This window comes from Equus caballus, chromosome 14, assembly GCF_041296265.1.
Source record: "Equus caballus isolate H_3958 breed thoroughbred chromosome 14, TB-T2T, whole genome shotgun sequence".
Lineage (NCBI taxonomy): Eukaryota > Metazoa > Chordata > Mammalia > Perissodactyla > Equidae > Equus > Equus caballus.
Genome location: NC_091697.1, coordinates 13,170,450 through 13,458,807, shown reverse-complemented (window position 1 = coordinate 13,458,807; position 288,358 = coordinate 13,170,450). Strand labels below are relative to the sequence as shown.

Here is a 288,358-nt window from a genome sequence, read left to right as displayed (position 1 = left end):
CGGTGGCCCGGCAGCCGCGCGCGCGCTCCTCTCCTCGCGGGCGCGCGCCGCCGCCCAGACGCTCCCAGGCCGTTGCCCCGCCCCCTCCAGCGGTGGACTGCGGACAGGGACAGGGACACCCTCCTGGGAGAACTCCTGGGGCCCCGCCCACACGCTTCGGACCTTCGCGGAGCGGGAAGGTGCGCTGACAGGGACGCAGGGTCCCCGCCAAGCTCGCTCTCGGGGAACTGCAGCCTCCTCCCTCGGGTTTTACTCGAACGTCAGACCCCAAACCACGCAACGTCTACAAGCAAACCCTTTGACATCAGTCTTAGCAGCCTATGTTCAAGTACCACGTCTGACTGGGCAATGGAAACAAAATACAAAATGAACAAACGGGACTACATCAAAGTAAAAAAATCTTCTGCACGGCAAAGGAAACCATCCACAAAACCAAAACGCAACCTAACACCTGGGAGAAGATACTTGCAAACCGTATGTCGGATAAGGGGTTAATACCCAAAATACAGAAAGAACTCATACACCTCAACAACAAAACAAATCAACAACCCAATTAAAAAAACGGGCAAAAGATCTGAGCAGTGACTTCTCCAAAGAAGATATCCGCATGGCCAACAGGCCTATGGAGAGGTGCTCAACATCATGAGCGATCAGACAAGTGCAAATGAAAACTACCATGAGACGTCACCTTACTCTGGTCAGAATGGCTCTAAGTAGCAAGACAAGAGACAGGTGTCGGAGAGGATGTGGAGAGACGGGAACTCTCCTGCACTGCTGGTGGGGGCGCAGACTGGTGCAGCCACTATGGAAAGCAGTAGGGAGTATCCTCAGAAAACTAAGAATAGATCTACCGTTATGATCCGGCTATCCCACTGCTGGCTATTCATCCAAAGAACTCGAAGACACAAATGCAGAAAGACACGTGCACCCCTAGGTTCACTGCGGCATTATTCACAACAGCCAAAACTTGGAAGCAACCTAGGTGCCCATCAAGGGAGGAATGGATAAAGAAGATGTGGTACGTATACACAATGGAATACTACTCGGCCATAAGAAATGATGAGACCCGGCCATTTGTGACAACCTGGGTGGACCCTGAGGGTATTACGTGAAGTGAAATAAATCAGAGGGAGAAAGTCAAACACCGTGTGATCTCACTCATGAGCAGAAGATAAAAACAATCACAAACACACACAGAGCCACGGAGATTGGATTGCTGGTCACCATAGGGGGAGGGGGGGAGGGGAGAGAGCAAAAGGGGTGATGAGGCTCACATGGGAGGTGACGGACTATAATTAGTTTTTGGGTGGTGAACACGATGTAATCTACACAGAACTCGAAATATATTACAACGTACATCTGAAAGCTATATGATGTTAGAAGCCACTGTTACTGCAATACAATACAATACAATACAATAAAATACAATACAATAAAGAAGTGTAGGAGCCTCAAGAGGCTGACAGGCTTTCGAAAAGTTATTCTAGGGATTTTTACGGCTTAGCTCAGGGCGGCAGACACCAGCCTGAGACACAGCTGTGACACAGTCACTAACTTCAACTAAATTATATTCCGACCGGAGGAAAATCAAAACTACTATAATAATAATAATTTATCAAAGGCCCCACTTTGTGCCAGATCCTGTGCTAACTGCTTTGCACCAACTATCTCATTTAATCCTCACATCCCAAAGCTAGGTTACCGCTACTCTCCCCATTTTAAAGGTGAGGAGACGGAAGCAGAATGATGGCAATCTGCCTGGAATTCACAGAAGGATTCTCTATGTAATGACGTGACTTTTGGACAAGACTTAAAGGTTTAACACATTACAGTGAAGATGCGGATCCCAGTATCACAGAACGCGAAAAACACTGAGTCCTGCCAAGTGCATTAAAACACTAATTATGGATCCTCACAATCTCTTGGCCTGTTTTCTCAGATGAGGGAAAACCCAGTGTGAAAAACCCTTGATGAGAGGTCTGCAGAGGAGGACTACGTCTGGTCTTTAAAGCCGGGAACTATCCCAGTAGATTCGGAGTCAGTGGGCCCAGAGGAGGCCTTGAGCGTCTCTGTTCTTGGAAAAAGCCCCACAGGCTACACTTCCGTGCCCTTGGAGTTGGGCAGTTCAGTCATGCCCTACATCGGGACGTTTCAGTCAACAACGGGGGTCCCAGAAGATTAGTCCCATGTGGCCTAGGTGTGTAGGAGGCTCTGCCATCTAGGATTAGGAACTCGGTGGTGTCTGCACAGTCTCGAGATTGCCTGACTGTGACACACTCCTCAGAACTGATCCCCACTGTTAAGCAAAGCATGACTGGACTGCCTTAGATTCTCCACGGTTCCAGACCCTGCACTGTTTACATGACTGCACACGCAGAGGGCACCGTGTCTGAGGCAGAGAGCAGCTGGAATCACACAAGCTCTCGACAGAGAGTCAGGGAAAGGCGTGCTCTGCTTACACGACTCTCTACTTTTCTCTGTGTCTGAACCATTTCATAGCTAATCTGCTCTTTTTAACCGAACAGCTTTGCAGAAAAGAGAAAAAAAAAATGGTTACCAACAAATACTAAACAAACCAATATAAACAATACATATTAAATAAGCCTAACCCTACTATGCTACTGAAAAGGCGTTTATTTCCCTGGGATAATTTTGACAGCATTAGATTGTTTTCCCAAGAGCAGCCAAGTCGAGGGAGATGATTTCGAATTCCACGGTGCTACAGATGCGGTCAGTAGCAACTGCAAGCTGGAAAGGAAACAAAGTTGGGTGTAATCCATTCAAGTTCACACGTTTCACCAGGGACAGCCTCCGAGCCTTTAATACTTATGTATGCATTTATCCATTTATTTAATCAACCACTACTAACGCCTACTACAGGCCAGACGCTGCTCTAAGTCCTTTACGGCTATGAAATATCCTCTCACCTTTACACTCACCTATGGAGTGTGTATGATAATCATCCCCGTTTGACAGATCAGGAAACTGACACACAGAATGGTACGGTAACTTGCCCAAGTTCACACAGCCCGTAGGTGGCAGAGCTAGGACCCATTTGACAGAGTCTGGCTCCAGAGTCCACGCTCCGAATCACCACGCTTAGTCTCCAAAAACCTATGGAAAGCGCCAGCCTTAACCGAAAAGTTTTGTCTTCCCCACCCTACAGTCCCTACGCGGCCCCAGGCTCCAGGGCACTCTTTCAGCTCCTCTGACAGGCCATACTCCTCCCTTGCCCCGTCCCAACGCTCTCCCGCACAAGTCCTCCTTTTCTTGTAGGCATCTGCTCTCAGCTTCAACATCACTGCCTAAGCCACAAAGTCTATCAGTAAATGCCGTATTTCTCAGCACCCAACACGAAATAGTTTTTACGTATCTCCTGGGTAACTAGTCGCTGCCTATCTGTCCTTTCCAACTAGGCTGTGAGGCCCAGTACGTCAAACACCCTGTCAGTCTTGCTCACCAAGTGTCCAGACCACTGAACAACGCACCGACCAGAGGAAAGGAAGGACTTGTCCCAAGGTCAGCTCTCCAGACTTTCTGTGGAAGGAGGGAACGAACGGAGCACCCTCGAGCCTCACGCTTTCTCTGCCAGACTTTCAAGTGTGGGACACATACCTGTGCTCACAACGCTCCCCGGACAGCCCCCACCGCACCCCTAACAGCTAGACTTCCGCACAGTCAAGGGCTTTGGAAAGCACTGGCTCTGCACACAAACGTTACGTGGCCCTCGACAGGCCACTTCCCCTGAACCGGCCTGAGCTTCAGGGGCACAACAGGCTTCATGAAAACCCCAACGGAAAGTAGCCTCTAAAGGAGGGAGACCTGCACTCCTCAGAACGCCTCGAGACCAGTGTCCTTATCGACTTCGCGTCTCTCCCTCCAAGAAGCCAAGACCCCGGGGGCCGCTTCAGCGCCCGACTCCCGGGCACCGCGTCCCCAGGCTGGCCCCGTGCCCGGCACACACCGCCCGTTCCATGAACGAGTGACGCGCACGAAGAGACCCCCCCCCCCGCCCCCCTCCCCCCCCGCTCCGCGCGCCGCACAGCTGTCCCGCGACCTGACGGGCACCTCTCGGCGCACAAGCCTATTCCTCAGAAACACGCTCGCCTCCCACCAGCCCCCAGGCCCACGCCCCCAGGTACCTCTCCCAGATGGCATCATCTTCGCAGGCGCCCTGGTCGTCCGTGTCCGGCGAGCAGGAAGAGCGGGAGCTGAAGGAGGGCCACCTCAGGCCAGCGGCCATGGCTGTGGAGGGCCCGGGCTGCTGTGCCCAGCGGGGACACGGAGCGGCGTCCACGGACGAGCCCGGCCCGGGAGAGAGCCGCAGAGCGCGGCCGGACTCCGCGGGGCTCGGCTCTGGCCAGGCAGGCGCGGCTCGCCGACGCCTCCCACGCCTCCCGCGACGGTGGCCCGGCAGCCGCGCGCGCGCTCCTCTCCTCGCGGGCGCGCGCCGCCGCCCAGACGCTCCCAGGCCGTTGCCCCGCCCCCTCCAGCGGTGGACTGCGGACAGGGACAGGGACACCCTCCTGGGAGAACTCCTGGGGCCCCGCCCACACGCTTCGGACCTTCGCGGAGCGGGAAGGTGCGCTGACAGGGACGCAGGGTCCCCGCCAAGCTCGCTCTCGGGGAACTGCAGCCTCCTCCCTCGGGTTTTACTCGAACGTCAGACCCCAAACCACGCAACGTCTACAAGCAAACCCTTTGACATCAGTCTTAGCAGCCTATGTTCAAGTACCACGTCTGACTGGGCAATGGAAACAAAATACAAAATGAACAAACGGGACTACATCAAAGTAAAAAAATCTTCTGCACGGCAAAGGAAACCATCCACAAAACCAAAACGCAACCTAACACCTGGGAGAAGATACTTGCAAACCGTATGTCGGATAAGGGGTTAATACCCAAAATACAGAAAGAACTCATACACCTCAACAACAAAACAAATCAACAACCCAATTAAAAAAACGGGCAAAAGATCTGAGCAGTGACTTCTCCAAAGAAGATATCCGCATGGCCAACAGGCCTATGGAGAGGTGCTCAACATCATGAGCGATCAGACAAGTGCAAATGAAAACTACCATGAGACGTCACCTTACTCTGGTCAGAATGGCTCTAAGTAGCAAGACAAGAGACAGGTGTCGGAGAGGATGTGGAGAGACGGGAACTCTCCTGCACTGCTGGTGGGGGCGCAGACTGGTGCAGCCACTATGGAAAGCAGTAGGGAGTATCCTCAGAAAACTAAGAATAGATCTACCGTTATGATCCGGCTATCCCACTGCTGGCTATTCATCCAAAGAACTCGAAGACACAAATGCAGAAAGACACGTGCACCCCTAGGTTCACTGCGGCATTATTCACAACAGCCAAAACTTGGAAGCAACCTAGGTGCCCATCAAGGGAGGAATGGATAAAGAAGATGTGGTACGTATACACAATGGAATACTACTCGGCCATAAGAAATGATGAGACCCGGCCATTTGTGACAACCTGGGTGGACCCTGAGGGTATTACGTGAAGTGAAATAAATCAGAGGGAGAAAGTCAAACACCGTGTGATCTCACTCATGAGCAGAAGATAAAAACAATCACAAACACACACAGAGCCACGGAGATTGGATTGCTGGTCACCATAGGGGGAGGGGGGGAGGGGAGAGAGCAAAAGGGGTGATGAGGCTCACATGGGAGGTGACGGACTATAATTAGTTTTTGGGTGGTGAACACGATGTAATCTACACAGAACTCGAAATATATTACAACGTACATCTGAAAGCTATATGATGTTAGAATCCACTGTTACTGCAATACAATACAATACAATACAATAAAATACAATACAATAAAGAAGTGTAGGAGCCTCAAGAGGCTGACAGGCTTTTGAAAAGTTATTCTAGGGATTTTTACGGCTTAGCTCAGGGCGGCAGACACCAGCCTGAGACACAGCTGTGACACAGTCACTAACTTCAACTAAATTATATTCCGACCGGAGGAAAATCAAAACTACTATAATAATAATAATTTATCAAAGGCCTCACTTTGTGCCAGATCCTGTGCTAACTGCTTTGCACCAACTATCTCATTTAATCCTCACATCCCAAAGCTAGGTTACCGCTACTCTCCCCATTTTAAAGGTGAGGAGACGGAAGCAGAATGATGGCAATCTGCCTGGAATTCACAGAAGGATTCTCTATGTAATGACGTGACTTTTGGACAAGACTTAAAGGTTTAACACATTACAGTGAAGATGCGGATCCCAGTATCACAGAACGCGAAAAACACTGAGTCCTGCCAAGTGCATTAAAACACTAATTATGGATCCTCACAATCTCTTGGCCTGTTTTCTCAGATGAGGGAAAACCCAGTGTGAAAAACCCTTGATGAGAGGTCTGCAGAGGAGGACTACGTCTGGTCTTTAAAGCCGGGAACTATCCCAGTAGATTCGGAGTCAGTGGGCCCAGAGGAGGCCTTGAGCGTCTCTGTTCTTGGAAAAAGCCCCACAGGCTACACTTCCGTGCCCTTGGAGTTGGGCAGTTCAGTCATGCCCTACATCGGGACGTTTCAGTCAACAACGGGGGTCCCAGAAGATTAGTCCCATGTGGCCTAGGTGTGTAGGAGGCTCTGCCATCTAGGATTAGGAACTCGGTGGTGTCTGCACAGTCTCGAGATTGCCTGACTGTGACACACTCCTCAGAACTGATCCCCACTGTTAAGCAAAGCATGACTGGACTGCCTTAGATTCTCCACGGTTCCAGACCCTGCACTGTTTACATGACTGCACACGCAGAGGGCACCGTGTCTGAGGCAGAGAGCAGCTGGAATCACACAAGCTCTCGACAGAGAGTCAGGGAAAGGCGTGCTCTGCTTACACGACTCTCTACTTTTCTCTGTGTCTGAACCATTTCATAGCTAATCTGCTCTTTTTAACCGAACAGCTTTGCAGAAAAGAGAAAAAAAAAATGGTTACCAACAAATACTAAACAAACCAATATAAACAATACATATTAAATAAGCCTAACCCTACTATGCTACTGAAAAGGCGTTTATTTCCCTGGGATAATTTTGACAGCATTAGATTGTTTTCCCAAGAGCAGCCAAGTCGAGGGAGATGATTTCGAATTCCACGGTGCTACAGATGCGGTCAGTAGCAACTGCAAGCTGGAAAGGAAACAAAGTTGGGTGTAATCCATTCAAGTTCACACGTTTCACCAGGGACAGCCTCCGAGCCTTTAATACTTATGTATGCATTTATCCATTTATTTAATCAACCACTACTAACGCCTACTACAGGCCAGACGCTGCTCTAAGTCCTTTACGGCTATGAAATATCCTCTCACCTTTACACTCACCTATGGAGTGTGTATGATAATCATCCCCGTTTGACAGATCAGGAAACTGACACACAGAATGGTACGGTAACTTGCCCAAGTTCACACAGCCCGTAGGTGGCAGAGCTAGGACCCATTTGACAGAGTCTGGCTCCAGAGTCCACGCTCCGAATCACCACGCTTAGTCTCCAAAAACCTATGGAAAGCGCCAGCCTTAACCGAAAAGTTTTGTCTTCCCCACCCTACAGTCCCTACGCGGCCCCAGGCTCCAGGGCACTCTTTCAGCTCCTCTGACAGGCCATACTCCTCCCTTGCCCCGTCCCAACGCTCTCCCGCACAAGTCCTCCTTTTCTTGCAGGCATCTGCTCTCAGCTTCAACATCACTGCCTAAGCCACAAAGTCTATCAGTAAATGCCGTATTTCTCGGCACCCAACACGAAATAGATTTTACGTATCTCCTGGGTAACTAGTCGCTGCCTATCTGTCCTTTCCAACTAGGCTGTGAGGCCCAGTATGTCAAACACCCTGTCAGTCTTGCTCACCAAGTGTCCAGACCACTGAACAACGCACCGACCAGAGGAAAGGAAGGACTTGTCCCAAGGTCAGCTCTCCAGACTTTCTGTGGAAGGAGGGAACGAACGGAGCACCCTCGAGCCTCACGCTTTCTCTGCCAGACTTTCAAGTGTGGGACACATACCTGTGCTCACAACGCTCGCCGGACATCCCCCACTGCACCCCTAACAGCTAGACTTCCGCACAGTCAAGGGCTTTGGAAAGCACTGGCTCTGCACACAAACGTCACGTGGCCCTCGACAGGCCACTTCCCCTGAACCGGCCTGAGCTTCAGGGGCACAACAGGCTTCATGAAAACCCCAACGGAACGTAGCCTCTAAAGGAGGGAGACCTGCACTCCTCAGAACGCATCGAGACCAGTGTCCTTATCGACTTCGCGTCTGTCCCTCCAAGAAGCCAAGACGACGGGGGCCGCTTCAGCGCCCGACTCCCGGGCACCGCGTCCCCAGGCTGGCCCCGTGCCCGGCACACACCGCCCGTTCCATGAACGAGTGACGCGCACGAAGAGACCCCCCCCCGTCACCCCCGCTCCGCGCGCCGCACAGCTGTCCCGCGACCTGACGGGCACCTCTCGGCGCACAAGCCTATTCCTCAGAAACACGCTCGCCTCCCACCAGCCCCCAGGCCCACGCCCCCAGGTACCTCTCCCAGATGGCATCATCTTCGCAGGCGCCCTGGTCGTCCGTGTCCGGCGAGCAGGAAGAGCGGGAGCTGAAGGAGGGCCACCTCAGGCCAGCGGCCATGGCTGTGGAGGGCCCGGGCTGCTGTGCCCAGCGGGGACACGGAGCGGCGTCCACGGACGAGCCCGGCCCGGGAGAGAGCCGCAGAGCGCGGCCGGACTCCGCGGGGCTCGGCTCTGGCCAGGCAGGCGCGGCTCGCCGACGCCTCCCACGCCTCCCGCGACGGTGGCCTGGCAGCCGCGTGCGCGCTCCTCTTCCCGCGGGCGCGCGCCGCCGCCCAGACGCTCCCAGGCCGTTGCCCCGCCCCCTCCAGCGGTGGACTGCGGACAGGGACAGGGACACCCTCCTGGGAGAACTCCTGGGGCCCCGCCCACACGCTTCGGACCTTCGCGGAGCGGGAAGGTGCGCTGACAGGGACGCAGGGTCCCCGCCAAGCTCGCTCTCGGGGAACTGCAGCCTCCTCCCTCGGGTTTTACTCGAACGTCAGACCCCAAACCACGCAACGTCTACAAGCAAACCCTTTGACATCAGTCTTAGCAGCCTATGTTCAAGTACCACGTCTGACTGGGCAATGGAAACAAAATACAAAATGAACAAACGGGACTACATCAAAGTAAAAAAATCTTCTGCACGGCAAAGGAAACCATCCACAAAACCAAAACGCAACCTAACACCTGGGAGAAGATACTTGCAAACCGTATGTCGGATAAGGGGTTAATACCCAAAATACAGAAAGAACTCATACACCTCAACAACAAAACAAATCAACAACCCAATTAAAAAAACGGGCAAAAGATCTGAGCAGTGACTTCTCCAAAGAAGATATCCGCATGGCCAACAGGCCTATGGAGAGGTGCTCAACATCATGAGCGATCAGACAAGTGCAAATGAAAACTACCATGAGACGTCACCTTACTCTGGTCAGAATGGCTCTAAGTAGCAAGACAAGAGACAGGTGTCGGAGAGGATGTGGAGAGACGGGAACTCTCCTGCACTGCTGGTGGGAGCGCAGACTGGTGCAGCCACTACGGAAAGCAGTAGGGAGTATCCTCAGAAAACTAAGAAGAGATCTACCGTTATGATCCGGCTATCCCACTGCTGGCTATTCATCCAAAGAACTCGAAGACACAAATGCAGAAAGACACGTGCACCCCTAGGTTCACTGCGGCATTATTCACAACAGCCAAAACTTGGAAGCAACCTAGGTGCCCATCAAGGGAGGAATGGATAAAGAAGATGTGGTACGTATACACAATGGAATACTACTCGGCCATAAGAAATGATGAGACCCGGCCATTTGTGACAACCTGGATGGACCCTGAGGGTATTATGTGAAGTGAAATAAATCAGAGGGAGAAAGTCAAACACCGTGTGATCTCACTCATGAGCAGAAGATAAAAACAATCACAAACACACACAGAGCCACGGAGATTGGATTGCTGGTTACCATAGGGGGAGGGGGGGAGGGGAGAGAGCAAAAGGGGTGATGAGGCTCACATGGGAGGTGACGGACTATAATTAGTTTTTGGGTGGTGAACACGATGTAATCTACACAGAACTCGAAATATATTACAACGTACATCTGAAAGCTATATGATGTTAGAAGCCACTGTTACTGCAATAAAATAAAATAAAATACAATAAAATACAATACAATAAAGAAGTGTAGGAGCCTCAAGAGGCTGACAGGCTTTTGAAAAGTTATTCTAGGGATTTTTACGGCTTAGCTCAGGGCGGCAGACACCAGCCTGAGACACAGCTGTGACACAGTCACTAACTTCAACTAAATTATATTCCGACCGGAGGAAAATCAAAACTACTATAATAATAATAATTTATCAAAGGCCCCACTTTGTGCCAGATCCTGTGCTAACTGCTTTGCACCAACTATCTCATTTAATCCTCACATCCCAAAGCTAGGTTACCGCTACTCTCCCCATTTTAAAGGTGAGGAGACGGAAGCAGAATGATGGCAATCTGCCTGGAATTCACAGAAGGATTCTCTATGTAATGACGTGACTTTTGGACAAGACTGAAAGGCTTAACACATTACAGTGAAGATGCAGATCCCAGTATCACAGAACGTGAAAAACACTGAGTCCTGCCAAGTGCATTAAAACACTAATTATGGATCCTCACAATCTCTTGGCCTGTTTTCTCAGATGAGGGAAAACCCAGTGTGAAAAACCCTTGATGAGAGGTCTGCAGAGGAGGACTACGTCTGGTCTTTAAAGCCGGGAACTATCCCAGTAGATTCGGAGTCAGTGGGCCCAGAGGAGGCCTTGAGCGTCTCTGTTCTTGGAAAAAGCCCCACAGGCTACACTTCCGTGCCCTTGGAGTTGGGCAGTTCAGTCATGCCCTACATCGGGACGTTTCAGTCAACAACGGGGGTCCCAGAAGATTAGTCCCATGTGGCCTAGGTGTGTAGGAGGCTCTGCCATCTAGGATTAGGAACTCGGTGGTGTTTGCACAGTCTCGAGATTGCCTGACTGTGACACACTCCTCAGAACTGATCCCCACTGTTAAGCAAAGCATGACTGGACTGCCTTAGATTCTCCACGGTTCCAGACCCTGCACTGTTTACATGACTGCACACGCAGAGGGCACCGTGTCTGAGGCAGAGAGCAGCTGGAATCACACAAGCTCTCGACAGAGAGTCAGGGAAAGGCGTGCTCTGCTTACACGACTCTCTACTTTTCTCTGTGTCTGAACCATTTCATAGCTAATCTGCTCTTTTTAACCGAACAGCTTTGCAGAAAGGAAAAAAAAAAAAAGGTTACCAACAAATACTAAACAAACCAATATAAACAATACATATTAAATAAGCCTAACCCTACTATGCTACTGAAAAGGCGTTTATTTCCCTGGGATAATTTTGACAGCATTAGATTGTTTTCCCAAGAGCAGCCAAGTCGAGGGAGATGATTTCGAATTCCACGGTGCTACAGATGCGGTCAGTAGCAACTGCAAGCTGGAAAGGAAACAAAGTTGGGTGTAATCCATTCAAGTTCACACGTTTCACCAGGGACAGCCTCCGAGCCTTTAATACTTATGTATGCATTTATCCATTTATTTAATCAACCACTACTAACGCCTACTACAGGCCAGACGCTGCTCTAAGTCCTTTACGGCTATGAAATATCCTCTCACCTTTACACTCACCTATGGAGTGTGTATGATAATCATCCCCGTTTGACAGATCAGGAAACTGACACACAGAATGGTACGGTAACTTGCCCAAGTTCACACAGCCCGTAGGTGGCAGAGCTAGGACCCATTTGACAGAGTCTGGCTCCAGAGTCCACGCTCCGAATCACCACGCTTAGTCTCCAAAAACCTATGGAAAGCGCCAGCCTTAACCGAAAAGTTTTGTCTTCCCCACCCTACAGTCCCTACGCGGCCCCAGGCTCCAGGGCACTCTTTCAGCTCCTCTGACAGGCCATACTCCTCCCTTGCCCCGTCCCAACGCTCTCCCGCACAAGTCCTCCTTTTCTTGTAGGCATCTGCTCTCAGCTTCAACATCACTGCCTAAGCCACAAAGTCTATCAGTAAATGCCGTATTTCTCAGCACCCAACACGAAATAGTTTTTACGTATCTCCTAGGTAACTAGTCGCTGCCTATCTGTCCTTTCCAACTAGGCTGTGAGGCCCAGTACGTCAAACACCCTGTCAGTCTTGCTCACCAAGTGTCCAGACCACTGAACAACGCACCGACCAGAGGAAAGGAAGGACTTGTCCCAAGGTCAGCTCTCCAGACTTTCTGTGGAAGGAGGGAACGAACGGAGCACCCTCGAGCCTCACGCTTTCTCTGCCAGACTTTCAAGTGTGGGACACATACCTGTGCTCACAACGCTCCCCGGACAGCCCCCACCGCACCCCTAACAGCTAGACTTCCGCACAGTCAAGGGCTTTGGAAAGCACTGGCTCTGCACACAAACGTTACGTGGCCCTCGACAGGCCACTTCCCCTGAACCGGCCTGAGCTTCAGGGGCACAACAGGCTTCATGAAAACCCCAACGGAAAGTAGCCTCTAAAGGAGGGAGACCTGCACTCCTCAGAACGCCTCGAGACCAGTGTCCTTATCGACTTCGTGTCTCTCCCTCCAAGAAGCCAAGACCCCGGGGGCCGCTTCAGCGCCCGACTCCCGGGCACCGCGTCCCCAGGCTGGCCCCGTGCCCGGCACACACCGCCCGTTCCATGAACGAGTGACGCGCACGAAGAGACCCCCCACCCCCGCCCCCCTCCCCCCCCGCTCCGCGCGCCGCACAGCTGTCCCGCGACCTGACGGGCACCTCTCGGCGCACAAGCCTATTCCTCAGAAACACGCTCGCCTCCCACCAGCCCCCAGGCCCACGCCCCCAGGTACCTCTCCCAGATGGCATCATCTTCGCAGGCGCCCTGGTCGTCCGTGTCCGGCGAGCAGGAAGAGCGGGAGCTGAAGGAGGGCCACCTCAGGCCAGCGGCCATGGCTGTGGAGGGCCCGGGCTGCTGTGCCCAGCGGGGACACGGAGCGGCGTCCACGGACGAGCCCGGCCCGGGAGAGAGCCGCAGAGCGCGGCCGGACTCCGCGGGGCTCGGCTCTGGCCAGGCAGGCGCGGCTCGCCGACGCCTCCCACGCCTCCCGCGACGGTGGCCCGGCAGCCGCGCGCGCGCTCCTCTCCTCGCGGGCGCGCGCCGCCGCCCAGACGCTCCCAGGCCGTTGCCCCGCCCCCTCCAGCGGTGGACTGCGGACAGGGACAGGGACACCCTCCTGGGAGAACTCCTGGGGCCCCGCCCACACGCTTCGGACCTTCGCGGAGCGGGAAGGTGCGCTGACAGGGACGCAGGGTCCCCGCCAAGCTCGCTCTCGGGGAACTGCAGCCTCCTCCCTCGGGTTTTACTCGAACGTCAGACCCCAAACCACGCAACGTCTACAAGCAAACCCTTTGACATCAGTCTTAGCAGCCTATGTTCAAGTACCACGTCTGACTGGGCAATGGAAACAAAATACAAAATGAACAAACGGGACTACATCAAAGTAAAAAAATCTTCTGCACGGCAAAGGAAACCATCCACAAAACCAAAACGCAACCTAACACCTGGGAGAAGATACTTGCAAACCGTATGTCGGATAAGGGGTTAATACCCAAAATACAGAAAGAACTCATACACCTCAACAACAAAACAAATCAACAACCCAATTAAAAAAACGGGCAAAAGATCTGAGCAGTGACTTCTCCAAAGAAGATATCCGCATGGCCAACAGGCCTATGGAGAGGTGCTCAACATCATGAGCGATCAGACAAGTGCAAATGAAAACTACCATGAGACGTCACCTTACTCTGGTCAGAATGGCTCTAAGTAGCAAGACAAGAGACAGGTGTCGGAGAGGATGTGGAGAGACGGGAACTCTCCTGCACTGCTGGTGGGAGCGCAGACTGGTGCAGCCACTACGGAAAGCAGTAGGGAGTATCCTCAGAAAACTAAGAAGAGATCTACCGTTATGATCCGGCTATCCCACTGCTGGCTATTCATCCAAAGAACTCGAAGACACAAATGCAGAAAGACACGTGCACCCCTAGGTTCACTGCGGCATTATTCACAACAGCCAAAACTTGGAAGCAACCTAGGTGCCCATCAAGGGAGGAATGGATAAAGAAGATGTGGTACGTATACACAATGGAATACTACTCGGCCATAAGAAATGATGAGACCCGGCCATTTGTGACAACCTGGATGGACCCTGAGGGTATTATGTGAAGTGAAATAAATCAGAGGGAGAAAGTCAAACACCGTGTGATCTCACTCATGAGCAGAAGATAAAAACAATCACAAACACACACAGAGCCACGGAGATTGGATTGCTGGTTACCATAGGGGGAGGGGGGGAGGGGAGAGAGCAAAAGGGGTGATGAGGCTCACATGGGAGGTGACGGACTATAATTAGTTTTTGGGTGGTGAACACGATGTAATCTACACAGAACTCGAAATATATTACAACGTACATCTGAAAGCTATATGATGTTAGAAGCCACTGTTACTGCAATAAAATAAAATAAAATACAATAAAATACAATACAATAAAGAAGTGTAGGAGCCTCAAGAGGCTGACAGGCTTTTGAAAAGTTATTCTAGGGATTTTTACGGCTTAGCTCAGGGCGGCAGACACCAGCCTGAGACACAGCTGTGACACAGTCACTAACTTCAACTAAATTATATTCCGACCGGAGGAAAATCAAAACTACTATAATAATAATAATTTATCAAAGGCCCCACTTTGTGCCAGATCCTGTGCTAACTGCTTTGCACCAACTATCTCATTTAATCCTCACATCCCAAAGCTAGGTTACCGCTACTCTCCCCATTTTAAAGGTGAGGAGACGGAAGCAGAATGATGGCAATCTGCCTGGAATTCACAGAAGGATTCTCTATGTAATGACGTGACTTTTGGACAAGACTGAAAGGCTTAACACATTACAGTGAAGATGCAGATCCCAGTATCACAGAACGTGAAAAACACTGAGTCCTGCCAAGTGCATTAAAACACTAATTATGGATCCTCACAATCTCTTGGCCTGTTTTCTCAGATGAGGGAAAACCCAGTGTGAAAAACCCTTGATGAGAGGTCTGCAGAGGAGGACTACGTCTGGTCTTTAAAGCCGGGAACTATCCCAGTAGATTCGGAGTCAGTGGGCCCAGAGGAGGCCTTGAGCGTCTCTGTTCTTGGAAAAAGCCCCACAGGCTACACTTCCGTGCCCTTGGAGTTGGGCAGTTCAGTCATGCCCTACATCGGGACGTTTCAGTCAACAACGGGGGTCCCAGAAGATTAGTCCCATGTGGCCTAGGTGTGTAGGAGGCTCTGCCATCTAGGATTAGGAACTCGGTGGTGTTTGCACAGTCTCGAGATTGCCTGACTGTGACACACTCCTCAGAACTGATCCCCACTGTTAAGCAAAGCATGACTGGACTGCCTTAGATTCTCCACGGTTCCAGACCCTGCACTGTTTACATGACTGCACACGCAGAGGGCACCGTGTCTGAGGCAGAGAGCAGCTGGAATCACACAAGCTCTCGACAGAGAGTCAGGGAAAGGCGTGCTCTGCTTACACGACTCTCTACTTTTCTCTGTGTCTGAACCATTTCATAGCTAATCTGCTCTTTTTAACCGAACAGCTTTGCAGAAAGGAAAAAAAAAAAAAGGTTACCAACAAATACTAAACAAACCAATATAAACAATACATATTAAATAAGCCTAACCCTACTATGCTACTGAAAAGGCGTTTATTTCCCTGGGATAATTTTGACAGCATTAGATTGTTTTCCCAAGAGCAGCCAAGTCGAGGGAGATGATTTCGAATTCCACGGTGCTACAGATGCGGTCAGTAGCAACTGCAAGCTGGAAAGGAAACAAAGTTGGGTGTAATCCATTCAAGTTCACACGTTTCACCAGGGACAGCCTCCGAGCCTTTAATACTTATGTATGCATTTATCCATTTATTTAATCAACCACTACTAACGCCTACTACAGGCCAGACGCTGCTCTAAGTCCTTTACGGCTATGAAATATCCTCTCACCTTTACACTCACCTATGGAGTGTGTATGATAATCATCCCCGTTTGACAGATCAGGAAACTGACACACAGAATGGTACGGTAACTTGCCCAAGTTCACACAGCCCGTAGGTGGCAGAGCTAGGACCCATTTGACAGAGTCTGGCTCCAGAGTCCACGCTCCGAATCACCACGCTTAGTCTCCAAAAACCTATGGAAAGCGCCAGCCTTAACCGAAAAGTTTTGTCTTCCCCACCCTACAGTCCCTACGCGGCCCCAGGCTCCAGGGCACTCTTTCAGCTCCTCTGACAGGCCATACTCCTCCCTTGCCCCGTCCCAACGCTCTCCCGCACAAGTCCTCCTTTTCTTGTAGGCATCTGCTCTCAGCTTCAACATCACTGCCTAAGCCACAAAGTCTATCAGTAAATGCCGTATTTCTCAGCACCCAACACGAAATAGTTTTTACGTATCTCCTAGGTAACTAGTCGCTGCCTATCTGTCCTTTCCAACTAGGCTGTGAGGCCCAGTACGTCAAACACCCTGTCAGTCTTGCTCACCAAGTGTCCAGACCACTGAACAACGCACCGACCAGAGGAAAGGAAGGACTTGTCCCAAGGTCAGCTCTCCAGACTTTCTGTGGAAGGAGGGAACGAACGGAGCACCCTCGAGCCTCACGCTTTCTCTGCCAGACTTTCAAGTGTGGGACACATACCTGTGCTCACAACGCTCCCCGGACAGCCCCCACCGCACCCCTAACAGCTAGACTTCCGCACAGTCAAGGGCTTTGGAAAGCACTGGCTCTGCACACAAACGTTACGTGGCCCTCGACAGGCCACTTCCCCTGAACCGGCCTGAGCTTCAGGGGCACAACAGGCTTCATGAAAACCCCAACGGAAAGTAGCCTCTAAAGGAGGGAGACCTGCACTCCTCAGAACGCCTCGAGACCAGTGTCCTTATCGACTTCGTGTCTCTCCCTCCAAGAAGCCAAGACCCCGGGGGCCGCTTCAGCGCCCGACTCCCGGGCACCGCGTCCCCAGGCTGGCCCCGTGCCCGGCACACACCGCCCGTTCCATGAACGAGTGACGCGCACGAAGAGACCCCCCACCCCCGCCCCCCTCCCCCCCCGCTCCGCGCGCCGCACAGCTGTCCCGCGACCTGACGGGCACCTCTCGGCGCACAAGCCTATTCCTCAGAAACACGCTCGCCTCCCACCAGCCCCCAGGCCCACGCCCCCAGGTACCTCTCCCAGATGGCATCATCTTCGCAGGCGCCCTGGTCGTCCGTGTCCGGCGAGCAGGAAGAGCGGGAGCTGAAGGAGGGCCACCTCAGGCCAGCGGCCATGGCTGTGGAGGGCCCGGGCTGCTGTGCCCAGCGGGGACACGGAGCGGCGTCCACGGACGAGCCCGGCCCGGGAGAGAGCCGCAGAGCGCGGCCGGACTCCGCGGGGCTCGGCTCTGGCCAGGCAGGCGCGGCTCGCCGACGCCTCCCACGCCTCCCGCGACGGTGGCCCGGCAGCCGCGCGCGCGCTCCTCTCCTCGCGGGCGCGCGCCGCCGCCCAGACGCTCCCAGGCCGTTGCCCCGCCCCCTCCAGCGGTGGACTGCGGACAGGGACAGGGACACCCTCCTGGGAGAACTCCTGGGGCCCCGCCCACACGCTTCGGACCTTCGCGGAGCGGGAAGGTGCGCTGACAGGGACGCAGGGTCCCCGCCAAGCTCGCTCTCGGGGAACTGCAGCCTCCTCCCTCGGGTTTTACTCGAACGTCAGACCCCAAACCACGCAACGTCTACAAGCAAACCCTTTGACATCAGTCTTAGCAGCCTATGTTCAAGTACCACGTCTGACTGGGCAATGGAAACAAAATACAAAATGAACAAACGGGACTACATCAAAGTAAAAAAATCTTCTGCACGGCAAAGGAAACCATCCACAAAACCAAAACGCAACCTAACACCTGGGAGAAGATACTTGCAAACCGTATGTCGGATAAGGGGTTAATACCCAAAATACAGAAAGAACTCATACACCTCAACAACAAAACAAATCAACAACCCAATTAAAAAAACGGGCAAAAGATCTGAGCAGTGACTTCTCCAAAGAAGATATCCGCATGGCCAACAGGCCTATGGAGAGGTGCTCAACATCATGAGCGATCAGACAAGTGCAAATGAAAACTACCATGAGACGTCACCTTACTCTGGTCAGAATGGCTCTAAGTAGCAAGACAAGAGACAGGTGTCGGAGAGGATGTGGAGAGACGGGAACTCTCCTGCACTGCTGGTGGGAGCGCAGACTGGTGCAGCCACTACGGAAAGCAGTAGGGAGTATCCTCAGAAAACTAAGAAGAGATCTACCGTTATGATCCGGCTATCCCACTGCTGGCTATTCATCCAAAGAACTCGAAGACACAAATGCAGAAAGACACGTGCACCCCTAGGTTCACTGCGGCATTATTCACAACAGCCAAAACTTGGAAGCAACCTAGGTGCCCATCAAGGGAGGAATGGATAAAGAAGATGTGGTACGTATACACAATGGAATACTACTCGGCCATAAGAAATGATGAGACCCGGCCATTTGTGACAACCTGGATGGACCCTGAGGGTATTATGTGAAGTGAAATAAATCAGAGGGAGAAAGTCAAACACCGTGTGATCTCACTCATGAGCAGAAGATAAAAACAATCACAAACACACACAGAGCCACGGAGATTGGATTGCTGGTTACCATAGGGGGAGGGGGGGAGGGGAGAGAGCAAAAGGGGTGATGAGGCTCACATGGGAGGTGACGGACTATAATTAGTTTTTGGGTGGTGAACACGATGTAATCTACACAGAACTCGAAATATATTACAACGTACATCTGAAAGCTATATGATGTTAGAAGCCACTGTTACTGCAATAAAATAAAATAAAATAAAATAAAATACAATACAATAAAGAAGTGTAGGAGCCTCAAGAGGCTGACAGGCTTTTGAAAAGTTATTCTAGGGATTTTTACGGCTTAGCTCAGGGCGGCAGACACCAGCCTGAGACACAGCTGTGACACAGTCACTAACTTCAACTAAATTATATTCCGACCGGAGGAAAATCAAAACTACTATAATAATAATAATTTATCAAAGGCCCCACTTTGTGCCAGATCCTGTGCTAACTGCTTTGCACCAACTATCTCATTTAATCCTCACATCCCAAAGCTAGGTTACCGCTACTCTCCCCATTTTAAAGGTGAGGAGACGGAAGCAGAATGATGGCAATCTGCCTGGAATTCACAGAAGGATTCTCTATGTAATGACGTGACTTTTGGACAAGACTGAAAGGCTTAACACATTACAGTGAAGATGCAGATCCCAGTATCACAGAACGTGAAAAACACTGAGTCCTGCCAAGTGCATTAAAACACTAATTATGGATCCTCACAATCTCTTGGCCTGTTTTCTCAGATGAGGGAAAACCCAGTGTGAAAAACCCTTGATGAGAGGTCTGCAGAGGAGGACTACGTCTGGTCTTTAAAGCCGGGAACTATCCCAGTAGATTCGGAGTCAGTGGGCCCAGAGGAGGCCTTGAGCGTCTCTGTTCTTGGAAAAAGCCCCACAGGCTACACTTCCGTGCCCTTGGAGTTGGGCAGTTCAGTCATGCCCTACATCGGGCCGTTTCAGTCAACAACGGGGGTCCCAGAAGATTAGTCCCATGTGGCCTAGGTGTGTAGGAGGCTCTGCCATCTAGGATTAGGAACTCGGTGGTGTCTGCACAGTCTCGAGATTGCCTGACTGTGACACACTCCTCAGAACTGATCCCCACTGTTAAGCAAAGCATGACTGGACTGCCTTAGATTCTCCACGGTTCCAGACCCTGCACTGTTTACATGACTGCACACGCAGAGGGCACCGTGTCTGAGGCAGAGAGCAGCTGGAATCACACAAGCTCTCGACAGAGAGTCAGGGAAAGGCGTGCTCTGCTTACACGACTCTCTACTTTTCTCTGTGTCTGAACCATTTCATAGCTAATCTGCTCTTTTTAACCGAACAGCTTTGCAGAAAGGAAAAAAAAAAAAAGGTTACCAACAAATACTAAACAAACCAATATAAACAATACATATTAAATAAGCCTAACCCTACTATGCTACTGAAAAGGCGTTTATTTCCCTGGGATAATTTTGACAGCATTAGATTGTTTTCCCAAGAGCAGCCAAGTCGAGGGAGATGATTTCGAATTCCACGGTGCTACAGATGCGGTCAGTAGCAACTGCAAGCTGGAAAGGAAACAAAGTTGGGTGTAATCCATTCAAGTTCACACGTTTCACCAGGGACAGCCTCCGAGCCTTTAATACTTATGTATGCATTTATCCATTTATTTAATCAACCACTACTAACGCCTACTACAGGCCAGACGCTGCTCTAAGTCCTTTACGGCTATGAAATATCCTCTCACCTTTACACTCACCTATGGAGTGTGTATGATAATCATCCCCGTTTGACAGATCAGGAAACTGACACACAGAATGGTACGGTAACTTGCCCAAGTTCACACAGCCCGTAGGTGGCAGAGCTAGGACCCATTTGACAGAGTCTGGCTCCAGAGTCCACGCTCCGAATCACCACGCTTAGTCTCCAAAAACCTATGGAAAGCGCCAGCCTTAACCGAAAAGTTTTGTCTTCCCCACCCTACAGTCCCTACGCGGCCCCAGGCTCCAGGGCACTCTTTCAGCTCCTCTGACAGGCCATACTCCTCCCTTGCCCCGTCCCAACGCTCTCCCGCACAAGTCCTCCTTTTCTTGTAGGCATCTGCTCTCAGCTTCAACATCACTGCCTAAGCCACAAAGTCTATCAGTAAATGCCGTATTTCTCAGCACCCAACACGAAATAGTTTTTACGTATCTCCTAGGTAACTAGTCGCTGCCTATCTGTCCTTTCCAACTAGGCTGTGAGGCCCAGTACGTCAAACACCCTGTCAGTCTTGCTCACCAAGTGTCCAGACCACTGAACAACGCACCGACCAGAGGAAAGGAAGGACTTGTCCCAAGGTCAGCTCTCCAGACTTTCTGTGGAAGGAGGGAACGAACGGAGCACCCTCGAGCCTCACGCTTTCTCTGCCAGACTTTCAAGTGTGGGACACATACCTGTGCTCACAACGCTCCCCGGACAGCCCCCACCGCACCCCTAACAGCTAGACTTCCGCACAGTCAAGGGCTTTGGAAAGCACTGGCTCTGCACACAAACGTTACGTGGCCCTCGACAGGCCACTTCCCCTGAACCGGCCTGAGCTTCAGGGGCACAACAGGCTTCATGAAAACCCCAACGGAAAGTAGCCTCTAAAGGAGGGAGACCTGCACTCCTCAGAACGCCTCGAGACCAGTGTCCTTATCGACTTCGTGTCTCTCCCTCCAAGAAGCCAAGACCCCGGGGGCCGCTTCAGCGCCCGACTCCCGGGCACCGCGTCCCCAGGCTGGCCCCGTGCCCGGCACACACCGCCCGTTCCATGAACGAGTGACGCGCACGAAGAGACCCCCCACCCCCGCCCCCCTCCCCCCCCGCTCCGCGCGCCGCACAGCTGTCCCGCGACCTGACGGGCACCTCTCGGCGCACAAGCCTATTCCTCAGAAACACGCTCGCCTCCCACCAGCCCCCAGGCCCACGCCCCCAGGTACCTCTCCCAGATGGCATCATCTTCGCAGGCGCCCTGGTCGTCCGTGTCCGGCGAGCAGGAAGAGCGGGAGCTGAAGGAGGGCCACCTCAGGCCAGCGGCCATGGCTGTGGAGGGCCCGGGCTGCTGTGCCCAGCGGGGACACGGAGCGGCGTCCACGGACGAGCCCGGCCCGGGAGAGAGCCGCAGAGCGCGGCCGGACTCCGCGGGGCTCGGCTCTGGCCAGGCAGGCGCGGCTCGCCGACGCCTCCCACGCCTCCCGCGACGGTGGCCCGGCAGCCGCGCGCGCGCTCCTCTCCTCGCGGGCGCGCGCCGCCGCCCAGACGCTCCCAGGCCGTTGCCCCGCCCCCTCCAGCGGTGGACTGCGGACAGGGACAGGGACACCCTCCTGGGAGAACTCCTGGGGCCCCGCCCACACGCTTCGGACCTTCGCGGAGCGGGAAGGTGCGCTGACAGGGACGCAGGGTCCCCGCCAAGCTCGCTCTCGGGGAACTGCAGCCTCCTCCCTCGGGTTTTACTCGAACGTCAGACCCCAAACCACGCAACGTCTACAAGCAAACCCTTTGACATCAGTCTTAGCAGCCTATGTTCAAGTACCACGTCTGACTGGGCAATGGAAACAAAATACAAAATGAACAAACGGGACTACATCAAAGTAAAAAAATCTTCTGCACGGCAAAGGAAACCATCCACAAAACCAAAACGCAACCTAACACCTGGGAGAAGATACTTGCAAACCGTATGTCGGATAAGGGGTTAATACCCAAAATACAGAAAGAACTCATACACCTCAACAACAAAACAAATCAACAACCCAATTAAAAAAACGGGCAAAAGATCTGAGCAGTGACTTCTCCAAAGAAGATATCCGCATGGCCAACAGGCCTATGGAGAGGTGCTCAACATCATGAGCGATCAGACAAGTGCAAATGAAAACTACCATGAGACGTCACCTTACTCTGGTCAGAATGGCTCTAAGTAGCAAGACAAGAGACAGGTGTCGGAGAGGATGTGGAGAGACGGGAACTCTCCTGCACTGCTGGTGGGAGCGCAGACTGGTGCAGCCACTACGGAAAGCAGTAGGGAGTATCCTCAGAAAACTAAGAAGAGATCTACCGTTATGATCCGGCTATCCCACTGCTGGCTATTCATCCAAAGAACTCGAAGACACAAATGCAGAAAGACACGTGCACCCCTAGGTTCACTGCGGCATTATTCACAACAGCCAAAACTTGGAAGCAACCTAGGTGCCCATCAAGGGAGGAATGGATAAAGAAGATGTGGTACGTATACACAATGGAATACTACTCGGCCATAAGAAATGATGAGACCCGGCCATTTGTGACAACCTGGATGGACCCTGAGGGTATTATGTGAAGTGAAATAAATCAGAGGGAGAAAGTCAAACACCGTGTGATCTCACTCATGAGCAGAAGATAAAAACAATCACAAACACACACAGAGCCACGGAGATTGGATTGCTGGTTACCATAGGGGGAGGGGGGGAGGGGAGAGAGCAAAAGGGGTGATGAGGCTCACATGGGAGGTGACGGACTATAATTAGTTTTTGGGTGGTGAACACGATGTAATCTACACAGAACTCGAAATATATTACAACGTACATCTGAAAGCTATATGATGTTAGAAGCCACTGTTACTGCAATAAAATAAAATAAAATACAATAAAATACAATACAATAAAGAAGTGTAGGAGCCTCAAGAGGCTGACAGGCTTTTGAAAAGTTATTCTAGGGATTTTTACGGCTTAGCTCAGGGCGGCAGACACCAGCCTGAGACACAGCTGTGACACAGTCACTAACTTCAACTAAATTATATTCCGACCGGAGGAAAATCAAAACTACTATAATAATAATAATTTATCAAAGGCCCCACTTTGTGCCAGATCCTGTGCTAACTGCTTTGCACCAACTATCTCATTTAATCCTCACATCCCAAAGCTAGGTTACCGCTACTCTCCCCATTTTAAAGGTGAGGAGACGGAAGCAGAATGATGGCAATCTGCCTGGAATTCACAGAAGGATTCTCTATGTAATGACGTGACTTTTGGACAAGACTGAAAGGCTTAACACATTACAGTGAAGATGCAGATCCCAGTATCACAGAACGTGAAAAACACTGAGTCCTGCCAAGTGCATTAAAACACTAATTATGGATCCTCACAATCTCTTGGCCTGTTTTCTCAGATGAGGGAAAACCCAGTGTGAAAAACCCTTGATGAGAGGTCTGCAGAGGAGGACTACGTCTGGTCTTTAAAGCCGGGAACTATCCCAGTAGATTCGGAGTCAGTGGGCCCAGAGGAGGCCTTGAGCGTCTCTGTTCTTGGAAAAAGCCCCACAGGCTACACTTCCGTGCCCTTGGAGTTGGGCAGTTCAGTCATGCCCTACATCGGGACGTTTCAGTCAACAACGGGGGTCCCAGAAGATTAGTCCCATGTGGCCTAGGTGTGTAGGAGGCTCTGCCATCTAGGATTAGGAACTCGGTGGTGTCTGCACAGTCTCGAGATTGCCTGACTGTGACACACTCCTCAGAACTGATCCCCACTGTTAAGCAAAGCATGACTGGACTGCCTTAGATTCTCCACGGTTCCAGACCCTGCACTGTTTACATGACTGCACACGCAGAGGGCACCGTGTCTGAGGCAGAGAGCAGCTGGAATCACACAAGCTCTCGACAGAGAGTCAGGGAAAGGCGTGCTCTGCTTACACGACTCTCTACTTTTCTCTGTGTCTGAACCATTTCATAGCTAATCTGCTCTTTTTAACCGAACAGCTTTGCAGAAAGGAAAAAAAAAAAAAGGTTACCAACAAATACTAAACAAACCAATATAAACAATACATATTAAATAAGCCTAACCCTACTATGCTACTGAAAAGGCGTTTATTTCCCTGGGATAATTTTGACAGCATTAGATTGTTTTCCCAAGAGCAGCCAAGTCGAGGGAGATGATTTCGAATTCCACGGTGCTACAGATGCGGTCAGTAGCAACTGCAAGCTGGAAAGGAAACAAAGTTGGGTGTAATCCATTCAAGTTCACACGTTTCACCAGGGACAGCCTCCGAGCCTTTAATACTTATGTATGCATTTATCCATTTATTTAATCAACCACTACTAACGCCTACTACAGGCCAGACGCTGCTCTAAGTCCTTTACGGCTATGAAATATCCTCTCACCTTTACACTCACCTATGGAGTGTGTATGATAATCATCCCCGTTTGACAGATCAGGAAACTGACACACAGAATGGTACGGTAACTTGCCCAAGTTCACACAGCCCGTAGGTGGCAGAGCTAGGACCCATTTGACAGAGTCTGGCTCCAGAGTCCACGCTCCGAATCACCACGCTTAGTCTCCAAAAACCTATGGAAAGCGCCAGCCTTAACCGAAAAGTTTTGTCTTCCCCACCCTACAGTCCCTACGCGGCCCCAGGCTCCAGGGCACTCTTTCAGCTCCTCTGACAGGCCATACTCCTCCCTTGCCCCGTCCCAACGCTCTCCCGCACAAGTCCTCCTTTTCTTGTAGGCATCTGCTCTCAGCTTCAACATCACTGCCTAAGCCACAAAGTCTATCAGTAAATGCCGTATTTCTCAGCACCCAACACGAAATAGTTTTTACGTATCTCCTGGGTAACTAGTCGCTGCCTATCTGTCCTTTCCAACTAGGCTGTGAGGCCCAGTACGTCAAACACCCTGTCAGTCTTGCTCACCAAGTGTCCAGACCACTGAACAACGCACCGACCAGAGGAAAGGAAGGACTTGTCCCAAGGTCAGCTCTCCAGACTTTCTGTGGAAGGAGGGAACGAACGGAGCACCCTCGAGCCTCACGCTTTCTCTGCCAGACTTTCAAGTGTGGGACACATACCTGTGCTCACAACGCTCCCCGGACAGCCCCCACCGCACCCCTAACAGCTAGACTTCCGCACAGTCAAGGGCTTTGGAAAGCACTGGCTCTGCACACAAACGTTACGTGGCCCTCGACAGGCCACTTCCCCTGAACCGGCCTGAGCTTCAGGGGCACAACAGGCTTCATGAAAACCCCAACGGAAAGTAGCCTCTAAAGGAGGGAGACCTGCACTCCTCAGAACGCCTCGAGACCAGTGTCCTTATCGACTTCGTGTCTCTCCCTCCAAGAAGCCAAGACCCCGGGGGCCGCTTCAGCGCCCGACTCCCGGGCACCGCGTCCCCAGGCTGGCCCCGTGCCCGGCACACACCGCCCGTTCCATGAACGAGTGACGCGCACGAAGAGACCCCCCACCCCCGCCCCCCTCCCCCCCCGCTCCGCGCGCCGCACAGCTGTCCCGCGACCTGACGGGCACCTCTCGGCGCACAAGCCTATTCCTCAGAAACACGCTCGCCTCCCACCAGCCCCCAGGCCCACGCCCCCAGGTACCTCTCCCAGATGGCATCATCTTCGCAGGCGCCCTGGTCGTCCGTGTCCGGCGAGCAGGAAGAGCGGGAGCTGAAGGAGGGCCACCTCAGGCCAGCGGCCATGGCTGTGGAGGGCCCGGGCTGCTGTGCCCAGCGGGGACACGGAGCGGCGTCCACGGACGAGCCCGGCCCGGGAGAGAGCCGCAGAGCGCGGCCGGACTCCGCGGGGCTCGGCTCTGGCCAGGCAGGCGCGGCTCGCCGACGCCTCCCACGCCTCCCGCGACGGTGGCCCGGCAGCCGCGCGCGCGCTCCTCTCCTCGCGGGCGCGCGCCGCCGCCCAGACGCTCCCAGGCCGTTGCCCCGCCCCCTCCAGCGGTGGACTGCGGACAGGGACAGGGACACCCTCCTGGGAGAACTCCTGGGGCCCCGCCCACACGCTTCGGACCTTCGCGGAGCGGGAAGGTGCGCTGACAGGGACGCAGGGTCCCCGCCAAGCTCGCTCTCGGGGAACTGCAGCCTCCTCCCTCGGGTTTTACTCGAACGTCAGACCCCAAACCACGCAACGTCTACAAGCAAACCCTTTGACATCAGTCTTAGCAGCCTATGTTCAAGTACCACGTCTGACTGGGCAATGGAAACAAAATACAAAATGAACAAACGGGACTACATCAAAGTAAAAAAATCTTCTGCACGGCAAAGGAAACCATCCACAAAACCAAAACGCAACCTAACACCTGGGAGAAGATACTTGCAAACCGTATGTCGGATAAGGGGTTAATACCCAAAATACAGAAAGAACTCATACACCTCAACAACAAAACAAATCAACAACCCAATTAAAAAAACGGGCAAAAGATCTGAGCAGTGACTTCTCCAAAGAAGATATCCGCATGGCCAACAGGCCTATGGAGAGGTGCTCAACATCATGAGCGATCAGACAAGTGCAAATGAAAACTACCATGAGACGTCACCTTACTCTGGTCAGAATGGCTCTAAGTAGCAAGACAAGAGACAGGTGTCGGAGAGGATGTGGAGAGACGGGAACTCTCCTGCACTGCTGGTGGGGGCGCAGACTGGTGCAGCCACTATGGAAAGCAGTAGGGAGTATCCTCAGAAAACTAAGAATAGATCTACCGTTATGATCCGGCTATCCCACTGCTGGCTATTCATCCAAAGAACTCGAAGACACAAATGCAGAAAGACACGTGCACCCCTAGGTTCACTGCGGCATTATTCACAACAGCCAAAACTTGGAAGCAACCTAGGTGCCCATCAAGGGAGGAATGGATAAAGAAGATGTGGTACGTATACACAATGGAATACTACTCGGCCATAAGAAATGATGAGACCCGGCCATTTGTGACAACCTGGGTGGACCCTGAGGGTATTACGTGAAGTGAAATAAATCAGAGGGAGAAAGTCAAACACCGTGTGATCTCACTCATGAGCAGAAGATAAAAACAATCACAAACACACACAGAGCCACGGAGATTGGATTGCTGGTCACCATAGGGGGAGGGGGGGAGGGGAGAGAGCAAAAGGGGTGATGAGGCTCACATGGGAGGTGACGGACTATAATTAGTTTTTGGGTGGTGAACACGATGTAATCTACACAGAACTCGAAATATATTACAACGTACATCTGAAAGCTATATGATGTTAGAATCCACTGTTACTGCAATACAATACAATACAATACAATAAAATACAATACAATAAAGAAGTGTAGGAGCCTCAAGAGGCTGACAGGCTTTTGAAAAGTTATTCTAGGGATTTTTACGGCTTAGCTCAGGGCGGCAGACACCAGCCTGAGACACAGCTGTGACACAGTCACTAACTTCAACTAAATTATATTCCGACCGGAGGAAAATCAAAACTACTATAATAATAATAATTTATCAAAGGCCTCACTTTGTGCCAGATCCTGTGCTAACTGCTTTGCACCAACTATCTCATTTAATCCTCACATCCCAAAGCTAGGTTACCGCTACTCTCCCCATTTTAAAGGTGAGGAGACGGAAGCAGAATGATGGCAATCTGCCTGGAATTCACAGAAGGATTCTCTATGTAATGACGTGACTTTTGGACAAGACTTAAAGGTTTAACACATTACAGTGAAGATGCGGATCCCAGTATCACAGAACGCGAAAAACACTGAGTCCTGCCAAGTGCATTAAAACACTAATTATGGATCCTCACAATCTCTTGGCCTGTTTTCTCAGATGAGGGAAAACCCAGTGTGAAAAACCCTTGATGAGAGGTCTGCAGAGGAGGACTACGTCTGGTCTTTAAAGCCGGGAACTATCCCAGTAGATTCGGAGTCAGTGGGCCCAGAGGAGGCCTTGAGCGTCTCTGTTCTTGGAAAAAGCCCCACAGGCTACACTTCCGTGCCCTTGGAGTTGGGCAGTTCAGTCATGCCCTACATCGGGACGTTTCAGTCAACAACGGGGGTCCCAGAAGATTAGTCCCATGTGGCCTAGGTGTGTAGGAGGCTCTGCCATCTAGGATTAGGAACTCGGTGGTGTCTGCACAGTCTCGAGATTGCCTGACTGTGACACACTCCTCAGAACTGATCCCCACTGTTAAGCAAAGCATGACTGGACTGCCTTAGATTCTCCACGGTTCCAGACCCTGCACTGTTTACATGACTGCACACGCAGAGGGCACCGTGTCTGAGGCAGAGAGCAGCTGGAATCACACAAGCTCTCGACAGAGAGTCAGGGAAAGGCGTGCTCTGCTTACACGACTCTCTACTTTTCTCTGTGTCTGAACCATTTCATAGCTAATCTGCTCTTTTTAACCGAACAGCTTTGCAGAAAAGAGAAAAAAAAAATGGTTACCAACAAATACTAAACAAACCAATATAAACAATACATATTAAATAAGCCTAACCCTACTATGCTACTGAAAAGGCGTTTATTTCCCTGGGATAATTTTGACAGCATTAGATTGTTTTCCCAAGAGCAGCCAAGTCGAGGGAGATGATTTCGAATTCCACGGTGCTACAGATGCGGTCAGTAGCAACTGCAAGCTGGAAAGGAAACAAAGTTGGGTGTAATCCATTCAAGTTCACACGTTTCACCAGGGACAGCCTCCGAGCCTTTAATACTTATGTATGCATTTATCCATTTATTTAATCAACCACTACTAACGCCTACTACAGGCCAGACGCTGCTCTAAGTACTTTACGGCTATGAAATATCCTCTCACCTTTACACTCACCTATGGAGTGTGTATGATAATCATCCCCGTTTGACAGATCAGGAAACTGACACACAGAATGGTACGGTAACTTGCCCAAGTTCACACAGCCCGTAGGTGGCAGAGCTAGGACCCATTTGACAGAGTCTGGCTCCAGAGTCCACGCTCCGAATCACCACGCTTAGTCTCCAAAAACCTATGGAAAGCGCCAGCCTTAACCGAAAAGTTTTGTCTTCCCCACCCTACAGTCCCTACGCGGCCCCAGGCTCCAGGGCACTCTTTCAGCTCCTCTGACAGGCCATACTCCTCCCTTGCCCCGTCCCAACGCTCTCCCGCACAAGTCCTCCTTTTCTTGCAGGCATCTGCTCTCAGCTTCAACATCACTGCCTAAGCCACAAAGTCTATCAGTAAATGCCGTATTTCTCGGCACCCAACACGAAATAGATTTTACGTATCTCCTGGGTAACTAGTCGCTGCCTATCTGTCCTTTCCAACTAGGCTGTGAGGCCCAGTATGTCAAACACCCTGTCAGTCTTGCTCACCAAGTGTCCAGACCACTGAACAACGCACCGACCAGAGGAAAGGAAGGACTTGTCCCAAGGTCAGCTCTCCAGACTTTCTGTGGAAGGAGGGAACGAACGGAGCACCCTCGAGCCTCACGCTTTCTCTGCCAGACTTTCAAGTGTGGGACACATACCTGTGCTCACAACGCTCGCCGGACATCCCCCACTGCACCCCTAACAGCTAGACTTCCGCACAGTCAAGGGCTTTGGAAAGCACTGGCTCTGCACACAAACGTCACGTGGCCCTCGACAGGCCACTTCCCCTGAACCGGCCTGAGCTTCAGGGGCACAACAGGCTTCATGAAAACCCCAACGGAACGTAGCCTCTAAAGGAGGGAGACCTGCACTCCTCAGAACGCATCGAGACCAGTGTCCTTATCGACTTCGCGTCTGTCCCTCCAAGAAGCCAAGACGACGGGGGCCGCTTCAGCGCCCGACTCCCGGGCACCGCGTCCCCAGGCTGGCCCCGTGCCCGGCACACACCGCCCGTTCCATGAACGAGTGACGCGCACGAAGAGACCCCCCCCCGTCACCCCCGCTCCGCGCGCCGCACAGCTGTCCCGCGACCTGACGGGCACCTCTCGGCGCACAAGCCTATTCCTCAGAAACACGCTCGCCTCCCACCAGCCCCCAGGCCCACGCCCCCAGGTACCTCTCCCAGATGGCATCATCTTCGCAGGCGCCCTGGTCGTCCGTGTCCGGCGAGCAGGAAGAGCGGGAGCTGAAGGAGGGCCACCTCAGGCCAGCGGCCATGGCTGTGGAGGGCCCGGGCTGCTGTGCCCAGCGGGGACACGGAGCGGCGTCCACGGACGAGCCCGGCCCGGGAGAGAGCCGCAGAGCGCGGCCGGACTCCGCGGGGCTCGGCTCTGGCCAGGCAGGCGCGGCTCGCCGACGCCTCCCACGCCTCCCGCGACGGTGGCCCGGCAGCCGCGCGCGCGCTCCTCTCCTCGCGGGCGCGCGCCGCCGCCCAGACGCTCCCAGGCCGTTGCCCCGCCCCCTCCAGCGGTGGACTGCGGACAGGGACAGGGACACCCTCCTGGGAGAACTCCTGGGGCCCCGCCCACACGCTTCGGACCTTCGCGGAGCGGGAAGGTGCGCTGACAGGGACGCAGGGTCCCCGCCAAGCTCGCTCTCGGGGAACTGCAGCCTCCTCCCTCGGGTTTTACTCGAACGTCAGACCCCAAACCACGCAACGTCTACAAGCAAACCCTTTGACATCAGTCTTAGCAGCCTATGTTCAAGTACCACGTCTGACTGGGCAATGGAAACAAAATACAAAATGAACAAACGGGACTACATCAAAGTAAAAAAATCTTCTGCACGGCAAAGGAAACCATCCACAAAACCAAAACGCAACCTAACACCTGGGAGAAGATACTTGCAAACCGTATGTCGGATAAGGGGTTAATACCCAAAATACAGAAAGAACTCATACACCTCAACAACAAAACAAATCAACAACCCAATTAAAAAAACGGGCAAAAGATCTGAGCAGTGACTTCTCCAAAGAAGATATCCGCATGGCCAACAGGCCTATGGAGAGGTGCTCAACATCATGAGCGATCAGACAAGTGCAAATGAAAACTACCATGAGACGTCACCTTACTCTGGTCAGAATGGCTCTAAGTAGCAAGACAAGAGACAGGTGTCGGAGAGGATGTGGAGAGACGGGAACTCTCCTGCACTGCTGGTGGGAGCGCAGACTGGTGCAGCCACTACGGAAAGCAGTAGGGAGTATCCTCAGAAAACTAAGAAGAGATCTACCGTTATGATCCGGCTATCCCACTGCTGGCTATTCATCCAAAGAACTCGAAGACACAAATGCAGAAAGACACGTGCACCCCTAGGTTCACTGCGGCATTATTCACAACAGCCAAAACTTGGAAGCAACCTAGGTGCCCATCAAGGGAGGAATGGATAAAGAAGATGTGGTACGTATACACAATGGAATACTACTCGGCCATAAGAAATGATGAGACCCGGCCATTTGTGACAACCTGGATGGACCCTGAGGGTATTATGTGAAGTGAAATAAATCAGAGGGAGAAAGTCAAACACCGTGTGATCTCACTCATGAGCAGAAGATAAAAACAATCACAAACACACACAGAGCCACGGAGATTGGATTGCTGGTTACCATAGGGGGAGGGGGGGAGGGGAGAGAGCAAAAGGGGTGATGAGGCTCACATGGGAGGTGACGGACTATAATTAGTTTTTGGGTGGTGAACACGATGTAATCTACACAGAACTCGAAATATATTACAACGTACATCTGAAAGCTATATGATGTTAGAAGCCACTGTTACTGCAATAAAATAAAATAAAATACAATAAAATACAATACAATAAAGAAGTGTAGGAGCCTCAAGAGGCTGACAGGCTTTTGAAAAGTTATTCTAGGGATTTTTACGGCTTAGCTCAGGGCGGCAGACACCAGCCTGAGACACAGCTGTGACACAGTCACTAACTTCAACTAAATTATATTCCGACCGGAGGAAAATCAAAACTACTATAATAATAATAATTTATCAAAGGCCCCACTTTGTGCCAGATCCTGTGCTAACTGCTTTGCACCAACTATCTCATTTAATCCTCACATCCCAAAGCTAGGTTACCGCTACTCTCCCCATTTTAAAGGTGAGGAGACGGAAGCAGAATGATGGCAATCTGCCTGGAATTCACAGAAGGATTCTCTATGTAATGACGTGACTTTTGGACAAGACTGAAAGGCTTAACACATTACAGTGAAGATGCGGATCCCAGTATCACAGAACGTGAAAAACACTGAGTCCTGCCAAGTGCATTAAAACACTAATTATGGATCCTCACAATCTCTTGGCCTGTTTTCTCAGATGAGGGAAAACCCAGTGTGAAAAACCCTTGATGAGAGGTCTGCAGAGGAGGACTACGTCTGGTCTTTAAAGCCGGGAACTATCCCAGTAGATTCGGAGTCAGTGGGCCCAGAGGAGGCCTTGAGCGTCTCTGTTCTTGGAAAAAGCCCCACAGGCTACACTTCCGTGCCCTTGGAGTTGGGCAGTTCAGTCATGCCCTACATCGGGACGTTTCAGTCAACAACGGGGGTCCCAGAAGATTAGTCCCATGTGGCCTAGGTGTGTAGGAGGCTCTGCCATCTAGGATTAGGAACTCGGTGGTGTTTGCACAGTCTCGAGATTGCCTGACTGTGACACACTCCTCAGAACTGATCCCCACTGTTAAGCAAAGCATGACTGGACTGCCTTAGATTCTCCACGGTTCCAGACCCTGCACTGTTTACATGACTGCACACGCAGAGGGCACCGTGTCTGAGGCAGAGAGCAGCTGGAATCACACAAGCTCTCGACAGAGAGTCAGGGAAAGGCGTGCTCTGCTTACACGACTCTCTACTTTTCTCTGTGTCTGAACCATTTCATAGCTAATCTGCTCTTTTTAACCGAACAGCTTTGCAGAAAGGAAAAAAAAAAAAAGGTTACCAACAAATACTAAACAAACCAATATAAACAATACATATTAAATAAGCCTAACCCTACTATGCTACTGAAAAGGCGTTTATTTCCCTGGGATAATTTTGACAGCATTAGATTGTTTTCCCAAGAGCAGCCAAGTCGAGGGAGATGATTTCGAATTCCACGGTGCTACAGATGCGGTCAGTAGCAACTGCAAGCTGGAAAGGAAACAAAGTTGGGTGTAATCCATTCAAGTTCACACGTTTCACCAGGGACAGCCTCCGAGCCTTTAATACTTATGTATGCATTTATCCATTTATTTAATCAACCACTACTAACGCCTACTACAGGCCAGACGCTGCTCTAAGTCCTTTACGGCTATGAAATATCCTCTCACCTTTACACTCACCTATGGAGTGTGTATGATAATCATCCCCGTTTGACAGATCAGGAAACTGACACACAGAATGGTACGGTAACTTGCCCAAGTTCACACAGCCCGTAGGTGGCAGAGCTAGGACCCATTTGACAGAGTCTGGCTCCAGAGTCCACGCTCCGAATCACCACGCTTAGTCTCCAAAAACCTATGGAAAGCGCCAGCCTTAACCGAAAAGTTTTGTCTTCCCCACCCTACAGTCCCTACGCGGCCCCAGGCTCCAGGGCACTCTTTCAGCTCCTCTGACAGGCCATACTCCTCCCTTGCCCCGTCCCAACGCTCTCCCGCACAAGTCCTCCTTTTCTTGTAGGCATCTGCTCTCAGCTTCAACATCACTGCCTAAGCCACAAAGTCTATCAGTAAATGCCGTATTTCTCAGCACCCAACACGAAATAGTTTTTACGTATCTCCTAGGTAACTAGTCGCTGCCTATCTGTCCTTTCCAACTAGGCTGTGAGGCCCAGTACGTCAAACACCCTGTCAGTCTTGCTCACCAAGTGTCCAGACCACTGAACAACGCACCGACCAGAGGAAAGGAAGGACTTGTCCCAAGGTCAGCTCTCCAGACTTTCTGTGGAAGGAGGGAACGAACGGAGCACCCTCGAGCCTCACGCTTTCTCTGCCAGACTTTCAAGTGTGGGACACATACCTGTGCTCACAACGCTCCCCGGACAGCCCCCACCGCACCCCTAACAGCTAGACTTCCGCACAGTCAAGGGCTTTGGAAAGCACTGGCTCTGCACACAAACGTTACGTGGCCCTCGACAGGCCACTTCCCCTGAACCGGCCTGAGCTTCAGGGGCACAACAGGCTTCATGAAAACCCCAACGGAAAGTAGCCTCTAAAGGAGGGAGACCTGCACTCCTCAGAACGCCTCGAGACCAGTGTCCTTATCGACTTCGTGTCTCTCCCTCCAAGAAGCCAAGACCCCGGGGGCCGCTTCAGCGCCCGACTCCCGGGCACCGCGTCCCCAGGCTGGCCCCGTGCCCGGCACACACCGCCCGTTCCATGAACGAGTGACGCGCACGAAGAGACCCCCCACCCCCGCCCCCCTCCCCCCCCGCTCCGCGCGCCGCACAGCTGTCCCGCGACCTGACGGGCACCTCTCGGCGCACAAGCCTATTCCTCAGAAACACGCTCGCCTCCCACCAGCCCCCAGGCCCACGCCCCCAGGTACCTCTCCCAGATGGCATCATCTTCGCAGGCGCCCTGGTCGTCCGTGTCCGGCGAGCAGGAAGAGCGGGAGCTGAAGGAGGGCCACCTCAGGCCAGCGGCCATGGCTGTGGAGGGCCCGGGCTGCTGTGCCCAGCGGGGACACGGAGCGGCGTCCACGGACGAGCCCGGCCCGGGAGAGAGCCGCAGAGCGCGGCCGGACTCCGCGGGGCTCGGCTCTGGCCAGGCAGGCGCGGCTCGCCGACGCCTCCCACGCCTCCCGCGACGGTGGCCCGGCAGCCGCGCGCGCGCTCCTCTCCTCGCGGGCGCGCGCCGCCGCCCAGACGCTCCCAGGCCGTTGCCCCGCCCCCTCCAGCGGTGGACTGCGGACAGGGACAGGGACACCCTCCTGGGAGAACTCCTGGGGCCCCGCCCACACGCTTCGGACCTTCGCGGAGCGGGAAGGTGCGCTGACAGGGACGCAGGGTCCCCGCCAAGCTCGCTCTCGGGGAACTGCAGCCTCCTCCCTCGGGTTTTACTCGAACGTCAGACCCCAAACCACGCAACGTCTACAAGCAAACCCTTTGACATCAGTCTTAGCAGCCTATGTTCAAGTACCACGTCTGACTGGGCAATGGAAACAAAATACAAAATGAACAAACGGGACTACATCAAAGTAAAAAAATCTTCTGCACGGCAAAGGAAACCATCCACAAAACCAAAACGCAACCTAACACCTGGGAGAAGATACTTGCAAACCGTATGTCGGATAAGGGGTTAATACCCAAAATACAGAAAGAACTCATACACCTCAACAACAAAACAAATCAACAACCCAATTAAAAAAACGGGCAAAAGATCTGAGCAGTGACTTCTCCAAAGAAGATATCCGCATGGCCAACAGGCCTATGGAGAGGTGCTCAACATCATGAGCGATCAGACAAGTGCAAATGAAAACTACCATGAGACGTCACCTTACTCTGGTCAGAATGGCTCTAAGTAGCAAGACAAGAGACAAGTGTCGGAGAGGATGTGGAGAGACGGGAACTCTCCTGCACTGCTGGTGGGAGCGCAGACTGGTGCAGCCACTACGGAAAGCAGTAGGGAGTATCCTCAGAAAACTAAGAAGAGATCTACCGTTATGATCCGGCTATCCCACTGCTGGCTATTCATCCAAAGAACTCGAAGACACAAATGCAGAAAGACACGTGCACCCCTAGGTTCACTGCGGCATTATTCACAACAGCCAAAACTTGGAAGCAACCTAGGTGCCCATCAAGGGAGGAATGGATAAAGAAGATGTGGTACGTATACACAATGGAATACTACTCGGCCATAAGAAATGATGAGACCCGGCCATTTGTGACAACCTGGATGGACCCTGAGGGTATTATGTGAAGTGAAATAAATCAGAGGGAGAAAGTCAAACACCGTGTGATCTCACTCATGAGCAGAAGATAAAAACAATCACAAACACACACAGAGCCACGGAGATTGGATTGCTGGTTACCATAGGGGGAGGGGGGGAGGGGAGAGAGCAAAAGGGGTGATGAGGCTCACATGGGAGGTGACGGACTATAATTAGTTTTTGGGTGGTGAACACGATGTAATCTACACAGAACTCGAAATATATTACAACGTACATCTGAAAGCTATATGATGTTAGAAGCCACTGTTACTGCAATAAAATAAAATAAAATACAATAAAATACAATACAATAAAGAAGTGTAGGAGCCTCAAGAGGCTGACAGGCTTTTGAAAAGTTATTCTAGGGATTTTTACGGCTTAGCTCAGGGCGGCAGACACCAGCCTGAGACACAGCTGTGACACAGTCACTAACTTCAACTAAATTATATTCCGACCGGAGGAAAATCAAAACTACTATAATAATAATAATTTATCAAAGGCCCCACTTTGTGCCAGATCCTGTGCTAACTGCTTTGCACCAACTATCTCATTTAATCCTCACATCCCAAAGCTAGGTTACCGCTACTCTCCCCATTTTAAAGGTGAGGAGACGGAAGCAGAATGATGGCAATCTGCCTGGAATTCACAGAAGGATTCTCTATGTAATGACGTGACTTTTGGACAAGACTGAAAGGCTTAACACATTACAGTGAAGATGCGGATCCCAGTATCACAGAACGTGAAAAACACTGAGTCCTGCCAAGTGCATTAAAACACTAATTATGGATCCTCACAATCTCTTGGCCTGTTTTCTCAGATGAGGGAAAACCCAGTGTGAAAAACCCTTGATGAGAGGTCTGCAGAGGAGGACTACGTCTGGTCTTTAAAGCCGGGAACTATCCCAGTAGATTCGGAGTCAGTGGGCCCAGAGGAGGCCTTGAGCGTCTCTGTTCTTGGAAAAAGCCCCACAGGCTACACTTCCGTGCCCTTGGAGTTGGGCAGTTCAGTCATGCCCTACATCGGGACGTTTCAGTCAACAACGGGGGTCCCAGAAGATTAGTCCCATGTGGCCTAGGTGTGTAGGAGGCTCTGCCATCTAGGATTAGGAACTCGGTGGTGTTTGCACAGTCTCGAGATTGCCTGACTGTGACACACTCCTCAGAACTGATCCCCACTGTTAAGCAAAGCATGACTGGACTGCCTTAGATTCTCCACGGTTCCAGACCCTGCACTGTTTACATGACTGCACACGCAGAGGGCACCGTGTCTGAGGCAGAGAGCAGCTGGAATCACACAAGCTCTCGACAGAGAGTCAGGGAAAGGCGTGCTCTGCTTACACGACTCTCTACTTTTCTCTGTGTCTGAACCATTTCATAGCTAATCTGCTCTTTTTAACCGAACAGCTTTGCAGAAAGGAAAAAAAAAAAAAGGTTACCAACAAATACTAAACAAACCAATATAAACAATACATATTAAATAAGCCTAACCCTACTATGCTACTGAAAAGGCGTTTATTTCCCTGGGATAATTTTGACAGCATTAGATTGTTTTCCCAAGAGCAGCCAAGTCGAGGGAGATGATTTCGAATTCCACGGTGCTACAGATGCGGTCAGTAGCAACTGCAAGCTGGAAAGGAAACAAAGTTGGGTGTAATCCATTCAAGTTCACACGTTTCACCAGGGACAGCCTCCGAGCCTTTAATACTTATGTATGCATTTATCCATTTATTTAATCAACCACTACTAACGCCTACTACAGGCCAGACGCTGCTCTAAGTCCTTTACGGCTATGAAATATCCTCTCACCTTTACACTCACCTATGGAGTGTGTATGATAATCATCCCCGTTTGACAGATCAGGAAACTGACACACAGAATGGTACGGTAACTTGCCCAAGTTCACACAGCCCGTAGGTGGCAGAGCTAGGACCCATTTGACAGAGTCTGGCTCCAGAGTCCACGCTCCGAATCACCACGCTTAGTCTCCAAAAACCTATGGAAAGCGCCAGCCTTAACCGAAAAGTTTTGTCTTCCCCACCCTACAGTCCCTACGCGGCCCCAGGCTCCAGGGCACTCTTTCAGCTCCTCTGACAGGCCATACTCCTCCCTTGCCCCGTCCCAACGCTCTCCCGCACAAGTCCTCCTTTTCTTGTAGGCATCTGCTCTCAGCTTCAACATCACTGCCTAAGCCACAAAGTCTATCAGTAAATGCCGTATTTCTCAGCACCCAACACGAAATAGTTTTTACGTATCTCCTAGGTAACTAGTCGCTGCCTATCTGTCCTTTCCAACTAGGCTGTGAGGCCCAGTACGTCAAACACCCTGTCAGTCTTGCTCACCAAGTGTCCAGACCACTGAACAACGCACCGACCAGAGGAAAGGAAGGACTTGTCCCAAGGTCAGCTCTCCAGACTTTCTGTGGAAGGAGGGAACGAACGGAGCACCCTCGAGCCTCACGCTTTCTCTGCCAGACTTTCAAGTGTGGGACACATACCTGTGCTCACAACGCTCCCCGGACAGCCCCCACCGCACCCCTAACAGCTAGACTTCCGCACAGTCAAGGGCTTTGGAAAGCACTGGCTCTGCACACAAACGTTACGTGGCCCTCGACAGGCCACTTCCCCTGAACCGGCCTGAGCTTCAGGGGCACAACAGGCTTCATGAAAACCCCAACGGAAAGTAGCCTCTAAAGGAGGGAGACCTGCACTCCTCAGAACGCCTCGAGACCAGTGTCCTTATCGACTTCGTGTCTCTCCCTCCAAGAAGCCAAGACCCCGGGGGCCGCTTCAGCGCCCGACTCCCGGGCACCGCGTCCCCAGGCTGGCCCCGTGCCCGGCACACACCGCCCGTTCCATGAACGAGTGACGCGCACGAAGAGACCCCCCACCCCCGCCCCCCTCCCCCCCCGCTCCGCGCGCCGCACAGCTGTCCCGCGACCTGACGGGCACCTCTCGGCGCACAAGCCTATTCCTCAGAAACACGCTCGCCTCCCACCAGCCCCCAGGCCCACGCCCCCAGGTACCTCTCCCAGATGGCATCATCTTCGCAGGCGCCCTGGTCGTCCGTGTCCGGCGAGCAGGAAGAGCGGGAGCTGAAGGAGGGCCACCTCAGGCCAGCGGCCATGGCTGTGGAGGGCCCGGGCTGCTGTGCCCAGCGGGGACACGGAGCGGCGTCCACGGACGAGCCCGGCCCGGGAGAGAGCCGCAGAGCGCGGCCGGACTCCGCGGGGCTCGGCTCTGGCCAGGCAGGCGCGGCTCGCCGACGCCTCCCACGCCTCCCGCGACGGTGGCCCGGCAGCCGCGCGCGCGCTCCTCTCCCCGCGGGCGCGCGCCGCCGCCCAGACGCTCCCAGGCCGTTGCCCCGCCCCCTCCAGCGGTGGACTGCGGACAGGGACAGGGACACCCTCCTGGGAGAACTCCTGGGGCCCCGCCCACACGCTTCGGACCTTCGCGGAGCGGGAAGGTGCGCTGACAGGGACGCAGGGTCCCCGCCAAGCTCGCTCTCGGGGAACTGCAGCCTCCTCCCTCGGGTTTTACTCGAACGTCAGACCCCAAACCACGCAACGTCTACAAGCAAACCCTTTGACATCAGTCTTAGCAGCCTATGTTCAAGTACCACGTCTGACTGGGCAATGGAAACAAAATACAAAATGAACAAACGGGACTACATCAAAGTAAAAAAATCTTCTGCACGGCAAAGGAAACCATCCACAAAACCAAAACGCAACCTAACACCTGGGAGAAGATACTTGCAAACCGTATGTCGGATAAGGGGTTAATACCCAAAATACAGAAAGAACTCATACACCTCAACAACAAAACAAATCAACAACCCAATTAAAAAAACGGGCAAAAGATCTGAGCAGTGACTTCTCCAAAGAAGATATCCGGATGGCCAACAGGCCTATGGAGAGGTGCTCAACATCATGAGCGATCAGACAAGTGCAAATGAAAACTACCATGAGACGTCACCTTACTCTGGTCAGAATGGCTCTAAGTAGCAAGACAAGAGACAGGTGTCGGAGAGGATGTGGAGAGACGGGAACTCTCCTGCACTGCTGGTGGGAGCGCAGACTGGTGCAGCCACTACGGAAAGCAGTAGGGAGTATCCTCAGAAAACTAAGAAGAGATCTACCGTTATGATCCGGCTATCCCACTGCTGGCTATTCATCCAAAGAACTCGAAGACACAAATGCAGAAAGACACGTGCACCCCTAGGTTCACTGCGGCATTATTCACAACAGCCAAAACTTGGAAGCAACCTAGGTGCCCATCAAGGGAGGAATGGATAAAGAAGATGTGGTACGTATACACAATGGAATACTACTCGGCCATAAGAAATGATGAGACCCGGCCATTTGTGACAACCTGGATGGACCCTGAGGGTATTATGTGAAGTGAAATAAATCAGAGGGAGAAAGTCAAACACCGTGTGATCTCACTCATGAGCAGAAGATAAAAACAATCACAAACACACACAGAGCCACGGAGATTGGATTGCTGGTTACCATAGGGGGAGGGGGGGAGGGGAGAGAGCAAAAGGGGTGATGAGGCTCACATGGGAGGTGACGGACTATAATTAGTTTTTGGGTGGTGAACACGATGTAATCTACACAGAACTCGAAATATATTACAACGTACATCTGAAAGCTATATGATGTTAGAAGCCACTGTTACTGCAATAAAATAAAATAAAATACAATAAAATACAATACAATAAAGAAGTGTAGGAGCCTCAAGAGGCTGACAGGCTTTTGAAAAGTTATTCTAGGGATTTTTACGGCTTAGCTCAGGGCGGCAGACACCAGCCTGAGACACAGCTGTGACACAGTCACTAACTTCAACTAAATTATATTCCGACCGGAGGAAAATCAAAACTACTATAATAATAATAATTTATCAAAGGCCCCACTTTGTGCCAGATCCTGTGCTAACTGCTTTGCACCAACTATCTCATTTAATCCTCACATCCCAAAGCTAGGTTACCGCTACTCTCCCCATTTTAAAGGTGAGGAGACGGAAGCAGAATGATGGCAATCTGCCTGGAATTCACAGAAGGATTCTCTATGTAATGACGTGACTTTTGGACAAGACTGAAAGGCTTAACACATTACAGTGAAGATGCAGATCCCAGTATCACAGAACGTGAAAAACACTGAGTCCTGCCAAGTGCATTAAAACACTAATTATGGATCCTCACAATCTCTTGGCCTGTTTTCTCAGATGAGGGAAAACCCAGTGTGAAAAACCCTTGATGAGAGGTCTGCAGAGGAGGACTACGTCTGGTCTTTAAAGCCGGGAACTATCCCAGTAGATTCGGAGTCAGTGGGCCCAGAGGAGGCCTTGAGCGTCTCTGTTCTTGGAAAAAGCCCCACAGGCTACACTTCCGTGCCCTTGGAGTTGGGCAGTTCAGTCATGCCCTACATCGGGACGTTTCAGTCAACAACGGGGGTCCCAGAAGATTAGTCCCATGTGGCCTAGGTGTGTAGGAGGCTCTGCCATCTAGGATTAGGAACTCGGTGGTGTTTGCACAGTCTCGAGATTGCCTGACTGTGACACACTCCTCAGAACTGATCCCCACTGTTAAGCAAAGCATGACTGGACTGCCTTAGATTCTCCACGGTTCCAGACCCTGCACTGTTTACATGACTGCACACGCAGAGGGCACCGTGTCTGAGGCAGAGAGCAGCTGGAATCACACAAGCTCTCGACAGAGAGTCAGGGAAAGGCGTGCTCTGCTTACACGACTCTCTACTTTTCTCTGTGTCTGAACCATTTCATAGCTAATCTGCTCTTTTTAACCGAACAGCTTTGCAGAAAGGAAAAAAAAAAAAAGGTTACCAACAAATACTAAACAAACCAATATAAACAATACATATTAAATAAGCCTAACCCTACTATGCTACTGAAAAGGCGTTTATTTCCCTGGGATAATTTTGACAGCATTAGATTGTTTTCCCAAGAGCAGCCAAGTCGAGGGAGATGATTTCGAATTCCACGGTGCTACAGATGCGGTCAGTAGCAACTGCAAGCTGGAAAGGAAACAAAGTTGGGTGTAATCCATTCAAGTTCACACGTTTCACCAGGGACAGCCTCCGAGCCTTTAATACTTATGTATGCATTTATCCATTTATTTAATCAACCACTACTAACGCCTACTACAGGCCAGACGCTGCTCTAAGTCCTTTACGGCTATGAAATATCCTCTCACCTTTACACTCACCTATGGAGTGTGTATGATAATCATCCCCGTTTGACAGATCAGGAAACTGACACACAGAATGGTACGGTAACTTGCCCAAGTTCACACAGCCCGTAGGTGGCAGAGCTAGGACCCATTTGACAGAGTCTGGCTCCAGAGTCCACGCTCCGAATCACCACGCTTAGTCTCCAAAAACCTATGGAAAGCGCCAGCCTTAACCGAAAAGTTTTGTCTTCCCCACCCTACAGTCCCTACGCGGCCCCAGGCTCCAGGGCACTCTTTCAGCTCCTCTGACAGGCCATACTCCTCCCTTGCCCCGTCCCAACGCTCTCCCGCACAAGTCCTCCTTTTCTTGTAGGCATCTGCTCTCAGCTTCAACATCACTGCCTAAGCCACAAAGTCTATCAGTAAATGCCGTATTTCTCAGCACCCAACACGAAATAGTTTTTACGTATCTCCTAGGTAACTAGTCGCTGCCTATCTGTCCTTTCCAACTAGGCTGTGAGGCCCAGTACGTCAAACACCCTGTCAGTCTTGCTCACCAAGTGTCCAGACCACTGAACAACGCACCGACCAGAGGAAAGGAAGGACTTGTCCCAAGGTCAGCTCTCCAGACTTTCTGTGGAAGGAGGGAACGAACGGAGCACCCTCGAGCCTCACGCTTTCTCTGCCAGACTTTCAAGTGTGGGACACATACCTGTGCTCACAACGCTCCCCGGACAGCCCCCACCGCACCCCTAACAGCTAGACTTCCGCACAGTCAAGGGCTTTGGAAAGCACTGGCTCTGCACACAAACGTTACGTGGCCCTCGACAGGCCACTTCCCCTGAACCGGCCTGAGCTTCAGGGGCACAACAGGCTTCATGAAAACCCCAACGGAAAGTAGCCTCTAAAGGAGGGAGACCTGCACTCCTCAGAACGCCTCGAGACCAGTGTCCTTATCGACTTCGTGTCTCTCCCTCCAAGAAGCCAAGACCCCGGGGGCCGCTTCAGCGCCCGACTCCCGGGCACCGCGTCCCCAGGCTGGCCCCGTGCCCGGCACACACCGCCCGTTCCATGAACGAGTGACGCGCACGAAGAGACCCCCCACCCCCGCCCCCCTCCCCCCCCGCTCCGCGCGCCGCACAGCTGTCCCGCGACCTGACGGGCACCTCTCGGCGCACAAGCCTATTCCTCAGAAACACGCTCGCCTCCCACCAGCCCCCAGGCCCACGCCCCCAGGTACCTCTCCCAGATGGCATCATCTTCGCAGGCGCCCTGGTCGTCCGTGTCCGGCGAGCAGGAAGAGCGGGAGCTGAAGGAGGGCCACCTCAGGCCAGCGGCCATGGCTGTGGAGGGCCCGGGCTGCTGTGCCCAGCGGGGACACGGAGCGGCGTCCACGGACGAGCCCGGCCCGGGAGAGAGCCGCAGAGCGCGGCCGGACTCCGCGGGGCTCGGCTCTGGCCAGGCAGGCGCGGCTCGCCGACGCCTCCCACGCCTCCCGCGACGGTGGCCCGGCAGCCGCGCGCGCGCTCCTCTCCCCGCGGGCGCGCGCCGCCGCCCAGACGCTCCCAGGCCGTTGCCCCGCCCCCTCCAGCGGTGGACTGCGGACAGGGACAGGGACACCCTCCTGGGAGAACTCCTGGGGCCCCGCCCACACGCTTCGGACCTTCGCGGAGCGGGAAGGTGCGCTGACAGGGACGCAGGGTCCCCGCCAAGCTCGCTCTCGGGGAACTGCAGCCTCCTCCCTCGGGTTTTACTCGAACGTCAGACCCCAAACCACGCAACGTCTACAAGCAAACCCTTTGACATCAGTCTTAGCAGCCTATGTTCAAGTACCACGTCTGACTGGGCAATGGAAACAAAATACAAAATGAACAAACGGGACTACATCAAAGTAAAAAAATCTTCTGCACGGCAAAGGAAACCATCCACAAAACCAAAACGCAACCTAACACCTGGGAGAAGATACTTGCAAACCGTATGTCGGATAAGGGGTTAATACCCAAAATACAGAAAGAACTCATACACCTCAACAACAAAACAAATCAACAACCCAATTAAAAAAACGGGCAAAAGATCTGAGCAGTGACTTCTCCAAAGAAGATATCCGCATGGCCAACAGGCCTATGGAGAGGTGCTCAACATCATGAGCGATCAGACAAGTGCAAATGAAAACTACCATGAGACGTCACCTTACTCTGGTCAGAATGGCTCTAAGTAGCAAGACAAGAGACAGGTGTCGGAGAGGATGTGGAGAGACGGGAACTCTCCTGCACTGCTGGTGGGAGCGCAGACTGGTGCAGCCACTACGGAAAGCAGTAGGGAGTATCCTCAGAAAACTAAGAAGAGATCTACCGTTATGATCCGGCTATCCCACTGCTGGCTATTCATCCAAAGAACTCGAAGACACAAATGCAGAAAGACACGTGCACCCCTAGGTTCACTGCGGCATTATTCACAACAGCCAAAACTTGGAAGCAACCTAGGTGCCCATCAAGGGAGGAATGGATAAAGAAGATGTGGTACGTATACACAATGGAATACTACTCGGCCATAAGAAATGATGAGACCCGGCCATTTGTGACAACCTGGATGGACCCTGAGGGTATTATGTGAAGTGAAATAAATCAGAGGGAGAAAGTCAAACACCGTGTGATCTCACTCATGAGCAGAAGATAAAAACAATCACAAACACACACAGAGCCACGGAGATTGGATTGCTGGTTACCATAGGGGGAGGGGGGGAGGGGAGAGAGCAAAAGGGGTGATGAGGCTCACATGGGAGGTGACGGACTATAATTAGTTTTTGGGTGGTGAACACGATGTAATCTACACAGAACTCGAAATATATTACAACGTACATCTGAAAGCTATATGATGTTAGAAGCCACTGTTACTGCAATAAAATAAAATAAAATACAATAAAATACAATACAATAAAGAAGTGTAGGAGCCTCAAGAGGCTGACAGGCTTTTGAAAAGTTATTCTAGGGATTTTTACGGCTTAGCTCAGGGCGGCAGACACCAGCCTGAGACACAGCTGTGACACAGTCACTAACTTCAACTAAATTATATTCCGACCGGAGGAAAATCAAAACTACTATAATAATAATAATTTATCAAAGGCCCCACTTTGTGCCAGATCCTGTGCTAACTGCTTTGCACCAACTATCTCATTTAATCCTCACATCCCAAAGCTAGGTTACCGCTACTCTCCCCATTTTAAAGGTGAGGAGACGGAAGCAGAATGATGGCAATCTGCCTGGAATTCACAGAAGGATTCTCTATGTAATGACGTGACTTTTGGACAAGACTGAAAGGCTTAACACATTACAGTGAAGATGCAGATCCCAGTATCACAGAACGTGAAAAACACTGAGTCCTGCCAAGTGCATTAAAACACTAATTATGGATCCTCACAATCTCTTGGCCTGTTTTCTCAGATGAGGGAAAACCCAGTGTGAAAAACCCTTGATGAGAGGTCTGCAGAGGAGGACTACGTCTGGTCTTTAAAGCCGGGAACTATCCCAGTAGATTCGGAGTCAGTGGGCCCAGAGGAGGCCTTGAGCGTCTCTGTTCTTGGAAAAAGCCCCACAGGCTACACTTCCGTGCCCTTGGAGTTGGGCAGTTCAGTCATGCCCTACATCGGGACGTTTCAGTCAACAACGGGGGTCCCAGAAGATTAGTCCCATGTGGCCTAGGTGTGTAGGAGGCTCTGCCATCTAGGATTAGGAACTCGGTGGTGTTTGCACAGTCTCGAGATTGCCTGACTGTGACACACTCCTCAGAACTGATCCCCACTGTTAAGCAAAGCATGACTGGACTGCCTTAGATTCTCCACGGTTCCAGACCCTGCACTGTTTACATGACTGCACACGCAGAGGGCACCGTGTCTGAGGCAGAGAGCAGCTGGAATCACACAAGCTCTCGACAGAGAGTCAGGGAAAGGCGTGCTCTGCTTACACGACTCTCTACTTTTCTCTGTGTCTGAACCATTTCATAGCTAATCTGCTCTTTTTAACCGAACAGCTTTGCAGAAAGGAAAAAAAAAAAAAGGTTACCAACAAATACTAAACAAACCAATATAAACAATACATATTAAATAAGCCTAACCCTACTATGCTACTGAAAAGGCGTTTATTTCCCTGGGATAATTTTGACAGCATTAGATTGTTTTCCCAAGAGCAGCCAAGTCGAGGGAGATGATTTCGAATTCCACGGTGCTACAGATGCGGTCAGTAGCAACTGCAAGCTGGAAAGGAAACAAAGTTGGGTGTAATCCATTCAAGTTCACACGTTTCACCAGGGACAGCCTCCGAGCCTTTAATACTTATGTATGCATTTATCCATTTATTTAATCAACCACTACTAACGCCTACTACAGGCCAGACGCTGCTCTAAGTCCTTTACGGCTATGAAATATCCTCTCACCTTTACACTCACCTATGGAGTGTGTATGATAATCATCCCCGTTTGACAGATCAGGAAACTGACACACAGAATGGTACGGTAACTTGCCCAAGTTCACACAGCCCGTAGGTGGCAGAGCTAGGACCCATTTGACAGAGTCTGGCTCCAGAGTCCACGCTCCGAATCACCACGCTTAGTCTCCAAAAACCTATGGAAAGCGCCAGCCTTAACCGAAAAGTTTTGTCTTCCCCACCCTACAGTCCCTACGCGGCCCCAGGCTCCAGGGCACTCTTTCAGCTCCTCTGACAGGCCATACTCCTCCCTTGCCCCGTCCCAACGCTCTCCCGCACAAGTCCTCCTTTTCTTGTAGGCATCTGCTCTCAGCTTCAACATCACTGCCTAAGCCACAAAGTCTATCAGTAAATGCCGTATTTCTCAGCACCCAACACGAAATAGTTTTTACGTATCTCCTAGGTAACTAGTCGCTGCCTATCTGTCCTTTCCAACTAGGCTGTGAGGCCCAGTACGTCAAACACCCTGTCAGTCTTGCTCACCAAGTGTCCAGACCACTGAACAACGCACCGACCAGAGGAAAGGAAGGACTTGTCCCAAGGTCAGCTCTCCAGACTTTCTGTGGAAGGAGGGAACGAACGGAGCACCCTCGAGCCTCACGCTTTCTCTGCCAGACTTTCAAGTGTGGGACACATACCTGTGCTCACAACGCTCCCCGGACAGCCCCCACCGCACCCCTAACAGCTAGACTTCCGCACAGTCAAGGGCTTTGGAAAGCACTGGCTCTGCACACAAACGTTACGTGGCCCTCGACAGGCCACTTCCCCTGAACCGGCCTGAGCTTCAGGGGCACAACAGGCTTCATGAAAACCCCAACGGAAAGTAGCCTCTAAAGGAGGGAGACCTGCACTCCTCAGAACGCCTCGAGACCAGTGTCCTTATCGACTTCGTGTCTCTCCCTCCAAGAAGCCAAGACCCCGGGGGCCGCTTCAGCGCCCGACTCCCGGGCACCGCGTCCCCAGGCTGGCCCCGTGCCCGGCACACACCGCCCGTTCCATGAACGAGTGACGCGCACGAAGAGACCCCCCACCCCCGCCCCCCTCCCCCCCCGCTCCGCGCGCCGCACAGCTGTCCCGCGACCTGACGGGCACCTCTCGGCGCACAAGCCTATTCCTCAGAAACACGCTCGCCTCCCACCAGCCCCCAGGCCCACGCCCCCAGGTACCTCTCCCAGATGGCATCATCTTCGCAGGCGCCCTGGTCGTCCGTGTCCGGCGAGCAGGAAGAGCGGGAGCTGAAGGAGGGCCACCTCAGGCCAGCGGCCATGGCTGTGGAGGGCCCGGGCTGCTGTGCCCAGCGGGGACACGGAGCGGCGTCCACGGACGAGCCCGGCCCGGGAGAGAGCCGCAGAGCGCGGCCGGACTCCGCGGGGCTCGGCTCTGGCCAGGCAGGCGCGGCTCGCCGACGCCTCCCACGCCTCCCGCGACGGTGGCCCGGCAGCCGCGCGCGCGCTCCTCTCCCCGCGGGCGCGCGCCGCCGCCCAGACGCTCCCAGGCCGTTGCCCCGCCCCCTCCAGCGGTGGACTGCGGACAGGGACAGGGACACCCTCCTGGGAGAACTCCTGGGGCCCCGCCCACACGCTTCGGACCTTCGCGGAGCGGGAAGGTGCGCTGACAGGGACGCAGGGTCCCCGCCAAGCTCGCTCTCGGGGAACTGCAGCCTCCTCCCTCGGGTTTTACTCGAACGTCAGACCCCAAACCACGCAACGTCTACAAGCAAACCCTTTGACATCAGTCTTAGCAGCCTATGTTCAAGTACCACGTCTGACTGGGCAATGGAAACAAAATACAAAATGAACAAACGGGACTACATCAAAGTAAAAAAATCTTCTGCACGGCAAAGGAAACCATCCACAAAACCAAAACGCAACCTAACACCTGGGAGAAGATACTTGCAAACCGTATGTCGGATAAGGGGTTAATACCCAAAATACAGAAAGAACTCATACACCTCAACAACAAAACAAATCAACAACCCAATTAAAAAAACGGGCAAAAGATCTGAGCAGTGACTTCTCCAAAGAAGATATCCGCATGGCCAACAGGCCTATGGAGAGGTGCTCAACATCATGAGCGATCAGACAAGTGCAAATGAAAACTACCATGAGACGTCACCTTACTCTGGTCAGAATGGCTCTAAGTAGCAAGACAAGAGACAGGTGTCGGAGAGGATGTGGAGAGACGGGAACTCTCCTGCACTGCTGGTGGGAGCGCAGACTGGTGCAGCCACTACGGAAAGCAGTAGGGAGTATCCTCAGAAAACTAAGAAGAGATCTACCGTTATGATCCGGCTATCCCACTGCTGGCTATTCATCCAAAGAACTCGAAGACACAAATGCAGAAAGACACGTGCACCCCTAGGTTCACTGCGGCATTATTCACAACAGCCAAAACTTGGAAGCAACCTAGGTGCCCATCAAGGGAGGAATGGATAAAGAAGATGTGGTACGTATACACAATGGAATACTACTCGGCCATAAGAAATGATGAGACCCGGCCATTTGTGACAACCTGGATGGACCCTGAGGGTATTATGTGAAGTGAAATAAATCAGAGGGAGAAAGTCAAACACCGTGTGATCTCACTCATGAGCAGAAGATAAAAACAATCACAAACACACACAGAGCCACGGAGATTGGATTGCTGGTTACCATAGGGGGAGGGGGGGAGGGGAGAGAGCAAAAGGGGTGATGAGGCTCACATGGGAGGTGACGGACTATAATTAGTTTTTGGGTGGTGAACACGATGTAATCTACACAGAACTCGAAATATATTACAACGTACATCTGAAAGCTATATGATGTTAGAAGCCACTGTTACTGCAATAAAATAAAATAAAATACAATAAAATACAATACAATAAAGAAGTGTAGGAGCCTCAAGAGGCTGACAGGCTTTTGAAAAGTTATTCTAGGGATTTTTACGGCTTAGCTCAGGGCGGCAGACACCAGCCTGAGACACAGCTGTGACACAGTCACTAACTTCAACTAAATTATATTCCGACCGGAGGAAAATCAAAACTACTATAATAATAATAATTTATCAAAGGCCCCACTTTGTGCCAGATCCTGTGCTAACTGCTTTGCACCAACTATCTCATTTAATCCTCACATCCCAAAGCTAGGTTACCGCTACTCTCCCCATTTTAAAGGTGAGGAGACGGAAGCAGAATGATGGCAATCTGCCTGGAATTCACAGAAGGATTCTCTATGTAATGACGTGACTTTTGGACAAGACTGAAAGGCTTAACACATTACAGTGAAGATGCAGATCCCAGTATCACAGAACGTGAAAAACACTGAGTCCTGCCAAGTGCATTAAAACACTAATTATGGATCCTCACAATCTCTTGGCCTGTTTTCTCAGATGAGGGAAAACCCAGTGTGAAAAACCCTTGATGAGAGGTCTGCAGAGGAGGACTACGTCTGGTCTTTAAAGCCGGGAACTATCCCAGTAGATTCGGAGTCAGTGGGCCCAGAGGAGGCCTTGAGCGTCTCTGTTCTTGGAAAAAGCCCCACAGGCTACACTTCCGTGCCCTTGGAGTTGGGCAGTTCAGTCATGCCCTACATCGGGACGTTTCAGTCAACAACGGGGGTCCCAGAAGATTAGTCCCATGTGGCCTAGGTGTGTAGGAGGCTCTGCCATCTAGGATTAGGAACTCGGTGGTGTTTGCACAGTCTCGAGATTGCCTGACTGTGACACACTCCTCAGAACTGATCCCCACTGTTAAGCAAAGCATGACTGGACTGCCTTAGATTCTCCACGGTTCCAGACCCTGCACTGTTTACATGACTGCACACGCAGAGGGCACCGTGTCTGAGGCAGAGAGCAGCTGGAATCACACAAGCTCTCGACAGAGAGTCAGGGAAAGGCGTGCTCTGCTTACACGACTCTCTACTTTTCTCTGTGTCTGAACCATTTCATAGCTAATCTGCTCTTTTTAACCGAACAGCTTTGCAGAAAGGAAAAAAAAAAAAAGGTTACCAACAAATACTAAACAAACCAATATAAACAATACATATTAAATAAGCCTAACCCTACTATGCTACTGAAAAGGCGTTTATTTCCCTGGGATAATTTTGACAGCATTAGATTGTTTTCCCAAGAGCAGCCAAGTCGAGGGAGATGATTTCGAATTCCACGGTGCTACAGATGCGGTCAGTAGCAACTGCAAGCTGGAAAGGAAACAAAGTTGGGTGTAATCCATTCAAGTTCACACGTTTCACCAGGGACAGCCTCCGAGCCTTTAATACTTATGTATGCATTTATCCATTTATTTAATCAACCACTACTAACGCCTACTACAGGCCAGACGCTGCTCTAAGTGCTTTACGGCTATGAAATATCCTCTCACCTTTACACTCACCTATGGAGTGTGTATGATAATCATCCCCGTTTGACAGATCAGGAAACTGACACACAGAATGGTACGGTAACTTGCCCAAGTTCACACAGCCCGTAGGTGGCAGAGCTAGGACCCATTTGACAGAGTCTGGCTCCAGAGTCCACGCTCCGAATCACCACGCTTAGTCTCCAAAAACCTATAGAAAGCGCCAGCCTTAACCGAAAAGTTTTGTCTTCCCCACCCTACAGTCCCTACGCGGCCCCAGGCTCCAGGGCACTCTTTCAGCTCCTCTGACAGGCCATACTCCTCCCTTGCCCCGTCCCAACGCTCTCCCGCACAAGTCCTCCTTTTCTTGCAGGCATCTGCTCTCAGCTTCAACATCACTGCCTAAGCCACAAAGTCTATCAGTAAATGCCGTATTTCTCGGCACCCAACACAAAATAGTTTTTACGTATCTCCTGGGTAACTAGTCGCTGCCTATCTGTCCTTTCCAACTAGGCTGTGAGGCCCAGTACGTCAAACACCCTGTCAGTCTTGCTCACCAAGTGTCCAGACCACTGAACAACGCACCGACCAGAGGAAAGGAAGGACTTGTCCCAAGGTCAGCTCTCCAGACTTTCTGTGGAAGGAGGCAACGAACGGAGCACCCTCGAGCCTCACGCTTTCTCTGCCAGACTTTCAAGTGTGGGACACATACCTGTGCTCACAACGCTCCCCGGACAGCCCCCACCGCACCCCTAACAGCTAGACTTCCGCACAGTCAAGGGCTTTGGAAAGCACTGGCTCTGCACACAAACGTCACGTGGCCCTCGACAGGCCACTTCCCCTGAACCGGCCTGAGCTTCAGGGGCACAACAGGCTTCAGGAAAACCCCAACGGAACGTAGCCTCTAAAGGAGGGAGACCTGCACTCCTCAGAACGCATCGAGACCAGTGTCCTTATCGACTTCGCGTCTGTCCCTCCAAGAAGCCAAGACCCCGGGGGCCGCTTCAGCGCCCGACTCCCGGGCACCGCGTCCCCAGGCTGGCCCCGTGCCCGGCACACACCGCCCGTTCCATGAACGAGTGACGCGCACGAAGAGACCCCCCCCCGCCCCCCCCCCCGCTCCGCGCGCCGCACAGCTGTCCCGCGACCTGACGGGCACCTCTCGGCGCACAAGCCTATTCCTCAGAAACACGCTCGCCTCCCACCAGCCCCCAGGCCCACGCCCCCAGGTACCTCTCCCAGATGGCATCATCTTCGCAGGCGCCCTGGTCGTCCGTGTCCGGCGAGCAGGAAGAGCGGGAGCTGAAGGAGGGCCACCTCAGGCCAGCGGCCATGGCTGTGGAGGGCCCGGGCTGCTGTGCCCAGCGGGGACACGGAGCGGCGTCCACGGACGAGCCCGGCCCGGGAGAGAGCCGCAGAGCGCGGCCGGACTCCGCGGGGCTCGGCTCTGGCCAGGCAGGCGCGGCTCGCCGACGCCTCCCACGCCTCCCGCGACGGTGGCCCGGCAGCCGCGCGCGCGCTCCTCTCCCCGCGGGCGCGCGCCGCCGCCCAGACGCTCCCAGGCCGTTGCCCCGCCCCCTCCAGCGGTGGACTGCGGACAGGGACAGGGACACCCTCCTGGGAGAACTCCTGGGGCCCCGCCCACACGCTTCGGACCTTCGCGGAGCGGGAAGGTGCGCTGACAGGGACGCAGGGTCCCCGCCAAGCTCGCTCTCGGGGAACTGCAGCCTCCTCCCTCGGGTTTTACTCGAACGTCAGACCCGAAACCACGCAACGTCTACAAGCAAACCCTTTGACATCAGTCTTAGCAGCCTATGTTCAAGTACCACGTCTGACTGGGCAATGGAAACAAAATACAAAATGAACAAACGGGACTACATCAAAGTAAAAAAATCTTCTGCACGGCAAAGGAAACCATCCACAAAACCAAAACGCAACCTAACACCTGGGAGAAGATACTTGCAAACCGTATGTCGGATAAGGGGTTAATACCCAAAATACAGAAAGAACTCATACACCTCAACAACAAAACAAATCAACAACCCAATTAAAAAAACGGGCAAAAGATCTGAGCAGTGACTTCTCCAAAGAAGATATCCGCATGGCCAACAGGCCTATGGAGAGGTGCTCAACATCATGAGCGATCAGACAAGTGCAAATGAAAACTACCATGAGACGTCACCTTACTCTGGTCAGAATGGCTCTAAGTAGCAAGACAAGAGACAAGTGTCGGAGAGGATGTGGAGAGACGGGAACTCTCCTGCACTGCTGGTGGGAGCGCAGACTGGTGCAGCCACTATGGAAAGCAGTAGGGAGTATCCTCAGAAAACTAAGAAGAGATCTACCGTTATGATCCGGCTATCCCACTGCTGGCTATTCATCCAAAGAACTCGAAGACACAAATGCAGAAAGACACGTGCACCCCTAGGTTCACTGCGGCATTATTCACAACAGCCAAAACTTGGAAGCAACCTAGGTGCCCATCAAGGGAGGAATGGATAAAGAAGATGTGGTACGTATACACAATGGAATACTACTCGGCCATAAGAAATGATGAGACCCGGCCATTTGTGACAACCTGGATGGACCCTGAGGGTATTATGTGAAGTGAAATAAATCAGAGGGAGAAAGTCAAACACCGTGTGATCTCACTCATGAGCAGAAGATAAAAACAATCACAAACACACACAGAGCCACGGAGATTGGATTGCTGGTTACCATAGGGGGAGGGGGGGAGGGGAGAGAGCAAAAGGGGTGATGAGGCTCACATGGGAGGTGACGGACTATAATTAGTTTTTGGGTGGTGAACACGATGTAATCTACACAGAACTCGAAATATATTACAACGTACATCTGAAAGCTATATGATGTTAGAAGCCACTGTTACTGCAATAAAATAAAATAAAATACAATAAAATACAATACAATAAAGAAGTGTAGGAGCCTCAAGAGGCTGACAGGCTTTTGAAAAGTTATTCTAGGGATTTTTACGGCTTAGCTCAGGGCGGCAGACACCAGCCTGAGACACAGCTGTGACACAGTCACTAACTTCAACTAAATTATATTCCGACCGGAGGAAAATCAAAACTACTATAATAATAATAATTTATCAAAGGCCCCACTTTGTGCCAGATCCTGTGCTAACTGCTTTGCACCAACTATCTCATTTAATCCTCACATCCCAAAGCTAGGTTACCGCTACTCTCCCCATTTTAAAGGTGAGGAGACGGAAGCAGAATGATGGCAATCTGCCTGGAATTCACAGAAGGATTCTCTATGTAATGACGTGACTTTTGGACAAGACTGAAAGGCTTAACACATTACAGTGAAGATGCAGATCCCAGTATCACAGAACGTGAAAAACACTGAGTCCTGCCAAGTGCATTAAAACACTAATTATGGATCCTCACAATCTCTTGGCCTGTTTTCTCAGATGAGGGAAAACCCAGTGTGAAAAACCCTTGATGAGAGGTCTGCAGAGGAGGACTACGTCTGGCCTTTAAAGCCGGGAACTATCCCAGTAGATTCGGAGTCAGTGGGCCCAGAGGAGGCCTTGAGCGTCTCTGTTCTTGGAAAAAGCCCCACAGGCTACACTTCCGTGCCCTTGGAGTTGGGCAGTTCAGTCATGCCCTACATCGGGACGTTTCAGTCAACAACGGGGGTCCCAGAAGATTAGTCCCATGTGGCCTAGGTGTGTAGGAGGCTCTGCCATCTAGGTTTAGGAACTCCGTGGTGTTTGCACAGTCTCGAGATTGCCTGACTGTGACACACTCCTCAGAACTGATCCCCACTGTTAAGCAAAGCATGACTGGACTGCCTTAGATTCTCCACGGTTCCAGACCCTGCACTGTTTACATGACTGCACACGCAGAGGGCACCGTGTCTGAGGCAGAGAGCAGCTGGAATCACACAAGCTCTCGACAGAGAGTCAGGGAAAGGCGTGCTCTGCTTACACGACTCTCTACTTTTCTCTGTGTCTGAACCATTTCATAGCTAATCTGCTCTTTTTAACCGAACAGCTTTGCAGAAAAGAGAAAAAAAAAATGGTTACCAACAAATACTAAACAAACCAATATAAACAATACATATTAAATAAGCCTAACCCTACTATGCTACTGAAAAGGCTTTTATTTCCCTGGGATAATTTTGACAGCATTAGATTGTTTTCCCAAGAGCAGCCAAGTCGAGGGAGATGATTTCGAATTCCACGGTGCTACAGATGCGGTCAGTAGCAACTGCAAGCTGGAAAGGAAACAAAGTTGGGTGTAATCCATTCAAGTTCACACGTTTCACCAGGGACAGCCTCCGAGCCTTTAATACTTATGTATGCATTTATCCATTTATTTAATCAACCACTACTAACGCCTACTACAGGCCAGACGCTGCTCTAAGTCCTTTACGGCTATGAAATATCCTCTCACCTTTACACTCACCTATGGAGTGTGTATGATAATCATCCCCGTTTGACAGATCAGGAAACTGACACACAGAATGGTACGGTAACTTGCCCAAGTTCACACAGCCCGTAGGTGGCAGAGCTAGGACCCATTTGACAGAGTCTGGCTCCAGAGTCCACGCTCCGAATCACCACGCTTAGTCTCCAAAAACCTATAGAAAGCGCCAGCCTTAACCGAAAAGTTTTGTCTTCCCCACCCTACAGTCCCTACGCGGCCCCAGGCTCCAGGGCACTCTTTCAGCTCCTCTGACAGGCCATACTCCTCCCTTGCCCCGTCCCAACGCTCTCCCGCACAAGTCCTCCTTTTCTTGCAGGCATCTGCTCTCAGCTTCAACATCACTGCCTAAGCCACAAAGTCTATCAGTAAATGCCGTATTTCTCGGCACCCAACACAAAATAGTTTTTACGTATCTCCTGGGTAACTAGTCGCTGCCTATCTGTCCTTTCCAACTAGGCTGTGAGGCCCAGTACGTCAAACACCCTGTCAGTCTTGCTCACCAAGTGTCCAGACCACTGAACAACGCACCGACCAGAGGAAAGGAAGGACTTGTCCCAAGGTCAGCTCTCCAGACTTTCTGTGGAAGGAGGCAACGAACGGAGCACCCTCGAGCCTCACGCTTTCTCTGCCAGACTTTCAAGTGTGGGACACATACCTGTGCTCACAACGCTCCCCGGACAGCCCCCACTGCACCCCTAACAGCTAGACTTCCGCACAGTCAAGGGCTTTGGAAAGCACTGGCTCTGCACACAAACGTCACGTGGCCCTCGACAGGCCACTTCCCCTGAACCGGCCTGAGCTTCAGGGGCACAACAGGCTTCATGAAAACCCCAACGGAACGTAGCCTCTAAAGGAGGGAGACCTGCACTCCTCAGAACGCCTCGAGACCAGTGTCCTTATCGACTTCGCGTCTGTCCCTCCAAGAAGCCAAGACCCCGGGGGCCGCTTCAGCGCCCGACTCCCGGGCACCGCGTCCCCAGGCTGGCCCCGTGCCCGGCACACACCGCCCGTTCCATGAACGAGTGACGCGCACGAAGAGACCCCCCCCCGCCCCCCCCCGCTCCGCGCGCCGCACAGCTGTCCCGCGACCTGACGGGCACCTCTCGGCGCACAAGCCTATTCCTCAGAAACACGCTCGCCTCCCACCAGCCCCCAGGCCCACGCCCCCAGGTACCTCTCCCAGATGGCATCATCTTCGCAGGCGCCCTGGTCGTCCGTGTCCGGCGAGCAGGAAGAGCGGGAGCTGAAGGAGGGCCACCTCAGGCCAGCGGCCATGGCTGTGGAGGGCCCGGGCTGCTGTGCCCAGCGGGGACACGGAGCGGCGTCCACGGACGAGCCCGGCCCGGGAGAGAGCCGCAGAGCGCGGCCGGACTCCGCGGGGCTCGGCTCTGGCCAGGCAGGCGCGGCTCGCCGACGCCTCCCACGCCTCCCGCGACGGTGGCCCGGCAGCCGCGCGCGCGCTCCTCTCCCCGCGGGCGCGCGCCGCCGCCCAGACGCTCCCAGGCCGTTGCCCCGCCCCCTCCAGCGGTGGACTGCGGACAGGGACAGGGACACCCTCCTGGGAGAACTCCTGGGGCCCCGCCCACACGCTTCGGACCTTCGCGGAGCGGGAAGGTGCGCTGACAGGGACGCAGGGTCCCCGCCAAGCTCGCTCTCGGGGAACTGCAGCCTCCTCCCTCGGGTTTTACTCGAACGTCAGACCCGAAACCACGCAACGTCTACAAGCAAACCCTTTGACATCAGTCTTAGCAGCCTATGTTCAAGTACCACGTCTGACTGGGCAATGGAAACAAAATACAAAATGAACAAACGGGACTACATCAAAGTAAAAAAATCTTCTGCACGGCAAAGGAAACCATCCACAAAACCAAAACGCAACCTAACACCTGGGAGAAGATACTTGCAAACCGTATGTCGGATAAGGGGTTAATACCCAAAATACAGAAAGAACTCATACACCTCAACAACAAAACAAATCAACAACCCAATTAAAAAAACGGGCAAAAGATCTGAGCAGTGACTTCTCCAAAGAAGATATCCGCATGGCCAACAGGCCTATGGAGAGGTGCTCAACATCATGAGCGATCAGACAAGTGCAAATGAAAACTACCATGAGACGTCACCTTACTCTGGTCAGAATGGCTCTAAGTAGCAAGACAAGAGACAAGTGTCGGAGAGGATGTGGAGAGACGGGAACTCTCCTGCACTGCTGGTGGGAGCGCAGACTGGTGCAGCCACTATGGAAAGCAGTAGGGAGTATCCTCAGAAAACTAAGAAGAGATCTACCGTTATGATCCGGCTATCCCACTGCTGGCTATTCATCCAAAGAACTCGAAGACACAAATGCAGAAAGACACGTGCACCCCTAGGTTCACTGCGGCATTATTCACAACAGCCAAAACTTGGAAGCAACCTAGGTGCCCATCAAGGGAGGAATGGATAAAGAAGATGTGGTACGTATACACAATGGAATACTACTCGGCCATAAGAAATGATGAGACCCGGCCATTTGTGACAACCTGGATGGACCCTGAGGGTATTATGTGAAGTGAAATAAATCAGAGGGAGAAAGTCAAACACCGTGTGATCTCACTCATGAGCAGAAGATAAAAACAATCACAAACACACACAGAGCCACGGAGATTGGATTGCTGGTTACCATAGGGGGAGGGGGGGAGGGGAGAGAGCAAAAGGGGTGATGAGGCTCACATGGGAGGTGACGGACTATAATTAGTTTTTGGGTGGTGAACACGATGTAATCTACACAGAACTCGAAATATATTACAACGTACATCTGAAAGCTATATGATGTTAGAAGCCACTGTTACTGCAATAAAATAAAATAAAATACAATAAAATACAATACAATAAAGAAGTGTAGGAGCCTCAAGAGGCTGACAGGCTTTTGAAAAGTTATTCTAGGGATTTTTACGGCTTAGCTCAGGGCGGCAGACACCAGCCTGAGACACAGCTGTGACACAGTCACTAACTTCAACTAAATTATATTCCGACCGGAGGAAAATCAAAACTACTATAATAATAATAATTTATCAAAGGCCCCACTTTGTGCCAGATCCTGTGCTAACTGCTTTGCACCAACTATCTCATTTAATCCTCACATCCCAAAGCTAGGTTACCGCTACTCTCCCCATTTTAAAGGTGAGGAGACGGAAGCAGAATGATGGCAATCTGCCTGGAATTCACAGAAGGATTCTCTATGTAATGACGTGACTTTTGGACAAGACTGAAAGGCTTAACACATTACAGTGAAGATGCAGATCCCAGTATCACAGAACGTGAAAAACACTGAGTCCTGCCAAGTGCATTAAAACACTAATTATGGATCCTCACAATCTCTTGGCCTGTTTTCTCAGATGAGGGAAAACCCAGTGTGAAAAACCCTTGATGAGAGGTCTGCAGAGGAGGACTACGTCTGGCCTTTAAAGCCGGGAACTATCCCAGTAGATTCGGAGTCAGTGGGCCCAGAGGAGGCCTTGAGCGTCTCTGTTCTTGGAAAAAGCCCCACAGGCTACACTTCCGTGCCCTTGGAGTTGGGCAGTTCAGTCATGCCCTACATCGGGCCGTTTCAGTCAACAACGGGGGTCCCAGAAGATTAGTCCCATGTGGCCTAGGTGTGTAGGAGGCTCTGCCATCTAGGTTTAGGAACTCCGTGGTGTTTGCACAGTCTCGAGATTGCCTGACTGTGACACACTCCTCAGAACTGATCCCCACTGTTAAGCAAAGCATGACTGGACTGCCTTAGATTCTCCACGGTTCCAGACCCTGCACTGTTTACATGACTGCACACGCAGAGGGCACCGTGTCTGAGGCAGAGAGCAGCTGGAATCACACAAGCTCTCGACAGAGAGTCAGGGAAAGGCGTGCTCTGCTTACACGACTCTCTACTTTTCTCTGTGTCTGAACCATTTCATAGCTAATCTGCTCTTTTTAACCGAACAGCTTTGCAGAAAAGAGAAAAAAAAAATGGTTACCAACAAATACTAAACAAACCAATATAAACAATACATATTAAATAAGCCTAACCCTACTATGCTACTGAAAAGGCTTTTATTTCCCTGGGATAATTTTGACAGCATTAGATTGTTTTCCCAAGAGCAGCCAAGTCGAGGGAGATGATTTCGAATTCCACGGTGCTACAGATGCGGTCAGTAGCAACTGCAAGCTGGAAAGGAAACAAAGTTGGGTGTAATCCATTCAAGTTCACACGTTTCACCAGGGACAGCCTCCGAGCCTTTAATACTTATGTATGCATTTATCCATTTATTTAATCAACCACTACTAACGCCTACTACAGGCCAGACGCTGCTCTAAGTACTTTACGGCTATGAAATATCCTCTCACCTTTACACTCACCTATGGAGTGTGTATGATAATCATCCCCGTTTGACAGATCAGGAAACTGACACACAGAATGGTACGGTAACTTGCCCAAGTTCACACAGCCCGTAGGTGGCAGAGCTAGGACCCATTTGACAGAGTCTGGCTCCAGAGTCCACGCTCCGAATCACCACGCTTAGTCTCCAAAAACCTATAGAAAGCGCCAGCCTTAACCGAAAAGTTTTGTCTTCCCCACCCTACAGTCCCTACGCGGCCCCAGGCTCCAGGGCACTCTTTCAGCTCCTCTGACAGGCCATACTCCTCCCTTGCCCCGTCCCAACGCTCTCCCGCACAAGTCCTCCTTTTCTTGCAGGCATCTGCTCTCAGCTTCAACATCACTGCCTAAGCCACAAAGTCTATCAGTAAATGCCGTATTTCTCGGCACCCAACACAAAATAGTTTTTACGTATCTCCTGGGTAACTAGTCGCTGCCTATCTGTCCTTTCCAACTAGGCTGTGAGGCCCAGTACGTCAAACACCCTGTCAGTCTTGCTCACCAAGTGTCCAGACCACTGAACAACGCACCGACCAGAGGAAAGGAAGGACTTGTCCCAAGGTCAGCTCTCCAGACTTTCTGTGGAAGGAGGCAACGAACGGAGCACCCTCGAGCCTCACGCTTTCTCTGCCAGACTTTCAAGTGTGGGACACATACCTGTGCTCACAACGCTCCCCGGACAGCCCCCACTGCACCCCTAACAGCTAGACTTCCGCACAGTCAAGGGCTTTGGAAAGCACTGGCTCTGCACACAAACGTCACGTGGCCCTCGACAGGCCACTTCCCCTGAACCGGCCTGAGCTTCAGGGGCACAACAGGCTTCATGAAAACCCCAACGGAACGTAGCCTCTAAAGGAGGGAGACCTGCACTCCTCAGAACGCCTCGAGACCAGTGTCCTTATCGACTTCGCGTCTGTCCCTCCAAGAAGCCAAGACCCCGGGGGCCGCTTCAGCGCCCGACTCCCGGGCACCGCGTCCCCAGGCTGGCCCCGTGCCCGGCACACACCGCCCGTTCCATGAACGAGTGACGCGCACGAAGAGACCCCCCCCCGCCCCCCCCCCGCTCCGCGCGCCGCACAGCTGTCCCGCGACCTGACGGGCACCTCTCGGCGCACAAGCCTATTCCTCAGAAACACGCTCGCCTCCCACCAGCCCCCAGGCCCACGCCCCCAGGTACCTCTCCCAGATGGCATCATCTTCGCAGGCGCCCTGGTCGTCCGTGTCCGGCGAGCAGGAAGAGCGGGAGCTGAAGGAGGGCCACCTCAGGCCAGCGGCCATGGCTGTGGAGGGCCCGGGCTGCTGTGCCCAGCGGGGACACGGAGCGGCGTCCACGGACGAGCCCGGCCCGGGAGAGAGCCGCAGAGCGCGGCCGGACTCCGCGGGGCTCGGCTCTGGCCAGGCAGGCGCGGCTCGCCGACGCCTCCCACGCCTCCCGCGACGGTGGCCCGGCAGCCGCGCGCGCGCTCCTCTCCCCGCGGGCGCGCGCCGCCGCCCAGACGCTCCCAGGCCGTTGCCCCGCCCCCTCCAGCGGTGGACTGCGGACAGGGACAGGGACACCCTCCTGGGAGAACTCCTGGGGCCCCGCCCACACGCTTCGGACCTTCGCGGAGCGGGAAGGTGCGCTGACAGGGACGCAGGGTCCCCGCCAAGCTCGCTCTCGGGGAACTGCAGCCTCCTCCCTCGGGTTTTACTCGAACGTCAGACCCCAAACCACGCAACGTCTACAAGCAAACCCTTTGACATCAGTCTTAGCAGCCTATGTTCAAGTACCACGTCTGACTGGGCAATGGAAACAAAATACAAAATGAACAAACGGGACTACATCAAAGTAAAAAAATCTTCTGCACGGCAAAGGAAACCATCCACAAAACCAAAACGCAACCTAACACCTGGGAGAAGATACTTGCAAACCGTATGTCGGATAAGGGGTTAATACCCAAAATACAGAAAGAACTCATACACCTCAACAACAAAACAAATCAACAACCCAATTAAAAAAACGGGCAAAAGATCTGAGCAGTGACTTCTCCAAAGAAGATATCCGCATGGCCAACAGGCCTATGGAGAGGTGCTCAACATCATGAGCGATCAGACAAGTGCAAATGAAAACTACCATGAGACGTCACCTTACTCTGGTCAGAATGGCTCTAAGTAGCAAGACAAGAGACAAGTGTCGGAGAGGATGTGGAGAGACGGGAACTCTCCTGCACTGCTGGTGGGAGCGCAGACTGGTGCAGCCACTATGGAAAGCAGTAGGGAGTATCCTCAGAAAACTAAGAAGAGATCTACCGTTATGATCCGGCTATCCCACTGCTGGCTATTCATCCAAAGAACTCGAAGACACAAATGCAGAAAGACACGTGCACCCCTAGGTTCACTGCGGCATTATTCACAACAGCCAAAACTTGGAAGCAACCTAGGTGCCCATCAAGGGAGGAATGGATAAAGAAGATGTGGTACGTATACACAATGGAATACTACTCGGCCATAAGAAATGATGAGACCCGGCCATTTGTGACAACCTGGATGGACCCTGAGGGTATTACGTGAAGTGAAATAAATCAGAGGGAGAAAGTCAAACACCGTGTGATCTCACTCATGAGCAGAAGATAAAAACAATCACAAACACACACAGAGCCACGGAGATTGGATTGCTGGTTACCATAGGGGGAGGGGGGGAGGGGAGAGAGCAAAAGGGGTGATGAGGCTCACATGGGAGGTGACGGACTATAATTAGTTTTTGGGTGGTGAACACGATGTAATCTACACAGAACTCGAAATATATTACAACGTACATCTGAAAGCTATATGATGTTAGAAGCCACTGTTACTGCAATAAAATAAAATAAAATACAATAAAATACAATACAATAAAGAAGTGTAGGAGCCTCAAGAGGCTGACAGGCTTTTGAAAAGTTATTCTAGGGATTTTTACGGCTTAGCTCAGGGCGGCAGACACCAGCCTGAGACACAGCTGTGACACAGTCACTAACTTCAACTAAATTATATTCCGACCGGAGGAAAATCAAAACTACTATAATAATAATAATTTATCAAAGGCCCCACTTTGTGCCAGATCCTGTGCTAACTGCTTTGCACCAACTATCTCATTTAATCCTCACATCCCAAAGCTAGGTTACCGCTACTCTCCCCATTTTAAAGGTGAGGAGACGGAAGCAGAATGATGGCAATCTGCCTGGAATTCACAGAAGGATTCTCTATGTAATGACGTGACTTTTGGACAAGACTGAAAGGCTTAACACATTACAGTGAAGATGCAGATCCCAGTATCACAGAACGTGAAAAACACTGAGTCCTGCCAAGTGCATTAAAACACTAATTATGGATCCTCACAATCTCTTGGCCTGTTTTCTCAGATGAGGGAAAACCCAGTGTGAAAAACCCTTGATGAGAGGTCTGCAGAGGAGGACTACGTCTGGCCTTTAAAGCCGGGAACTATCCCAGTAGATTCGGAGTCAGTGGGCCCAGAGGAGGCCTTGAGCGTCTCTGTTCTTGGAAAAAGCCCCACAGGCTACACTTCCGTGCCCTTGGAGTTGGGCAGTTCAGTCATGCCCTACATCGGGACGTTTCAGTCAACAACGGGGGTCCCAGAAGATTAGTCCCATGTGGCCTAGGTGTGTAGGAGGCTCTGCCATCTAGGTTTAGGAACTCCGTGGTGTTTGCACAGTCTCGAGATTGCCTGACTGTGACACACTCCTCAGAACTGATCCCCACTGTTAAGCAAAGCATGACTGGACTGCCTTAGATTCTCCACGGTTCCAGACCCTGCACTGTTTACATGACTGCACACGCAGAGGGCACCGTGTCTGAGGCAGAGAGCAGCTGGAATCACACAAGCTCTCGACAGAGAGTCAGGGAAAGGCGTGCTCTGCTTACACGACTCTCTACTTTTCTCTGTGTCTGAACCATTTCATAGCTAATCTGCTCTTTTTAACCGAACAGCTTTGCAGAAAAGAGAAAAAAAAAATGGTTACCAACAAATACTAAACAAACCAATATAAACAATACATATTAAATAAGCCTAACCCTACTATGCTACTGAAAAGGCTTTTATTTCCCTGGGATAATTTTGACAGCATTAGATTGTTTTCCCAAGAGCAGCCAAGTCGAGGGAGATGATTTCGAATTCCACGGTGCTACAGATGCGGTCAGTAGCAACTGCAAGCTGGAAAGGAAACAAAGTTGGGTGTAATCCATTCAAGTTCACACGTTTCACCAGGGACAGCCTCCGAGCCTTTAATACTTATGTATGCATTTATCCATTTATTTAATCAACCACTACTAACGCCTACTACAGGCCAGACGCTGCTCTAAGTACTTTACGGCTATGAAATATCCTCTCACCTTTACACTCACCTATGGAGTGTGTATGATAATCATCCCCGTTTGACAGATCAGGAAACTGACACACAGAATGGTACGGTAACTTGCCCAAGTTCACACAGCCCGTAGGTGGCAGAGCTAGGACCCATTTGACAGAGTCTGGCTCCAGAGTCCACGCTCCGAATCACCACGCTTAGTCTCCAAAAACCTATAGAAAGCGCCAGCCTTAACCGAAAAGTTTTGTCTTCCCCACCCTACAGTCCCTACGCGGCCCCAGGCTCCAGGGCACTCTTTCAGCTCCTCTGACAGGCCATACTCCTCCCTTGCCCCGTCCCAACGCTCTCCCGCACAAGTCCTCCTTTTCTTGCAGGCATCTGCTCTCAGCTTCAACATCACTGCCTAAGCCACAAAGTCTATCAGTAAATGCCGTATTTCTCGGCACCCAACACAAAATAGTTTTTACGTATCTCCTGGGTAACTAGTCGCTGCCTATCTGTCCTTTCCAACTAGGCTGTGAGGCCCAGTACGTCAAACACCCTGTCAGTCTTGCTCACCAAGTGTCCAGACCACTGAACAACGCACCGACCAGAGGAAAGGAAGGACTTGTCCCAAGGTCAGCTCTCCAGACTTTCTGTGGAAGGAGGCAACGAACGGAGCACCCTCGAGCCTCACGCTTTCTCTGCCAGACTTTCAAGTGTGGGACACATACCTGTGCTCACAACGCTCCCCGGACAGCCCCCACTGCACCCCTAACAGCTAGACTTCCGCACAGTCAAGGGCTTTGGAAAGCACTGGCTCTGCACACAAACGTCACGTGGCCCTCGACAGGCCACTTCCCCTGAACCGGCCTGAGCTTCAGGGGCACAACAGGCTTCATGAAAACCCCAACGGAACGTAGCCTCTAAAGGAGGGAGACCTGCACTCCTCAGAACGCCTCGAGACCAGTGTCCTTATCGACTTCGCGTCTGTCCCTCCAAGAAGCCAAGACCCCGGGGGCCGCTTCAGCGCCCGACTCCCGGGCACCGCGTCCCCAGGCTGGCCCCGTGCCCGGCACACACCGCCCGTTCCATGAACGAGTGACGCGCACGAAGAGACCCCCCCCCGCCCCCCCCCGCTCCGCGCGCCGCACAGCTGTCCCGCGACCTGACGGGCACCTCTCGGCGCACAAGCCTATTCCTCAGAAACACGCTCGCCTCCCACCAGCCCCCAGGCCCACGCCCCCAGGTACCTCTCCCAGATGGCATCATCTTCGCAGGCGCCCTGGTCGTCCGTGTCCGGCGAGCAGGAAGAGCGGGAGCTGAAGGAGGGCCACCTCAGGCCAGCGGCCATGGCTGTGGAGGGCCCGGGCTGCTGTGCCCAGCGGGGACACGGAGCGGCGTCCACGGACGAGCCCGGCCCGGGAGAGAGCCGCAGAGCGCGGCCGGACTCCGCGGGGCTCGGCTCTGGCCAGGCAGGCGCGGCTCGCCGACGCCTCCCACGCCTCCCGCGACGGTGGCCCGGCAGCCGCGCGCGCGCTCCTCTCCCCGCGGGCGCGCGCCGCCGCCCAGACGCTCCCAGGCCGTTGCCCCGCCCCCTCCAGCGGTGGACTGCGGACAGGGACAGGGACACCCTCCTGGGAGAACTCCTGGGGCCCCGCCCACACGCTTCGGACCTTCGCGGAGCGGGAAGGTGCGCTGACAGGGACGCAGGGTCCCCGCCAAGCTCGCTCTCGGGGAACTGCAGCCTCCTCCCTCGGGTTTTACTCGAACGTCAGACCCGAAACCACGCAACGTCTACAAGCAAACCCTTTGACATCAGTCTTAGCAGCCTATGTTCAAGTACCACGTCTGACTGGGCAATGGAAACAAAATACAAAATGAACAAACGGGACTACATCAAAGTAAAAAAATCTTCTGCACGGCAAAGGAAACCATCCACAAAACCAAAACGCAACCTAACACCTGGGAGAAGATACTTGCAAACCGTATGTCGGATAAGGGGTTAATACCCAAAATACAGAAAGAACTCATACACCTCAACAACAAAACAAATCAACAACCCAATTAAAAAAACGGGCAAAAGATCTGAGCAGTGACTTCTCCAAAGAAGATATCCGCATGGCCAACAGGCCTATGGAGAGGTGCTCAACATCATGAGCGATCAGACAAGTGCAAATGAAAACTACCATGAGACGTCACCTTACTCTGGTCAGAATGGCTCTAAGTAGCAAGACAAGAGACAAGTGTCGGAGAGGATGTGGAGAGACGGGAACTCTCCTGCACTGCTGGTGGGAGCGCAGACTGGTGCAGCCACTATGGAAAGCAGTAGGGAGTATCCTCAGAAAACTAAGAAGAGATCTACCGTTATGATCCGGCTATCCCACTGCTGGCTATTCATCCAAAGAACTCGAAGACACAAATGCAGAAAGACACGTGCACCCCTAGGTTCACTGCGGCATTATTCACAACAGCCAAAACTTGGAAGCAACCTAGGTGCCCATCAAGGGAGGAATGGATAAAGAAGATGTGGTACGTATACACAATGGAATACTACTCGGCCATAAGAAATGATGAGACCCGGCCATTTGTGACAACCTGGATGGACCCTGAGGGTATTACGTGAAGTGAAATAAATCAGAGGGAGAAAGTCAAACACCGTGTGATCTCACTCATGAGCAGAAGATAAAAACAATCACAAACACACACAGAGCCACGGAGATTGGATTGCTGGTTACCATAGGGGGAGGGGGGGAGGGGAGAGAGCAAAAGGGGTGATGAGGCTCACATGGGAGGTGACGGACTATAATTAGTTTTTGGGTGGTGAACACGATGTAATCTACACAGAACTCGAAATATATTACAACGTACATCTGAAAGCTATATGATGTTAGAAGCCACTGTTACTGCAATAAAATAAAATAAAATACAATAAAATACAATACAATAAAGAAGTGTAGGAGCCTCAAGAGGCTGACAGGCTTTTGAAAAGTTATTCTAGGGATTTTTACGGCTTAGCTCAGGGCGGCAGACACCAGCCTGAGACACAGCTGTGACACAGTCACTAACTTCAACTAAATTATATTCCGACCGGAGGAAAATCAAAACTACTATAATAATAATAATTTATCAAAGGCCCCACTTTGTGCCAGATCCTGTGCTAACTGCTTTGCACCAACTATCTCATTTAATCCTCACATCCCAAAGCTAGGTTACCGCTACTCTCCCCATTTTAAAGGTGAGGAGACGGAAGCAGAATGATGGCAATCTGCCTGGAATTCACAGAAGGATTCTCTATGTAATGACGTGACTTTTGGACAAGACTGAAAGGCTTAACACATTACAGTGAAGATGCAGATCCCAGTATCACAGAACGTGAAAAACACTGAGTCCTGCCAAGTGCATTAAAACACTAATTATGGATCCTCACAATCTCTTGGCCTGTTTTCTCAGATGAGGGAAAACCCAGTGTGAAAAACCCTTGATGAGAGGTCTGCAGAGGAGGACTACGTCTGGCCTTTAAAGCCGGGAACTATCCCAGTAGATTCGGAGTCAGTGGGCCCAGAGGAGGCCTTGAGCGTCTCTGTTCTTGGAAAAAGCCCCACAGGCTACACTTCCGTGCCCTTGGAGTTGGGCAGTTCAGTCATGCCCTACATCGGGCCGTTTCAGTCAACAACGGGGGTCCCAGAAGATTAGTCCCATGTGGCCTAGGTGTGTAGGAGGCTCTGCCATCTAGGTTTAGGAACTCCGTGGTGTTTGCACAGTCTCGAGATTGCCTGACTGTGACACACTCCTCAGAACTGATCCCCACTGTTAAGCAAAGCATGACTGGACTGCCTTAGATTCTCCACGGTTCCAGACCCTGCACTGTTTACATGACTGCACACGCAGAGGGCACCGTGTCTGAGGCAGAGAGCAGCTGGAATCACACAAGCTCTCGACAGAGAGTCAGGGAAAGGCGTGCTCTGCTTACACGACTCTCTACTTTTCTCTGTGTCTGAACCATTTCATAGCTAATCTGCTCTTTTTAACCGAACAGCTTTGCAGAAAAGAGAAAAAAAAAATGGTTACCAACAAATACTAAACAAACCAATATAAACAATACATATTAAATAAGCCTAACCCTACTATGCTACTGAAAAGGCTTTTATTTCCCTGGGATAATTTTGACAGCATTAGATTGTTTTCCCAAGAGCAGCCAAGTCGAGGGAGATGATTTCGAATTCCACGGTGCTACAGATGCGGTCAGTAGCAACTGCAAGCTGGAAAGGAAACAAAGTTGGGTGTAATCCATTCAAGTTCACACGTTTCACCAGGGACAGCCTCCGAGCCTTTAATACTTATGTATGCATTTATCCATTTATTTAATCAACCACTACTAACGCCTACTACAGGCCAGACGCTGCTCTAAGTACTTTACGGCTATGAAATATCCTCTCACCTTTACACTCACCTATGGAGTGTGTATGATAATCATCCCCGTTTGACAGATCAGGAAACTGACACACAGAATGGTACGGTAACTTGCCCAAGTTCACACAGCCCGTAGGTGGCAGAGCTAGGACCCATTTGACAGAGTCTGGCTCCAGAGTCCACGCTCCGAATCACCACGCTTAGTCTCCAAAAACCTATAGAAAGCGCCAGCCTTAACCGAAAAGTTTTGTCTTCCCCACCCTACAGTCCCTACGCGGCCCCAGGCTCCAGGGCACTCTTTCAGCTCCTCTGACAGGCCATACTCCTCCCTTGCCCCGTCCCAACGCTCTCCCGCACAAGTCCTCCTTTTCTTGCAGGCATCTGCTCTCAGCTTCAACATCACTGCCTAAGCCACAAAGTCTATCAGTAAATGCCGTATTTCTCGGCACCCAACACAAAATAGTTTTTACGTATCTCCTGGGTAACTAGTCGCTGCCTATCTGTCCTTTCCAACTAGGCTGTGAGGCCCAGTACGTCAAACACCCTGTCAGTCTTGCTCACCAAGTGTCCAGACCACTGAACAACGCACCGACCAGAGGAAAGGAAGGACTTGTCCCAAGGTCAGCTCTCCAGACTTTCTGTGGAAGGAGGCAACGAACGGAGCACCCTCGAGCCTCACGCTTTCTCTGCCAGACTTTCAAGTGTGGGACACATACCTGTGCTCACAACGCTCCCCGGACAGCCCCCACTGCACCCCTAACAGCTAGACTTCCGCACAGTCAAGGGCTTTGGAAAGCACTGGCTCTGCACACAAACGTCACGTGGCCCTCGACAGGCCACTTCCCCTGAACCGGCCTGAGCTTCAGGGGCACAACAGGCTTCATGAAAACCCCAACGGAACGTAGCCTCTAAAGGAGGGAGACCTGCACTCCTCAGAACGCCTCGAGACCAGTGTCCTTATCGACTTCGCGTCTGTCCCTCCAAGAAGCCAAGACCCCGGGGGCCGCTTCAGCGCCCGACTCCCGGGCACCGCGTCCCCAGGCTGGCCCCGTGCCCGGCACACACCGCCCGTTCCATGAACGAGTGACGCGCACGAAGAGACCCCCCCCCCCCGCCCCCCCCCGCTCCGCGCGCCGCACAGCTGTCCCGCGACCTGACGGGCACCTCTCGGCGCACAAGCCTATTCCTCAGAAACACGCTCGCCTCCCACCAGCCCCCAGGCCCACGCCCCCAGGTACCTCTCCCAGATGGCATCATCTTCGCAGGCGCCCTGGTCGTCCGTGTCCGGCGAGCAGGAAGAGCGGGAGCTGAAGGAGGGCCACCTCAGGCCAGCGGCCATGGCTGTGGAGGGCCCGGGCTGCTGTGCCCAGCGGGGACACGGAGCGGCGTCCACGGACGAGCCCGGCCCGGGAGAGAGCCGCAGAGCGCGGCCGGACTCCGCGGGGCTCGGCTCTGGCCAGGCAGGCGCGGCTCGCCGACGCCTCCCACGCCTCCCGCGACGGTGGCCCGGCAGCCGCGCGCGCGCTCCTCTCCCCGCGGGCGCGCGCCGCCGCCCAGACGCTCCCAGGCCGTTGCCCCGCCCCCTCCAGCGGTGGACTGCGGACAGGGACAGGGACACCCTCCTGGGAGAACTCCTGGGGCCCCGCCCACACGCTTCGGACCTTCGCGGAGCGGGAAGGTGCGCTGACAGGGACGCAGGGTCCCCGCCAAGCTCGCTCTCGGGGAACTGCAGCCTCCTCCCTCGGGTTTTACTCGAACGTCAGACCCGAAACCACGCAACGTCTACAAGCAAACCCTTTGACATCAGTCTTAGCAGCCTATGTTCAAGTACCACGTCTGACTGGGCAATGGAAACAAAATACAAAATGAACAAACGGGACTACATCAAAGTAAAAAAATCTTCTGCACGGCAAAGGAAACCATCCACAAAACCAAAACGCAACCTAACACCTGGGAGAAGATACTTGCAAACCGTATGTCGGATAAGGGGTTAATACCCAAAATACAGAAAGAACTCATACACCTCAACAACAAAACAAATCAACAACCCAATTAAAAAAACGGGCAAAAGATCTGAGCAGTGACTTCTCCAAAGAAGATATCCGCATGGCCAACAGGCCTATGGAGAGGTGCTCAACATCATGAGCGATCAGACAAGTGCAAATGAAAACTACCATGAGACGTCACCTTACTCTGGTCAGAATGGCTCTAAGTAGCAAGACAAGAGACAAGTGTCGGAGAGGATGTGGAGAGACGGGAACTCTCCTGCACTGCTGGTGGGAGCGCAGACTGGTGCAGCCACTATGGAAAGCAGTAGGGAGTATCCTCAGAAAACTAAGAAGAGATCTACCGTTATGATCCGGCTATCCCACTGCTGGCTATTCATCCAAAGAACTCGAAGACACAAATGCAGAAAGACACGTGCACCCCTAGGTTCACTGCGGCATTATTCACAACAGCCAAAACTTGGAAGCAACCTAGGTGCCCATCAAGGGAGGAATGGATAAAGAAGATGTGGTACGTATACACAATGGAATACTACTCGGCCATAAGAAATGATGAGACCCGGCCATTTGTGACAACCTGGATGGACCCTGAGGGTATTACGTGAAGTGAAATAAATCAGAGGGAGAAAGTCAAACACCGTGTGATCTCACTCATGAGCAGAAGATAAAAACAATCACAAACACACACAGAGCCACGGAGATTGGATTGCTGGTTACCATAGGGGGAGGGGGGGAGGGGAGAGAGCAAAAGGGGTGATGAGGCTCACATGGGAGGTGACGGACTATAATTAGTTTTTGGGTGGTGAACACGATGTAATCTACACAGAACTCGAAATATATTACAACGTACATCTGAAAGCTATATGATGTTAGAAGCCACTGTTACTGCAATAAAATAAAATAAAATACAATAAAATACAATACAATAAAGAAGTGTAGGAGCCTCAAGAGGCTGACAGGCTTTTGAAAAGTTATTCTAGGGATTTTTACGGCTTAGCTCAGGGCGGCAGACACCAGCCTGAGACACAGCTGTGACACAGTCACTAACTTCAACTAAATTATATTCCGACCGGAGGAAAATCAAAACTACTATAATAATAATAATTTATCAAAGGCCCCACTTTGTGCCAGATCCTGTGCTAACTGCTTTGCACCAACTATCTCATTTAATCCTCACATCCCAAAGCTAGGTTACCGCTACTCTCCCCATTTTAAAGGTGAGGAGACGGAAGCAGAATGATGGCAATCTGCCTGGAATTCACAGAAGGATTCTCTATGTAATGACGTGACTTTTGGACAAGACTGAAAGGCTTAACACATTACAGTGAAGATGCAGATCCCAGTATCACAGAACGTGAAAAACACTGAGTCCTGCCAAGTGCATTAAAACACTAATTATGGATCCTCACAATCTCTTGGCCTGTTTTCTCAGATGAGGGAAAACCCAGTGTGAAAAACCCTTGATGAGAGGTCTGCAGAGGAGGACTACGTCTGGCCTTTAAAGCCGGGAACTATCCCAGTAGATTCGGAGTCAGTGGGCCCAGAGGAGGCCTTGAGCGTCTCTGTTCTTGGAAAAAGCCCCACAGGCTACACTTCCGTGCCCTTGGAGTTGGGCAGTTCAGTCATGCCCTACATCGGGCCGTTTCAGTCAACAACGGGGGTCCCAGAAGATTAGTCCCATGTGGCCTAGGTGTGTAGGAGGCTCTGCCATCTAGGTTTAGGAACTCCGTGGTGTTTGCACAGTCTCGAGATTGCCTGACTGTGACACACTCCTCAGAACTGATCCCCACTGTTAAGCAAAGCATGACTGGACTGCCTTAGATTCTCCACGGTTCCAGACCCTGCACTGTTTACATGACTGCACACGCAGAGGGCACCGTGTCTGAGGCAGAGAGCAGCTGGAATCACACAAGCTCTCGACAGAGAGTCAGGGAAAGGCGTGCTCTGCTTACACGACTCTCTACTTTTCTCTGTGTCTGAACCATTTCATAGCTAATCTGCTCTTTTTAACCGAACAGCTTTGCAGAAAAGAGAAAAAAAAAATGGTTACCAACAAATACTAAACAAACCAATATAAACAATACATATTAAATAAGCCTAACCCTACTATGCTACTGAAAAGGCTTTTATTTCCCTGGGATAATTTTGACAGCATTAGATTGTTTTCCCAAGAGCAGCCAAGTCGAGGGAGATGATTTCGAATTCCACGGTGCTACAGATGCGGTCAGTAGCAACTGCAAGCTGGAAAGGAAACAAAGTTGGGTGTAATCCATTCAAGTTCACACGTTTCACCAGGGACAGCCTCCGAGCCTTTAATACTTATGTATGCATTTATCCATTTATTTAATCAACCACTACTAACGCCTACTACAGGCCAGACGCTGCTCTAAGTACTTTACGGCTATGAAATATCCTCTCACCTTTACACTCACCTATGGAGTGTGTATGATAATCATCCCCGTTTGACAGATCAGGAAACTGACACACAGAATGGTACGGTAACTTGCCCAAGTTCACACAGCCCGTAGGTGGCAGAGCTAGGACCCATTTGACAGAGTCTGGCTCCAGAGTCCACGCTCCGAATCACCACGCTTAGTCTCCAAAAACCTATAGAAAGCGCCAGCCTTAACCGAAAAGTTTTGTCTTCCCCACCCTACAGTCCCTACGCGGCCCCAGGCTCCAGGGCACTCTTTCAGCTCCTCTGACAGGCCATACTCCTCCCTTGCCCCGTCCCAACGCTCTCCCGCACAAGTCCTCCTTTTCTTGCAGGCATCTGCTCTCAGCTTCAACATCACTGCCTAAGCCACAAAGTCTATCAGTAAATGCCGTATTTCTCGGCACCCAACACAAAATAGTTTTTACGTATCTCCTGGGTAACTAGTCGCTGCCTATCTGTCCTTTCCAACTAGGCTGTGAGGCCCAGTACGTCAAACACCCTGTCAGTCTTGCTCACCAAGTGTCCAGACCACTGAACAACGCACCGACCAGAGGAAAGGAAGGACTTGTCCCAAGGTCAGCTCTCCAGACTTTCTGTGGAAGGAGGCAACGAACGGAGCACCCTCGAGCCTCACGCTTTCTCTGCCAGACTTTCAAGTGTGGGACACATACCTGTGCTCACAACGCTCCCCGGACAGCCCCCACTGCACCCCTAACAGCTAGACTTCCGCACAGTCAAGGGCTTTGGAAAGCACTGGCTCTGCACACAAACGTCACGTGGCCCTCGACAGGCCACTTCCCCTGAACCGGCCTGAGCTTCAGGGGCACAACAGGCTTCATGAAAACCCCAACGGAACGTAGCCTCTAAAGGAGGGAGACCTGCACTCCTCAGAACGCCTCGAGACCAGTGTCCTTATCGACTTCGCGTCTGTCCCTCCAAGAAGCCAAGACCCCGGGGGCCGCTTCAGCGCCCGACTCCCGGGCACCGCGTCCCCAGGCTGGCCCCGTGCCCGGCACACACCGCCCGTTCCATGAACGAGTGACGCGCACGAAGAGACCCCCCCCCGCCCCCCCCCGCTCCGCGCGCCGCACAGCTGTCCCGCGACCTGACGGGCACCTCTCGGCGCACAAGCCTATTCCTCAGAAACACGCTCGCCTCCCACCAGCCCCCAGGCCCACGCCCCCAGGTACCTCTCCCAGATGGCATCATCTTCGCAGGCGCCCTGGTCGTCCGTGTCCGGCGAGCAGGAAGAGCGGGAGCTGAAGGAGGGCCACCTCAGGCCAGCGGCCATGGCTGTGGAGGGCCCGGGCTGCTGTGCCCAGCGGGGACACGGAGCGGCGTCCACGGACGAGCCCGGCCCGGGAGAGAGCCGCAGAGCGCGGCCGGACTCCGCGGGGCTCGGCTCTGGCCAGGCAGGCGCGGCTCGCCGACGCCTCCCACGCCTCCCGCGACGGTGGCCCGGCAGCCGCGCGCGCGCTCCTCTCCCCGCGGGCGCGCGCCGCCGCCCAGACGCTCCCAGGCCGTTGCCCCGCCCCCTCCAGCGGTGGACTGCGGACAGGGACAGGGACACCCTCCTGGGAGAACTCCTGGGGCCCCGCCCACACGCTTCGGACCTTCGCGGAGCGGGAAGGTGCGCTGACAGGGACGCAGGGTCCCCGCCAAGCTCGCTCTCGGGGAACTGCAGCCTCCTCCCTCGGGTTTTACTCGAACGTCAGACCCGAAACCACGCAACGTCTACAAGCAAACCCTTTGACATCAGTCTTAGCAGCCTATGTTCAAGTACCACGTCTGACTGGGCAATGGAAACAAAATACAAAATGAACAAACGGGACTACATCAAAGTAAAAAAATCTTCTGCACGGCAAAGGAAACCATCCACAAAACCAAAACGCAACCTAACACCTGGGAGAAGATACTTGCAAACCGTATGTCGGATAAGGGGTTAATACCCAAAATACAGAAAGAACTCATACACCTCAACAACAAAACAAATCAACAACCCAATTAAAAAAACGGGCAAAAGATCTGAGCAGTGACTTCTCCAAAGAAGATATCCGCATGGCCAACAGGCCTATGGAGAGGTGCTCAACATCATGAGCGATCAGACAAGTGCAAATGAAAACTACCATGAGACGTCACCTTACTCTGGTCAGAATGGCTCTAAGTAGCAAGACAAGAGACAAGTGTCGGAGAGGATGTGGAGAGACGGGAACTCTCCTGCACTGCTGGTGGGAGCGCAGACTGGTGCAGCCACTATGGAAAGCAGTAGGGAGTATCCTCAGAAAACTAAGAAGAGATCTACCGTTATGATCCGGCTATCCCACTGCTGGCTATTCATCCAAAGAACTCGAAGACACAAATGCAGAAAGACACGTGCACCCCTAGGTTCACTGCGGCATTATTCACAACAGCCAAAACTTGGAAGCAACCTAGGTGCCCATCAAGGGAGGAATGGATAAAGAAGATGTGGTACGTATACACAATGGAATACTACTCGGCCATAAGAAATGATGAGACCCGGCCATTTGTGACAACCTGGATGGACCCTGAGGGTATTACGTGAAGTGAAATAAATCAGAGGGAGAAAGTCAAACACCGTGTGATCTCACTCATGAGCAGAAGATAAAAACAATCACAAACACACACAGAGCCACGGAGATTGGATTGCTGGTTACCATAGGGGGAGGGGGGGAGGGGAGAGAGCAAAAGGGGTGATGAGGCTCACATGGGAGGTGACGGACTATAATTAGTTTTTGGGTGGTGAACACGATGTAATCTACACAGAACTCGAAATATATTACAACGTACATCTGAAAGCTATATGATGTTAGAAGCCACTGTTACTGCAATAAAATAAAATAAAATACAATAAAATACAATACAATAAAGAAGTGTAGGAGCCTCAAGAGGCTGACAGGCTTTTGAAAAGTTATTCTAGGGATTTTTACGGCTTAGCTCAGGGCGGCAGACACCAGCCTGAGACACAGCTGTGACACAGTCACTAACTTCAACTAAATTATATTCCGACCGGAGGAAAATCAAAACTACTATAATAATAATAATTTATCAAAGGCCCCACTTTGTGCCAGATCCTGTGCTAACTGCTTTGCACCAACTATCTCATTTAATCCTCACATCCCAAAGCTAGGTTACCGCTACTCTCCCCATTTTAAAGGTGAGGAGACGGAAGCAGAATGATGGCAATCTGCCTGGAATTCACAGAAGGATTCTCTATGTAATGACGTGACTTTTGGACAAGACTGAAAGGCTTAACACATTACAGTGAAGATGCAGATCCCAGTATCACAGAACGTGAAAAACACTGAGTCCTGCCAAGTGCATTAAAACACTAATTATGGATCCTCACAATCTCTTGGCCTGTTTTCTCAGATGAGGGAAAACCCAGTGTGAAAAACCCTTGATGAGAGGTCTGCAGAGGAGGACTACGTCTGGCCTTTAAAGCCGGGAACTATCCCAGTAGATTCGGAGTCAGTGGGCCCAGAGGAGGCCTTGAGCGTCTCTGTTCTTGGAAAAAGCCCCACAGGCTACACTTCCGTGCCCTTGGAGTTGGGCAGTTCAGTCATGCCCTACATCGGGCCGTTTCAGTCAACAACGGGGGTCCCAGAAGATTAGTCCCATGTGGCCTAGGTGTGTAGGAGGCTCTGCCATCTAGGTTTAGGAACTCCGTGGTGTTTGCACAGTCTCGAGATTGCCTGACTGTGACACACTCCTCAGAACTGATCCCCACTGTTAAGCAAAGCATGACTGGACTGCCTTAGATTCTCCACGGTTCCAGACCCTGCACTGTTTACATGACTGCACACGCAGAGGGCACCGTGTCTGAGGCAGAGAGCAGCTGGAATCACACAAGCTCTCGACAGAGAGTCAGGGAAAGGCGTGCTCTGCTTACACGACTCTCTACTTTTCTCTGTGTCTGAACCATTTCATAGCTAATCTGCTCTTTTTAACCGAACAGCTTTGCAGAAAAGAGAAAAAAAAAATGGTTACCAACAAATACTAAACAAACCAATATAAACAATACATATTAAATAAGCCTAACCCTACTATGCTACTGAAAAGGCTTTTATTTCCCTGGGATAATTTTGACAGCATTAGATTGTTTTCCCAAGAGCAGCCAAGTCGAGGGAGATGATTTCGAATTCCACGGTGCTACAGATGCGGTCAGTAGCAACTGCAAGCTGGAAAGGAAACAAAGTTGGGTGTAATCCATTCAAGTTCACACGTTTCACCAGGGACAGCCTCCGAGCCTTTAATACTTATGTATGCATTTATCCATTTATTTAATCAACCACTACTAACGCCTACTACAGGCCAGACGCTGCTCTAAGTCCTTTACGGCTATGAAATATCCTCTCACCTTTACACTCACCTATGGAGTGTGTATGATAATCATCCCCGTTTGACAGATCAGGAAACTGACACACAGAATGGTACGGTAACTTGCCCAAGTTCACACAGCCCGTAGGTGGCAGAGCTAGGACCCATTTGACAGAGTCTGGCTCCAGAGTCCACGCTCCGAATCACCACGCTTAGTCTCCAAAAACCTATAGAAAGCGCCAGCCTTAACCGAAAAGTTTTGTCTTCCCCACCCTACAGTCCCTACGCGGCCCCAGGCTCCAGGGCACTCTTTCAGCTCCTCTGACAGGCCATACTCCTCCCTTGCCCCGTCCCAACGCTCTCCCGCACAAGTCCTCCTTTTCTTGCAGGCATCTGCTCTCAGCTTCAACATCACTGCCTAAGCCACAAAGTCTATCAGTAAATGCCGTATTTCTCGGCACCCAACACAAAATAGTTTTTACGTATCTCCTGGGTAACTAGTCGCTGCCTATCTGTCCTTTCCAACTAGGCTGTGAGGCCCAGTACGTCAAACACCCTGTCAGTCTTGCTCACCAAGTGTCCAGACCACTGAACAACGCACCGACCAGAGGAAAGGAAGGACTTGTCCCAAGGTCAGCTCTCCAGACTTTCTGTGGAAGGAGGCAACGAACGGAGCACCCTCGAGCCTCACGCTTTCTCTGCCAGACTTTCAAGTGTGGGACACATACCTGTGCTCACAACGCTCCCCGGACAGCCCCCACTGCACCCCTAACAGCTAGACTTCCGCACAGTCAAGGGCTTTGGAAAGCACTGGCTCTGCACACAAACGTCACGTGGCCCTCGACAGGCCACTTCCCCTGAACCGGCCTGAGCTTCAGGGGCACAACAGGCTTCATGAAAACCCCAACGGAACGTAGCCTCTAAAGGAGGGAGACCTGCACTCCTCAGAACGCCTCGAGACCAGTGTCCTTATCGACTTCGCGTCTGTCCCTCCAAGAAGCCAAGACCCCGGGGGCCGCTTCAGCGCCCGACTCCCGGGCACCGCGTCCCCAGGCTGGCCCCGTGCCCGGCACACACCGCCCGTTCCATGAACGAGTGACGCGCACGAAGAGACCCCCCCCCGCCCCCCCCCGCTCCGCGCGCCGCACAGCTGTCCCGCGACCTGACGGGCACCTCTCGGCGCACAAGCCTATTCCTCAGAAACACGCTCGCCTCCCACCAGCCCCCAGGCCCACGCCCCCAGGTACCTCTCCCAGATGGCATCATCTTCGCAGGCGCCCTGGTCGTCCGTGTCCGGCGAGCAGGAAGAGCGGGAGCTGAAGGAGGGCCACCTCAGGCCAGCGGCCATGGCTGTGGAGGGCCCGGGCTGCTGTGCCCAGCGGGGACACGGAGCGGCGTCCACGGACGAGCCCGGCCCGGGAGAGAGCCGCAGAGCGCGGCCGGACTCCGCGGGGCTCGGCTCTGGCCAGGCAGGCGCGGCTCGCCGACGCCTCCCACGCCTCCCGCGACGGTGGCCCGGCAGCCGCGCGCGCGCTCCTCTCCTCGCGGGCGCGCGCCGCCGCCCAGACGCTCCCAGGCCGTTGCCCCGCCCCCTCCAGCGGTGGACTGCGGACAGGGACAGGGACACCCTCCTGGGAGAACTCCTGGGGCCCCGCCCACACGCTTCGGACCTTCGCGGAGCGGGAAGGTGCGCTGACAGGGACGCAGGGTCCCCGCCAAGCTCGCTCTCGGGGAACTGCAGCCTCCTCCCTCGGGTTTTACTCGAACGTCAGACCCGAAACCACGCAACGTCTACAAGCAAACCCTTTGACATCAGTCTTAGCAGCCTATGTTCAAGTACCACGTCTGACTGGGCAATGGAAACAAAATACAAAATGAACAAACGGGACTACATCAAAGTAAAAAAATCTTCTGCACGGCAAAGGAAACCATCCACAAAACCAAAACGCAACCTAACACCTGGGAGAAGATACTTGCAAACCGTATGTCGGATAAGGGGTTAATACCCAAAATACAGAAAGAACTCATACACCTCAACAACAAAACAAATCAACAACCCAATTAAAAAAACGGGCAAAAGATCTGAGCAGTGACTTCTCCAAAGAAGATATCCGCATGGCCAACAGGCCTATGGAGAGGTGCTCAACATCATGAGCGATCAGACAAGTGCAAATGAAAACTACCATGAGACGTCACCTTACTCTGGTCAGAATGGCTCTAAGTAGCAAGACAAGAGACAAGTGTCGGAGAGGATGTGGAGAGACGGGAACTCTCCTGCACTGCTGGTGGGAGCGCAGACTGGTGCAGCCACTATGGAAAGCAGTAGGGAGTATCCTCAGAAAACTAAGAAGAGATCTACCGTTATGATCCGGCTATCCCACTGCTGGCTATTCATCCAAAGAACTCGAAGACACAAATGCAGAAAGACACGTGCACCCCTAGGTTCACTGCGGCATTATTCACAACAGCCAAAACTTGGAAGCAACCTAGGTGCCCATCAAGGGAGGAATGGATAAAGAAGATGTGGTACGTATACACAATGGAATACTACTCGGCCATAAGAAATGATGAGACCCGGCCATTTGTGACAACCTGGATGGACCCTGAGGGTATTACGTGAAGTGAAATAAATCAGAGGGAGAAAGTCAAACACCGTGTGATCTCACTCATGAGCAGAAGATAAAAACAATCACAAACACACACAGAGCCACGGAGATTGGATTGCTGGTTACCATAGGGGGAGGGGGGGAGGGGAGAGAGCAAAAGGGGTGATGAGGCTCACATGGGAGGTGACGGACTATAATTAGTTTTTGGGTGGTGAACACGATGTAATCTACACAGAACTCGAAATATATTACAACGTACATCTGAAAGCTATATGATGTTAGAAGCCACTGTTACTGCAATAAAATAAAATAAAATACAATAAAATACAATACAATAAAGAAGTGTAGGAGCCTCAAGAGGCTGACAGGCTTTTGAAAAGTTATTCTAGGGATTTTTACGGCTTAGCTCAGGGCGGCAGACACCAGCCTGAGACACAGCTGTGACACAGTCACTAACTTCAACTAAATTATATTCCGACCGGAGGAAAATCAAAACTACTATAATAATAATAATTTATCAAAGGCCCCACTTTGTGCCAGATCCTGTGCTAACTGCTTTGCACCAACTATCTCATTTAATCCTCACATCCCAAAGCTAGGTTACCGCTACTCTCCCCATTTTAAAGGTGAGGAGACGGAAGCAGAATGATGGCAATCTGCCTGGAATTCACAGAAGGATTCTCTATGTAATGACGTGACTTTTGGACAAGACTGAAAGGCTTAACACATTACAGTGAAGATGCAGATCCCAGTATCACAGAACGTGAAAAACACTGAGTCCTGCCAAGTGCATTAAAACACTAATTATGGATCCTCACAATCTCTTGGCCTGTTTTCTCAGATGAGGGAAAACCCAGTGTGAAAAACCCTTGATGAGAGGTCTGCAGAGGAGGACTACGTCTGGCCTTTAAAGCCGGGAACTATCCCAGTAGATTCGGAGTCAGTGGGCCCAGAGGAGGCCTTGAGCGTCTCTGTTCTTGGAAAAAGCCCCACAGGCTACACTTCCGTGCCCTTGGAGTTGGGCAGTTCAGTCATGCCCTACATCGGGCCGTTTCAGTCAACAACGGGGGTCCCAGAAGATTAGTCCCATGTGGCCTAGGTGTGTAGGAGGCTCTGCCATCTAGGTTTAGGAACTCCGTGGTGTTTGCACAGTCTCGAGATTGCCTGACTGTGACACACTCCTCAGAACTGATCCCCACTGTTAAGCAAAGCATGACTGGACTGCCTTAGATTCTCCACGGTTCCAGACCCTGCACTGTTTACATGACTGCACACGCAGAGGGCACCGTGTCTGAGGCAGAGAGCAGCTGGAATCACACAAGCTCTCGACAGAGAGTCAGGGAAAGGCGTGCTCTGCTTACACGACTCTCTACTTTTCTCTGTGTCTGAACCATTTCATAGCTAATCTGCTCTTTTTAACCGAACAGCTTTGCAGAAAAGAGAAAAAAAAAATGGTTACCAACAAATACTAAACAAACCAATATAAACAATACATATTAAATAAGCCTAACCCTACTATGCTACTGAAAAGGCTTTTATTTCCCTGGGATAATTTTGACAGCATTAGATTGTTTTCCCAAGAGCAGCCAAGTCGAGGGAGATGATTTCGAATTCCACGGTGCTACAGATGCGGTCAGTAGCAACTGCAAGCTGGAAAGGAAACAAAGTTGGGTGTAATCCATTCAAGTTCACACGTTTCACCAGGGACAGCCTCCGAGCCTTTAATACTTATGTATGCATTTATCCATTTATTTAATCAACCACTACTAACGCCTACTACAGGCCAGACGCTGCTCTAAGTCCTTTACGGCTATGAAATATCCTCTCACCTTTACACTCACCTATGGAGTGTGTATGATAATCATCCCCGTTTGACAGATCAGGAAACTGACACACAGAATGGTACGGTAACTTGCCCAAGTTCACACAGCCCGTAGGTGGCAGAGCTAGGACCCATTTGACAGAGTCTGGCTCCAGAGTCCACGCTCCGAATCACCACGCTTAGTCTCCAAAAACCTATAGAAAGCGCCAGCCTTAACCGAAAAGTTTTGTCTTCCCCACCCTACAGTCCCTACGCGGCCCCAGGCTCCAGGGCACTCTTTCAGCTCCTCTGACAGGCCATACTCCTCCCTTGCCCCGTCCCAACGCTCTCCCGCACAAGTCCTCCTTTTCTTGCAGGCATCTGCTCTCAGCTTCAACATCACTGCCTAAGCCACAAAGTCTATCAGTAAATGCCGTATTTCTCGGCACCCAACACAAAATAGTTTTTACGTATCTCCTGGGTAACTAGTCGCTGCCTATCTGTCCTTTCCAACTAGGCTGTGAGGCCCAGTACGTCAAACACCCTGTCAGTCTTGCTCACCAAGTGTCCAGACCACTGAACAACGCACCGACCAGAGGAAAGGAAGGACTTGTCCCAAGGTCAGCTCTCCAGACTTTCTGTGGAAGGAGGCAACGAACGGAGCACCCTCGAGCCTCACGCTTTCTCTGCCAGACTTTCAAGTGTGGGACACATACCTGTGCTCACAACGCTCCCCGGACAGCCCCCACTGCACCCCTAACAGCTAGACTTCCGCACAGTCAAGGGCTTTGGAAAGCACTGGCTCTGCACACAAACGTCACGTGGCCCTCGACAGGCCACTTCCCCTGAACCGGCCTGAGCTTCAGGGGCACAACAGGCTTCATGAAAACCCCAACGGAACGTAGCCTCTAAAGGAGGGAGACCTGCACTCCTCAGAACGCCTCGAGACCAGTGTCCTTATCGACTTCGCGTCTGTCCCTCCAAGAAGCCAAGACCCCGGGGGCCGCTTCAGCGCCCGACTCCCGGGCACCGCGTCCCCAGGCTGGCCCCGTGCCCGGCACACACCGCCCGTTCCATGAACGAGTGACGCGCACGAAGAGACCCCCCCCCCCCGCCCCCCCCCGCTCCGCGCGCCGCACAGCTGTCCCGCGACCTGACGGGCACCTCTCGGCGCACAAGCCTATTCCTCAGAAACACGCTCGCCTCCCACCAGCCCCCAGGCCCACGCCCCCAGGTACCTCTCCCAGATGGCATCATCTTCGCAGGCGCCCTGGTCGTCCGTGTCCGGCGAGCAGGAAGAGCGGGAGCTGAAGGAGGGCCACCTCAGGCCAGCGGCCATGGCTGTGGAGGGCCCGGGCTGCTGTGCCCAGCGGGGACACGGAGCGGCGTCCACGGACGAGCCCGGCCCGGGAGAGAGCCGCAGAGCGCGGCCGGACTCCGCGGGGCTCGGCTCTGGCCAGGCAGGCGCGGCTCGCCGACGCCTCCCACGCCTCCCGCGACGGTGGCCCGGCAGCCGCGCGCGCGCTCCTCTCCCCGCGGGCGCGCGCCGCCGCCCAGACGCTCCCAGGCCGTTGCCCCGCCCCCTCCAGCGGTGGACTGCGGACAGGGACAGGGACACCCTCCTGGGAGAACTCCTGGGGCCCCGCCCACACGCTTCGGACCTTCGCGGAGCGGGAAGGTGCGCTGACAGGGACGCAGGGTCCCCGCCAAGCTCGCTCTCGGGGAACTGCAGCCTCCTCCCTCGGGTTTTACTCGAACGTCAGACCCGAAACCACGCAACGTCTACAAGCAAACCCTTTGACATCAGTCTTAGCAGCCTATGTTCAAGTACCACGTCTGACTGGGCAATGGAAACAAAATACAAAATGAACAAACGGGACTACATCAAAGTAAAAAAATCTTCTGCACGGCAAAGGAAACCATCCACAAAACCAAAACGCAACCTAACACCTGGGAGAAGATACTTGCAAACCGTATGTCGGATAAGGGGTTAATACCCAAAATACAGAAAGAACTCATACACCTCAACAACAAAACAAATCAACAACCCAATTAAAAAAACGGGCAAAAGATCTGAGCAGTGACTTCTCCAAAGAAGATATCCGCATGGCCAACAGGCCTATGGAGAGGTGCTCAACATCATGAGCGATCAGACAAGTGCAAATGAAAACTACCATGAGACGTCACCTTACTCTGGTCAGAATGGCTCTAAGTAGCAAGACAAGAGACAAGTGTCGGAGAGGATGTGGAGAGACGGGAACTCTCCTGCACTGCTGGTGGGAGCGCAGACTGGTGCAGCCACTATGGAAAGCAGTAGGGAGTATCCTCAGAAAACTAAGAAGAGATCTACCGTTATGATCCGGCTATCCCACTGCTGGCTATTCATCCAAAGAACTCGAAGACACAAATGCAGAAAGACACGTGCACCCCTAGGTTCACTGCGGCATTATTCACAACAGCCAAAACTTGGAAGCAACCTAGGTGCCCATCAAGGGAGGAATGGATAAAGAAGATGTGGTACGTATACACAATGGAATACTACTCGGCCATAAGAAATGATGAGACCCGGCCATTTGTGACAACCTGGATGGACCCTGAGGGTATTACGTGAAGTGAAATAAATCAGAGGGAGAAAGTCAAACACCGTGTGATCTCACTCATGAGCAGAAGATAAAAACAATCACAAACACACACAGAGCCACGGAGATTGGATTGCTGGTTACCATAGGGGGAGGGGGGGAGGGGAGAGAGCAAAAGGGGTGATGAGGCTCACATGGGAGGTGACGGACTATAATTAGTTTTTGGGTGGTGAACACGATGTAATCTACACAGAACTCGAAATATATTACAACGTACATCTGAAAGCTATATGATGTTAGAAGCCACTGTTACTGCAATAAAATAAAATAAAATACAATAAAATACAATACAATAAAGAAGTGTAGGAGCCTCAAGAGGCTGACAGGCTTTTGAAAAGTTATTCTAGGGATTTTTACGGCTTAGCTCAGGGCGGCAGACACCAGCCTGAGACACAGCTGTGACACAGTCACTAACTTCAACTAAATTATATTCCGACCGGAGGAAAATCAAAACTACTATAATAATAATAATTTATCAAAGGCCCCACTTTGTGCCAGATCCTGTGCTAACTGCTTTGCACCAACTATCTCATTTAATCCTCACATCCCAAAGCTAGGTTACCGCTACTCTCCCCATTTTAAAGGTGAGGAGACGGAAGCAGAATGATGGCAATCTGCCTGGAATTCACAGAAGGATTCTCTATGTAATGACGTGACTTTTGGACAAGACTGAAAGGCTTAACACATTACAGTGAAGATGCAGATCCCAGTATCACAGAACGTGAAAAACACTGAGTCCTGCCAAGTGCATTAAAACACTAATTATGGATCCTCACAATCTCTTGGCCTGTTTTCTCAGATGAGGGAAAACCCAGTGTGAAAAACCCTTGATGAGAGGTCTGCAGAGGAGGACTACGTCTGGCCTTTAAAGCCGGGAACTATCCCAGTAGATTCGGAGTCAGTGGGCCCAGAGGAGGCCTTGAGCGTCTCTGTTCTTGGAAAAAGCCCCACAGGCTACACTTCCGTGCCCTTGGAGTTGGGCAGTTCAGTCATGCCCTACATCGGGCCGTTTCAGTCAACAACGGGGGTCCCAGAAGATTAGTCCCATGTGGCCTAGGTGTGTAGGAGGCTCTGCCATCTAGGTTTAGGAACTCCGTGGTGTTTGCACAGTCTCGAGATTGCCTGACTGTGACACACTCCTCAGAACTGATCCCCACTGTTAAGCAAAGCATGACTGGACTGCCTTAGATTCTCCACGGTTCCAGACCCTGCACTGTTTACATGACTGCACACGCAGAGGGCACCGTGTCTGAGGCAGAGAGCAGCTGGAATCACACAAGCTCTCGACAGAGAGTCAGGGAAAGGCGTGCTCTGCTTACACGACTCTCTACTTTTCTCTGTGTCTGAACCATTTCATAGCTAATCTGCTCTTTTTAACCGAACAGCTTTGCAGAAAAGAGAAAAAAAAAATGGTTACCAACAAATACTAAACAAACCAATATAAACAATACATATTAAATAAGCCTAACCCTACTATGCTACTGAAAAGGCTTTTATTTCCCTGGGATAATTTTGACAGCATTAGATTGTTTTCCCAAGAGCAGCCAAGTCGAGGGAGATGATTTCGAATTCCACGGTGCTACAGATGCGGTCAGTAGCAACTGCAAGCTGGAAAGGAAACAAAGTTGGGTGTAATCCATTCAAGTTCACACGTTTCACCAGGGACAGCCTCCGAGCCTTTAATACTTATGTATGCATTTATCCATTTATTTAATCAACCACTACTAACGCCTACTACAGGCCAGACGCTGCTCTAAGTACTTTACGGCTATGAAATATCCTCTCACCTTTACACTCACCTATGGAGTGTGTATGATAATCATCCCCGTTTGACAGATCAGGAAACTGACACACAGAATGGTACGGTAACTTGCCCAAGTTCACACAGCCCGTAGGTGGCAGAGCTAGGACCCATTTGACAGAGTCTGGCTCCAGAGTCCACGCTCCGAATCACCACGCTTAGTCTCCAAAAACCTATAGAAAGCGCCAGCCTTAACCGAAAAGTTTTGTCTTCCCCACCCTACAGTCCCTACGCGGCCCCAGGCTCCAGGGCACTCTTTCAGCTCCTCTGACAGGCCATACTCCTCCCTTGCCCCGTCCCAACGCTCTCCCGCACAAGTCCTCCTTTTCTTGCAGGCATCTGCTCTCAGCTTCAACATCACTGCCTAAGCCACAAAGTCTATCAGTAAATGCCGTATTTCTCGGCACCCAACACAAAATAGTTTTTACGTATCTCCTGGGTAACTAGTCGCTGCCTATCTGTCCTTTCCAACTAGGCTGTGAGGCCCAGTACGTCAAACACCCTGTCAGTCTTGCTCACCAAGTGTCCAGACCACTGAACAACGCACCGACCAGAGGAAAGGAAGGACTTGTCCCAAGGTCAGCTCTCCAGACTTTCTGTGGAAGGAGGCAACGAACGGAGCACCCTCGAGCCTCACGCTTTCTCTGCCAGACTTTCAAGTGTGGGACACATACCTGTGCTCACAACGCTCCCCGGACAGCCCCCACTGCACCCCTAACAGCTAGACTTCCGCACAGTCAAGGGCTTTGGAAAGCACTGGCTCTGCACACAAACGTCACGTGGCCCTCGACAGGCCACTTCCCCTGAACCGGCCTGAGCTTCAGGGGCACAACAGGCTTCATGAAAACCCCAACGGAACGTAGCCTCTAAAGGAGGGAGACCTGCACTCCTCAGAACGCCTCGAGACCAGTGTCCTTATCGACTTCGCGTCTGTCCCTCCAAGAAGCCAAGACCCCGGGGGCCGCTTCAGCGCCCGACTCCCGGGCACCGCGTCCCCAGGCTGGCCCCGTGCCCGGCACACACCGCCCGTTCCATGAACGAGTGACGCGCACGAAGAGACCCCCCCCCCCCGCCCCCCCCCGCTCCGCGCGCCGCACAGCTGTCCCGCGACCTGACGGGCACCTCTCGGCGCACAAGCCTATTCCTCAGAAACACGCTCGCCTCCCACCAGCCCCCAGGCCCACGCCCCCAGGTACCTCTCCCAGATGGCATCATCTTCGCAGGCGCCCTGGTCGTCCGTGTCCGGCGAGCAGGAAGAGCGGGAGCTGAAGGAGGGCCACCTCAGGCCAGCGGCCATGGCTGTGGAGGGCCCGGGCTGCTGTGCCCAGCGGGGACACGGAGCGGCGTCCACGGACGAGCCCGGCCCGGGAGAGAGCCGCAGAGCGCGGCCGGACTCCGCGGGGCTCGGCTCTGGCCAGGCAGGCGCGGCTCGCCGACGCCTCCCACGCCTCCCGCGACGGTGGCCCGGCAGCCGCGCGCGCGCTCCTCTCCCCGCGGGCGCGCGCCGCCGCCCAGACGCTCCCAGGCCGTTGCCCCGCCCCCTCCAGCGGTGGACTGCGGACAGGGACAGGGACACCCTCCTGGGAGAACTCCTGGGGCCCCGCCCACACGCTTCGGACCTTCGCGGAGCGGGAAGGTGCGCTGACAGGGACGCAGGGTCCCCGCCAAGCTCGCTCTCGGGGAACTGCAGCCTCCTCCCTCGGGTTTTACTCGAACGTCAGACCCGAAACCACGCAACGTCTACAAGCAAACCCTTTGACATCAGTCTTAGCAGCCTATGTTCAAGTACCACGTCTGACTGGGCAATGGAAACAAAATACAAAATGAACAAACGGGACTACATCAAAGTAAAAAAATCTTCTGCACGGCAAAGGAAACCATCCACAAAACCAAAACGCAACCTAACACCTGGGAGAAGATACTTGCAAACCGTATGTCGGATAAGGGGTTAATACCCAAAATACAGAAAGAACTCATACACCTCAACAACAAAACAAATCAACAACCCAATTAAAAAAACGGGCAAAAGATCTGAGCAGTGACTTCTCCAAAGAAGATATCCGCATGGCCAACAGGCCTATGGAGAGGTGCTCAACATCATGAGCGATCAGACAAGTGCAAATGAAAACTACCATGAGACGTCACCTTACTCTGGTCAGAATGGCTCTAAGTAGCAAGACAAGAGACAAGTGTCGGAGAGGATGTGGAGAGACGGGAACTCTCCTGCACTGCTGGTGGGAGCGCAGACTGGTGCAGCCACTATGGAAAGCAGTAGGGAGTATCCTCAGAAAACTAAGAAGAGATCTACCGTTATGATCCGGCTATCCCACTGCTGGCTATTCATCCAAAGAACTCGAAGACACAAATGCAGAAAGACACGTGCACCCCTAGGTTCACTGCGGCATTATTCACAACAGCCAAAACTTGGAAGCAACCTAGGTGCCCATCAAGGGAGGAATGGATAAAGAAGATGTGGTACGTATACACAATGGAATACTACTCGGCCATAAGAAATGATGAGACCCGGCCATTTGTGACAACCTGGATGGACCCTGAGGGTATTACGTGAAGTGAAATAAATCAGAGGGAGAAAGTCAAACACCGTGTGATCTCACTCATGAGCAGAAGATAAAAACAATCACAAACACACACAGAGCCACGGAGATTGGATTGCTGGTTACCATAGGGGGAGGGGGGGAGGGGAGAGAGCAAAAGGGGTGATGAGGCTCACATGGGAGGTGACGGACTATAATTAGTTTTTGGGTGGTGAACACGATGTAATCTACACAGAACTCGAAATATATTACAACGTACATCTGAAAGCTATATGATGTTAGAAGCCACTGTTACTGCAATAAAATAAAATAAAATACAATAAAATACAATACAATAAAGAAGTGTAGGAGCCTCAAGAGGCTGACAGGCTTTTGAAAAGTTATTCTAGGGATTTTTACGGCTTAGCTCAGGGCGGCAGACACCAGCCTGAGACACAGCTGTGACACAGTCACTAACTTCAACTAAATTATATTCCGACCGGAGGAAAATCAAAACTACTATAATAATAATAATTTATCAAAGGCCCCACTTTGTGCCAGATCCTGTGCTAACTGCTTTGCACCAACTATCTCATTTAATCCTCACATCCCAAAGCTAGGTTACCGCTACTCTCCCCATTTTAAAGGTGAGGAGACGGAAGCAGAATGATGGCAATCTGCCTGGAATTCACAGAAGGATTCTCTATGTAATGACGTGACTTTTGGACAAGACTGAAAGGCTTAACACATTACAGTGAAGATGCAGATCCCAGTATCACAGAACGTGAAAAACACTGAGTCCTGCCAAGTGCATTAAAACACTAATTATGGATCCTCACAATCTCTTGGCCTGTTTTCTCAGATGAGGGAAAACCCAGTGTGAAAAACCCTTGATGAGAGGTCTGCAGAGGAGGACTACGTCTGGCCTTTAAAGCCGGGAACTATCCCAGTAGATTCGGAGTCAGTGGGCCCAGAGGAGGCCTTGAGCGTCTCTGTTCTTGGAAAAAGCCCCACAGGCTACACTTCCGTGCCCTTGGAGTTGGGCAGTTCAGTCATGCCCTACATCGGGACGTTTCAGTCAACAACGGGGGTCCCAGAAGATTAGTCCCATGTGGCCTAGGTGTGTAGGAGGCTCTGCCATCTAGGTTTAGGAACTCCGTGGTGTTTGCACAGTCTCGAGATTGCCTGACTGTGACACACTCCTCAGAACTGATCCCCACTGTTAAGCAAAGCATGACTGGACTGCCTTAGATTCTCCACGGTTCCAGACCCTGCACTGTTTACATGACTGCACACGCAGAGGGCACCGTGTCTGAGGCAGAGAGCAGCTGGAATCACACAAGCTCTCGACAGAGAGTCAGGGAAAGGCGTGCTCTGCTTACACGACTCTCTACTTTTCTCTGTGTCTGAACCATTTCATAGCTAATCTGCTCTTTTTAACCGAACAGCTTTGCAGAAAAGAGAAAAAAAAAATGGTTACCAACAAATACTAAACAAACCAATATAAACAATACATATTAAATAAGCCTAACCCTACTATGCTACTGAAAAGGCTTTTATTTCCCTGGGATAATTTTGACAGCATTAGATTGTTTTCCCAAGAGCAGCCAAGTCGAGGGAGATGATTTCGAATTCCACGGTGCTACAGATGCGGTCAGTAGCAACTGCAAGCTGGAAAGGAAACAAAGTTGGGTGTAATCCATTCAAGTTCACACGTTTCACCAGGGACAGCCTCCGAGCCTTTAATACTTATGTATGCATTTATCCATTTATTTAATCAACCACTACTAACGCCTACTACAGGCCAGACGCTGCTCTAAGTGCTTTACGGCTATGAAATATCCTCTCACCTTTACACTCACCTATGGAGTGTGTATGATAATCATCCCCGTTTGACAGATCAGGAAACTGACACACAGAATGGTACGGTAACTTGCCCAAGTTCACACAGCCCGTAGGTGGCAGAGCTAGGACCCATTTGACAGAGTCTGGCTCCAGAGTCCACGCTCCGAATCACCACGCTTAGTCTCCAAAAACCTATAGAAAGCGCCAGCCTTAACCGAAAAGTTTTGTCTTCCCCACCCTACAGTCCCTACGCGGCCCCAGGCTCCAGGGCACTCTTTCAGCTCCTCTGACAGGCCATACTCCTCCCTTGCCCCGTCCCAACGCTCTCCCGCACAAGTCCTCCTTTTCTTGCAGGCATCTGCTCTCAGCTTCAACATCACTGCCTAAGCCACAAAGTCTATCAGTAAATGCCGTATTTCTCGGCACCCAACACAAAATAGTTTTTACGTATCTCCTGGGTAACTAGTCGCTGCCTATCTGTCCTTTCCAACTAGGCTGTGAGGCCCAGTACGTCAAACACCCTGTCAGTCTTGCTCACCAAGTGTCCAGACCACTGAACAACGCACCGACCAGAGGAAAGGAAGGACTTGTCCCAAGGTCAGCTCTCCAGACTTTCTGTGGAAGGAGGCAACGAACGGAGCACCCTCGAGCCTCACGCTTTCTCTGCCAGACTTTCAAGTGTGGGACACATACCTGTGCTCACAACGCTCCCCGGACAGCCCCCACTGCACCCCTAACAGCTAGACTTCCGCACAGTCAAGGGCTTTGGAAAGCACTGGCTCTGCACACAAACGTCACGTGGCCCTCGACAGGCCACTTCCCCTGAACCGGCCTGAGCTTCAGGGGCACAACAGGCTTCATGAAAACCCCAACGGAACGTAGCCTCTAAAGGAGGGAGACCTGCACTCCTCAGAACGCCTCGAGACCAGTGTCCTTATCGACTTCGCGTCTGTCCCTCCAAGAAGCCAAGACCCCGGGGGCCGCTTCAGCGCCCGACTCCCGGGCACCGCGTCCCCAGGCTGGCCCCGTGCCCGGCACACACCGCCCGTTCCATGAACGAGTGACGCGCACGAAGAGACCCCCCCCCGCCCCCCCCCCGCTCCGCGCGCCGCACAGCTGTCCCGCGACCTGACGGGCACCTCTCGGCGCACAAGCCTATTCCTCAGAAACACGCTCGCCTCCCACCAGCCCCCAGGCCCACGCCCCCAGGTACCTCTCCCAGATGGCATCATCTTCGCAGGCGCCCTGGTCGTCCGTGTCCGGCGAGCAGGAAGAGCGGGAGCTGAAGGAGGGCCACCTCAGGCCAGCGGCCATGGCTGTGGAGGGCCCGGGCTGCTGTGCCCAGCGGGGACACGGAGCGGCGTCCACGGACGAGCCCGGCCCGGGAGAGAGCCGCAGAGCGCGGCCGGACTCCGCGGGGCTCGGCTCTGGCCAGGCAGGCGCGGCTCGCCGACGCCTCCCACGCCTCCCGCGACGGTGGCCCGGCAGCCGCGCGCGCGCTCCTCTCCCCGCGGGCGCGCGCCGCCGCCCAGACGCTCCCAGGCCGTTGCCCCGCCCCCTCCAGCGGTGGACTGCGGACAGGGACAGGGACACCCTCCTGGGAGAACTCCTGGGGCCCCGCCCACACGCTTCGGACCTTCGCGGAGCGGGAAGGTGCGCTGACAGGGACGCAGGGTCCCCGCCAAGCTCGCTCTCGGGGAACTGCAGCCTCCTCCCTCGGGTTTTACTCGAACGTCAGACCCGAAACCACGCAACGTCTACAAGCAAACCCTTTGACATCAGTCTTAGCAGCCTATGTTCAAGTACCACGTCTGACTGGGCAATGGAAACAAAATACAAAATGAACAAACGGGACTACATCAAAGTAAAAAAATCTTCTGCACGGCAAAGGAAACCATCCACAAAACCAAAACGCAACCTAACACCTGGGAGAAGATACTTGCAAACCGTATGTCGGATAAGGGGTTAATACCCAAAATACAGAAAGAACTCATACACCTCAACAACAAAACAAATCAACAACCCAATTAAAAAAACGGGCAAAAGATCTGAGCAGTGACTTCTCCAAAGAAGATATCCGCATGGCCAACAGGCCTATGGAGAGGTGCTCAACATCATGAGCGATCAGACAAGTGCAAATGAAAACTACCATGAGACGTCACCTTACTCTGGTCAGAATGGCTCTAAGTAGCAAGACAAGAGACAAGTGTCGGAGAGGATGTGGAGAGACGGGAACTCTCCTGCACTGCTGGTGGGAGCGCAGACTGGTGCAGCCACTATGGAAAGCAGTAGGGAGTATCCTCAGAAAACTAAGAAGAGATCTACCGTTATGATCCGGCTATCCCACTGCTGGCTATTCATCCAAAGAACTCGAAGACACAAATGCAGAAAGACACGTGCACCCCTAGGTTCACTGCGGCATTATTCACAACAGCCAAAACTTGGAAGCAACCTAGGTGCCCATCAAGGGAGGAATGGATAAAGAAGATGTGGTACGTATACACAATGGAATACTACTCGGCCATAAGAAATGATGAGACCCGGCCATTTGTGACAACCTGGATGGACCCTGAGGGTATTATGTGAAGTGAAATAAATCAGAGGGAGAAAGTCAAACACCGTGTGATCTCACTCATGAGCAGAAGATAAAAACAATCACAAACACACACAGAGCCACGGAGATTGGATTGCTGGTTACCATAGGGGGAGGGGGGGAGGGGAGAGAGCAAAAGGGGTGATGAGGCTCACATGGGAGGTGACGGACTATAATTAGTTTTTGGGTGGTGAACACGATGTAATCTACACAGAACTCGAAATATATTACAACGTACATCTGAAAGCTATATGATGTTAGAAGCCACTGTTACTGCAATAAAATAAAATAAAATACAATAAAATACAATACAATAAAGAAGTGTAGGAGCCTCAAGAGGCTGACAGGCTTTTGAAAAGTTATTCTAGGGATTTTTACGGCTTAGCTCAGGGCGGCAGACACCAGCCTGAGACACAGCTGTGACACAGTCACTAACTTCAACTAAATTATATTCCGACCGGAGGAAAATCAAAACTACTATAATAATAATAATTTATCAAAGGCCCCACTTTGTGCCAGATCCTGTGCTAACTGCTTTGCACCAACTATCTCATTTAATCCTCACATCCCAAAGCTAGGTTACCGCTACTCTCCCCATTTTAAAGGTGAGGAGACGGAAGCAGAATGATGGCAATCTGCCTGGAATTCACAGAAGGATTCTCTATGTAATGACGTGACTTTTGGACAAGACTGAAAGGCTTAACACATTACAGTGAAGATGCAGATCCCAGTATCACAGAACGTGAAAAACACTGAGTCCTGCCAAGTGCATTAAAACACTAATTATGGATCCTCACAATCTCTTGGCCTGTTTTCTCAGATGAGGGAAAACCCAGTGTGAAAAACCCTTGATGAGAGGTCTGCAGAGGAGGACTACGTCTGGCCTTTAAAGCCGGGAACTATCCCAGTAGATTCGGAGTCAGTGGGCCCAGAGGAGGCCTTGAGCGTCTCTGTTCTTGGAAAAAGCCCCACAGGCTACACTTCCGTGCCCTTGGAGTTGGGCAGTTCAGTCATGCCCTACATCGGGACGTTTCAGTCAACAACGGGGGTCCCAGAAGATTAGTCCCATGTGGCCTAGGTGTGTAGGAGGCTCTGCCATCTAGGTTTAGGAACTCCGTGGTGTTTGCACAGTCTCGAGATTGCCTGACTGTGACACACTCCTCAGAACTGATCCCCACTGTTAAGCAAAGCATGACTGGACTGCCTTAGATTCTCCACGGTTCCAGACCCTGCACTGTTTACATGACTGCACACGCAGAGGGCACCGTGTCTGAGGCAGAGAGCAGCTGGAATCACACAAGCTCTCGACAGAGAGTCAGGGAAAGGCGTGCTCTGCTTACACGACTCTCTACTTTTCTCCGTGTCTGAACCATTTCATAGCTAATCTGCTCTTTTTAACCGAACAGCTTTGCAGAAAAGAGAAAAAAAAAATGGTTACCAACAAATACTAAACAAACCAATATAAACAATACATATTAAATAAGCCTAACCCTACTATGCTACTGAAAAGGCTTTTATTTCCCTGGGATAATTTTGACAGCATTAGATTGTTTTCCCAAGAGCAGCCAAGTCGAGGGAGATGATTTCGAATTCCACGGTGCTACAGATGCGGTCAGTAGCAACTGCAAGCTGGAAAGGAAACAAAGTTGGGTGTAATCCATTCAAGTTCACACGTTTCACCAGGGACAGCCTCCGAGCCTTTAATACTTATGTATGCATTTATCCATTTATTTAATCAACCACTACTAACGCCTACTACAGGCCAGACGCTGCTCTAAGTACTTTACGGCTATGAAATATCCTCTCACCTTTACACTCACCTATGGAGTGTGTATGATAATCATCCCCGTTTGACAGATCAGGAAACTGACACACAGAATGGTACGGTAACTTGCCCAAGTTCACACAGCCCGTAGGTGGCAGAGCTAGGACCCATTTGACAGAGTCTGGCTCCAGAGTCCACGCTCCGAATCACCACGCTTAGTCTCCAAAAACCTATAGAAAGCGCCAGCCTTAACCGAAAAGTTTTGTCTTCCCCACCCTACAGTCCCTACGCGGCCCCAGGCTCCAGGGCACTCTTTCAGCTCCTCTGACAGGCCATACTCCTCCCTTGCCCCGTCCCAACGCTCTCCCGCACAAGTCCTCCTTTTCTTGCAGGCATCTGCTCTCAGCTTCAACATCACTGCCTAAGCCACAAAGTCTATCAGTAAATGCCGTATTTCTCGGCACCCAACACAAAATAGTTTTTACGTATCTCCTGGGTAACTAGTCGCTGCCTATCTGTCCTTTCCAACTAGGCTGTGAGGCCCAGTACGTCAAACACCCTGTCAGTCTTGCTCACCAAGTGTCCAGACCACTGAACAACGCACCGACCAGAGGAAAGGAAGGACTTGTCCCAAGGTCAGCTCTCCAGACTTTCTGTGGAAGGAGGCAACGAACGGAGCACCCTCGAGCCTCACGCTTTCTCTGCCAGACTTTCAAGTGTGGGACACATACCTGTGCTCACAACGCTCCCCGGACAGCCCCCACTGCACCCCTAACAGCTAGACTTCCGCACAGTCAAGGGCTTTGGAAAGCACTGGCTCTGCACACAAACGTCACGTGGCCCTCGACAGGCCACTTCCCCTGAACCGGCCTGAGCTTCAGGGGCACAACAGGCTTCATGAAAACCCCAACGGAACGTAGCCTCTAAAGGAGGGAGACCTGCACTCCTCAGAACGCCTCGAGACCAGTGTCCTTATCGACTTCGCGTCTGTCCCTCCAAGAAGCCAAGACCCCGGGGGCCGCTTCAGCGCCCGACTCCCGGGCACCGCGTCCCCAGGCTGGCCCCGTGCCCGGCACACACCGCCCGTTCCATGAACGAGTGACGCGCACGAAGAGACCCCCCCCGCCCCCCCCCCCGCTCCGCGCGCCGCACAGCTGTCCCGCGACCTGACGGGCACCTCTCGGCGCACAAGCCTATTCCTCAGAAACACGCTCGCCTCCCACCAGCCCCCAGGCCCACGCCCCCAGGTACCTCTCCCAGATGGCATCATCTTCGCAGGCGCCCTGGTCGTCCGTGTCCGGCGAGCAGGAAGAGCCGGAGCTGAAGGAGGGCCTCCTCAGGCTAGCGGCCGTGGCTGTGGAGGGCCCGGGCTGCTGTGCCCAGCGGGGACATGGAGCGGCGTCCACCGACGCCGGGGGAACGGACGAGCCAGGCCCGCGAGAGAGCAGCAGAGCGGGTCCGGCTGGACTCCGCGGGGCTTGGCTCTGGCCAGGCAGGCGCGGCTTGCTGACGCCTCCCAGGACGGCGGCCCAGCAGCCGCGCGCTCCGTGCGCGCGCGCGCCGCCGCCCAGAGGCTCCCAGGCCTCTGCCCCGCCCCCCCGGGAGGTGGACTGCGGACAGGGACAGGGGACACCCTCCTGGGAGAACTCCTGGGGCCCCGCCCACACGCTGCTTGGGACCTTCGCGGAGCTGCAAGGTGCGCTGACAGGGACGCACGTTCCCCGCTATGCTCGCTCTCGGGGAACTGCAGCCTCCTCAGGTTTTACTTGAATGTCACACCCGAAACCATGCAACGTCTAGAAGCAAACAGAGGCAGGATGCTCTTTGACATCAGTCTTAGCAGCCTATTTTCAAGTAACACGTCTGACTGGGCAAGGGAAACAAAATACCAAATGAACAAATGGGACTACGTCAAAGTCAAAAAAATCTTCTGCACGGCAAAGGAAACCATCCACAAGACCAAAACACAACCTAACACCTGGGAGAAGATCCTTGCAAACCATATATCGGATAAGGGGTTAATATCCAAAATACAGAAAGAACGCGCTGGACTCTGTGGTCTTGGAGAAGAGAGACGAGCTCCCTTCCTGGGTCCCAAAGGATGGCCACATTACAGCCTGGTGTGAGGCAGCTGCCACCAAGATGCCCTGGAGAGGGCAGGAGAGGCCACAGGCCATTCTCTTTACTGCCTCTGCTCTGGGAGGCAGAAGACGTAGAGAATTTAGAACTTTTTGAGCACAACCTGGCTGTGGGGTCTGGGAAGCCCTGGGGCCTGGCCCTGGCCCGAAAGAGCCCCCTTCCCTCCTGGGCCTCACTTTCTTTACATGTGGGACATAAAGGCTTGGGGACAGTGGTGTGGGGCAGGGGGCACGTGACAGGTGCGGCCGGTTTTGTTGGAGTGGGAACTGTCGGTCAGCTGAAAGATGGCCCCAGAGATGCCCATGTCCAGACCCCTAACCCTGTTTGTGACCTTACATGGCAAAAGGGGCTTTGCAAGTGTCATTCTGCGAAGGATCTTGATATGGGAGGTCATCCTGGAGCACCTGGAAGCAGGGTCTTGGGGTGGGGAGAGAGCCTGGGCTCCCGGTGCTGGGTAGGGGGTCCGAGTCATGGGCCAGCAGTCTCTCCACACCTGTGTCCCTGGGGCCACACGGTTGCTCCTCTGCTGTCCTGTCCCTGAGAACCCGCTGAGAGGGTGCTTGCAGACCCTGGAATGTCCCCTTAGAGGTCCCTCTCCCCCAGGCAGGAGGAGGGCTGGGAGCTTGGCTCGGTGACATCTAGGGACGGGGAAGGGCCTTGGAGGGTCAGGGGCCTTCAGGAAGCAAGGGCTCTTTGTCTTTATGGTTGGGGCTCGGTCAGAGCTGCCGTCTGTGGTATTGGTGTGCAGGCGGGCTGGGGGCCATCCTACCACCTTCCCTTTGCTGAGTTCCTGGGCTCCAGCTATGGCCCTGGGGAGGAGAGAGCAGACAGCCGTCAGAGCAGCCCAGGCTCCAAGGCTTCAGCCCCTCAGGGAGCCCGGGGCCCTGGTGACACCCCGTTAACAGGTTAGCAGGAGTTAACCCAGTTAGCAGGAGTCGGCCCGCCCTCCCCGGCAGGCTGGGTTCGGTGCTCTAACCACCAGGTGCCCTGTGGGGGCCGGGAGCTCCTGTCGCCCCTGGGCCCTTGGCTGCCCTGTGGACGCACTTGTAAGAACAGATACCAGATCTTATTAGATGTCACGTATGGAGACGTGGTCCCACCCTGAGAGCTCCCTTCATAAAGTGTGTGCCTCACTGATTCTCGGTGCATTCACAGGGTTGTGCATACATCACCACTGTCTAAGCTCAGAATACTTTCATCACCCCAAAAGGAAACCCCGTACCCACTGGCCGTCACTCCCTGTCCCTCTGGCCCTCGGTGACCCCCAGTCGGATTCCTGTCCCTGTGGATTTCCCGTTCTGGGCATTTCATGTCTTCAGTGCCCGGCTTCTTGGCGCCATGTTGACGGTCCACCCACCACAGCATGGTCAGAACGTCCTCCTTTTCTGCCAATGACAACACCTGCTGTGTGGATGGGCTGTGCCTCATGCATCCATTCACCGGCTGCTGGACACTTGGGTTTGGGTGGCCCTTTGAGTTCTTCCATCTGGGGAGGGGCGGGGCTTGGTCCTGCTGGGTGGGGTGGGCTGGGCATGGTGGGTGAGCCCCTCGACTCCCTGGACCTGGGCTTGTGTCTGTGGCAGGGGCAGAGGGGGCACGCTGGCCACAGGAGCTGACCAATGGGGCTGACCGCTGTGTCCTCCTGTCTCGCAGCTTCCTCATCGTCCTGGCCTGCCTCATCTTCAGCGTGCTGTCTACCAACGAGCAGTATGTCACTCTGGCCACAGGGACCCTCTTCTGGATGGTAAGTAGCAGCACGAGGGGCCAGCCAGCTGTCACAGCCACACTGGACCTCCTCGTGTCCCAGGCGTGGGGGCTGTGGGTGGAGTGAGGGTCTCCTGGCCTCTCTCGCCTGCACGATGACCCTGTGCTGGAGCGCCCCTGCTGGCCGGCAGCTGTGGGCTTGCTCTGATACCCGGGACTGGCGGTGTGGAGATCCCCCACGCTTGCCAGGATGTGACCATCAGGGCCTCAGAATGAGAGGCACCTGGGCCTGGTGATTTGGGAGGGCTTCCTAGAGGAGGAGGCAGCTGGGCTAGGAAGGAAGGACAGGAGGATGTAGGCACGAGGAGCTGGGACTGGGGTTAGCAGGGGCCTGCACTGTGGCTCCAGTCTGGGTGACTCCTGACTTGGATTATGGCTAGTACCCGGACCCTGCACATGTCCCAGCCCCTGCCCACAGCCTACACCCAGAGTGTCCCCACCCTGGCCACCTGATGGCTCCTTCCACAGGCCTTCGAGGCTCTCGGCCCTCGTGCCTGTGTCCCTGGCCCCAGAATAGGTGTTCAGAGGTGGCGCGAGGACAGAAGGGGTTTCCAGTGCTGGCCCCGCCCCGACCCTGCCCACCTGTCCGAGCCCCTCCCTCTGAGAGTGGGGTCTGAGGGCTCTTCTCCCTGCAACCAGCCTTGAGCGCCAAGCGACAGGGCCTGGGAGGGGTCCCCACAGCCTCGGGTCAGCGTGGCCCTGGCAAGGCCTGGGAGCCAGCACTGAGAAGGACTCACACCGCCTTGGTTACGCTGGGCCAGGTGCAGTGGGGACACCTCAAAGGTGGCCTGGCTGTGAAGCTGTGGAGAAGATGGGGCACAGGGGCCTGTTCCTGTCCCCAGGAGGCGGCCTGAACGCTGACAGCTGTGGGCATGGGGCCTGTGGGATGGCGGCATCTTTCTGTCTCTGCATTTTTGTGTCTTATCTGCGACGTCCCCACCACCTACACAAGCAGCGCCTGCACCCACTCCTGGGCTGGGATCCTCTGGGCCCAGTTTGTCTTTCCTTCGTGCTTCTGGACTTCGGTTTACAGGAAAGCTTCCCCTCTCCGAGAGGATAGAGGACCTCGCCCATGATTTCTTCTGGCGCTTGTGTGGGTTACTCTCGTGTTTTTAAATTGTCGCTGGCAGTTGGGAACGTCCCGGCATGTGGCATGAGGAACAGACCCGCTCTTGTTCCGTGCCCCTGGCCTTCGGTCACCCAGTGCCGCTCCTTCAGAGTCTGGCTCTCCTCCCCGGCTCGAGGGGCTGTGTTTATCGTCAACCAACTGTCCAGATGCGCGTGGGTCTCCCCCGGGCTCCTCCAGGTCTGTTCCACTGTCTGTTGGGCTCATCCCCAGGGCCACGCTGCTTTGATGATGTGTGTCCTAGGTCTGTGTGATCGCGGGACGTGATCGCTGCGCACGGCTGTGTTCAGGGGCTCCCTGGCACGTCTGGTTCGATTGTTCTTCCCAATGACCTTTGCAGTCAGCTTGTCTGGCTCCTGGGAAAAATCGGATGGAATCTGGTGAAGGGCTCTGGGGGAGACGGGCACCTCTCTGGTGTGGGGTCTTCCTGTCCAGGGTCATGGTGGTCTGTCCATCTGGAGGGTTTTATGGTTTCGTAACACAGGCTTTCGATAGTTGTCATTAGGTTTATTCCTAATGCTACGAATCATTGTTTGTGGCCCTCACAGATGGCATCTTCTCTTCCATTATGTTTTCTGGAGGTTTTTGGTGTACGTGAACACCATGGGTTTCTGTCCCTGGCATAGCCTGGGGTGTCACTACACTCTGCCATCGTTGTCCGTAGTCTTTCCTCTGGGCCTTTAGGGTTTTCTGGGTGTGGAGCCGGCCAGCAGGTGCGTGCTGCAGCGCGTGGGGCTTTGGCGCGGCGGCCTCCGTCGGTCACGGCGGCTCCTCCTGCTTCTCTGCAAGGAACGTGCCGGCCTCGGGCGGGCGGAGGGACATGTGTTTGCTCAGGTCGGGAGGCGTCCTTTGAGTCCGACGTGAGGCCTGATTTTAACGTGACGGTGTTGCCTCTTGTCCGGTGCTTCTGCTGCATCCGTGGAGATGGCCAGGTCTGAGGACGTCCTGATGTTGGTCCTCTCACGTCCCCTGGGTGACCCCCTGGGGTCCCGGTGTGTTGTTCTGCTGTCCTATCAGGTTATACGTTCTCATGGAAGAGCAGGGACAGACTTAACGGCAAAAAGTAGGCTAGCCGCCATCCTAGTGAGAGGGACCGCCTTTGGGTCATGCCTGCGTCACCCCTCCCTCTGGTCGTGGGAACCTGTGGAAGCTGCCGAGGGTGCCAGCCGGGTCCCTGCTGAGGCCCCGGGAGCTGCAGCTCCATGGGGCAGGCCGGCCGATCCTGCACTTGGGTGGTGTGTCGGCCACCACTGGCCTAGAGAGAAATGTCCCCAAACCCCTGCTCTGGGTGGGCCATGGGGCAGGCCGGGCGGGTCCATCTCCCCTGCAGGTGAGCGGTGGGCAGAAGTGACGCTTTTGTCTGTCGTGGGTGTCCCAGGTGCCCTCGCCAGCCCTGTGCCTGCTTCCTGGAGTGGGGACCGCCCTTCCCGCTGGCCAGACAGCAAAGGAGGCGCTGGATGGTGGACAGCAGGGGTGGGGCGGGCGTCTCTGGTGCTTTGGGATTTCATGTAGTGCTTCGAGCGCCAGCCTGGACCCCATAAAGCACGGCTGCTCTGCGAATTGCTCCTCGGGTCCTCTCCTCAAGGCAGCTGCTGAGCTCCTTGTCCGCTGGAGACCGAGGCTTCAGGAGGCAGTGGCTGGAAGGCGCCCGGGGGACCCTGCCGAGTGGGGCCCAGACTCCAAGCCTGCCCTCCTGCTGTGTGTACCTGCTGGGGCCCTGGGTGGGGCCAGGGGCCTGGTTGGCCTTGCTCCCTCTGTGTGAGTGTCCTGGGGCCGCCGGAACAAAGTGCCCGAGACTGGGCAGCTTAAATAACAGACATTTAGTGTCTCCCGGTCCTGGAGGCTGGACGTCCCAGATGCAGGTGTGGGCAGGGCTGGTTCCCGCTGAGGCCTCCCTCCTTGGTGTGTGGATGCTGTCTCCTCCCTGTGTCCTCACATGGCTGTCCCTCTGTGTGCGTGTCTGTGCCCTGATCGCTTCTTAGAAGGACCCCAGTCACACTGGATCAGGGCCCATCCTAGTGACCTCTCTCTACCTTAATCCTTTAAAAGGCCCTCTCTCCGAGAACAGTCACATTCTGAGGTGCTGTGGGTTTGGGCTCCAACACATGAATTTTAGGGGGACACCGTTCAGCCCATATAACCCCTGGATGTCTTCAGTCAGTCCTTCCACTGCTGGGAGCTTCACCCTTGGGTTTTGAGTGGCTCCGACAACACCTAGTTCCTGGACTGATGTGAAGAGCACCAGGTGCCCCCTCCTGGGCCCTGCATCCAGGCACTGTCGGCACCGAGGCTCCTGAGTTCAGGTGGTGACTCACCACGTCCTGGTGCAGCTGGGAGGGTGGGATGGAGAGGGGATCAAACTTGCAGCGGCCCGGCAGGCGGGGACCTCCACGGACCTGCCCTGTGCTCCCAGGAATCACCGCTGATGTACCTGTGAGATCCCACGCCCCGCGCGGGGGGTGGAAACCAGACCAGTGGAGGGGTTACCCCCATGACAACCTGGGGACTAGGGACCTGGTGGTTCGGCCTGCACTCTCCTCCCAAACTGGCCAGAAGCCCTTCTCATGTTCAGACAGAGCTCGCCGTCGAGGTTTCATGGCACAGTGGGGCCCAGAGCTGGGGAGGTGGCCAAGGGCCCCTGTCACATCCCAGCTGCCCGCCTGCCCACTGTCTCCCTCCTTGGCACCAACCTCTCCCGCCGGCCTGACATCTTTAAGGCTTGTCTGCCACCTGGTGACCATTCTCTGAACTGCGCACACCGTTTCCCAGGCTGAGGATGGGGCTCAACATGGGCTGGGGGACACCGGGGTGCAGGTCCTGGGCCCAGTTCCCTATCCCTCAAGGACCCGGGGTGAGTGTGCAGTGAACAGCTCCCCTACCCCAAGCAGAGAGCCCACTGCTGCTCCGGTCCCGTCTCCCTTTCCACCCCTGTGAGGGCGGAGATCCTGTGCCTCCTCCCTTGTCCCCGGTTCTCTCACATCAGCCATCTCCCTGCCACCCTCATGTCCCACCAGCCGCCCTCCTTACACAGCGGCCATTGGTTGGGGGCGGGGAGCTTTCTAAAACAAACATCTGATCATTTCAGAAGCTCCCTATGGCATTTGGAACCAACTCAGCCTCTCTCTCTCGGGCCCCAAAGTGCCAACATTCAGGGAACCCTGCCCCCGCACCTCCCTCTACCTCATTCGCTCCCTCCACTCCAGCACACTGTTTGCTGACCCTCGGATGCTCCTGCTGCCTCAGGGCCTTTGCACGTGCTCTCCTAGTGGCCCAGCTGTTTCTCTGGCATATTACAGGACCAGCTTCTTGTCCAGTTTCAGGCCTCGCCTTGGTCGTCACTTCCTTGGCGCACCCTCCCTGACCTGCCATTTGTGGGGTCCCCATCCCTCCCTCCCATCGCACCCCGCTCATTTCTCAGCAATCTGGGTGTGACAGGGGCTCTGTGGGTGGGTTCAAGGTGTTCCATCTCCTCACTCCATCCCACGCTCCCTGAAGGCAGGGGCCCAGGGCCGTGCTCACGCCGCATGCCCAGCTTGGTGCCTCCAGGTTTGGAACCCCCTTCTTTGAGCCCATGTGCCCAGAGCTGCTCCCAAGGGGCACTCCCAGTTGCTGTGTGGTCCTTGAGCCTCAGTTTCCCCACCTTTAAAATGGAGGGGGTAGGCAGGACCACCTCAGAATTACCCTTCCGATGGCCTTGCCAGGGTTTCCAAGGACTTTCCAACTCGTTGACCATGTGGAGACGGATCCTTCGAGGTGGGTTTGAGCTGGCTGTGTCCGGCTGCCACTGGAGAGTCACGGCCATGGGGGTAGGGGGCATTGGGGTCACAGCAGGAATGAGGCGACCATGGGGCCCAGCCTCCAGGGGCCGGTGTGAATTATGTTTGTGGTGGGGCCAGGAAGGAGGTGTGAGGTGAAGAGGGACTTGGGGTGAGATGTGTCTGTGGGGATGCTGAGGGCTTCCCGGAGGAGGGGACCCCCTCCCAGGGGAAGGAGAAGGAGGAGTAAGTGGGTGTCGGGAGGGTGGACAGGACAGGCAGGGAGCCCGCCCACAGCTCAGAGCCTCCCGGATGGGCTGGACACACAGGCCCTGGGGCTTGAGGCCCAGGCGGAAATCGGGGGCTTCCTGGGGGGGTTTCGGCCTGCGGGAAGGGGGTGTTGACCCCCGGCAGAGGGAGACCGGTGCGGGCATGAGGAGTGGGCTTCAGAAGCGGAGTTTGCAGCCCCCGGAGTGGGGCGCGCCCGGCGCTGCGCCCTGGGACACCAGGTGGCGCTGCCGTCTGCCTAATGCGGGTGCCACTGGCCCGGGCCCAGAGCGCGGAGCGAGCGCGGGAGCCAGACCGCAGCCGGGGCCCCCGAGGGGCGAGGTGGGCTCCGCGCGAGAGTTCGGAGAGCAGCGTGATGTTTAGATGGTGGAAAAAAGTCCTTCAGCGCTGTGTTTTCCCAGAGAGCCCATATTTCTTCATTTCTTTCCCTAGCTCGGCTTTTATGGTGCCAGAAAGCTGTTCTCAGCTCCGTGCAAGGAAGGCCCGGGGCGGCCTCGGAGGGATTAAGCTTTCTGCTGAACCAGGGATATTCGGTGGGCCTGAAAAAGCCATTTCGGGAGGAATCTCATCTCTGCTTCGGGTCCATCCCGGAACTGTTAAGAGGCATGTGAGAGATCTGAGCTTTTGTCTGTGGCTGCCTGGGGAGAATGGCCACTTCTGGGGTTGCCAAGACGGCTCCCGATACGGTTTCTGAATCAAGAGGAAGCCCTGTGTGTGCGCGTGTGCTTGTGTGCCTGACTGCTTGTGCACATTGCCACGTGCGCGCGTGGACAGTGCGTGTCCGCGTCTTTGCGCTTTGTGCCTGCGTTTCTGTGTGTGCGCGCGCGCCCTGGGAGCGCGTTCCGGGTCTGGGTGGCCCCTCTGTGTGACTCCCCGCCCTGCCACTGTGGCAGAAACCCCCCCCCCCCGCCACTCCCTGCAGCAACAGACCCTACCCCAGCCCAGGTGTCTCTCAAATGGAAGCCTTTTTTTTTTTTTTTTTTTTGCAAATCCCACACAAAGAGAGAGGCACTCAAAGCACAACACGAACCCAGGGTGTTCCGTGCCTGCTGGTGGAGAGCAGACCGGGGATTGTCCTGCGATGCCTGTGGTTGAAAACCCCGGAGCCGCAGCCCGCAGGCCTGGGGGATGAGGTCATCGCTGCGGCTTCCTCCCTCGCTGCTGAGGCTCCCTCAGCCCCGCCGCCGGCACCCAGCCCTCCCGCCAGCTGGATTGCGCCCCCCCCCCCCCCCCACCAAGCGCAGAGCCTGACCCTCCGGTTCTCTGGGCCTCAGTTTCTCAGCTGCAAAGTGAGGCCCCACAGAGACTCTGGGGCCCCCCCAAGAAACCCTTGGTGGGTCCCCCATTTCTGTGGAACAAGATGCAGGCTTTGTCCCCGGTCCCCCAGCCCAGCTCACATTTGCATGGGCCCCTGCAGACCACACGGTTCCAGTGTCTGCTCTCCACATCCTTCAAATGCTGGTGGAGACGATTGTGTTAATGTCAGGGCTGGCCGCTGCCATCACCCAGAGCTCGCCTGTGCACGCCCTCTGCAATGTCCTTCTCGCACGAGGGGCTGCGACTCACGAGGGGCTGAGTGACTTAAGTCACTTCTGCCCAAGGTCAAGGCACCGGCGGGTGGCCCAGGTTTTCCACTAACAAACCCCAAGGTCTTATTTTCTCTGTGGCCGACTCCTGCTGGCACTGCTCCGCTCACCCAGGCTTTGCCTCCCTGCTTGGTGAACTCCTAAATTTGCAACAGAGCCCTGCTCCTGCAGAGGTGCTTGTGGGACACCTTCCTGCTCCCCTCCCCCCCCCTCCGCGGTGTCGCCTGCTCCCTCCCCTGGACCTCAGTGTCCTCCGCTCGTCTCCCTGCTTTGGAGGCTTGAATTCCTTTGCCTCTTTGTCCCCGGCACATGAGAGCTGCATGGCGAGAATTGGTTCCCCCCACCCCGGCCTTCTCTGATGTTCTGCCCCGGAATGTAGCCCCCCCACCCCGGTGGACTCTTGCTTGGGGTGCTGTCTCCTACATTTGTTCAGCCAGCAAATATTTATTAAGCACCATGTGCCAGGTCTGTGTGCAAATAGGTTGGGCTCTCGGGGGCAGGACCTGGGCTTCTTGTCTGCACCCCCAGGACCCTTACTGCAGGGCCCTGTGTAAGAGGGGGCCAGTGCCCAAGATGGGGGAGGGACTGACCCCCCACCCCCGGCGTTGGAAGGCAGTGGCGCACGCACCCTCCTGCTTGCACACCTGCATTTGCACATACGTGTTCCACTAGGCCACAGTCGGGCTGTTGCTGGCTCAGGCGTCTAGTTGTCCCTCTGCAGGGTGGCGGTCTCAGCTGCCCCCCTGGGGAGCTGACTTTCCATGCAAGCCAAGCCTCGCTGGTTTCAGGGAGAAACACTAAGAGCTAAGAAGTGCCCTAAACCGAAGACCGTATTCCGGATGTTTCTGTGCTGGTAAATGAGAAGGGCAGGATTTCTCTCCAGGTGGCTCTGGCAGGTAGAGGGACAAGCGGTGCTGCCTGGAACCAGTGGGTGTGGGGTTCTGGCTGCACAGCCCGATGGTGCCGAGTGGCCTGCAGCTCTGCTCAGCAGGACTTAGGGTGGCCCCGTGTGAGGCTGCAAGAAGGAATCTCTTGCTCATCTGCCCCAAGGCCCCGCTGATGCCGACCCCAGGGAGACAGCGTGGAGGGACCCTGGCCTCCAGGAGGAGGAGGGGTCTGGGGTGGACATGGGGGTCCATGGCTGCTCCTCAGACCATGAGGAAGGGACTGGCGTAGACAGTGTGTGTCTGGTGGGGGCGAGCCTGTGTGGGACCACCCCCGCAAGCCATGTCAGGGGTAGGGAGACCCAGGCAGCCGCTGCAGCTCCCCCCGGGTCTGGGTCCCTGAGTGAGTTTGTGAACAGAGTCTTAGGGGCTACCAAGCAGAATTTGAAAACACTGCCCCCAAGGAAACTCAGCCAACTTGCCAGAGCCCCCGTGCAGGCTGGGGCCCCTGAGAACAAAAGCCCTGCCCCTCCTTGGTGAGTCTGTGGCCAGCAGCCTGCACCATGTCCAGAGCCCCCACACTGGGCCACCTGGCGCCGCCTGCCCACGCACTGCAGCCCCTTGCTCCCTCGGACCCCTGAGCGCTCTGCTGTCCACCCCAGGTCAGTGGGCGTGCTTCATGATGAATCCCTGTGTTTGGAGCGGCTTTTTGTCGTCGTGTGTGGTTGTCACTGGTTTTTGGCCTCCTTGACCAAGAGCGACTTTGCTCCTCCCTTCATGGTTTCCCTCCTGGGCTTCGGGCAAATGCCATTGTCCCACTTTATGAAGGGGACAGTCCCCAGGGCCCTGAGGATGTCTGAGCAGGAGAAGGCCGAGGGCTTGAGGCTTGTGGGGCCCAGGGCGGTGGCTCAGGCTGTCCCCACCACGGGTGACGTAATTTACACCCCCCCCCGCAGGTCCCCCATCCTCAGTGGGGGTTGCAGGGTTTGGGCTGGCCGCGTTCCTGGCCTGGAGGCAGCTGCTCCTGAGGGGGACAGCTGACATTCCTTCATGCGGGGTCTGCCCTCAGCCCAGAGCCGTGAAAACGGGAATCCTCAGCTGCAACCGGAACCTTCCATGAGTACACCGGGCCCTGTGTGTGGAGGGGTCCTACGGTGACTCGTTTCTGTAACAAAGACGCCCTCTGTGAAGCCCCCACTGGGCCTCACATTATCTGCTGCGGGCCAGAATTGTCCTATCCATCAAGTCTGTTCGAACAGGGCATGGGGGACTTGCGCAGGAGGGAGAGGAAACTGCGGAAAATGTTGGAAACTTCCCTAATAAACACGTAACCGGATCCCGAGCCAGTGGTCTGAGGGCCGCGCTCCCGGCCGGCGGGGCGGTGTCTGTCCGCTGGGGCCCGTGCAGAGGGAGGAACACAGGCCCCCTGGGATGGAGGAGCTTGTGGGTGTGCTCGGCCCGCAGTGCTCCCAGTCCTGGGGGGCAGGGGCACGTCCACCTGCAGCCCCAGGTCACCTGGGAAGGGGGCGTCTGTTCCCCCTCCCCCACCAGACACCTCTCCCGCATCCCCCACCGGTGCCGCTGGGGCTGTCGGTTCCAGCCTCGCCTCCGGAGGGAAAGGGGGAGGTGGCCCTGGCTTGTGCCTGGAGGAGGGTCCTCTCGGGTCCCGGGGAGATTCCACGATGGCCAAGAGGAGGCCCCGAGACCAGCCAGGGCTGAGCCGGCAGGGCTCCCGGCTCTGTGAGCCGCCTGTGGCTGGCCCTGGCTGTTTGTTTCCCTGGTGTTTCCTGTTTTCAAGCTGTAAAACCAAGGGACACAAGGTGAATGCGGCATCTCAGACCACCTGTGGGTGCGGGGGGCTTTGCCGGGAGCCCTGGGGGGAGCCCCCGGCCCGCGCCCTATGGCTCTGTCGGCCACGGCCGTGTTCCCTCACCCTCCCTGCTGCAGCCTGTTTGTCTTGGTGCACAGGCCCCGGGGGAGCCTGGCAGAGCTGCGGGGTGGCCTCATGTCCCATTGGGCAGGAGGAGCACAGGGTGGGATCACCCAGGTACCGGCTCAGCGGGCCCCACGGCCTCTCCTGGCACCTGGGGTGCGCAGTTTCCAGGCTTGTCTCCCTGACACTCCCAAGTGTCTGGCTGGTCTCATATTTGCCACCTCTGCCACTGTGCCCCCTCTTTTCTTTGCTTTCCTCTTTTCATAATCATGACGAGTGGGCTCCAGGTTGGTAACCAAAGGTGGAGCCGCCCCGGTCAGGGTGCTGGCGAGGTGGGGTAGAGGGGCACCGCCGGCTCTAGTCCATCGGGTGCTCAGCTCAGCCTCTGGTGTTGGCAGGAAGGCCCCTTCAGGGCCAGACGCAGGAGGGCCTCTTGCCTTTCAAGAAGGTGACGACTATCCAAGGAGGGGGGCTCTTCCCATGCACCCAGGCTGCCAGGTTGAGTGTTAAACATGATGTCAAAGAAACCACGGGGAGTGTTACATAAGAAGTAGAGACGTCATGGGCATTGTGGCTGCCCAGCAGCCGCCCCCAGAGGAGGGGCCCCTCATGACGCTTGTCTCTCTGCGCTGTGGGTCTGACTGGAAGGTGTGTGCCATGAAGGAGGCCATGGCTTCCCGGCGCTCCCAGGCCCAGCTCCCGGGTTTTCTTGCCGCCCCGCCCGCCAAAACTGGGCGCGCTCATTGTCAATGTCTCCCTGAGGCCCAGGACAAAAGTCAGACGCTGTGGGGGGGGGGGCGCTGCTGTGGGCCCCATGGGCTCCTGCATTCAGGATGGAGCGGGATTAGAGTGTGCTGTCGGGGGACAGGTGTTTCCTTTATGCCTGAGGGCTGGAGAGAAGCTCGTCATTAAGTGCCACATTCAGTGGGGTCTCCGGTGCAGGCTGGCTGGAGGGCTGGGTTTTGTTGGGGCTTTGTTTTTACGTCTGACCCCGGCCAGCTGGAGTGCCTTGTTTTAAGCACGGGATAACAGCTGACATAACATAACGGGGCTTGGGCTGAGCAGGCAGCCGTGTCGCCGGGTGCGGGTGGGGGCCTGGCACCGCACTGTGCGTGGGGGCTCCCGGAGGGCTGCCCTGGAGAAGTCGTCAGGGATAATAGGATGAGCCCGCAGGGCCTCGTGGCCGTGGGGCGCGGCGCAGTGGGGTCCGCCAGCTGTCGCAGCCGGATGAGTGGGCTGACCGAGTGGCTGGTCGCTGAGCGGGGGCTGGAGGCTGTGCAGGTGCCAGAATAATCGCCCCAGGATACTGCATTCAGATGGGTTATAATCACGTTCTCTGCCTCCCCAGGTCACGCAGAATGGAAACCAGAGGCCCCGGCTGTGCAGCCATTGAAGTGTGTCATTGTGTGACTTCAGGGCGGAAAGAAGGGGGCTCAGTGCAGCCCTGTGGGGATGAGGGCTGCCCTCCCGTGCACCCAGGCCCCCAGCCCCTGCCTCACTAAGCTGACCTCGGGGCAGGGCGCTAAGACTCCTCCACTGTATTTTGGCGTGATGGCTGGGTGTACCACGTGGGCGAGCGGGGCAAAGGGAGCCGTGGGTGTCCCCCAGGGAGATGCCCTAGACCTACGCCAGCCCAGTGTGCCCAGACCACTGCCCGTCAGCTCCTTCTGGCCCCTGGGCTGGCCCCAGCGGGGCTCAAGAGGACTTGGTGACACCTGTAAATGCAGAAGAGGCCCAGAAGCCCTTCTAACATCTTTAGGGTCGTGGGAGTTGGGGGTGATGGTCCCCACCCCGAATGCATGGGCCTCTACTGCAGGTGGTGGTCCTGGATCCTGCGTATCTCCTGGTGCCTGGGAAGGAAGGCAGGCTCTGGGCCTCGGCCTTCGTAGCGTCACCGCCCCTTGGGTAGTGGCTGCAGGCAGAGACCCTCAGCCTGAGGCTCATGGTGACCGGCTCCACATTTGCATTTTAAAGTGGATCCAACCACCACGGAGCTAAGAGAAGCTTCCTGTGGTGAAAACCATGCTGGGGTGGCTGCGAGCTGTTTTCCCAGCTTGGTCAAGGTCAAGGCAGCTGAAGTAGCAGGTTGGGGAAAACGTGCCTGGTGCAGCCTGGATGCCTAATTGAGAGGCAAGCATGCTGAGGCACACGCCTACGCAGACATGCACACAGAGGCACGTACAGACTCAGCACACACAGTCACACAGATGCAGCAGAGGTACACACACACATACACGGGGACAGGCGCACACGGAGGCACACGTGTGGACACACTCACGTGGCATGCACGTTCAGGCATGTACACGTGTCTGCATGCACACGTGCACACGAGCACGCTCAGCCCACAGCTTCGGGCCAGCAGGAGGGAGACCCCCCTCGGGGCCACGTTCCATTTGCACATTTAATCCACAAACTGTCAGCACGGGAAGCCTGGACGAGAACAAAATGTCAAGTGTGTGCTGAGAGGCGCAGCATGCCCCCTTCCTGGCGGGCGATGATCTGGTCAGTTTCCGAGCACGATGAGCTGAGAAGAATTTGTGCATTCAGAGCAGGGTTCGCGGGGGTACCTGGGGGAGGGCGCGTGCCTTTATTTCATTTTCAATTCCTCGAGCTGGGCCTGTGTGGCTTCTCCCTGACTGTTCTCGGAGCCCGGCTGGGGAGGGTGGGGACTGGGCTGGGATCCGTTGGCTCCTCATTTCTCAGTGTTGCTGACGCCCTGAGGTCCCCAGACCTGGCGATTGCTGAGGAAGTCTGGCCTTGACCACAACCGCCCGCCCTGGTGACCTCACTGTTTTCAGGGTCCCTGCTGTCCAGATCCTCTGAACTTTCCCCACACACCCTCCTTATGCTCGGGGTCTCTGTCTTCCTCTCAGGCTCGAGGTCGTTTTCTTTGTCATGATGATATCTGTCAGACCAGTAGTGGCCCTGGGACGTTGGGACAACGCCCTCTCATCTGGGGAGTATGTAAGAATTTCCCATCTCTCCCCAGTGTTCACAGTGCCCGTCATAAGGTTCCGTCACTGGTCCCCATGAAAACGGGCAGCCAAGGTGGCTCGGGGGGCCCCTGGAGGCCTCTGTACCCCACTTGAGAAAGGGTGGCAGTGGGGCAGCAGGCTTGGGGCCCCCAGGGCTCCACCGTTCCTGCTTTGGGACCTGAGAGGTGCACTGTGCTGGGTCTGGCTCTCTGAGGCCCAGAGCCGGGTTGTGTACAAGAGGGAGACTCCTGGGAGGTGGTGGGGTCCAGACCCCAAGACTGCCTGGCTGGCCCGCACACGTTCCCGCCCCTCTCCGGGCTGTGGGAGTGGGCATGTACGGTGTGGTGGAGGTTCTCAGCCCAGAGCTGACAGCCTTGAGGGCCAAAGGGACAGTGGGGGATAGTGGCATCCTCTTCCTGGCAGGGTGGAGTGGCAGGGTGGGGGTGCTGGGGAGGTGGGTGGGAGGGCCATCCATACACAGCAAGGTGCCGGGTTGGGAGCCAGTGACCTCAACGAGAGGTTTATTTGAAGCACCTGAGTGGAAATCCAACGGGGAGAGACGGACAAACAGACCCGTGTCTGCAGTGGCAGCACGTGTGCCTGGATCTACACAAGACGCTGTGGCCTCCGGCTTATTTCCTCTGCTCACTTAAACCAAAGCCAGTTCTCTGGAGTATCATTGACGCGTGATAGACCGCCATATTTAATGCACACAACCTGATAAACCTTGACACGTGTCAACACCGTGAGACCGTCACCGCCATCAGGATGGCAAACACACCCATCACCCCGAAAGTGTCCTTGTGCCCTTGAGATCCTTCCTCCTGCCCTCCCCATTCAGGAGGTAACCACTGGTCTCTTTCTGTCAGGATAGATTGGTTTGCATTTTCTAGAGTGTTCTACAAGTGGACTCATCCGCTGGTACTCTTTCTGTCTGGCTCCCGTCCCTCAGCATCAGAGGTTGCTGCGTGTGTCAGAGTCCATGCTTTTTAATTCCTGAGTTGTATTCCACGGTATGATGAGTCACTGTGGGTTTATTCATTCATATGTTGATGGGCATTTGGGCCGTTTCCAGTTCTGAGCTATTTATAAATATGTTTGTGTCCAAGTCTTTGGATGGACTTGTGTTTCCTTTTTTCTTGGGTAAATGCCTAGGAATACGGTGTCTGGAGAATATGGTAGGTGTTTATTTAACTAGTTAAGAAACTGACGAACTGTTTTCCGAAGTGGCTGCACCATCTTGCGTAGCATCCTCACTAACACTTGGTATGGCCGGTCTTTTTCATTTCCCCACCCCTCTAAAAAGTGGGTAGCGGTATCTCGTTGTGTTTTAATTTTCATTTCCTAATGACTAATGAGGTTGAGGATCTTTTCATGTGCAATTTAAGCGGCTTCCGTGTAACTTCTTTGGTGAAGTATCTTTTCAAATCTTTTGCCTGTTTAAAAATTGAGCTGGTTGTCGTCTTATTACTGAGTTGCGAATGTTCTTTGTATAGTCTAGGTACATGGATCCATGTTTTACAAATATTTTCCCACAGTCTGTTGCTTTCCTTCTCATTTATTTAATAATGTCTTTTAAAGACTAGAAGTTCTCAATTTTAATGAAGTCAAATTTACTGCTTTTTCCTTTTTTGTGCTGCTCATGCTTTTTGTGGTATCTTTAAGAAATCTTTATGAAACACATGATTAGTAAGACTTTCTTCTGGTAGTTTCATTTTAGTGTTTACATTTAGGTCCATAAGTTAATTTTTGTATACTGTGTGAATTTTGGGTTGAGGTTTATAATTTCTTATATGAATGTCCAATTATTCTAGGACTGTATGTTGAAAAGAATATCTTTTACCCATTGAATCACCTTGATGGCTTTTTAAAAACTCTGTCATAAAAATGTGGATGTATTTTTGGATGCTCTATTCTGATACATTGATCTCTTTATGCCAAAATCTGTCTTTATGTCAATACCACATTGCCTTGATCACTGTACCTTCAGAAGTCTCGAAATAAGGTAAATCCTCCAACTTTATTCTTCTCTTTCAAGTTGTTTTCATTATTCCAGATCCTTCCCATTTCTGTATAAACTTCAGAAGCTGCTTGACAATTTTTGTAAAGAAGCGCGGTGTGACTCTGTTTGGGACAGCATCGAACCCAGAGATCAACTGGGAGAGAGTTGATCTCTTACAATATTGAATCTTCTGAACCATGAACATTGTATATCTTTCCATTTATTTAGATCTTTAGTTTTGGTCAGAGATGTTTTGTAGTTTTCAGTGTAGACGTCTTGCACATCAGTGGTCAGAAACCTAAGTATTTCATTTTTTAAAAATTTCTTTGTTCATTTTGATTCTTCATTGCTAGCATTTAAACTGTGATTAATTTTGATATATTTTTCTTACATCTTGAGACTTTTCTAAGTCGCTTCTTAGCTCTAGTAGCTTTTTCTGTGGATTCCATTGATTTTTTTTTTACATTGGTGATAGTGTCTGCAAATAAAGGCAGTCTTACCTCTTTCTCTCCAATCTGGATGCCTACTATTCTTCTTACCTGATTGTGCCAGCCAGCCTCTCCAGTATGTTGTTTAATAGCGGTGGAACGAGTGAACATCCTTGTCTTGTTCCCAGTCTTGGAAGGAAACGCATTTAGTCTTTCACCATCAAGTGTGATGTTAGTAGGTTTCTGTAAATACCTTTTATCAGGTTGAGGAAATTCCCTTCCAAAACTAATGCTGAGAGTTTTTTTTTTTTTTTAACATGAATGGATGTTGAATTTTGTCAAACGCTTTTTCTATATCTCTTGAGATGATTATACTTATTTTCTTCTTTACTCTCTTCCTATGGTGAATTCTATTGATTGATTTTCAAATGTTAAACTAAACTTGCATTCTCCTGGATAAACCCCACATGGTCTGTTGTTTCACCTTTTATATATATATATATATATATATATATATATATATATATATATATATTATTGGACTAAATTTTGGACTAAATTGGACTAAATATAAATTGGACTAAAGATAGCTAAAATTTTGCTAAGAACGTTAGCATCCAAGTTCATGAGAGATGTTGTCCATAGTGTTCTTATGTTTTTGCTCCTGGTGTGAGAGTAAGGCTGGCATGACTGAGCTGGGGGGTGCTCTCTCTCCCCTCAGGAGGAGAGTTTGTGTAGAACCAGTCTGCTTTCTTCCCTATGTGTATGGTGGAATTTATCAGTAAAGTTGTCTCGGCCTGGACTTCTCTTCATGAGAAGTTGTTAACTAGATTTTGAACATATTTAGGAGATATAGTCAGGTTATCTATTTCTTCTTGAGTGAGCTTTGGTATTTTGTGTGTTTGATGAAATTTGTTCATGTCACTTAAGTTGTTAAATTTATTGGGATAAAGTTGTTCATAATATTCCATTATTATTCTTTTAACATTTGTAGAATATGTAATGTCTCTTCTCTTGTTCCTGATATTGGTAATTTGTGCCTCTTTTTTAATATATATATATGTACATATATATGATCAATGTGGCTGGAGTTTTAGCGACTTAACTGATCTCAAAAAATCACCTTTTGATTTGGGATTTTGCTGAATTTTTTCTTTCTTTTTTTATTTCGTTGATTTCTGCTCTGATTTTTATTTCTTTTCTTCTGCTTACTTAGTTTGTGCTCTCATTTCTAGTTTATTTAAGGTGGAAGCTGAGGTCATTGATTGGCAAGCCCTCTTCTCTTCTGCTCTCGGTGTTTGGTGGTATACCTTTGTTTCTAAAGACCACGTTAGTCACATCCCACAGATTTTAGTGTTTCATGTGATTTTCATTCCATTCAAAATGTTTTCTAATTTCCTTTTTGATTTCTCCTTTGATGCAGGAGTTATTTAGTTGTGTATTACTTTCTAAACATTTGGAGATCTTCAAGATACCTTCCTGTTATTGATTTCTACCTTAATTCCCAGGTGGTCACAGAAAATGCTTAATATGATTTGCATCTTTTAAAATTTACTGACACTTGTTTTATGGCCCAGCATATGGTTTCTCTTTGTAAATATTCCATTTTCCAGTTGAAAAGAGTGTGTAGTCTGTTGTTGTTGGTAGGACTGTTCTGTAAATGCCAGTTAGGTCACTGTGGTTGATGGTGTCGTCCAGGCTCTTGTCCCCTTGCTGGTTTTCTACTTGTTCTGTCGATTATTGAGAGAGGAGCATCAAAATCTCCAGTCGTAATTGTGGATCTGTCTTTTCGTTCTTCCAGTTCTTGTAGTCTTTGCTCGATGTATTTTGAAGCTTTGTTATTCGGTGCATTAATATTTAGGATTGTTAATGTCTTCTGGATGAATTGACCCAGTTATCATTATGAAATGGCCTTCTTTATCTCCGGTAATATTCTTTGCTCTGAAATCTGCTTTGTCTGATGTTAATATAGCCACTTCAAATTCTTTTCCTTAGTGTTAGTATGGTATATCTTTTTCATTCATTTTACTTTTAACTTATTTGTGTCTTTCTATTTAAAGTTTGTTTCTCTGTGGAGCATATCGTTGTGTTATTTTGTGAGTCAAATTAAAATATTTTTCTCTTAAAGGATAAGTTAAGCTCCTTTGCGTTTATTAACCTGACCAGTGTTCTTGGTCTCGCCTCTGTCATGGTCTTTTATAATTGTGTAATTTGTCATCCTTGCTGTGGGAGTTTTCGCTACAGGATATGTATTCTTTGCTCTTTAAAAATGTTTTGCTATTGAGGAAGTCTTGTCCTTTTGTTCTAATAGTTACTTTGTACTTACACCTTTTAAGATTCCTGTAATGCCTATCTTCTCACTTAACCCTTCACTGCCTGGCTTATTGGTTTGTATCAATATGCCCCAAGTCCCACCTTGTCCTGTGCTGCAAACAACGAGCTTATTCCTCTTTCCTCTTCTATGAGTTTCAGGCGGCACAAACCCAGGATGCACAGCTGAGTACTCAGAGGGTGACAAGTGCTAAGTGATGTGGGTGGTGGAGGGGCGTCCTCAGGCTAGGGGTCGTAGTTGGCCTCGCTGAGCAGGTGACTGTGGTGTCAGTGTGAAGGTGAAGGACCGAGTCTTGCAGATACTTCGGGGCAGAGGGGATAGCACGCATCAAGACCCTGAGCAAGTGTGTGCATGGTGTGTGTGGAAGGGGTCAAGAGGGGCCCAGAGCAGGGTGGGAGGGTGAGGGCAGGGCCTGGTGCGCGGGGCCTCAGGGCTGCTATGGACACGGCTTTGACTCTGTGATGACGCGGGGGCTCAGGAAGTGCCTCTTCTCTGATGGGTGGGGGACAGGCCGAGCAGAGGTGGGCAGCAGCGGGGAGGCAGCTGCGCTGTCGACTGGTGATGGAGGACGGTGGCTCGGCCCTGGACGTCCCGTGGACACGTGTTTTTATTTGATGGCACATCTTGCAAGCATAGAAACATGGGTAGAAAGCATTTACACCCCCAAATAATGGCTCCTTCTGGGGAGATGGGTCAGAGAAGGCTCTTACTGATTCTGACGCATTTTATTTCTCCAAAAATGTCTGCACCGAGTGTAGCGAAATGGAGAAAAATAAAGCAGGGGTGGGGTTGGAACACACATTTTTTTTGTCGCGTCATTTGCTGTATTCTTAGGTCTCTTTAAAAGACTTCATAGTGAACAAACAAAGGAAAATCTCTGTATAGCTGAGAATTTTCAGTGGCAGTTCACATGCCCTTTCTCAGCCTTGTGGGTGCAGTGGGGCACCCTGACGTCTTGGGGGGTCACGGGTACGTGTCTGCAAATGGCTGAATTCTGCGAAGACGTTTCTGGAGTTTACAAATCCCTTGGGGACAACATTTCTAAAGAAGGGTTTGCAGCTGTGTGGGGAGGAGGAGCACGATGACCCACTTCAAGGTGAGGTCATCCAGCTGCATCACAGGCAGCTTGGCCCGTGCCGGCATGTACGTGAGAGCTTGTCTGTGTGCACACACACACATTCGTCTGTATGTTCAGCGATATGTGTGTGTGTGGTGGCCAGTCCCTGAAATGGCAGGCACAAGGACCCTCTGCCCCTCCTCTGCCCTTTGGCCGGGTCGCCACAGCCCTGGGTGCAGGTGAAGCCTGAACTGGCCGGAAGCTGCTGGTTCTCTCACCCTCACCCCATCTTTGTGCCCCCTCCCCACCCACACCTTGCTCTCTTCCGTGGGTGCCCTCTTCTATCACCGCTCACCAGTTTGCTCAGATGCTGGTGTGAGGCTCCCAGGGTCCGACCCATGTCCTGAGCCCTTGTACCCTGGGCGAGGGGACATCTCAGTTGCCAGTTCCAGGATGGGGCAGCTGGTTCCCAAGAGGCTGTGAGAGGCTTCAGGGTGGGCAGGCACCACCCTGTCCCCCATCCGTGATGCTGGGCTGGGTGTGGTGGACCCTGATGGAGACCAAGTGGTGCCCACTGACCTGGCCACAGTGGGTCCCATTTCTGGAGGGCTCTGGGCTGTCTGCTTTTCCAGGAACTGCTCCTGGGGGCCTGTCATCTGTCCACATGGCCCCGAGAGTGGGCTCTCTTGCCCCCTGAGTGCCCAGGATGAGAACAAGAGGTGATCTGTGCGGTGGCCAGGCTCCCACAGGCTGGTCTGGGACACCTGGCAGGCAACAGACATGAGTGACAGCACATGGCCAGCTCTAGGCGATAGCGAGGGCCCTCTGCGGGCCTGGCTGGGCCTTCTGTGTGATGGAATCGAGGGGCCTTGGCCCGCTGCCTGCTGTGCCACCCAGCATGTGCCTCTGTCTCCACTCTATGGGGTGTCAGGGGGGAACCCTGGTGCCACTTTCTGGTTAGGATGCAGGGGGCTGACTTCCCTCAGGCCTGGGGAGGGACAGACTGGAACCGGAATGTGAGCGTGGTGTCGCTCGCCGTGTGTCCCAGCGGTGGCACAGACTGGGGTCGGCAAGCATCTCTGTTGGGGGCCCAAGGTCACTGTCTCAGGCTCTCAGGCCACACACGGCTCCCAGCTCCACTGGTGTAGAGCGAGAGGGCCAGACACCGTGTGGATGCAAGTGGGCGTGGTCTGTGCCAACAGAACTCCATTTTTAAGTCAAAATTTTTAAATGAATAGATTACTTTTTATAGCATTTTTAGGCTTGCAGGAAAATTGAGTAGAAAGTACAGAGAGTTCTCATATAGCCCCCCAATCTGCTCAGGGTCCCCCGTTATTAACCTCTTGCTTTAGTGCTGGCGTCTGTTACAGTTGACGAACCAACCTGAGGCAGTGCTACGAACTCAAGTCCACGGCTCGCCTTGGGGGTCACTAGTGGGATTATATACTCAGCGGGTTTTGACAAATGTGGAATGGTGTGTACAGGATCACACAAAGCAGTTTCAACGCCCTGAGGATCCTCTGTGCCCCTCCTCAATATTCTCTACTCATCCCTCCCTCTCTGAGCCCCAACCACCACCGCTCTTTTTTTTCAGTGAGGAAGATTGGCCCTGAGCTAACATCTGTGCCGATCTTCCTCTGTTTTATATGGGACGCCTGCCCCAGCATGGGCTGACAAGCGGTGTGTAGGTCTGCGCCCGGGATCCGAAACTGTGAACTCCAGGCTGCCGAAGTGGAGTGCACGAGCTTAACCACTATGCCACTGGGCCGGCCCCCCACTGCTCTTTTTGCTATCTCTAGAATCAGCAAAAGCAGACAGCTGCTGGCTTCAGCCTTGGCGAAATGAGGCTCCTGGCTCAGACCTTAGCGTGGGGAGGAGCCAGGAACCACGTGCTCCTCCCTGTGGTCCCCGCGCACAGCTCGAGGGGTGCCATGCTGTCCCATCACATGGCCCTCACTGCAGGCTCGGGCCTGGCCTGCGGGGATTCCCTGGGCCAAAGGCCTGGGCTGCCAGCTGATGCCCCCGGGAGCCATCTAAAAGCTGGGGGCCCTGGGCCCAGGTCCCCGTCTCAGAGGCAGATTGGGCCCTACCTGTCTGTGGTTATGTGGCCCGAAGCTGTGACTTTTCTTGCTCTTTCCCGTGAGTGCTCACGCTCCTTCACTGTGAACTGGGCTGTGCTTGCACTGAGCATCCCTACGATGAGGGTGTCCCCTGAGTCCTCCTGGGAACAGGTCTGGGCTTGGCTGTGTAGGGGTCAGAGATCAGACCCTCTGACCTGCGCTTCACTCTGTCCCTGCTCTGGGCTCTGCTCCCCCTTGTCCAGAGCATGCTGGCCACCCACCTTGTTCCCTCCCTTGGCCCGGCTGCACCAACACCCATGATGTGGCGACCAGGACAGGCCTCTCCAAAAGACGAATCAGATTCGGTCCCTGCCTTGTTTAGAACCCCCCGGAAGCTTCCCACGGCTGTGAAGGGATCCCCGTACCCCTCCCTGTGACCCACAAAGGCTCTCGAGGCAAGGTCCCTGCTCGGCTCCGCCAGCCCCGCCTCCCAGATGTGGCCTCCCTGCGATCTGGCCTTCACCGCGCGTTCCTCCTTTTCCCTCTGGCTACAGCTGGCCTCTCCCATCCCTGGAGGCCCACTCTTCCCCCTCGGCCTGTTGCCCTTGCTAACTTGCAGGCAGTTGGGGCCCACCCAGAGGGGACCTTTTCGGTCATGGTGTTGGGGGTCTTCACAGGGGAAGAGCTCATGATGCCACAGTTGGACTTCTTCCATCTGGGCTACCCTCACTGTCACCCCCCTGCCCCTCATTAGGTTGCTCTGGGGATTAAGTGGTGTGGGCAGAAGGCGGAAGAAGCCTACATACTCTGAAGGCCACAGGAGGCCCAGCGCTCTGCACATTCCCCACTGAGCAGCTTGCAGCGTGCGTGGGGGCAGAGGCGCTGGAAGGACCCTGATGTGAGCTGGGTGCCTGGCGCACAGGGGCCTGGGACACACTTCCCCAGGTCAGAGTGCCAGGGGACCCAAACCTACACATGAGCCCAGGTCCCCCCAGGGCAGATGGAGCTTGGGCAGCGAGTCTGAGGCTGATGGAGACAGCTTTCTGGGTAGGGGTGGTCAGGGCTTCTGGAAGGAGCCTTAAAGGGGGAGCTGGCCTTGACAGGCTCCCTTGGCTGCAGGGTGGGTGGCGGGCATCCCTGGACTCAGCCCAGAACCGGGCTGCAAATAGAGTTGGGGTCCCAGGCATGAGGTTCAGACTTTAGCCAGACTTCAGGCTTCGTCAGCACCAATTTCCTGAGCATCTCCCGTGTGCGCCACGATGTGAGAGGGGGACTGGACAGCGAGGTGGCCAAGAAGACTCGAGGGACAGCATGCTGCCCTCATTCCCAGAGGGGGAACACTGAAGACAACAGCTGGTGGGGGAGACCTCTTGGGGGTTGAGCAGGGTGCAGCAGCGTGCGTCCCCAGTGACAGGGAGTGTTTGACACCTGGAGGCACAGGACTGCGGTCAGCAGGGAGAGGCAGGCCGTGCAGAGCTCGGGGGTCTGGGAGGGCCGGGCATCCACTGTGGGCAGACAGGGGCTGATTTCTGACTCAGGGATTTCTTATATAAAATCTCCCCAAACCAGCTCTTTGATTTAGCTTATCTTTCCTTTTCATATGTTAACTTAAAAAAAAAAAAAATGATCCATATGCTCATCCATCTCTTAGGTTGGTTTCATGGTTTTTCTGACTTCTTATTTTCGATCTGGTTTTACGGCAGTCTGAATCTCGTCCAGGGGAATCGCCCCTCTTTAGGTGTGCCGTTCCGTGAGTCCTGGCGAATGTTTGCAGTTGTATAGCCACCACTGCGATCAAGACCAGGAGCACTCCCGTCACCCCCAGAAATGCCTCAGTGCCCCTTGGCAGCTCCCCCAGCCCCCGCGTCCCCAGCACCTGGTAATCACGGATGTTTCCTGTCCCCGTAGTTTTGCCTTTTCCAGAACGTCATAGGAAAGGCATCCTGCACTATGTAGCCTCTGTGTCTGGCTTCTTTCACTTAGCAGAATGCATTTGAGCTTCATCCATGTTGTGGCTTGCGTTCAGTACTTTGTTTCCTTTTAATTGGAAAGGATAAAATGTACCACAGTTTGTTTATCTATTCACAGGCTGATGGACATTTGAGCTGTTTTCAGTGTTCGGCTGTTATGATTAAAGCTGCTCTGATTATTGCATACAGGTTTTTGAGTAGTCATATGTCTTCATTTCTCTTGGGTAAGTCCCCAGGAGTGGGACGGCTGGATGATGTGGTCGATGCGTGTTGACCTTTCTAAGAACCTGCAAACTGTTTTCCACGGTTCCGTCCATTCCTCCCATCTCTGGAGGATGGTTTTGGTTGTTCCACATTCTCACCACCACTTAATCTTGCCTGACTTGTACATTTTAGCCAGTCCAGAGGTGTGTGGCCGCGTCTCCCTGTGGTTTTAATTGCGTTTCCCTAGTGACTAATGACGTTGCGCATCTTTTCCTGTGCTTGTTTGCCATTCGTACATCTTTGACGAAGCGTCTGTTCACTTTTTGCCCATCTTAGTAATTGTCGTTTGTCTTATTACTGAGTTGTGAGAGTTGTTTATGTATTCTAGATATGTCTAGATAATAGATTTCGATGATCAGATTTGTGTTTTGCAAATATTTTTTTCCCAAGCCGTGGCTTCTCTTTGCTTTTTCTTAACAGTATCTTTCAAGAGAGCAGAAGTTTTTAACTTTGATGAAGTCCAGTTTTTCGGAGTGTTTTTTTTTCTTTAAGGTTCATGCTTTTTGTGTTCTAAGAAATATTTGCCTAATCCGAGGTTGCAAAGATTTTCCTTCTATGTTTTCTGTAGAAATTTCATCATTTTACATTTTGTATTTAGATCTGTGATCCATTTCAGGTTTAATTTTATATGTGGTGACAGGTATGGATCGAGGTTAAATCTTTTTTGCATGTGGTTATCCAATTGTTCCAGTGCCTTTTTTCCATTGAATTAGTTTGACACCTTTGATGAAAATCAGTTGACCATGTGCGTGGCTCTATTTCTAGGCTTTGTAATCTGTTCTGCCACTTCCACACTGTCTTGATTAATGTGGCTTTTATAGTAAGCCTTGAAATCAGGCTGTGTTAATCCCTCAATTTTGCTCATTTTCAAAAGTATGTTGGCAATCCTAGGTCCTTTGCATTTCCATGTAAATCTTAGAATCAATTTGTTAATTTCTACCAAAAAAATCCTGCTGGAATTTTGACTAGCACTGTGGTGAAAGGGTAGGTGAATTTAGACATCACAGACGTCTTACTAATAGAGTTTTCTGGTCCAGGGACACCGTATATCTCTGTGCTTATTCAGATATTTTAAAATCTCACTCAGCAGTGTTTTGTGGTTCTCAGAGCATGTAATTTGTGAGAGTCGTTACTAAATATTTCGTGGGTTTGACTCTGTGGAAATGGTATAGTTTCCTTATTTTTACTTTTGGATTATTTGTTGCTGGTATGTCGACCTTGTATCCTGTGGCTTTGCTAACATTCGTTCTGGAAGCTTCTTTTGAGGAGATTCTTTGGGATTTTCTGTGGAGATGGTTATGTTGTCCCAAACACAGCCAGTTTTATCTTTTCCTTCTCAGTCTCTGTGCTTTTGATCTCCGGTTCTTGCCCGCCTCGCTGGCTGGGACCTCCACGCTGACAGTTAGCAGCGAGGAGCGAGTGCTCGTGCTCCTCTCATTTCTGATCTTAGGGGAGACATTTGGGGTTTCATCAATAAGTGTGATGTTTTAGGAGCACCCTTTATCTCCTGAGGAAGTTCTCTTCCTAGTTTGCTGGGAATAGAGTGTGTATCGAGCGAGGCTGTGGGACTCTGTCACTTGTGCTGCATCTATTGAGATAATTATGTGTGTTTTCCTTTCTTACTTTGTTAATATGGTGAACTACACTCATTGACTTTCAAATAGTAAATGAACCCTGCATTCTTAATATAAAGCCCACTCGGTCATGATGCATTTAAAAAAATACATATTGTTGGATTTGATTTGCTAAAATTTAGTATAGAATTTTTGCATCTGTGTTCACAGGGGACATTGTCTGTGGTTTGTCTGCTCACGGCATCTTTTCTTTAGGCATTAGGTAGACTGTGTGGGGGAGCGTCCCTTCTTCCTGGTTCAGGACGAGTCAGTGTGGAATTGCCGATTTCTTCCTTCAGTGTTTGATAGGATGTGAAGCCATCAAGCTTGGAGTTTTCTCTGTGGGAAAGCTTTTCATTGGAAATTCAATTTCTCTCATTAGTCGGGTTATCTTCCTTCTCAGATCACTTCTGCGTGTCTGTGTCTTGGAAGGTGTTTGTTCCCGAGGAGGCACGGCCCCAGCCCTGAGGTGGAAACAAGACCGTCTTGTGCTGGGACGTCGTTCCCGGACAGTTTGGGGACTGTGGGGTTTGCAGCATCTGCACCCAGCCCTCCAAATGCAGGGGACCCTCCTCACAGGGGACACGGGCTGGCAGCCTTTGGCCCCAGAACTGCTCAGGCCCTTCCCAGGCCCCTCTGCTGCTCACTGTGCAGCTGACATCCCCTCCACAGCGCTCTGGTGACAAGACACCGTCGGGGGGCCTGGGGGCCCAAAGATCAGGCTTTCATTGTTTCCTTCCAGCTTCGCCCCCTGGGAAGGCAGCCCCTCTCCAAGGGATGAAATTCAAGTAGGTGGCCCTCCGGCCCATGGCAGGTCTGCTTTTGTCCCACACTTTTCCTCTGTAAACTTCAGCCCTAAAACAACATACATCCTTCTGAAGCTGTTCACATATTAGCTCTTAAAACAGCAAAATCTGTGCACAATTTCCTCTCAATCCCTTAAAACATCCCTGAAAGAAAAGAAAAAAAGCTGTTTAAATTCACCGCCTGTCATGAAGATCTCTAGATGTGTAGAACGGGAGCGAGGTGGCTGGCAGTGAGCACGCAGGAGCGGGCCGCACGCCCCGCACACACGCGCCCCGCACACGCGGCCGCCTCCCGCCCTCGAGCCCCTGCCACAGCCAATGCCACTCCAGCCGCCGGCGGGCAGAGCCCTCTCGGCGTGTCAGCCAGGTCCTTAGAAGGGGTTTTCATCCCCAAGTCTCTTTTGGTTTGGTAAACTTCTAGTTCTGGGTAAATTCTTAAATAAGACATTGTTGGAAGCTTGGGCTCTCGGCAGATAAAAATACTGTCTCCCTTCCGCCCTCCTTTCCCCATCCCGGCCGTGGGGGTGGCGATCATAGGGCTGGGACTTCCTTGAGGTTAACAGCCCTCAGCAGTGGGGTTCCTGCGCTGAAAATAAACCCCATTTACCGGCCTATAGATGGAAATAGCCCTGCCTGGGGAAGACGGAGGATTTGCTTTAAATACGTGTAAAGCTGGCTGCTGGGCGGCTCCTGGTGTCTGCAGCGGGCACAGGTGCTCTCTGGGCCTCCCGCTCCTCCACCACTAATTGCAGGGTGGCCAGTCAGGGCCACTCCTGTGTGCGTGAGGCTCTGAGGCCACACAGTGGGGCTCGGGGGTGTCAGGACCTGCTTTCTGGAAAGCCCCCACCTGCCTTTTCAAAGGGTTCGGAGCCCTGGATGCCCCTCCCCCTATACCCACCTTCTCCTGTCCCTGGGCCTTGGCTTCTATTGGCCATCAGCCTGGAATGCTGCCTCCAGCATTTTGAGTTCTATCTTCAGAGTCCAGATTTTTCCATGGAGTGGGGAAGGGGCAGGCCGATGTTCCCCTGCAAGGAAAAAGGATGGCCCTGTCTCTCGAAGGCTTGTGGGACGCCTTCCCAGGAGAAACCTTTGGGGCCTGTGGTCTGGACATCCCCAGGTACCCTTGTCCAGCCCTTGGCTTCACCTTGGTGACAACCTGGAACCCCCGGGCACCAGTGCTACCCCTTCAGGCCAGAAGTCTGAGGTCAAGGTGTAGGTAGGGCTGGCACCTCTGGGGGCCATGGGGGAACATTTGGCCCAGGCATCTTCCCCAGCTTCTGGGGTTCTCTGCTGATCAGTGGCATGCCTTGGCTTGTGGCATCATCACCCCAGTGCTCCATCCAAACATGGCGTTCTCCCTGGGTTTGTGTCTATTCAAATGTCCCCTGTTTATAAGGACAGCAGTCATAGTGGATTAGGGGCCCACCCTAGTGACTGCATCTTAACTAATGCCATCTGCAGTGAGCCTATTTCCAAATAAGGCCACATTCTGAGGTGCTGGGGGTCAGGACTTGAACATATGAATTTGGCTGGCGGACGACACACGTGGACCCTGAAGGGTGCCCGAGGCGTGGGGAGGGGGGCGGGCTTGTGGAGCAAGTGATATGGGGATCATTCTGATCTGCCCTGTTCTGTAGTGAGAGGTGAGTGGCCCTTGGTGACTCTTGTTACCTATTGTACTAATGGCCCAAGGCCCCGGCTTTGGCACTGTGCTCGGAGCCAGGGACTCAGCTGGAGCAAGACAGGAGAAGTCCCTGGGCTCAGGCCTTGCATTCCATTGGATGTGGGGATGGTGGTCCTGTGAGCTGGGAAACGAGGTAGCTTCCAATACTGATGAGCACCACAAAGAAAATAAGGGAACTCGGTGGTAGAGAACGCTGGTGGCTGGGGATGGACCAGCAGACCCTGTGAGGTGGTGGTGGAGCTGGCCCCGAGGAGAGAGAAGGGGTCTGAGGGGCAGAGAGAACTGCAAAAATGAAGGCCCGAGGCAGGAAAGGGGTGATCAGTGGGGGACAGAAAGGAGGCTATGTGGACAGAGTTGCTGCTACGGCCTCGTCTGCTCTTTCCCTGAGGGCAGGACCTGTGATGCAGGGTCCTCAGGAGGAAGGTGGCCTTGGGAGTGGCTGGAGGTCCAGGTTCCTGGCAGGGCTGTGCTGAGTAGGACACTCTTCCTCCCCTGGCTCGCAGAAGTGGCCGTGGGCCTGGGTCCGGGATGCTGTCTGTCACAGGCCCTGGAGTTAGCATTAAGTATGCACCCCACACAGGAGGGCCTGGCATGCAGGAGGCCTGGCACCTGGTAGGTGCAGCTAGATGGACAAATGATTGAGCTCTGGTGTTCCCAGCATTGGAAGCTGGCCCAGAAGTTTTGGGGGATGAGGGGTCACCATGCTGGGTACAGGATGAATAAATGAAGGAAGAAAGGATGGGTATTTTTCCTTGTTTTTATTTGTTTGGGAGAAAGATGTTTCCACATGCCTAAGTGCAGGTGAGTGAAGAGTTTCATCTCTTGAAATGTGGAAGCAAAATCAAATAACTTGACCTTGAGTTTCCAGAGTTTTTGAGATTCTGAAGCCTGGCAGATCCCTCCAGCTCTCGTGATTGTCACATGCCTGTGGTTACAGGCAGCAGGGACAGCAGAACCATCAGGGCCTGCAAACATCCCCTAATGACGTCATCTCCTATCATCGGTCTTGTCCCAAAGACCTGGCCTGCTGCACCCTGCCCCCTGCTCCATCCCCTCTGGCTGTGTCTCACCATGGGATGCTGGTTGATTGCAAAGTGACGTTAGCATTCTTGCAAAAGGTGCAGTGTTTCATGAAGTCTGTAAAGGCGATGTTGGAGATTGCTTTATTCACCCACAGAGCCATTGATGCGGGTGAAGGGAGAGGGAGCAAATGAAGTCGTACACAAATTCCTGTCATACTGGGGAGAAAACTGTAGGGGAAACTCTGCAGTGAAAACCATTTTTAGATCAGAGCAGGTTTGAAGGAACTGAAGTTTAAAGATCTGAAGGATCACAGTGGTGGCATGGAAGAATTCAGTGAAACTTCCAAATTTATGAATAAGAAGGGAATGGATAATACGTCAATCAACTTTGCAACTATAAGGAAAATGAAAGAAACAACCAAGTAAAATAGCAAATACCAAGGAAGATGAAAATAATCAAATCAGACATATCCAATTTTACACTAAATGCGAACGGCCTGAATTCCTCTATTAAAAGGCAGAAGACAGTTAGGAGGATTTTTATTTTTAACAAATACATTGATCAGAGGAATTTGGTCAATCAGACTGATACTGGACAGCTGAAAAATAAAAGGTTAGCCAAAGAATTGTGAAGCAAGTGCAGACAAAAGGAAAAACAAAAGTGGGATGGACAGTGTTCTTGTTGGCACTGAGACAATCCCATTTCTAGAGGAGACGTAATTGTAAACTTTTATGCATCAAACAACATAACAAAAAATGTAAAGTGAAAGTTATTGGAAATTCAAGAAAAAATGGGTTAAATGTAATCATCTCTGGAGATGTGAATGCACCTCTCTCAGATTAGGACAATTGTAGCAGACACAATCTGAATGAGGACACGGATAGTTACATACTGTAATTGTGAGCAATTCCAGATCCTAACAGTAATCTGAAGTGTCTCTATTATCTAAAGCCTCATAATAAGCATTCTCTAATCTGGCACCTTCAGACAACCATCACAAGGGGCTCACTGACCGGCACTGTGGGCAGGCTCTGGAAGGACCGTTCATCTCTGCTCTGCCTAGTGTCAGCTGGGGCTGTAGGCTCCACTTCCAGGATGGCGGACCCACCTAGTGGCAAAGTACTCTTCCCTAAGGTCTCTCCAGGGCCACATGGCCTCCTCACATCTGGTTTCAGGAGACAGGCAGTGGACAGGCCTGGAGACTGGGCAGCGTCATTTTGCCGTTGTCTTTTGGTCTAGCATTCCTGGAGCCGAGATGCAGTGTGGGGAGTGGTAAGGAATGTCAGGACCACGTTTTAAAACCAGCACTGTAACTAAGGATTGTGATAACAAAGATGTTTTATCTCCTGTGCCCATGGAACGTTTATAAAACCAATTGTTTTATGTGGCTGTAAAAAAACCCAGCACGCTTCGAAAAATTGAGATGTAGCTGGCCATGATCAAAACCTAATACAATCGGAAATAAATAATTATGAGGTTACAAAAAAGGCTTAATAACTATTTGGAAATTAAACAATGCTCTTGTAAATCGCCCTCAGGAAGAGGAGATGACCACGGAGTGTGCAGGCTACACAGAGAGTTATGGAAAGTGGACCCCTCTGCGTGGTGGGAAAGTGGTCTTGGGACCTGCCCCCGCCCCCACGCCACCTGGACACTTGTAATTTCCCTGCTGCTTTTTGACCTTGTTGCTTGCTAGCAACTTCGTTGTGTTTGCACGTGTTGTCTCCCACATAGGCTGAAATTTGCTCGTTAAAAGCGAATAGTGAGATAAAATATATACATTATCTGTTGCATAAACACACACAGGCATATATCTGTCAAATGCCTCCTGGACGCCAGCCCTTTGCCAGGTGCTCTGGTGGTATCTGGGGCCCGTGTAGTCTTTGCCTCGTCAGCATCTGCTGATAAGCCCCGGCCTGGGAGGGAGATGTCAGCCCGCAGGCCCTCTCCCTGGCCGCATTTGCCTCCTCCTCCCTGGCCAGGTGTCGGTGGCTGCCAAGCCCGTGTCCGCCTCCTGACCTTGGGAACCCCCAGGTGGGGAGGAAGTGGGCAGCGCTTGCACCCCCAAGGCGTTGGCTCGCCGTCTGCTGCAGCAAGCTGGGTCCCAGGGCTGGAGGCACCTCATTAAACCCCGCATCTCATGTAACTCTAGTCGGCCTTGGTACGGCACCGGCAGTCCATGTGAAGTTAAAATTACCGAGGGTCCCAGCTCTCCTCCCCACCGTGGGTGCGCAGCCTTTATGCTGAGGCTGGGGCCGGAAGCCTGCGATCCTGGGAAGGATTTGGCCTTGATGATAAGGGGCTGGAGAATGTGCTCGAGCCGCCGTGTGGTCCGAGTCTCTTGTCTTGGCTTATCCCCTCCCCGTCTCCCCACAAAACGCATTCCCATGGGGCTCAGGCCCTTTTGCAGTGCTGGGGGGGACAGGCGGGTGACAGGTGTTAGGAGTTTGCAGTTACTTGCAGAACTGGGGACGGAGGGGCCTGGGGGTGTTGGGGGAGGCTGGAGGCCTGAGGGGAGCTCCAGAGGCTCCACGGAGCGGGGTGGCCTGAGTTTCAGCTGCAGGGAGGGTTTGCTCAAGGGGCGTCTTTGCGTTTTTCTTGCTCCCTGAAAGGCCATCCGCGCCTCTGGAGGGGTGCCCTGGGAAGCCGTACATGGAGAAGGTGCCTTCTCTGCTAGTCGGGTGGCCCATGGCCCTGCCTTGTTGGCCACTAAGCCTGTAGAGTTGTAACAAAACGTTTGAACATGGCTCCTGTGAGGCTAGGGGTGGCACAGGGGACCCCACCCCAGCCAGGGGGTGGCACTGGCCCATCAAGGAAAAAGGAGCCCCTGGAGCGTACCCCCCCACGTCCCTGGCACCCCCAGGCAGCCGCTTGAGTGTGGAACCCAGGGTGGGGGAAACGGGCAGCCCTACAGCCAGGCCTCGAGCTGCCTGAGGGCAACGGAGCAAGCCTCCCGGCCTCTCCTGCTCGGTCTGCAGAATGGCCGCCCAGACAGCTGGCCAGTGGGACTGGTTCTCGGGTGCAAGGGACCCAGTGCCTCCAGGGTCACCCTGAAACCCGTGACTGCCTTTGATAGGTGGGACTGGCACGCTGAGCTGCTGGCCCTTCCCGGCTCTCGTCTCGGGGCTGGGGGCTTCTGCGTCCCTCGGGGTCTTACGACTCACGGGGCCTCATGGGAGTTCAGGGTGCTGGCCTGTTGGGAGAGGCTTTGGAGTGGGGACCCCAAAGCCCCAGTGACTTCAGGCAGGTGACCCCAGACCCATACAGGAAGAAGTGTCCACCCTAGGGGTACTGTGGGTCTTCCTGGGCCCCTTCAGCCCCCTGGAACTTAGTACCCCTCCAGCAGCTGTGGAAGGAGCTAGAGTCTCGTCCACCTGGAGTTTCCCATGTGGCACTTTGACTGCCAGGCGGGTGCCATGCTGGGCCTCAGCACTGGGCTGGGCTTCTGAGGTGGGATAGGCAGACCCTGGCCTCAGGGAGACAGCCAAGGGTGGGGGGCAGGTCCCCTGGGCTCGGATGAGTCCCACCGCCTCTGCAGGAGGGAGGGGAGGCAAGGAAGACACAGCTTGGGTCCAGCATGGCGGGGTGAAGGGCTTAGGGTGTATCATATGGGGTCAGGAGGGCAGCGTGGGGTTCCTGAGACAGGTCTGGGCAGGGCAGGACCTAGGCCCCTGCAGGGGTGGGAGGGTGGCATGCAGGCCCCAACAGGGTTGGTATTCCCCACCCCTCTGCATGGCGCCGTCCTCCAGGCCTGCCCACCTTCCCACCTTCCCACCTTCCCACTTCTCTCTTAGGGCCATCCCATACCACCCTGTCCTTTAGACCCTTCCACTGGCATTTCCACAGGCCTGAGGGAGCTCTACTCATTCCATCCTCCTCACTGCCCTAGGAGGTGGGTGCTGCCAGCACCCCCATTTTACACACAAAGACACTGAGGCCTGGAGGGTTGCACGGCCGACCCTGGTCACCACCCTGGGGGCTTGGTGATCTTGTATCTCGCTGTCCTGTTGGGGAGTGGGGCTTCCCCGGGCAGTAGGGCCACCCCTCCCTCTTCTCCTGGTGCCTGATGCAGGGCCTGGCCCACGGGCCACAGGGAGCAGGGGGCAGGCCCTTTCAGTGTCATGGGCTGCACATTCAGCGGGGCTCGGGGCCAAGGGGGAGCAGCTGAGCAAGAGGGCTCCCCACGGCTAAGGGAAGGCAGGTGGGGATCAGCTCCCCAGCGGGACCCCAGCAGACAGGACCCGCCCCTGCTCAGGCCTCTCTGCCTCCTCCCAGCCTCTGTCCTCCTCCCGCCCCTCCGCAGCGCCACACTGTGGCGCCTCCCCCGGGCTGGGGCAGCTCTGCTGGGGTGGGGGCTGGTGTTGTGCAGGCCAGGCAGCAAGCCTGCACTGAGGGCCCCAGCTGTGCCCAGCACATGTCACCGGGAGGCCCATGAGCCCTCACCACGGGTGCGCGGCTGGGAGCAGCTGGCCACAGGCAGGCCCCTGAACAAAGGGTGCTTTGAGGGGCCCGTGCCTGCTTCATGCTCTCTGGCCAGCTGACCCTCCTGGGAATGCCCAGACCCGCTCCTTCTGCGGCTTCTCAGGTCCCACGTGGAGGGGGACAGCTGGCTCTGGAGCCCCCAGCCAAGTTCTGTGCTGTGAGACCACAGCCCCCTTGGGGACGCCTCCTGGCCCAGAGCATGGTGGGCCCACAGGGTTGCCAGGCTTATGGCAGGAGGGCAAACCCCTGCCCCTGGTCACCCGAACCCCTGGCCCTGATGGGTAGCCTGGTGTGGCCCTCACGTCCACCCCTCCAGGTCTCTGGGCCCCCCTCTCGCCTGGTGAAGTTCCATTCACCGGGGAAGGCAGGGGCACCTTCTTGCCCAGGAGGCCTTCGAGGCCACCAGGAGCTCCTGAAAAGGGTCCCCCAGGCTGTGTCCCAAGTCTGCCATGTCTGGCATCCACAGGGCCACCAGGGAGGCTGCCATGCCTTTTTTCCTTGACCCTGATTCCTGCTTTCAGTCAGCCCCGCCACCCCGCAAACCTCAGTGCTTACTCCTCTGCAGTTAATCTTTCACCCTCTTTAGAATTAATTTTTTATCGTAAAGATAGTGGAGCAGTAACATCAGAGACCACTGGAATAATAACGATAAGGATCTAAGAGACTTATTTGTTGTTTAGGAAAAAAAACAGAAAAAATTTCTTCCACCCGACGTCAGGCTGAGCACAGCTAATCCCAGCACGTTAGCCTTCAGGCCATCTTGCTATCTGTCACATGGGAGCAATTCACGGCAGGGCCGTGCCTAGCGCTTCTAAATCATGCGATGCCACCAGCGCTGGCCCTCCAAACACATTGGGCTTTAGACGGTCTTCCCAGGATGAGGATTCGCTGGCTGATAAAAACACAACCGCAGGTAAGACAGCCTTGTCGACCTTCACCCTTCCCTGTGAGCAATCTTTCCACAGAGTTACGAAATGTTTGAGTAATCGCCAACCTTTCCCCCTGTGCGCTCAGGGTAGAAAGCTCCCCAGATAAGCCCCCGCTTTTGCAAACCTTTGCCTTGACTCTTGGGGTTTGCAGATCTGCTCTTGCCCCACCGTTACCCCAGAACACCGAGTGCAGGCGCAGGACGCCGTGCCTGTGGGACTGGTGGCCCTTGTTTGTGGCCCTGAGCTTTCTCCGGGTCGAGTTCGAGGAGGGTCCTAGTGTGTGTCTGCCGAACAGCAGGATGTGAGCATGGGGCGTGATGGTGCCACAGTGTCTCTGTGTCAGCATGCAGAGCCTTCCGTGGAGGGGCCACCGAGCTCTGTGCAGTGCTACGTGCACTCTGTCAGGCTGGCCGTGGACCCAGGCGACAGGGAATTCAGAGCCTGGCCCTTGCCTTCCCCCCATCCCCGTGCACTCCACCCCATGCCGTCCCCTCAGGAGAGCTGGCTGGGGCCCACGTGGCCTTTGTGGCCACTACCTGTGCTTAGTTAGGTCGCTCAAAGCTGAGCTAACACTGGTGGGCGAGAGTTAGGAAGGAGATGCTCAAGGACAGCTGGGGGCGACTCTCCCACCACAGGCGGGGCAGGGCTGGCCCTGAAGGTCCAGGACAGAGGCCCGGGCGGAGAGCGCCCTGGCGCTTCTGCCACGTGCCCCACGGCACTTGTTTGTGTCGTGGTAAAAGACACGTAACATAAAATTCACCATTTTCAGGTGGACAATTCAGTGACAATTAGTAATTCACATTGTGGTGCAGCCGTCACCTCTATCTCCTTCCAGAACTTTGTCATCACCCGAAAAGGAAGTGCCATACCCGTCAGCAGTCACTCCCCATTCCTCCCGCCCACAGCCCCTGGCAACCACTAATCTGCTTTCTTTTTGTTAAAATTGTGGTAAAATACACAGAACGTAAAACTTACCATCTTAACCATTTTTAGGTGTACAGTTTGGTGGCATTAAACACGTTCACATTATTGTGCAACCATCACCACCATCCATTTTCAGAACTTTCCATCTTCCCAAACTGAAACTCTGTCCCCATTAACTAAACCCCCTCCCCTCCCCCAGCCCTGGGAAGCCACCACGCTCCTTTCTGTCTCTATGAATTTGACTCCTCTGGGTCCTGATAGAAATGGAATCCTACCGTATTTATTCTTTTGTGTCTGTCTGGCTTCTTTCCCTGAGCATGGTGTCCTCGAGGGGCATCTGTGCTGTAGCAGGTGTCAGGATTTCCTTCCTTTTTAAGGCTGCGTAATATTCTGCTGTGTGGATGGACCACATCCGTCTGTTGATGGACACTTGAGTTGCTTCCACCTTGTGGCTGTTGTGAATCGAGCTGTTGTGAACATGGGTGGTCACGCATCTTTCAGTTCCTTTGAGGACAGACCCAGAGGTGGGACTGCTGCATCAGCTGGCAGTTCCACGTTTACTTTGTCGAGGAACTTCCATACTGTTTTCCACAGCAGCTGCACCGTTTGACGTTCCCGCCAACGGTGCAGTTTCTCCCAGCCTCGCCAACACTTACTTTGTCTTTTGATAGGAGCTGCCCTGATGGGTGTGAGGCAGTGTTTCTCTGGGGCTGATTTGCGTTTTCCTCATGACATTGAGGATGTTGGGCATCTTTTCATGGGCTTGTTGACCCTTTGTATGTCTTCTCTGGAAAAATACCTGTTCAAGTTCTTTACCCATTTTTTAATGGGTTGTTTGTTAGGAACTCTGTCTTTAAAAATAATTCTAAATCATGCAAAGAACACTGCTGAGAGCCACCCGAGCGCCTACAAGTTGTAGGACACACAGGAGGAGCCCAGCGTCAGCCTGGACTAAAGCTCATGGAAGGACTCAGGCCTTTGGGTGGAGGGCTAGTTGGCTGCTTGGACCCTGGATGTCCCTGTCTCTGCGTGTCTGACCAGCGTCTGGCAGGCGGTAAATGCTTGAGTTTGTACCCCAGTCTCAGTGCCCAGCCCGGCTCAGAAGTCCCTCATCCGTGAAGCTGGCTGCAGCCAGGAGGCGGCCTTGCTTTGTCTGAGGGACAGTGGCCAGGGCGGGAGGGGTCCCTTTGTCCATCTGGTTGACTGTGGTCTCAGCAGAGATCCCTGACGGCCCCTCTTCTTGCCTCTGCGGGGCAGACTCAGGGCCATGCGCCGTCCATGTTCCAGCCTCCCGGCCTGCATCCTTGACCCATGCACATACCAGCTGAGGTGCAGGCACCACGTGCTGCTCACCGAGAGGGGCCTCTGGGCTGTCTCCGTTATCAGTGGGGGAGCCAATGAAGGTCCTTGGCCTCCACAGGTGTGGTGGGTGGTGGCTCCGCAGACGGGTTGGGGGTGCCTGAGCTGGGCTGAGAAGGGCGTGAGGCCCTCGAGGGGGTGGGTAGAGGGGAGGGACCGGAAGAAGAATATCCCAGACACAGAACACTGGGGGGCGGCAGGGAAGGAGCATCGGGGGGGTGGTGCCTTGGGCCAGTAGGAAGCTCTCAGGGTGGGCTGGGTTGAGTCCATGAGAAGGGGCCTCAGACCGTGACCCTACTGTGTGGACAGTGGGGAGCCATGGGGTGGCTTGAGCAGGAGCGTGGGGGAGGTGGCAGCAGTTGGCAGTCTCTGGGGGGCTGTGGTGCCCCTTTAGTTCATTTCAGGGCTTGCTCAGGGCCTGGTTTGCAAAGGCAGGTGAGCCTCGGACCTGTCCCTGTGGGGCAGAGAAAGCCCAGGGCGTGGAGGGCAGCCGGGGTCCCTCTTCCTGGGTCTGGACCACTGAGGCTGGAGGCTGGCCCTGCCGTTCCACGAGCCCACTTTGGACTGTGGATGTTGTCCCCTGAATCGGGGGTGGCGCCACAGGCTGGCTGAGGCCCTATCCCGGCTCCTCTCCCAGCCTCCACAAACGGACGGTCAAGCCCAGTCAATGCCCCCGCGGCAGCCCGCAGCCCGGGGTGGCCAAGGCCCCTCTTGTGAAAGAATTCTGCCGATTCAGAGCCTCAGGCCAGTCTGCCAGCCCTCCCGGGGCCCAGGTCGGTGGACAGATGGCTCCAAGAGATGGAGACAGGCCAGGCTGCCCGGGACATCTGTCCCCTCGCAATGCCTGGGCTACAGGGTCCCAATGAGCGGGGCCCAGTCCCAAAGTCCTCGCTGTGGCCTTGACTCAATTGCCATCCTGCCTAGTGCTCCAGGCTGACGGTGAAGAGATCATCTTATCTCCGAGCAAACATTCATTCGCCCATCTCAGGCCTCGAGACGCTAACAGGGCGTTTTCTTGCCCTTCCCAGTGTGCCCGCAGTGCCACCCCAATGAACGCAGCCCGGCCTGGGCCGGGGCTCAGACGCAGGAGCACCCGCGTGGCCGGCAGGGCCTCAAGCTGCATTCCAGACCCAAACAATATTTGGGGATTTGCGTTGTTTTAAATTCTTCCTACACTTCAGCTGTCCAGAAGGGGCGTCCGCGGTCTCAAAGTGCCGGACCCGGGAGGGCACGGGTTGCTCTCAGCTCCCAGCCTGGTTCTCCTGAAGTGCGAGGCCAGGATAATTTGGGGGGACATGCAGCCGTCAACAGCGGTCCCTACGAGTTATTATTTCTTCTAAGGTCTGTTAGAAGTAGCTTCAAACCTGCTTAGGACGCAGTTGAAGAAGGTATTTAAGTGATAAACAAAGGCACCGAAGGCAGAAAACAGCTGCTCAGTGATCTGTCAGCCCCATGGCGCCTGGGTCTCCAGAGCTGGGATGGAGGCTCCAGGGACTGCTCTGCGGGGGCTGCTATTCGTCCCCTTCGGGGCCACTAGTGGTCAGATGACCCCTCCTCCGTAAGGACACCAGCGCCCATGTCTCAGCTTCGGGGACCCGGAGGTTGGTGGCTCTGTGGCCCTTCTCATGATTGCCAAACCCTGGAAGCCAGCCCCTCCCCATCCTCGTCCTGTCACTGCTGGGACCTCCGCGCTCATCATCGTCACACCTGCCGAGACGTGTCAGGGCCCGATTCTCGGGAAAACAAATGAACAGGACAAAGTCTTTGTTACCAGGGAGCTCTCAGCCTGCTTGGTGATCTGTTCATTCATTCATTCATTCATTCGGTAGATCCATATCGAGTGCCAACCAGGGCAGGCACAATTCTGGGCCCAGGGCGAGGGGGCTCGGCAGATGAATGTGGCCCCTGCTCTGGTGGGCTCAGCCAGCCCCCAGCCAAGGCCACTGCCCTCGGAGCTGAGGACAGAGGTAGGATCAGGACCCTGTGCTCCCCCTCCCCACGAGGCCACAGAGCCTGAGGTGTCCACACTCCCTTGCTCTCCTGCCGTCTCCCATGTGTCCCCAACCATGCACACCCCCCGCATGGATTCAGTATTATGAACTGAGAGCTTTTTTGCAAAGGAAAGAGGTGAACTCTCCCACATTTTCTCCCATTATCCACTGAGCTTGCCCCAAACACAAGCTGGATGATATAAGTAGTATTTCATCCTAATTAAGGACACTTGGGAGCCAGCGAGCAGTGTCTGGCCACCCCTTCATGGTGGGCTCCCTGGAGGGCAGAGGTCAGGCGTGGGAGCAGGGCCTGCCACTGTCACCCAGTGGAAGCAGCAGTCCCCTGCCAGGGCCAGGCTCCCGGGGGGAGGACAGGGCAGGGGGCTGGAAGCAGGCCTGATCGGCTTACTTCACTCGGTGCAACGTCCTCGAGGCTCGTCCACGGCGTGGCTTGTGGCAGAGTCACCTTCCTTTACAAGACTCTGTAATATGCCGCTGAGTGGATGCACCACATTCTGTTTTGGCTATTCAAAGTCCCTTAAATTCCATATGAATTTAAGACGGCTTTTTTCCTTTTTCTGCAAAACACGTCATCCTGAGTTTAAGAGGAATTGCTTTGAGTCTGAGATCACTTTGGGTAGTGTTGACATCCGAACAACGCTGTCTTCCAACCCATGAATATGGGATATGTTTCTACTGATTTGTCTTCTTTCATGTCTTTAAGCAACATTTTTCAGTTTCCATTGTACAAGTCTTTCACCTTCTTAGTTAATTTATAAATATTTTATTCTTTTTGTTGCTAGTTTAAACAGAATTGTTTTTGTAATTTCTTTTTCCCCCCCCCCGAGGAAGACTGGCCCTGAGCCAACATCTGTGCCCATCTTCCTCTACTTTATATGTGGGACGCCTGCCACAGCATGGCTTGATGAGCGGTGCCATGTCCGCACCCGGGATCTGAACCAGCGGACCCTGGGCCGCAGAAGCGGAACGTGCGAACTTAAATGCTGCACCATGGGGCCACCCCGGTTTTTGTGATTTCTTTTTCAGATTGTTTATTGTTTGTAGAAACAATGTGACTGATATAGAAATGCAACTTATTTTTGTGCATTGGCATTGTATCCTGCTTTGCTGAATTCATTTGTTAGATTGAACCGTTTTTGGTGGCATCTTTAGGGTTTTCTACACATAAGGTCATATCATCTGTAAACAGAGATCCTTTTACGTCTTCCTTTGTGATTTGGGTGCCTTTATTTCTCTTTCTCGCCTAATTGCTCTGGCTAGAACCTCCAGTCCTATGTCAGATAGAAGTGGTGAGAGCCTTGTTCTTCAGAGGAGAAGCTTTCAGCCTTTCACCATTGATATGATGTTCACTGTGGGTTTTTCATATATGGCTTTTATTATGTGGAGGTAATTTCTTTCTATTCCTAATTTGTTTACTGGTCTTTTTTTTTTTTATCATGAAAGGGTATTGAATTTTGTCAAATGCTTTTTCTGCATCGATTGAGATCATGTGGTTTTTTTCCTTCATTCTGTTAATGTGGTGTATTATACTGATTGATTTTCGTATGTTGAACCCTCTTTGCGTTCCGGGAATAAATCTCACTTGGTCATGGTGTATACTCCTTTTAAAATGGTCCTGAATTGAGTTTGCTAGTATCCTGTTGAGGACTTTTTTACTTTTTAAAGATTGGCACCTAAGCTCACAACTCTTGCCAATCTTTTTTTTTTTTTTTCTGCTTTTTCTCCCCAAATCCCCCCAGTACATAGTTGTATATTTTTTTAGTTGTGGGTACTAGTAGTCGTGGCATGTGGGACACTGTCTCAGCGTGGCCTGATGAGTGGTGCCATGTCCGCACCTAGGATTCGAACCAGCGAAACCCTGGGCCACCGAAGTGAAGCGTGCGAACGCAACCACTCGGCCACGGGGCCGGCTCCAAGGATTTTTGCATCAATATTCATAATGGATACTGGCCTGTAGTTTTCTTTTCTTGTAATGTCTTTGTCTGGCTTTGGTATCAGGCTCATGCTGGCCCCATAGAACGAGTTAGGAAATGTTCTCTCCTTTTCAATTTTTTGGGAAAGGTTTAAGAATGATTGGTATTGGTTCTTCTTTAAATGTTTGATAGAATTCACCAGTGAGGCCATTAGGTTCTGGCTTTTCTTTGCTGGGAGATTTTTGATTACTGATTCAGTCTCTTTATTAGTTATGGGTCCATTCAGATTGGTTTTTTTGGTTTTTTTGCTTGAGGAGGATTAGCCTGAGCTAACATCTGTGCCAATTTCCTCCACTTTATATGTGGGATGCTGCCACAGCATAGCTGATGAGTAGTGTAGGTCCACACCTGGGATCTGAACCCACGTACTCGGGCTGCCTAACCACTGTGCCATGGGGCCAGCCCCCAGATTGTCTATTCCTTTATGATTTAGTCTTGGTAGGTTTTGCGTTTCTAAGATTTTGTCCATTTCGTCTCGGGTATCCAATTGGTTGGTGTACAGCACTTTCCTTTTGAATTAATTCTTACGCTATCCATCCTCATTGGCCCATCTACCCATCCCTTTCTTCCTCCGTCCCTCCATCTCTCCTTCCACCCACCTGCCTGTCCATCGTAAACCAGGTGTTGGTCCTTGCTCTCTGGCTTCCCCTCACCTCCCCAGAGTGCCGTGACTATAGGGCTCATCTGTGGAACAGTCTCTGCTGGAGGCCTGGGCCATGGGAAGGCCCTCTAGGGGGCATTATTTCACAGGTGACATTGTACCTGCCCTTCCCTTTAGGACTGTGACGCCCTCTGAGACCCTGCTTTCTCCTGTGACCCAGCTCCCCTGCCCCAGGGAGCTCTTGCACCTGCGCCCCAGTGAAGGCTGCCAAGTGGTGGACACTGTGTCCCTGGTGGCATGGTGGCCATGTGAGGTGACAGAGGGATTGTCCATGAGGACAGATGTTCTCCAACCCCCTAATTGGGATGTATGGCCTGCACTCTGGGGACTCAGTGGTTTAAATGAGTGCTGGCTGGAGAACGTGGGCTTCAGATGTCGTGTTTCTTGGGGCCAGACGAGAGCACAAGACCCAGAGCTGCTCCTGAGCTCTGGCATGGATGTCCCCTTGGGCATGGTCAAGCCCTGGTCTGAAGAGAAGCAGGCCTCACTGGTGTCCACCAGCAGGGGACCTGGGCTTGGGTCGCTGGCCTCTCCGGAGGGGCGATGCAGACCAGGACCCTGACCGGCTGCTCTTGCGACGTCTCTCAGCAGAGGCTCCCACATTGGGGGCCTGCCCATTGGAGTAGCCCCGCCTGAACAGGTGTCATGGCTGGCCGCGTGGTGAGCTCGTGCCCCTTTGCCCCGCAGGAGATCGTCCTGGTGGTGTTCTTTGGGACAGAGTATGCCGTCCGCCTCTGGTCAGCAGGCTGCCGCAGCAAGTACGTGGGCATCTGGGGGTGGCTGCGCTTTGCCCGGAAGCCCATTTCCATCATTGGTGAGTCATGCCTGCCCCCACGGAAACTTCACCCCGAGGTTCCCAGGCAAGGGCTGGCCCCATCCCCAGGAAGGGGGCTCTGTGGGGCGGGCGCCTATCATGAGCACCAGCAAGCAGGGTACCCGTGAGGAGAGAGAGACCCCCAGGCTACCCTGCCTATAATGGGGCAGGACCCCAAGGCCAGCAAGGTGACATCCCAAGTCCCCCAGCACGGGAGCCAGCCTCCACACCAGGGTCCCCTGTCCTCAGATGCTGATCACGGGCGGGGGTCTTGACTGTGCTTTAGTACGGCGTCAGTGTCTGCTGCCCTCAGTGGCCTGTGAGCCAGGGCCAGGGCGTTGGGGCCAGGTGGGCTCTGCATGTGCCCGAGACAGAGGGCTGAGTCTCCCCATCCAAGGTATCTCTGTCTCCCCTTTGTCAGGCCCTGTCCCACCCAACTGCCAGGCTCCTTGCCCTGAGCCAGCTGCCTGGCTGGTGATGGTGGTGTCACACTGTCCCCCGTAGACCTCATTGTGGTTGTGGCCTCCATGGTTGTCCTCTGCGTGGGCTCCAAAGGGCAGGTGTTTGCCACCTCAGCCATCAGGTACAGCTGGGCTGCAGCTCTCCTGGCTGGGAGGGGAGAGAGCTTCGGGCTGGTGTGCTGGGGTGGGCGGCCGGCTTGGGGCCCCTGCTGAGTTAGGCTGCCTGGCTTCCAGACCCAGAACGAGCACTAGTTCATTTCCAGGATTCAGTCTGCTCTTCTGTAAACTGGGGTGATCCCGGGGCCTCCCCCAGAAGCAGTCTGCCCCTAGCCCTCAGCCTGTGCTTGAGGAAGGGGGTGAGGGGCGTTGGGGGTTGCACAATGGTGAGTGGGTAGGTTCGGAGCCAGGCTTTGAGGTGCCTGGGTGGAGTGGTCTGGACGGGGCATGGAGACTTCTCTTTCGCAGGGGCATCTGATTCCTTCAGATCCTGAGAATGCTGCATGTCGACCGCCAGGGAGGCACCTGGAGGCTGCTGGGCTCCGTGGTCTTCATCCACCGTCAGGTGGGTGGTCCGGGGGAGGTGCAGGGGCCTGGAATAGGGACAGACAGGGTGCAGTGCAGGGGCTCAGCCAAGCCCTAGTCCAAGCCAGGTGGGCCGTTCTGTCCATACCAATGGTGCCAGCATCCCTGGCCTGCCAGGCTAATGATGTTCCTTCAAGCTGGGGACAAGAGACTATGGGGCAAATGAAAAGACAGAAATGCAAGGTGGAAAAAGGTCCAGGAGGCTCAGAAATCTAGAACTGGGCAGATCAAGAATAGCCCCGGGGGGGTGGAGGTGGCCCACCTGCTCCCCTCCAAGAGGGCCTAGCCGTTCCTCCCACCACGGCTTTGCAGGACAGAGAGCCGCAGCAGCAGAGCCTGTGAAGCCCAGACCGTCTGTCCAGGCCGGGGCTGGGGGCCCGCCTCACTCCTGGGGGCAGGACCCAGCACTGGCCTTTTACAAGAGTTGTGAGAAATAGTTATTTTGAAGTCTGATGTCTGCATGTAAAACATGCTGGAATTTACGTAGAACTTTCTGGTAAATGTTGGAACTTGCTGCTGGGCAGGCCCCCGCTGCCTGTGATGTTGGCCAGGCATTTTCGCAGAGGCCGCTGGATGCCCGGGAGCCCAGATGACGGGCGCCTTCTCTGCTCGCTCTGTTTCCAGGAGCTGATAACCACCTTGTACATTGGCTTCCTGGGCCTCATCTTCTCCTCTTACTTCGTGTGCCTGGCCGAGAAGGACGCCGTGAACGAGTCGGGCCGTGTCGAGTTTGGCAGCTATGCAGATGCCCTTTGGTGGGGGGTAGTAAGTTGGGACTTCGGACAGGGCTGTCCAGTGTGGGAGCTGCAGGGCCACAGACAGCAGAGGGCAGGACGTTGCCCATGGGCTGGGGGGCTCTGGGTTCTGAAGATTTCGTGCCTCAACAGGGGCACTCCTTGCCCGAATGCTCAAAACCCCTCCTGCAGGCTTGGGGTTGAAGCTGGCTGTGGCCAGGTGTGGTGGGCCAGCGGCTAAGCACAGTGCCAGCACTCAGAAGGCCGCACCCTCGGTGGCTGCACACTTGACGTCCTAACCTTTTTGTCTTTGAACCTGTGTTTGTGAGGGAAGTCAGAGGTGCTGGAGTGGGTGCGGGGCACTTGGAGCCTCAGCTCACGCTGGGTCCCAGCTCTGCCCGCCCCACCGGGGCCCGAGTCCTCCGCTACCTGTCCCCTCGCCTGTACCCCGGCCCTGAGGCCCCGGCCGCCCTTCACCCTGGGTGCAGATGTGGGACGGTGGGGTCAGATGTGTGCCCTGCATCTCTGAGGGCCTGTGCTGGCCCCACAGCTGCCCCTGTGTCGAGGAGCTTGACATTATGTCTCAAACAAGGCACCCAGGACAGGTGGGAGGACCTCCGATAGAGGAGGTCTCCCACGTGGTGACATGCGCCAGGCCTGTGAATTTGGTAGCTGGCCCTGGGCAGCAGTAATGCCAGAGCGGGCTGTGCCCTGAGAGGCAAAGTAGTCCAGAAAAGTGTGGGTTCTGCACCAGGGGCACAGGGGCTCCCCTGGCTGCGAAGATGGGACTCCTTGGGCGAGCTGAGGGCAGAGCCTGGCTGGTGTGCTCCCTCCCCCTCCACCAACCACCCAGCTTCTGCTTGGAAGTGGCTGGGACCCAGGCTGGGTGGCTCTTAGCTCCCCTGAGCTGCCACTGTGCAGGAGAGGTGGATGGAAAGCAGAAGCAGATGATCCCGCAGAAGGTGAACACCACTCGGGTTTGCCGTGGATGGTCCGGGGGCCTCAGCCAGCTGCAGGAGGTCTGACTGCGTGCTACGTGGGTGCCGCTGCTGGCGGGAACCCGGCGTCACTGGACTGTGGGCCCGCGGAGCAAGTTTTCAGGGCACCAAACCTGCCACTCACATCTTCGACCTCACGGAGAGGAGGCAGATCCTGGGAATTATCTGCAGGGTGGCCGGCAGCTTACCACCCACAGGGATGGGGAACAGCAAGTGCAGGGCCCTGAGGCAGCCTGGGACGGCTGCTCGCTGTAGGGGAAGGCAGGGGTGTGGGCTGTCTCTGGGGCACAGCCAGGCCCCGGAACTCCCCGGCTGTCCCGTGGGGCACACGCAACACTACCTCCTTCAACATGCTCTCGGGGTGCAAGGAGCTAGTGCCCCAGGACGCTCTAGAACTGAGCCTGGAGTGGTGGCGTGGGTGACAACAGTGGGGCACTGGCCCTGGTTACAAGCTGTGCAAGGCCGAGGGGGAGTCCCTTTGAGCTGGGGGCAGGCTGGCTGATGTCTAGGCTCACTCCGGCTGGGGCAGGAGAGGGTTGCAGCCTGCATGAGGTAGCGCCGAGGCCTTGGGGGCAGCGCAGGGTGGAAGGGGCAGTGGGTGGGGGACAACGGCTGTGCCAGGCCCTAGCTGTGTCTGTCCCCAATGCGTTCCCTTCCAGAAGGGGCAGGCCAGGCTCTCTCCTGGGGCTCCCCGCCCTCCTCCAGGAGGGAGGCCCATCCCCACTTTTTTCGGCGGGGCGGGATGCCACTCTGTGGCTCCCTGGGCAGGCACATGCCCCTGCCGTTTCTGCGTCCCCACCCCTGTGAGGCCAGGCACGCAGCGGGGTTCTTGATGTTGGCTGAGTCAGCGTGTTTTCTGGAAGCTTCCAACATGCCAGGCTGCTCAGGGAGGGCAAAGACTAAGCTCCTGGGTTGGGGAAGGCCCAGGTTCCAGCTCTGTCTGCCCGCCTGCCCTCCTGCAGGCTTGTGCCCCGCAGCCCAGGCGTGGCAGGCCCCAGCAGGTTTGGGTGGGCGGGCTCAGTCCCCGGCAGGGAGCTTGCCCGTGGTTGGCGGAGGGGTCCCGTCCTAGCGACAGGCAGGGCCCATGTAGGAACAGGCTACCCAGAGTCGGGAGGGTTCCCAGGGACCCGCCGCGCTGCAGGAGGCGCGTGGGGCACTGCCCGCCACAGCGCTGATAAGCGGGCTCGGCCGGCGCTGCCCTCCCTGCCTCTGGCGCCCGGGGCTGAGGGCGCGGGCTGCTCCCTGCCCCTGGCCGCGGCCGGGGCGCTCCCACTCCCACACCTGTGCAAACATCCGCCCACCGGCCGGGAAAACGGCCCCTTTGTGCCCAGCTTGGCACGGGTGCCCCGGCCCGCGCCGTCAGCTGCAGCCCCAGCCTCGGTCACCACGGGCCCTGGCCTGGCCATTGTTCCTGCCGGGCCCTGCGCCCCTGGGCCGCCTGGGCCCCCTCTGCCGGGGCTCCAGGGCAAACGGCTCCCATTCATAGCAGCGGCTGCCCCTGCAGCTGTCCGGTCGGGAGCAGCCCGAGCCTTGAGTTATGGGCTGTGTTCCTGGCGTGTCTCGGACAAACAGAGCCCAAGAAACGCAAGCCGGGGAGGCCCCGATCGGGGCTTCGGGCCAGTTTGCCAACTGCAACTGCGCCCCGGCAGTTGTTCTGTCTCCTCTGTCCTGGCTTCCTTCACCCCAAGGGGGAGTGACGCCACCCCCCTACCCAACACTGTCCACGGCTCCCCGGCCTCAGCAGGCCGAGGAGGAGGTCTGCTCAATGGGGGGTGCTGCCAGAGGGCACCTAACGGGAGCGAGGGCTGGAAGCTGGGCCATATCTGATCTCTGCTGGGTCTGCACGCCTCCCCAGGCCTGGGCTAGGGGCCAGCCAGGAGCCAGCCCAGCTTCTCAGAGATGGACCCTAAAATAGAGCGTCTGGGCGGCTGGGGTATGGGAAGTGCCGTCCACTGGGTTTCCTTTGGAGAGCGGTGGCGAATCCTGCTGGGGACCCGCCATGTGGAGACGCTCTCAAGCCCCTTGGGCTGTGGGTGCCATAGGTGTGGCCCCAGGTGTCCTCAGCATCTGGGCTCAGCCAGTGGGTGTCTGTTGTGTGAATGAATGAGTCAGTTGATGTGCGTAGAACGGTTCTGTCCATGGCACCCGGGACAGTGGGTGTTGGGGTCTCCTGGGGCTGATGCAATGAAGTCTCACAGATTAGGGGGCTTTAAACAACAGAAACGTATTCTCTTCCAGTTCTGGAGGACAGCCTGAAATCGAGGTGTCGCAGGCCCACACTCCCTCTGGAGGCTCCAGGGGATCATACTTCCTGCCTCTTCCGGCTTCTGGGGGCTCCAGGTGCTCCTGGGCTTGTGGCCACATCTTCTGTCTCTTATAAGGACATTTGTCGTTGGATTTAGGGCCCAGCTGGGTAACCCCGGATGATCTCAACTCGAGTTCCTTAACTTAATCACCTCCACAGAGGCCCTATTTCCAAACAAGCTTGTATACTGAGGGTCCAGGTGGACAAGAATTTCGGGGGGATGCCATTCAGCCCAGGACGGTGGGTGGCCCAGGTGGACTTCATGAGAAGGTCCCTCCTCTCACAGCCTCAGTTTCCACTCTGTCCAGCAAAGGTGCCAGGTCAGCGGCTGATGTCCCCCCACCCCGGGTGGGGACGCCTGATTCGGGTGTGAGGGCTCCCTGCTCCCCTACATGTGGCGCCCCACACCTGGCTGCTGAGGTGTTTGGGGAGGATTTAAGACTTTTTTCTTTGCCCTTGGAACAAACTGCGTTTGTTTGTATGAAAGTCGGAGTGGAGGGAAAGGCAGTTTTGCACACACGGGCTCCTCTGTTTAGCGCCTGGGGGTCTCTCAAATCAGAAGCCTGCCCGGCTCTGTTTACCCCTGCGTCTAAATTTAGAATTGAGAGTGAAAGGCTGGGAGCCGGCTCTGCGTCTCAGCCACCATCTAAAATAGAGTCTGACTCCTGTCCCCTCTCTCCCTAGCCGTCGACTCCAGAGGGTCCTGGCTTCCCAGGCTGTACGGCATCCTGGCAGGAGGAGGCCAGAGGGGTCTAGGGGCTGAGTGGGGCCTGGGTGAGGACAGGGCCTCCCAGACATTCCTATGTAAGCCCTGGTAGCACCGCCAAGTGGGTAGGGCCAGTGTCAGGACCTCGTCTGAAGCTGGGGAAACTGAGGCTGTGTGGGCCTGGGTATGGTGGGCCAGCCCCCCAGCACCCAGACCCTACCCGTTCCAGGGCTCTTTCTCTGCCGGGAGCTCCGCACAAGGCCTGGGAGTGCTGGGCAGCAGAGAACAGAGGGTCTGCTTGTCCCCAGGCCACTGCCCACCCCAGTATGATCCTTCCTCTGTAGACTATAGTGTATGGCGTGAGAAATGCAGGCTCTGGGAGCCCAGCCAGAGAAAGGCCTTTACAGCTGGGTTTTGCAGGATGAGTAGGAGTCCACAAAGCAGGTCCATCTCTCTGTACTTACTGCCCACTGACCGACACCTGGGGGGATTTCTTACATGGCCAAGGCAGGCCCCGTGAGGGTGGTGTACAGAATTGGTTTCCTCTGGGGTGGGGTTCAGCTCATGTCAGCAAGGGTAAGAACTTTCCAGCTTCATCCTGAGGGGAAGAAACATGGTCAGCATCAGGAAACAGTGAAACAGGAGGCAGTGGGGTAATGTAGTGGTCAGGAGCTGGGGGTTGGAGTCAGACGTGGTACTGCATCCCAGCTTCACCACCGACCAGCTAGCTATGTGGCCCTGGGCAGGTTACCCAACATCTCTGGGCTCATCTGTAAAATGGGTGTGAGTACCTACTTCTGTGATTGTTGGAGAGTTGTCTGTGAGAACACAGAAAGCCTTGGGCGCCAGGCACCCAGAGAGGACGAGGACAAAGTAAAGGCTGTAGTAAATTTTAGAGGGCCGCTACCAGCCGTGGTTCTCTTGGTGCTCCCCAAAGCTAGACACCAGGTGATGACCCTACAGCAAGCTAATTCACACTCAAGTGTTTATGGCTGCCATGATCCAATCACACTCTTAGTCCTGCTAGTCTTGAGGGTCCTGTTCTGCCCCTGCCTCCCCACCCCCCCAACCTGCCTGCAGCACTTTCCTCACAGAGCGGCCCCTCCAGCGTCCCAGGGACCTTGTGTGTCTGATTCCCTTTCCCAGGGCCTGGGCAAGGCTGGCAGCAGGGCAGGGGCTCATGAATGAATGACAGAGCAGGTCAGTGAGGCAGAGATGGGGAGGGCAGACCACGGAGTCAGCTTCCTGGGGTGCAAAGACAGCTGCACCACCACATTGGCTCTGGGGCCAGGGCAGAGCGTATGACTGCTCTGTGCCTCAGTTTCCCCATCTGTACAATGGGAGAGACAACAGGTCAACCTCCTAGGGCCACTGTGGGGCTCACTGAGTGGGCCGTGATCCCGGGAAGGCAGCGGCTGTTTCTGTTGCTGTGAAGACGTTCCTTGGACGCCGCGGGCCTCTTGGCGAGGCTGGCTCTTGGTACGAGGGCACATTTCTTTACTTTTGGATGTGATGTCAGGCATGTCGCTGCAGGCTGCTCTGCATGGCACTAGGGTACAGCAGGGGTTGGGCAGTCCTGGTCTTGTGCTCTCGGAGTCACAGACGGGGTCTGCACACAGAGATTTGCTGGGTCCGTGGAGGACCTCCTCTGCCCGCCCTGGGAATCCAGGAGGGCCTCCTGAGGAGGTGATATCTGAACTGAGCTCTCAAGGCAGAGTCGCCTGGGCATCCAACATGTGGGACCTTGAGCCTGGCCATTCTGCGGGGTAGACGTGGCCTGGCCGGCACCCAGGGTGTCCACGGCGTCATGTCAGCCTCTGTCTGGGGCTCCCGCTCAGGAGGAGGGGTGAGGGAGGTCCTGACCCCACCCAGTGGTTCTGCAGGACGACCCTGGGCACGGCCCTTCTCATCAGTCCTTGTAGTCCGTATCCCCGTGTAGGGGTGCTAGGGCCTGTGAGCCACGCTGAGCGGGGCCACGGTACTCAACCGGGCCCAGGATCCAAGGTTGCTGTGAGGGAGAAGATAAACTCAAGGGACGAGAAGCCCCGGGCCAGCACGGATCTGTGTTCATCGATTTCCTTTTTCCTGCTGAAAGGAAGTGGGTTTATTTTGGGGTCTGGGGCAGCTTTTGTTTTTGCTCGTAGTTTGCAAGCTGGCCTGGGCTGCTCCCTCGGCCCCTGCGGACCGGCGTCTGCCCCCTTCACGGCCAATTTCCACCAGCTGGGCTGGGGTCTCCTGGGGCAGCCCCACGACAAGCCGGGGCTGGGCGTCCCCTGGGCACAAGAGCCCAGGACCGCTGCTCCTCCTTCGCTGCCCTGAGACAGCCCTGCCTCTCAGCAGCCTGCCCCTCTGTCCACGCTTCTCCTCCCCAAGGCTGCCCTCTCCCTGGCTCTGTCTTTGCAGCCTCGTCCGGGCAGGTCGGTGGCCGGAGGCTGCGCAAGGCCTGGGCCTGTGACGGGGCAGCAGCCTCCAGCCTCAGGCTTCTTCTGCAGGCCTCCTGACGTCATGGCATGGCATGGCCTGTGGGGTCATGTGGGCCTTGGTTCAGTGCCAGCTCGGTCACTTACCAGTGGGGAGATCTCAGGCACAGTGACTGACCCCCAGCCTCAGTTTTCCCCTCTGTAAGATGGTGCCTAACGCATAGCATCATCTCAAGTTTGCCCATCAGAGGTGCCACCTGTGATGTGAGCCCCTAAGTGTCTGCGTTGGCATCGTCCTCTTGCCCTTTCCCTCTGGATGGACAACCATGACATCTCCAGGTGGGCCTGGTCTGGGGTGGCCGCAGGCTGACGGCCTCCACAGTGGAGGTGGGGTTTCCGGGCAGGCCCTTATCTCCCTTGAAGGGAAGGCTGTTTACAAAGGAGAGAATAAAATGGTGCCAGTGCCAGCTTTTCAGGACAGAACGTGTGTGGGGGGGAACTGGAAGGTTCTCTCCTGCCTCCTGTCCTCAAAATGTGAGTGAAGACACAAAGGAGAGACAGAAACGGTGCAGGACATACTCCAGCTCCCACTCCTGGGAGGACAAGGATGGCCTGGCTGCCCCCACCCCCCCGCCCACCTCCATGGTCCTGTCATGGGCAGGATGCCATCCATGGGTTCATGTGAGCCAGCCTGTGTGCGCCATGGCCCGGGCGGCACCGGGCGGGGGGAGTGTGTGCTGCAGCGGCTGGGTTGTGTCTCCCCGAGTTTGTGGGCCTGGGGGACGGACGTGCAGATCTGCATTCTGGATGGCCCGCCATCGAGGACAAGTTCTGAGCACAGCAGCTATAAAACAGCCCATTCCTGAGCTGCTTGTGTCTGTGAATTCAGGAAAAACAAACAGCTCTGCGGGGATGGGCCATTTCCTCAAAGAGCTGAAAGGATGTCTTTAACTTGACAAAGAGGGTCTGTGACAGGGTCTGAGAGGGGAGGCTGAGGTTCCCAGCTCTGGGCTTTAGCCCTCCACGGAGGGGTTGGGGGACACCTGGCCCGGGGCTCTCCCACTTCTGCCCACCGCCCGGCCAGCAGGGAGTGCCAGCACCTCCTGGGCAGCTTGGGACCAGGCATGGGGGCCAGGGGACGCGGATGGGGTTCCCCCCCTCCAGGGCTCTTGTCTGCTGGGGGAGATGGGCGCAGGCTCCATTCTGCCCTCGGGGCCTTCCATGTGAGCCCCTTCCCTCCCCCACCTACATCCGGTTCCCAGTCATCGTGGGGGTTTTTTTGCATTAATTTTGGTAATTTAAAATGTTACGTTACATGTTATTTGTCTTGAGGCCTGAGTTTCAGGCGCCCATTAAACTCTCCCCCCGTGGGAGCGCCTCCTGCGCCTCCCTGGTTGCACGTCTCGGAGGCCACCCTGCCTCTCACTCCCCGCGTGGCGCCATCCTTGAACTTGTGGGTCTCGGGACCCCTTTGCACTCTTAACAATTATTGAAGACCCCAGAGAGCTTTTGTTTATGTGGGTTTTAACTATTGATACCACATTAGAAAATAAAACTGAGAAATTTTAAAAAGGTTTCTATATTCATTCGTTAAAATAATAGGAAACCCATCATATGATTATGTAAATAAAATAATTTTATGAAAGACGACTGTGCTTTCCACGAGCGGGCTGGGTGTGGTGTCTTGGATGCCCCGCCCCGCTGGCAGCTCCCTCTGCCTTGGTTCCATGCACCCGGGCCTCACGTGTGGGGTGCAGGCCCTCTGGGGGCTCTGGGCTCCCCAGGCCCCTTTGTCTGCCAGCCTGCCAGTGGCCTTGCCCGTGGCCCCTGCTGCACCCTGCAGGTGCCTAGGCCATGGTCCGGGGTGCATGCCTGTGTGTGCGTGTAAGCTGTTGGGCCTAAGCGTGCCCAGAGAGTTGGGCTTGACGAGTGTGCCAGCCCCCCTTCATGTGACCTTGTTGTGTTGTGTGTGTTTGAGATGCATGTGATTGTGTGTGCCACGCTGCTGCCTGAGCACATCAGGCTGTTGCATGTCTTAGCGCGCGTGTGTGAAGCACATTTGTGAGTGTGCACCCACGTGCACAGGCTCGGGGATCCCTTTAAAAGGCCCAGTAGTAGGAGGCCCGGTGCCCTCAGCGTCTGTATGTGGGATGTGTGTTTGAGGGACACTGACATGGCAGGGAAATGCTCCATGGGGGCACTTGTGGGAGATGGCTCTCAGAAGCAGGGGGACCATAAACAGACGCACGGTCGGGCTGGGGGGCTCAGCAGCGGCCAGCCTGTAATATCCCCGCTCATGGGAGCTCACCACGTGGCCATACCTCCCCAGGAAGTGACTTGCCCTTGGTGTAACTCAGTCTTCTGCGCCACGCCCTTTCCTGCTGCCCGGCTCCTCCGTGGCTCCCGTTTCCCGCAGGCCTTTCCTGGGTGGCTCAAGTGATTCTGATTCGTGTGTGCCTGTCTGTCTCTGTCCATGTGCACATGTGTGTGTCCCTGCCCAGCTGTGGCCACTGGGCTTCTCTGCTCCCTCCCTCCGCCCTCAGTGGCTGGTGGAGAGCTCAGGGAGGCCCGAGGACCCAGGGCTCTGGGGGGCTGGGGTGAGTGGGTGGTCACCACTGTAGAACTCACTGTTTCTTCTCTGGGCCTTGTCTTCCGTCAGAGTCTGTCAAATGGCCTCCCCACGCCCTGTGCCAGCCTCATGGGGCAGGGGACGGAATGAGGGCACCGTACAGACCTTCCTGGGCCTGCCAGAGGCAGTTCTTAGCCAGGACTGGAGGCCCTGGAGAGGAGAAGCCAGGCTGGCAAGCCCATGGGGCAGGCGGGTGCCAGCCAGGCTGCCTGCTCACAGGACCACCGTGACTGCTGCCTTGGTGTGTGGATGTGAGTGTGTGACAGGATAAGCTGTGACTCTGGGCCACCCCAAGTCCCCTTGCCAGGCTCGGAGCTGGCACCTTGAACACCCTGCAGGCAGCCCCACAGCCCAGACTCTGGGGCATTTGCAGCCGGCAGAGGCCCCAGAGAGCAAACCTCAGATGCCAGTAGGAAGCGAGCCTGGTGTGGGCGTGGGGGCGGGGTGGGAGCAGCCCCTCACTCCCATTGTTCCACCACACCCTGGATGGACACCTCCCCCACCGAGAAGAAGGATCGAACTGCGTCTGGTTCTCTCAGAAAAAAAAGGACAAACGAAACATCTGGTGCCCGGAGTGGCGCCAGGAAGTGGCATGTCATCCCCATCCTGGCATTTTGTTGAGGACCAGCCTCAGTGGGAGCTTCCGGCCTTCTGAGGGCTGGCGCAGAGCGACGTCGGTGGCCTGGGTGGTGGACCTCCTTGGGGATGGGGCAGACGGGTGGAGCAGGGAGGCCACGCCTGGCCTTCCCATGGGGTGGGCCTCCTGGCCTGCTTGTCCGGCTGGCGGGCCCTGGTCCTCCATTGGTGCTGAGCTCCTGTGCACAGCCCGGTGGACGTGCTTCCTTTGCAGTGTTAAGTTTGGGAGACACAACTGTCCACTGCTCTGGCACTGGTCCTCTGGCCAAGCCACTTGGCCATCTGGTGATGAGATGTCTCCCTGGCCTCCATTCACAAGGTGGCAGGTCTTGAGTGGAGGTGGGTTCGGGCTGGACAGATGCTCATCCTGAGTTTCTGGGGCCTTGACTGCTGACTGCTGCCCCTCTTCCTTGCAGGTCACTGTCACCACCATTGGCTATGGAGACAAAGTGCCCCAGACGCGGGTCGGGAAGACCATTGCCTCCTGCTTCTCCGTCTTCGCTATCTCGTTCTTCGCACTCCCGGCGGTAGGTGCTCCATGTTGCGTGGCATCTCCACCGCTCTCTGGCTTTCCTCTACACTCTGGGGCTGGCTAGGGGTCCCCCGGTGAACAGACTCACTCATGGCGCGGCACATTCAGAACCCAGCTCACCTGCCACAGGGCCTCTGGAAGCCACCTGCCCTCCTGTTCCCAACCCCCAGTGGGGTCCTTTGTAGCAAGTGTAGGAGGCAGCCTAGCATGGTTTGATGGTGATGGCTGGGTCTTTTGTGGCAGACGGTGGGGTGCAGCCTAGCTTATTTGGTCCCTGAGGGTAGGGAGGAGGTGCCAATGTGGCTTCAACATGACCGCGGAGGTGGGGTCCATGTGCCTGGTGAGGGAGGGAGCGGTCCTGTGCTGTTGCCTGGGAGGGGCTTCCATCCATGTCCTTTCCAGAAATCATAGACTGTGTGCGTTAGAATCTTCTAGTTCACTATGTATGTATGTCGGCATGTGTGTTATGCGTGTATATGTGTGGTATGTGCATAGTATGAGCATGTGTGTTATAGACCACATAGTGTGTGTACGTGTGTGCATGTGTATGTGTGTATATGTGTCACATAGGTATACATGGGGTGTGTATTTGCATATGTATGTGTGTCTATAGATCATGGATGTGTATATGTGCTGTCTCTGTGCAGTACATGTATGGCATATGTGTATATGTGTATTGTGTGTGTCTAGGCATGTGTGTGCTGTCCAGTATATGTGTGTAGTGTATGTGCATGTGTAAATACATCACATAGGATAGTATGTGTGTGTATATGCACATGCATGTGCAAGTGTAGGTATATGACTTGATCTCCTCTGCAGGTGGGGAGCTCCCTCCCCAATGAGCTAGTCCTCTTTATCACAGGGGCAATCCTGAGGTGGCAGCAGCAGCCCCCTTGGATGGGGCTGCCTTCTGCCCAGGCAGACTGACTGAGCCAGAGGTGCCAGCCTCGTTTGTGGGGCCTGCGGTGCCAAGCGGGCCGGGCCTCCCCAAGCCAGTGACCCAGTGTCCACCCTGTCTCCCCAGCTCCTGCGTTCTACAGGCCAGGCCCGACCAGTGGTCACCTGTGTGACCCGAGCCCTGGTTTCTGTCCCTTCCTAGGGGATCCTCGGCTCGGGCTTTGCCCTGAAGGTGCAGCAGAAGCAGAGGCAGAAACACTTCAACCGGCAGATTCCGGCGGCAGCCTCGCTCATTCAGGTGACCCACCGCGGCGGCCTTGTTGCTGTCCTCCCACATGGCCATCGTGTTGCCTTGTGTCCGTCTGGGCAAATACAAGCCAGCGTCCATTCTGGCAGTCAGGAACCACTCTCCGCCCTGAAGTGACCGACCCATGAAGCTCCCGAGACCGTGTGCTCAGATCTCTCCAGAACATGGAAGAACCACATTCGCAGCACAGACGTGCTCACCTGTCGTAACTTCTGCTGCCGGGAACCATCCAGCAATGCTGGTAGGGTGGGCCCAGAAGTCGGGGGAGTCCGCCACCATCCACTGCAGCTCCCACTGAGGGTCACATTCTGCAGGCTGGGCTGGGGGACAAGGAGGTGGCCTGGCCGGTCCTGGATTTGGTGTGGCTGGTTCTTTGGGCCCCTCACCTCCTGGCTGCAGAGGCCAGCCTTGGTGTCATTTCTCTCCCTCATCTTCTTCCTCTTTCTATGGCCGCCCCTGCTCTGCATGGGGGCAAGTCTGGAAGGGAGGAGCAATGGGTCCCCCTGTGGCCCTCCCCCACAGGGGTCAGGGCCCTGCCTGTGCAGCCTCAGTGCCTTCTGGGCCACTCCCAGCACCCACGGGGCTCAATGCTCTTGGGTGACGGGAGGTGAGGACCAGCGATCTGACAGCACGGGCCGCACTCTGCATTCACAGTGCCCGCTTAGCTTGCAGAAGACCCAGCAGCTGCCCCCACAGGGCCCGTGGCTCAGTGTGCCAGGCCTTCGGTGGTGGGCAAGGGGCTCCATGTGCCCTGAGGCCTCTCATTGCCTGGTGAGGAGCCAGGCAAGTCAGCTTCTCACTCCCCTCACCCCAAGGTTGCTGTAAGGAGACCTTCCCAGAGGCTCCCGGGCTGGGGGACCTGAGGAGGCAAAGCCTGAGAGCAGTGGGGAAAGGAAGGTTCTGGAGATGGGCGAGGAGGCAGGTGGCCCTGAGCCCCCAGACACTCAGCTCTGGTCTGTGACCCCAGGCTCCTAAAACACACCAGAGAACTGGGCAGCCCTTTTAATGCAAACGAAGACTAACGCACAAGACCCATTTGAAAATCTTGTCTCTGAGAGTCTTAGTCGCTGGCCCCTGCAGGGGCTAAGTGGGCCCAGGGCCTGCCTGAGGAGCAGCCGGGCAGGGGCTTCTGGAGCATGGGCGTCGTCATGTATCTGGCCGTGGATGTGGGGCCCTCTGCCTAGCGGGGCAGCAGCAGCGCACATGTGGCCCCCGCCCCGCGCACCCAGAGCTGAATGCCCCCCAGGGGCCTCCGGCAGGGCCCCAATGAGGGGTGGGCAGCTGTCCGTTGTTCAGCCTAAGAGCCGTGGCTCAGCCCGGGTCTCTGCTCGCTCCTCTGAAGCCCTTCCGGAACCCACCGTCTGGGGCCTGGACATTATACCTGGACGGGAAGGAAATAAAAGTGGCCATAAAGCTGAGGGGCCAGGCCCCTCTCAGGCCCAGTTTTATGACCCCACAGTTTCTCCTTTCGGGGAGACCATAAATCAGGCCCGTAAAACCGGCCCAGCCTGCCATGGGCAGACCGCCTGCAGGACGGGAACACGGGTGGCTGTCCTGAGGAGCCCTGGGCTGCTCCCAGGAATCGCACACCTCGGGAATGAGCATCTCTTAGAAGGCAGGTTTACCGGTGAGTTCAGGGGGTGCAGATGCACCCACGGCAGAAAGACTGGAGCTGGGGCCTAGGTCAGCGCACATGGTGTGAACCAAGGAAGGAAGCACGAGGCAGCCAGGTGATGTCGTGTTTGCGGGTAGGACATGCACAGGCTGCTTGGGACCGTGGGATGTGGAGGCAGCTTGGCATGGATGTGGCAGTGGGCCTGTGGCCCTTTCCTGATTGTCCTGGGTGCATGTGAGGGCTACACATGCCCCCCACTGGCTGCCATGTCTGCCTGGGTTCCCATCACAAGGGTGAGATGACTGACCCCAGGAACCCTGCCAGCGTGCCAGCACAGTCCCTACCTCGTCCTTCTCAGACTCCCATGGCCGCCAGCAGTGACAAGACCCCCAGGATGTATCCTCATAGGAAGCTCGTGGCACCCCCTACTGTCCCATCTCTGCCCACCTAGATGTGGCACGGCCTCCCCTCAGGTCCCCTGCCGATGGCATCTCCTCCTCTGGGTCATCCCCTGCATGGTAGTCGCCTCTAGAATGGACCCATGTGCCATCCGGAGGCTCCTCCCAACTGCAGGATGGTGCTGGGACCCGTGGGCCCTGCCTTGTGTCTCTGAGAGGGGCCTTGCTTCCTGGCCATTCAGTCTCTCCTCCCACCAGCCCCAGGGGCCCTGCTCCTCACACTCTGCCTGGTCGCGCCCCCCCAACCTCTTTGCTGCAGCCCGTCCTCACTGGATGGACCCCCGCTGTCCAGTTCTGCACCTGCCTGTGCACTTGCCGTGCATGCCTGGAGAGGAGGCAGACAACTAGGCATCTCCAGGGCCTTATGCGGGGCCTGAGTGCAGGAGGGCCTGGTGGGTGGAGGTGGTGGCAGATGGATTGCGGTTCACAGGGGAAAGCCTCTGTGGTGTCTGAGCTGCAAGTGACAGTCAGTGTGTCAGGCCATGAGCTGCCTGACATAGGAAGGGGCCAAGCCAGGCTGTCTAGGGCATGAATAGGCTCTGGGAGGTGAGGGGCCATGCCCTGAGCCTGGGGAGAGGCGGGGCTGGCACACAGGATGCCTGGCTGTCCTGCCAGGAGGGATGCACGGGCAGGATTCGGGGTGGGCTGCAACTTCTCTGCCTGAGGCCCCGTCCGGCGCTCAGCAGGGGACAGCCTCTCCCTTCTGCTGGTTTCAGACGGTGTGGAGGTGCTACGCAGCTGAGAATCCCGACTCCTCCACCTGGAAGATCTACATGCGGAAGCCCTCCCGGAGCCACGCTCTGCTCTCCCCCAGCCCCAAGCCCAAGAAGTCTGCCATGGTAACCAGCCCCCACCTGCCACCAGAACGGGGGCACTCACTAGTGGGTGGGGAGGCCGTGAGAGCCACAGCTCCCGGCTAGGACTTGACCCTGGTGTTTCAGCTCAGTGTAGCCCACAGTGGACGTCAGCACCATTCTAGTCACTGAGGGTGTACACCCTGTGCTGGGCCCCCGCCATGCCAGTGTCCCCAGGCTCCGGAGCATGTGGGACTGGCTGCTCCAAGGCCGGGGCTTTGGGAGGTCCAGAGGAAGCCCCCAGGAATGGGACAGGCTGGATTCTGGCCAGCTGCTGGAGAGAAGGCTCTTGAGAGGGGCTTGATGTTGGGCTTTCCGTGCTGGGTATGGCAGGCGGCAGGGGACGGAGGTGGCATCCCAGCTCGAGGAAGAGGGTTTTGAGGTCACAGTGCGGGGGAGTTCCAGCAGGCTTGAGGCGAGAGACTCTGGATTTGACTGGAGTAGTGAATGAAGGATGAGGTCGGCTGGCAGCTTCTGCCCGTTTCTGGCTGCCTCTGTAGGCTTTGAACCCACTGTTCCCTATGCTCGACTATTCTCCCAGATTCCCACATGGCCTGCTCCCTCACCTCCTTCAAGTCTTCTCCTCGAAGAAGTCTTTGCTGGCCCCCATTGACCCTCTCATCACAGGCTCTGACCCCCTGCTGGCCACAGCCTTTGTCACCACCTGCCCTGGTGTGTTCTTATATATTTATGTTTGCCAGTTTCCTGCCACCTGCCCATGTTGGCCATGAACTCCCAGGGCAGCAACTGGGCTGAGCCCCACAGGAACCCTGGCAGCACCATAAGCCACTGCCCACCTCGTCTGTGTGTGAGGGTGCTGGAGCAGGGGCCCAGCTGGTGCTGCCCCTGGGTGGGTGTTCTGGGGCCGGCGGAGGGCCTGGCACAGGATGCCCAGGAACCGCCAATTCATTGTCTTTTTTTTAGGTAAAGAAAAAAAAGTTCAAACTGGACAAGGACAATGGAGTGAGTCCCGGAGAGAGGACTCTCATGGTCCCTCACATCACGTGTGACCTCGTCTCAGAGGAGCGGAGGCCAGACCATTTCTTGGTGGAGTGCTGTGACAATTCTGGTAAGAAGCCTTCATATAGGATGAGGAGTGGGGACAGGGCCTGGACCCTCAGCTCCGACCCACCAGGGCTGGCCAGGGCCACTGGGGTTTCAAGGATGCCCACTGCTCTCCCAGACCACTTGCTATGGTCCCATGGACGTCAGGTGTTCCAAGCCTTGCATTGGCTCCTGCTGGCCCAGCATCTGCCTGTCAAAGTCCTAGGGCTCCTTCCACCCATGGCATGTCCCTCCAGGAGGCCTGCCCCCACCCTGGAGGGACCCCTCTTCCTGTTCTGTTCCAGACTCTGGGCTGCTGAGAGCCAGGCCCTGCCTTGGTCATACTGTGTGTCTGGTGCCCCAAGTCTGGCAGAGAGGAAGCAGCACATACATGCTGACCCCCCATTCCTGGTGGAGTGGGGACCGGGGGTCCAGAACCAGCACTGCGTGTGCCCGCAGCTGTCCCCTTCCTCAGTGCTCTGTGCATTTGCTCTTCTGTCATTTCTGTGTCCATCCCTCCTCTCTTGGACCTCTTCCCAGCACCCAGCAGAATGTTCCAGCACCCACCAGAACATTCCAGCTTATTCGTAGTTGTGAGGATAATGTCACTGTCTCAAGCACAGCAGAGGATGACAAGTTCATGTTGTTCCTGACCCTTTGTGCTTATGGGCAGCTGGCGCCTGGCCCGCCAAGCTCTTGGTTTGCAGGCGGCTGACCCATGATGGGTCCTGCGTCTGGTCACTGTGCCCTGGCAGAAGGGCGGAAAGCATTCTGGAGAGGGGTTGCAGCCACTCCCTGCTTCTTGGGGCTACTGGTGGACATCCTCCTTGGGAGTTGGCTGGGCAAGATCGAGCCTGAGCACCCACCTCACTGGGTGCTGGGCTACCCGTGGCCTCATCACATGCCATTGAGATTTGGCTCTGACCCGGCCACATCACTGGTGAGCCCCTGGGACGTGCTCCCCGCCTGGCCACTAGAGTGGGCACAAAGGACAATTGTGCCAACAAATGCCCAGTGCCCCCACAACTCCGGATTCAGGGGCAGACCATTGTCGCGATGCAAATGGGGGCTTTCTGCAAATGCTAATGGGCAGGTCGGGCGTGGGGAGAAGCATCATTTGCTGTTTGCTGAATACGGAGCAGCCCTAAATGATGCTGTCCATTCAGCCTGTTGGTGTTGAGTCCTTAGTGACATCTGCGGAATGTTAATGAGGCGCAAGTGCAGGGAGAGTCAGGCGCCTTTTGTGGAATGCTCCCGCACGGAGGAGTTTTTCCTTTCCTGCCAACTCGATAAGTCAGCCCAGCCCGGAGCCACTGGCTTTCTGGAGCCTGAGCTGTCGCCCTGGCCCCCAGGGATTCAGAGTGGCCCCCGCCCCGTGGGTTACCTGATACTCCTGAGTCCTCCTCGCCCAGAGGCCCTTGAGAGCCCTGGTGTGGGGAGACAGGGTGCTAATCCCAGGGCAGATGCCATCACTGGGAAAGGCCTGCAGCCCCAGTTCCCATGTGGTGGGGCACGACAGCCATGCTGAATTCCACCATCAGGCCAGACCCAGGCCTCGAAGCTGAACCTCGCCAGGGAGCACTTTCTGGGTGCGTGAAGGGGCCTGTTAGGCAGGAGTCATCCCCATCCCAGCACAGTGCTTGTCCACAGTGCCCACAGCAACGCATCCTATGCACAACGCCCGCTGCCCGCCTCTCGCCAACCTCGGTGGTTTCTCTCTGTGTCTCAAGCTCACGGTGTCTCTGGGCTTCTGTCTTGTGACCCTCAGGCCCAGTGTCTGAGGCAGAGCTGCCCACTCTCATTCCTGACGGGTTCCAGAGCCTGTCTGAGCCGCTGTAATTCCTGGATGGATCCCCATGTTCCAGGAAAATGTAACTGGCAGCTGGAGGACTTGCTCACGGGGAGGGATGGCACAGGCAGCAGGAGCGCCCCCTTCACAGTTTCTATCCTCTTGCAAGTCCTAGTCCTTCCATTGCTCACCCTGTCTTGGCTCACCAGTGACTGTTCATGAGGGCCTGCTCTGTGCAGGGCCTGAGTGAGGTCCTGTGGGGTGGCAGGGTGTCCTTGCCATCCCAGGAGGAAGATGGGCGAAGCGGCAGTGTGGCAGGGAGTGTGGGCCTCTGAGGGATGGGCACCTGGCTTGGCCTGGTCAGGCCTAGGAAGGCTTCTTGGAGGAGGTGACATTAGGGCTGAGTACCAGTGCTGGGGAGGGAAAGGAAGGGCATGAGCAGCAGAGCAGCTTGGACAGAGGCGCGGAGGGGGCCAGCTGCTCTCTGCGCATCTCCACACGGTGGCTAGGCAACCTCATCTGTAAAGTGGGTGCTGACCTTGCTGCCTCACGGAGAGGCCCATGTGGGCTCCCGGCGCACTCAGTGCTGTCTGGGTCATCCTGGCTCCTGACTCGAGGTCTCGGGTGTGTGGAGTGACCAGGAGCCCACAGGCGTTGAATGGGCCAGATCTCAGAAGTCCACAGAGCAGGAGTGGCTGTGGGTGAGCTATACTGCTCCCCTGGGGGAGCAGAGATGGGGGAGGTCAGGGACCATGGGCAGGACATGGTGGCAGGCCAGTCCAGGACCTGAAGTGATATTGTCACATTGGGACCCTGGGGAGGAAGAGGAGCTAGAAACCAGCGGGAGGTGGAATCTGGGGACTCGGAGACCCCGGGTACAACAACGGAGGGCAAAGCGGAGTTTAAGATAGGCTACTGGGGAAAGAGAGAGGCCATTTACTGTCATCACAAAACATTTCAGGGAAACAATGAAGTTCAGAGAATGACGTGCCAAAAGCCCAAGTGCTGGGGCAACATGCATCCAATGCACAGAGGCCCCAGCCTACACTGGGGGTCTGTTGCTCCCACTCACCACTCACGTCGGTGAGCTCTTGTGAGCCCACTCACGGGGTGCTCTGCAGCGGCCACCTGCAGCTCACTCTCTGTGCTGCCCACCCCACCCGGCCTTGCCTTTCGCCTCTTCCCCCTTTCAAGGCTGTGCGTGCTGATTCTGCATTTTTGGTGGGTCCCGCAGGATTCTCTCCTGAATGCTCCGCTGACTGCCATCCGCAGTTGATCCATGGCCCCTGAAACTCACTGGGGCCCGGCGTGCTCTAAACCCCATGGCCTCTTGCCTCTCCCATTTCATGGGCCATTGCTGTCCTGTGTTTGGGTTTCACCTTTCCCAGCAATCCTCTGAATTAGTCACTTGTTGTTGTTGTATACAGTTGAGACTTGCTTATACTTACCAACAGATTTGCCAATTTTCCGTCTCACAGTTTGGATTTAAGCTCCTTCTTCCTGAAGCCTTTGCTTTCTTCAGTGAAGGTTCGTCGATAGGCAGCTCAGTATTTGTTTGTCTAGAATGTTTGGATTCTGCCTGTGCTCTCAGATGATGGTTTAGTTGGGGAGAAGGTTATAGATTGAGATATGTATTTTCTCTGAACACTCGGGAGATATTCCATGGTCTCCTGGCTTCTGTGCACTGTGGAGATAACTGACAAGTAGGGCATCCTCGCCCCTCTGGCGACTCTGAATACCTTCTCTTTGACTTTGATATTCTGTCATTTCTCTACAGTGAATCAAGGTGAATTATTTTTATTTATTCTGCCTGCAATTTGTTGTGATTTCTGAATCTGAGGGTTTATATCTTTCATCGTGTGGAAGATCAACCCCATCATGTCATGGATTGTTAAAAATATTGCCTCCCCTAATTGCTCTAGTCTCTCCTAGAAGCTTCGACTTGGCCATCTTGTTCTGCCCTCTTTGGCTGTCTCCAGTATTTTCCATCTCCATCTCCCTGTGCTGCATCCTCGGTGGCTTCTTTCTGGTTTATTAACTTCAGATGTATCTAATCCAATGGTTACTCCATCCATTGAGATTTTAATTTCAATTACCACTTATTTTTTTCATTTCTGTTTGTACTTGTATGTGGGGTTAATCTGCTTGATCTTAGCATCTTGTGTCTTCCTCATAATTTACATTACAACTTTGAATTTTTAGGTCCTTTGAACATGCTTATTTCATCGCCTCTGTCTTATAGCTTCACCATCTGTGGTTCTCAGAGTCTAACTCTGCTCACCGTGGCTTCTCCTGACTCTTGCTCATGGTGGCTTGTTTTCTTGTGGGTTTGTAAGCTTAGGTTGTGGTGGCGGTTGTTATCTGTGGGGTTCCTGTGTGCCCTGATGGAGGGGACCAGGTTCTCTGGAGAAGTTGTCCCTTTGCTTGTACAGGGTGACCCAGTGAACCAATCCAGAACCTCTGTGGTGTTGGTTTATAGCTTTGGATTTTCTAGACAACTGTCTAGCATAAATACAAACCCAACCTCTTGTAAGAATGAGCCTAAGCTACACATACGAAGAGGAGACTTTTGACTTATCTCCCAAAAAATAGGCCAAGACTAGTGAATTTCCTTTTTTCCTCCGTAGCCAATGCACGGGTTTTCCTTGTTTGATTTGGGGCTACTATTGGCTCAGCCTTTCTAGGGGCCCAGGTTTATAAAGGGAGCCTCAGTTACCGATTCTTGCCTCGTGCTGGTTCCAGGCCCTGCCTCTTCTTCTTGGGGGCCAATAAAGTCCACACTGCGTCTCCTCAGGGGGGCAAACTCCCAGGAGCGCCTGCGTGTCAAGACCAGCACAGTCTGTTTGCTGCAGCTGCTTCCTCCCTGGCCCGTGGGGACCCCTCCCTGCCAGGCCAGCGCATTGGTGCCGTGGAGGGACGTTTCTTTCGTCTCAGCAAGCCTCTCAGGGAACTTGTAGGGAGAGGCTTTTCATGGCATCAGGTCCACTTGTTGCCAGAAACAAAAGTCCTCAGCTTAGTGGCAGGAAAACAAGGGCAGCCACGAGCTCCCCATTGGCAGATGGCCAGGCAGCGGTGTTGCAGGTTGGAACTTTCCTGGGGGTCCCCCGAATCACCTGGAGAATTTTACTTTTAACACAGACTCAGAAGCCTACCCGAGATTTTGAGCCACAGTGCCTTTGGGGAGGCCCATGAATGTGCGTCTGTAACGAGCCCCCCAGGTTACCCTGAAGCAGGGTGGCCCTTGGATTGGCACTGGGGACCTAGAGTGTGGGGTCCAGCACCGGGTCGCAGGGAAGCCAGAGCAGGGCTTCTGTGATGTCCTCGGTCTCACCCGGGTCAAAGTTTCCTTGTTCGGGACAAGAGCAGGGTCCCAGGCGCCCTCCTGGCATCTCTACCCCTGCTCTGGTCTCAGGGTGTGAGGTTGGCCCAGGCTCTGGAGACGACTTCTGATTATAACGTCTGGTGACCATCCTGGGTGCCAAACATCAGTCATGCCAGTCTCAGGGTCCTGGGGAAGCGGCCCCCACAAGGTCTTGCAGGCTGAGGGCCTGGGATTCCTTGTGTGGGTGCAGGGATGCGGCGGAGCAGGAGGACAGGCTGGACCAGGCTCCTCGTTTGTTTCCTGAGCTCCTGGATCAGAACCTTCTTGATGCTGCCCCCCGCCCCCAACTGCTCACTCCTGTCCCTTCCTTTCCACCCCCGTGGCTTTGGTTCTCTTCCAGCCTTCGGGCCTCCACTCAGGAGGATATCACTGTACCCTCCTCACTGCCTCCCCCTATTCTGCTCTGTGCGGCCAGTGAACAGCTTAACAAATGTGTCTACCTCACACAGAGGTCCAGGCAGGCTGTGGCGCTGCTCAGACCCTAGGAATTCCCCATCCCCTCCAGGCCACTGTCCGGAAGTCTCTCTGAGTCTCGTGACACCTGGTCCTGCCTCACATTTCGAGCTCACACCTCTGCCCTACTAACCAGGCCCTGTCCCCACCCACAGGTGGCGTTTCCACCTGGTAACCTTTGCCCAGCGGACTTTCCACCACTGCTCACCTCTTCAATTTGTCCACTCTCAAATTTTGAAAGACACTTTTTCTCTGATTAGGGAAGTTGTATATGTTTCTCATAGAGCACATGAAACATCCAGAAGAGAATAATGAAGAAAGAACAGTTGCCTGTTGTCTTACCGCCCAGAGGGAGCACCTGTTAGGGTTTTGACATATGTCCCCCCCACCTTAGTTTTAATGAACATACACACCCGGGTTGGTTCCACCCCAATCGTTCAGTACTATTCCTGCTTTTTCACTTGTTACGTGATTGTTACCACAAAGCATTTGAAATTCTTTTTAAATTGATTTTTGTTGCGTCTAGTCAAATATTAATGCCAGTGGCTTCATGTTCTTGACTTGCTGCATTAGGAAGGACCTGTGGACTATTTTGGAACTACAGCGGGGACACGTTTCTGGTTTTGTCGGAACTGGAGTCAGCACTTTACTGTTTTGGTTGACGTTCCTGGTTCGTAACTCTTCCTCTGTCAAAGAGGAAATAAAATCTCAAATTACAGAAAATTTAGAAAAATAATAGCAGAAACACTTCATATCGGATCCTATAATATATATTTAAAGGATTTAAATGATTATTGATAATATAATTGGCAGATACAAGATCAATATGCAAAAGTAAATTCTATTTCTATGTTCTAGCAGCAAATAATCTGAAATTGGCATTTTAAAAATACCACTTACAGTAGCGTTACAAATATGAAATACTTAGAGATTAATCTGACAAAAGATGTGGGTTGTACCCTGAAACTACAAAACATTGCTGAGAGAAATTAGAGAAGGTCTAAATAAACGGAGAGGGGCCCATGGCGCATCACAAGACTCGATGTGGATCTCTAAATTGAATGTAGCGTCAGTCAGGATCCCAGCAGGCGTGCTGGAGAAATTAACGAGCTGATTCTGAAATTCATAGGAAATGAAACAACCTAGAATACCAGACAACTCTGAAAATGAACAAAGTTGGAGGATAGCACTAGCAGCATGGTATGAGCATAAAAATAAGCAAAGAGATCAGCAGAACAAAATAGAGAGTCCAGACAGACCTGCATACTCAGGGACAGCTGATTTTTGACAAGGTGCAAAGAGAACTTGGTGAAGGATAGTCTTTTCAACAAGTAGTGTTGGAACAACTGGATATCCATATACCAGAAAATGAACATGGAGCTACAGCTTGCATAATATATGTAAATTAACTCAAAATTTATGATAGACCTAAATTTAAAGCCTAAAACTTATAGAAGAAAACATAGGAGAAAATGTCTGCGACTTTGAATTAAAGATTTTCTAGACCTGACACCAAAAGCACAAGCCGTAATAAGAATAAATAGATTAGACTTATGAAAATTACAACCTTCTCTTTGAAAGACATGATTAAAAGAATGAGAAGACAAACCAGCAATTGGGAGAAAATATTTTCAAATCTTACATATGATAAAGGACTTGTACCCAGAATATATGAGGGACACTTACAACTGAATAAGAAGAAGACAAACAACAAATGAAAAATGGGCAGGGGGCCGGCCCCGTGGCCGAGCGGTTAAGTTCGCACGCTCCACTTCAGTGGCCCAGGGTTTCGCTGGTTTGGATCCTGGGCACGGACGTGGCACCGCTCATCAGGCCATGTTGAGGCAGCATCCCACACGCCACAACTAGAAGGACCCACAACTATAAGTATACAGCTAACTGCTGGGGGGTGGATTTCGGGAGGAAAAAAAAGCAAAAAAAAAAAAAAAAACCACAAAAACATTGGCAAGTTGTTAGCTCAGGTGCCAATCTTTAAAAAATAAAAAGAGGGCAAAAGGTTTGAACAGACACTTCATCAAAGAAGATATGTGGTTATGTGGTTAAGCACGTAAAAAGATGCTCAACATCACTAGTGATTAGGGAAATGCAAATTAAAACAACGAGATACTACTGCACAATTATTATATTGGCTAAAATTAAGAAGATTAACCATACTAAGTGCTGACAAGGATGTGGAGGAAATGGAACTCTCATACACTCCTGATGGGAATGCAGAACAGTGGAAAACAGTTTGGCAGTTTCTTAAAGTGTTAAGTATAGACCTGCCATGTTACCCAGCCATTCTATTCCTAGGTATTTGTCCAGGAGAATTAAGAGCAAATGCACATACTGACACTTGTGCATGGAATGTTCATAGCTGTTTAATGAAAACTGGGAACAACCAAATGCCCATCAATATTTGAATAAATTTTTTTAAAGTTGTAGTGTATCCATACAATGGAATACTACTCAAAAATAAAAAAAGGAATAAGCTATTAATACACACAACAGCCTTGATGAATCTCAAAATAATTATGATGAGTGAAAGAAACCAGACAAAAAAGGAGTACATACTGTCTTATTCTATTTATATAAAACTCTAGAAAATGTAGACCAATCTAGAGTGACAAAAAGATCACTGGTTCCCTTGAGGTGGGGAAGCGTGGGGACAGCGTCGGGAGGAGGAGTGCAAAAGGCACAAGGATCTTTTGGGGGCATTGGATATGCTCGTCATCTTCATTGTGGCGATGGTTTCCTCACGTGTCACAAGTTACCAAATTGTATACTTTCAACGTGTGCATTTATTATAGGTCAATTACGCCTCCATGAAAACATATGTAAAATAAAAACATTTCACATAGCAAAAAAATACCAAAAATCATTTAAAAAAATCATAACCTGGGGAAAATTGTTGCTACTTATATCACAGACATAGGCCTAATTTCATCGATGTATTAAGAAGCTCTTGTAAATCATAAAGATAAAAGGAAAAAAGGTATAAAAACAGTTCTCACAAAAGGAAATGCCAAGAATTTTTAAGCATGAAAAGATGCAGATAACCCTGATTATGATGAGAGAAATGCAAGTTAAAGCAATGGGACTTTTTTACTTCTCTGATTATTGAATTTTAAAGCGTTTGATGACACTCTATGGGCGCGCGTGTACAGGGAAACCCTCCACTTCAGTGATTGCTGTTGGGAGAATAAATTGATGCAACCTCTGTGGAGACGCATGAGACAATTTCAATGAAAATTAAGAAGCATATGCCCTTCAACCCTTCCAGAAACTTATTCTACACTGACAGTGCACATTTGCAAAATGATCCATTATGAGGATACTGATTTCTGCAATTGTTAAATAGCAAAATATGGTAAACCACGGACATATCCATCAGTGGAGCTCTCCTTAAAGAAAGTATCGCATATCCATTGAACCAGTCGTTAAAACTGTGAAACTGTCCTCTTGGTGCTGATGAAAGACATCCGGGATATCTGATTCTAGAAATAACGGTGTCTCAGGTTCAGAAGAGTGGGAAAGCTGCCGTGATGTGGGCGCAAATACATTTTACAAAAGGGAGATCTGTCTGCCTTGTCCTGTGTGCCGGAACACTTCGAAGAACATTGGATTGATCTTCTCTTTAAAAGTTAAATGTTAGAACTAAGTGGTTAAACTATCTGGGGCTGGTACGTGTTTTAAAGAACTTTAATCTCCTCTTAGTCTGTTTTATGGTAATTTGTTCTAAGTAAATTTACTGCCTCTTTGGGGGTAATTTATTCATTGCTATTTAATTCCGCCAGGGTTTCATTTATGTCACCGCTTGGTCGAAACTAATTTTCTCCTTTAGTGGTTTAATGTCTTCCGTCACTGCCTCTCTTTTTTTCTTGCCTGAGCTTTTATAGCTTTCTCTTTTTTTCTTAAGCTCATGAAAGATTTATCTATTTCATTTTATTTATTATACTTTTATTATCTTATCAGAAAACTACCTTTTTGCTGTTTTTGTTTTCTATTTCACCAACGGGGGCTTTTATGACTATTAACTCCCTCTTCCTGGTTAACTTTCTTCATTTTCTTAATTTAATTAAGAGTAAAACTTAGTTCGTTTATTTAAAGTCTTTCTTCTAAAAGACGTTTTAAAGGTTATAAATTTTCCTCTGATTGTAGCGTTAGCTGTGACACATAAATCTTACAATGAAATATGTTCCTTTTCATTGCTTTCTGGATGGTTTTTACTTTGTATTTTTATTTTCTCTTTAATCTAGGGTTCGTGTAAGAAATATTTTCTTCATTTTTGAGCAGTACATTTTTTATCACTGTTATTTATTTCTAATTTAACAAGCTTACAGTAAGAGGATGTGGCCTGTGAAATCTCTCCTCTTTTTTTTTTTAAGATTTCATTTTTTTCCTTTTTCTCCCCAAAGCCCCCCAGTACATAGTTGTATATTCTTTGTTGTGGGTTCTTCTAGTTGTGGCATGTGAGACGCTGCCTCAGCGTGGTTTGATGAGCATTGCCATGTCTGTGCCCAGGATTCAAACTAACGAAACACTGGGCCGCCTGCAGCAGAGCACGTAAACTTAACCACTCGGCCACGGGGCCAGCCCCAATCTCTCCTTTGTTTTAAATGAAGATCTTCTTTGTGTCCAAGTACGAAAATGAAATCACCACTCAGCCTGTAACACAGGTATGAGGTGCGTTATTAATTTCAGTGGATGTTGCCAAGCTGCTTTTCTCCAGGGCAGTCTGAACTTGCTTTCCCACAGGCAGGGCTCCCTTCATGACATCCCTGCCAGCCACCGTCAGCAGAGCCATTTTCCACCTTGTCAGCGGGGTGGGGCAGTGTTTCTCCACTGCAGCACTATCAATATTCGGGGCAAGATCAGTCTTTGATGAGGGGGCTATTATATGCATTGTGGGATGTTTAGCAGCATCCTTGGTCTCTGCCAGGGAGCCAGCAGCACTATCCCCTTGGTTATGACACCCAAAATGTCTCTAGATATTGCTAAAAGTACCCTGGGGGTAAAATTACCCCTAGTTGAGAACCACTGGACTGAAGTGATCACTTAGAGTTTTTTGAGTTTTTTAAAAAGCTGTTTATGTGGAAATAATTTTGAACTACAGAAAAACTGCAAGAATGAGGTAGAAAACACTCAAATACCCTTGACTAAGATTCGGTTCACTGATTGTTAACATTCTGCTTCATTTATTTTATAATTTGTACCCCTTTTCTATATGTATATTCACGCAACACTTTTTTTCTGAACCATTTGAAAGTAAATTGCACACTTTATAGCCCTTTGCCCCTAAAGGTTTTGCTCTGTATTTCCTAGAAATAAAAGTACTCCCCTTTAAAGCTACAACATGGTTAACCTCTGCAATTAAATGTTGATCCAGTCCATTTACCTAATCCACCATCTATATTCCAGTTTTGCCAGTTGACATGGCAATGTCCTTTGGAGCTTTTCTTCCTCCAATGCAGGATCCATTCCAGGGTCAGTATTGCCTTTTGTTGTCATCTCTTTAGCCTCCTTTAATCTGGAACATTTCCAATGTCTATCTTTTATGACATTGACATTGACATTTTGAAGGATACGTTCCCACCACCTCCTGGGCGGTGGAGGGGGGAGTTTGTCTTCTGTTTCCTGGTGGTTAGATTCAGGTGTGCATTCCCAACTGGAACACTCTGTACCTCTTGGGGTATCACGACTCGAGGCACATGATGCCATCTGCCCCTAATTGGTGCTGTTACTTTAATCACCCAGTGGAGGCACTGTCCTTTTGCTCCACTGAGCAGTTACTTTGTTTTGCCTTGTAACCAATAAACAGTCTGGGAGAGATACTTTAAGGCCATGCAAATATCCTGCTCCTTATCAAAAAATGTCTCCCAGATTTAGAGGCTTTCTGGAACCAGATTTTATTAGTGGTTGCAAAATGGCTTTCCAACTCCAGACCCCTTCCACAAAAGTACTGGGAAAAAAATGCCGTCCAGCTAGAATGGTATTCCAAGAGAAAATATCTCAACATTCTACTGTGATAAAGGCCTTCTTTCTCTCCCAGTGATTTATTTCCATGGAATTTATTATCTATATGCATAGGCTACTGAATTTTTTATTATAAGTTTTTACCGTCCTTAATTACTTTGATATTCAAATTGTCCCAGATGTGGCCAGTGAAAGCCCCTTTAAGCTGGCTTCTGTGTATTTGTGACATGCTCGCTTATTTGTTTATTTTTTTAAGCATTTCTTTATGTTCTGGAATAACAAGATTCAGGCTCATTTTATACCCACTCTGCCCCAGCCCTCGAATGAGCCAATTTTCTGAGTACTGGTTCCTTTTAATGGGGAATGAAATCATTAGAAACCAAAGTCTGGTCACTGGGTCTGCTCATTGCCACTAGGTCTCTTTTCTTCTAGGCCCTTTCTGTGCATGGAGCTAAGGAAACATATGCATATATATGCACATGTAAATTCACACTGTACTTACATACATACACACGGACACACAGACGCACACACACAGAAATATATTCCCACCAGAACTCCTGAGTCCACACCCATGTCTAGTTCGCCCCCACGGCACTGGGTTCTTCCTTCTTTGGGAGTCCCTTCGTCCACAACGAGATGCTTGGTTCCCAGCCACATCAGCGCACAGCCTCACTGCTGTCTACAGTGCATCTAAAATACTTTTCTTAATTGCTTCGTCCTTATCACTACAAAATCAAACCTACTGAAAAGAGTCCAAGATTTGTTTGTAATTCTCGGTCTCACCCTACTCGAGACTGAGGGTATACAGTCAAATACTAGCTAGAGTCTCCAATTACTTGCATTAGTGATTTTCTCCTTCTCTCCCTCTCTCTCCTTTCAATGTGGTTATGTTACTCATTTGAAAATTAGTTGGGTACATTTCATTTTTAACTTGTTTTTTAAAACGCCACTTTATTGAGGTATAATTTACATACCATAAAATTCATCCATTTTCAGTGTAATTTTAGCAGTTTACTAACTTGTGGAATCATTACCACAATCTAGGTTTAGAATACCCCCCACCCCAGCATTAGATCCATCGTGCCCGTTTATAGTTAATCCCTGTTCCCACTTCCAGCCCCCAGCAACCACTGATCTACTCTCTAGTGGTCTCCATAGCTTTGCCTTCTCTGGACAATTCGTATAAACAGAATCATAAAATGTAATCTTTTCTCTCTGGCTTCTTTAAGCATATTTTTGAGGTTCATCCAAGTCATACCAAATGAAAGTATTTCGTTCTTTTTTATTGTTAAAAAGTATTCCATTGTGTGGATATAGCACTTTGTTTATCCATTCATCAGTTAAAGGATATTTGCATTATTTCCACCTTTTGGCTATTATAAATAATGTGGCTATGAATATTCACGTGCAAGACTTTGTGTGAACACATGCCTTCATTCCTCTCGAACAGATACCTAGGAGGAGAATTGCTGAATCAAATGGTAACTCTCTGTTGAACTTCTTGAGGAACGGCCACTGTTTTCCGGAATGGATGCGCCATTTTCCATTCCCCCCTCACCCCGCCCAGCAATCTGTGGGGGTTCCCATTTCTCCATATCCTTACCAATATTTGTTATTGTCTGTCTCCCTTGTTACAGCCATCCTATTAGGGGCTTCGCCCTACTGGTTTTGATTTGCATTCCTCCAGTGATTCATGCTGCTCAGAACTTTTTCATGTGCTTATTGGCCAATTATATATCTTCTTGATGTAATGTATATTCAGTTCTTTTACCCATTTTTAAACATTAAACTTTGTGTTTTCAGACATTCACATGCAAGCATAAGAAATAATACAGAGAGATCCCATGCACCTTTTACATAGTTTCTGCCTGTGGTAACATCTTCTGAAACTCCACAGTAAAAACTAGGATAGCGAGCGACATCGAGGCAGCCAAGATACAGAACATTTCCATCTCCACAAGGGTCCCTGGTGTTAGCTCTCTTATAGACACACCCACTTTCCTCCCACTCCCGTCCCTCCTTAATCCCTTGAAACCACTAATCTGTTCTCCAATTCTGTAACTGTCATTTCAGGAATGTCATATAAATGCAATCACACAGCACATGACATTTGGGATCGTCTCTTTTGACTTAGTCTCTTAAGACTAAGTCTCTTAAGATTCGTTCAAATTGTTTTTTGTATTCGTAGTTCACTCATCTTTATAGCTGAGTAGAATTCCATGATATTGATGTACCACAGTTTGTTTAGCCATTCACCCACTGAAGAAAATCTGGGGTGTTTCCAATTTGGGGTTATTATAGATTGTGGTAGGCTGGATAATGGCCCCCAGAGTATTCAGGTCCTAATTCCTAGAACTGTGACTATCACCTTAAATGGCAAAGGAGACTCTGCAGATCCTTAAATTGAGGCTCTTGAGATAGAGACATGATCCTGGATTATCCAGGCGGGCCCACGTCATCAGAAGTGTCCTTAGAAGAAGGAGGCAGAGGGAGATGTGACTTTAGAAGAGAAAGGTGGTGTTACATTGGAAGCAGGGGGAGAAAATTCAATGCTGTGCGACGAATGGGTCTTGAGCTAAGAAGTGCCGGTGGCTCCCAGAAGAAAAGGCAAGGAAACAGATGCTCTCCTCCAGCCTCCACAAGGAGTCAGCCCTGCCAGTGACTTTTAGTCCCATAAGATTCATTTCAGACTTCTGGCCTCCAGAACTATAAAAAAAGAAATCTGTGTTGTTTTAAGCCACTAAGTTTGTGGTAATTTGTTACAGCAGCAATACGAAGCTGATGCAGTCATGCATCGTTTCATTTCATGATGGGGATACATTCTGAGAAATGCACTGTTAGGTGATTTCATCATTGTGTGAACATCACAGAGTGTACTTACACAAACCCAGATGCTGTGGCCTACTACACACCTAGGCTCTATGGTACTAATCTTATGGGACCACTGTCGTATGTGTGGTCCCTCGTTGACCAAAATGTTGTTATTCGGCACATGATTGTGCACAGATACAGCTGGTAAGAACATCCATGTACCAGTTTTTGTGTGAACATAATTTTTAATTTCTCTTGGATAAAAGCCCAAGAGTATTACTGCTGAGTTGCGTGGTAGTTTTATGTTTAGTTTTTTAAGAAACTGCAAAACTTTTCCCAAGTGGCTTTGCCATTTGATGTTCTCCCCAGCAGTGTAGGAACAATCCAGTTTCTGTGTCCTTGCCAGCATCCAGTGTTGACACTATTTTTAATTTAACTATTCTCATAGGTTTGTAGCAATATCTCACTGTGGTCTTAATTTGCGTTTTCCCAATGGCTAGTGACATTGAACATCTTTTCATATGCTTATTTACCATTTGTATTTCCTATTCAGTGAAATGTTCCTTCACATCATTTGCCCATTTTCCAGTTGGATTTTCTTTTTCCCCGAGGAAGAGTCGCCTGCAGCTAACATCTGTTGCTAATCCTCCTCTATTTTGTATGTGGGTCACCGCCACAGCATGAGTGCCAATGAGTGGTGTAGGTCCACACCCAGGAGCCGAACCGGGCCACTGAAGCAGAGCACACGAAACTTAACCACTAGGCGATGGGGCCAGCCTCCCAACTGGATTTTTTTTTTAACTATTAAGTTTTTTTTTTTTTGAAGATTTTATTTTTTTCATTTTTCTCCCCAAAGCCCCCTAGCACATAGTTGTATATTCTTCATTGTGGGTCCTTCTAGTTGTGGCATGTGGGAAGCTGCCTCAGCGTGGTTTGATGAGCAGTGCCATGTCCGCGCCCAGGATTTGAACCAACGAAACACTGGGCCGCCTGCAGCGGAGCGCACGAACTTAACCACTCAGCCACGGGGCCAGCCCCTTTAACTATTAAGTTTTGAGAAGTCTATCTATATTCTAGATGCTAGTCCTAAGTCAGATATGTGGTTTGCAAATATTTCAACCACTCTGTAGCTTTCCTTTTCATCCTCTTAACAGGTTCCTTCACAAAGCAAATATTTTTAATTTTGATGAAATCCAATTTATCCTTTTTATGGATTGTACTTTTGATGTCAGGTCTAAGAACTCTTTGCCTAACCCTAGACCTGAATATTTTCTCATAGTTTTTTGATAACTGTTCAGATAAAATTCATGTACCATACAATTCACCCATTTAAAGTATACAATTCAGTAGTTTTTAATATATTCCCAAAGTTGTGCAACCATCACCACAATCAGTGTTAGAAGTGTCATCACCCAGAAAAGAAACCCAGTACCCTTGAAACATTACCTCCCCACCCCTCATTCTATCCCCTTAAGACCTAGGCAAACACTTACCTACTTTCTGTCTCAAAGGATTTGCCTATTCTGGACATTTCATAAAAATGAAATCATACAATATGTGCTCCTTTGTGACTGATTTCCTTCACTTAGCATAATGTTTACAAGATTCATCCATGTTGTAGTATGTAAAAGTACTTCATTTCTTTTTATAGCTGAATAATATTCCATTGTATGGATATAGCATGTTTTATTTATCCATTCATCAGTTAATGAGCATTTAGGTTGCTTCAACCCCTTGACTATTATGAATAATGCTGCTACGAACATTTGTATACAAGTTTTTGCGTGGATATATGATGTTATTTCTCTTGGGTAAATATTTGGCAGAGGAATGCCGAGTCAAGTCATAACACTATGTTTAATTTTTGAGAAACTAACAAACTGTTTTCCAAAGTGAGTGTGCCATTTATATTCCCTCTAGCAATGGATGAGCACTGTACGTTTTCTCCGTATCCTCACCGATCCTTGTTATTATCTGTCTTTTAAAAGTTATTATTATAGCCATCTTAGTGTGCGTTAAGTGGAATCTCATTGTGGTGTGGATTTCCTGACTAACGATGTTAAGCATCTTTCCATGTGCTTATTGACCATTTGTGTGTCTTTTTTTTTAAAGATATGTCTATTCAGATCCTTCATCCATTTTTAAAAATTGGGAGATTTGTCTTTTTGGTTTTGAGTTGTAAGAGTCCTTCATATATTCTAGCCACAAGTCCCTTGCCACATACGTGATTTGCAAATATTTTCTCCCAACTATAGGTTGTCTTTTTACTCTCTTTCTAATGTCCTTTGAAGCAGAAAAGCTTTTAATTTTGATAAAGACCAATATACCTATTTTTTCTTTTGGTGCTTGTGGTTTTGGTGCTGTATCTTAGAAAGCACTGCCAGATCCATGGTCATGAAGATTTATCCGTTTTCTTCCAAGAGCTTTACATAGTATTGTCTGTTATATTTAGGTCTCTGATCCATTTTGAGTTGATTTTATAAATGGTGTGAGGGAGTGGTGCAACTTTATTCTTTGTGTGTTGTTCCAGCACCATTGGTTTAGAAGACTGTTCTTTCCCCATTGAAGGCTCTTGGCATCCTTGTCAAAAATCAATTGACCAAAGATGTAAAGCTTTATTTTTTAGACTCTCCTCCTATTCCATTGATCTGTATGTCTTGTCTTATGCCAATACGATGCTATCTTGAATACTGTTACTCTGTAATAAGTTTTGAAATCAGGAAGTGTTAATCATCCAACTTCATTCTTTCTCAAGATTGTTCACTATTCTGGGTCATTTGAATTTCCAAATGAATTTTAGACTCAGCTAGTCAACTTCTATAAGGAAGCCAGCTGGGATTCTGATAAGGATTGTGTTCAATGTGTAGATCAATTCAGGGAGTACCGCCATCTTAACAATATTGTCTTCCAATTCATGAACATGGGATATCTTTCATTTATTTAGACCTTTTCTTTCAATGATGTTTTGTGGTTTTCAGAGTATACATTTTGCATTTCTTTTGTTAAATTTACTCCCGAGTATTTTTTCTTCCTTTATTGCGGTAAGGTGTATATAAAATAAAATTTATCATTTTAACCATTTTTAAGTGTACATGTCTGTGGCGTTAAGTACATTCACACTGTTGTGCTTTATTCTTTTTTGATGTTATGGTAAATGGAATCGTTAATTTCATTTTCTGATTGGTCATTGAAAGTGTGTAGAAATACAATTGATTTTTGCATACTGATCTTATATCCTGCAACCTTGTTGAACTCGTTTATTAGTTATAATAGTTTCTTAGTGGATTCCTGAGATTTCCTGTACATAAAATCATGTCATCTGTGAATAGAAATAGTTTTACTTCTTTCTTTCCAAACTGAATGCCTTTTCTTTCTTTTTCTTGCCTAATTGTCCTGGATAGAACCTCCAATACAATGTCAAATCGAACTGGTATAGTAGTCATCTTTGTCTTGTTCCTGATCTTGAGAGGAAATCATTCAGTCTTTCACCATTAAGTATGATGTTAGCTGTGGTTTTTTTTAATAGATGCCCTTTATCAGGCTGAGAAAGTTTCTTTCTATTCGTACTATACTTGAATGCTTTTTTCGTCATGGAATGGTGTCGAATTTTATCAAATGCTTTTTCTCTCTCTTTTCTTCTACTGATAATCTTGTAGTTTTTGTCCTTTATTTTATTGATATGGTGCATCAGATTAATTGATTTTCAGATGTTAATGCAACCTTGCATTCCTGGAGTAAATCCCACTTGGTCATAGTGTATAATCCTTTTTGTCTATTGCTGGATTTTATTTGCTAGTATTTTGTTGGTCATTTGGCATTTATTTCATAAGAGTTGGTCTGAGTTCTCTTTTCTTCTTATGTCTTTTTCTGGTTTTGGTAGCAAGATAATACTGGCCTCATAGAATGTGTTGGGAAGTGTTTGCTCCTCTTCTATTTATTTATTTATTTATCTTTTTGGAAGAGTTGGTAAAGAATTAATAGGTATTTTTTTTTCAATTTTGGTAGAATTCACCAATGAAGCCATCTAGGCCCACTGGGATTTTATTTGTGGGTAGTGTTTTGATTACGAATTAAATCTCTTTATTTGTTATAGGTCTATTCAAATTTTCTACTTATTTCTGACTCGGTTTTAGTAGTTTTTGACTTTCTATGAATTTTTCCATTTTTTATATGTTGTATAATTTATTGGCATAAAATTGTTCATAGCATTCCTTATAATCCTTTTTATTTCTATAAGGTCAGCTGTAAAGTTCTCTCTTTCATTTCTAATTTTAGTAATTTGAGTCCCCCCTCTATCTCATCAATATAGCTAAAAGTCTGTCAAATTTGTTGATCTTTTCAAATAACCAAGTTTTGATTTTATTGACTTTATTATTTTACCATTCTCTATTTCATTAGTTTCCACTCGAGTTTCTAGTATTTCATTTCTTCTGCTTGTTTTAGGTTTGTTTTTTTTCTTCTAACTTCCTAAGGTGCAGAGTTAGGTTATTGATTTGAGGTTGATTTTCTTTTTTAATGTGGGCATTTGCAGCCATAAAATTCCCTTTTAGCACTGATTTAACTGTATCCCAGAAGTTCTGATATATTGTGCCTTCTTTTTCATTCATCTCAAAGTATTTTCCAATTTTCCTTGTGAATTCTTCTTTGACTCATTGGTTGTTTAAGAGTATGTTGTTTAAATTCCACATATTTATATGTTCCCCAAATTTCTTTCTGTTATTGATTTGTGCTTGCATTCCATTGTGCTCAGAAAACATACTCTGAATTAGAACAATCCTTTAAAATTTATTGAGCTTTGTTTTCTGATATAGCGTATCTTTGGGAATGTTCCGTGTGCACTTGAAAAGACTGTATATTCTATGATTGTTGCCTGCGGGGTTCTAGAAATATCTGTTGGGTCTAGTTGGTTGATAGTATTGTCCATATCTTCTATTTCCTTACTGACCTGCCTATTTCTTCTATACGTTATTGAAAATGGGCTGTTGAAGTCTCCAACTATTCTTTTGGCTCTCTGTCCAAGCCTGTGAGTCTTTGCTTCATGTGTCTCAGTGTTCCATTGTCAGGTGCATATATGTTTCCACTTGTTATTATCTTCTGACAAATTGACTTTTTATCATTATAAAATGTCCCTCTTTAACACTAGTAACATTTTTTATTTAAAGTCTACTTTGTCTTCTTTTAGCATAGCACTCCAAGTGTCTTATGGTTACTGTTTGCATGACCTATCTTTTTCCACCCTTTTAATTTCAATCTGTTTCTATCTTTAAATCTAAAGTATGCTTCCTGTAGACAGCCTATAGTTTGGATCTTATGTTTTTATCCAGTCTGATAAGCTCTGCCTTTTCATTGCTTAATCCATTCACATATTATGTTATTGATATAGTTGGATTTATGTTTGCGGTTTTACTTTTTGTCTGCTGTTTCATGTATTTTTTGTTCCTCTGTTTCTCCTTTACTGCTTCCTTTTGCATTTAGTGATATAAATTTTAAGTTTCTTTAGTTATTTTTGGCTATTTGAGTTATCTCCTTAGTGGTGGTTCTTGTAGTTATCATCTACATCTTGTCAGAATCTACTTCAGATTTACACTAACCTAATCCCAGTTAGAGACAGAAAAGTTACTCCTATATTGCTTTATTCTGTTTTACCCATTTCTGTGGTAATATTGTTAAACATATCTATGTATGTTATAAACCTAACAATACATGGTAAAAATTATTATATAACTGTATATATAAATAATTTTTAATTTTTACACATATATATAAATATGTATTTATAGAAAGGAAAGCAAATATATATTTATAGTGTTAGTTTTATTAACCTCCTTATTTAACATTTTTGATCCTCTTCCTTTGTTCCTTTGGATCCAAATGACCAACTCTTGGCATTTCCTTAGCTCATTACAGCTCGCAACAATCAACCTCCTTTGAGTTGGTATTGGCAAATATGTTACATTTCTATATGGTACAGGCCTGACAGTACAACTAGATATTGTTCTATACAATTGTTTTCTGATTCAGTTAGAAGAAATATGCATTTATATTTTCTTGAATAATTACATAATTACCCTTATGTGTACTTTTTGTTTTCTATGTGTGAATAACTTGCTTTCTGCCTGAAAAATTTCCTTCAGTAGCTCTTATAAAGTGGGTGTGCTAACAAGAAATTCTCTGTTTTGTTTTATCTGGGAACGTCTTTACTTTGCCTTCCTTTGAAAAATCACATCTTTCTGAGTGTAAGATTCTTCATTAACGCTTTTTGAACTTGTTAATTTTGTTGGGGTTCCCTTTTTTTCTCTTGCTACTTTCAAGATTTTCTCCTTGTCTTTGGGTTTCAGCATTTCTACTATAACGTCATCTTCAAATAGAGACATTTTTATTTTTTCTTTTCCAATATGTATGCCTTTCGTTCACTTTTCTTGTGTTATTGCAGTGGCTATAACTTCCAGGAGTATGTTGAATAAGAATGATGAGTGAACAACATTCTCTTCTTCTGAATCTTAAGGGAAAATAATTCATCTTTTACCATAAAGTATAATGTTAGATATAGGTTTTCTTTGGTAGACAGTATTTATCAAATTGAGGATGTTCCCTTTTATTTCTACTTTTCCTGAGAGTTTTTATTATGAAAAGGCATTGGATTTAGTCAAATGCATTTTGTGCATCAATTAATATGATCATGTGATTTCTATTATTTACTTATTAATATGGTGCATTACATTGAATAATTTTGAATACTGAACTAATTTTGCATTCCTAGGATAAATCTCACTGGCCCTGGTGTATAATTCTTTCATAAATTGCTGAATTCTATTTGATTATATTTTATTTTGGGGAGGAGGGTGCTAATATTCTCATTCCTTTGTTGGCAACCTGTTTTCCCTACCTCTAAAAACTTACATTTAAAAAAAATTAATACCTACTATTTTGAAATGTCACAGTGATCAGCCCAGACTGGGATGTTTTATCCCCCATCTGTTTTGCTGGACCCCTGATGAGTGAGCCCTATTAATCTGAAGACACATCTCTACTCTAAGAAATCACTGTTTTATTTATTAATTTCCTTCTCTTTATTTTCTCTGTCCTCTCTAGAATTCCTGTTAGTTGGATGTATCTCCTGGATGAATACTTTGTCTTTTGTGTATTTATTCTTATTTTATTTTTTATCTTTTGATCCCCTTTGCCCATTTCTCCCACCCCCCCCCCCATTTCTGACAACCACCAACTACCAATCTGTTATCTGTATCTATGGACTTGGTATTTTTGGTTTTGTTTTGTTTTTTAGATGCCACGTATAAGAGAGATCATACAGTATTTGTCTTTCTCCATATGACTTATTTCACTTAGCATAATGCTCTCGAGGTCCATCCATGTTGTCGCAAATGGCACGATTTCATTCTTTTTTTATGGCTAATATTCCATTGTATATATATACCACAATTTCTTTATCCGTTCAGCCATTGACAGACACTTAGGTTGTTTCCATATGTTGGCTATTGTAAATAATGTTGCAATGAACATGGGAATGCAGATATCTTTTTGAGTTAATGTTTTCATTTTCTTTGGATAAATACCCAGAAGTGGAATTGCTGGATTATATGGTAGTTCAATTTTTAATTTCTTGACGAACCACTCTACCGTTTTCCATAGTGGCTGCACCAATTTACCTTCCCACCAACAGTGCACAAGGGTTCCCTTTTCTCCACATCCATGCCAGCATTTCTTATCGCTTGTCTTTTTGGTGATGGGCATTGTAACAGGTGTGAGGTGATATCTCAGTGTGGTTTTGATTTGCATTTCCCTGCTGATTAGTGATGTTGAGCATCTTTTCATGTGCCTCTTGTCCAGCTGTATGTTTTCTTTGGAAAAATGTCTGTTCAGATCTTCTGCCCATTTTTAAATCTGACTGTTTTTTGCGATTGAGTTGGATGAGTTCTGCATATATTTTGCATATTAGCCCCCTTTCAGATATATGAGTTGCAAATATTTTCTCTCATTCATTAGCTTGCCTTTTCATTTTGTTGATGGTTTCCTTTGCCGTGCAGAAGCTTTTTAATTTGATGTAGTCTGTTGTGTAGTTTGTTTTGTTTGGTGTTTAGTTTGGTGTCAGATTCAAAAGCTCATCGCCAAGACCGATGCCAAAGAGCTTACCACCTGTTTTTCTTCTAGGAGTTTTATGGTTTCAGGTCTTACACTCAAAGTCTTTAGAGTTAATTTTTGTATATGGTGTAAGATATGGTGGTTGGCTTTCATTCTTTTGCATATGGCTGTCCAATATTCCAACACCATTTACTGAAGACTGTCTTTCCTCCATTGTATGCCCTTGGCTCCTTTGTCGTAAATTAATTGACCATATGTGTCTGGGCTCTTTGTTCTGTTCTGTTGATCTATATGTCTGTCTTTATGCCAATACTATACTGTTTTAATTTCTATAGCTTTGTAATATAGTTTGAATTCAGGGAACATGATGCCTTGCTAATATCTTAAAAGGATTTTTGCATCTCTATCCATGATGGATATTGGCATGCAATTTTCTCTTTTTGTAACGTCTTTGTCTGGTGGTGTCATCAGGGGACTCTGTCTTCATAAAATGACTTGGAAAGTAGTCCCTCCTCTTCTGTTTCTTTGGAAGAGATTGTTTGGCATTATCATTAATTCTCCTCTAAAAGTTTGAGAGAAATCTCCGGTGGAACCATTTAGGCCTGCAGATTCCTACTTGGGAATTTTTAAATGACAAATTTAATCTCTTTAATAGTTATAGGGCTATAAAGCGTATCTATTTCTTACTGGGTGAGTTGTTGTAGTTTGTCTTTTTTGAGGAATGGGCCCATTTCATCTAAGTTGTCAAACTTATGTGTGCAGAACTGTCTGAAGCATTCCCGTATTATCCTTTTGATGTCTGCTGTGTTTTTGAGTAAGTAGTTTTGTGTCATCTTCTTAGTAACTACCCTAGATATTACAACATAAATATGTAACTTATTGTAATCTACTGGTCTCAGTGCTTTACTTTTATGAGTGAAGTGTTGAAACCTACTTCCATTTAGTTTCTTTTCTCCTCACCACTTTTAAAATACAATTGTCTTTAAGTATTTCCTCCTCATCCATTGAGCCTCTCATTAGATAGTAAACTTTTCTTTTGCTGTTCTTTAAGGGTGGGTTTGCTAGCAACAAATTCTTTTCATCTGAGAATGTCTATTTCCCCTTCATTCCTGAAGTCTATTTTTGCTGGTTATAGAATTCACAGTTGACAATTCTTTTAAGTATTTGAAAAATGTTATGCCACTTCTTTCTGGTTTCCATGGTTTTCAATGAGAAATCCCCTGTCATTCAAATTAGTGGTCCTCTATCAGTAATGCATCATTTCTCTTCTTTCAAAATTTTTTCAGCTTTAGTTTTCAGAAATTTATAGTGTTATCTTGATAATAGATGTTTTTGGGATTTATGCTTTTGCATTCACTTCTTGAATCTGTAGGATTCTATCTTTCACCAAATTTGGGGAGTTTTCAGCCATTATTTCTTTGAATGCAATTTTTTCCCTCACTCTCCTCTCCTTTGGGACTCCAATGATACAAATGTTAGCTCTTTTGCTATTGTCAAACAGGTCCCTGAGACTCTTTTCACTTCTTATTTGCATTCTATTTTCTGTTATTCAGATTGAGTTAGTTCCATTGATCTACCCTCAAGTTCACTGATTCTATCTTCTGTCATCCCCACTCTACAATTGAGTCCAGCCAGCGAGCTTTTTTATTTTCAGTTAGTGTATTTTTCAGTCCTATAATTTTCATTTTTTAATAGCTTCTCATTCTTTGCTAAGATTTTTTCATTTGTGTCAAGAAAATTATAATTTCTATTAAAGCATTTTTATGCTGACTTATTTAAAGTCCTTGTCAAATAATTCAACATTTGAATTCATTTTCTATGTCTCAAGTCTCTTTTGTTCTTCTCTTCCTCCTTTACTGCCTTCTGTTGCATTGTATAGGTGTTTTAGTATACCATTCTAATTCCTTTGTTAGATTCTTTTTCTTATTTTTCATAATAATATAATCTGGGAATTAAAATAAGCATCTTAACTGAGAACAATCTGCTTCAGGAAATTATCTCTTCAAATAATCTTGTCTGCCCCTTTCTCTCCTCTCCTTCCAGGGACTCAATTACACAAGGTTGTTATTCTTATGGTATCCAACAGGCCTCAGAGGCTTTGTTCCATTTTCTGCATTCTTTCTCTTTAATGTTCTTCAGAATGAATCATTTTTCTGGTTCTGTCTTCAAGTTCAGTGATTCTTTCTTCTGCTGGCTCAAATCCACTGTTTATCCCTTCTAGTTTTTCATCTAAGTTATTGTACTTTTTAACTCCATAATTTCTATTTAGTTTATTTTATAATTCATATTTCTTTATTGATAGTCTCCATTTGATGAGTCATTGTCATGTTACTTTCATTTCATTCTTTAAACGTGGTTTCTTTTAGTTTTTTGAACATATTTACAATAGCTGCTTTGAAGTCTTGGCCTAGGAGGCTGACATTTGGGCCCCCTCAGAGATCATTTCTATTGAATGCTCTTTATTCCTATTTAAGAGTTACACTCCATGTTCCTTTGTCTGTCTCAAAATTTTTGATTAAAAACAGATAATTTTGTATAATGCAGGCACTCTGGATTGTGATTCTTCTCCCTAACCAGGGGTGATTGTCGTTGCTGGGTTTTTTGTTTGTTGATTTGTTTATACCTTGCCTGTACTGATTCCTCAGTTTGTCTCCTGCAATGTATGTCAACTAATGTCTCTGCTCAGTTTTTAAAAAATTATTGTTCCTGTTTTTGTTTCTAAGCCTAGCTTCCTTGGTGTCATTCCTGGATCAGCATAGCCTAGCAGTCAGGCTGATCGGTCAGAAGTTTTGTTTAAATATCTTGAGCCAATGAGGCTTCTACCATTTGCTGAGGTGATCTGTGTATGAGCTGAGATATTCATTCAAATTTCAGCAGTTTATAAATCTTTTCTGGCTTTTCCTTTCTGCTTGCTCAGGGTCTCACAGTCAGCCAAGGATAAGTATATACAGGGGTCTTTTCTGGTCTCTCTTGAGAGTGTGTGCAGTCTTCCAGATCTCAAGAATCCCTTCTGAAATTTTTGCTCGTCTATTGCTTGCCCAAACCAGTACTGCAGCCTTCAGTAGCTGTGATGTTGGTCTTCCCCAATTATTTGCCACTAAGATCACTATTGTTTGACATAGTGCAGAGGGTTTTCCGTGGAGCTCCAAATCAGGTTAGCCCTCTTTGTTGGCACTGAGGCTGAAGGTCCTCAAGGCTACTGTGCCACTGAGCTTAGGTGGGGGGATGGGAACAGCCCCCAGTTAAATCGCCACAGACCCAGCTGTTCTTACCAAAGTTTAGCGTTTTCTTGAATAAGCACTTTTCAATTTGTTATATGCCTTTGGTTAATTTCTGGAGTTCTTAAATGGAGTGGTTTTTTTTGACACTTTTGTCCAGTTTTATCATTGTTTTTTAGGGAGCAGTTTTTCCAAAGTCCTCATTCCACCATTCCAGAGGTGTCCTACATCTTGCTGATTTAATTTTACTTTTTGTATATATAGAACACTAATATACTTCCAGAGTCAAAATTACACAGAAAGGTCTACTGAAATATGCCTCCCTCTTGTAACCCTTCCATCCTAATTCTGCCTACCTCTCATAGGTAACCAATTACAGTATTTTCTGTTTTATTTGTGTATGATAGTGTATGAATTGTGTGTGGTGTGTACGTTATGAAACATATATAGTTATTTTCTCATTTCCCCTTGTTTATTACACACACACAAATGTAGCATTCTCTATGTGCCCTTTTGTATTTTGCTTTTCTCACCTAACAGCATCTCCTAGGAATCACTGAATATTCATTCATGGAGAGCTTTCTCATTCTTTCTTACAGTTGCATGGTGTTCCTCAGTGTGTACGTACTGCAGTCTTTTCAACCAGTCTCCCGTGCTTATATGTGTAGGTAGTTTTTGGAGGGCAGCTGTGCTCACCATTCTGTGGCCAGTGCTTTGGTTAGTTTCTAATATTTTGTAATTGCAAATAATACTGCACTGAATAATCTTATGCATATTTTTGCATATTGTTGAATTCCTAAATTCCTAAAAGTGGGATTCCTAAAACTGGGATTGCCAGGTTGAAATAAATACACATTTAGTTTTGTTAAATATTGTCAAATTCCCCTCCATTGGGACAGTGCCATTTTGCATTCACACCAATAGTGTGAGACTGTTTCAACACAGCCTTACTGGAGTATGTTATTAAGATTTTGAATTTTTCTTGCTCTAATAGGTGAAAAATGGTATCTCAGTTTAGCATTAGCTTGTATTTATCTTTTTATGAATGAAACGGCAATCTTTTCATAAGTTTATGGTTCATTTTTAGATATCATTTCCTAAACTGTCTGTTTATATCTTTTGCCTATATTTCTACAGTCATTTTAGTCCTTTACTCCCTCAATTTTTAAAAGTTTTGTGTATATCATAGCCATTAGCTTTCTGTTGGTAACATGTGTTGCAAAGATTTCCTTCCATTTTGTCATTTGATTTTGCTTAAAGTATTTTTCTATGCAAGAGGTTTATTTTAATATATCTGTAGTCAAATTTATTGATCTCCTATCACACCTACATTTTTAGTCATAGTTAGGAAGCCTTTTTCCTATGCTTAGTTTATAGAGGAATTCAGTCCTGTTTTCTTCTAATATTTGTGTAGTTATATCAAGGAAGTACCTATTCACTTGTATTTTCACAAGAGTTTTATTAGGAGTAGTTGATAAATTCTTGGAGGACTCATGTTTCTTCTTTAACTTATTAATATGGGGGAAAGATTTAGAATTTTTCCATCAGCATTCATAAATAATATTGGTCTTTTATTTACTGTTTATGTTCTATTTTTATCAGGTTTTTTATATCAGTGTTACACCTGCTTATAAAAAGTATTTGGAATAATTCCTTCATTTTCTGTGCTGTGAAACAATATATGTAAAATTAGAACTCTCTGGCCTCTAAAAGGTTTTGGTAGAAATCCTCTGTGAAATGTACTGGATACGGTGCTTTCTTTTAGGATGGTTTCTTGAAAATATTTTTATTTACTTTTTGGAAATTGGTGTGTCCAGGCTTTCTATTTCTACTGAGATTAATTTTAGATAAACTGTATTTTGCAAGGAAATTATCTATTTCATCTGGGTTTTGCAAATTTTTTGCATAGAAGTGTACTAAGTAATCTATTATGATTTTTCAAATTTCCTCCACAGTAATAGTTACTTTCTCTTGTCACTTCTTTCATGTTTGTGTTTTCTCTCTTTTCTCCTTAGATTAGTTAGTAGTTTGTCTGTTTTGGGTTTTTCTGCTGTAAATAACCAGGATTTTTATTTTATTAATTTAGTCTTCCATTTTACTGTTTCCTGCCTCATTAATTTCTGCTTTTATCTTTATTTCCTGCCTTGTATTCTCTTTTCATTTACTGTGCTTTTTCTAGCTTTTTGAGTTGGTAATTTGTGTATTTTTATTTTTTATTGATATATACTTTTAGACCTATAAATGTGTGCTCAAGAAGGAATAGTCTCTATTCTCATGTTGTAGTGTTCTATATATATGCAAAAGATCTACTTTATGGATTATGTTCTTCAAATCTTTTATATCCTTGCTTATTTTTTGGTCCGCTTTGTCTCTCACATGAAAGTGGAATGTTAGACTCTCCTATTATTAATGTGTTTATATTTTCCCCTGCATATCCAGTAGTTTGTTTTATATAGGTGGTTGCTGTGGTATTTGTTGCATAGTTATTCATAATTGTTTTAACTCCATTATGAAATGTGGCTTTTAGCATTATTAAAGTATTCTTGTCTCATTTAATGCTTTTTTAGTATTGTCTACTTTTTTAAATATCAGAATCATAACCCCTCATTTCTTGGTGTTTACATTTCCCTGGCAAATCTTTATCCATTCCTGTGTTTTTCAGTCATTTCAATCACTGAATTTTAGATGTCGGATTTTTTTTTTACTGCATAGAATTGGATTTTGTTTTATGAGCCGGTTTGAATATATTTTTTAAGATGCGTACTTTTTACTCACATTTATTAATATAACTGACACGTGTTATCTGTTCCTTTATATTATCACATATTGTAAATATTACCTGTGTTGCATCACACCGATGTTGCTGGTCTATTCTGTGTGTCTGCTTTGCTTTTTCATAAATTATTTTGGTACTTAAGAATGTTTATTATATTTTTTACTAGTGGTTTCCTTTGCATTACTAATTTTGTTGTGGTTTAATCCCCTTTTTGCTTACTTGACCTTATAATAATTGGTGTGCCACTTTTAATTGTATCAGTGGATTCCTATCTCTTATGTATATGTCAGACTCTCTATATACTATATCTAATACATACTTACAATATACTTTCTCATTCTCTCTTCCTTTTCCCCTCATATTTGTATTCTTTCTATTTTGTCAGGACATGTTATGTTTATATATTATTCAGCCATGATTCTATCTGGGTCTTCATCTAGTTCTATAATTAAATATACAAAATGTTCACCATCAGTTGTTTTGCTAAGCTTTCCCAGTCTTCTCATTGTTGGATGATGCTCATTCTCTAAGAGTTGCTGAACAAGGGCTCATACATACAATATTTTGTAAATATGTAAAACTGCTTTTCTATCACTTTGATTCATGAATGTCAGCTTGACTGGATATAAAATCTTTGGTTCGTACTTCTTAAGTTTCTTGAAAATTTTGCTCCACTGCTGTCTTGTTTTGTGTATTGTTTTTCATAAGTCTATTGGCAGGATAATTCTTTTACCTTTGTAAGTTATTTCATCTTTTTGCTTGGAGACCCTAAGGATTTCTTCTTTATTTTTAAAGTCTAATAGTTTTACTAGGAAATGTCTCAGAGTTGATTTTTCCAGATCAATTTCCTTGGTACCCTGTGGGTTCTTTCAATGTAAGAGTTAGAATTTATTGTATATATATGGCTTAAGATATTATTTATGTTGTATTATTTTTTTCTTCTTAAGAGACTTCAGTTATATGCATGTTGGACCTCCTTTGCCCATCTGCCATTTCAACCATGCTTACTCTGACTCTTTTTATTTCTATCTTTATCTCATTTTAATTATCTGTTTTCATGCTTTTATTCTATTTCTGTCTTCAGTTCAATTACCTCTTGTCATTTCTTCTTTTGTTTTTAATTTTTGTGTGTGTGTTTCTTTTCTAAGTGTTTTTTATTACTGATTCGAGGTATGTTTTCATATCCCAAATGTTGAGGATATTTAATTCAGTCTGGAATATTGTTTATAGTTTCCTCTAGCTTTATGGTTGGCTTGTGGAGAAGAATTTTCATATCAGAAAAGTTTTTCTTCTTTTTGTCGCAGTAGTATCATATGGATGTAGTCTGCTTACTTAAATTCTGTACTTAGTGGTCAGAGTTCCTGGTTCAAGAATGCTCTCTTCTGTCAGGTTTGTCCTCTTTTAGGCAGTTTCTTTTCCAGATAGTACTGTTGCGGGTGTGTCTGAGGAAATTGGTACATCTTGTTTTTCTTTAATTCCTGCAGGATTCTTTCATTTCCCCCCTGATTACCTTCTTTACCTTCACTGCTATGCCACTTCTCTATATGTCTGAGCCTCCCCAGGAAGTGATTCTCTAAGGCTGCCACCTCTAATCCCAGTCACTTCAAGATCCTTCACTGTAGCTGGTGCTACCAACTGCCTATTCCTGATCTCCATTATGTTCTCTGTTTTGACACTTAACGCTGGACTTTCTTTTTATGGGGTGATTATAGCTCTGCTTCGTTTAAGTCTTCTGTGCCTCCACGTTTTTTTAATAAGGTGAAATTACATAACATAACTAATCATTTCAAAGTCAATTCAGTGGCATTTAGTGCATTCACAATGTTGTTTGTTGTTCACATATCTAACAATTTATTGCCAAATGCAAGGTCATAAAGATTTACTCCTATGTTTTCTTCTAAGAAATGTATAGCTTTAGGTCTTACATTTAGGTTGCTGGTCCATTTTGAGATAACTTTTGTATATGGTGTGAGGTGTGGATCCAACTTCACTCTATTGCCTGTGGCTATCCAGCTGTCCCAGCACCATTTGTTGAAGAGACTGTTCTTTCCCCATTGAATGGTCTTGGCGCCCTTGTTGAAAATCAATTGACCATAAATGTGAGGGTTTAGTTCTAGGTTCTCTATTTAATTCCATTGGTCTATGTGTCTATCCTTATGCCAGTATCACGTTGTTTTGATTACTATACCTCTGTGTAAGTTTTGAAATTGGAAAGCATGTGTCTTTCAACTTTGTTCTTTTTCAATATTGTTTTAGCTATTTGGGGCCCTTGCAATTCCATAAACATTTTAGGATCAACTTTGCCATTTCTGCGAAAAAGGCCGTTAGAATTTTGATAGGAATTGCATTCCATCTATGGATCACTGGGCAATATTGTCATCTTAACAATGTTAAGTCTTCCAATCCGTGAACAAAAGATGTCATTGTATTTATTTAGGTGTTTAATTTCTGTCAGCAGTGATTTCTTTTTGATTTTATTTATTTATTTATTTGCTGAGGAAGATCTGCCCTGAGCTAACACCTGTTGTCAAGCCTCTTTTTTGTTTCTTTTTGCTTGAGGAAGATTAACCCTGAGCTAACATCTATGCCAATCTTCCTCTATTTTTTTTTTTTTTTTGTATATGGGACACCTCCACAGCATGGTTGGTGAGTGGAGTAGGTCCATGCCCAGGATCCAAACCCATGACCCCAGGCTGCCGAAGCAGAGCACATGGAACTTTAACCACCTGGCAACAGGGCCAGGCTGGGCCCGGCTGGGCCCCAGCAGTGTTTTGTAGTATTTAGCATAGAAGTCTTTCACCTCCTTCGTTAAATTTATTCTTAGGTACTTTATTCATCTTGATGCTATTGTAAATGAAATTTTTAAAAATTTTCCTTCTCAGATTGTTCATTGCTGGTGTATACAAACAGAAATGATCTTTGTGCGTTGAACATGTGCCCTGCAACACTGCTGAACTTGTTTATTAGCTCTAGTAGTTTTTTTGTCACTTCTTTGGGATTTTCTATATATAAGATCATGATATCTGTGAATAAAAGTAGTTTCACGTCTTCTTTTCCAATTTGGATGCTTTTTATTTATTTGTCTAATTGCTATGGCTGAAACTTCAGTACACTGTTGAAAACCAGAGGTGAAAAACAGAGGCATCCTTGTCTTCTTCCTGGTTTTAGGGTAAAAGGTTTTATTCTTTTCACTATTGAATATGATGTTAGCAATGGGTTTTTCATAAATGCTCTTTATCATGTTGAGGAAGTTTCATTCTTTTCCTAATTTTGTGAGTATTTTTATCCTGAAAGATTGTTGGATTTTGTTGAATGCATTTTCTGTGTCAATTGGGATAATTCTATTAATGTGATTTATTACATTAATTAATTTTTTAAAAATTTTGGACCACCCTTCCATTCCTGAGATAAAACCCACTGGCTCATGGTTTATAATTCTTTTAATATGCTACTGGATTTGGTTTACTAGTATTTTCTTGAGGCTTTTTGCATCTGTAAGGGATATTGGTATCTAGCTTTCTTTTCATGCGCATGTTTGTCTGGCTTTGATATCAGAGTAATACTCACCTCAAAGAATACGTTGCAAAGTGTTCTCTCTTCCTCTGTTTTTTGTTGTTGTTGTTGTTGTTGTTGTTGTTGTCAGACTGTGAGAAGTACTGATGTTAATTCTTCTTTAAATGTTTGGTATAATTCACCAGTGAAGCCATCAGGTCCTGGACTTCTCTTCGAGTTTTTTGATAACTGATTCAAAGTTTTTACTTGTTATATGTCTGTTCAAAATTTCTATTTCTTCTTGAGTCAATTTTTGTAGTTCATGAGTTTTGAAGAATTTGTCCATTTCATCTAGGTTATCTAATTTGTTGGAGTACAATTTTTCATAGTCTTCTCTTATAATTCTTTTTATTTCTGTAAGGTCGATTGTAATGTCCCCACTTTCACGTATGATATCTATTTGCATATTCTCTAGTTTTTTCTTAGACCATCTAGCTAAAGGTTTGTCAGTTTTGTTGATCTTTTCAAAAATAGATAATTTGGTTTAGTTTATTTTCTCTATTGTTTTTCTGTTCCACTCATTTCTCCATTTTCACATTTATTATTTCCTTTTTTCTGCTAAGTTTGGGTTTAGTTTACTTTTCTTTTTCTAGTTCCTTAAACTATAAAGTTAGGTTATTGGAGATCTTTCTTCTTTCTTTATGTAGGAATTTATAACTATAGTTTTCTCTATGAGTGTTGTTTTCTTTGCATCCCCTAAGTTTGCTATGTTTTCATTTTCTTTCCATCTCAAAGTATTTTCTAATTTTCCTTGTGATGACTTCTTTGACTCATTAATTTTATTTATTTGTTTGCTGAGTAAGATTCACCCTGAGCTAACGTCTGTGCCAATCTTCCTCTATTTTTTAGTATGTGGGCCGCGAGCACAGCATGGCTGCTAGCAGAATGGTGTAGGTCTGCACCCAGCAACTGAACCTGGGCCACCGAAGCAGAGTGTGCCAAACTTAACCACTAGGCCTCTGGGGCTGGCCCCTCATTAGTTTTTAAAGAGTGTGTTGTTTAATTTCCATGTATTTGTTGATTTTTGAGTTTCCTATTATTGATTTCTACCCTCATTCCATTTTGGTTGGAGAAGATACTTTGTATGATTTTAATTCAAAAAAACTTCATGAGACTGCTTTATGGCCTAACATGTGATCTATCCTGGAGAATATTCCATGTGCACTTGAGAAGAACGTGCATTCTGCTGTTGTTGGGTGGAATTTTCTATATGAGTTTGTTAGGTCTAGTTGGTTTTATAGTATTGTTCAAGTCTTCTGTTTCCTTATTTATCTTCCGTCTGGTTGTTGTATCATGTTACTGAGTGTAGGGTATTGAAATCTCCAACTATCATTGTAGAACTGTTAATTTCTCCCTCCAGTTCTGTCAATGTTTGCTCCTTATATTTTGAGGTTCTGTTGTTTGATGTATATGCAGTCACGTGTTGCTTAACAACAGGGATATGTTCTGAGAAATACATCGTTGGACGATTTCATTGTTGTGCATCAGAATGTACTTTCACAAACCTAGATGGTATTTTTTATGGTAATTTTTTTTTTAATCCATTCTGCCAATTTCTGTCTTTTGATTGGAGAATTTAATCCATTTACATTCGAAGTGATTACTGATAAGGAAGGATGTCTGCCATTTTGCTTTTTGTTTTCTGTACGTCTTATACCTTCTTTGTTCCTCATTTCCTCCTTTACTGCCTTCTTTTGTGTTTAACCAATTTTTTGTTGGTATATAATAATGATTCTCTTCTCAATTCCTTTTGTGTATGTATTTTAGGTATTTTCTTAGTGGTTACCTTGAATGTTACATTTAACATCCTAAATTTATAAATCTAGTTTGAACTGACACTAGCGTAGCTTCAATAGCATACAAAAAGTCAGCTCCTGTATAGTTCCATCTCCCTCAAGTTGTTATAGTCACAAATTATATCTTTATATGTATTGTACAGTCTGTGTATTGTATTCCCAATAACACAGATGTATAATTGTTTTATGCATTTGTCTTTTAAGTCACATAGGAAATAAAGAGGAGTTGCAAACTAAAAGTACAAGAATACTGGCTTCTATATTTACCTATGGAGTTAGCTTTTCTGGAATTCTTTGTTTCTTGGTATAGCTTTGGTTACTTTCTCTGTGTCCTTTCATTTCAGCCTGAAAGACTCTCTTTAGTGAATTTTATAGGGCAGGTCTACAGGCAATAAAGTCCCTCAGCTTTTGTTTATCTGGGAATGTCTTAATTTCTCCTTCATTGTTGAAAGATAATTTTGCTAGATATAGAATTCTTGACTCACAAGTTTTTTTCCCCTCTTTTAGCACTTTAAAAATTCGATCCTACTTCCTCTGGCCTCCATCCTTTCTGATGAGAAATCTGATGTTAATCTTATTGAGTATCCCTGTATACGATGAGTCACTTCTCTCACTCCTTTCATGATTCTGTCTTTTTCAACAATTTGATTTATGATGTCTTTCTTGGAGTTCATTGAACTTCTTGGAGGCATAGACTCATCTTTCATCAAATTTGGGAAGTTGTTGGCTTCATTTCTTCAAATATTCTTCCCGCCTCTTTCTCTCACCTCTCCTTCTGGGATTCCCATTATGAGTATGTTGTTAAGCTTGATGGTATCTCACAGGTCCCTCAAGGTCTATTCATTTTTCCTTTGTCCTTTTTTCCTTCTGCTCATGAGACTGGATAATTTCAACTGATCTCTCTTCAAGCTCACTGATTCTTCTGCCCACTCAAATATGCTAATAAAACCCTCTAGTGAGTTTTTCATTTCAGTCATTATACTTTTCAGTTCCAGAATTTCTGTTTAATTCATTTTTACAATTTGTATCTTTACTGATATTCTCTATGTATTCATACATTGTTCTCCTGGTTTCCTTTAGTTCTTTGTTGATGATTTCCTTTAGTTCTTTCAGCATATTTAACAAAGTTGATTTAAAGTCTCCGTCTGGTATTCAATGTCTGTGCTTCCTCAGGGACAGTTTCTGTTAATTTCCTCTATGAATGGGCCATACTTTTTCTTGTTTCTTTACATGCTTCATAGTTTTTTTACATGAAGCTTTACATGCCTCATAATTTTTTTTGTTGAAAACTGGATATTTTGGATATTATATGTAGTAACTCTAGACATCTTATTCTTTTCCCTTCTCAGGATTTTTTTTTTCTTGATGTGAGTTGAAGCTGTTTGTTTAGTGACTTCTAAACTATTTTTGTGAAATCCATATTCTTTGTCATGTGTGGTCTCTGAAGTTATTGTTCCTCTAGCTTGTGTTCAGCTGGTGTTTTGACAGAGATTTTCTTGAGTGCCAGGAATACAAAAAGGGAGAAGGAGAGGGAGGGAAAAAAAAAAGTAACAGAACTCTCCCAATCTTTGCAGGTTAGCTCTGTGCTGGGACAATCCTTTAAGACTTGGCCAGGCTGTCTGCAACTCTTCCTGTCTGAGGTGGGCAGAGATCAGTCAGAGGTGAAAGCTTAGTGTGTGCTCAGGACTTTTCTGAGGGTGCATCCTGCCCTGTGCGTGCTCTTGGTTTTCTCAATTCCTCAGTATACACAGGTGCTTTTGAATGGCCTGATTTCCTGAAGAAACTCTCTCCCCAGCTTTTCCTCCCAGACTTTGTGCTCTATTGTATGCCTCAAACTGTATCCTTTTTCCACAGGTAGCCATGATTTGTTTGACCCCCTTATAGTATTTTCAAGGAATGTCCACCATTTTTCACCCTGAGTGAGTTCCATGTTAGAGGAAACAAAGGCAATCACCTTGTGTCAGTCCTTTAGGCAACCCCCAGATGATACAGAACACAGTTCTTTGAAAATGAGATCTGCTCTGCTCCCTCCAGAACCAGGGAGCAGGGCCCCAAAGTAGGAATGTGGGCTGCCGTCTTCAAGACTGCCACTGAGCTAGGGAAGAAAGTATTGCAAGGACAATAAAAACGCCACAGAGCTCTCCTACAATTTTTCATTTGCCTGTTTCTTGGTTTGGTGTTCACTTGCTTGCTTTAAACCTTTGCCTGCTTTCTGGAGTTCTGACGAAGTTGATTCTGGAGTCACTTCAAAGGTTTTGCTTGATCTTTCAATGTTTCTGTGAAGGGAAAGGCCCTCAGATGTACCTAGTCCACCATTTTGGCTGAGGTCACTCACTTTCTCACATTTGTTGACAGGGCATCTTAAGCCTCATCTCCTGACTGCATTCAGAGGCTTGCAGTGGTGGGCAGGTGGCTAGAGCACGGTTGGAATTGGGTTCATTTTGCCATTTACAGGTAATTTGAAGGCCACGGTATTCTGTTTCCTAGTGGTGCTGAAGGCATAGGTTGTCTACACTTTTATTTGCACTTCTTCTTGGGTTTATGTTTTGGAGGAGGTGAGTAGGGAAATTTGAAACCAGAGGGGATGGGGAGCAGCATGCCATTGTTCTCTAAACCTGGCTGGAAATCTTCTAAAAGGATGCCTTTTTCTTAGTGCTTCTGTCTAATCCATCAGCAGGTCTTGTCACCCTTCTGGACTTTGCCCCCTCCTTGCCTTCTCTCCAGCCACCTCCCTAGTCAAAGCCACTACCAGTTCTCTGCCTCGCTTGTTGCCCTTCCCTCTTCCGTGATCTGTTCCCACTCCTGCCTCTTTTCCTCCATTCTTCGCACAGTAGCCAGAGAGAATTCTTTAAATAGAAAGTAGACCTTGCTGTTCTCCTCCTTAAAATGTTCCAGCGGCTTCCTGTCACACTGTCTTGAGTCAGTTTCACTGGACACAGAGCCCAATTTGGGAATCCCTGTGCAGGTCACTTGTTGAGGAAGAACTCCATGGCAGGCAGCTGAGAAGCTGTATAGAGACGTCCTCAGAGTCGTTCCACCAGCTGCTAAGGGAGTTAGGGTATTTATCTCCCACTGCTGAGGCTGCCCCTCAGGGGATTCACTCTGCATCCTTTCTGGCCTGTCCCTGTGTGCTGCTGAGCAGAGCCCTGAGGTCAGAGATAGTGCTCACAAAAGCATCTGGTAAGGTTTGCATTAAGAAGCCTTTGGTGCGTATGGAACGTGAGTGCTGAGGGCACATGGGTGAGGCCCCTGTGCTGCCTGCGTCTCCTTGAGAACAGGGACAATGTGTTCTTTACCTCTGTGTCCCCTGTGCCTGCCATACAACCCTGAGGTGCTTTGCTGAGCTGCCTGACCCACCCGCAGTCTCAGTCTCTTCCACAGCCAGTTAACACAGCCATTCTTCCCTCTGCTCTCTGGAACAGGCGATTTCCTAAGTAGTGTCGTCCTCTTTTCTCCATATTTCCTCTGATTATTGGAAATTCCTCATGTCCAAACAGTTTGACTCCTGGGCCCATTAAGAGGCCAGCAGCATTGGAATGGGGCCTACAGGGCCGTGCCAGACAGATGCCACCTTGTCTTTTCACAAAGTGGTGTCTATGCAAACTGGGGGTGTCATAGCTGAGAGCTCCCCTCCGGGCCCCTTGCCCTCTCCTTGCCTCCCAGCACTCCTGTAACCAGCAGGGACGGGGTGGGGGAGCCAGGCTGAGCTGATTATTTTTGACAATCAGTTGTTAACATAATTTTGACGTTAAGCCTCCCCCCAGCTCTGGGGTGGCTCTGACTGTGTCCAGGCTCCAGCTTGGGGAGCCATGGGAGCCTCTCAGCCCCGGATCTGGCCTGGCTTGGAGGCAGCCTGGGAAGGGACCTGTGTTTCTCGAGCCCGCGCCCTCGGGGCCTGGGGGGTGGGGCCCAAGCAGATGTCTGGCTTTGGTGGCCAGGGCCTGGAGCCGGATGCTGAGAACGAGGCCTGCAACTCATTTCCCCATTAAACATTCTGAGAACATCTGCACTGCTTTCCAAGGGTTCTCCCTCACTAATTGCTTTGATTATTGTGTGAAGTTAAGAACTGGCACATTTCCGTGATGTTGTGTTGAAGGTGAAAAGATCGTTCTTAATTAGATTAAAAACATTTTTTTCTTCCTCTGTAATTTCGCCTTGAAAATCAAGGCCACTTTTTTGTTTTCTTCATCCAAAGACCTCCAGAAACTTTCCTCCCCACCTCTCCAGAGGTTTCTTGGGAATGTCCTGTGAGCTCAACTCTTGGAGAAGACAGTGCTTAACCCAGATTCCACTGTATATTAACATTTCCTGGGGCTGCTCTTGCTGCCGGGAACCGTCCCCTGGAACTGTGTCTTGGGAGACCTGGACAGTGACTTCCTGGAGCATGGAGACCCCGGAGGGTCGCCCGATTTGTGTGGGTGGCTGTGTTGCTCCCTTTCCGTTTCCTGCACTCACTCAGGGTTGATCCTGTCCTGGCTCTGTCACTGCTTGTCCTCCTCAGCGCCCCCGCTATTTGGACCCAACCCTTGGGCCCACAGAACCATTTCCGTTCCCTCTCAGATTTGCATTTTCTGAACCCTGTAAGCCCCAATGTGAGGGGCAGCACTGGGGCTGAGGGTCCTTAGTGCCCTCATCTCTGGCGGTGTGGATTGGTCAGGATTCCCAAGGTCACCACTGACCATCACATCACTGTTGCTTGTGCTCGTGTCAAGTCTACTCTGCAGGCTGTTGACTGGCTGAGATCCAGCATGTTTTGCAGCTTGCTTCAAACATCCTCTTACCCCAAGGTGTGGAGAGGGGGTTGGCATCACAGCAGAAAGCAGGTCACCAGCTTTAGGGAGCCGCTCCCCAAGAGCTCCCTGGCGGGTTGCAGAGATAACTTCTTTCCCATCAGCTTTCGTCCTCTGCCCTGTGCTCCCCAAAGCGCAGGGAGGGAAATTCGAGTAGTTCAGCTCTTGTGTAACCCTGTCGCCCCAGACCCATTCCCTCAGGCTCATGCCTCACCCCCAAGTTTGTCACACACATTCCTAAAGACTCTCTCGGTGACAAATGATGGAACCCCAAATCAAACTAGCTGAAGCAAAAAGGAGACTTTTTTTTTTTAGCTCACACATCTGGACCAAGCTGTTTCAGGCACAGCAGGACTCCAGGCTGGGATGACCTTGCTTGCTTGCTCTCACTCTCCCCCAGCCCGCCTTGTTCTCTCTTCTGCTCCCCTCCCCCTCTCCCTCTCCCTCTTGGCCCCTGGGATGGCTTTGTCCTCAGAAAGCCACTTTCCAAAGGAGGCAAGATGGCTGCCAGCTCTGCAAACCCAACAGAAAGAGGCCCTCTCTTTGCCCATCATTCCTGCCAGAGCCTGAGGCCAGGCTCACACTGGCCCCAAGCAGGGTATGAGCCGTCCTCAGACCTGCCTCTGATGTCCAAGGCCTGGGCCACAGGCCCCCTCTGGGAACGGCCAGTGGGTACCTGAACCCTGCAGCCTCTGATGGGGGAAGGCTGTACCCTCTCAGGAAGATTCGAGAAACTGTTCCCAGAAGCCAAGCCTGGCTGCTGGACAGGCAAAAACAACAGGTGTCCACTCAAACAAGGTATTTTCCTGAGCGGAACTGGGTGCCAGCTGTGACCATACATTTTCACTCCACTCTTTGCCCTGCTCCTGGCAGCTGTTGTGGGAATGGCTTTTACACTTTCTGTCCGTGTCCCTTACTTCTCGCCTCTGAGTGGAGACACAGGTGGCAGTGTGGCCATGCTGGCTTGGGGACTGTGAGCCGGGCATGGGCAGCTGGCATAGGCCTGGGGCCGCAGCTCAGCAATGTCACGCAGGGCCTGGCTGCAGCTGTCCGGATGCCCTGGGGAGGGGGTTCTCGTTCATGGTGCAGGATCTGCAGGGCTTTGGCAAGTCTGCCAAGAGCTGGGTGGATTTCTTGGGGGTGGGGGGGCAGCCAGGGAAGGGGCTCTGACTTGGGAAGGACATGGGAAGCTTCTGTTTATCCCTGTGGGGTGAGCTGGCTCAGGCAACGTGCCTGTGCCAGGCCCTGGAGGGACATGGGGGAGGTGGAAGGCGAGGCCCCCGTGCTGGGGATCTGGCATAGACCTGAGGGCAGGCACACATAATAAGCCCCGCACCCATCCAGGGGCGGGGGAAATCTGCAGAGCCTTGGAAAGCTGTGTGGAGGACTTGGGTTACACCTGGGAGATTAGACAGGATTTTAATCAGTCACGAGGCAGGGTGGGCCGGGTGAAGTTACCAGGGAGGGCCCAGAAACCGGAGAGACTCTCCCAGGGCAAAGGGCAGAGGGCAAGGGGGGGTGAGGGTGGGGGGGCGGGGGCCTTACAGCAACTTTGACTTAGTGCTGGAGTCCTGGCCTAGTCTGTGTGACCAGGGGCATGATTTATAGCCTTTCTGAACCTTAGTTTGCTCATCCAGAAATGGGGATCAAAGCTGCCACTCCAAAGGGCTGCTGTGAAAATGAAATGAGGTCACAGTTGAAGCAGAAGGTGGAGAAATGGGATTTCCCTTCCTGCATTTCAGGGCAGCCAAGTGTGTCCCAGTGCTGGGGATGAGCTGGCCTTGCTGTGAGAGCGAGGGACTGGAATGGGCAGGGGGCAGGGGCTGGATAAGGAACCAAAGTAAGTGAGACCAGGCGCTCCTGGGAGTGGAGGGCCTTGAGGACGTTTGTGGCGAGAGAAGGCTCTCTGCAGCCACGTGGACTGCTGCAGGCTGGCCGGAGGGATGCAGGATGCTCCGACAGACTCTGGTAACTCCAGGACACGACGTGCAGGGCCGTGGGATGGAGAGTGAGGCACAGATATGGGAGACTGCCACAAATTATTGTTTCCTGACTTGGAAAGGGAACATCCAAGATAGAAAATAGGGAAATGATAAGGAAAGAAAAGAAAATCACCCCCGGTCTCTTCACCCAAAGACAAACACAGTTAATATTTTGATCTATTTCCTTCTAGTCATTTTTCTGTGCGTGTATTTTTCTAAAGAAAATTAAAATCACCCTATCAAGCAGGGCCTCTGGCTGGAATGGAAGATGCTGTGCTGTTTGGTTCCTGCTCTCTGGAGAGAGGGTGAGACTTGGCAGCCAGTGTCGCCAGCTGTGGTAGTCGCCACGCCAGAGGCTGTGTTCGCCATCCCAGACCTCCCATTTTCCTAGAAAACAAAATTGTTTTGTTCTGCCCTGAACACTTAGGCCCAGATTCTGGCCTTGACAAGGCAAAGGCAGCCAAGGAATTAAAGCATCGAAAACTGGGACTGTCTTATGAAAGTGTGACTTCACTGTCGCCAGGACATAGTGCTCTTTTTTCCCCGAGGTCTGGCACTCTGGATGGCTCACCTGGCATGGCTCTGCTGCCCTCCTTGGGGCCCAGTGTCCAGATGAGCTGCCCTGTCGAGTCCACCATGGGCTCGGCCTGCCATGCAGCTGGGAGGCCAGGGCTGTTGATTGTCTTTTCACATCTTTGTGAAACACCAACCTCAGGCTCCTTGGTGGGGGTGACAAGTTGGGTCTCTTGAGACACAGCATTTACCCCAAAGCCCTTGCCTGAAGGAAGCAGTGTACCACTGTGTTGGCCAAGGATCTAAATCCCCATCCAGCAGTCCCTGCAGCTTCCTGCAGGTCCCTGACCAGGCTGTGACTGCAGGTGAGCGAAGGGAGGGGCTTTGTAGCCCTGCTCACCACCTGCCCGTGGTGGAGGAGGCAGACCCCCACCCTCCGACACAGAAGCTGGGCAGAGCAGCACCTTTCCTGTTAATTTGTAAAAACAAACCTGCGGAGCCCCTCTCTTCACCCTTTGCTGTGGGGCCCCATGTGCCGTTCCCAGGATTAAACCAAACAGCACACATTCTTCTCTGGCAGGTGCAGGCCCCACCCGCTCTGGGCAGCCAACCGATATGCACATTTTAATTTCCTAAAAGGCCAGGCTGAGCCTTTCTCAGGGGTCAGGTGGCTCACCCTTGGCTCATGGGCTTTAGAGATGGCACTTGTCATCTCGGGTGTTTGGAAAGCAGCCCTGCTTTCCAGTCACCACTCCACCATTCCTTCCTTCTGTATACAAGTGATGCAGACATAAAAATATGTATTTGTGTTCTTTTTCCTTTCCTTTTTCTTGAAAGAACATTTGAATCCTGGACGAAGTCTTAGCTCTGTCACTTGACAACTGTATAATATAACCCAGGGTACTTGAATCTCTGCCCCGAATCTCTAAAATGGGGACAGTAAATGCTCCCGCCAGGTCCCAGACCTGTGAGCCTTTGAATGTGCATGCATTCTTCAAGGCTTACCGGCTACTTTCCTGTGCTTTCTGAGACTGTCACGGGCAGAGAGCCCTTCACTCCGAGCCCTTCTCCCGGGTGTGACTAAGTAATGTCTGTGCGGTTTCCTGCTGGAAGTCTGCCCCTCGCCCCGATGGGCTGTGAGCTCCCTGAGTTTATTTACATCTCTCTGATTACTAGTCAGGCACAACACCTTTCCACGTAGTCATCGGCCATTTGGATTCCTCTTTTGTAATGTGCCTGTTTGTCTGTTGTCCGTTTTTCACCAAGTTGTTTATATTCTTCTTATTGATTTGTATGAGTTCTTTATATTTTGTGGATACTATTCTTCTGTGGTTGTCTTTTCACTCTTTAAGGTGTCATTTGATGATTAGCTCTTAATTTTAACGTAGTCAAATTAAGCAGTCTTTTCCTTTATGGTTATTGCTTAAGTTTTAGAAAATCCTTCCAAACCCTGAGGTCACAAAGGCATTCTTTTAGATTCAAGCATAAAAGCTTTATAGTTTTGCTTCTCTTCATTAGTCTTCAGTTGCGTGGAATGTCAAGAGTGAATTTTTGGTGTATGGTGTGAGGTAAGGGTCCAATGTACTGTCTTTCCCATGTGGACAGCCAACTGACCCTGAACATCCTCTTCCCACCATCTGCAGGCCCCGTCTGATACACAGCAAGCATCCAAATGTGTGTGGGCTATTTCCGGACATTCAATCCTATCCCCTTGGTGTGTGTGTCTCTCTCTGCATCAGCACCACAACGTCTGAATGACCAATGCTTCGTAACAAGTACTGGTGGCTGGGAGAGTGAGTTCTTCCACCTTGTTGTTCTTCAAGAATATTGTTGATTCTTGGCTTTCTGCACTTCCAGATCAATTTTAGAATCAGCTTGTCCAAGGTTCCAATACAGAAACCTTGGGATTTTTATTAAGATTTGGGGACAATCTTTTCAATATTCAGTTTTCTAGTCAATGGAACAAAAGCATATTTCTCCATTTATTTATGTATTCTTAAATGTCTCTCATTAAGATTTTATCATTTCTCCTTAGACTTCTTGCATCTTCTTAATTACATACTAAGGATTTTTTTTGTACTATTGTACACAGGTTTTTTTTCACTTTTTACTTAAAAATAACTTTTTGACTTACAAAAGAGGCAAAAATAGTACAGAGAGTCCCCATATACCTTTCACCAGCTTCCCCTAACATTAGCATCTTATTTAACCATGGTACAATTATCAAAACTAAGAAATTAACATTGTGTCAAGACTATTAGGTAAGCTACAGTTTAATTAACTTATCTGGATTTCCCCAATTTAACTGATAATATCCTTTTTCTCTTGTAGGATCCATCATCACATTTAGTCAGCAGGTCTCCTTAGTTTCCTCTGATCTGACAGCTTCTCAATCTTTCCTTGTTTTTCATGACCTTGACACTTTTGAGGAATACTAGTCAGGTGTCAATGTCTCTCGATTTGGGCTTGTCTGATATTTTCTCAGGATTAGATTGGGGTTATGGGTTTGGGGGAAGAATGCCACAGAAGTGAGGTGCTTTTCTCACTGCATTGGATCAGGGTACATGACATCAACATGGTTCGTCACTGGTGATGTTAACCTTGACACGCTTGGTTAAGGCGATGTCAGCTAGGTTCCACCACCATCAAGTTACTTTTTTCCTTTCCATGGTCTAGTCGTAAGAAGCAAGTCACTGAGTCCAGCTGACATTCAAGGGGAGGAGAGTTATAGTCTACCTCCAGCAAGAGAGAGTATCAAAGAATTGGTGTACCTATGTTAAAACCAACATAGCAATGAATAAATATTTGAGGGGAGAAACTTTGAAATTACCTGTTAAAGTTTCACCTACTAATTTTAGCACTGATCCAGGGATCTTGCCTGCAGCAAATATCACTGTGGTGTCCTCATGGTGGTTTTCTATTTTTCTCCTTCTTTCTACAATTATTATTTGGAATTCTTCCGTAAGGAAGATTGGTCCTGCTCCTCCAATTATTTATTTGTTAACCTGAATCAGTATGGACTCAGGAATATTTCTTTTTTGAGCTATAATCCAATGCTATTATTATTTATTTTGTTGCTCACATTATCCTAGCTTTGGCCATTGGATTGAGAATGGTATTTAGAAGCCAGGATCTGGGCACTGGGTGTGCCCATTGCTCCAGGGTTGTCACTACTTCTAGGGCCTGTCAGTGGACAGAGCTAGGAAATATATGTATGTACATAACCTGAGTATACACACATATCTATATTTATTTCTGTGTCTACATTAAGCTAAATATGAATTCATATGCTGTTTCTGATCACAGAGTTTATTCATACCCCCCAACTCGGTCTGTTACTTGTTTTCTGTAGCAGTGAGAAACCTGGCTCCCATTATCTATGATTTATTTGTTTAACCCGCATGAACATGTAGTACCCCTATGAGAAACAAACCTACCAACTACAATAGTGGGTTTATGATAGTTTGTTAACTTTAGCCATACCGTGTCTGGTCAAAAGATTGTTACTGAGGCTTTGTAGGCCAGCTCCTTCTTCCCCTCCCCTTTCAGCACTGTCACACATTCGTTAACCCAGAATTCACTCGTCAGTCTACTCTCCATCCTAGGATCCTCCAACGGTCTCTTGATTTTTTTTAGTTTGTCCACAGTAAAATTCGCTCCTGGAGATGTACAGTTCTGTGAGTTTTGACAAATCCCTGAGGTCACATATCCACCACCACAGCATTATACAGAGACGTTCCATAGCTCTGAAAGTTCCCTCATGCAACCCTTTTGAAGTCAAGTACTCCCCCTCCCCTAAACACTAGCAGCCATTGACCTGTTTTATGTCCCTGTAGTTTTGCCTTTTCTAGAATGTCATATAATATGTAGCCTTTTGCATCTGGCTTCTCTCACTGCTTAGCAAAATGCATTTGAGATTCATCCATATTGTTGCATGACTCCTTAGCTCATTTCTTTTGATTGCTGGATGGTATTCCATTGTATAGATGTACCACAGTTTGTTTATCCACTCACCTATTGAAGTACATCTTGGTTGTTTTCAGGTTTTGGGAATTTGAGTGAAGTTGCTATACGTATTTATGTACAGATTTTTGTGAACATAAATTTTCAGTTCACTTGGGTAAATATATGGGAGGGACCACTGGGTCACATGGTAAGTGTATGTTTAACTTTATGAGAAACTGCCACTCTTTCCCCACATGGCTGCACATTTTGCACTCCCACCAGCAAACATGTGAGAGTTCCAGTTGCTCTGCATCCTTGTGTTTGATGTTATCAGGCTTCAACGTTTTTTTCTTTTGTTTTTTTTTAATGTAAGCTGAGAAGTAAGGCTCTAACTTTATTTTTTCCAAATATCTAAAATCGACACCACTTTTTAATTTTAGCCATTCTATATGGGTGTAGTGGTAGCTCATTGTGGATTTCAATAGCATTTCTCTAATAATTGATGTTGATTGAATTGAGCATCTCTTCACGTGCTTACTTGTAATCCCTTCTTAAAATTGGGTCATTGGCTTTCTTGTTGTCAAGTTGCAAGAGTTCTTTATATATTCTGGATTCAAGTCCTTGACCAGAGAGGTGCCGTATAAACATTTTCTCCAACTCAGAGGCTTGTCTTTTCATTCCCTCAGCAGTGTCTTTTGTAGAACAAATGCTTTTAATTTTGATAAAGTCCAATTTTTCAATTTTTTTTTCCCTTAAGGACTGAGCCTTTGGTGTCGTACATCAAAACTCATTGCCAAATCCAAGGTCCAGAGATTTTCTTCTATGTTTTCTTCGAAATTTTATAGTTTGTTTTACTTTAGTTTTTTTAGTAAGATTGTATACAATACCTTTTACACTTTCATCTTCTGATTGTTGATGATCTCCCACAATATTAGGCAGAAATGGTAAATGTTTTAAAATTTACACACACACATTCACAAATTTATATTACAACTAAATTTAAGAGACAGTTGTATTACCTTGGGATGAGAAAACCTTCCTTTTTAAAAATGCAAAAAAATAGGTGTCAGTTTAAAAACAGAAAACATTTCTATGATAGAAACAACCAAATAATTAAGGTTAAAATAACAAAGATAGCCTGGGGAGGAGATCTGGGCCTCATGTGACACAGGGGTAACATCTCTAATATACAAAAAATTCCTACAAATCGACAAGCAAAAATGAGCAAATGATATGAACAGACAATTCCATAGGAGGAAATCCAAACAGCCTCTGAGCCATAAAAGGCGTTCAGCGCAGAAGGAAAAACAGCATCCCAGTCTTCATCCACGCTTGGCGGGCCCTGCAAAGGCTGCCAACAGCTGGTTAGGTCATGGATGTGGGGAAGCTGGCACATTCACACGCTGCTGGTGGAATCTGAATTGCTACATTCTTGGGAAAACAATCCAGCAACATCTATTAAAATTACCAGGGAAGCACTCGCTCACCTGCCGCAGTGTCAGGTTTTCATAAAGATGGGTGGTGCGTCATCTTAAAGCAGTGGCTTAAAGCTAATGGAGCCTGAGTGTCCATCAAACATGGAATGGTTGAGAGAACTGTGGGAGATCTAAACTACGGACTTCTACACAACTATTAAAATAAGACTTAGGTCCATGTCTGTATACCTGTAGAAAAATGAGATGAGCATGTTGTAGAGTGACAGGAACAAAGTGACAAGAACAGAGCCATCACATGTGCATAAAAGCAAGTCCTACCTGGTGTCAGCTGCTATGATGAGCAGAGAGGGATGAGCTAGGAATCCAGGTGGCAGTTAACACTGGTGACCGCAGAGGAAGGCCTTCGTAAATCTTTGAGTTGTTTCACTTTTTACAAGTACTTAATACTTAACAATAAAACTTTTATATGAAAAAAAAGTTCAGATTGATAATCAGGGGACTAAAACATATTCTTAGTCACCCCTGAGCACCAGCGTCAGATTGCTGAGGGTGGGCCCAGGAATCTGAATGTTACAGCAGCTGTTGGGGTGGTTCCTGTGCCTCCCTTGGGGTGTGGGTGGTGGATGTGGCATCGTGGCCTGAGTGAGGGGCCAGGAGCTCTGTGGCTGTCCCACCCTCCCGGGCTTGTGATTCCTTGTAGGCAGTAGTCCTACCACCCTGGGTCTTCACTGGGGCGTCGCAAACCCTCTGTCCACATGAGTGATGGCCTGGTGGTGGGAATCAGTTTCTCTTACCAGACTTATGCTGGTCAGTAGCTTTATTCTTGACCTGAAATGTCAAGTGTGAACCTGGAGAGACACCTGGACAGCTGAGCTCAGCCCAGGCACAGTCCTCACTCTGAGGAGGCATCACTGGCCCTCAACTGCTCTTCAGCCATTGAGGCCTCAGGCACGTGGGGGTCATCTTAGCCTGCCCAGATCCTCGGCACTGAGGCTTCGTGCACCATCTCTACTCCTCACCTGGCCCTGCGAGTGGGCATCTTGTCCATCTGTGGGGAGGGTCATGGTATACAGGTCTGTCCCATGGCCAGGTTGGCAGGTTGGGGTGGGCACCTGAGTCCAGCTCTAGCCAGCCCTGAGCCCCTTTGCCATCAAGCCTTCCAGACGCCTAACATGGCCACAACTTTCCCCGCAGTGAAGAAGAGCCCCACACTGCTAGAAGTGAGCACGGCCCATTTCATGAGAACCAACAGCTTTGCTGAGGACCTGGACCTGGAAGGGGAGACGCTGCTGGCTCCCATCACCCACGTGTCACAGTGAGTGCCCACTTGCCCGTGGATGATGGGCAGAGGGGTATAGGGCTCAAAGGGCTCAATGGTGGGACTTGGGTCTACTCACCCAGCACCCACCACTTGCTGCCTGCCCTCAGCAACCTGGGGCTACCAGCCACCATGGGCTGGCCCCAGTGCCTGGGCACCAGGCGAGGAGGGGAGCAGGGGCATTTCCCGCCGAGTCTGGGAACATGATCCTCTTGTTTTGACTTATGGAAAACCAGACTGATCATTTTCCACTTGTTTTCGTGCTTCGAGCGTCTGAGAAGATTGTTTTTCTCTCCCCTAGCCCCCTCCCACGCCCCCCAAAAAGAGACGACTTTGTTTTTCAGCACTTCCCCGTGGAACCCTGGCCCAAGCCACGGGGCAGATGCCGAGTGCTGTCTGCCAGTTGCCGCTGCTGTCCTCAGGGGCTCCTTCAGGTGGAGGAAATGGCTGATTTTCTGCACCTTCCAGTTGGCCTTCCCCGGAGGCACAGCTGGCCTGGGATGCATGCCTGTCCTCCCCCCGTCACGGCATCGCCAGGCCAATTCCCGGGGCCCGGCCGTGGTGTGATTCCCCTGTGACATGTGACTCGGTACTCCCTGCCAGGGCACCCAGCGGTGATAGCTTGTGGCGGGGTCAGCAGGGCATGCGGGCCCATTCTGGCTGCCACCCCACTGGGGATCCCGAGAAGTCTTTCTGTTCCGGGATGTGTAAGCGGCACTCTCAGCCCTTCCCAGGGGCACTTGCCGGCACTCTTTCCTTCTCTCTACAGACAGCTCCCTAAAGGGTGTCAGGCTCTCCAGGCTTTCTAGGGGTCTTGAGGTTGTCCTGAACCATGTGTGCCTGTGTCAGAGTGAGGCCCTAGGCCTGCTGCTGTTGCTGACAGCCAGGTGTGGCTTTTGCTTGGTAGGTAACTGAGGAAGTTGGGACCCGAATTACAGGGTCTCCTGGCTGCTCATGTGACCTGAGGACTGGTAGAGTCAGGTAGCAGAATGAGAGAAGGATAGGGTTGTCTCGAGGTGGTATTCTGACCAGACAGGACCCGCTCGCCATCTTTCCAGGTCCCCCAGGCTCACAGAGAGGTTGGCAGCACCCCGTGGTTGGCAGGGTGTACATAAGAAGTGTTCACAGGTCTTGGTGGGAGCCAACCGGATCACTGGGAAGCAGGGGTGACTTGTCCTCGTGGACTCAGCACCAGAGCAGGCTTCTGAGTTACCCCAAGGAATGGGGCTCTGAACTCTGGGTCCGTCCTGGAGATGACCTGCCAGGCTTACTTGATAAATGGGCAGTGCAGAGGTGTGAGCAGCAGCGGGTTGTGCAGGTACGTGTCAGCGCCTGAAGGCAGACGCCAGCTTACCACTTTGGCTGAGGCCTGTACAGAGTCCAGGGCATGAAGAGACCCCAAAGTGGTAAAAGTTGGAGTTTTGTAGCTGGTATTGTGTGCAACACAGGGGGCAGTGCCTGCTCAGAGCAAGGGCACTCAAGAGCCCGCTGAGAACTACAACCCTCGTGTGGTTGGACACCACCCAGGCCTCAGCCTGCCCCTTCTTGTCTTCCTGGCCTCTCTCCTGTCAGAGCTCATTTTCTGTCATTCTCTCAGCCGTGGCCCAGCCCCCAGATTGTAGATACAAGGAGTTGCACCCCGGGAGGACAGGGTTGTCACCCACCACCCATCCAGCCGAGCAGTCAGGCCTCATCAGCTCCCTGGGCTCTGAGGCCCAGGGTGAGGGTGGTGAAAGACTGGAGTCTGAGATGGCCCACCGCTGCTTTGGGCAGTCACCCCTTTTGAGGTGAGGGCTGTCCACACTGGCACACACCAAGCTTCTTGGGGCCAGAGGCTTCCCATCTGCCCAGGGAGCCCCAGGAGGGAACGCAAGCCAGTGTAGCTGCATCGTCAGGGGCGCTTGGCCACTTCTTGTCCTCCTCCTACGAGACAGAGGCCATCAGACCTGAAACGCCCCAAGCTCTCTGCTTGCAGTGGGCCTGCTGCATCCTCATCCAGAGAGCCTGCTATGGGACTTCTTAGGCCAGCATTCCCACACTTTGGCCAGTTGATTAGAGGAAAGGAGTGTCTTCTGTCACCTCCAGCGCTGGCTGGGCCTAGGTAAGGCCAAAACACCAGTCTTCACCTGACTGGGTTCCCACCCTAACCTGCGAACGTCTTTCCCAGTGCAGACCCGTCCAGAAGCAGCGGATGTGAGCAAGGTAGGAAGGAGCCCAGGCGTGGTGCATGGATGAGGGGTCTTTGGTTGTGGCTGGGAGCAGAGAGACTGAGATTTCAGTTGAGGGGCCACCTGGAGGCACTGTGGTCTGGTCAGGGCAGAGTCAAGGCTGAGATGGCAGGGGATCTGTGAGCCTGCGTCCTCAGTAGTTGGGGTACCGTCCCTTGAGGAGCTCTGGTCGGAACGGTAGGATGCAGGCCAATGAAAGTGGTGTCAGGGCCTCAGAACCCAGCTGCCCCCAGGGCTACAGGCTGAGCAGAGGGCCCACTACCATGGCTGGAGGAGGAGGTAGCCCCGGTGGGCACTGTGTTTACTCAAGGCTGCACCGACCTTTGGGGCGGGAAGGCAGGCCAGGCCTTTGTGCCTACGCTGGGGCCGCATTCCTCTGCCTCCTGCATGGCCGACCTGGTGATTGATGCCCCTAATTAAACTCGGCTCCAGCTGCTCAGTGACACGGCTCCCATGAGCAGCCCAGCTCTGTGGACCCCAAGAGAGGAAGAGAGGTGCACGCCCCGATGTGTGTGTGCAAGGGACAGGGATGTGCATGGGGGTCTTGCAGGGGGCAGAGTGGGTGGGAGGCAGTTACTGAAAAACAGATCCATTTTTCTTCAGCATTTTACTGATGTTAAATGTATTACCACGTTGGGCCAGTTCCAGAATTCAAATTAAAAGCATAAATAAAGACACATTTTGTTTCCATCTCAAGCTCTCCCTGCCCGCAGGGCCCCAGGGAGGTGAGGTCGCTGCAGCCTTGATGACAGGAAGGTCCCTGGGGCTGGGCGAAGCTCCTTTTTCCGGGGCCTGTTGGCCATTGGTGGAGTGAGGGGTGGGGGGCCCGGGGTCTGCAAGCAAGCATGGTGCAAAACTAGGGAGCCGCCAGCGAGCAGGGGCCAGGGTGCAGTAGGCTGGGGAGACGGTGGCTTCAGCCACGCCAGCTCTGTAGGCAAATCCCAGTGTCCCTGTGCAGTCCCAGGGCCCTCACCCAGCTCTGGCACATGCAGCTTCCCACACAGCTTTCAGGGAGATAGTCTTCTGGGTCCAGCAGGGCCAGAAGGGAGCCCGTCTGCCTCAAGCTCCCTGCGCTCTGTCCTCCCTACCCAGAGCCTTGCCACAGGGCTTCCAAGGGGCAAGTGTAAGGTAGAAACAGGGCATATAGAGTACAGTATGGGGGACCAAGGGAGCTCCCCACCAGGGGAGGAGAGCCCTGTACCCCAATAAGAGCTGAGATGAGTTCCGGGGATCCTGCTTCACCCACAGTCTTCTGCCCACGGAGAGTCACTGGCAGGATAGTGGTGGTGGGGTGGGGGGGGCATCCACCCATTTGTGCATCCCTTGCCTTGAACATGGTGTCCCTATCTGGAACGCCCTTGTCACTCATTGCAGCCATCAGATTCCTACTCATCTTTCCGATGTCTGCTAAGGCATCCCTGCCTCAGCCAGGATGCCTGCGGGCCAGGCAGCCGCATCCTCCTCCAGCTCTAGAGGCCCTCGGTACCAGCTCCCTGAGCCTTCAATACGGCGCCTGGGACCCTTTTTGGGGGTCTGTCTCCCTGCCTGGCCCTCAGCTCCTAGGGAGCAGGGAGTGTGTGGCTCCTCTCCACCTCTCCCTCGCCAGCATCCCTAAAGTCCCAGGCCAAAAGGAGCTCTAAGACTGCTGCTCCTGCCCAAGGCAGACAGGATCCCCCCAGCCAAAGCCTGGCCAGTCCCTCCCAAGGGGGACATGAAGCAAGCTTGGCATGGGTGCTAGCACACAGGGCCTGGGATGGCAGGGTTAGAACTGGCCTCGGCATGAGGATCTGTGGTTCTGAGCTCTGGGCTGTTAGCGGAAGTGGCCTGGGTACCCTTCTCCCAGCAACCTTGGGAGATTGCAGCCATTTCCATGAAGTCCCCTCCCCAGCTGCAGAGTCAGCGAGGACTGGCTTGGAATTCACATCTGCCCCATCAGTTGCACATGGATGCCCAAGACAGATGGTGCAAGAGGCCAGGCCCTCCATGAGCACAGCAGCCTATGGTTTCCCAAAAGGGTCCCCCCAGAAGAGTTGGTCCCTGGTCCCCTCCATCTCTTCTGTCATGGCATCTTGGATGGGCGAGACTCAGCTCATGTTTATTAGCCACTCCCCATTCTGCTCTGCAGGCGGAGAGTGTAGGGCAGCACCCTGTCCACTGAGATGGGCCCGGGAAGGGCCAGGGGCCTTCCAGGAAAGGCAGGCATGGGAGGCAGGGCCGAGGCTAGGGCACTGCAGGGCCCCCACCAGGTGACCGTGAGCACCTCCCCAGCAAGCATGTGCTTGCGGGCCTCCTGCAACATGACAGCCTGTAGATCCTTGAGCAAAACCAGCCCTGTGTGCGTTAATTAGAATTTCCATGTCTTCCACTTTCTCCTGGACCCTGCAGAATCTCACGCCAAAACGTTCAAGTTTCTCTTTTCCAGCGAGGCCGCTGTGGCCTGGCTTTCATCCACATCACTACTAATGTCTCCTGAATTCTGTGTTTGTCAGCGAGGCCAGGGCCAGCCCCATGCCTTCTGGAAATGGGGGCAAATGTCACAAAGCTCAGCCCCGCTCTTGGCTCCGTGGACCCAGGGCTAGCTCTTTTGATGAGACCAGCTTTGCCTAGGACATTTCAGACATACCCAGGGCCCACTGCAGCCCACCCCCCGGACCCAAGGAGGCACCAGGCACTGTACCCCTGCAAGAGCCTGAGCTCCTCACTTTGTTTCTCACCCTGCAAACCTTGGTGGGAAAGGATGGAGAGGCCATTCTGGGGCCAGTGTCCAGGGGGACAAGGGAGGGGGCTTGCCAGGAACAGATGAGACCAGTTTGTCTTTCCAGACCATTGTCCCGTCTTCTTTGGAGCTGCAGACCACCTCTGTCTGCACGAGGTGCCAAGGAAGCCCCATGGGAGCCCGCCCGGGAGGGCTATGCGAAGCTGCATGAGTCACAGGCTCCCTGTCAGAGCCTCACAGTCCCAGCCAGGCTCAAACCCATCTCTGAAATGCACGGGGGGATTAAATGTTCTCCTAATTAAATTAAAAGCGAGGCGGAGTGGCTCAGTGGGAAAGAGACGGGACTGGGAATCGGATGCCCTCAATCTGGCTCCCAGCCTGCACTGGCCCAGCTGCGAACCAGCCCCCAGAGGCCCCCTAACCTCGGGGAGCCTCACTTCCTCCATCTGAGCATGTGAGGAGGAGGCGGCTGGCCTCGTGGGGCCACTGCTCCAGGGAGTGGGCCTGCTGTCTAGGTAGAAGGCCCAGAGGAAAACTAGCAGGCTCCTTACTTCCTCAGCAGCCATCACAATAACCCCAGGCCCAGGCGTTGTTGGGACCCGGGCTCAGCCCTCTCCACTGTGCACACATCCTCAGTGAGAATGGCCTGGACCTGGCAACAGTGTTGGAGGATGTTAGGCAGAGGACAACGTCCATACACTAGAGGTGGCTGGAGGACAAAATGACTTCACAAATTGCACTGGTGTTGCTATGGAGACACTTCTGGTGGTTGGGGGGTGGTCCCACACAGCTCCCGTGTGTGCTCTGCCTAAACCTAGAAGAGGAGACTGAGCCCTGAGGCAGCCTGGTCCGCAGGCCAGAGGCACAGGTCCCCTGAGCAGGGGTTAGGGAGAGTTGGGGGCCAGACCCAGCCCCTCTCCAGGCCCACACTGTCCATCTCTCAAGTTAGGCTTAGAAAGGATTGTCCTCGTATATAGAGCTTTATGTTTTCAACTTCTTTGTTGAAGCATGAAGTACATACAAACACGTACACAGGTCTCAAGTGTACAGCTCAATGCATTTCACCCCCTAGGACTCATGCAACCAGCACCCAAGTGAGACAGCAGAGCCTCTCAGGAAGGCCTTGTGCTCCCGCTTCCTGTCAGTGATGCCCAGGGGTAACCACTGTCCTGGCTTCTAGCAGCAGGATTCAGCTTCGCCCGTTCTTGAACTTTCTATAGATGGACTCGCACAGGCACACACCTGCATGTCTGACTCCCTATGAGACTAGCGTATGGCTGAGGAGAGCAGTTCTCTCTCCCCTGCCAGCTGGCACTCCACCGTGTGAACGGCCTACACTTTGTTTATTCGTTCTACTGTCGGTGGCCACTTGGACAGTTTCCAGTGTGGGGTTGTTATCATCAGTGTGAGGAATATTCTGTACAGGCTTTTTGGTGAACAAATGGGCTGCATTTCTGGTGAGGATATGCCTAGGTGTGGACCTGCCGGGTCGCGGGATGGCCATGTTCACTTTTAGTTCCCAAAGTAGGTGGGCCCATTTTCCCTCCCACCAGCAGCATAGCGGATTCTGGCCTCCATGTCCTCAATGACACTTGGCATTTTCCATCATTTCTTTTTAGCCGTGCTGATGGCTGTCTAGTGGCATCAAATTATGATTTTAATTTGCAGTAACCTGATGGCTAAGACAGTTGAACCCTTTCCCATGTTATTATTATTTAGTTGGATGTTGTCCTTTGTAAAATGCCTACATCTTCTGCCTGTTTTATTTTGGGTTGTCTCTTCTTATTGATTTGTAGTTATTTCTATCTTTACATATCCTGGATATGAGTCATTTATCAGAAATACATAAGAGCAGGGGGGCCATGGTCACGAGATAGGGATGGACTTGGATGGAGCAATGCTCAGAAAAACTGGCTCCAGCTTGATTAAGCTTGGGCTGGTGTGTATGTGTATGTGTGTGGGGGCAGCGTGAGACCGTCCCCAGGGGCTCAGAGGGCTTCACTTGAGATGTTCTCCCCAGTGATCCCCACAGTCCGTGGCAGTACCTGGGAGCCTGCCTGTCTCCGGCACCAGGAAGTAGACTTCATCAGACCACCTGGCCTGGGTTTGGGCTGGGAAAATATCCCTGTAGGTGTCAGGAGATGGATAGACTGGGAAATGGGAGCCCCAAGACCAGAGACAAGAGGACCTTACCCAGAGGACACGCTAGCTGTGGGCAGCGCCAGGGCCAGGCCCCAGGCTCCTGACTTTAAATCCTGTGCTCTTTTGCTGTCTCAGCAGGGCCTGTCTTCTCTAGCAGGCCAATGCTCTCCCCTGCACCAGGCCCAGACCGCCCCTTCATCAGGTCTGGGCCAAGTGACCCGAATCCTGGTGGCTTACTGGGACACTTCCCTGAGCACCATGCCCAGTCACCGAACTGCTAGGAGAGCAGCACAGGTACCTCCTCGAGGCCCTGGGCCTGGCCACACCCTGCTCCTTATCATGCTGCTTCTCCCACATGCAGGCCCTCCCCAGGGACAGGGAATAACAGTGTTCCCCAGTTGAGTCCTATGCAGGCAATGCCTGGAAGGAAAGGCTGATGGAATTGAGGCACTGCATGAACACCAAAACATGGGGTCAGGACTGGCCAGAAGGGGCAGTGAAGTTGGCCTATTGTCACAGCAGGACCTCATGGTACTCAGTCAGGAGACCCCAGTGAGCAAGACCAGGGCAGGGGGACTACCAATCCCAACCCAAGCAGGAGGGTCAGAGTAGCCCTGAGCAGGGCCAGAAGCCAAACTGGAGACTCCAGGCCCAGGCTGCAAAGCCACAACCTTCTCCCTGGGCAGAAATGCAGGCCACCAGGAGCCACCACTTTTGAAAACAGTCTCATGAACAAACAAAAGGAACCATCTGACAGTGGGGTGTAGCTTGGCCTTCGTTTAGCAGTGGCTACTCTGCCTGGGCCCTGAGCCCTGGCAGATGCATCCTAGCTTGGTGCCAGGGCTCCCTGATTGCTGAGCACCTGAAATGCCATAAATGCTCCTACCCAGCACAGTCCTCATTGACCTGATGCCCTGCAGAAGGAGCATTCTCTTTGCCTGTCACTACCTGGCCACACAGGTGCAAGGACCCAATGACTTGGGCCAAAGAGAAGCTAAGCATGACCAGCCTATCCACCGTGCGTGGCTGATCACGAACTTCTCTCATTTACCAGGTTGGTGTTGGCCCCTCTGCCTGTAAATGTTTAACTCCCAAGGATGCAGATCTCGGCTTGGAAGCCCGGGGGGCGGGGGCGGTGGGCAATCCTTCTTGCTAGTATGTGGGGACCTGCTGGTAGGGAACGCTGGTGGGGAACAGTAGTGTCAGTCTTTGCCACAGGCCCACCAGTGCTGCAGCAAGGAGAGTGAGGGTTGGATATGAAGAGGGACTTCCTATAGTGAGCTCAGTCCCAGGGTGTGCTGAACGGGGAGTGTAGTCTTCTCCCATGGGTGGGATACCCAGCCCTGCGGGCCCCTCAGTGGTTTCCGGCTGCTTCGGGCCTGGGGTGCGGCCTCTCATCTGTACTTGCTGGCTGCCCCCCCGAGGGCCTGGCCTAGGTCTCGCCGCTGATGGGGAGGGGGGTGTGGAAGCTGGTTTGCTGGGGCCACCCAGTGTGGGCTCAGGAAGGGAAGGAATGTGACTGAGGCCGGGTGTGGCTGAGGAGAGCGCAGCCAGTGGTGGGTTTTTCTTGGGGCCCAGATAGACGTGAGCAGAGATGGAGGCCCCTCTCTCTCAGCCCCCACCACACACACTAGAACCTTTCTTCAGCATGCGGCTGTGGAGCTGGAGGCCAAGGGCACCCTCTGGAAATCTGAATTCCATTCGCTCTTGGCAGAGAGCAGCTTCCTGCTTGAGGAAGGTGTGCGCGTGTGTGTGCGCGTGCACACACGGCACGGGGGCTGGCAGAGGGAGAGGCATGTGGGTGGAGGGGTGTTTGACGAGGTGTGTAAGGTGACCCCAGTGTTTCCCGGCACTGGATGGCACTTGCAAAGCCCGTCCGGAGGAGTTAAGACAAATACCTAGAGTGAATGAATCAGAAACGTGCGGGCTGCGTTGCCTTTGAAATAGGCTCTGGCTTAACACAGTCCTGGCAAAACATGCCTTTGAATTTGAAAGCCAGAACTTTTTGCAAAATAATTCAAAAAGTTTGTTGAACCTTAAACCTTTCCTGATGATTCCTTCCTTCTGAAGTTAACTCGTTAAAGTTGCTCCAATCCTAGCCTGGTGCCAGACCAGCTTCCTGGAAACCCTCGCCAACTGCTGGCCTTTGGAAAGGCTTGTTACCCTAATAGCTGTAAAAAAAAACGCTCACTGGGCACCTTGGCTACAGGGTCTGAAAAGTCCTTTGTGTTAGCTCCAGCTGCAGAGTTTTTCCAGGCCTCGCTTCTGGGGCTGACTAGAGCTGTTTCTCTTCGTTTCCTCTTACAGTGGCGGGTGCTCGGCCTGCTTCTTCCCACCCAGCTTCTCTGCCAGCGGCGTGGCCAGGCCTCCCCATGCCCAGGTGGGGGATGGGGATGCCCAGGGCAGAGCCCCTGGAGAGGCTGGGTGTGGCATGTCCCAAGTCCCACCAGCCTCATCTTCCCCTCCGTTCCCTCTCCATGGAGCTGGTGCTCCACTGGGGAGGGATCAGGGCCCCCTCCTAGGTCAACATTGTGTCACTTCCCCAGAATACCCAGGGCCCAGCCAGCTCCCAAAGCAGTGCTGTTTCAGAAGTGAAGATAACCTGCCCTCCCCCGAGCGGAGCTTTGACAATGTAAAGCGCGCAGGAAAACCGGGCTCTGAGGTAGAGTTTGCAAAAAGGGTTTAGAACGTGAATATGCATTAGAAAACAGTTAAATTAATAGCAACATGAGGCAAATCAATTGAAAAATATATTAAGTGCTGTCATTGTTGCACTAATCAAAATCAAAGATTATTTGAAAGTGGAAAAATGTTACCTAAAAACTTAAATATTTAATGAGACACAGCAGTGAGAACATGCTGTACCAGTACATTTCATTAAAAATCACTCCTCTAGAAATTCTGCAGTGACAAAACATACGTAACGTTTCATTTCCTAGGAGAGCCTTGTTGATCGCAGATGGGTGGAGGGCACCCCTTCTCATTGAGAGGAGGGGCTCCCTGGGAGCCTGCCTAGAGCCTGCTCTCACTCCCGCTTTGCCTCTCCCTGTCAAAAACTTCTTTGTGCCGGAGCAGCCCCTGCTCCTTGGAGTGACATGAACCAGAGCCCACACCACCATGCGGCGGGAGCCGCCTCTCACCGGCCGCCCCGGCCCCGCGTGGAGGGCCGCTCATTCACAGCCTGGCAGAACATCTGCATGCTCTGCAGCACACCGTTCTCTACATATTAGAACGTGCTTTAAAACAATAATAGTAAAGTAGCCTTTACATGCACACAGTAAAACAAACTCAGAGTACAAAAGGGAATATGGGGAAAATCAGACTGTCCCACCCCAACCCCTAATTCCAAAATCTCCTTCCCAGAAGGTTATCACTGTTAACAGTTGCCTATTATATTTTCCAGAGTGTTTTATATGAACAAATATGTCTGTGTGTATACTTATATATACTCCTTTTCACACAAGTGGTAACATATTGTATATATTTATCTGCAGTTTGCCTTTTTGGACTTAATAAATAGGTATGCCATACTTCTTTTTGAGCTGCCCAGACAATATTGATTCATTATAGGGCAGTACATCTGAGAGGCATTTTTATTTCACGGTGTTTTGTGCGCACACCCATATGGATGTGTACATGCATTAACAGGTGACAGCAAGGCACGCTGTAGCTGAAGTGTTGCTTTCTTGTGGTTGAGCTTCCAGGATACTTGAAGGAACATGGTCTCTGCTCTCAGCCCACTGGGCTGGGCTTGCCCCGAATGGGATGGTGCTTGTGTAGCTCTAGTCTTTCTGGCGTTGGTTCCATTTCTGGTGAACACAGGGCCCTAGGCCACCTGAAAGAGGCATGGATGTGGTGGGGCAGGAGGGTAAGAAGACTAAGGAATGTCATGCTGGGTGTTAATCAGTGAGCTTTCCATCAGCCGATGCAGGGATGGGCAGCTCATTAGGGCCTGATTAATTCCAAGGGCAACACTGCATCTGGCAGGAGGTGCCCAACAGTTACATGCACAGTGGCCTGGAGGCATATGATGTGGGCAGGAAGCAACCCCAGGGCATTTGAAGAGAATGGAGCCCTGGCCAGTGTACTGTGCTGGGACCTGTCTCGCAGGCGTCATGCTGTAAGGAAACCTTTCAGCTTTCACTGAGTGAGCCCTCTCATTTCTTGGTAAGCACGCGGCCCCAATATGCAGCGTTTAAAGGGAAGATGCCTGTGTGTTCTGGAGATGGATCTATATTAAGACATCTAGCGCGTCTCCTTTTTATTAACAGCTGCAGAGCATTCCATTGTGCCATAATGTACGGAACAAGTCCCCTATTGACGGATGTATAGGGCAGCTAAAGACAGCCATTAACCATTCAAATATTCACTAATGAACTGCCCATTTATGAAATTAGTCCCTCTGAAACATCCCTCCCCACTGAACACTATTGTTTCTCCCCACCCGTCTTGTCCCTGCTCCATCTCCGTTGACTGACTCTCTTTCCAGGCAGTCTCTTATCAAACAAGGACAATATAAAGTAAATCACTTATAAAGAAGAATTGTAAATCTTGCCAGGATACGAGATTTCATGAAGTTAAGGGAAGTGAAATTGAAGAATCTCTCTAACAGAGATTAGGAGATTAGGCAGAGTTAAAGCAGTTAGCAATTGAAGAGAGAATCAGGGCTGATGCCTAGAGAAGCATTTCAAAGGAGAGAAAATGAAAAAATAAGGATTAAGGGTGGCCCCTTGGCAAAGCCACGAAGCCCTAATCTTCTACAAAAATGGTCTTCTCTGTGAAAGTGCTGCCAAAGTCCATTAGGAAGAAAAGATGACCATATCATGTTATACAAACATCATACCAGAACCTCAATTCCTTTTTTTCCTAAAAAGAGTAGATACCTGCAGTCTAACAACTTAGCATATATAGGATAATCTTATTTTCATTAACTATTATTGTTATTTTTCAAAGTAACTTCCTAATCAAATCTGCTTTCCATGAAATTTTTTTCTCCATTGTAAGCAGAATTACTTTCAGGAGGTCCATTTTTCCCCGTTAAAAATATTTGTACATGTTTTGATAGATACTCCAAATAAAGTGCCCATTTATCCTACTATGAAAATTGCACAAATGTGCCCATTTCCCCATACCCTCACCAACAAGTGAGTAATTACAGTTTTTATCTTCATTAATTTGGTAGATGAGAAATGGTATACTGGAGTTTTAATTTACATTTCTTTTATTAGAAATGAGGTTTTTATCTTTTCAAATAATTATAAAAGCATTTGGTTTTTGTGAACCATCTCTCTATACCCTTATTTATTTTTTTGCTGAGGAAGATTCACCCTGAGCTACCATCCATGCCAATCTTCCTCTATTTTTTAGTATGGGGGCCACCAGCACAGCATGGCCACTAACAGAGCAGTGTATGTCCACGCCTGGGAACCGAACCCAGGCCGCTGAAGCAGAGCATGCCAAACTTAACCACTAGGCCACCAGGGCTGGTCCCCTATGCCCTTACTTTTTTAATACTTCTTATTACTGATTTATAGGAACTTTGTCATATGTGTTGAAAATATTTTATCTCAATTTTTCTTTTGTCTTTTAGCTTCTATAGTTTTCTGCTGGCAGGATTTTAAAATTTTGACGTAGTCGATTTTGGCAGTCTTTTGTGATTTGGGGTCCTAGTCTTAAATTTTGAAAAGAACGTCTTCATTTTGAGATTGTTTTAATAAATCCTCTCACATTTTCTTCTGTCATTTTTATTTCAGTTTTTACATGTAAGTAGTTAATCTGGATTTTGGCATAAGGAGTCATTAAATCCAATTTGTTTTCTATATGTCTAACTAGTTTTCCCCACACTATTTATTTGAGTACATCATCTTCTCTCCACTGATTTATACTGCTACCTTTATCATATTTCAAACTCTCATGTAATCTGAGTCCATTCTGAGACTGTCTTCTGGATGGCTGATGGGCCTGGTGATAGGCCAGACTCAGTTATTTGACTTAGGAACTTTATGACGTACTCATCAGTGCGGCAGGGCATCCCTCATCTCTATTACTAAAGAGCCAGTAAGAGGAAGCTGCAGTTCACACAGTGCAGCCAACTAGAGAATCCATGGCATGGCCTCGGAGCAAAACACTCTTCAGATGTAGGCACAGGATTAGCTCTTGAGTTGGACGGGAAGACGGAGTGTTGGGCACCAAGTCCTCATCTCAGCAGCTGATGTCACGGAACAGGCGTGCTTGCTTCTTCTGGGGCTCACTCACATGGCAGAGTCCAGACAGGGGATGCACAGGGGCTCTGGGTCTGACCCAGGGGCCACTTCCTACTTATGTGTGATCTCACACTTTCAGGGCATCTCAGGAAAACTGAATTCAGTAACTCAATAGAGAACAAGAGAGTAAATAAGCCTAATGCAAGAAGGAAAAAACTACAATAAGAAACAAAATCTATAACATTTAGCCAGCCCCTGCCCCACGCCAACCACCAAAAAGGAAAAGAGGAGATGACCAAGTGTTATAGCTGGAGTGCGATTAGAACCAGTGCAGGTCGAAATGGTTTCACGTCACGACTTGGACAGCACTGACTCAGTTTCCTTGTCTAGTCTGGGCTACCTGTACCAATGCAGCTTTTCCAGCCTCGTCTACGTGAAGCCAGCCAGGAGAAATGCTGTCCCCTGTCCCCCTGCTCGGTGCTCTCCTTTACTGACTTATAAACAAAAAGTCATGGTTAAGAGCAGATTCTGGAACCACGGCCCAAGTTCAAATTCGGACTGCACTGCTCCTACCTGCTGGACCTTGAGTGAGTCGTTTAACCTCAGTCTCAGTTTCCCCATCTGTAAAATGGGGAAGATAAGAAAGAGTGCCTTCAACAGAGGGTTGCTGGGAGGATTAAGTGAATTACTGATGAGAAGCACAAAGAACAGCGCTGACATATGTAAGGTTATATGGTGTTGGTTGCATGCATGTATATACCTCACAATGAGTCGTTCAGTTCATCTTTATCACAGGTGCCTGACAAGGCCGATGGGGAGGGGAGTTGGAATGAGAATCAGCTTCAGAAAAAAACGCAGTGCACCCTCACACGACCATTTAGGACAATGGGTAATCTTTAAAATCCACTGCCTTTCTGGAGCACAGGGGGCCAGGCTGCCACCAAAGAACTCCGGATGTCTTTCCAGAATTTTATAGGACATGCATACGTGCTCAATATTTTCACATAAACTTCAGAATCAGTTTGCCTGATTAAGAAAAAACGTGTGTGTAACTATCCGTAGTCTGTTGGTATTCTCTATTGAAGCTGCAATCAATTTAGATTAACTTAGAATTATCCTTTTTACAAAAGTAGTTTTTCTAGCCACAAATAGGGGAGGTTTATCCATGTGTTCAAATCAGTTATAATGTCCCTCAATATCTTTTAGCTCTTTGTTCGTATAGATTTTGTACATTTTTAAATGCATTATTGGGTAATTTTAGGATTTTTTAAATTTTGGGATCATGATTTTTTTAGTTAAACTTTTTATTTTGAGATAATTGTAGATTCATATGCAGTTGTAAGAAATAATAGAGAGATCCCATGTAGCCTTTACCCAGCTTCCCCCAACGGTAACATCTTGCAAACTATAGGACAAGATCAAGGCCAGGACACAAACACTGATACAGTAGGGCTTCTGTCACCCCAGGGGTCCCTCATGTCTCCCTTTTATAGCTGTACTCTCACTTCCCTCCCACTCCACCCTGTCCTTAGCCCCTGGCAACCACTAATCTGTTCTGCATTTTTTAAAATTTCTCATTACAAGAATGCTCTGTAAGTGGAATGGTACAGTATGGGACCTTTTGAAACCGGCTCTTTTCACTTGACGTGATTCCCTGGAGATCCATCAGGTTGTCATGCATCACTGCATACTTGGTATGACCCTATTTAGGTTTGTATTTTTAAAGTTGATGGACCCTAGTCACTAATATTTTCTTTAGGATTTTTTGCGATGACTATCATAGATGAAATAGATGTGTGTGTTTGTATTATGCTAGCCTTGTCAGATTTGAACATCAGTGGAATTTTGGCTCCATAAAGACTTTGGAAGATTTGTTAAGGGTGTGATTATTTTAAAATAGATGCTCAAAGCAAAAAAACCCTCCTGTGAAAAAGTTATTTTTTTGGTTTTTAGTTTTCTCTTTTTTTCAACACTTTATTGAGGTATGCCTGACATACAAAATCTATACATAATTAACGTATACAATGTCATGAGTTTGGAGATAAGTATACACCCATGAGACCATCACTACCATCTAGGACACAAACATATCCATCACCTCTAAAGTTTCTTCCCCTCCTCTTTTTCATTTATATTATTTATTATTATTTTACAAGAATACTGAACATAAGATCTACCCTCTTAGCAACTTTTGAAGTAGACAATGCAGCACTGCTAACTCCAGGCCCCGTGTGGGACAGTAGCTCTCCAGGACTCATTCATCCTACAGAACTGAAACTCTGTGCCCTTTGACTAATTCTTCCCTGCTGCCCCCTCCCCCAGTCCCTGGCAACCACCATTCAACTCTCTGCTTCTATGACTTTGACTCTTTTAGATTCCTCATATAAGTGATATCACACAGTATTTGTCATTCAGGGTCTGGCTTATTTCACCGTCGTCCACATTCATCCATGTTGTCACAAATGGCAGGATTTCCTTCTTGTGAAAAAATGCTTGAACAACAATTCTATTTTGGAATGCCAACATGATTCAGGAAAAAAGTCATTTTTACATCATGTATGTTTGAGGGAAGGCCGGATAGAAGGAAGCAAGTTAGCTCCCTCTGGGACAGATGCAGGGGTTCAGGGAACCCCCAGGAAGGGCTTGGGAGTATCCTGTGGGGGGCTGGGAGGAGGGCACGCCTGCCTCAAATGCCCTAGAGAGGACTTCGCTTTCTCCAAGTATCTTCCTGTCTCCCCACAACCCACCCAGTTCCATCTCTCTCTCTCTCCGTCTGTGACCCCTACTCGTCGTGCGGCTCCCTGCTCACCCCCATGTAGAGGACAACTCTTGGGACTGGGGTGTTTGCAGACAAAGAATGGGGATCCCCATGAGAGTTCTAGGGGAGGGGTGAAGTCAGTTGACCTTCATGGCCTCAGGCTCCCTTAATGGGAAACAGGGTTTAGGAAAGCCCCCTACTCGTCCATGCTGGGCCAGCCCATGAAGCCCGGAAGGAGCTTACCTTTGACTTCTCCGGCAGTTTCCAGCTCCACACACACGTGCAGGCACACGCACCCCGAGCTAACCAGGGCAAAGGGCAGCTCCATGGAACTCCCATGGGCTCCCCCAGGGCTGATGTGTGGGGTCCAGGCTCTGGAACTGAAGGGACATAGAAGAGCCAATGTAGTGCCCTGAAGGCAGGTGGAAGACAGGGTGCCCCCTCACCTCGTGTATCTGTTCTCCCACGCAGGAGGTAGAAGTGAGCACACCATGCACTGTGCAGGCCCAGGGCACCAGGAGGAGCTGGGCAGGGGCAGTTCTGGTCTCATCGTCGCGCTCCCTAGGTATCCAGGTCTTCTGAAGGAGGCCTGGCACTTTTGTTTAGGTAAGGAGAAAACTCCCCAGCCCTGCACACACCTTGGACTAAAGAATAATCTTACAATAATAATAGTACTTGTACTTCCTCTTAGCCAGGCACTGTGCCAAGTGCTTTATAAACATCATCTCACTAATCCTCACATCACAGCAGCTTTTGATATAAGAATATTATCGCTCCCGTTTTATATATAATCAACCTGAGGCTTGAGAGGTTAAGTCTGGGGCCCAGGGTCACAAAGCTAGTAGGTCTGATGAAGTCACTGTGGTATCATTTTACACAAGCCAAACTCTCTTCTGACCCTCTCCCCTTTCGAGGCCGGGGCTGATTTTTCTGTGGGTCTCAGCTGAAATGTCCCCTTTTTAGAGTGGTTGATTTGTAAGCCTCAGACTGGGCCACAGAGAACCCCGTACATCCCTTCCCATTCTTAATGGACAACTGTGTGTGTATTTGTGAAGGGTTTAGTGGCTGTCTCCTGCAGTCACGCAAGGCCAGTGAAGGCAGGAGTGGGCCTTTTTTGTTCACTGTTGTTATCTTCAGTGCTTAATCCGTGTGGAGCCCATCATGGCTGCTCTGTGAATGTTTTGTGAATAAATAAGTGAATGAATAAGTGAGTGGTGATTTGTGCTCAGGCCAGTCAGGTTCAGGGCCCCAGCTGTGGTCTGTCCTCCCACGAGGGCCTGCTGGGGCCCCAGCAGCCCATGTTGGGTCTCGGAGTGGCGATGAGGCCTCAGAGCTCTTCTTGGAGCTCATTTACCCCTGCTCCTCCTCCAGGGCTCATGTCCCCACCCTACAGGCCATGGCAGTTGGAGACCAGAGTCTACCAAGGGTCTCTAATCACAAAGAACCTCTCCCCCTGGAGCCCACTCCCTTCTGTTGCCCTTCTAGAAATGCAAGGAAATCAAATGCCATGACTTTGATGATCCTTCCGGGGCCTCGTCTGTAGGGGCCATTTCAGCTTTTGTAGATCAAGAAACCACAGCTTAGGGGCGGCAGATGTTCCCAATATAAAATGGTGGCGCCTGCAGAGGTGCTTGCGTCTATGCGCGCCAAAGCTAGGAGTCTCTCTGCCACTAGGCCATGTTCAGATGCCTTCCTTGCCTGGTTGCACTAGTTCTGCCTCCCGAGAGAGGAAGTCTGCTCCCGTTTCTTAACAGCAAGTCTCCCATTAGCCTGAGAACCAGGGGCCTTTAGATCTTCCTGTTCCCAGGAGAAATCCTATCAGCTCAGGAGGCATGGGGACAGGCCAGCACCTGATTAAAGCCTCTGAATGAGGGCTCACGCACTGTGGGTGATGGAGCTAGAGGTGAGGGACAGAGCGAGGGTCCTGGTCTTCCACACCCTGTCGGCCTGAGTATGGCGGGCGAGAGTGTTTTAGTTTGTAAGACTGGACATGTAGAAGCCAGGTTTTCCAGGCCATGTGCTAGGCCACTCTGCCTGTCACTACTGCCTACAAAGGTTGGTCCTGGGGCTCTGGCTGGTCGAAAAAAGTAGGAATCGCATATGATTCCATCAAAGATGGTTTTCCTATTAAAACATGACTCGTTAAAAACATAGGGCTTAGTTCAGAGTAAACAATTCAAACTGCTGAGGAGATGCAGAGATTTATAACAGAGAGCAAGACTTAAAGAAGTAAAAGCCCCTTACGCTGAGACCAAGAACATTCCCTGAAACGCCAGCTCGGTGCAAACACTACTTGCTCCAACCTGCTCCTTCATCTCGGCTTCTGGGGCCTCCCTCCCTTTCCAGTCTCAGTGCTTCTAGTTTGGAAGGCCCCGGAGCCTGGCCTGGGCCTGCAGCCCTCCCTATTCCTTCCTGGCTTGAACTCCAGGTCGGCCCAGATGACCTGGGCCTCTGGGGCTGCTGCTCTTGCTCCACGCCCAAAACCTCAGCCTCCACCTCGCACACCAGCCTTGTTAGATTCCTCTCCCTGGCCCCATACTCACTGCTGCCTCTCTCTTCCAAATCACAAACACAAAAGATGGCCAAAGGTACGCTGTCTACGACGTTTTTTCCTAGTCAGACAAAACCTGATGGCAGCCTTTTGTTTCTTTCCATTGAGAAGCATTTCCCTGGCAACCACTCTCTCCTTATTCAACACCAGCTAACTGCATCCTGCCCCTTTATCAAGACGTTGTTTAGAGCAAAGAACTCATTAACTGGTACAGCAACTTGGGAATCCTTTCACACCGGCTCTCAAGAGGCCCTTCCTCTGACAATGGGGCACACCATCAGGCTCAGGAGGAAAAGCATTGGTGGGGGCTTGGTCGGGCTCTGCCAGGAGACAGGCAGCTGTCCATTAGCCACTGTGCCCAATACCTTCTCTGATTGGATTATAACTTAACAAAAGGGGAACTCATGTGGCCAGAGTGGCCTGCCCCATTTCTATCCCTGCAGTCTCTCCTTTGAGGTGGCCCAGGCGTGGGTATTAGGGCCTGGAGCCTGCTGCTGGCACAACACAAGCTCCAGGGGGCCATGTGGGCTCAGTCCCCACTGATCCCTCAGCTTCCCAGCAGCATTCTCTTTCATTTGAAAACATGCTCCTTTGGTAAACAGACTATGTTCCAGAACTTTCCAGCCAACCTCCCTTCTCTTCCTCCTTTTCCACTGTTTGGTCTTGGAAAAGCAATAGATTTGCTTTCTCAGTGTCCCTGAAGTGCCTTTCTGGCAGAGAAGAATGTCCCTTGTCTATGGCACCAGAGTTGAAGCTAAGCTTTCCTAGGAGAACAGGCTCACCAACCTGGCTGGGAGCCGGTGGCCGACTAAGAACTTGCTTTGGCTGAGGGACCTGGGAGGAGCCACTCGGCTAGGTCTTCCCATTTAGAAAGGGTAAGAGGGGGTTCTGCTTTCCACTTTCCCTTCACCGGTTGCTCCAGCCACAGGCAGGTGCTAGGGGTCTCCCCTGCTAGGGCAAGCTGGTGACCAGCCCCTCCAGAGAGCACCCCGAGATGTAGGTTAAGTCTTACAAAGATTTTCTCTGTATTTGAAAGCAGGTTTGTGTTCCCAATCCATACAGTGCATTATGTCTGTACCAGGTGACTGAAGAGGGAGCAAAACAGCTTCCATTTTTAAAGTTCTGTGCCTTTCATTCACAACCATCCCTGCCTCACAGGTACTCATATTTCCCAGATTTAAAATTTGTGCCTCTTGGGATAACCTATGACAATTACAGATTATGGAGGGGGATCCTATTGGCACAGAGGGTCTGACAGTCAAACAATTAGACAGGGAAGGGGCTGCCTGGAGAGAGTCCCCATCTGGACAGAATGCTCCCCTACGTGGGGACGGCTAGCACGGCTCAAGAGCACACCTTCAGTTCTCTTACCAATGCTTCTCAAAGCCCCACAGCATACATGCCATAACATGGCACACCCATAACCATGTGTCTCACACTTCAGCAGGCCAGCCATGTCATGTGGGGGTCCACCCATATCACTGGTGCTGGACAGGTATCAGTGGGTTTCCTTTCATGGAACTGCACCCTGAATGGAAAACCCTCAGGGTCCCCAGAAGCCCAGTGTGCCTCTTGTCTGACGGGCCACACCAGTGGCTTGCTCACACCTAAGCATGGGACCCTGGCCCCACTGTGCATTGGGAGCACCTACACAGATAACTAGAGCTCACATCTGTGAGGCAGGTTGGCATCACCCTGTGTGAGGTCTGGGGGACAAGCCCACGCAGGCACTAGAGGCCAGAGGCTTCCCACTCAGGCACTGGAATTTCAGAGGCCCCAGAGAGGCTTTGGGCCTTCAAGTCTCAGCTTTGGGGTTTGTGGGGGTGGGCCCCTGCCACTGATGCTCTGACTCAGTCTGCCCAAAAGGTCCTGCAGTTGCCCCTTCCCGGGACTAGGACTCCAGAGCAGAGCAGGCTGGGGTTGTTTCCCAGGCTGCTTCCTGACTCACCAGGGGCTTGGCCATTGCCTGGGCTAGGGGAGACCGTGTGTCTCTGTGGACGAGCTGGCCCGAATCCTGGCCCACTCTCCCATCAGCCTGCTGGGTGCCATGGGCAAGGCCTGCACACTCTGGACCTCACTCCACTCCCAGGAGAGTCAGGGCAGGGCTCACTCTAACCCCCTCTGGCTCCCTCCCATCTGGACAGGGGAGCAGAGAAGGATGCTGGGCCAGCCCTAAGCAAGTCTGAGCCTAGGACAAAGTGTGGGCCTTCATTCTGTCTTACCCCCTCACTTCTGGGGTTTTCTATGCCTTCCTGAGAACACAGCTGTGCCCGCCCATCCTGCCCACCCCCAGCTGGCTCTAGCCTGGCTGTGTGACTCTCAGGCCCTGTGATGCACGGAACAAACATCCTCACTCCAGTAAACACCGCTGGTCTAGGAAGCCAGACCCCAGACCACACCACACCGTGCCATGCCTGGCCAGGGGAGGAACACACTCACTTGGGCTTATCAGTGTGGTGCGGGCACCCCAACGCCTGACCAGGAGACTCAGACCCCTACGCCTAGAGCCCCTGCCTGCCAAGTTTCCATGATTGTTTTGAAACACTTTCCACTAACAGACACTTCCACCCGTCCCCAGTGTACAGTCTCATCTGCAGCCCTGGAACAACAACTCCCAGCCCTGGGCAGCTCGTTCCTGCAAAGACAGCTGCTGTAACCGGATCGGGAGCCCGGCTGCCAGCACTTTCCACATGAGCGCGTTTGCGCTTAGGCTGAGCTCTGGACTGTATAGCTAGAGCATGGCTGCTGGAGCAAACACGGGTCCCGCCTGGATGGCGGGTTCAAGACTGCAATGTCCTACCCAGCCCTGTTTTCAGCCAGGGACCCGGGCTTCCAACTATAAAACTGCATCCCCTCTGGAGCAAGCACCCCTCTTCCCACCCCCACAGAACCACCAAAGGGACTCAGGTACAGTTCCCTCTGGCCAGATGGCCCTGGTATGTGTCAGCCCAGTGACCAGCCCAGAAGTCAACCCAGGTCCAGGAGGGCCTTTGTGACACAGGGCACACCTGGTTCATCCTCCTGGTGAACAAAGGCAAGGACAGGGCCAGGCCAAGCTTGCTGAGATGGGAGCAAGAGCTCAGGGGCAAAGACCTGACAGTCTTAGCTCTTGAGGGACAGGACACAGACACCCTGAATGGGGCATAACAATTAGCTCTGAGCCCACAAACTACACTGGAGAGGTCTGAGACAGCTTGTCCACCAAACACAGGGGCTGTGGGAGTGCTGGATTCCCAGGTCCGATGGCCTCGGGTTGAGGGCTGGGACAGCCTGGCCTGACTGCAGTTGCCTTCCGTGCTGCACCTACAGAAGGCTCTGGTAGGCAGATACACACCCATAGGCCCAGCTGTCCACACAGTGTCCCTGCCTGCACTGGGGCTGCTGCAGCATATTCAGGAGGGCCATCCTGGGAACCTGGGACTTGGGACTGTTTGTCTCTATGTGGTCCTCTCTGATACTTTACACAGCCTACTTGATGGCACTGGCCCCCTTGACCCTTGTCAAGGAGGTGTGGCTGGCAGGGGAGGGGCAGTTTCTCTTCTCCATTCTTCTCAGGCCCTCTACAAAAATGTGTGGCCTTCCCTCGCATGCCAGGTCCCTGAGCTCAGGGTACAGTATTCTGATGCACCTGGACCAGTAGCCAGCAAGTTGTGGGGAGACCGAGGCTGGGGCCTCCTGGCGTCCCTGGCCACACTCCCGAGTCGCCCAGCCCAGCCCCCTGCCCAGCAGGCTCCAACCCAAACCCTGGTTCCTGAGGAGCCTCAAAGACCGGAGTTGGGGTGTCCTGCGGAAATCCTGGTGGGATGGAAAATCCCCAGCAGTTAGGCCCCAGGCTGAGCTGTGACACTGCACTTCTGCCTGCCTGCTGGGGGTCAGCCCCGCCCCACTGCTTCCTGCTTCCCTTTGATGTCTCCTGTGTAAAGGAGGAGTCAGTGCCCCTCCAGGTATGGGCACACATGCTAGCTAGCTCGCTAGGCTGCGACGAGGAGTCTGCTTCTGGGGCCGGGGTATGCTGGGGTCAGGCAGGGGACCCGACCGAGCGGGGAGGAGGCTGGGTGGAAAAACCCCAGCCTCGGCAGAGAGATCCCAAAAGAGGGGAAGGGAGGGTCTGCCCCAAGCCCACTGAGGGTGTGTCCAATCATGCAGGGCTCTCCAGCCCGGGCTGTCTGATCTGGGAGGAAGGTACCACGGTGAGTCTCTGTCTAGATGAGGAAACTGAGGCCTCTGGACAATCCAAGTGTGTCACTCACACGGCTTCCTGGGGACCTTCCTGTCATGTCTGGGGAACTTCCCAAGAGGTTTCAATAGTAGCCACCGTTCGCTGGACCTCTGTGAGGCACTGGGCCCTGGCCTCCGCTGGTGCCCTCACCAATTCGCAGGAGGATGCTGAGCTTGGCCTCCAGCTCACTGATGAGCAAGCCGAGGCTCCGGTGGCTGGGTGGAGGTCATACAGCTGGGCCTGGTGGCCCCAGTGCCACTGTTCTACACACTCACTGCTGACAGGGCAGGCGCTGTCCCAGGTACTTGGCCTGAGCTGGCCCTTTAACCAGCCAGATAACCCTAGGAGGTACCTGGTGGTTTTAATTTCAGTTCATAGATGAGGAAAATGAGGCATAGAGAGATTAGGTGACCTGCCATACAACACACACCTCACCTGCGCCAGAGTTGGGATCCAATTTGGGTAGCCTGGAGCTGCTGTTTGGCACCACTGTGCTGTCCTGCCACACCACATCTACATATTCTGCCACCTCCAAAAGCCCACTGGACCCAGCCCCCTGGAGAGATGACCAAGGTAGGCCAAAGGTCACACGGTGAGGTCGTAAGCTGAGCTGGGGGAGGTGGCTCTGCTCTCTGCCCCCACACCTGTGGGGGTCTCTCTGGAAGACCTCTGAGAAAATGGCAAGGGATGACCAGGAAAGCTAGGACTGCAGGGCCCAGGATAGGAACCCTGGAGCCCTGGGATGCAAGGGTACCTTCTGCAGGGTTTTGAGGAGCAGTTACCCCTCCCCCCCGTAGTGGCTTGTCTCCCTGGGAATAGGGTGGTCTGGCCCCCACCTGCTTGCACAGGAAGGCCTTTGAGACCCTGAGGAGAGAAGCTGCGAGATGCAGGTGGCTGGGGAGGCTGCCCACCCCTCCCCTTTTAATGTTCAAACAGCTCAGCCTGCTGACTTTGATGCAGGGGGTTAGGCAGAGTAGCTTTGAAGTCAGCCCTTGGGGGACGTTCCTATCAGCCTCTGCACAGATAATCTCCCACCCGGCCCTGGGACTCAACGTCACTCTTGGGATGCCCCCTCTTAGAGCTTGAGGACTTTTTTAGTGGCCTTGGGAAAAGGGGCCTGAGAGAGTGGAAAAAGCCCCCTCTGTGGGAAAAGGGGAGAGTTGGGGAGGGGCGGCCCTGCCTGCCAGGACAGAAGCCCCCAGAGACCCCTGCCCTCTGCTCCCCCCCAGGCACTGGTGTTCCTGGGAGAGCTAGGGGTGGAAGGTGTCTGGAGAACCCTCCTCCCTCTTCAGTCCAGAAGGCACCTTCGCCCCAGGCAGCCAGTGTGCCCACTGAACATTCCCCCTCATAGCCCCCGGTTTGCTCCGTTGCCTCGTCTGCCAGCCTGGGAGCTCACAGAGGGGCACCCCCATCTGTGGCCCCCATGTCCCAGCACTAGGCCTGCACAGGAGGGACGGAATGAATGATGAATGAATGAATGAAATGGAAATCTGTCAGTGGGGGTCTTCTGGATTCTCAAACATCCAGACATTTCTGGAATAAAACGAACCAGCAAGTGGCCTGCAGCCCTGGCAGCAGAGGGGCAGTGGGGTGAGTGGCCTGCTGCAGAGGCCAGGGCCAGGTGAGTGGCTGTGGGAGCAGCTGCCCTTTGCACCTGGGCTGGGTACAGGCCCACTTTCTACGGGAAGGAAGCTGGGGGGTGACATTTTGGATTCCGAGCAGCCCATGCAGGAAGGGAAGCAATGCCTTAATGGCATGGTATTTGGCCCTCCCAGGTGCTCAGCCATGGCCTCCGGCATCTCTCTGGGCACACATCCCTGCAAGTGCAGGGAAGGCCTCTTGGACACCCAGGCTACTTTCCCCAATGACAATGACAGTGATGGGCCTCAGCTGCTTAGGAAACCTTTACCCTTGCACAGGCTGAGAAGGCATATGAGCCTTCTCTGGCCTGGTTCTCCAGCAAAGTTGAAAGATGACTGATTCTGTCTTCCACAGTTAGGACAGGGGGCCCAATAAAGGCCCGTAGCCCTCCCTAGCCACGAGAGGACATGGAGGGCTGGTCTCCCAGACAGCAGCTTAAACTGCCCAGTAGCCTCAGGCAAGTCACTTCGTGTGGCCAAGCTGCCCTTTGCTGCATCTGCGCATGCAGGGAGTGCCTCCATCCCTGTTGGGTTGTTACGAAGATTAAATAAAGTCCATTGTGATGAAGCTCAGGTGCTGCGCAGTTAAGGAGCTCTACTGTTGCCAGTGTGACAGTTTTGCATGTGACGTGCCTGTACTAAAAGGGCTGTCTCCCTCCCTGTCTCAGGGCCGGGAATGGGGCAGCGTGAGAGCAGAGGCCAGGTCCTGGGACCTCAGGAACAGCCACTGGGCCTGGTGGGGGTCTCAGCTTCCATCAAGAAGAAGGTGCCACAGGGGCCAAGGGTTGGGCAAGAAGTCACAAGAAGAGGGGACAGAACCCCAGGCCATGTCAGGGAGCAGGGCACGAGCTGGGCATGGGTGTGTGTTTTAGTGCATGTGGGTGCAGGGGGCCAGCTGTTAGAATTTCGGAGGGGTTTTCATCCCATCCCAGTGGTTGAGGATGGGATGTGTGCCCTAGAGCCCTCAGGTGGGCGTGACCTGACAGGGGAGTCAGATGGAGACCATGGACCTCAGGCTGTGGGAATGCTCTCCTCATCTGCTAGCTCCCAGGCTGCTGCCCTCCCACTGCTGGGAGCTGGTCTGTGCGGACACGGGAGTCTGAGGTATTGCTCCCATCAGGGTTTCACCTGGGTGTAGGTCCCAGCTCCTTTAAGCCAATCTCCAAGGTTCATTTGGAAGTCATGGCCATGTGTTAACGTCCACCAGGCTTGGATGGAGAGCAGAGACTTTGGGGTGAAGTGTCGGCTTAGGCATCAGAACAAGCTGGATGAGGGAGGAAATGGGGAGCCTTTGTTCTAGATGCACGTGTATTCCTGGCAACACCAGGAGTGGGGGCTGTGCAGAGTCCCTCTCAGGGCCTTCTGGGATGGGCATTCAGAGCTCAGCTGTGTTTAAAAATTAGCAAGCGGAGGAGTTAGAGGCTCTGCAGTTAACCCCTTTTGAGCCTTTGAAGCCTGTTTGAACTGTTAATCAGGAAGGCTGAGCTGGAGGGCTGCTGCCGCCCCCCTGAACGCCCATCCTGAGCTGGATCTCTGGGTCTGGGCATTGAAGCTGAGAAACTGCTGTCTGCGTGGGGTCTGCTGAAGCTCCCTTCCCCTCCTTGACTAATGTTGACGGCCTCTTTGTTTTCTCATCTCAGCCTATTCAAGGCCATTTTTCAGCTTGCTGGCTTTGCATTAAGATTGGGGGGTTTTCCACCCTTCCGAGGTTATGAAATAGCTCAGCAAGGACAAGGCCTCCCCGCGGGAGTCGACCCGGCTTCCTCCTGCACGTGCTGCAGGGAGAGCCTCTTTGCTGCCACAATTCCAAGGGCAAAATGAGAGAGGAGGAAGAATTATTTGTGGAAGGGGCCTCTCCCTGTCTGTCCTAGGGAAAAGTGACCAGCAGAGAGCCACACTGGCTGGAGGCACATCTCAACAAGGCCGTTTTCAGCCAGTGGCTGTCCACTGCCAACAATCAGAGGACCAAGAACACTAGTTCCAGTCTGGCCTCCGTAGGGGCCGTGACCATTAGGCAGGTGGCTGTCCCTCCTTCCTGGTCTCCCAGCTTTCCTGCCGCCTCTCTGGCTTTGTCCTTGGTCTCCTTTGCAAGCTCTCCCTCCTGGCCTGGCTGTTAACAAAGGAGCTCCTTAGGACTTGTCGGGGCTGGCTTCTCTTCTCTCTCCAAACCATTTCCCTGAGCTGCTCCCCAGTCCCAGTGGCTTCTGGCATCGTCTGTGAGTCCCTGACTCCCATATGTCTCTCTACCCTGGCCTTCCACCTTCCAGACCCACATTCCGGTCGCCTGCCCCACAGGTCCCTTCTATAGCCTCTGTTATTCCACACTCCATACCACTTAAGCGCACTTCTTCTCCAACAACAAAGGTCTCTGCCACCCACCCTTGCAGCCATGCAAGCTGGAAATCACAGAATCATTCCCAACACTTCCCCCTCCTAGCTGCCCACATCAGCCCATCACCACGCCAGGCTGACTTCACCCCTCACTATCTCTGGAAGTTTTCTGCCTCCTGCCGTTCCCTTCATCACTCCCTGGTATGCCACCATCTCTGGGCACTGCAGTTGCCTCTGTCCCCTTCCAGTCCATTCTCTGCTCAGCAGAGGGAGATCCTTTCAGAATGGGGATCCAACTGGGTCACTCCCTACGTGGGACCTTTCAGTGGCTCTCAGTGCTCTCAAGGCCAAAGTTCTCAGTGGCAGTACGGCCTGTCTAGTCTGGCCTCTGCCTGCAGCTCTCCTCTTCCTCTTCACCCTCACAGTTCACATGCCTCGCCTCTTTCTGCGCCTGTCAGAAAGGTGTCTCCTGCCTCCTACCACCTTCCCCAAGGGAGCCTCTGGAACCTCAAACTAATTTCTCGTTGAGTCCCTATTCCAAGTGGTTCCTGTTACGGGCCTCCTCTGTGTTCCTGCCTGCACGGCACTCTCTTCTGGGTGCAGTAGAAGACACTCTCGCACACTGAGTAGTCTCTCCCCTCTGGACTACAAGCTCCACAAGGGCAGGGGCCAGTAGGTTCCCGCTCCTGTCAAATCCCTACTGTCTAGGCCATTGTCTGGTGCCTGGTGAGGTTTCAACAAAGATTTGTTCAATGGCCGAATCTGTAAAATGGTGCAATGATCGCTGCCCTGCCTCTCAGGCATAATTCACTGCCTGGAAAAGTGCTGCGCAGATGGCAGAACTGCCTCCAAGTCAGCTATGCCACGGCCTGTATCACTAGTGGGCGTGCGGCACACGTGTTCTCGCTGCAGTCTCCCAGATCCTCCAGAAGCATGCTGAATGAAGAAACAGGAGCTCCCTTGTGAAGGGAGGGGAGAGAAAAGGTTCCACTCAGCCCCTTGGGAAATGGCTCTCCACTCTATGAAAGTAATCTGCTCCAGTGACTACTTCCTGTCACACCATTGGATGCTCCTCACTTCTGCCCTCTTGGACGCACTCACACTCAGGCAGATACGGTCTGGCTCTTTGCTCCAGTCAGGGCCTCTTCTAGGAGGGTCATATGTCAATAGCCAGGGTCACCTGTGTGGCCACTGGACTGAACTGCTCAGGTACACATTTGTCACAACTCCCCTGAGCACCCAAGGGCGCAGCTGTCTCTCCCACCCCAATCTTGAAACCAGGCCAGAACCTTGATGGGGGCCCAGTGTGCCCAGACAGCAGCCTGAGTAGCTGGGCCTGGGCTCTAGCCTGTAACAGTCTTGTGTGCTGGGCACTGGCCCCCCAGGGAGTCCCCATTCTGTGACACTAATTGCAGCAATTAGCTGGAGAAAGGCCTATTAGATCAGTTTCTTCTACTGGCTGAGGCCAGGCCAATAGGGAGGGTGAGCCTAAGCCCAAGGCTTTTCGGAGGGGCAAGGATTCTTCCATAAATGAGGCCACATTTAAATTGCAAACAAGGGCCTCACCCAGTACTCGGAAAGCCTCCTGCAGAAAGGCTTTACTTCCCTAGATGGAGCAGCTGGGGGAATGGGTGCATGTTGGGTGGCTTCTTGGACCTTCTTGGCTGATCTCATTGGAACCCTGGGTTGACCAGGCTCCCATCAGTGACCCAGTCCTGCTTAAGCAGGCCAGCATGGAGGAACTTGGCAAAGGCTGAAGGGGGCACAGGAGAAGGAAGGACAGTATTAGAGGCCACCCCTTCCCCCAAATCAGGCCTGCTCTGAGGGCCCCTCGGATGACTAGAGCATAATGCAAACCTTACGGATCTGCTGTCCACCTAGAACCACTCCCGCATCAGTGTGCACTAAGTGGAGAAGGTGAGAGGGCCCACCTAGCCTCTACCTAGGCTGCTTCTAATTCAGACAAGCCATAGGTGCCCATTCTGGAAATGGCTTAGGAACTGCAGCTGAAAGACTGTTCTGACTAAAGCCCCAGATGGCAGCCCTCAAGCCTTGGGTCTTGAGACACCCCCAACCTTGAGTTATACCGCTGGCGACGGCAGGGGCGGCTCCACTTGGCCAGGCCTGGGTTGGGTCTCTCACTGAGAGGATGAGGCTACAGGTTCTGGGTATGGTAGGATGTAGGCCAGGGCTTGCTTCATTTAAAGGGATAGAACAGAGACCATCCCAGACTCTGGAGCTGGTCTCAGGCAGTGGCCCTCACCTGGGATGCCCACCAGAGGACATGTGGCAATGTCTGGAGACATTTTTTATTATCACAACTGCGGGGTTGCTACTGGTATCTGCTGGGTAGAGGCCAGGCAGACTGTTAAACATCCTACAACGCAAAGGACAGCCTCCTACAACAAAGAATGGTCTGGCCCAAATGTCACCAGTACAGCAGTCGAGAACACACGGTCTGGGGAGCGAGGATCCTGACGTGCTGCTTACTTTCTCACTGCACGCTTTCCTGGCCTGGCCCTTCCTTCATTCAACAAATCAATGAAGCCATTCAACAGAAATGCATGACGCACTCGCCGTGTGCAGACCCCTGTAGAGGAGACAGACGCGCTCTCATGGGGCCTCCCTTCTGGTGGAGGAGACAGGCAGGCAACAAATAAGTAGATGCCTAAGAAACTAGAAAATACAATGGCATAGCCTGTGCTTTTAGAGACTTGAAACATAGTGCTGACCTAGCAAGTGACTGAAGGGGCCTACTGAAATGGCAGGGCAGAGGTCTCCCTGACCAGCAGCATTTCAGGTGAGACCTGAAGGATGAGAAGGAATTGTCATGAGAAGATCACAGGGAATGGCCAATCAGGCAGAAGTGGCCAGTGCAAAGACCCTGAGGCACTTGGCTGATTTGAGAAATAGGCGAAAGCTGGCGTGACAGGAGTTCTGTAAGGGAGAAGGACAGCAAGCAAGGCAGATCTTGTAAAACCTGATAGCATTCAAAATTTATTTCCCAGAAACAGAAGCCACTAGAAGGCATATGGCAGGGGAGTGATGGAACGTTCATTCATTCATTCTTGCCCTTTGGGACTCTACTGCATAGCACACAGGGTTGACCACAGCCCTAAGTTCATGAAACACAGTCACCCTGTAAGGGTCACCACGGGAGGCATCACTCTGTTCCTCTGTGCTTTTCCATTTAATCCCTATTTTCCACCCTGCTCCCCTCCCACAATAGACAGCTGCTCCGATGTAATTTATTTATATCATCGTGTGTATGTGCCGTGGTAATGCATGGAGTATCTTCTAGCATGTCTGGGTGGTGTGTAATTTTAATTTTAATACAGAGTCGTGTACTGAGGCCCTCATTCTATTTGGCGTTTGTGTCACTCGGTCCCGTGTTTGCACATGTCTCCATTTTGTGAAGTGTACATCTAGTCCTTACTCCTAACCACAGTGCCGGGTTCCAACTCCCCACCCCCACAAGCAGGCTCCACTAAGCGTACACATACACAGCCCCTCGTTGTTCTGGTGAGAACTGCTCTAGCTCTTTACCCAGGAGGGAAACTGCTGGGTTGCAGGTAGTAAATATTTTATTTGAGGAAGAAGTGCTGGACGGCTCTCCAGAATGCCTGTGCCTGTCTACATTCCCACCTGCAGTACACAGGGAGACTTGTTTCCTGCGTTTCTGCCAACACTTGGCGTTATCCTACTTTCTAATTCTTCTTGTATGAAGCTTTCATTTACATTTCTCTGACTACAAATGAGCTTGAGTATCTTTTCATGTATTTGGTAACTCTCCTCCAAACTGCCGATCATTTGCTCACTTTTCTGTTGGGTTTCTTCTCTTTTCCTTATTGATTTGTAGGACTTCCTAGTCTATTTTAGCTTTTGTCCCTTATCAGTTTTAGTTGTTTCATCTATCTTGTAATCTGTCATCTGTAACCCAGGCAAAGTAACACGAATGAGAGTGAAAAAGGCAAATCATGTCTTAGTGAAAATAGTTTTGACCTTTGCGATGATGGATTTATTTAACAGAAATAGTTAATTTGAATGTATTCAAGTTCATAAATTTTAGTCTTAAAGTTTGTGCTTTCTGGGTCCTGTTTAAGACCTCAAGGCCACCCTGGGCCATGAAATTATTCTTCACAGTTTTCTCCTATTAAGCAAACGTCAGGTACATTTTAACTTTTAAATCTTTAGTCCATTTGGAGCCTACTTTTCTAGGGGTCAGGTAGGAATCCACATTCATATTTCTCCATTCAGGGATAATTTTCCCAATACCATCTTCTAAATAGTCCCCACAGACATATGGTGCCACTTTTATCTCATGCCACCTTCCTCTAGATGCAAGGCTGCCTCTGAAGTCTCTTCTGGGCATCTGTCCTCCACTGTTTCAATTACTGAGGCTCAGAGTGTGCCCCAGGATCTGCTGGTACATTTGGTGTTTGTAGATCTTTTTCTTTCACATACATTTTATTTTAGAATATGTTTGTCAAGTTTCTCAAAAGCTCCAACTGGAATTAAGCAGAGTTGTATTGAATTTACAGATTTGGAAAAACCTGACATCTTTCTAATGCTAAGCTGCCCCATCCAAGAGAATAGAATGTCTCTCCATATCAAAAGATCTTCCTTTAGGGGCCAGCCGGTGGCGCAGCAGTTAAGTGCGCACGTTCCACTTTGGCGGCCCGGGGTTTGGCAGTTTGGATTCCGGGTGCCTACATGGCACTGCTAGGCAAGCCATGCTGTGGTAGGCGTCCCACATATAAAGTAGAAGATGGGCACGGATGTTAGCTCAGGGCCAGTCTTCCTCGGCAAAAAGAGGAGGATTGGCGGTGGATGTTAGCTCAGGGCTAATCTTCCTCAAAAAATAAATAAATAAAAATAAAACTTTAAAAAAAAAATCTTCCTTTATATCCTTCAATAGAATTTTAAAGTTTTCTCCATAAAAGTCTTCTTTGTTAATTCCTAAACCTGATATAAATTTTCCTGCTATTCTGATTGCTATGTTAACTTCTATTATACTTTTTAGTAACTACTTGCATAAAGAAATATTTGAGGGGGGTGGGGGTACGTTAATCTTATATCCAAAAACTTTACTGAAGTCTCTTTTTAGTTCTGAAAGTTTAACTTTTTTTTCATGTAGCTCAGCAGTTTTCAAAGTGTGGTCCAAGAACCCCAGAGACCCTTTCACACAAGGTCAAAACCATTTTCATAATAATACTCAGACATTATTTGCATTTTCTGCTTTCACTCTCATAAAGTTGAAGAGTTTTCCAGAGGCAGCATGACCCCACTGGAATATGTGCTTGTATAGTCCTGTGTTTTAAACATTTCTCAGTTTTAACTTCTAAGAAGGTAACTATCAACAGATATATACCCATATTACCAAAAGCGCTTGGGGGACCTCCATAATGTTTAAGAGAACAAAGTGTCCAGAGACCAAACGTTTGAGGACCCTGATGCAGACAATCTTGTGACCGGCAGTTTCCTCTCTCTCTTCAGCCCTCATTTATACTCCATTTCCTTTTCTTATGTTAGGGGATGGCCAGCATGGTATCCTAGGCTTACTCCTCATCTTAAAGGGATGGATACACTTTTGGTTTGTTTGCCGAAAACTAAAGTTTTGGAATATAACTTGTGTCAAGTTAAGGAAGTCCCCTTCTAGTCCTGGCTGGCTAAGTGGTGTCCCCCCTCCCTAAAATCATACATGGGCATTAAACTTTATCATATAATTTTCCTGCCTCTATTGAGAGAACCATATGGTTTTTCTCCTCTAGTCTCTTAATGCGGTGAATTACACTCATAGAGTTTCTGCTATTGGATCATCTCTGCATTCCTAGGAGAAATCCCACTTGTTTAAGACTTGTTAATACACTGTTGGATTTGGCTAGCTAACGTTGTACAGGGACTTCTGCATCTATGTTCATAAGGGAAATAGTTCATAATTTTCCTGTGCTCTCCTTATTTGAATTTGGACATGCTCCGATTCGGAATTTTAAAAGATCCGTCTAACTGGAGCATAAATCCTGAATCGGGCCCACTTTGCTCTTTAGCATGTTTGGAAACATTAAAATGGAACCGTAATCAAGCAACCCAATCCTTAAATTTTTCTCCTAGTGAGTATCTGGAAAACAGGTGCAGAAATGGATCATTTGAGACACCATAGAAATCCGGTTAATCCGCCTGCCTGCTTTCCTTCAACAACTATTGCCTGAGCAAGGCTGGGTATCAGGCTCTTGCTGGGTGCGGCAGAGAACAAAACAGGAAAGTCCCTCCTGGGAGCTCTTCCTCCAGCACTGGCAGGGCAGCAAGAAAAAGGACTGGTAAGTGTACCTCAAATGTGAATATTATTGTTATTAGCAAGTTTTGAAACTTTGTGACAATCTAGGACAGAAGTGTCCTGTGTGGATGAATTAATCCCTTTCGCGCCCAAGACAGTCCTGTGAGCAGGCACTCAGGCGCCCTTCACAGCACAGGCCGTCTGACCTGAGGGACGCTGCGGGCGGACGGAGCTGGGGGTGTCTGAACCACGGCTGACCCCGGCTACTGCCCACGCTGAGCCTCCGACCGTCAGCTCCGATCCCGGAAACGGCCGAGGCTTCCATTCCCACCTCCCACCCCCGCCTGGACTCGCGATCCTGGCCTCTGACTCAGGGCTGACCTCTCAGTCTCCACCCCGACGAGAAACCTCGACTTCCATTCCTGACTCTGATCCCTGGCTCGGATCTCTAACCCCAACTCCGATCTCCAACTCGAAACCACAACTGGGACCCCGACTCAGAACCAAGACTAGGGATCTGACCCCCAACCCCAACTCCTAACCCGGACCTCCGACCCCAGACTCGGATCCCAGAGGCAGAACCCGGAGGCGGACTCCAGAGGCAAAAATCCAACCCCGGCCTTGGATCCCCGACTCTGAATTCCAGTCTTAACTCGGACAGACCCTGACATGGATCCTGGACTCAGAACCCGCAGGAGGCCCAGACCCGGACCTCCGACCCCGCAACCGGATCCCCGACGCAGGACGCCGAAGGATGCCAAACGCGGGATCCGACCCCGGACTCGGATCCCCAACGCGGAACGCCCAAGGAAGCCAAACGCGGGGTCCGACGCTGGACTCGGATCCCAGACGCGGAACGCCCAAAGAAGCCAAACGCGGGATCCGACCCTCACCCCATCAGGCCGCCTGGTCCTCCGATCGTGGACGCAGAACCTCCAGGCGGGGTCCGACCCCAACTGGAACTCCAGACCCCGACTCCGAACCACGGAGCCGACCGCGCCCGGAACTCCAATCCCCAGCACGGAACCACGACGTGGCCTGCGAACGCGGACCTGGACCCTGGCCTGACTCTCCCGGAGGCACCGAGCGGGGTGCGCGGGCCGGGCCGGGCCCCAGGGGGCTTGAGCCGTTGATCGCGGCGACCCCACCGCCGGACGAGGAGCTCACCTCGGCGCGCCGACGATCGCCCTTCTGGCGCTGCCCGGTCGGCGGGAGCCAGGAGCGCTGAGGGGCTGTGAGGGCTGCGGACTGAGGAGAGCGCAGCGGAGACCGGAGCGCCGGCTGAGATCTCGGCGGTAACCGGAGCGCCGGCTGAGGAGAGCGCGGCGGTGACCGGAGCGCCGGCTGAGATCGCGGCGGAGACCGGAGCGCCGGCTGAGATCTCGGCGGCAACCGGAGCGCCGGCTGAGGAGAGCGCGGCGGTGACCGGAGCGCCGGCTGAGATCGCGGCGGAGACCGGAGCGCCGGCTGAGATCTCGGCGGTAACCGGAGCGCCGGCTGAGGAGAGCGCGGCGGTGACCGGAGCGCCGGCTGAGATCGCGGCGGAGACCGGAGCGCCGGCTGAGATCTCGGCGGAGACCGGAGCGCCGACTGGGGACAGCGCGGCAAAGAGTCTGCTGAGATCTCGGCGGAGAGCGGAGCGCCAGCTGAGGAGAGCGTGGCGGAGTCAAAAACGCTCAGAGCTGCGAGACAACGAGCGCCAGTCCTGGGCTCGGAGACGCTCTGCGGAGGGACTGCGGGCCTCCGGGGCCGCTTTTGAGGTGGCGGCTGCCCTGCCGCTGATTGGCTGGGCCCGCGAGGGCGGTCTTGCCGCGTACGGCCTTGCGGATTGGCTGGGTGAGGGAGGGTGGCGTTCCGCGCTCTGCCATTGGCTGAGAGGGGCAGGAGCCGATGTCCCCCAGGCTCGGATTGGCCGGACGAGTCCAGTACCACGTGCCGCGCCCCGCCCCTCCGCGGGGCCCCGAGGTGCGCCACTCCCACCGTGGTCGGAGAGTCCTGCGCTGTCCCGGGCGGGTCGGCGCGTCTGCGCCGGGCTGATCGGGCCGCTCATCCGTGCGAAGCCATGGGCCCCGAGGTGACCCTGTGGGATGTTTGCCGCGCTCGGCACGCGGCCCCGCCAACACCCTCCCTCTGGTCCGCGCGGCTGGACAGGCGCAGCTGGACAGTGTGTGGAGGAGGCGCCAGGACCGCCCGGTCATCCGTGGGGGCAGGGCCGCGGGGAACAGGGAGTCAGCCTCCGGCCCTGACGCGGCGGCTCCGCGGGCCCAGCCGCCGTCCACACCGGCGTGCGCTGGAGTGCTGGTCAGGACGCCTGTCCTCGGGCCCTCGCTCGACCGGGCTCAGCCGTTCGTCTGGGCAGCCCGGACCTTCCATCACAAGCCGGCAGGGGACCGTGGACCTCTCGGCGTGTCCTGGGGAGTGGCGTTGCCCCCGCCAGGGCCGACTTCAAACTCGGAGGAACGAGCAGACCAGCCGTGGGGGTCTCCCCGGGGGCAGAGGCGGCTGTCCTTTGTGCACCAGCCTGGAGGAGAGAGGGAAAATGGTGTCTTCTTATGGGGCATCAGCAGCTTCCTTCCGATCGGTGGTCTCCCCTCCCTGCCCAGCCCGCCAGAAGGCCAGGCAGCAGGCCTGGGTCAGCGCATGTGATCCAGAGGGTCGTCCTGCGCGCGCGCGCACACACACACACACACACACACACACACACCTGGCCAGGTGTTTTTTGGCATCTGCCTGTCCTAGTACCATCACATGGGCCCCATGCTCAGGGGCGCGCTACGGTGAGGGTTTAATACTCTGCTGTCAGCGTCTGAAAATTCTTAATAATTGTATTTATGAACTTGTGTTTTGTAAATTAAGTTCAATGGGACAACGGTTGTGCTCAGGGGACTTGGAGTCTAGGCTCCCTGGTGGTCCTGCCACCTCCCTGCCTCCTCGGCACAGGTCCTCAGCTGCCCACTCTCCTGGCCCCTCTACCTGCCCAGACTCCCTCTCGCCACTCCCACGGGGTCAAGAATGGCAGGGAGGGACTGGAGTCCTGGCCCACACTCTGCAACACTGGGACCCCCACCTAAAAGATGGGGGTAACTGACGCTCCCAGCCTCGTGGAGCTGTTGAGACAAGAACGAGAGAGAACATATTGGAAGATAGTGCTGGAACATGAGGTGAAATGCAGCCTCAGGCACTGCCCTGGTTCTTGCTGCTGTGAGCAAGTGGGAGCGGCTCAGACCCCTGCCTCCCATGGCCTCCCGCATCCTTCCCTGGACACCCTCTAGGCATGTCCTTTTCACCTTCCCAAGGACGTCAGGCGAGCAGGAGCTCCAGGTCATCAGAGCCATTTCACAGATTTCAACAAAGCAGAAATCCTTGCCTTTGTGGGGTTTATGTTCCTATAGAACAGGCAGGCAAGAAATGTCCAAAGTGTTCTGGACGTTCTTCTCTGTCAGAAGCTGTAGATCCCTAGGTTGTTTTTGTTCGCTGCACCATATGCCTGACCACAGCTGGCTCCTCTAGTCCTTACTCCTAAATACAAGCTTTTCCCCAAACTTTTGATTTTGGTTTTGGTGGTGTTTTTAATCCAAGAATGTTGAGCATGGGATAAAAAGCCATCCAAAGCGAGTCCACTTACAATGGTGTCCACCTTCTGGGTAAAGAGTGACGAAGGGAGTCAATTGGGATGTCATCTTGAAAACTGATTTTTATAATTGTGAAAATCGAGTTGTTTTGATCTCATATTTAACATTTGGGTTCTAATTATGTACCTGCATGGGGGCACATTTTTCAAGTGGCCAATTCACTCGTGCATGTTTTCATGTGATGGCACTGGCTCCACCAAACTCTCTAACCTCAGACCCTGAGATCCTGGACACATGCTGGCTTTCCCCTAACAGACTCCCCCACAGTGAAACCACATGGGCACCATATCTTTGCGACTTGTGTGACCATCTCCTTGGGGCTGTGCTTCGAGCCAGGCAAAGGAGCCTGCTGCTGTCGCTTTTGACACAGTGGTCGGGAAGGATGGTTCTGAGTCACATGCAGGCTGAGTCCTCACCCCTCACCCCCTCACAGCACATGGGGCGCCGTCAATCAGTTAGCGCTGCCTGCCAGCCCGGCGCACCTGTTGTGTTCTGGCCCCTCCTCTTCTCTAGTCCTTTGGGGGAGACAGAGAGGAAAACAGTCCGAGACTGAGAGGGGATTGTTGTCTCGTCAGGAGACAAGAGACACGTGGGAATTGGCTGAGGAAGCATGTGAGGCTGGGAGGACTCCAGGCCAGCCTGGGGCCGACGAGGGGCTGCCAGGCAGGCTGGGAGGGGGAGCCTGGAGCGGGTCTTGGGCACAATGGCAGAAATCAGGGAGGGGGTACAAGCATGGCCAGCTCCTGTCTGGGTTGTGCTGGGGTCCCTCCCTAGCCCAGGCCAGCCTAAGGGTTCTCCGGTCCTAGAAACCCCAGGCTGTGGTGCCTAGCCGTTGTCACCTTCTTGGGCTCGGGACTGGGGGACGGGTGTGGGGCACCTGGTGGCCTCTACCCTGGCTCCCCATGTGACAGAGAGCGTTTGGTTTATCTCATCTGTGAGTGGTGGGAGCTGACCTAATGTTCCTCATGCTCCCTCCAGAACTAGTATTCGGGGCTCAAAAGGTTTCCTTGCAGGCCTCTGCACCCGAGTGCACGCACGCACACACGCACACACAGCTGAAGAGAATTAGGCTCAAAACGTCCACTCGGCTTTTCTCTTGATTCCAAGGTATTTAGAATGGGGGTGGGGAATTAGGGGAGGAAGTTGCTGAGCTAATTCTCCTGTGTTTGCCAGCACAGAAGTGTAGATGGGGCCCAGATCCCCTCCGTGTCCTGGGGGAAACACCAGCCCTCCTCCGCACGGGGCAAGGCAGGAGGAAAGGACGGGGTGGGAGCCCCTCACTGGAGTGACTGACGTGGTAGGCCCTGGCTGAGGGGTTCTCTGGGCCATGGTTCGCCCCTCACCGCTCCTCCACCCTCAGAGTCTAAGGGTGGAACCAGCTTCAGGCTCGGTCAAGTTCCCAGAAATCTGCTTCCCTTGGAAGCAGAGAGGCCCAGGGCCCCATGGTTGCCTCGGCACCGTCTTCCCAGGGAGGCCCTCGCTGCACGCTGGTCTCTGAGGTGGACAGGAATGTGGAGGGGGATGGGGAGCCCAGGGTATCCCTGAATGACCCGTGCATTTGCCAAGAAACCCACTCTTGCAGTCAGCACCCACTGTCTCCTTTTCCCCAGGTCTCCCTCTGCAGCTTTTTGCACACGCGCTCACACTCACCACTGCAGCTGTCCTGGGTGAGGTCTCTGTGACCCCCAAGACCCTCCGTCCAGTGGCTGTTCTGCTGGTCTCAGGTCTCTGCTGACCCTGCTGCCCACATCCTCATTTCGAAATCTTCCTCCTCCTGTGGCCGGTGTGCCTCGTCTACCTGCGTTCCATCTGGGCCTCCCCTCTGTCCCCAAGGCCTCGGGTACTTTGACCTGTGAACGACTCCCCCCTGTTGCTTGACCCCTGACATGTGTGTACTCACCTTGTCTTAAACCCATGTCTCTCTTGTGCCCGCAGGTAGCATACCCTCTCGTCCCCACCTGAAGCTCTTGTCCCCCGAATCTCCCTGCCTTGTGTTCCCCACTTCTGAGCTTGGCACCCCTCAATGAGGATGGGCAGGCTCTGGGTCATTCTGGGCTTTGCAGGCCATGGAAGGGATGAAGCACACTGGGGTGTCTCTAGGAGGTTTTGGGGAGAGTGGTGGTGAGAATCAGATCGTCTTCTAGAAAGGTCACTCTGGCTGCTGAATGGAGAGAGAGCTGGCGGGGGCAGGGGAGGCAAGGGGCACAGGAGTGCTGGGAGAAGGCTCACCATCACCCAGTGAGAGAGGCAGGAAGCTTGGAGGAAGGTGGCAGCCAAGGAGGTCTGAGAAGCGGCCAGGCCAGGGCTCCTGCAGGAGGCAGCTTTGGTGGGACTCCACGGCTGAGGGCAAGGAGGAGCTTTACGTAGCCCCTGGGACAGGTTTGGAGGGAAGGTTAAAAGTCAGGTGAACAAGCCAGATCTTCAGAAACCCTTGTACATATGGTCAGCCCCCACCCTTCTGCCCAGCTGCGGTGACATTGCCTTTGCAGTGACAATGGCTCTGGGGCATTGTCACTCCATGAGCAAGGCCTGTCTGTGTCTCCCTTTCCTGTCTTAGCTGCCCAGGGCCTGGGGCAGGGCACAGGCTCAGGGTGACCAAGTGTGGCAGATGTGGGTCCTGTGCCCCCCAGGTGGCCCCAGTTCCAGGACAATGTTGGGCCCCCACAGCACCCCTCTCTAAGAGCAACATGGGAAGGGAATTGTAGGGGTATGCCATTAGACAATGATGCCATGTTAGCGTCAGACCTAGCCTTTCATCACCAGCAGACTTGCCTTCCTGCATTTGAGGTCAGCAAAAACATGAGGCCAGATGGGTGGGGAGTCTCGAGTGCAGGCGGTCCCGATGAGTGGCAGCGTGGGGTGTGGGCTGCTTCCCATCCAGAGGGCAGCTGTGCTGTGTGTGTATATGTTTGGGCATTGCACAGTCAAGCCTTGATTAGCCAACCCCCGTTCTCCCAGAGCCCCGCTTCGATGCGGGTTAACTCAGCAGCTGGCCCCTGAGCACCTGCTTGGGGCCTGGTTAGGTGCCAGGCGTGGCGGGTGGGAAAGTGAAGTGACCTGGGCCCTGCCAGACCTATCGCCTGAACAGCCTTTTCTGCCACTACCTTCCAGAGGCAATTTCTTCCCACGATGTATCCTGTCCCAGGGCATGTCTGCCCCCGACTTCCTGCCCAGGCCCACCATTTCCACAGCCATCACTCAGCAGGACACAGTCTCCCAAGCCCTCCAGGTTGGGTGGGTCCAGGCTTTCAAGGACAGTGCCAGGGCCAACCTGGAAAGATTATCTCTCGAGTTCTGGCAAGCGTGTTAACAGGAAGCCCATCCGTGTTACTCTGGTGGCTATAGGTTGTTTTTAAACATTGAAGGGTCCTCAGTTGGTACTTGTGGTATGGACAGATATTTGCAGAAAGCCCGTATGGCCTTGGCTCTGTGCTTGTAGAGGGTGAGGTGAATGAAATGACACCCACCAGGCCTCTGGAGAGCAGTGGGTACCAAATGATCAGCTGTGAGGAGCCTCAGAGAACTGAATGAGAATGTTCTAATTGAGCCAGGCAGGCTGAGAGGATGGATGTAATTTGGATGAAAAAGACAGGACTGAGAAGAAAGAGCAGTGTGACTGGGAGGTCTTTGAGACTCCTCCCTTCAGGACATGGAGCTTCATTCCCTCCCCTTGATTTAAGCCTAAACAGCGAATTGCTTCTGACAAGTAGAATATGGTAGAAGTGACAGAGTGTGACTTACAAAACTAGATCATAAAAGGCATTACAGCTTCCTCCTTGCTCTCTCTCACTGGGAGTGCCAGCGCTGGAAGAAGTCGGCCACCATGTTGTGAGGACACTTGAACAGCTCTGTGGCAAGGACCACTCAGTGAGGAACCAAGGCCTCCAGCCAACAGCCTCATGAGTGAGCCATCTTGGAAGAGGGTCCTCCGGGCCCAGTCAAGCCAGCAGATGACCGCAGCCCTGGAAACATCCTGACTTCAGCCTCCCCAGAGACCCTGACCCAGAACCACCCAGCTGCTCCTGGATTCCTGACTCTCAGAAACTGTGTGAGATGATATTCACTGCTTTAAGCTGTGAAGTTGTAGGGTCGTTTGTTACTCGGCATTGGCTAGCTGATACAGCCACCCTTGCCAGGTTCAGCAAAGAGGGCTCAGCCTACCTGTCAGCCTTCTCTAGTAGCTATGGCATCTGGGCCCTGGGAGCAAAGGTGCTGTGACCTGATAGCAACATCTGCCTCAGGCATGCAAGTCATGTCTGCTCTCTCAGAATTTGCGTTCTGTCTTCCAGGTCAGAGGGTCTTAACCTGGGGTGCCTATGAGACCCACTCCCCGGTGCAGGTCCCATTCCCAGAGATGAGCAATTTCAACTTAGTAGGTCGTCTTTGGGCAACAGAAAGCTATCGGAGTTTGAACAGGGGGTGACTTTGTGCCTCTCTTGAGGCCAGTGACCAGGGACCCCACCTCTGCAGGCAGCCTTCAGCATCCCCGGGCACTGGGGAGACCAGGTTGCTAGGGTGCCTTCTCATGCGTCTCTGAGTGGGTCCCCACTGGTCTGTCTCCAAGCCTACCTTGGAGGGAACTCCATGCTATAGTGGCAACTCTCCCTTCCCTCCTCCTTTCCCAGAGCCCTGCCCTCAGGGATCTTGCAGTTGGACCTGTATGTAAGTCCTTTTGCTCCCTAACAGTGTAACTTCTTCTTCTTCAGTTGTGGCCTATGGCCTATGGGCCCAAGGGTAGACCCTGAACTTCTTCGTACCTGCCCCACACTGATGGTTCTCACGTGACCAGAGCCCCGGAGAGGGGGCCTCGAAGCCAGCTCTGTCTCCAGTGTGTGTTCTGTGCACAGGAAACGTCGATGAGTCCTTGCATCAGTCAGCCACAGTGAAAAGGGAGTAGGCACATCGGGTTGCTGGTGGGATGCCCTGTATGGGTGGGAAGTGGCACCAAAGCCCCTTCCCATTTTTCTGCCCTCCCTGGGTCTTTGGGAAAGGCCAGCGCTTTCCTGCAGGATTGGGTTTCTGCAAAATGGAGTGGGGTGGGCAGCCAGGGTCCCCAACCCTCCCACCCGTGAGCTGCCAAGCGTGCATCGAGGACTGGGAACTGGGCTGCAGCGTCTCCCTGGGAAGCTGACGCTCGGAGCGGGGAATGTGGAGGATGAAGAGCAGCAAGGAGGAGAAATGTCAGGACCCCTGCAGGGCTGGAGCCTTGTCACCCAGGCAGGGCCCCCATCAACAGCCCCTCCCGACCTCAGTCGGGCACCTCCTTTGTAGTCCCTCAAGGAGAAGGGCCGGAGGAGCCTGGGGTGCCCCGAGTGTGGCTCTAGTTGAGTGCCAGCCTCATTCCCCCTCTCTCGTCACCACCCCCACCCCGGGGACGATGTTGTGATTATTCTGGGCTCACAGATGAGCACGTGGGGCCTTGCCAGGGAAGACAGAGGGGCTGTAGAGCCGGGAGTCAGAACCAGGGTAGGGGTCACCTGCCCCCACATGTAGCAGGGTCTCCAGGATCAAGCTTTTGGCCTTAGCACAGAGCTGGCTTCATCCTGCTCTGCTGCTTGCTGTCTGTGCAATCCTGAACAAATTTAAAGGCCCAAGCCTCAGTGTTCCCGGCTAGAAGGCGGACACACAGTGGTCTCTGTCACAGGGAGTAGACAAGTGATCCAGTAACCTATGCCAGGTGCCGAGGGCCATGCCTGGCACAGTCGGTGCTCAGAAGACGGTGGTGCATCAGGAGCCATCCATGGAAATCCTCTGTGTCACCAGGGCACCTGGTCTGTTTATGGACAGCCAGCGAGCCCAACAGTCTGGCGTACGATTTGCTGAAAACCATGAGACATGTCTCCTAAACTTCCACGTTTTGAACCAGGGTTAAACTTGTTCACTGCCCTGTTTCAGCCCCTCGGGGCGTCAGGGTAGGGCGGGCATGAATTAGTGAACGGGAGACAGGAGTGAAGTGTTTGGGGGTGAAGACCATCCACGGCAGAGACAGGGGCAAGCCTCAGAGAAGCTCCGAGTTGGTCTCACCTTCTCAGACCCGTGCTGAACTGGACGGCCGTCCGCCGTGGGGGACCCGCCGCGGGGGAGCCCCTCAGCACACCCACTGCCTTGCTTTCCGACTGGGAGAGGCAGCTCGGCCCATCTCCTACATCTCAAGAGGGGCTTTCAGAGTGGAGACGCCCTGCCATTTGTGTCTGGGGTCCCTGATCTTCCCTCTGAGTCGCTGACATGGAGGCCCAACCTTTACCTATGGTTGAAGACGTGCCAAGTTCAAAGGCCGTGCCCCCAGAACCCCAGTCATCTTGCCTTCACCCTGTTCCTGGATGCGTGCCCCACATGAGGCTGAGTGGCCCTCCCAGCCTTCAGTGCCCAGAGGCCCCCGGGCTCCAGACTCCACAGCCTGATTCACATGCCAGCTGAGGGGGCCCAGGGAAGGCAGGGGGCCTGCTGGGTTTCTGAAACCCATCAGCTTGTGCAAACACTGTCTCCTTGCTGCCCGAAGGGCAGGTCAGCCTCCCAGTTAATCACGTTGGGCCCTGAGAGCTCCCTGGGGCCCTGCAGGTCAAGGAGAGGCAGGAGGCTGACTCCCAGCTTCTCAGATTCTGCTGAACTCACTGAAACCCTGACCTTCGGGCTTCCCCGTTAATGCGTGATAAGGACGCGCCAAGAAAAACAGCAGGCGAGAGACCCCTGGTTTCTTCACGAATTCCAGAGCGCTTGGTTCATTCGGCAGGGAAGGGGCCCCAGGCGGCCGAGCGTGCAGAGCCACCTCTGCGTGGGCATAGGGCTGGGGACGGCCTAGAGGGAGCCAGCTAAGGAGGACCACCTGCCCGCTCCAGGAAGATTGCTTCCAGCAGGCTGGGGCGGCCAAGGCCGAGGGTGGGTCCCAGGCAGTGGCTGAGACTGGGCTGCACTTGCTCACGTGATGTGTGTGCAGACGTGGCCGGCTCAGGCGGGGGTGCGTGTGGAGGCTCGCCCACCCGGACTTCTGACTTGAGAGTCTACCTGGGGTCTCTGGGTAGATTCTGTGGGCTCTGCCAGGTGCCCTTAAATCAAGGGCAGTGGTGTGTTTGAGCAAGGAACGGGTCTCCCTGGAGGCTAGCCTCAGGCTGACAATAGGTTTTCAAAGAACCCAGACACAACCCAGCAGATGATCGCTGCTCTCAGAGCTGGGTAAACTGAGGCCCAGGGCAGTGAAGTGACCTGCTCCAGGTCCTAGCACTCTCCACCCCCGCCCCACCATGGCCCATGTGACAGGGCAGCGGCCAGGAGCCCAGAGGGGCTCTGGGTGGGGACTGTGGTGACTAGTTGGTGGACTGAGGCCAGAGAGATGGGCAAGGCCCATTCCCAGCAGGGAGGACCATTATTTGATATTTCTTCCCCAAATCACGTTATTTCCGTGTTGGCCTGAATAGGCGCTGACTCTGGTACGGGAGAAGTGGGGATGTTCAAGCATGGCCATGGCCGCCTTCCCCTGGAATGTGCCTCTCCTGCAGCTCGGCGGGCAGCTGTCCCCAGGTTGGGTAGAGGGGTGCCCCCACCCCCAGCACCAGGGCCAGATCTGCCTTTCCAGAGGCTCAGGAAGAGCACGAGGCCCCTCCCCAGCAGTTCTCAACAGACATCCATGCTCCTTACAGAGAGATGGAAGGCGTTTACCCCCATGCACTGGGCTGCCCCAGCTCTGCCTCCCAGGTGAAGGGATGGCCCTGGGCGTGGAGGTCAGCAGGGGCAGAGGACATTTGAGTCACTTGGCTAGGGGCTCAGGTTCTGCACTCCTAGCTCCCCATCCCCCAGGGGGTCCTGAAAAACCCTGCATTGTCTTTAAAACATCCCAGCGAAAGAGCCTGTGCCTGCCTTCTGCTCTGTCGGGTTTGCTTCCGCTTCTGAGCTTCAGGAATCCGTCTGCCCGAGTCGGAGTGAGACTATACATGCCAGACTCCAGGAAGGACAGGCCCCCAGGACAGTGGGATTCTGGAACAGCAGAGGCCTCAAAAGCTCAGCGTCGGCAGATGTTAGGGGCGAGAAGGCATCTTGGGGGATGCGCAGGGCCCTGGGGGCAGACTCGCGGATCCAAATGCAGTCTCGCCAAGCCCTGGGGCAACCCAGCCTCTCTGAGCTTCATTCCCTCGTCTGTAAAATGGAGACAGTAACAGGCAGCTTCGTGTGTGGAGCAGAATTGTATAGAAAGCAGATGGCACCTTGGGATGATCCATGTGTGGCAGGGGATGGGAATCACCAGGCCTCCCACAGGAATCTGGGGCTAGTGTCCTTGCAGCGGATCCCCCCCGGACTCAGAATGGAGGGAAGAGGGAAGTACTCAAGCCCTGGAGAGGGAAGGTCATGTGAGCAGTTCACCTTTAGGAGAGGGGCTGGGCCCCAAGGTGGGGGGGCGGGTCATAGGCGACTCCACAGTGGGGAGACCCAGGCCCAAACCGGAAGCCCCAGGCGAGGATCCTGGGACATAACCTGCAGAGCCCGGCCTCCCGGGGGAGCAAGCTGGCAGAGAAGAGCTGTGTGGTCTGGAAGGGTGGATGGACGGCGTCCAGGGCTCAAAGACAACATCAATGGGAAACGAGCCTGGCACATGCCTCACTCACACCACGAGGAGGCGGAGACCCGGGCGGTGCTCCTTCCTCTGTGGGTACTGCAGGGCTCCACAGCGCAGGCAGAGGGCACCCCGGGTTCCCCAGGATACTGCTGTAGTCACAGCGCTCCATTCCCATTGCTCGCGGCACAGAATCCAAACCTCTCACCCAGCTCCAGGCTCACGCGGCCGCCGGTTTCTGCTCGCCTCGCAGCTCTTGTTCACTGCGCCTCCAGCCTTCTCCTGTCCCTCAGCCTCCTCCTCCGGTTCATTCCTGCCCCAGGGCCTCTGCACATGTTCCCCTCCAGGTCCTATGATGGCCCCGCCCTCCCCCCATGCAGGTCTCCCCTCTCCTGTCCCCTCCACTCTTACCCTCTGCTGGACTCTGAATGTGGCTCCTCACAGCCCCTCCTGAGCCCTGCAGGCCATGTCGTCTCCTCTACCCCAGATAGAAGCCTCTGAGGCCAGGGCTCACCAGGGTCCAGCCCGCTTCCTTCTGGAGAGTCCAAAATCACCCATCGGCAGATCCGGGCGTTGGGAAGAACAAGCCCAGGGGGCCCAGGTCCAGGCAGAGCCCTTCTGGTCCCCGAGAGCCCGGGCTAGGAGGAACATCTCAGGAGTCCCCTGCTGGGGCAGAGCGTCCACCTTCTCTTGGCAGCCCCTCGCCACCCCAGAGGGCTGGCCTCTCTGGATGCTGTTGAACCGCCAGAAACCTAATCTATTAGTACACAGAAACTTCTGTGAAGTCAGGGGTTTGAACTCCCCAGAAGTGTTTGCCTGATTTGGGGCTGATAGCGGGGTGATTAATGCTGGCGATAAGGTGTCGATTGGTTCTGGGAGCCGCTGCAGACACAGGGGCTGTTGTGCGCGCCGGGCTGGCAACTGTGCTCCCCAGAACAATAGCCCATTTATCCACTGCCCCGCCTGCCACCCGCCGGCCCGGATGGGCACAAAGGGCTCTCGGGCCAGGAACGCCGGAGCCTGGCTCTCTCTGGGGAGAGGGCCCGGCGCTGCGGGGCAAGCACTGTCCCGGCCTGGAATTGATGAAAGAAAGGTACTGAGTCCACCCCTTGTGCTCCTCGTTCCCTGAGCTCCCCAGGGTGGAGCCTCACTGGGGATGACAAAATCTCCATGCCTCAGTAGCCACACCTGTGAAATGGGAACACGAAGTCCTCACCCCCTGGAGCTGCTGGCAGATTAAATTAGATCAAATAGAAAAGTCCTTAGAGACAAGTGTGTGTTTATTCACCAAACAAGAACACCTGCTACAGGTGCGTGGGATGTAGCAGCAACAATGTAGATAAAAATTCGCGGCAAATTGACACAAAATCAACACAAAATTGATCTACATCCACACAAATGGATGCAAAGTTGATATAAATCGATGTAAAATTGACGCATACTGGAGGAGGCAACATTCCAAAGGGGGTAGCATGGATAGTCACAAGAGACAGAAGGAAAGGTGCTTAACTCGTCATTACTGATAAGTGCTTCGGAGGCAAACACAAGCCAGGCAGGACTGGTGCTGGGAAGGGGCCTGTCCTAAATTGGGTCAAGGGACGTCTTACGGAGAGAGTGATTAGACCAAACCCTGGGGAAAGTGAGTTTCATGGTATTAGGGTGGAGAATGCTCTGGACAAGCGCCCATGGGAGGAAGCTGATGTGGTCAGGACCTGGGAGTCACTGACTTTCACCCTGAGTGGGGCATGACCCGACCCAGATGGTAGCAGGGTTGCTCCAGCTGCAGAGCCAAGGATGGACCATAGAGGGGCTAGACAGGCCTGGGGGACTAAGTCTGAGACTAGTGCACCAGCCCAGGCGTGCGAGGAGGAAAGTGGTGGACTCCAGGGCTGTTTGAAAGGGGGACTGTTTGAATTTCCTATAGCTACTGTAACAAATTCCTACAACCTTAGTGGCTTTAAACAACATAAATGTGCGATCTAGTAGTCCTAGAGGTCAGAAGTCCAATGTGGGGCTCTTTGAGCTAAAATCCAGGTGTGGGCAGGGCTGGTTCCTTCTGGACACTCCAGGGGAGAATCCTTTCCTCGCCTTTCCCGGCATCTGAAGGCGCCCGCATCCTTGGCTCGCAGCCCCTTCCTTGCAGTACTCCAACTTTTCCTTCTCTCATTTCCTCCTCTCTCTGACTATCTCCCCTGCCTCTCTCTTTCCCTTATAAGGAGCACAGCGAGCAGGGTAGTGGACGGGGCTGGGGGTGGTGGGGGCAGACCACAGGGGGCCTGGGAGGCCCCAGCACGGAGGTTGACTTTGTCCCCAGGCAGTAAGTGCTGGCCTCAGGCTTGTGTGGCCACAGAGTCTCCCGGCTCCTGCCTGGGTCCCCAGGGGAGGCAGATTAGGGTGGGGGCTGCTGGGGATGCAGCCAGGGTGGCTGAAATGGTCAGAGGTGGAGAGGGAAAGGGGGCCAGGGCCAGACTCCAGGGCTGTTTGGGGCTAGGCCTGGGAGGCTGAGGACAGGAGCTGAGCTAGGCTCTCGGCTGGATGAACCAGAGGCTGTCTCGGTGGGATAGGCTGCAGGGACCAGAGCCTGGGCCAGCGCCGTGTGTCTCTGGAGCTCAGCTTCACTAGCAGGAAAGGGAAGAGGCCTTGCTGCCTTGCGTTGCGAGCGAGCACCTGCCTCGTCCCAACAGCTAATACAGGACCTGAGGGTCCCGGGGCTGCTTGGGGAGAGCTACCCCATGGCCCCTGGACTCCCTGAGGGGGACCTCACCGAGCGGCAGCCCACAGCTTCCCAACTTGAGGGCTGCTGAAGTCCCCGAGGCCTGAGTCGGTTCTGCGGGGTGTCACCCCGTGTTCCCATTGTTGCAGGGAGAGAACAATACGAGAGTTCCCTCATCCCATGGCCGGAATGCCAGGCCCCTGGGGAAATGCAGGCCCTGGTGAGTCTGGCACATTCCAGCCGTGTGTCAGTGGCAGAGTCCCAGGACTGGGAGCCAAGGCCACAGGCCGTCCATCACTGTGCCCACCTCACCACTGGCCTGGGGAGCGAGGTTGTCCAGTGAGGCTCCTCCAGCAGGACATGTGGCTCCACACACTCAGTGGGCGGGTGGGGTGGGTCCCTTGGGTGGGTCCCTCCCGGGTGGGTCCGTCCCTCATCCGGCGACCCTTTCTCAGCTCCAGGCAAGCTCTTCCAGTTTTGCCTTGTGTCCCCAAGTAAGACCTCATTGCGGCCCCGCACAGCCCATCTTCCAGGGGACCCTGCGGTCCTGGGACTCAGGGCACTAGAACCCCCTCGGGCAGTGCCCAGGGGTGGACGGAGGCCAGCTCAGGGCAAGGAGTGTGCCCGAAGCAAGTTAGTGCAGGCTGAGTCCCCAGCCTAGGCGCCCGACCTTCTCCTGTCCAGCCACCCTGACAGTCAGCCGTCCAGGACGCCTCCTGTGGCACTATTCCTTTGGAAGCTGCTAGAAGCTCTTCCCTTGGGCCCCCTTTGTCTGCCTCCTCAGCACCAGGTCTTCTGGTTGAAAGACAGTTGTGGGAGGACTCACTCAGCCAAAGTAGGTCATTGGGCCACGGCAGCAGCCTCTCATGGATGTTACTACCAGGACGGCAATTCGGCTGGACCTCTGGGCGCTGGAGCCGGAAGCTCAGCCACCAGCACCTTCCGACAGGCATCCCCTTCCTCGCCATCCTGGTTGCCCTGGGTGTGTGTGTGAGGAGGTGGGCAGGCCCATTCTCTCCCAGGTGGTGGCCAGGGCACCATGCCCAGCACAGCACCATCCCTCCCTCAGAAGAGAAGAAAGGACAGTGCCAGGGCCAAGAGGAGGCCAGATTGCAGAGACTTGGGGGCACCCCGCTGAGGCCGGCCCTTCCTGGCTCCTGTGCCCCCTCCTTGCCCATCAGAGGAATGGAAGTCCAGGCTGGGGCTCCAGACCTGCACCTCGGGGTGCTGGCCTGAGGTGGGGTCAGGAACGCCCGAGACAAGGCCTCCATCCGCATGGTGTTCACTCCGCGGGGGTTTGGCAAGTGCCTTCCGAGTGCCAGGCCCCTTCTAGAAGCCAGGCTGCAGTGTGAGCAAGCTGCCCCCCAACAGCTCCCTGCCACTGGGGTGGGGGTGATGACGTGGTCTTGCTTCAAGGGGGTGGCTGGCTGGCCTTCACGCACTTCCTGTCTCCAAGGAGCCTCACGCTAGCATCCCGATAGCCTGACACCATGGTCAGCACCATGCGATTCGACCGTGAACAACCTGCCATAGGGTGAAGGCCCTGCCCCCGTGCTTCCTCTCTCGTGGGCGCTGGGATCAAGGAGCCTGCTGTGCCCCTGACTTGCGATGCCAGCCCCCACCGGGCGGGCGGCTCCTGGCTTCTCTTCCCTCTCGCCTTTGCTGGGGCCACCTGCAGACCTTGCCTGGACCTTCTCTCCCTGTGCCAAGGCCCTGAGGTGATGTGGACAGGCGAGCGCTCCAGCTGGGAGTGAGCGAAGGGCCTGCGGCACTGGTTGCTTCCGATGGGGCCCAAGGGGCGTCTGACCTTTCCGGCCATGGGGCAGCAGTTGCGTGAGCACGAACAATCACCCCAGTGTGCAAGGCACAAGCGGCCTTTTCTTCCTCGCCAGGCCAGCGCGCACAGCTCCCAGCCTGGCTTCCCTTGAACAAACATATTTATTGTGGCCGCCACCGAGGGCTTCGCCTCACAGCCGGAGCCCGGGGGCCTGTGTCCCACCCACCGGGGTCTAGGGAGGGGACCCCTGCCCTGCAGGCCCCAGCCCCCCATCATGCCCAAGGCAGGGTGGCTCCAGTCCCCCTGTGGCTGGGTGGCTGCTGGCGTTCCCACTGGGAGCCTGTGACCACCCGCAGGCAACAAGCCAACTGCTGAGCTGCAGGCACGTGGGGGGGGGGGGGCAGCTCTCAGAGATAGGCACACCTGAGCCAGCCCTCACCTCCTGGGCCTCGGTCCCTCCTCAGGAAGATGGGAAGCATCGCCCGGGGGCTGGGGATCACTCCCTCCCTCCGAGCCCCACTCCTGCCACACCCGGACCTCTGCTCCTCAGGCTGCTCTGGGACTGCTTTTCCTCAATCCTCTGTATACGGGAGGGAGAGGGCTCCTGGGCCCCTGAGGCTTCCTGGCCTCCTCCGTGGGGACATCCTGAACGGTGGGGTCGGCCCCAGCTGGGGCTCTCAGCTGTCTCAGCACAGGGGCCTCGCCTGGCCCCCTCCCCGCTGTCGCACAGCCCCCTATCTCCTTGCTCAGCCTCTTCCCCACCCAGCAGGCTGGTCTAGGAGTTCCCCACAAGCCCTCTCCCTATGTGCCAGTGGATGCCATCCCTAGTTCAGAGGACTCATCCTGATGTGGGAAGGCTGTTGAGATCCCAAAGGGTAGAACAGTACCCCCAAGCTTGTCAGCACCGTATCTGGAAAGGAGAGCTAGGGAGACCTTGAAGGGAAGGACCACTGGAGAAGGGACATGGCTGGGCAGGGGCAGCCCTGCGCCATCTCGTGCCTCTCTCCCTACCCACCCCAACCCCCAGGCTGCAGCCTTACCACTCTCTTTCCTACCTCAGGGCCTTTGCACATCCTGCTCCCTCTGCCCTGCCCTATGTGACACTCCCAGCACACACGCATGTACATGCACACACTGTCTTGCTCCCTGGCTAAATCCTGTTTAGTCTTCAGGCCTCAGCTGCCACTTCCCCCTCCAATCCTCCTTGGATCAGGCATTGTTCTAAATCAGGACCCCTCGTGGTTCTTCGCCCAGCCTAGCCTTGCCTAACCGAGGTTTTGGTCTCTGATCGTATGCATCAGGGGGTGCTTGTCTCAAGCCTGTCTCTCCCCTGGCAGGGGAGGGCACTGCTCTGGCCCCGGCGGCTGGGGATGTGTGCATGAGACGGTGCTTGATAGACGTTCAAAGAATGAATGAACAAGCAAACCAATGACTGAATGAGAAATCGCATGCCGGAAGGCAAGAGAGCTGATGGGTTCAGAATCTGTAAGGGTGTCAGCCAGGCAGGAGCCCGGGGTACATTGTACTGTAGGGGCAAGGGTGGGGGCGGCTGAGAAGGGCCTGGCGACCCCGTCTGGGCTCTGCACTTTGCTCCAGGCAGCAGGGAGCTCAGAGGGCTGGGGAGCAATGGGTCAGACAAGTGAGCTCTAGGATCCCCCCTGTCCTCTGCGGTCCAATGCTCCTTCGCAGGCTGTGCGCTTGGTCGAGGCGAAGGGAGATGGGTCTGGTGGCTGGGGTGTGCTGGAGGGAGAGGGTTGGAGACGGGCTGGGGAGTGGATGTGGTGAGGGAGCGGGGCTATGGAGGCTGACATCAGGCTGCTTGCTCAGGCCACTCACTGGGTTGGGGGGACGGCAGTGCGACCCCCATGGCAAAGACCTCGAGAGAAGGAGCAGGCCTTAGAGTGGGGGGCTTCCTGAGGAGTCCAGCCGAATCCCAGGCATTTTCGACCAAGCACAAGGAGCTGGTGATTCTGGAAGCTACTGTATAGACAGGGCGAGAACAGAACATTTGTCCAGAACCGTACTTCTCTGCCGTGAACTGTGTCTTCTGGATAAGCTACCTGCCTCTTCCAGCCTCAGTTTCCCCCACTGTGAAATAGGGAGTACGCTGCCTGCTCGGGCCTGCCCACACTGTCCTGTCTGAGCAGAGTGGTGGGTCGAGCTCCAGGAGGAGGGACCGCTGGGCCGTGGACAGAGCTATGGCTTTCCCGACCCTGGGCTGGGGCCACCAAGAAGCGGAGTCCCCACAGAGGCCTCTGGGGTGGCAGTGCGGAGTGGCATGGCCGAGTGAGGGTGGCAGAGCCCCCTCCCACCTCATTCATTCCTTACCCCGCCCTGGACTGCCAACCTCTTGGGCCAGGGGGACCCAACACCACATCTCCGCTGGGGTCATCACTCCTCCTGCTTTCCAAGGCCCAGCCCGCCGTCCCCTCCCTCGAGATCTTTCATTTGGTGTGTGTATGCATGTCGGGAACCTCTGAGCTAGAGGATGTATGAGTCAGCTAGAGCTGCTGGGACAAATGCCACAGGCCAGGCAGCTCCCGGTCCTGGAGGCTGGATGTCCGAGGTCAAGGTGTGGGCAGGGCTGGTTCCCCCTGAGGCCTCTCTCCTTGGCGTGTAGACACCATCTCCTCCCTGTGTCCTCACAGGGTCGTCACTCTGTGCGTGTCTGTGTCCTGATCTCCTCTCCTTATAAGGACCCCAGTCACACTGGATTAGGGCCCACCCCAGTGACCTCATTTTACATTAATCACCTCTTTAAAGGCCCCATCCCCAAAGGCAGTCACACTCGGAGGCAGGATGGGTAGACGGGACGAGCCCACCCCATTTCTTCATGTCTGGAGGAAGGACAGAGGCAACGGTGCAGGAAGCGCCCAGGAGCTGCCTCAGGCTGGGGAAGGGAGGCGGGTGGTCCTGTGGGTGCCTGAGATGCCAAAGAGTATCTCACTGGCGGGGCCCAGCCCTCCCGCCTGCCTTCAGGGTTCCCTAGTCCCCTGCATCTGCATGAAAGCTTCTCCAGCCACCATCCTGGGGAGCGCCAGGAATGGGACCAGCCTAGACTCCACTCTAGGGCTTGGGACTACCTGGGGTGGAGAATGACTGAGTCTGAGGGGTGCCGGGGGCCTGGGAATATCAGGGCCCACGAAGGTTGGGAACCCAGACAGTATCTGGGCCCTTGAGTTTCAAAGTTCCTGAGCACCTGGTGCCTGGAGAGCCCAGATCCTGGTGAGCGTTAGAGCCTGAGGATCCTCGGGGGCCTGTGGAGGCCCTGTGGCCTGTGAGTATGAGGCCCTGGGAAGCTGTGGGGATCAGAGGGCAGCACCATGCTTGGAGAGCAGGAGCAGGTAGGCTCCAGGGGGGCGGGGGACCACTGGGTGCTAGTTGCCTAGGGAGGAAGTCCCTGGCTTGAACCCTGCAGGGGAGGGGTCAGTGCAAGGTTCTCACCATGGTGGGCTTGCTCAAGCTGTCCCCAGCCCTCCAGCTACACAACCTGCAAACCCCACCCCAGCCCCTTCCAGGTGTCCCTCTGTGATCTCCCGCCAGTACAAACCCAGGGGCACAGGGGCTACTGACTGAACCAGGCGTGGCCCAGAGCAAAGGGCAGCCTCCCACTGCTCACGCATCTGCCACCTGCGTGTGGCTGCCCGGGTGGGCTCCTGGGGCCAGCACTGTGTGCTGTGTGCAGGCACCCAGCGGGGTAGGGCCATAGGACAGGAACTCTTTCAACATAAGATGCCTGAGGCTCAGAGACCCCACAGCGTGTGTGGGGAGCTAGGGTTGAGCCCGGGTCAGCCTCAGGCCACCTCTGCAGTGCTGGCTGAGGCTGGGGAGGAAGCATTGTCCTGCCTGCCCTTCCCAGGGCTTCTGAGTGCCCCCTGCCATGTCTCCACACCCTGGGGCCCCCAACACCCAGGAGGAGGAGCTGGGGGTACCACGTCCCATTAGTGGGGTCCGGAAAGGATCCTGGCAGGAAGGCATTTGAGCCATGGCTTTCAGGTTAGGCAGGACCCCTGGGAGAGGTGGGGCGGGGAAGGGTGAGTCCAGCGGGAGCAGCAAAGCAACAAAGGAAGGATCTGGCTTCTCGGGTCACCGGGAGGGGCGCCGGGTGTGAGTCAAGGTGAGGGGTGAAGGGAGTGGCTGGTCACCTGTGCTGGCCACCCCAACCCGGTCCCCACTCTCCTGGGCGTGTCCACCATGCGGCAGGGCTGCAGGCCCAGGCCCACCAGGGCAGCCCCAGGGGCCTCTGGCTGCCTGAGACCTGGAAGGAGTTAACTCCCGAGCCTCGTGGGTTGGCAAACCCTGACTCACAGAGCAATAAAATTCTTGTGTTTTAAAAATCAGTATATTAGCTTAATTTTATAGATTTCAGAAGTGCTACTTGAAAATAAAAATCTCCTAATTATATTTATGATCCCAATGTGAATCCATTTGACTCCGTTCGTGCCAAAGAACCTTTGTGTGGAATGCCAGGAGACCTCGTCCCGACGCGGCCCTGACAGACCGTAAAACGCAGCTGGGGGCCGCGCCGCAGGGCTCAGGGTCGCTGGGAATTCTCTGTCTCTCTGCGGCGGAGGTTGTCGCGGAGTGGCGTGGAGCCCCAGGATGTCGTGGAACGGGGACTGTTGGAGCCCCGTTGCAGGCCTCCATGGGTGGGGCCTGCCGTTGCCATCGTGACATGCAGGAGCCAGTCAGGGGGCTGCAGGGAGGGTGGGATGCAGCACAGAACGGATGCTGGCCCTCTCGACATCAGGGGAGAATCGCATCCCCCTCCAATGGCCTGACCTTGACCCATGGCCTATGGTCAGAATGGAAATGTAACTTGAAATGAAGAAGGTGAGCAAGGAAAGTTCCAGACAGTGAGGCGGGAAGGAGATTCAAGGAAGGAAAAGTCGGGGGTGGGAGTGAGCCCCTCCCAGCGGGAGGCTGGGGACTGGGGGCCACCTCACAGCAGGCTCCTCAGCCAAGGGAATGGGCAGCGGTGTTGGCACAAGGCTGGGGTGATCAGGGAGGGCACCCTGAGGAGGTGACATGCCCTGAGCATGAAAAGAGAGGCGAAAAGTCCCCCATTTCAGGCGAAAGGCCAGAGTGAGAAAACAAAGGTGGCAGGGCCATCTACACCCAGCGTGTCTGCCCAGGGCATTCCCTACCTCTGCTTGCCTCCCCTGGGGGCAGAGACCCCAGCCCAGCTGTGGGACAGCCTAGGGCTGTGGCTGCTCCCCAGCTCTGGCTGGGCCTGAAGCTGTGTCCTTGGAGGCCAGAGAAGGCCTACCTATGCCCACCCTGTCCCAGTGGGGTCCCTGGGTCACTGGGAGGACGTGGGGGTTGGCTTGGAAAAGGCCTGTGTGGCCTTTGGGCGTGGGGGGTGGGTCTGACTTTCCCGGGGGTCCCTGGCCAGGCCAGGCCGTCCTCTCAGCAGACCATGTGCTGAGCGCCAGCCGCAGAGACACTGGGGGGATTGTCCTCCCCCCGCCCCCGGCCTCTACTCGCTGGCCTTCCACAGGAATTCAGAGCAGGCCGCTGAGTGGGCTGTAATCGGACGCCAGGCCAGGCCACCCTGTTGTTGCAGGTGCAGTGAGGGTACCCGTGGCCACGTGGGCGGGTACAGTGCTGGCTGTCGCTCACCAGCCCAGGCGGGGTGGGTGGGGACCCCTGGTAGGAGCAGAAGCTGGGACAGCAGAGGGTGGTCCGAGCCTTGCTGCTGCCCACTGTGTGAACTCCAGATAGGACCTCCCTGCGGTCTTCATTTCCCTGGGAAGTGGGAGGACGCTGGCCCAGCCTCCTGGGCGATGGTGAGGGGGATGACGGGCCAGCACCACTCATGCCCAGCATGTAGGGACAGGCCATGGGTGCAGCAGGGCCCCTCCGCAGGCTGGATGAGCTGACACCATACCCATGGTGTGAGATGCTGCCAGCCCGTCCCACAGATGTATCAGCTGAGGCCCCAGAAGCTTGATGGCAAGTTCAAGGTCACCCAAGGTTACATGGTGACACAAGGATTTAAACCCAGCAGTTCCAGCTGCCCACAGGGAGCTACTGCCACCCTATCGGTGGCTCAGGGCCATTTGGATTTCAAGGCCCCATCAAAACCCATTATCGACCCCTTGCCCCCAAGAAGTGGAATGGCACAAAGTGGCCAACTTCTTAATTGTGAGGGAAAAAGGACATCTTAGAAGACAACTTTACTCTAATTAAATACTACCATTCATTCGAGAAAGTCTGAAAACATCATCTCTGACCAGAGAAAAGAGTCCTAAGTTTTATAGTGAGATCTTTCTCCTCCTGGGCCCACCACCAGCCCAGCTCTTTGTGCCCCTTTAGAGCAGCGAGCACCACAGGGGTTTGGGGAGAGGATGCTCCGAGGACTGCTGGCTCCGTCAGCGTCATGCCTTCACTGGGTTGATGCTGGCCTGGTTGACCATGTCCAGGGGGACAGAGAGAGGAGGCCTGTCAGGAGCCCTCCTGGGAATGTGGCTTGGAGGAGTGTCCTGAGGGAGGCCAGCCTCCGTGGACCGGAACCAGAGGCCTCCCCAAGGTGGGATCTGGCCACTGAGCCTGACAGGCCTGGTGTGTGGGCATGCAGTGGGAGCCCCCGGGGACACTGGGCAGGCAGCACAAAGCCACCCAGGTATCCAGGGCCTGCCACCCCATGCCCACTGATGCCTCAGCCTAAGCAGCTGGGAGGGCGGCCAGGAGCAGAGCCCAGTGGGGCTGGCAGGACTCTGGTTTGCTTTAAAACCATGAGAAGCCCCAGGACTTGTTTCTCTCCCCTTCTGCAAGAGGGGCTGGCCAGGGCCTCTTGGGGACGGTGCCTGGGAGAGCTCCCAAGTATGGCAGGAAGGAGGTTGGGGCATGGGGGGGAGCATGCAGCTGCCCATCAGCCTGGACGGGGGTAGGGGAACTTCAACATATTCAGCGAATCTTACTCTTTATTGTGTGTGTTTTGACAACTACCATCTACTTAGAGTCACTTATTCTGGCTTTCAAATACACTTAGATAAGGAGACACAGTTTATTTAAAGGAAAAACATTGAGCAAACAATGGTACACGTGTTCAAAGATACAGAGTGAGTGACAGATGTGGCAAGGGACCTTGGTGTGGCCATGCCCAGGGGACAGCACATGCCGACTTTGGAGTCCTCCCAGCAGGCCCTAAACCTGGGTGGGCAGCACGGTACCCTCATGGCTGGACACCATGTGGTGGATGCCCCTGTTAGTTTCCTATGGCTGCTGTGACAAATGATGAAAGTTTGGTGGCTTGAAACAACACAAACTTGTCATCTTATGGTCCTGGAGGTCAGAATGGTCTCACTGGACTGAAATCAAGGTGTGGGCAGGCTGGCTCTTTCTGGAGGCTCCAGGGGAGTGTCCATCACTGGCCTTTTTCAGCTTCCAAAAGCCACCTGCATCCCCTGGCTCGTGGCCCCGTCCTCCAGCTTCAAAGGACCCACGGCCAGCAGGATCCTCCTCACACGCTGTATCTCTGACCTGCTGCACAGAGTCGCAGTCCTGCACTCCTTCTCTCACTCCTGCCCTCCTACCTCTTTCCCTATAAGGAACTTGTGATTGAGTCAGGCCCACTCGAATAATCCATGGTAAATTCCCATCTCACCGTCACCTCTTAGCAACCGTCATTCCATCTATAACCTTTATTCCCCTTTGCCGCATAACTGAATATATTCCTGGGTTCCAGGGACCAGGATGCGGACATCTTTGGGGGCCATTATTTTCATCACGGTGCCCTGCATAGGGTCAGGTCCCCTGCGTCTTCCTGCATCCCCTCAGGGCCACCTCAGGCTGTACTGTCTCAGGTGAGAATTGAAGTGTCCTTGGGCAGCTGCAGACCAGGGAGTAAGACGGTGGGACTCAGAGGCAGGACAGGTCTCTGTGAGCGGGGAGAAGTGTGGGTCCTGGCCTTCTCAGCTTACCCTCCTCCAGCCCCAGGCCTGACCACTATCTGGGTCTCCGTCCTCCTCCCTTTAGCCCTCTCTTTTACTGATGGAATGTTCCGGAACATTCTGCCCCCACTTACTTGCAGTTATCGCCCTGTCACCCTACAGAATGGAGGCACCAGGCTCTAGAACATGCTGGGTTCCTTGAAGGGGGACCCATCCCTTCTTCCAGCTGAGCCCTCTCTCTGGCTCCCCAGGCAAGGCCAGGGTGGGTCACCACCTGCAGAAACCCCCAGAGGACCCCAGCAGTGCCTCTTGTACTCCCACCCCAGGGCCAGCTGCTCCTGGCCATTTTATAACCTCCCAGAGCTCTTGGTTCTTGAGTTTTTCAGATAGCACTGACTGTGGTAAGACATTCTGTTGGGTGCTGTGACATCATCAGATTTGTCTACATTAAAAGGAAGAAAAATAACTTCTGAAAACAAAACAGGTGTTCCTGCCTGGCCTGCTCTTGAGGCTGGAGGGGGTTTTGCACAGAATGGTCGTCTCCTCTTGCCCTCCCAGCAGCGGGTGGCTTGGACTCTAGGCTGTGCCGGCTGGAATCAGCTCCGTGAGATGGGCAGCACGGTCTAGGGTAGGGGCTGTCTGGTGCCCGGAGCTCAGACACCACGGGGGGTGGCCCGTGGCCTCAGGCTCTGGGGGCCCAGCTGAGGAGCTGGGCCCGGCATGCCCGATCACAGCCTATCTTGGTGCCCCCGGCCATCTGGCCGCTGCTCCCCCCACGGAGCTGCAGCGGGGGCCCTCTCTCCAGTGGGGCGTCTGCACGCCCAGCTGTGCCGCCTCACATGAAGGATTCGTGTGAATGCTGGTCCGGGGGGCCCAGGCCCCCCGCCGCCCTTTCTTGGGGCAGTTTGCACTTTGCAGCTGAATCAATGAGAGGCAGAAATGCCGTGGCAGGGAGTGTTTACTGATTTGACTTTTTGGGGGCTTGAGGATGCTCCGTGTTTGTCCAGGCTCTGTCCTGCCGGGTCCTCTGGGAGCTTTGCAAACAAGAGGCCCCGGAGGGAAGGAGGCCTCCTCTCCCCCGAGTTCTCCGAGTCCCCCCCGTGGGCTGACGGTGGTGCTGGGGGCCAGCAGGGCCTCCCGCCTACTGTTGCTGAGTAAATGCAGGCCGAGCTGAGCAAACCCATGACCTCGGGGCCCCAAGTGAGTGGGCGCAGAGAGCCCAGCACTTTGAGGCCTCTGGGTTTGGGTGCAGAGGCAACCCAGCGAGACTGGGCAGCAGCCACAGTCAGGTCCAGTGTCACAGGCAGGCTGCTCAGAGTGCTGGAGTGGCCAGGGCTGGTCTCTTCTTCCCTCTGGTCCCAGAGGGTGCTCCTTGCCCTGAGGTGGAGTTCTTGAATTTCAGCAAGTTCTTTGTTAACACTGCTGACCCACATAGCCTTCGATAAGCATCTATGGAAACAGAGGCAGGTGTCTGTGACGCAAACTTGAGCCAGGACACCCGGGTTATGACGTTTGAGAGGGAACGGGACATTCTTAACAGTCGCTCGGGGACAACTGGTGTGACCCAGGACGCCCAGGATGAGCAGGCACCTGAGCGATAGCCTGCACTTCCACTAGAGCTGTCCCCCTGGGCTCCCTTGCCACGTGGGGACTGATTTTTGTTTTGCCTTTGGGGGCCTCTGGCCCCAGGACTCTGTGCTCCTCAAGCAAAGGAGATCTGGGGTTCAACCAGGTGCCTTTCTTCACTTCTTCTGAAGCATCCTTCAAGCCCCTTTTCCTCCAGGACCTGGCACAGGCTTTGCAGGAGGGCCTCCCACACCCTCTCTCACGGGCTGACCTCAGAGTTGGAAATAACCCCGGCCCTTGCCCAGCACTTGGGACCGGAGATGTCAGAGCCCCAGGCTTGCTGTCATTCTGCCCCAACCTCCCTCCTACTCCCCTATCTTGGCTCCCAAAGAAAGAGTGTGTGAGCAGGGAGTGGAGGGAGGGACCCTCCACGCCCTGCCCGGGCTGTGTGCCCTGGAGGAGAACAGCGCTGTCTGGCCCTCTTTTCCCTGACTCCCTGAGTCTCCACAGTTGGGCCACAGGGCTCTGCGTCTGCCAACGGTGCCCAAGGGGGATAGAGTTGGAGGGCTCCTAAGTGACATACTGCTGCCCACAGTGTCCAGCCAAAGGCCCTCTCCATGATGCACTCTGGGAAATGCCTGGCACCCTCTGACCACAACCCACATGCAACGCTCATCTTCCTGGTGGCCTAGACACACACGCACATACACACGTGCGTGTGCACACACACACACACATACTGGGATGTTCTCCATTCTAATGGGTTCTATTCCGTTCTAAATAATCTTATTCTCATTTTATTGATAATAATTATGAAATAATTAAACAATTATTTATAATAAATATGTAGCAAATGTATCACAGATAAAATATGTAATACAATAATATAATTATTATTATTATTTTAACTACTTTTAGAGATTATTATGGCCTGTGGTTTGGACGCCCTGCTCTAGCCCACCTGTCCCCAATCAGGATACCTGCTCCCTGGGACCCTGCTGGTTCAGGGGGGCATGTGCTTGCAAATGGTTAAAGTTCATGTACCCAGGTGGGTGTGCGCGGACATGGATTTCCGATTTCTCTGAAAACTTAATTGGCAATTTTGAGAAGATTTGGTTAAGATGTGTTGGGGTCAAACCATTAAAAAGCCCGGGAAGAATATTGGGGGGATCCGACCAGATCTTCGTTCTCAGGTTGCCTACAAGTGCCTGTGGGTAAGATCCTAGCGCCTCCAGATGCTGCCAGGGCGCGGGCTGCAGATGGGACCTGGGCCGGCATGGCGGGGTCAGCCAATAGATGCGCATTGGACTTTTTAGGTTGAGATAACATGTCGAAGATGCCCATGTATCGAATTCACAGCTTCCACTTTTTCACCCACCTTTCCGATGACCCACCATCTACTGCCCAAGCGTACAGCCTCACGGGCCAGTGGCCCCCAGCCATGGTGTCAGGTGGCTGTTCAGGACACAAACTGCCTCAGGAAAGGAATGTTACATGTGCTGGTCCTTCTGGTGGGGCAAGATGTTTCAGGGGAAATTACAGAGGTATCCTTACCGGCCTATGCTGCAGGTCTATGCTGGAGGACCTGGGGGCATGTGGGTGCTGGCCCGAGGGCCCGCTCCTGCGTGTTCCCACCTGACGGCCTCCCTTGAGCCCAGCCTGGGCTTTGAACCTCGGTGCCTGCCCTCTTCTGTGTGGCTTGGAACGTCAGCCGCCCTGTTCCTGGCACCCACTGCACCTTCGCCTCCTCTTGGCCACAGTTGTCGGTTGAAAATCAACTGTTTATTCCCTCCCCAGACACACTCCCACTCCCCTGAACGATGAGCACTGGGGCTGAGGCCCAGCGGGGGCTCCGGAAGTGTGGCCAGTGTTTGGTTGGAACTTCTGGGGCCCTGTGGGGCCACCACCTTCCCCAGCCCTCCAGCCTGTGGCTATTGGGCGTGTCCATCTGCTTTGCCCTTGCCCCACTCACTGACTCAGGCTTCTTTTTGGAGCCTGGGGAGGGGGCGTTGGAGACTAGGAGTGGGAAGCTGAGGGACCCAAGATCTGGGGTTTTTGCTCAAGGAACTGTAGGGGAAGATTCATCACCCGTCCATTTCCACGGCGCTTCATGAGCCCGGCAAGGAGCCTCTCCAGGCTGCCGCTGGGGACTCAGCCAAAAGCTGTGGCTTGAATCCTGCCTTCTTAGGACACCCTGGGTCTACTCTGGGGTCTCCTCCAGAACAGGAGGCAACACCCCACTGTGAGCATGAGTGTGGGACTCAGAGGAAAGAAAGTTCTGGGCCAGGCTGGCATCAAATGCACTAATCAGCTGGGAGTTTCTTGGGGCATCTGAGTTCCCTTAGCTTCTTCTGGGCCCCTGGGAGCCGAGGATGCGTTTCCTGCCTGCTCTAGTCCCAGTGAGCATCTGACACCTGCAGGGGTACGAGATGCACCTGTTTCAGAGCCCTAACCTGAGGCCAGGCAAAGTTGAGACTGGTCTGAGGTTGCTCCTTGTCCCAGAGCCGGCATGTGTGCATGTGTCCATTCATTCCTTTCTTTATTGTTTCATTCATTCACCACTGTTTCCTGAGCCCCTATATGCCAGGCACTGTCCTGAGCCCTGAAGATACAAAAATGAACAAAAAAGACAAAATCCCCATCCACAGATCTTAGGAGTTTGCAGGGAAGACAACAGGGAAGAAGGAATTTCCGTAAAGAGAAGTCAGATTCTGGCAGTCCGATGGCGGGAGAGACGAGGCCTTGGAGAGGAAATGAGCAGCCCAGCCAGGCAGAGGCCCCTGGATCAGAAATCCTAAACTGTGACATCCCAACTGTATGCACCGTGGGCTTCATCATGTCTGCTGTTAGATCTTTTCCTTTGTTCGCCTTAGAATTCGCCTTTTGTCGTGTGAGTCTTTAATCCCTGCCAGGTACACCTTTGTGTGCTGGGTAAGGACCTAGCTTCATTTTCCTCCCCTGTGCGGTGACTGTTTTCCCAGCCCACCTCCCAGTCTCTCCAACCTGTCCCCAGCAGTTGGCGGTGTCATCTTAGAGGTTGGCTGTGTGTACGAGGTGTGTGATCCCGGCTCCTTCTCTGCACCAGTGGCCTGTGGTCTGGGGGACAAGCCCGTGCCGTGCACACCTGCTGCGCTGGTTTGCAAGTGGGTGCTGATGCCAGCCCGGCACCTAACCCACATTGAACCCCTTCTTCAGTTTGATTTATCTGTTTGGAATGTTTATTCCTCCATTTCCACTTTAGAGTAAGTTTATTAAGCTTCTGAATTCCAGTGGAGAGTTTGCTTGGGGTTGCATTGAATTTACAGATTACGCTTGGGAAAAACTGGAATCTCTGTCATATTATGCCATCTCACCCAAGAGCAGGGAACGGCTCTGCATCGACTCAGGTCGTCTTCCTGGCTCTCAACTGGAGTGGGACGGTGTTCTTGGAGGGCTCCTCTCGTGGCATTTGCTTCAGCTTTTCCCAGATCATATATCCTCTCTAGTGCTATGTGGGGGCTTATTTTTCCTAGGACGTTATTGCTGGAGTAAAGAAATGCCACTGATTTGAGCAGGCTCATCATCTACCAGACTTTTTTAAAATCAGTTCTAATAATTGATCTGTTGACCTTGCTGATTTTCTAAGTAGATGATCTCATCAACTGCAAATAATGACAGTTTTATCTTTTCTCTCCCAATCCTCACGTCAATTTCTTTCTTTTCTTTTGCATTAAGTGAGATCTCTAGGACTACCTTAAATAGTGTGGGGGTCATGGGCATCTTTGTCTTATTCCAAGGCTTAATGGAAATGCATTTAAAGTTTCTCCATTAATGGGATGGTTTGTTCTAGATTTTTGGTCTATAAATTGCCAAGTTAAAGAAGTTCCTTTCTATTCCTATTCTTTAAAGATTTAATTTTTTTACTATCAGAAGGTTTTGAACCTTATCAAAAGCTTTCTGTACTAACAGGGATGATCTTGTAATTTTTCCTTGGGGGGGAGAATCACATTGATGGATTTCAGGTGTTGAACCATCCTTGGCTTCCTGGCATAAATCCTGATTTGTATTTCTTTTTTTAATACGGTGTTGGGTTTGGTTAGCTAATATTTTGTTTTAAGATTTTTGTGTCCATATTCATAAGTGAAATGGGCCTATAGTTCTGTTTTCTTATATTTTCCTTGCTTGTATTCCAGATCACATTTACTAGCCTGTTAAAATGAACTGGAAAATTATATTCTTTTTCCTTTTCCTGGAACAACTTGAAGAAGATAGGAATTGTTATGTGTTTCATAAAACTGTGGTAGAGGTCACCTCCAAAGCCATTCAGGCCTGAGTTTTTGGGGGGGCATCTCTGATTGCTTTTTAATTTCTTAAAAACATATTCAAGTCCTCTATTTCTTCTCACACCAATATTGACATTTTATCTAGTTGTAGAAATTTATCCGTTTCATCTGGGTGTTCAAGTTTATTAACTGATAGTAGTCCATAATACCGTTATTTATATTATTTTTGGAATTCCTGTTACATCTTTCATCACTTTACCAATACACGCATTGACATCTTTGGTCAATCTGTACACCTCCATCAAAGGTGTGTTTATTGCACCTTTTTTATAAAGCAATCTTGCAGAGGTCTGTCTACCTTACTAATCTTTGCTGTGGGGTGGTAAACCATAACCTACACCTGTTTTTGTATGGCCCATCAACTAAGAATGGTCTTTAAATTTTCAAATGGTTGAAAAAAATCAAAAGAAGAATAATAGTTCTGATGCACAAAGCTTATATGAAATCCAAATTTTAACATCCAGAAGGTAAATCTTATCGGCACACGGCCACACTCACTCATTTCCTCGCTGTCTACGGCTGCTTTCCGGTTACAGTAGCAGAGTGGAATGAGTGCACGCTCTCATTCAAGGTCCACATCCTGGCATTCAACTCATCACTGGCATTTCTCGTCCTGCCCAACCCAACCCTCAGCCTGTCACCTCCCGGTCCTCCCCACCTTGGACCATGCCCCGCCTGGAGGATCTTGCATTCGTGGGGCACCCAAACCTGACCCAGCTGGCTTGGTCAAGGTGCCAACGTCACTTGTCTCTGAGCTCCTTGCTCCCCGGGCTCACATTCGGCACTCCATAACTGAAATTGATTTGGGGGTTCCCTCCGGGTGCTTATTGCTCCCAGTCTTGCCTGGTCAGGTGCCTCCTGAGCTCATGACGGTCCTGTGGTAGAAGCCGGGCCTGGGTGCCCCTCACACAGAGCAGGAGGTGGAGGCAGGGGGAGATTTTAAAACAGTTGTAGCATTACAGAATTATTATGAAGGTCCTACGGAGAGCTCCCACGTAACCCCTCACTCAGCATCCCCTGTCATTAACACCTTACATTAGGACGGTGCGTTTGTCGTAAGTCACAAACCATCAGTGGTATGCTATTGTTAACTAAAGTCCATTCAGATTTCCTGTTTTTCCCTACTGTCCCACCATCCCACGTGGCAGGTAGTCCTCATGTCTCCTTAGGCTCCTCTTGGCCGTGACAGTTTCTCAGACTCTCCTTGTTTTTGATGACCTTGACAGTTTGCAGGAGGACTGGTCAGGTGTCTTGTAGGATGCCCGTTTGTTGGGATTTGTCTGCCATTTTTCTTATGGTTAGACTGGGGCTGTGGGCTCTGGGGAGGAAGACCGCAGAGGTGCGGTGCCCATCTCATCCGTCACAGCAGGGGCACGGGCTGTCACCGCAACTTATCACTGTGCGGTTGACCTTGATCGCCTGGCCCAGGAGGGATTTGTCAGCTTTCTCCCCTGTTCAGCGGTTCCTCCTCCTTTCCGCAGTGTCTCCTTGGAGGCGCCAGGGTTTGTCTCTGGGGCCCTGGATCCCCCTGTTGACCCCTGTGAGCCCCAGGGTGGGCGGCTGCAGGAAGGGACCCTCTGGAGAATAAGGTCGGGCCTCCACCCAGATCAGAGCTGTGCCCCTGGTTGCGGGGGTGGGAAGCTGGGCGGGCAGACAGTGTCAGGCCAGAGGTGGGAATCCACACATGGCCCCTTCTCAAAGGCGGGTGCTGTCCCCGGGGCCCCTCGGGGTCCTCAGGCCTCTTTCATTGGGCACATCCGAGCGCAGCCTGGCCCATGGTGGAAATGCAAATCTAATTAGTCTGGCATTGAGCCCGTCTTAAAAGTATTAACAGAGCCTTAAACTGTGCTGTTGGATGGGGATGAAGAAACGCCTTAGAAAGAAATTACCGGATGGTGACAAAGCCCCAATTTATTAGTCTTCTCAAATGGGGGCTGTGCAAAGGACGTTAATTACTTTAATGGGACTTATTCTGCTTTGTTGCCCAAAGTAATTGGTTTATTAACCTCTCCTTTCCTTTGGGGGAGGGAGAGGTGGAGGCTGGGTGGTGGCCCCGGGAGAGCCTTGCTCTGTGAGCTGCCCCTCACCCCGCATGCCCGGCCTGCAGCAGCCCGGCCCCCGCCCTGGGCAGCCGGTGCCCTGTCCCTGCTGGCCTGGCCTGGAGCAGCCCGGCACCCGTTGGTTTGGTGGGAACTTACTGTGTGTCAAGCACTGGGAATGTGGCTGTGAGAAAGACAGGGCCCTCAAGAGACAAGCTGCGGCCCCATGCATGTGCCCCGGTGGAAAGAAACATGGTTCCGGGAGATGTGGCACGGTGTGGGGGGGCTTCCTGCGGAAGGACCCAATGCAGGAGAGGGCAGGACAGGCAGAAGGACGCCTGGAGACATGGGGGCAGAGGGAGCAGAGTATCCAGGGCCGGCTGGGGATCTGGAGGCCCTGGGACAGGGCGTGCAGGGTGGGCCGGGCTGCAAGCAGAGGAGGAGCTGGGCCTGGGGAGCTGCCTTCCCCAGACTTCAGCAGATAGCAGCGATAACGGTTGCATTTCTAAACAAACCGTCTAGTCTCAGAAACAGGCCCAGTCGGCAGCTTCCCCACCCCCACAGGAGGCTTCTCCGGGAATATGGCTCAGGCTGGGGGCTGACAACAGTGTCTGATCCAAAGTCTGTGTTAGCATGCACGTTCGGCCCTCGGGGCTGAGTGAGAGGCCAGCTCTTCCCTCGTGAACGGACACCCAGCGTTGTCCTCGGCCCAGCCCAGGGCGGGCACACAACCTAGATGGGAAAGACCCCCCACACACACCCGGACCCCCAGCTCCCCGAGTAAGGTGGGGATGGGTTAGAGTCTCCTTTTGTCCCCAGATCAGAGTGGAGGGAGAAGAAAGTGGCCCTCAGAAGCACTGGCCGCGTGTATGTGCCCCCACCCCGCGGCTCACCCTGGCAGGGCCCATCTGGCCTGCTTCTCCATGCAGCTCCCAGGACTTGCCTGCCCGGCTTGTCCAGGGAGAGCGATTGGGTATGTGCTGGGAGGAGGGGGCTGGAGCTGAGGGCAGTCATGGGGCTACATAGCTTTGGGCCCCCCCAGGGGCTTCCCCCAGGTGGGTCTTCAGCGTCCTGAAGGGAGTGTCCTGCACGACTCTCCTTCCAGTTCAGTTGGGGGTGAGGCTAAGAGCTGGCAGGGGTCCCAGGTAGGACAAGCCTGATAGCCAGGACCAGGCAGGGGTCCAGGCCCAGCTCTGAACTAGAGGTGCGGGAGCCCCCAGGCACCCTAGAATGTGGATCTCTGACCTCCCTCCCTATTTATAGGTGGGGAAACTGAGGCCTGGAGAGTGAAGATGAGGCCTCAGAGGCCGCCCAGGGCCCACTGTGGTGGGGGGTGCCCACTCCCTACGCCAGGCCTGGCTCGTTCACAGCACACAGTGCCTGGCTGGCTCCTGCTGCTCTTCCTGTGTCATCAGGGGCCCCAGGCCATCCCTCCCTCTCTGGGCCTCAGGGTCAATTGTCTGTCGGGGGAACAGACTGAGCCGGCCTTCCTTGCCTGTGCAGTGAGCTTCAGGGTTGTGATCTGGACAGATGAGCGGAGCCCCACTGGGCCGGGGTCCCCACCTCTGGTGTGGTGACCGGGTGTACAGGGGCACCAGGACCCCGGGAGCGCTCACCTCTCCTCTTTACAGTTGTCACCTTGTCCTTGAGTTTAACTGTGGACTGAGGTGCCAGCTCTCAGCCTTCTGTGCTGCCTGAGTCAGACAGGAGCTCTTTTCAAGGGGACGGGGTGTTGACCATGCTGAGCCAGTCCCCGCTGCCATTCTTGGGGTCAAAATCAGCCTGATGGCCCCTCGGTTAATGTGAGTGGGTCTCTGGGAGGAAGGAGGCTCAGTGCCTGCCGGATGTCACTGAGATCTCCAGCTCGTCTCCTTCACCCCTGATTTGGGGGCCTGCTCCCCCAGCACCCCTACAGGAAGGATCGGTGGATGTCTTGATTTCCGGGGGCTGCTGGTTCTGTTCTCCCGAAACAGCCTGAAGCCACAGGGGCTGGGGGTTCAAGATGAGAGAGACCTAGAGAGTGAGGGCGAGTTTGAGAGGCCCCAGCTGGGGACAGATGAAGAGGAGAATGGGAGGCAACTGGAGATGGTGCCCCAGCAATCAGCTCCGTGTCTCTCGGAGCCCGGGTGGGGGATGGGAGTCTGGAGGCAGGGGCCCTGCCTCCCCAGCTGTGTGAGTGCGGGCAAGTTGCCCTCCTCCTGGGCTTCAGCTCCCTTATCTGCACGGCAGGGATCATGGAGCAGTTAAAACATGCTTGTGAAAGCACAGGGCAGGTGGGTTGTGAAAGTAGGATGAGAGGAGAGAGCAGTGGGGAGGCCAGGCCCCTGCCCGAGGTCTAGTGGGTGGAGTCCAGGTTGGTGTGAGAGCAGCCAGAGGCAGGGGCTCTGGGGAAGTTGAGGCACGCCATGTGTTCTGGAGGAAGGTGGGGCCCGGGGGCCGTGGCCGTGGGAGATTGGGGGGCGGCCGTTGGGCTTGTGGGTGTCCTGGCAAGTTAGGGAATCTAGTGGGGGGAATCAGTAGGACCTTCAACACCGTGTCCCAGATCCTGGTGCTGAATCCCACCCTCAGGGCCCCATGAGAAGCCCCATAAGCTTTTGGCCGCGGTGAGGACCAGCATCAGAGGCTTTGTAAGTCAAGTCCCACACAACCTCAGGGGGTGACTTGCCAGTTCTGCCCCTGAAAGCAGAAAGGAAGGGCCCCCTGGGCAGGGTGGGGCCCTCCTCCCATGCTGCTGGTCTGTTCAGCCACAGCCCCCAGCTCCGTGCCCCAGGGAGCCTGGCAGAATACCTGGCTTCTGACCCCAGGGCTCCAGCCCCGGATCTCTGCTGCTCGAGCCTGCGTGGAATTGCACTGGTTTTAATTCCAAGTCCTTCCCCCTCCTGCCCAAGTGGCGGCAGAGGCGCTGGCTGGGGACCAGGTTTTGTTCATAATTCACAAGGCTTTTGGAAGGAAATGCTCACAAATCACTTTTCTAGACAAAAATCAATAAGAAACCCATGTAATTCTTCTTGGATGTTAGGGGTTTTCTCTCCCTTGTTTTAATCAACAAGTTCCCAATAAGTCATTTCAGGGAGGCCTTTACTGATGGTTCATAATCTCTCGGGGCTCTGAGTGAAATGGGACCCCCTGGCTCTTTTGCTGAAAACACTTTTCTTGTTTTCTTTCTCCGGCGCGCTGGAAGCAGGCCAACTCGCCAGTTCCATTAACTTAATGAGGGCTGACAGCCTGCAACAAACGTCCTCATAATCTCCCCAGGATTTAAACGGGGTCCTCCCAGCCGCCTGCTCACACCCCAACCTCCTGGGCTCTTTCCCTCTGTCTGCTCGCCCAACCCCTCCTGGGGACAAAGCCGGGACAAAGATGCGTTTCTTTGCTGGTTCCTCACCAACTCTGCCCGGGCAGCCTCAGACTTTCAGGCCGTCCACCCGATTTGGAGCACCCCAGCCTGGGAGCTCGAGGAGCACTCTCCCCACACCCTAGAGGGGCCAGAGTCCGGCCACAGTGATTTCTCAAGAGCTCGTAATCTCCAAAGCTCGGAGCTGCACAGCTGTGGCGGCTTTCCTGGGCTCTGCATCCCTCCGAGGCCACGTCCTTGTTATGAAGAAACCTCAGACCTCATCTGCACTGTCCTTTCTAGCTCCTGAGGCCTCCAAAGCTCAAGGAATTTGCTGGAACCAGCCAGGCCCAGCATGGGAATTGGTTTGGGGTTTTCTCACGGCCTTGCCCAAGCCCCTATGTCCCACCACAGCCCCCCCCCCCACCCCCTGGCCCCAGGTTCTCAGGAGGAAATAGACACCAACACTTGGGTGACTAACCCAGGTCAAGGGGCAGGGGTCTCCACGGGCAAGGGGAGAATTGAGCCAAATGTCCAAAGTGGGCAGCGGTCGTGCGTCCCACCCCCAAGAAACCCTATCCCTGATGTAAGGACTTGAGTCTCGCCTGTTGTCTTGGGGGCAGTGGAGGAGGGCCTGAGAACTCAGGTTCCGGAACTGTCGTCCAGGGTCAGAGCCAGGTCAGCCCCGTCCCGGCGTCCGTCTGCCCGTGTTCCGCCCCTTGCACACCTCACAGGCCGTTGTGCTAGGAGGGCAGCTGTTCCAGCAGCCCCCAGCCAGTGTTACCGGCAGTTTTTAAATAAAATCCATGCCCGTGTGCTGTACCCCTGTGTAGGTGAGCGGGAGTGCGGATGCGGGCAAGGCAGGCAAGGGAACGGTCACCCCCGCGGGGGGCTGAGCCCCGAGCCACGCGGGGCCTGCCGTTTCTGCCCTGCGACGTGAGCGCACTCGGGGCCCCGCAGCGCGGCGGCCACCAGAGGCTGAAATGACCCTTTGGAAACACCCCGCTCTGCCGGGGGCGGTCGCCGCTGGCTGCGATCGCGGCCGTCGTTATTTCTGTGGTTATTTTTGAAGTTGGGTAGTGCCCATTTCGGGTGGGGATCATGGATAGCGCTGTCCACCTCCCCAGCCCCCTCCATCTGTCCCCTCCTGCCCTCGCTCGAGGCCTTCTTTCTCTCCTTCCCTCCCCAGGCCTCATACGTGCCATGCTCCCTGCTGACCACAATCTCCCTTCTCATACTTGTCTCTACCGACTGTCTCTTCCTGGGGGAGGACTTCCTGTCCCCGAGGTGCTGTCAGGCTCCTGGGGCAGACACTCTGCCCCACACTCTGCAGTCCCTCACAGTGTCCCCAAAAGTGTCATTAGGTGATTCTTAGTGGAATGAGTGGATGAATGGCTGCCTTGCTGGCCAGACCAGCAGCCCGCCCACCACTCTCTTGCGTGAGCCCATCCAGGATTAGTGATTGGGGTGGTGTTTTCTGGACCCTGGGCCACTCCTAACTGTCTGGGGGTCTCTACATTTTGGCTTTTCCATCCCGGTGGCTCCTCTGGTGAAGATGGGCTGGACCAGGCCTGGGGGCAGGGCTGTTCTGGGCCAGGATGGCCCCAGCGTGGTCTCTCTGTTGCCCAGCTGGTTTCAGCTCCCCAGGAAGTCATCTTGGGTTGACTTGAACTGCACTGAGTTGAACGGAGTTGAGTTGCCTGAGCTAAGTCCCCTTAACTGAGGTCAAGTTGAGTAAGTTATTGGAGGTGATATAAACCAAACTGAATTGAGTTGAGTTGGTGAGTTGAATTGAGTTATTTTTGCTGAATCCATTTGGGTCACCTGTCCCGAGGTCCTCGAAGAATCTCACTACCAACCAGGGATGTCTGCTCTGGCTGACCCGGGCTTGGGGGCCAGCTCGAGAGTGCTCTGATTGATGGGTCATTGACATGAAACAATCTTACAAATCTAAGAACCTTACGTGTTTCGTGCTCCACGTGTGCACCCACTTAGGGCAAGAGAAGGTGTGTTGCCTCAGGACCCGCTTAAAGCTCACGGTTTATTTTGTTTGGCTGGGTTGTGAAGGGCCGATGTCATAGGGCAGGGAATAGGGAGCCACGGCAGGATTTGGGGGGGTGTGTGGCACAAGATCTGTGATTGGGTTGGAAAGCCGCCTCTGGCAGCCACACTGTGGGGGATGCATTGGAAGCGGGGAGGCTGAGCCAGGGAGTTAAGAGGCTTCCATTCCTGCCCGGGGAGGGGGGAGGGCAGGAGGGCAACTACAGCTGCGCTCCTGAGGCCGCCTGCAAACCGCCCCGAGGAAAGGGTCCTTCCCCAGAGAAGCACGAGCCCTCCTGGGCCGATCGGGGCGGGTTGGGGCCTCCGGAAGACTGCTTTCCCCCTCTGTCCCCTCCCCTCCCAAGCCTGCCCTGTCTCCCCAGAGAAGCATCTGGCACCCTTGTGAGTCTTCCCTGCCGGCCCCTGCTCTCAGGAATGATCTGGGAGGATCAGCCACACCTTTAGAAGTGTGCACTTCAGTGGTTTTTCGTGTATTCACAGGATTGCGCAACCATCACCGCTACCTAATTTTAGAACATTTTCATCACCCCCAAAAGCAGCCCTGCCCCCATCAGCAGTCACTCCCCGTTCCACTCTCCCCAGCCCCAGGCACACCCTGGTCTGCCTTCGCTGTCTGTGATGAGCCTCTCCATCATTACACATAAATGAAATCCTACGCCATGTGGCCTTCTGAGTCTGGCTTCTTTCACTGAACGTCGTCTTTCCAAGTTGCCCCCAGGTTGTGGCATGAGTCAGTTCTTTATTCCTTTTTATGACTGAATAACATTCTGTTGAATGGATATGCCACATTTTGTGTAACTATTTGTCAGCTGACGACCGTTTGGGTTGTTTCTACCTTCAGACCATTGCGAACCAAGCTGCCGTGAGGGATCATGTACAAGTTCTTATGTGAACAGAGGTGTTCACAGCTCCTGGGCACAGAACTAGAATTTCCAGTCAGTCGGGATGCACGGGGGGAAGGTCCTGACCACCTTTGGTCCCCATTCCTGATGCGACTTGATTTTAAGGGCCACCCGCCCAGCTCAGGCCAAGCCCGGAGCCTGGGGAGAGGGGAGAAGAGTCTTCAAGACTTTCCACCCGCGCCTGTGGGGCCCTGGGGGCTCTGGGGCCAGGGGTCATCATCTGCTGCAGCCTCTAAGCTCCGCCTCTGAGCCCACACTGAGCTGGACATGGGGAGTGGCATGGGCTGCACGGCCTCAGCCCCAGCAATGACCATGAATTATGAGTGGCAATCACTTGATTACGGTCAACGTTTTCTGATCCAGGGTGCCATGACAGCAGGGAAGCTGGGCCACAGAAGGAAGGCAGTTGGATGTGAACAGGGGGTGGGCTCTGGCCAGAAAAGGAGGTGAGGGAGGGCTGTGGCCTGCTCAGGAGCCCCTTGGCATGGCAGGGGTTTGTGGACACAGAGGCCATGGTGGGAGGGAAGGCTGCAGAGAGAGCCGCAGCAGCCAGCCCCCAGGTCACCTGGACTGGGCCCTCTCCACCAGTGTGACTCCAGCCTGGACCCCAGTTGGAGCAACCATGGTCAGCAGGCTTTGAAGCTATTCTAAACATGGCTCAGGTCAGCAGGAGACAGGCACGGTGGCACGGTTGCCCTGTGCTCCACCTGTCCTTGGAGTCCAGTGGCTTCTCAGGCTCAGGGGACTTCACAGCTTGTCCTGAGCTGCTTTTTCCAGAAGCTGGTGGGCTGTGCGGGCAGGCATCCTCGTTCAAATAATCAGGATTGCACAAGCCTTGCCCTGCAGGGGGCTGTTTCTGTCTAATGAAGTCACCTGACTGGACCACAGACTCTTCCACCCGCATATACCGAGAGCCGGAGGCCAGGGCTGCCCAGGAGGACAGGTCAAGGGGGAGGAGGGAAGACCGTGGGGCAGCGAGCCCACAGGCAGCCCAGGCTGGCAGGACGTGGACACAGAGCCCAGCCCAGGCTGGGGGAGGCCTGGACACCTGACCACTCCACACACAGGAACCTGAGCCAGGGCAGGAATGTAACCTGGCTGTCACGTAGACAGAGCTCACACAACAGTCCTGCCCTCAGCGATGTGGGCAGCAGGAGGCTGGGGCACGAGGCTGCCCTACCCCGGGGCTGAGCAGGGACACCTGCCTTCCTGTCAGAGCCGATGTGGGGCGGTGAACACACATCGCCAGATGTTTACTGACAAATGAGGCAGGTGGTGCGAGAGCTTGAACTGAGGGGTCCCCACCTCCAAGACCCCTGGGGACTCTGACGGGAAGGTGACAGCATCCTGCTGCCTCTGCGTACTCTCCCCAAACAACTTCTTTTGGAGAATTCTACAAGAGAGAGTCCCCAAAGTCAGCCACTTTCAGGGGCAGGAGAGCAAGAGTTCTGGGGCACCAGGAGGCTGGCTAATGGAGACATTCCTGCAGCCCTGATGAGGTGTCCTGGGTGTGGGCCTTCAGGGGCAAAGTCGGCATGGGGGCTGGTCCTCTGTGGCTTCAGCTGGGCCTCAGGCACGTCTCGGACGAGGGCAGCCCTGTGCTCTATTTCAGTCATTTCTGTTCATATTGTTATCACTTCCTCCCCTCTGCTTGCTTTGGGTTTGATTTGCTTTTATTTTTCCAGTTTCTTAAGATAGAAACTTAGATCATTGATTTGAGACCTTTCTTTTCTTTTAGTATAATCACTGAATGCTATAAATTTTCCTCTGAGCGGTGCTTTGGCTGCATCTCTCAAATTTTGATATGTTATTTTTTCAGTTTTAATTTAGTTTAAGATGTTTTCATAAAATTGAGATGATCTGGAAAGTTTGGTAGAATTGGGAATAAAGCCACCTGGGCCTGGTGTTTCCTTGTGGAAGGATTTTTAACCCCTGCTTCAGTACCTTCAGTAGTTGTAGGCCTATTCAAACATTTTATGCCATCTTGAGTGAGTTGTAGTGAGTTAGATTTTTTCCTAAGAATATGCTTGTTTCTGCCTAGGTTTTCCAAAGTTCTTGGCATATAGTTGTTGAGAATGTTCTTTTCTTGCCTTTTTAATCCCTATTTGTAGTATTTTCATATTTTCTTTTATGATATTTTTATCTTTATCTTCTCTCTTCTCAGTCTTTCTGGAGCTTTATCTACTTTGTTGGTTTTTTAAAAGAACCAAATTTTTGCTTTTTTAGAGATTTTAAAGACTTACATAAAAGGAAAGATATACCATATCATATTGTAGATAAAAGATAATATTATAAAGACGTCAATTCATTTTTTCCCACTTGATCCACAGATTCGCTATAATGCCAACAAAAACCCCAACAGGCTTTTTTCATGAAACTTAATATGATGGTTCTAAAACTTCTGTGGAAGAATAACCAAGACCTTCTTATGAAGGTCAAGGAAAGACCTTTCCTTCCAGATACCAGGACTTTGTATGAGGCTATAGCAATTAAGATGCTGCAATGTGGTTGCAGGCATCGACAATTAGCCCAGTGGAGTAGAACAGAAAGTCCATGAGGCTGACCCGTGGCCTCATGGTTAAGTTTGGCACGCTCTGCTTCAGCAGCCTGGGTTTGGTTCCTGGGTGCAGACCTACAGCACTTGTTGGAGGCCATGCTGTGGCAATGACCTGCCTACAAAATAGAGGAAGATTGGCACAGATGTTGGCTCAGGGAAAATCTTCCTCAAGAAAAACAAAAAGAAAGAAAGAAAGCCCAGAGGAGACCTGCACAAGTGTGAGACTTTGGTGTGAGACTGAGGTGGCGTTCCAGGCCACCGGAATAGGTGATTATCCACAAAGGAAAAGGTGAGGTTAGGCCCCCATCTCGCGCCATATACAAAAATTGACTCCAGCTGGGCCTAGGAATTAAATGTCAAGTACCAAACCTTACAACTCTTAGAAAATTTGAGTTAGTTGGTATATTTCAAAGCTTAGTGTAGGGAAATATTTCTTAGACAAGACACAAAGCCATTGACTATGAAAGAAAAATAGTGATAAGTTTGTTTACATAAATTAAGAACTACTGTTCATCAAAAGGCACCCTCAAGAAAGATAATTTGTCAACTGGGATTTGAGTTCGTTTTCTATTGTTGCCGTAACAGATCACCTCGAACCTGGTGGATTAAAACGACACACATTCATTATCTTCCAGTTGTGAAGGTCAGAAGTCCGACATCGTCTACTGGTGTGAGAGGCGTCGCAGAGCTGGTTCCTTCTGGAGGCCCCATGAGGGAATCCATTGCTTTGCCTTTTTCTGAATCCCTTGGCTTGTAGCCCCTTCCTCCATCTTTAAAGCCATCACATGGCCACTCTCTGGTCTTTTTTCCATAGTGATGGCTCTGACTGCAGTGTCTAATTGGGTCTACTCAGATCATCCAGGGTAATCTCCCCATCTCAGGGTGCATAACCTTAATCATACCAATCAAGTCCCTTTTGCCATGTAAGTCACAGGTTCACCGGTTCTGGGGATTAGCACATCATTGGGGGAGCCTTTTCTTGCCTACCACGGGACTAGGAATTCCCAATAAACGAATTGACAAAGATATTGGTAGGTGACAGATAGATAGACAGATAGATGATAGATAGATAGATAGATAGATAGATAGTTGATAGATAGATGATAGATAGAAAGATGATAGGTAGATGATAGATAGATAGATAGATAGATAGATAGATAGACAGATGATAGATAGAAAGATGATAGATAGATAGATGATAGATAGATAGATAGATGATAGATAGATGGATAAATATAAATTATATAGACGATCTAGCAATAAGTACACAAATAACCAAACAGAAAAATAGCCCAGAGACGTGCTCAGCCTTTCGCAGCAGAGGAAGCACACGTGGCCAGTGGGTGTATGAAGGCACCGTTTATACTCATTTCGTTGGCAGAAATCATGAAGTCCGATCCCTGGGGGTGCAGACAGGGATGTGGGGCCCAGGGTCTCTCCTGCACTGCCAGTTGAAGTGCACAGGGGGGCCGCTACTTTGAAGGACAGGGCAGGACCACCTGCAAGGGTCAGATTCACATACCAGTGACCCAGCGGTTTTGTGCCTGGGTCTACACCCAGGGAAAGCTCTAGTCCATGCCCAATCTGAGAAGGTAGCCAGGCGTGTGTGTCACAGCGCTCTTCACCAGCCAAATGCCTGGCCACCAGCCATGCACCCATCACAGGAGGAGTGAATGAACTCAAAATGTCTACACAGAGGAGTGTTTTCCATCAGCCAAAACAAATGAACCAGAGTGACACGCAACCATGCGGGTGGGTCTTGGCAACACGATATCGAGGAGAAGCATGATGCATTTTTATAGAGTTTAAATCACCAAGATAAAAAATACCTGCCTTTTGGGGTTTGCATATAGATTCAAGAAGATTATATAAACAAGAAGGCAAGGAACAAGGGACAGGGACTCAGGTGGACAGTTATCCAGCTGGGGAGACGGGGCGAGGTCGAGCGTGGGCTGCGGGGTCCAACTTTTATATTGAGCGGTGGGTTCCTGGTCGTTCTCTACATTATTGAAAAATAGTAACCACTACTGATGCAACAATGTATTAAAAAATTCAACACCGCAAGCAAAGGAGGTTTTTTCCAGATAAATTAGACTGGTTCAATACTCAGAAATCAATTAACGTAATCCATCCCGTGAACAGCTTAGAGAATAAAAATCACATGGTCCTATCAGGTGATACGGGAAAAGCATCTGATAAAAGCCAGCATTGTCCAGTCCTTCTCTTTGTAGGGGTTGCGGCTGCTCCTTTCTTAGGTCCCTGAGATGAGGGGATGTGCAGATCCCCAGTCACACCCAGATCTGCCAAGAGTACCTTGTTCTCTTGTCTTCCCCGCAGGGAGTGAGTAGTCACTGGGATCCGGCCTGCCAGGCACCAGGGCCTTGGGTGAGCCCACAGACAGCTCTGACCAGGGCAGGCCCAGCTGGTGGGTGAGCGGGAAGGCCACCTGCGACTGGCCAGCCAGGACCCACCGGCTTCACATGCCCTCTGCCAGTGGCCTGCCCTCATGCAGGGAGCCAAGGAGGGTGCCCCAGGCAGGTTCTGAGAGCAGGTCTGTGCGGGGGTTACCCATGCCTTCTGGAGGCATGTGACAGGCCTGTGGGTGTGCGTGTGTGCCCATGTACACGTGTGTGTGCCTAGGTGAGCGTGATGCAATGAGGAAAGCAAAAGTGAAGGCCTCCACAGCATTTGTGATGGTCCGGTCCCTTGCAGACCACAGAGTCGTTTGCATCCAGCGGAGAGGCCAGAAGGCAGGGCTGTCGCCAGTGCAGTGGCCAGCCCACACCAGGCCTGCGTGGAGCTGGCTGGGCCCTGGCAGCCCCAGCCCTGGCTTTCAGTCAACCTGGCCTGGGCTACATGACTGCTGAGGCCATGGCTTTGCCTGCGAAGCTGGCAGAGATGAGGGGGTGGCAGCTTCTAGAGGCCACTGGGGCGGTCACTGGGTGTGGTCCTCGGTTCCAGCAAAGTGGGATCTGAGAAGCCCTGAGCGATCTCACTGGGCCTGGGGCCATGTCCACGCCTCGGCCATGGCCTGTGGGGACACTTCGTGGTGAGATGCTGTGGAACCCCCGCCCTCCACCTGCTCCTGTGTTATCTGGGGTGATTGGAAGAGACAGGGACGTGAGGCCAGGCTGACGTCCTCTCCCATGGCTCAGGCCTGGGAGGGAGGCTTGGGGGCCTCCCTCCGCCTCCTTCCATCTCCCTCCACCTCCAAGCCTGTGTGTGTGTCTGGGATTGTGTGAGTATGTCTATAAACGTGGGTGTGTGTCTGAGCGTACTGATGTCTGTGTGAGCGAGAGGGAAGTGCATGTGTGAGAGGTTGTGTGTGTGAGCGTGTCCATGTCCTGATGTGTGAGAGTTCCGGTCCCCCTCCCGTGTAGAAGGGTGCTATGAACCCCTGGCATGTTAGCGCTAAAATCTAAGCAGGAGCCAGAGCCGGCCCTGCGTCCGCCTCTCCCCGTGCCCCTGCCCTTGGGCTCACTCACTCTGTCCCGGGGGCACCCACGGCGCCTTGAACAGAGACAGGGGATTTGAGCCGGGGAAGACTAGACTGTCGGCCCAGCGGTCTGTGTCTGGGCTGAATCCTGCTCAGCAGACAAGCAGCCCAGCCTCTGGCCCAGACCGTGCCCAAGCCAATGTCACCTGCAGATCAATGACCACCGCATACCTGGGAAGAGTTGGCCTCCACCTCAGGTGGGGAGGAACTGACTGCTGGCAGCACCTCCCTCGGGCCTCACCCGTCCGCACCCTGGCTGCCCACACCCTGGCAATCAGAGCCCATGGCCAAGCTAGGTGAGGGTTCCCTCAGGTCCTGGGGGTCCCATGGGCAGCCTGCTTCTACTGGGTTGTCAGTTCTGTGGAGGAGGAGACACTGCCCACTGGCCGGTCCCCTGGTCCCCAGGCCCTACATGCCCAGTCTGCCACCTTCCCTCGCCCGCTGGCTGGGGAGCCTGGCTCCGTGCGACCTTCCAGCCTGATCTCAGGTGCTTTGACTGGGCCTGTGTGTGGCTCCCTCACCCTGTAGGGGGTGGAAGATGGTTGAGGAAGGAGAGAAGGAGAGACGAAGCCTCACATGCATCCCAGCCAGGCCCAGTCTTCACACAGTCCCAAGCTATCCCAGGAAAATGGCCCTTCCTTCCACTGCGGTGCCTCCAGGGAGGATCCTCAGGCTCGTCCGTGAGCCGCCCCAGCCTCCCTGTAGGAGTGAGGCCTGCTAGTGCCTGTCTTGCCCCAGTTAGGAGAACTGGAGCATCTATGGGGCTGGCTGGGCCTGGCAGCTATGACCTTCAGAGGCCCATAGCCCTCGCCTAGGTGTCACCTCCTGCCCATGGGCCTAAGAACCGCTTGGACGTTACTGGGGCTCTTTTCCCAGCTGGAGCCCATGGTGGCACAAAGGGTCCTTCCTCAGTGCCACGTACCCTTGGTTATCACCAGGCATCCACCCCCAGGTGCATACCGGGTAGTACAGAAGTCAAGGTGGCCAGGGGCATTCTGTGTGTCTGCCAGGGTGCAGGAACGGGTGCGCACTGGGCAGAGGCCACTGCTGGGCTCAGAGGTGGGCAGGCGGTCTTGGCTGAGTGCAAGGGCATGCAGTCGGAGCAGAGGCGTGCACAAGGGAGGGGGTAGCACTAAGCACAGAAAGCTCAGGGTGTCACCAGGCCTGGGTGCCCACAGGGGTGGACATGGGGAAACAGACCCGAGTCCCTTTGGCAGCTGGGACCCCATCTTTCAGTGGACAGTGGGTCTTGTTTTTTCATACATTCCATGCTCAAAGTGGCCAACTCCAGGCTAAGCAGAAACCACCTCTCCCTAAGAATTTTAAAAACTGCTCATCTTAAAAGGCTTAAAAAAAAAAAAAAAACTGTGGTATGATTTATTTATTGTAAAGTGCATGATCTTAAATGAATAGATCAACTTATTTTAACATATGTGTATGCTACGTAAAAACAGCCAGATCACGACGTAGAACGTTTCTATCACACCAGAAGTTTCCCCCACCCTTCCCCAGGGAAGCCTGTTCCCTCCAGAAGTAAACACTGTTCTGGCTTCTCTTGCCGTAGATTAGTTTTGCTCATCCTTGAGCCCGCCTAGACTCACACCTACATGTACCTTTGTCCCTGGCTCCTTTCAGTAAACGGAACAATTTTGAGATTCATCCACATTGTTGCACGGATCATTAGTTTGTTCTCTCTCCTTGCTGTCTGGTATTCCGCTGTGTGGAGCTCTGTAGCATGTTCTTTTATGTTGCTGCGTAATATTCCACTGTGGGAATGCACCACTCCGCTTATCCCTGCTCCTCTAGTTAGATATTTGTCACTTTGCGTTTTCTTTCTTATGAGTACAGCTACTATAAACATCCTGATCGATGTCTCTTGGTGGACGTGTGTGTAAATTTCTCCAGGGGAGGCATCTGCAAGTGGAGGTGCTAGGTCATGATGTGGGCCAGTGGCTACTGCTTTCCTAAGTGCTTGAACCGACCTCCGTTCCCACCAGCGGCACACGGGAGCCTGTCGCTCCACGTTGTTGCCAACACGTACTGTTGTTGGTCTTTTTAATTTTGGCCATTTTGGGATCTACAGGTACCTCATTTGGCGTTAATGTGCAGTTCCCTAATGAGTACTGCTGTCAAGCACCTTTCCACGTGCTTATTGCCGTTTGGACGTCCTCTTTGGTGAAGCGCCTGTTCAGATCTTTTGTCCGTTTTTAAAAATCATGTCGTCTTTTCCTTATAGACATAGGAGTTCTTGATACATTCTGGATACAAATCCTTTACCAGTAAACAGCCTTTCCCAGCCCGTAGACTGTCTATTCATTCTCTTAATGATGTCTTGATGTGTAGAAGTTCTTAATTTTAAGGAAGTTCCATTTGTCAAATATTTTCCTTTCGTGGTTAGCGCTGCTTGTGTTTTGCTAAATCTCGGCCTCTCCGAGGTCATGAAGATATTTCCCTGTTCTCTTCTCCAGGTTCCGTTGCCTCTGCCTTCCTACCTGAGTGAGGGGCTAACTTGAATTACTTTTGTGACTGATGTGTAGCAGTGATCATGGGTCATATTTTTTCGTATGGATTTCCAAGTTGTTCCAGTACCGTTTATTGAAAAGAACATTTTTCCCCCTCTGGATTGGAACGGTGCCTTGGTTATAAACCAAGTGACCACATATGTGTATTTATGCTTCTGGACGCCCTGTTGTGTCCCACTGATCTATCCATCTATCTAATCCGATACAACTGTCTTAACAATGCATCTGTATTAACTGTATCTGTACTGTCTTAACAATGTAGCCTAACCTCTCTGATACACTGTATCCATCCCTGTAGCTTTGCGGGCCTTCTTGAACTCCGGTAGTGGAAGTCCTCTAACTTTTGGTTCTTCAAAATTGTCTTGTCTTTTCTTCACCCTTTCCTTTTTCATAAATATTTTGAATCAGCTTGAAATTTTCCAAAAATAAAAAATAAAAGCGCTTGGATATTGATTGGAATCACATTTAATACGTATCTCAAAATTAGCATCTTACAAATACTGAGTCTTCCAATTCATAAACGTCAGCTAATTCAGGGCTCCTTTCGTGTCTCTCACTAATGTTGAGTACTTTTCTGTGTAAAGGTCTTGCTCATCTTCAATAAGTTAATTTTTAGGTGTTTTATGGTTTTGATGCTGTTGTAATTGGTGTCTTTTTATTTTATTTTCTAATTGTTACTAGGATATAGAAATACAAGTAATTTTTTTATATTATCTTTAAAACCAGTGTTCTTGCTAATTCCATTTAGCAATAGAATAGTTTATTGGAAAGTTCTTAAGGATTTTTTTACATTATGATTAGGTCATTTGCAAATAATGATAGTTTTGGCTCTTCTTATCCAATCCCTTTGACTTTTACTTCCTGTTTCTTACCGTGATGCACACGCTGAGACTTTGGGGACAGTGTCAAATAGAAATGGTAACAGTGCACATCCTTGTCTGGCTCCCTGTCTAAGGGGGAAGGCATGTAATATTTCAAGTATGATGCTTGCTTAGAGTTTGGGTTTTGTTATTTTTGTGTTTGTTTCCTACATAACGGAGTTTGCTTCTGTTCCCAGGTCTCTAAGAGCTGTGTTTTTAATTATGAATGGGTCTTGAGTTTTATCAAATGTTTTTCTGCATCTTTTGAGTTGATTATATGTTTTTTCTTGCTTCTTCTGTTGATGTGGTGAATTATGTTGATTGATTTTCAGATGTTAAACTAACCTTGCGTAACTGGATTACCCCACACTCGATCATGTGTCTTTATATTTGGCTTTGGGTTCAATTTGTTGGTATTGTGGGTAGCACATTTGCATCTCTGTTCCTAAGAGAGATTGGCCTGTGATTTTTCTTTCCTGACATAGGTTACAAAGGTTACGTTGACTCATAAAAATCCTCTAAAAAGATTTGTATAAAATTCATACTATTTCTTCCTTAAATATTTAGACGAATCTACTAGTGAAGTCATCTAGAGTTAAAGGTTGGCTTTTTGTGCGTGTGGGAAGAGTGTTAAAATTCCAAATTTAATTAATTAATTTAATTTTAGGTAATTTGGATTTTTTTGTCTTCTGCTGTTTACTTTTATATATTATTTTTTTAAGGAATTGATCTATTTTATGTAAACTATCAAAATTATTTTTGTACATAATGTCCTCTGAATAGATTATTTAATATCTCTAGGTCTATAATGATGTATGATTTCTAATTCTGATGGTGGTAATTTGTGTCCCCCCACTCCAGTCAATCTTGCTAAAAGCTTACCAATTTTATTAGTCTCTTCAGAGAATCAAGTTTTGGCTTTGTCGGTTTTCCTTAATGTAATGTTTGCTTTTTATTTCATTGAGTTGTGCTTTTATTATCTCTTTCCTATCTCTGTCTTCTCCCTACTTCTTTGAGTTTAATTTGCTATTACTTTAACTTCTTGAGACAACTTTCACCCTCTCCTCTTCCATAATATATGCATTGAAGATCATACGTTTTCCTCTAATCACTTATTTCATGGTACCTCAAGCACTTACTGAGCTGTAAGTTTTGATATGTGACATTTTTGTTATTCAATTAAAAATATTTTCCAATTCTTATTAGATTTCTTCTTCAACTCTTGAGTTATTTAGATTAACATTTAGGGATTTTCCAGTTATCTTTTTCTTATTGATTTCTTGCTTAATTTCACTGTGGTCAGAGAACATACCTATATGATTTAATTTCTTTGAAATTTGTTGGAACTTGCTTTTAAAGCCCTGTCTATGGCCTCTTCTGGTGAAGGTTCCACATGCACTTGGAAAGCTCATTCAGAGTTATGGAGAGCAGTGTTCTATAAATCTTGATTAGGTCAAGTTGCAATCATGTTCAAATTTGTCTCTGTGCTGATGTTTTGACAGTTTTTCCATGAGTTACCCACAGAGGTTTATTCAAGTCTCCCACTGTGATAGTGTATTTTCTCTTTTACCTTTTAGTTCTGCTAGTTTTTGCTTTATATGTTTTAATGTAGAGTTTGTAGGTGCGTACAGATTTGGAGCTGATATCTTCCTACTAAATTTTGACAACTTTTAAAATTAAGAACTATCCCTCTTTATCTCTAGTAAAACTTAGCCTATTTGATCTGCTATTGGTTTACCTATTACCAGCTTTCTTTTGGCTACGTCACAATATATCCTTTACTGTCAACCTTTCTGTATTGTTATATTTTAAAGTAGATTTATGAGCAACATCATGTTGTTTTTTTAATCCCTTCTGACGATCTTGGTCTTTTAATGGGCATATCTAGTTCCTTTGCAGTGCATGCCATCTCCTTTCCTGCTTCTCTTGGATTAATCAAATATTGTT

The 288,358-nt window shown here is 51.9% G+C and overlaps 1 protein-coding gene across 1 annotated transcript; it reads left to right on the top strand.

Moving 5' to 3' along the window:
• The first annotated feature begins 98,747 nt into the window (after positions 1 to 98,747).
• On the top strand, positions 98,748 to 205,492 carry LOC138917602 (potassium voltage-gated channel subfamily KQT member 1-like). The gene is given in 11 exon segments (XM_070234701.1): positions 98,748 to 98,775; positions 98,993 to 99,153; positions 139,987 to 140,113; positions 140,618 to 140,696; positions 141,040 to 141,136; positions 141,781 to 141,921; positions 152,001 to 152,111; positions 153,216 to 153,311; positions 156,110 to 156,232; positions 157,172 to 157,316; positions 205,008 to 205,492. Coding segments are annotated over 11 exon segments (1,233 nt in total). The 3' UTR covers positions 205,133 to 205,492.
• The last annotated feature ends 82,866 nt before the right edge of the window (positions 205,493 to 288,358 follow it).